The sequence below is a fragment of the Micrasema longulum genome, unplaced genomic scaffold (assembly GCF_059751315.1).
Source record: "Micrasema longulum isolate JH-2025_06_02 unplaced genomic scaffold, ASM5975131v1 h1tg001607l, whole genome shotgun sequence".
Taxonomy (NCBI): Eukaryota; Metazoa; Arthropoda; class Insecta; order Trichoptera; family Brachycentridae; genus Micrasema; species Micrasema longulum.
The window spans coordinates 288,359-501,280 of NW_028278788.1; the positions used below are offsets into that span (position 1 = coordinate 288,359).

The 212,922-nt window shown below is 31.5% G+C and overlaps 1 protein-coding gene, 1 long non-coding RNA gene and 1 other non-coding gene across 5 annotated transcripts; 2 read left to right on the top strand and 1 right to left on the bottom strand.

The window, feature by feature from the left end:
* The first annotated feature begins 10,118 nt into the window (after positions 1-10,118).
* On the top strand, positions 10,119-59,279 carry LOC148274676 (uncharacterized). Its single transcript, XR_015824233.1, has 2 exons — positions 10,119-10,231; positions 59,210-59,279. It is a non-coding gene; the product is annotated as an uncharacterized LOC148274676 (long non-coding RNA).
* Positions 53,471-184,754, bottom strand: bbg (PDZ domain-containing protein big bang). Of its 3 annotated transcripts, none has more exons than XM_088236790.1 (8): positions 184,394-184,754; positions 110,178-112,031; positions 105,302-105,453; positions 72,446-74,733; positions 63,934-64,062; positions 62,248-62,320; positions 59,431-59,559; positions 53,471-57,119 (listed from the first exon to the last, which is right to left on the bottom strand). In XM_088236790.1, the coding sequence occupies exons 2-8, from the start codon at positions 111,965-111,967 to the stop codon at positions 56,965-56,967; spliced, it is 4,716 nt and encodes a 1,571-aa protein (XP_088092916.1). In that variant the 5' UTR covers positions 111,968-112,031; positions 184,394-184,754; the 3' UTR covers positions 53,471-56,964. The 3 variants fall into 3 exon arrangements, with proteins under 3 accessions (XP_088092916.1, XP_088092917.1, XP_088092918.1); XM_088236791.1 differs by lacking the exon at positions 184,394-184,754 and adding an exon at positions 130,553-130,770; XM_088236792.1 differs by lacking the exons at positions 105,302-105,453; positions 110,178-112,031; positions 184,394-184,754 and adding an exon at positions 78,519-78,829.
* Positions 171,867-171,939, top strand: TRNAG-UCC (transfer RNA glycine (anticodon UCC)). Its single transcript has one exon. It is a non-coding gene; the product is annotated as a tRNA-Gly (tRNA).
* Positions 184,755-212,922: the final 28,168 nt, after the last annotated feature.

A 212,922-nucleotide genomic window follows, 5' to 3' on the forward strand; every position in this document is an offset into this window, starting at 1 on the left:
TGGCTAATGTATTTATTTATTATACATACTGCCTATCCCGTTATATAACGTTTTTTTTACAATTTTACAGTAATAAGGATCTACGAAATACTGCCGAGTAAAAAAAACTCTCATTTTTGTTCGACCAGAAGTGTGTATGTGCTTCTTTTAGGTACGGTTGTCTCATATCTAGCACCTTCATGTAGGTTGCAGTGATTTGAAACGAAGCAAAGTACTCACTTCTGCGAGTGGCAATATTCAGAATGCCTCTCAGAAAGCAGAATAGATAATACAGCATTCTCAACCTAGAGTTTAGTGACTGGCCTTCAAATTGCAAATTCATATCAATGATAACGCCGAGGTATTTTATGGATTCTACCCGTTGGTATGCTTTATAAAGTAAATTGCCAGATTTAGCGTATTGCTTGGTAGTGTAACGTTATTTATACAAAATGCCAGATATTTTGTCAATATAAGGTATTTATCTACATGAGTATATCAATAACCCTTTTCGTCTCAAAAGCACTCCACTGGCTTGATTTCAAATTGAAGTGGGGAACTGTGGCATCAAATCAAACAAGTGAACGGTATGACTTAGCATAGTATCAACTTGTGCACTACAGGAATTAGCATTCATAATCATGGTAACAGCTGCATCCGTCAATTAACTTGGTCAACTTGATCCGCACAGAGGATTCATATTAACTTCAGTGCAATAGTTGACTACCACCACTGCACATCAAGGTTCTATACATATTACTATCTACGCGCGCGAAGACCTCTATCAAGGTAACTTATATTACCCATGTATTTAATAATTGATTTAATAGCTTTAAAGAAATCTTCGCTCGCATTGTATTAGGGAAAAGGCAAATGAATTCGATTTGTCGTTTAATATTTTTTCCAGGTGAAATTATAAATTTTTTGTGATTAAAAGTAGCCTGATCAATTGCCAGTCCTTCAACTATCGCCAAGCAAATTAAGGACGATCCTTATGTCTATGACAAAGAAGCATCTTTATTCTGTTTTAATACTTATTAATTTTTTCACTGAGAATTCATTTTTCCACTAAGAATTTTCCCAAAGGAATCGTATTTTTTCATAACGAAAATTATACTTCTGTTATACTTCTTTTATACTTCTGACCTCTCCGGCTATCCTTATTTTTAAAATCACGTTCGTCGGTTGCTACGTTGCGACGTGAAAGAAACGAAAACAAACAGACAAACACATGTTCGCTTTAATATTAAGACTCAAGTTAATACTACTCCGAAATTCTACTATAAAACCAAAGCAAAAAGTAAATCAAACTAACCAATGTTGACTTTATAATAACCAGACGTGTTTTGTAAACCAATCTTGCACTATGATAAAGAACTTATTCTATATTTGAACATTAAATTTGTACTAAGTACGTACTTGATATTACAATACAACTGATAAATAGAGTCAATTTTTCAAATTAAAACTAAATTTATTCCTTTTGACATCCCACTTGCCGCCTACTCATTTTTAAATAATGATGCTTATTATTAATATCATAGAATTAAGAATAATCCAGAAACAGCATACGCGCATCAAACAGAAGGCGATTAAACAACTCTTAAAATAGTAGTTTTAAGTTTTGACCCATTAGTTTCTTTGTAGACGTCGCTCAGTACGCAACTCCCGATTTGAATTCAACTATGCCGTTTAGTGTCCTTTTAAAGTAAATGCATTACTTAAAAATTGAATTATTTTTCGATGGACAGACTGACAGATGTGTCAGATTGTCAAAGAAAACAAAATGGACATTTCGTTAGTGTTGCCAGGGTGGTAAATTTTTTTACCCTACTTTGCTCATCTAATAAGAGAACTAATGAAAATTGAACCTCGGATTAAATAACTCGATTTGACCGAGATTATCTTTTAAACATCAAATATTATTTTACATGATATAAAAATATTCGTTTTATGTAAAATAAAATTTGTTTTACATCTTAAGTTTAAAGTTCATTAATTAAATTACTCTTTTTAAATGACCCTTTACTTATCTACTCTGTTGTGTCAATCAATGTTTCGCTTTTTTTTTACCATACATTTGTGTTATGATTATATTTTTTCACGAATGCGCGCAGTGAAAGTAGAGAGATTTTTGGACACAGCCCGTTGTATTTAAATATGATTCTACGCTCCTTCTGGACTATTCTTAACTCTATAATTGATTTATATTTTTTTCATTGAATTTTTTTTTTATTCGTGATGAAAAATAAGAATCCTATTTTACTTGTCAACCTCTGGCTATCCCTATGCAAAAAAATATGTCAATCGGTTGCTCCGTTGAGACGTGAAGAAAACACAAACAAATATTAGTATGGACGTAGTTAGTCATACAAGTGCGGTCCGTCCGAAACGGATTAGCGGCCGCACGTGTATGACAAGTTTTCAATTTCGAATTTATAGTTTAAAGTTTTATTTTCCAAAAATTTCGAATACCGATTAAATCTTAGGCGCTGTTGTCAACTATAAAATGTTTGATATGGAATTGGAGGCGGCAAAACGAAAGGCCGTAAATGTAATGAGCTGCATATAAGGCAGGTGTGGGGTCGCTCCGTTACATTGGCCGCTCACCGGATACGGGGCGCGTGCGCAGGGGACGAAAGAACTCTACCGGCCGACTTCAATTCATAATTGTGGAAGTTACAACACGCATAGCGAAGGTTCTCAATCTTGACTTTGTGTATCGTACCTTAGTAGATAATACACGAGAGTCCACTTTTTGTCGTTTCCAAGTTAAAAATTATTGCAATCAGCTATTTTATGCGTGAATAAAACATCGACTTTCGTCATCGAAATGCATTTTTAATTAGAAATAAAAAACTAAAATCCACTTTTTTAAATAGAAAATAATCATTAGGCTCAGATATGCTAATTTAATATTTATTTATTTATGTACGGTTTCATGAACCTTAAACATAGTTACAATAAAACCAGTGAAAAAAATACAAGAAAAAAAGTATAATATAAAAATAAGAACAAAAACATCGAGAAAAGTATAATTGGAAACAGTATTCACATATATAAAACAAGAAATATTACATCTGTAATAAATATAAATATTTACCTTTATAAAAGAAAGGTAAATTACAGAAAATAGCTGTTTTAATAAAGGGGAAGAGAAGAAAAAAAAAAGAGAAAAAAAAAGAAAAAGAAAATACTTTAAAAGGAAAGTTAAAAAGTTTACTTCATGATTTACATAAATGTTAATACTGAACAATAATAAATTTAAAAAATAATTATACACACGAGAGTAAAGAGTTAAAACAAAAGTAAAGAACTAAACATTATTCGAATTTTGAATTGCTAATTCTTTTTCATAACACAGGACTTGCTCATCAGCGGCGTGGTATAAAATAAATCTAAATCATCACTGTATTGATTTGCAAGTCGCTGCATGCGAATGATCGGTGAATTCAATGAATAATTAGTACTATGATGATGACTGTAAAACTAAAATTTTAATCGGGTTGTGGTCCTGTGGCTAGTGTGTTGGACTTACGGACCAAAGGTCTGTGGTTCGAATCCTACTCTACCCCAACTTTATTCCCATTTTCTAATAGTGAGTTATTTACAACTCGTTGAAAATGGCCCTCAAAATTAAATATTTGGGTAAATCATAAGAACACAAATGTTCCTTTTTAAAAAAAAAAAAAGAGATCGAGATCGAGATCTGTATCCAAATACAGAGTGATGTGGCGTTATATTCTCTCTGCCTACCCTTACGGGGAAACGGCGTGACGGTTTGTATATTTGTGTAATTATGTAAAAACTTCTAGTAAGGGATCTTCACCGACAAGCCATATAAATTGGCTTAGTAAGTCTTGTGACTACCAATATATTTGTCACGTATTTTTGAGAATCTGTATTGTAAATTTGTTGCAATAGAAAAGGAAAATATTTTTGAGAAAGGAATCTGGAAGTGTAGGCAAATTTAGCCTTATAATATACGTGTATATTATTGACCTTCATATTGCCAAAACCAAAAACACAATAATATATGCTTCCATACAGCAATAAAATTTGTGGATAATTTTATTTCGCTCTAAGGAAAATATGATGACGAGTTACAGAAGAATGTTTTTATGAGAATTTGCAAAAATTCCGCATTAAAAAAATTCGTTATTCTGGCTTATACCAAGCGGGCCCTGAAGCTATTTTAATCGTAAGAAGTACCTATTATTACAATTTTGCTGCCCATTTATGGACAAGATGTGATTAAAACCATCGCTATCATTAGGACGATAGCGAGGCCTCTAATTTTATAAGAACCGAGAAATAAGTATAACTTATTGCAAACTGAACTAAGTGTTTATTGATATTTTTTTTAAATCTTGATGAACTGAAGGCTATAGGACGAAAACAGCTAGACATGATTAGTTCAGATACTTTCACAGCACTATACCATTCGATGTTCTGCTGTGGGAAAATGCTTTAGATATCGATTCTGTTTTTGTGCTGCAGAAGAGGGCTGTTTGAGCAATAATTTATTCATGATTATGATAAAATTATAAATAAACTGATCAATGAAGCTTCTTGGTTTAGTTTTGCTATTTATTATTTTGACCAACGAGATGGAAATAATCTCCAAAATTTGTTAAGAATAGTATAAAAACTGTAAATGTTGCAAACAATTCACCAGTCTTAAAGATGCCTACTTAGGCGAAAGCGCTCGTTGGTCAAAATAACAAAAATTCTACTAAACCAAGAAGTTTCATTGATAAGTTTATTTATAATTTTATCATAATCATCAAGAAATATCAACCAAAAACATCAATATTAATAATTTATTATATTATTATATCATGAGCTCTAATAAGTCACTTAAAGATAAGTTTTAAGAGATTAACATATTAAAGATCAAGCTACTTATTAAAAATTAAAATTGTGATTTTACCGTTCCATTTGTTTTACTTTTTTTTTGCAAACTCTTATGTAAAAATTGCAGTTCTAAGATAATAGCAGTTTTAAATTCAGTGTTTCTGTCCTTATCCCGCCCAATTTACAGTAACTTAATGTTCTTAAAATAAATATTAAAAAATCTTTGATTATTGAGTAGATGAAAATAACATTTTTATATGTATAAATTGTAAGTATTTATTTGACATGTAATATATTTTCTTTACTAACTTTGTATACTATGTGGAAATCTGATATTAGTTCTGAGTTTATACACTATATCTGTTTGTTTACTAAAAATATGTATGTAGAACTGTTGATTTCCCAAATAAAATAAAATAAAATACATGGAACAGATCAACATCCAGAGCGATGTTGTTCAGCAAAGCGGTAGCCCTTCCAACAGGCATATTCATCGGCAGGTTGGTCCTGTATATCGAAATATGAAACAATCTATGCTGACGCTGTCTTAGGTATCAGGAACATACAAACCAATTAATCTCAGAATTATCGATCATACCGCGCAACAATCGATTAAAATGTGTAATCAAATACACATTCCATCTAGTATCTTAACTGTTGTAGCCAAGCATACCCTGGATAAACTCGGTCAGGTAGAGCCAAGGATAATACCCGCACTCTCTCATGTAAAGATATCTCAGAAATTTATTTTAAATTTTCTCCATCATATAAGAGTACTTTAATTCATGTGGCTTTCGAGTCAATGTGTCGTAACCTAAGATTACCTTAGGTAGGTAAATTATTATTCAAAATATGTGTCAACTTAGTTTGAAATCACAAAATATGTATATATGTTTAAAGTTCCTTCCCAGCAAATAAAAAAATATGTATCTGGTAATCTTAAATTAAGTGGAAATTTATTTATATTTTAACATGGCTTATCACAAAATTAGTGCTTTTAATATTAATTCTATAAATGTAATTAAATAGTTACATACAAATAATATTTAATAACATTTAGTAAAATGTTTGATGACAACTATAATGCTTTAAAAATAAATAATATTAGTTGATTGAATTATTTTTTTTTAGAAATTTTATAGAATTACTAGAGGACCCGACAGACGTTGTTCTGCCCGAACGTTGGATTGCCTGCTTTCATCTTGGAAAAATACATTTCATCTAGGTACTTGTTTGTGATTTAATTCCAGAACTAATTATTGTTGATATTCAAAAATTATTGAACTTAAGTAGGTACTTGTTTATGGTTTAATTCCAAAACATAAAATAAATATTTTTTCAAATATAGCATTCTTTTTGCAAACGTCAAACTCCGGTCGTCTCACCAATAAAGTGGTGTACTTATGTAGGAATACGATTTTTATTAATGTATTCAATTAAATATTATTTTAGTGCTACATAAAATCTAATAAAAAGAAATAAATTGCTGGAAATTATGAGGAATTTAAGGAAAGAATCTGATTGAGATCCACAAAAAAAATATTGTTCGGAAATATTCAAAAACAAACTCTTTTTATACACAAAAAAACAACATCTTTCAATTTTTTTGCAAATGCATCCTCCTCGAATGCAACCCTGGTAGATCGATGAATGAAACATTTATGCTCCTAAATTTTTTCTTACATATTCGATTGAAAATTTTAATATCTACGAACACGCACAGTGCAAAGATCTATATTTCTCTGAAAATCGCACGTAAATCGGTTAAGCCGTTTAGGAGGAGTACGGTGACATCACACGTACAGAGGAATTATATATATATAAAGATTAAAGAATCAAATAACTAATTTTAGTAACATGATCGTAATATTGCTAGATTATAGTATGATTAAATTACTTTTAAATTTTTATTCTATTTTGATGTTGGTGTATTTTTTTATATTGATGTGTGTATCATAAAATTAATATGTCTAAATATGTACATAATTCATACTAATATATAATATAATATGGGTTCCAACTTCATACGGACCTTTCTAGCAAGTCGAGAAAGAAAAATTAATAACTATTTTATGATGGGGTTGTGCGTACAATGATATTATGAAAATAACATAATTACTAAAATAATAAACTTTATAATTGGATTGTTTTAAAGTAGGGTGTTTCAGAACCTGTGATATGATGAGCACAAAAACCCTATCCGTAGGAAATGGCGTACACTTCCTTCACGAAGTTTCATATTATATGAGTGGAGTCATAGTGGAAATAATAAGGAGGGGCTCACTCGACAAGCTACCGATCAATTTCATTATATACCATACACGTTGATCTAGGAATACTCAATGACCTTACTCTGTCAAAAAGCAATCCTACTTAACAATCTGGACAGGAAGGAAACTGACTATAAATAGTAATAATTTAGATATAAATATGATTCGTTGAAAACAAAGCTACCACTGAAAAAAAAAATTCCTGGTTGCATTAATGAAATTTTTGTTAAATACAGTCAACCCCCCTATAACGCGGTATTCTTAGAACGCGGTTTCCATATAACGCGTTCTTCGTACAAGACAACATTCCTACAATGCAAATGACTTGAAAAGTTTATTTTTTGCTCCATATAAAAAAGTTTTGGCAGAAATACAATAAAAACTCATTTCGAAAACCATTACGATAATTTAGAAAGTGAATAGGATTTTCGGCGCATTAGCGAAAAACGGTTAGTCCAATACTAAACAACAGTGATGATGAATAAAAGGCATCTAATATATTATGATTTTATGTAAAAAAAATTTTTTTAGTTTATAATTATATTATAATACGAACTATATATCATCCTAGCGGACCCGAAAGACGTTGTCTTGCCATAACGTTGGTGTGCCTGCTATTACTTTGGAAAAATACTTTTCATTAATAAGTAGGTACTTAGGTACTTGTTTGTGATTACATTCCAAAACTAAAAATTTTTGATATTAAAAAAATATTGTATGTAAGTAGGTACCTACCTGTTTATGGTTTAATTCCAAAACATAAAATAAATATTTTTTCAAATATGGCATTCTTTTTGCAAACGTCAAACTCCGGTCGTCTCACCAATAAAGTGGTGTACTTATATAGGAATACGATTTTAAAAAATGTAATAAATTTAATATTATTTTAGTATTCCCAAAAATCCAGTATAATAAAATAAATGGGTAGAAATTATAAGATATTTAAGGAAAGAATCTGATTGAGATCCACAAAAAACAAATGCTGTTTGTGAACATTCAAAAACAAACTTTTTTTGATACACAAAAGAACAACATCTTTCCATTTTTTTGCAAATACATTCTCCTTGAATGCAACCTTGGTAGATCGATGAATAAAACATTTATGCTCCTAACTTCTTTGTTTGCATATTAGATTAAAAAATTTAATAATTACGAACACGCACAGCGCAAAGATCTATATTTCTCTGAAAACCGCACGTAAATCGGTTAAGCCGTTTAGGAGGAGTTCGACACGTACAGAGAAATTATATATATATTAATAAAACTACACTCATCATCATTATCATACCTTTTCCGCACCAATGGTCCACAGGGCACTGGATTGGTACACCAATCGCAGCGTATCTTGATCAATTTTGTTACATGAAGGTAAGATAATCAGTCTAACGTTTCAGGTATCACTCCAGGGACTATGAAATACTTTAGTGTAAAAACACCCTTTTAAATAAATATTTAATATCAACCATGTTGGAAATCGAATCCGAGACCTCTTGCATGGTAAGCAAACGCGCTGACCATTACACCACGAGGCCGACATTAAATATGTTTAATTACAAATATTAATTTCCAATACGGAAGTTCAGTGTTTTTTTTTAAAATTATTAATAGACTATTAAAGTAAGCCAATTTTTTTCCCAATTATTGTATATCGTATTATCAGCGCTATGATTTTTTCAAGTTTTGTATTTCTGGAATAACTCCGCATGTGACGTTAAAGGTTCTCTGCCGCTTATTCTCGATCAGTTCTGCCCATTGGTCCATAGACGGCAAGCAAACTGGAAATATTCTATAACTCTCATAGCATTAGTTGATTCATATGAACCAGTGGTTCGTTTTAAATAAAATATTTTTTTCGTACATTTTCAGTAAACTTTGCGGTACATTCACCAATTTTTACCGCGCGCAAGAAAACATTTGTCGTATCCGATATCCCGTAGGGCTGAAGTTCCTCATTGTATTATGTTTGTTTACAATTTTATTTATTTAACGCATTTAACTTGGCTTTTAAGAATAAAATTTTAGATATATATGTAATGCAAAACAAATCTGTCTGATTTATGTACAATTTAATTATTTCTGAAATTCACTTCGCGTTGTCTTTTTACAACTCGGTACGAATAATCTGATAAGTTAATATTCAGGGTTTCTTATAGCGCGGTTTCCAAATAACGCAGTACAAATTAATAGCGTTATAGGAGCTTTGGCTGCATTACAGTATTTTTATATAAGTTATATATTTTCTCCGTTTGAGGCACTGACTCAGTAATACGATTAATATTTGAACGCACTGTAAAGTACATAGGTACCATTTGAGCGTTGTTTTTTTGTTGTATGTGTGACAGATCATTTAACCAATAAGTTACATTTGCACATTCATTGTTTTAAAATTATAATTAAGTTATCAATAAAAAGCTTCACCAACAAGCTACAAAAACTAGTTTGGTGAGATTTTAGTATTTAATAACAATATTTTATGTATTATGAGTGTAACTTTGAACCATAATGTTTAATATTAATATTTTTTTAAAAATTTAAATGAAAAATACTTACAGTTCTGCGTTTGATATAAGAACAAAACCCTGGATGAGTTTTAGACTCGATGACATCATCATCATTATATTTGTACGTTCGGCACTGCATTGGTTCTCCACAAGCTTGATTTATTGTTTGATGCATGCATTAAGATTATCTGTCTTACGCTTCAGCTACAAAAATAAACAAAATGTTGCTTGCTGCACAGAATACATGGATTGTGAAAAAATTTTTTTGTGATCTTACAGGGAATTGTACCCGGAACCCACCGTCCATGAGGCAAGCGTCTTGAAAAACGGGTTAAACACTAGACCACGAAAACATTTTGTTGAGTACTATCTATCCGATATGCAAATTGATTTAGAACCTACTTAGGTACTTAAACTTAAATGAGAAAATAAAATACTTTTAAGTTGTCAACCATGTTCCCGGAGTTCTGATAAAATGCGCTCTGTCACTCTTAACTCAACAAATGATTGAAAGTTAGTTATGCATTTAATAACGTGTTGTACCAGACATTTTTCAGTGTAAATGGGTGACGAGTGCATCAAGATTATCATTAATTTAGAAAGAACGGGAGGACATTTTAAAAGGTAGGATATTCTAGTAAGCTCCCTGGTCCTTTAAAAGGACACTTAATTTAATACCGCTTTACTGTAATGACGTCTGATGAACGATGTTACAAGCGCGATGAACGTGGCTATTTGATTGAATTATTTGCTTTCGTTGCACTGCAACCGAAAAAGAAAACAAATAGGTATTACATTTTAAACTAAAAATGGTATCTAGCGGCAGTTTTACATTTCTGTTGAACAAAATTTGACATTAAGGCTGTACTTTCCAAAATATTTGAACAAGAAAAAAACAAAGGCAAGGGTGTCAGTCCTAGAAATGAAGCAATAATTGAATATTAATGAAAACCGTTTTAGATTATATAAAACAGTATAGGCTGTATTGACATTACTCGGGTTCCTTTATATTTAGAAGTTCATTTAAACGTCCAAGATGTTTAAAAACTTACCAATGTTTTATTGTTTTTTTACTTATCACTGGAATTTACATTACACAATGGATTTAATGCTCAGTAAAAGTATACATACATTTTTCTGATGAGTCATCTCAACTCCCTTAGCTAAATTATTTAGCTACATTTTTCTCAATTTTGACAGCTGCAAACTATATCGAGGTACACAGAAATAAAATAATGAGAACTAAGGATATGATTGCATGTATTGTGTATTCTTCTTTATTCTTTTTACTTCATGTCTCAGTTTCTTTGTAATACATGCCGTGGTACACTGGCACGAGTATCGCGCTAATGACCACCGGACGTCGGTTCACGGTTCGATTCCGCCGCTCCTAAGGTTTTCACTGTATGCTTTATGGTTTTATGCTTGTATCTAAGAAAACATCTCATTTTTAAACATCAGTCCTCAATTATTATATTCTGACCGGGGTATATGGCCATTGTTTCAAGTCATTATGTATTTTAATTTCTTGGAATTGAAGAGATTTTAATTGCCTACTTACCTTTGAATAATTCCTAGGAAAATGTTTTTTTAAAAACGAAACTCCGGTATCTTTTGTTTTACAACGTTTTTTGTAAAAGAATAAAGAGACTTAAATTGAAATATCAATCCTTTACTTATGTTTTCTCGTGTGGTGTTTTTCCATAAGATTGATTTGCTGTAAACACCTGCATATGTTATCCTTTTTTTATTTATTTCGGTCCTTAGAAGCTTTTCTAACTGGCAATATGGTTCGTCTTCTTTGATTTGATCAAAACCATATAGTTCGTAAAGAACTGCATTAACACTTTGTATCCCGGAGCCGTGTAAACACGTGATTATATAACCACGCGTTGTGCCCCGGTCTTGTGTTTTCACGTGGTTTACCAGCTGTCTAAAAAACTGCATTTTATTGACATTTAATACTTTTTCACTGCTGGCAAACCACGTAAAAAACACGGGACCGGGACACAATGCATGGTTATTATAATCACATGTTTACGCGGCTCCGGGATACAAAGCACAAAAAAGGAGTGAGACCCTGTATATTTTTAATTTTTTAAAATAAAATAAATGTTTGCGTTCTTATGATTTACCCAAATATTTCATTTTTGAGGAGCATTTTCAACGAGTTGTAAATAACTCACTATTAGAAAATGGAATCAAGTTGGGGTAGAGTGGGATTCGAACCACAGATCTTTGTTCCGTGAGTACGAGACACTGGCCACAGGACCACAACTCGATCAATATGTGCGAACATCGCAATGTGGCTCTCCATAAAGGCCAATGTAAGCTTAAATATGATACAAAAATGACTCATTAAATTGTTTTAAATAAATAGAGACGTTTCAATTGATTTAACTCAGTATTTTTATAATTATGACACTTTTAAGAAACCCTTCACAAAGCATGAAATTCCACAAAAATGGGCCGGGCACAGGGTAAATTCTATGTGTATTCGTCCGGTACTCAAAGTGTAAATATCAAGTTTCTATTATATTTTAGTTATGTGAGTTGAAAATCATATAATACTTTTTAACATATGCAATTGTTATGTCAGCGTGGATTTATTAAAATTTTATTTTCCTATAAATTTTGAAATTTAAGTTCTTTATAATTGCGATTATGTTATTTGCTCTAGTCTGATTATCCAAAAGCAATATAATCAGCATTTTTTCTCTGCTCGCACCCTGTGATACATAAGGCACTGTAATAAAACTCCAATAGCAGCTTCTCCAGAACATCTTTGCTACACGGAAGGTAAAGTAATTAGTCTAACTACAAGAACAATCATATATTGCTGTATAGAACTGCTTTCGAAACTAATATTTCATGTCCACCCTGCTAGAAATCGAAACCAGGACCTCAAACATTGTAAGCGAATGCTCCAACCACTACTCAACGAGGCGGACGCTTCCACTCGATTTTTTTTTGAGCCATTGAATCAAAAATACTCATCCAGAGTTCTGTCTCTATTTTAGACACATAACTGTATTCTTCCTCCGCCCGGACGTATTCAGTCCGAGTCATATGGACGTTTATAATAAATAAAATATCAAACCGGACTGTGGTTCCGTAGTCTCGCAAACTAATGTATCAGACAAAAGACTAGATTTCACTCCCTTGGGAGTCATTAAGATTAACAAATTACAACAGGGATGGAGAATACCTTAAATAAGGGAATATGGAAGTCAAGGCATTTACAGGGCTTATGACCTGTCATTGGCTGGTTTAAGTGGCCACTTTACACACTGTGTAACATTCACCATTTTGCCTATGTTTCTCTGTCCCTGTTGTAATTTGTTAATATTAATGACTCCCGAGGGGGTGAAATCCAGCCTTTTGTCTACGAACATTTGGACAAACTCAAATATTGTAATGAAACCAACTGGTCAAGGAAGAAGTTTAAAAATTGAAAAATTGTTTTCAGGCGTTGCCTAGTATGTGAAATAATTCAGTCAGATGAATCTCTTCACAACAATAAAGGTTTCGGCTCTTTAACTTCACTAAAATCAACAAATGGAAGAATTGAAGAAATATGGACGGCAAAAAATAATTGATTCACTATTGAATTTTTGATGGAATGATTCACATTTGAACCGTTGTGGCTAATAATTGTCAATGTCGTAAAGTGAAGTCACTCGAGTTCATTGTTTCTTGAACATAATAGGTGACTTCATACGCACTCAGTAGATTCAAAGACATTCTTCAACGATTCGCAACATGCACATACGATTGTCTTTATTAGGAGCGAATTTCCTATTATGCGAAGTTCGAACAAGTCCTAATCTTGATTATTTATATTTATTCATGCATAATTTCGGAAAAAACGAATACTTGATACAAGATAACGAAGCCAATTTTATTATCTTAATGGTTACACCATATTATAAAATAAAGCCATATGGATTATTTTTTTAAAAACCAATTCAGAAGTGTAAATTCGATGTTAAATTCATTTAAATTTCTAACATATATTTATATAATTAAATATGCAATTGTTATTTTACAATACGATGATATTTGTGTATAATATAAAATGATTATAATTTTGCGTGGGTATTATTTTACTGAATTGTTGATCTGTGTTAATTTTTGCGAGGAAAAAAAAGATGCGTCTGCGTGATAAAAGCAGATGCGGACAAAAACGGTATGCGGCCAAACAAACTACAGCAGATAAAAATCCTACCTTTGGAAAGTCAGGAACAAGAATCCGGATGCTAAATCTCAAAGTCCTGGCTTCTGAGTAGAGTTTCTCGTTTTCGGTGAACACAGCATTTTCACTATAGTTATTTGGGAAATATAAAGATCAATGTGGCGGCGCGGCGGTCAGAACATGTAAAGGTGTGCAAATGCAGGCAGATGATTAAAGGACGAGCGGATGCGGTTGAATAAAATATGATTCATGCGGTTGTTGACAGAACAAAATATAAAGAGGAAAACATGTTATTGTTAATGTTGGTTGCTATGGATATGGAAAATTGTTCTCATAGCAACCGTAGCTACCCATCGACATAAAGACGAGGAGAATAAACAAACATTAGACATTGGGAGATCACAGAATGGGTAAGATAGGTGGACCTTTATTCACTGGCTGTCCATCCAGCCACAAACCACTCTATCCTACCTACCACTTGCACAACCATTACTAATTCTAAAAAAAACGCAGAATTTTGGAAAAAAATCATCAAAGCCAACTTGAACATAATCACAATACCAGAGAAAATATAAAAATCAGAATCCCATTTGGTGAAACAGCGAAGTCACAAAATTCAATTTTATATAAGGCAGTAAAAAAAATTCGTCATTATAATCATTCCATGCGTGCTACCTAACTTGAGAATATGGTGTCTCCGAAGATCCTCTAAGCATCTCTGTTGGCTGCCAGCTCCTGTGGATCCTCCCACGTCAGATTTGCGTCCGATAGTTCTGACACGAACTGCCGATGAACAGTCAGGAGTGGACGTCCAGGACGTCGAGAATATGATGCCTTGGAAAGTAGGCAAGCGAGGATAAGGCTCTCGGGAGGCATCCGCAGCACGCGGCTAAGCCAACCGTATCAATTTCACTTAGTGACAATTGTCACTGGAGTTTGCTGCGTCCGTTCTCTTATTACTTATTTCCTTTCAAAGTAAAACTACAGCACACCCAAAGTGCTTCTGAAAAAAATATATCAAAATTCAAACAGAAGGTTAAGAAATGTGTGTTAACAACTTATATTATATGTAAGTTGTAATTAGAGCACACATAAGAATATGGCTTTGAGTGCCCTATTTCAGATTGAAAATAATTTCTAAAAATAAGGCAAAATGCAGGCGATCTTACAGATAAATTATAATTTGATCGTAATGTGATTTGCTACAGAGCCCAGCGTGTAAACTGTTAAAAGTCAGTTTCTTCCCTAGTGACATTTTTTGATTACACAACTTTGTAAATTTATTCATTTATTAAATATTCCTTAAAATTCTAAAATTCTTTATGTATTTTTTACTGATTATTATTATTTTATTTTTTTGTTTATTTTTATATGCATATATTATTTACATAGAAATGTAATTACAAAAATACACTTTCGAAAAATACATCTTAAAATTAAGCTATAACATAAATTGGAAAAAATGCCCACAAAGACTTTAGCATATAAATATTATTTTTTTGATAAATAATGTAATCATCAATAATTATTTTGTTATTTGATTGATTGTATATTTTACTGTTTTTTTAAAACTTATTTTGAATAATTTACTTTTGTACTAAAAAGTCTTAATTGTGTCGAATTCATTAAAACATCACAACATCTTTACAAACTTAAATGAGGGACATAGTATTTTTTGCATATTTTAAATATATCTTAATTTTCCTTGTACATTAAGTATAAACAAAAAATAAAAGCAGTGTAATAATACTATCTTTTTCATTGTTTAATGTACTTAACATTCCTGTAATGCGTTAAACTCATTAATATTTGGGATGATAATACATTAATCGAACATTATTTTTTATTTTTTAAGTACTTGTCCGTGTCCAGGCGGATGAAGATTACAGTTCTGGGTGTGAAATAGAACCAGAACCCTGAACCATTTTTTTGACCCAATGGGTGCTCTCAGGTTAAAATCCTGAATAAGGAAGTTGAGTGGAGAAAAGCGCGCCTCATACCATTCTTGAGGTCCTGGGTTCGATTCCTGGGTGGGTGGGCGTGATTTTTTGATTTTAATGGTTATTTGAACTGCAATATTTCATTGTTCCCGACTGGCACCTGACATGTAGGCCTGATCACCTTACTTTCATGTAACATTTGGTTTACTAATACAGTGCCCATTGCGCCACTGGGTGCAAAAAAAGAAACGATGACGATGATTTATTATCTTTTAATAGGATTAGTTTTTTTAGATCAGATTTATTTATTTATGACAAAATACATCGTTTTTCCTTACATATTACATTACATTTTGTATTTGTACAATATCATAATCCCAATCAGCAAAAGTGCTGGTATGAGCGGAGATAATATATTATGGCACTAATAAAAGTCGATAAAATAACATCACATATTACTCGTCACATGTAAGAACAGTTTTTTTAAGGTTTTTTTAAGTGCGTACGTGTTTTTTATACTATTTAAGTAATTACAAAGTGAATTGTAGAACTTCATTGTTGTATACAAAAAACTGTTTCATTTTCTGTTAGTCCTAGGTTGTTTGTAAGTTCAATAATTTGACGCTCTTGTATTTCTTGGATGTAAATTGTAGTTAAAATTTAATCTAATATGCGTCTTTATTTTATTATTTTTATCTTAAATATCATCTTCATCTTTTCTGTGTAAATGAATTCATCTGAATTGAGCATTTTAGATAAACCTTTGTTATTTTATATAAACCTATCGTTCTAGTATATTTATTAAAATCAAATGTTACTTTAAGTGCTTTATTCATTGTTCTTTTAACTAAATCTCGCATTAGTTTACTACACTGCGATCAAACTATTAATCCAAATACAAAGTTTTGAAGTATGAAAGCATTGTATATCAATTATTTTTTCCTTTTATAAAAGACTTCCGTTCTTCTCAGTGCCCCAATGATTGAACCCAGTTTTTTTGTAACTGCTATGACATGTTTTGCCCATGCTAATTTGTCATCTACTTCAGACCCAAGTACTTAACATTGTCTATTTGTTTAATTTGCTCATCTTAAATTACAAGGTTAAGTTTTATGGGGTGTTTTTTTTAATTATCATATATTTAGCCTTATTTGTATTTATAGTCAATGAGTTATTATCTAACCAGTACATAAATTAATTTAGATACTCATTAATGTTGTTTTGCAGTTGGGTTCATTATCACCAATATGGATCAATATAGTATCATCTGTTTATAAAAAATACCTCCCGATAAAAACAATAGGGGGCCTAATATTGACCCCTGAGGGACCCCTATAGTAATGGGTATCTTATCATTCGTATAATTAAGATTCTTTGTCATTGCCTTTTTTCCCTTTATATAGTATTCTATTAGCTTTAAGGAATTCATTTGGAAGATTTAGTCTGCCATCTGTACAAAACTGCAATTACGCGTTAATATTTTTTATATGAAAGTTTTTTATTCAAGAATACAGTTACGTTTATAAATTTAAACTAGAACCCTAGATATGTTATTTTGTTTCAATGGCTACTCTTAGGTAAAAATCCTGAAAAAATAAATCAATAAGACGTTAGTCCGTTCAGTGATATATTGTATGGCGCGTTCGCTTACCGTGATAAAAAATCTAATTACCTAGTTTGTTAATTAAGTAAAACATTTTACAATTATGTTTCTTCAAATCATTATCTAGTATCTTTATGATTGTAAAATTGATTAATTTGATTTGCTTGTTCTTAAAGGCTAATATTAATTCATTGAGTGCCCATCACTTAACAGCTGATTGATATCAAGATTAGCACTCTGTTGAATTCAACGCTCGCTTTTTTACAGGATTAAAAACAATTTATTTTGCCTACCATAAATGTATTTTCATGGTCATGCGAATGTACCTTTGATTTTGAATTTCTGCTAGCATAAAAAAATGTTACAGGTAAAGTTTATTCTCCAAACAAAAGGTCCTCAAACTTGCGCAAATTCGACATTAATTGAAAATAAATAGATCAAAAATATATATATACTTGTATATATTTCAAAAGGGGTGAATAATTGTTCTTATTCATCCTGGCTGTGTATCCTATTTTTTAGGATCAACTCTGCTGATTCTCAGTCAGACTAGGAGATTCAAACGTAGTTATGCAAAAAGCAGCCAGCCATAGAAAAGTAAAACTGAGATAATAGCACTTTTGTGGAAAGAATGAATAAGAAAATCTTTATGACAATTGGAATGTTTTTTTTACTCTGACAAATGATAAATAATGCATACATTCGTGTTTTTTAAAGGTATTCGATTATGTATTTGACCAGTTTTTATGTTTATTTTATTCTGGGTGACCGCACAACTTAAGATGTGCATTTTGCAGAAAACAACCAGTCCAAGTTAAACTCTGATGTACGTTGTGTGATTATGTATTGAACATGTTATTTTATATTTATATTAGGGTACTTAATTGTAAAGAATCACTCAAATATTTTGTTGCAATAACTTTTAAAATAATTTAATTATGGATTAAAGGAATTTCGGTGATTTTTGAATGTCTGGCTAATCATAATTAATTGCTGATCTATGATTTTCGTTTTGCAGAAAACAGACACACTTAATATTGAATGGTACCCCATTAAAACTTTGAATGTATGAGGTGACATTCTGTATTAAAACGTATTTTTTGTTACAGGAATTTTTGAAAAATTGAATTTATAAAATTAAAATACTTACAATAATCCACATTAATTTATTTAAGAGACCTAGACTTCTGGAAGCATTATTCTACTCATCAAAATCTACAGATGCGTATAAGTACATCACACCGTGGATCTTGATTTTTCTAGTGCTGTGGGTGTTTTCTTCAAATTGAGAAATGTCGTTTTTGTGATCAACACTATTTAAAAATAAAAAAAAGTGATTTTTACAGTTTTTTGTATCAAACCGACCTGGCTGTTTTTAGCAGAACATTGACCTTACTGCACCAGATAACACCAATATCTATTTTTTTCAAAATTGTGGACTTGCTGTTTTCTGCATAACCACGTTTATTTGTTGTTTAGTTTCTGTTCTGTTATGTTGTTTAGATTCTGTTTTATGGCCGGTTGCCGCCTGACGCTAACTGGGGCTTAGGATGTAACCGTTGAGGATTGTTCCACGGCTATCATCCTCAACACAACGTCCTGTCCGACGCCACTGTCTCCCAACAGACCATAGCCCAAAGTATGTCCAGGTAGTCAGATTTTTGTGCCCTCTCTGCCTGCTCTGCCGCACCGTGCCAATGCACTTCATCTCCGCCATCACACCCATTGAAGTATTTAGCCGCACTCTGGGCAAGGGATCGCCTAATACCACGCAATACTGGATCCTTCCAAACTTAGCCACCTAAACACTCCGGTCTACTAAAGTGAAAGGTGCCCACTTCCGCAACGTAGAAAAGGCTCCCAGAAGCCGGGTAAATGGTCTATTCAGTTATGACAGGCAAATATATCCCCACACACCGTCGCCCGTATTATGAATAATTTATACTAAGCCATTTTCGTGAAAATCACTCCAAGGATTACCGACGAAGATTCTTTAAATTTTCTTACATATTGTTGTACAGAAAATTCGATGTTACTTTACATACGATTCTTAACTTTTCATTAGAATCGGGGCTGTAATTTTGATACGAAGGTGAATCAGAAATCTCAATGATGGTCAGCAATGGCAAATTTACGGTGTTTAGTAGACCATGGGCATAGTTTGAGGATCTCTTTAATGTATTATATTCAAACGTTAAGTCTCCTGGTCGCGCTTCATGGACTATGACTGCGTGTTGTGCCTTATCATTAAATTAGCCTCTAGTACTTACTATAATTTTTAGCCTCCGTTTTCCTTGTGTGAATACATCCTAAGAATTATTTATTAGAACATCATCTCATGTATATTTGCACATAAATGTCAATTTACCGTACTAAATCGGTTTTGTGTCGCGTCGAGAAACATTGGGCAAATAAATGGAGGAGTTTAAATGGATACTAAAAAAATAAACACCCACAGATAAATGCAAATAGATTCCGGTAAACCGTTGCTGACAAGCTAAGACTAAGATTAGATTAACCTATGTTACTTAGATACATATTTTTTTTTCATTAATATTAGCATTGATCGACTCATGCACTCTTTATTTTCTTTTCTTTAATTTATATTTTTTTATGGTTTCAAATTATTTGTACCTCGCTTTTTTTATATGCAAGGTTTTATCGAATATTTATATATTTAACTTGATATTGTATTGAGTAAACTTTGTATTTCTAGAAATCGTATTTCTTCTACCGAAGATAAGAATAATAAAAATAAAAGCAGTATTATAATTAGTAAAATAACACTTTGAAATATGACAAATAGTCATGTTAGACACAATCATCATTTTTTTTAAAATTTTTTACATTTCTAATCACTGTAATAATTTTCCAATGAAGAACACAAATTATGTCATCCCTAAAACCCGTATGACTTTCGCTCAGAGACATCTCTCCTTTATCACACTGAGAGTATTTGTGAATATTTTGGAAGAATGTGTAAGGCTCTCAAGGACAAAAACCATTTTCAAAAGAGGACATAAGGACTGGATTTTCCTTAATGGGAGGGATTTAAGTGGCAAACTCCTTGATGATTTTTTGAATGTTTGAGTTTACTGTTTACCATATTGATGTGCCATATATATTTGTTTTTTTTTCTTCAATTATTGTTATGTTTCTGACCCTTTATAATATTTGTGATGATATACTTATGTGTCTGTGTCAATTATTTGCTCGTCCTAACTCAACACAGGACCAATGAAATTGGGACTTATGTCTCAAATAATGTGTAATAAACAACTTAAAAGTAAATAAATAAATAAAAAATTAAATCGTGTTCATTAAGGATCTCCGACACAAAATTAAAAGGAAAACAAATAAAAGCTCTCAAGAAAAAGGAACATAGTTACACGATCAACGGTCCTGATAACAAAATTTAGTAACATTACATGCAAACCGCAAGCACTACAATGGATGAATTTGTGAGTCAAACAATAATATCTATTTATAATATTAATAAAAATAATACAAATAACTAACACGATTATCATATCTATAGTATGTAAAACTGAAATAAAATGGTGGATAATAAAGTACGAGTATATTTACTAATTTATTTTTAAATCTGTTCATCTTGCTCGTAAATACAAAACTCCATTAAATTACCTCACGATAAGCGGGAAAATATTGTTCCATGCTTCAAAACAGTTTTTTTCGCTATCCTGCAGGATAAAATACTGATATTGATCCATATTTTCCCCATCTTTCTACGCCATAATAATTTAATTGTGAGAATCGCTCAATATAAATTTAATATGATCTTTGTTTACCTATGTAATTTTCCGGATATAACTATATATGAGTATGTGGGACGGTATAACTTATATTGGGTGGTTATTACGAACTGCAGTTACCATAATAACTCTTAAACAAATATCACGTGAATGACTAAATCACAATAATAGAATATGAGACATCAATTTTTTTTAAAGGTAAACAAATGTGTTATCTACCTACGTGAATAAACTATAAAAAGCGTGGTAACTCAATTTCATAATAATCGTTTATTAAAGTCTACGCTAATTTAAACTTCAAAAATGTTTAATAATACACGTATGTGAAAATTCACCATATCAATAAAGGTTTTACACAATTCGATTCACAAAAATCAACAGACAGAAGAATAATCGTAAAAATATGCATCCTCGAAAACTCAGAACGTCAAACGTTACAAACGGTGTTGAATCTCTCAATGACTGGCTCTGTAAATATTCATGTTCTCTTCTCAAAAACGTAAATAATTTTACATATTTACAATTTAAATTGTAGTATTTATTTTTTATTTTATTTGACACTTTATATACATATACAATATATGTATATATATACATATAAGGGCGGGCATATTGCTTTAAGGCAATTTTTTCCTACCTACCCAAACCGATCAGTTTGAGAAAATTATAAATACATGGACATATTGGATCTTACAATTTTATACAAAAATTAAAAACAAAATAAAAATATATTTTAAAAAAAAAACACTATGCTATGAAGAAAGGAGAGAGGATGGGAAGGAAAGAAGAAGGATAAAAGAACAATTTAAATATTTAAATAGTGACATTTCAATCTAGTACGTGTCTACTAATATTTAGAAATACTCAAAATATTTAGATCACTTTTCCAGTGATATGATTCTAAAGAATACACGCAAAACCATATTCTCCATTGAACTTCAACACGGAAATTATTTAAGTGAAGGCACATAGTTTTGACATTGAAATTAATCATTTAAAAATCGCGCCTTCAAAAGAGAGTTTTTTTGTAAATTTCTGCCTTGATACAGGCTTACCTGCGCCGCAATTATGAACGCTATCTTCACATGTACATATCGAGACAGTAGACTTAACTTCTGTTGTATCTCTATCTACCTCGGTATATTCTACCGACTAGTCATCTTGACGTCATAAGATCGAATCTTACCCCGAAAATTAAGTCCACGTTTCTTATTAATTGAAAATTTAAAATGGTTATCATTTATATTTTAAATATGCTTCTGTGATAAAATGTGCCCACTTTATAAAGTCCTATAAATCTCAATTCAAGCAAAAAATTCTCGGTTGAACATGATTTTTAGATGGTATGCTTGACTATCGTCTGCATTTATCTACCGAGCGATTACAAAGCCCGCTCCCTTAAAGTCTTGATACGTACACTCAGTAAGATGGTAAATCAGATGGAAAAAATATAACAACTAAGTTTATTTTTTATAGTGGCAGCATTTTATGTCTAGATGCTCTTATATGTTAATAGGGCACAATCTAACAACGTTATCTTTGCATCTAGGCGTTCGTTTTCAAAACTGACAGTTATGCTAGAATTCAATTCGACTGCAAAATTAACTTATTTCGCTCTCATATTTTGAATAGGCTTTTAAGGTAAAAAGTGCCAACCGTGGAACGATTAAAAATGTTGATAAATCAAAATCGTAGGAAAAATTTCTCCGTGGAAGTGATTTTTGCCACTTTTAATGCTTAGATATGCGTATCGAGGGGTACTAGAGCCATCGGTACAAACCGATTTACTTACATAAAAACTTGAGGTGGAAGGATCGGTAGTGTATCTTCGCAATCGTTCGGGAGAAATTTTCTTCAACGATTACGTCATAATGAAACTATGTCACTTTAGTGGGTAGATATATGTTCTGCGACGTACGCTTCCCCTTGTTGCATATCGATGTACCTACACAAAACTTGAAGGTAGGGGGTCGGTAGTGTATCTTCGCAATCACGCGAGAGAATATATCTTCAACTAAAAGGTCATGGTGAAAGTATGACGTCCTTATCTTCCCATAATAATCACGACCCTGCGCCTTGATTAAAATCGCTATCTTCATCGGTACATATCGAGACGGTATAAAGTTAAATAGATATTTATGTACGAAAATGTAAATATTGGTATGAAAATTTAAAGTACCTTTGTCGGAAACCTGTAATTGAACGTGCTTAGAAAAAAAATATAAATATATTTATACAGGAAATTTAATTTTAATAATAATAATGTTTGGATAATTTATATAGCGCCATTTTTGTGAAAATCACCTCAAGGGCGCTGTACAATAAATAAATATCCCAACACGTCTTGCAGCTACAGAGCGCATGGACGGTTGGGATTCTAGTTCCTCGTCTCCAATTATGATATATTACAATTATGATATAAATGAGCTTGATAACAGAACGTCTTGCAGCTACAGAGCGCATGGACAATAAGAAATCTAGCCCCTATTTACATTTTTATGTTTAAATTTTTTATTTGACAATGAAGTTTAGAGTTTAAGTGATATTTTAAAAATGAAATAAAAAGCAGATTTATAAAATTAGAATTTACATAACAACAAGTCTTGCAGCTACTGAGCGCATAGACGGTTGAAATTCTAGACCCCATTTACTAAATTTAGATATTTGATAGTTGATAACATTTACATAATATGATAGCTAACATCACAAAAAGTCTTGCAGCTTCAAAACGCATCGACAAATGAAATTTCAACAACATAAGAATGATTTTAAAAAGTTAATAATAAAAAATAATTTCAAGAAACGCAATAATAATTCATTGAGCAAAGAACTAGTAAGTATGGCTATTAAGTAAACATGTAACAGTACAAAAAGTAAACAAAGATAGTATTCCTTAACTTATTATTAAGGTTAACAAGACAATAGACGATACCCAAACTCTAACTCGTCCCTAGTTTATTTTCGTATGTTTTTTTTTTGGTTTTACTTTGTAGATACCATTAAAGATACATATTAACTTAATACGGGTCTTTGTGAAGCAAGTAATTAGTAAATAAAATATTATCTAAAATTTGGATAAGACAAATAAGTCAATTGTGCAACTTGTTATCATAAATATGCCTTGAAAGCTTTTTCAATCGAGTGTTTGAAAAGCAATTCTTTTGTTCGTAAATAGATTTGTCTATCATTTTATCATAGTTATGAGAAATTGAATGAACAGTATAGCAACTATGAAGCAATATTCCACGATAAATAAATTATAATGGTGCTAAAATTCGGTTATTATATTCACACAATTTATGGTCGTTCTCATTCGAAGAATAACATTTTGGGCGAAGTATGCCAAAATTTCAAAGCATATGAAAATCAACAAAACATGTTCGTATATTGGAGTACAAGATATTAAAATATTGTTTGTGTATGTGATAATAGTTTTTTTATTAAAAATATAATGTTCGATTTTTAACATAACGTGGTAGAATTTTTTTACAAAAGACATACCCGCCATTTATACAACCATGTTAAAAAAAGGTTATTTTAATATAAAGGTTATAAACTAAATGACACAAAAGGGTGCAGAAATAATGAAAAGCTGCTCCCCTGTCATCCCAGAACTAACTGTGACTTTGGCACCTACAACCAGAATTATATAACTTGTAAATTTAAATCGAGATCTAGATTATTCGTATTTATTTGCATTTATTCACATAGCGGGCTTATACCTATAGCAAATAGACAAATCAGGACATTGCAATTTAATAAACACGGGATTCTGGCACAAGTTAGTAACAAACATTTTACTGGTTGTGAGATATTCCAATTTTAATGTTTTAAGATTGAAGATTGAAGAAGAAAAATTTAAATAAAACAACAAGTTGAATATTCCAAAACATTCTTTATTAAAAATCAAATATAAAACTTTTTTTTTTTAACCACTTTTTTTTCTACCGACCAGTTTGAAAGCTCTAAAACTAGACAGGAGTGGACTAAAGGAAATATTGTTTATTTGGTTATTTTTCTTATTATGAATTAATTACTCATTTACTTTTTCAGATTTCCAAGTCTTGTAAGTTAAACATTTTATTTCCAAATAAAATATTTTAATTTTCTTTCAACAAATTGTTTCAACTTCTTTATTAGTGTTGTTTTTCTTTTCTCCTTTATTTTCTTGATTTTATTTATAGGTACAAAATATTTATCTTTATCATTTTTTTATATTATTTTATATTTGTATACATGAATATATACTATTTACCTAAGTATTAGTTTTAAATTATAATACAAATATTTTATTTTTTTATCGTTAAGTGTTATTTGAAATTGTTATCTTAGTTTTTTTTTGCTGGCTCAAAATACTTCTTATCCCAAATTATTTTTTTGATCAATAATTTTGTAACTAGTAATATTTTTTTTCAATAGTGTATCTTTTTTAAATTATGTATCTTTTTTAGACTTTCTTAATTTGTAAATTAATAATATTTTTTCAAATGCTCTGTATTACTTATAGTTATACTTATATGTATGTTTATTTAACTGTATTTGTAACGAATATATAAAAGGCACTAAGTGCCGTTAATTTCAATAAATAAATAAATAAACATGAAGGTCGGTAGAAAAAATATAAAACAAGTGATTAAAAACAAAGCCGTTTTTATTTATTTTACTTTAATGAAAACCCACAAAGTTAGTGCTTTAAATATAAATTTTATATTATTTATTGTATTCATAAAATACGATGTATTTTGATTTATTTTTGGATCACCTATATTACCATCAATTTTGTCAAAAAACAAAAAATACCAACTTTAGCCATTTTACTTGCAAGAACAGAAAAATGTAGGTTATTTTACTTTTTCTGAATACAACCTTCAATATTTCAATAATATTATTACTGTTTTAATCATATGGAAAATTACAGTCCGGAAGCAATTAACCGAACATGAATATGAAAAAATAAAAAAGATTTATAATTGCGAAATTTTTGTTCTTTACTCGTTTTAAACTATCCCCTATCCGAATTATTTTCTCTAGATTCTGGGTCATTTGTATATTTGAATTCGACATTTTTTGTAAAGGTTTTATTGGCAAATTTGACTTTTTTAATTCTAGAACTAACTTTATCCGTAAAAAATATTTGAATAAAACTTGGATGCTTTAAAAAATTAAAAAGTTTAAAATATTTAAAATTAGGAATAGCAAAGAAAACACCAAACTTAAAAAATAAATTATAGACCAACGCCGGTTGGTAAGTGCCGTCATGTCATATCCACAATAAGAGATAATGTCAGCAAAATGAAGTGATATTGCAATATCTATCCAGACAATATTTCAACATCTGAGCACTTAAGTCGTTTTCGATTATGAAAAAAAAATATTTAACACTTTTAAAAGCAGTTACTAAATTTTGACAGATGTACACACAAATTATTTGATACCAGTTACTCAAAAATATCATATTTAGACAATTTATAGTTACTAACTTATGCCAGAAACCCGACAAAGTAGACACAAATTTTAAAGTACACCGGAACATTATTGAAATGAACAAAAATAATAAGTTACAAAAACAAGAACTGATGACAAAAACACCTTACACAGTATACGAAAATCAGATTTATAACATACAACGAAATGTTACAAAAATTAGGAAAGTAATACTGGTGATGCAGAGAAGTGTTCTACAATATAAAAAATAAAATATGACTACTGAAAACAAACAATAAATAAACGTCACTTAATTTTATTTATTTATTTAAAACTTCAAGTACAAAGAACTTTGGCGGACTTATTGCTAAAAGCAATATTTTTCAGCCAACCTAAAAACAAACTGGTTAAAAGAAGGTTGGTCGAATTTTGTACAAAAAAACATAAATATATTAAAATATACATACATAAAATAAAAATAATTTAATTATTCAAAATTCACAGCTGTTTTTCAATTGGGAGCACATAGTATTATTTTTATTAGTACATTATGTTATACATATTAAATTATGAGTAATGTGAAATCAGAAAATGAGTTTGTAGGAGAGAGAAAGCGGAACCAAGGAAAGAAAAAGGGATAAAAATATATAAATATAAAAAAAACAATAGTAAAAATTCAGGGAGTTCAGTAATCTGGGGATACATAATAATGTTTCAAGCGTTTCTTGAAAGTGGTTAGAGAAGGTGCATTTTTTATATGAAGAGGTAGCTTATTTCAAAGTCTAGCAACTTGAACGGAAAAGGAATAGCTGAAAAATGATGTGCTATGTCGAGGAATGCAAAGTGTTCTCTCCTGAGAAGAGCGAAGCGAAATACCATGATCAGAAAGGTAAATGAAATTCTCAGCAAGATATTTTGGAGCGCAAGAGTTGTGAAGAATATCATAAAGAAGTGAGAGAGATTCAAAGTTTATGCGTTGATAAAAATGAAGCTGCTTGAGTTCGGAACGAAAGGGTGATACATGGTCATACTTTTTGAGATTGAAAATAAAGCAGATGCATTTATTCTGCAAACGTTCCAAACGATCTCCGTATTGGCATTAATATAGCAAATATTAGCAAAACACAGAGAAGACAATATAATAGATTGGGACAGATTTAGTTTGGTTGTGGTAGGAAAAAAATTCTGCAGTCTTTTCACTGAATGGAGGGTGCGATAATACTTCTTTCCAACCTCAGTAATTATCTTTCGAGTTGTAATAAATTCATTCAGACTCATAAATTTGTATTTTTCCTGTTAGATTGAACAAATCAATTTATTTTATTTAAATTATTTATTGAAAATTCTTGATGGAATCCCATTGTAACTATGCAATAACTTATACATGTGTTCTTTAAACCCTGTCATATTCGAAACCACGATGATCAGTATGGGCAAGAAGACATATTAGCATATTAAAAAAAATATTTAGAACAAAGAAAATTTTTAAAAAATAAAATATTAAACAAAACAAATGGTCGCTTACTTCTGCAGAGGAGAAGCGAGGGGAGTGCGGCCGCGCATTTTTGGCGTATCAGACTTCCCCTTCCCCCCTCCTTGTTTCTTCCTTGCAGAAGTCAGAAACCATTTGCTTTTTCTGATATTATATTTTTTTAAATTTTATTCGTTCTAAATTTTTTTTTAATTTACCAATATGTCTTCTTGCTCATACTGATCATCGTGGTTTCGGATGTGACAGGGTTTAATGAACACCCTGTATGTACATATAAGTTAGTAATCAAAAATACTTGTTACACTTATGGTAAAAATATTTCAATAAAACCTGACTATCTATGTAAATATGAAGCGTCAGTTCGGTTAGTACTATGCTCTATTTTCTGAAGTTAAACTATAATAACTTATAAAGTCTAATCGTTACTCCATTTTTACTGCAATTTTTTCGTTAAATGATAATTTTTATTATATGGTTATAGTGAAGTTGTATGCACTTTACTGGGGTGAAGCACTCAACCGTGTGAAGTTAGCTTCAATGCGAGGGGTTTACAAGGAATCTTGGGGTGAACTGAACAATGTTCATTTAAGTACAGGTGGATAGGAAGTGACAGATGTCCGATAACTGAATATCTATTAGGGGAAACCGGAAGCTCATCACTAAATACAGTGGACATTTTAAACTTATCTTTTACTTTTATTTTCTATGTTAATTTTTATTTAGATTACAGTTTTCGAAATCTACTCTCAGGTAAACATCCGAAAAAATATAATCGAGTGGAGATAAATCCGCTTCGAAATGTATTTGTTCGAGTTTTTGCCTACCATGCTCGAGGTCTCGTGTTCGACTTCTGTTAAGGTGGATGTAAAATGTGTATTTTTAAAGGTGTTTCTACACAGCAATAATTCCTTGTCCATGAACTGGTCCCTAAAACGTAAGCGGCGCTGACCACCGAGCACATTACTTTTATTCCTTAATGACTGCACATAAGGCAATTTACAAAATATTAGCGTAAAAATAGAGAACCGTAAATAAAATCAAAATATCTTGAAAAATTGAAAAAAAAAACAAAAAAAAACATTAATAACACAGAAAAATAATAGGAGAAAGAATAAGAAGTTATCAAAATAAAAAAAGCAAATAATTGGATCAATTGTTTAGTTTAACCAACGATAGTTTAAGATAATTACCGATTTTTACCTGAGTATTATGTTTATAAAATATATGTTTGAATTTTAACAAGAAAAAAATTATAATAAATTAATCAGAAAGGTAATAAAATATTGAAGAAGGAGAGAAATAAAGATATTGGAAGAGGTTAGAGTAGAAATGCTAGTGAAAATAAGAATGAAATGAATATACATAGTTGAAATGGAATGAACTGATTGTACGAAGGAAGACAATTATTATGTAAAACATGTATTTTTTACATTTTGTAATGAATCGTAAAGTGTGTCGTTTTTGTTAAAAAGGTGGAAAAAAACTTGACGCATTGTTTCGAGGCATCAAATGTCATAATAAACCCGGTCTTGGCATGAAGTGTATTTTCGTAATTTATTTTTTTTTTTTCAATATTATCAAACCTGAAACCGCCAAATGGCGTAGTTGGGGCATTGGGGAAGAAAATTTCAATTAATTTGCCAGCTCCGCCTGTTGGGATAGTTATAATTTGTATGGTTTTCAAAAAAAAGCCTCTACCGAGCCGAACATGTTTGAATTTGAGATATTAGTATTTTGGAAGTGAACCTGTTAAAGCATTTCTCCACTGGGTTTGATGTTCTCAGAACTCAGTACCCGGAGCGGCGGATGTAAAAATTCAAGTTTCAATGATTATCATTAGATAACAATCGTACCGTGTATTGCGCATTTCTACTTGTACTGGGAACGTTTCACTGACAGTATAATGAGAGGATAGAACCGTTCGCTACAAAAGTGTTTATTATTTCGGAACAGATTAACATTTTTTTACCATTCAACAGTCAACTATTTTGCCGGAAATAATATGCGTATTAAGAGAAGAGAGATGAGTTTGAATTTCGACAATGAACGGTAAAAATAGCAGATTTCGTTATTTGTAAACAAAATCTCATACTAAATACACACACATAAATATCATAGAATTAATAACAGTCTAGAAGGAGCGTTGAATCATATATGAATACATCGGACTGTGTCCAAAAATTCCCCCACTATGCCCCACTTTCACCGCGCGCATTTGTGATGTCGCCGCGTAATGTTACGAAATGTAAAGGGAAAAAAAGCAATCTGTTAATTTCTCTAAAATTGTATTGTGCACGCGAAAATATTGATTGACACAACAGAGCAGATAAATAAAGGGTCATTTAATAGGAGTAATTGAATTAATGAACTTTGAACTCAAAGTATAAATCAAATTTTATTTTACATAAACCGGATATTATTATATCATGTTAAATAATATTTGATGTTTTAAAGATAACATCGGTTAAATGTCTACCAAAGAGTCTCTCATTAGATGAGAAAAGTTGGGTAAAAACTTTAATACCCTGGCAACACTAACAAAATGTCCATTTTCTTTTCTTCGACAATCTGACAGATAGAAAAATAATTTAATTTTTAAGTAATGTATTTTCTATTTACACATTCGTTTGCTAATTACAACGAAATGTGATCCCATCCTGTTTCTTTGAGATCCCAGCAGTATTTCTACACTTTAAATGGACACAACACGGCATAGTTAAATTCAAATCAGGAGTTGCGTACTGAGCGACGTCTATAAAGAAATTAATGGGTCAAAACGTAAAATTTCTCTTTTATGAGTAGTTCTGTTGCCTTCTGTTTGATGCTCGTATGCGGTTTCTAGACTATTCTTTATTATATGGTAAATACATTTTTTTTTTCAAGATTGATAAAAATTTCAACAGAATCGAGATACGGAACGTTTAAGGAAAGAGTAAATAGAACTTTAGGCATTAACGGGGCTTGCCATCTATCATTCTTCGAATCATGTGCCTATTTACTACCTACAAAGATTAATAAAGGCAAATGTATAGTTCACAAAGAACGAGTCGTTGTAGAACCTAGTCTACAATAAAAAAAGAACAGGGTTATTTTCAATTGTTTACAAAGTCAAATTCGAATTTTCTGTACGAAAATGTACATGTTTGTTTTAAATTTTTAAGTATCTACGTCAGTAATAAGTAATTAAATACGTTTAAATAATAATATTCAATTGTTCATGGCGCAAATATGCTTTTATTAGACAATAAATTGAAGATTCGTGTTAACTTACTATTGTAATCGTCGCCATGGTCGTGTCACATTTAATAAATGTATGTATTAAGTTGTTATCAAATAAATCAATATAATAAAAACACTCATCTCATCATAACGAAAGTTTTTGATATTTAATTTGAATGAGATTTGCCTGGCAGAATTAACGTATAAATCCCTAATAAATCATTTAAATGTACGGTTGGATACTATCGAGCAGGAGATCAATAAATTAGATATTCTCCATTTATCAATTTTTAAATAAAATTGGTTTTTCAAAACCTAAACTGTAAAGTCAATTTTCGTATCTCATATATGCCAACTAGAGTTCATTTTTGTTTCACATTAATCGTAATAGTACTAAGTATTCAATTAATTTACCAGTTACTCGAATGCAATGGCTTCCAATCAATACAGTGTTAGATTTATTTTATATCCCATCGCTGATAATCAAGCCCTGTGTTCTGGAAAAAAATCAATTGCAAATTCAATGAATGATCTGATTTTTACTAAGGCGCTTTTTATTTTTAATTTTGTACAGTGATTTGCATTTGTGAAAACCATAGTGTAAAAGCCCCATTGCCGTTTATGAATAAATAAACAATTTAAAAACAGAATCGTACATTTAAAATAAATTGTAATCATTGGAACATTTTTTTTAAATGTAAATTATTTAAGACGGGAAAAACGATTTTAAAAAATCTTGCGACTTGCATTTTTCAATATATTCATATTTAGAGTTAACCTTCTAAAATAAACATCGTAGGATAAAAAATTGAGTTAACACATCAAAAAAATCAATATAATACTTTGTCTCTTACAGCATTTAAAAGTTCTGTCAACGATGTGAACAAACAATAATGATATTTTATTTATTATTTATTTTAACTGTATCCGGGCAGATGAAGAATACAGTTGAGCATGAAATACTAATAACCTTCACAAACTTTTTCGGTACGAAAGTAAATACAATTGAATTATTGTGCGATGAAACCTGTTGATTAAAGGTAGGTATATTAAGGTCATGAGTTTATCATTTCTATTGTAGGCACCTACTAGAATCTAAGTTGTTATACAATAAATAGATAAACGTTTGCGTACACATCTATATATAAGTTCATCTCAGAAAATATTTATTGAACACGGTTAAAATTAATAAATCATTTATCAGAAACATCTTGAAAATTTTATTAACTCTTAACGACATTTAACTTGAGTTCATCATTTCCTGTGAACACCAACTAGAAAGCGGATATGAAATGATGACGATAATCTGAGTTCTTGTACACATCACATAAAACATATACACCGCAAGACAAATAAATTTACGAGTTCTCAAAAAAAACTAAAATTGACATATAATGAATTATTCTTGATATTTAATTAGTTTTTTTTATATTGTTTGACATATGTGATGACTACTCGTTATTTCAAGGTTAAAATAAAAAATCTTACTCATGAATTGTACTTAGAAATTGCCATTATATATCAGGTATCAGATTACCCGAACCTTAGAGACCCATAACGGTTCATTTATGGTCGAGTGTTTGTGATGGAATAATAAAAGACATGTTATTTTTTAATTCATATTTAAGAAGTAGGTTCTTATCGCTTTATTTTAAATTAAAGTATTTTACATTTAAACATATTTATAACATTTAAAAATATTTAGTACTTAGTGAATTCACCTTTATTTTTTATAACATGTAAAATTCTATTATTTAGAGAAGCGTATAGCGAATCTAAAATTTCTGATGTTATTTCTTCTTCCCAAACTTGAATTAAGTTTTTTTTTAATTCCTCAATGTTTTTTGTTTTTTTTTTCCCGACTTTTTTTTTCATAATCGCCCATAAATTTTCTATCGGGTTCAAATCAGGGCTATTCCCGGGCCACGTCAACGATTTTAAGCCAATTTTCTCCTTGAATTCATTGATCTATAAAAAAACAATAAATTATTTATCATGTGGTCACAAAATGCATTTAAAATATATATATTTGTACTCACAGTGCGGGCTCTATGGCACGGCGCAGAATCGTCCTGAAAAATTGGGTCCGCGGTATACTGCGTAATGTCCTCGATTGTTGGAATAATATGTTTTTTTAACACTTTTTTGTACTGAATGGCATTCATCGTACCCTGTACAAAATTTAGAGGTCCTAAACCGTATGCTGTCATGCACCCCCAAATCATCACGTAGGGTGAATGTTTAACGGTTCGAGTGACGCACGACGGATGATATCTTTCCCCACGTTTTCGTCGAACTATCTTTCTGCCGTCTGGACCAAAAAGGTTGAATTTTGATTCATCAGAGAAAACAACATTTTGCCAATCCTCCAAGGTCCAATTCTGGTGCTTTTTCGCCCAATCCAGTCTAGCCTTCTTCATTTTGTCCGTGAGTAATGGTTTCTTTGCGGGACTCCGTGCTTGAAAACCATGCTCCAACAGCCGCCTGGACACTGTTTTTACTGAAAATGTTGATGTGCTGGTAGACTGCACCTCTGCGTGTATTTCAGGTGCCGTTAAAAATCGATCGCGCATAACAATTTTTTTTATTAAGCGATCATCTCGGGCAGATGTCACGCGCCCCCGTCCGCTTCCTTTTTTCCGTTCTATGGATCCAGTTTCTTGGATTTTTTTTAATAAAAACCTCACTGCACCTTCTGAATACCCAACTCGACGAGATATTTCACAATTAGATATGTTTTCTTGCGACAATGTGATTATTTTGGATTTTATCGCAATCGACATTTGCTTTGCACTTTCCATGATTGTTGTGTTATGTTCACTCAAACGCGGGTAAAACAAGACTGTTGAGACATTTTAAAATGTAAATATTGTAGAAAGGTGACACATAGTGTCCTTAATTTATTAAACAAAAGAAAGAGGTATCGATAAAGGATTTCTTAGAAAAAGGGTTCAGTAAAGTCAAGGGGCGCGGTAGCAGGTAAACTCGTAATTTTTTTTGTCTTGCGGTGTATCTGCAGAGAACTACAATTTTGTATTATTATTTTTTGCCAAAGGTTTTCTCCGTGTTCGGGAAAATAAAGAATGCAGTTCTGTGTATGAAATTGAGCTTGAACTCTGAGTAAGTGTTTTCGATAGCTACTATCATGTGAAATGAGAAATAGTTGGTGTTTTCGCCCATCGTGCTACGTGCTAGAGGTCCCGTGTTTATTTCTTGATTGAAATAATAGAAATGAAAGAAAAGTAATGAAATTATGGAAAATTAGGATATAAAATAAAACTTTAGGCGTCTCTTAATGTTTAGGTTAGCTGGGCATTAGAATAAATAGGAGTTTTTTCTGTCGATACAAGAATAATATATTCTGTCTCATTAATACCATCCTCACGTTTGCTGATCGTTTCATTAGCATCCTGTCGTGTGTTCTTCTGCATCTCGAGGAAGGAGATCACCTGTGTAGCATTAAAATGACCAAAGTAAGAATACCAGCAATCGGATACCACTCATCAGTCAGTGGTCGCAAAAACTCGAGGAAGAAAAAATGAATATACGTGAGCACTCGATATTATGTTCGAATATGACCCGGAATTTGTAATTTAAAAGAACCGCGATCAAAAACGAGTCGACCTTTCGTGTGTTCTGCGAGTTTTGCTTAATTTTGTTTAATTTTATAATACTTTTAATAAAATAAACACATGCATATTGTACAATTCCTGTCTCCATACAGACTTAACTAATGAGACAAAAAAATTTAAAACCCACCGCAACAAAAATACATTAATGAAATTAAAATAGCTTCTTTAGTTTGACCCTGCATATGACGACAGTAAAACATTTTTTAAAAATACATAATGAAATCATTCCTTACACCGACACATGAATCCTATAAATTTGTCCCTTTCTTTTCAAATAAAATATTATTATATTGATTTTGACTTGTTTTTTTTTATTGTAACTATACTTGAGATAATGTTTAGTTTTGCATAAATGATTTCCACACTGTACAATATTTACCAGTCTGGAAATGCTTGTAAGAGGGAGAAAACGCTCGTTGGTGAAATAAATAAGCCAAAGTGTACCAAATATTTTAAATTTATAACTTAATTAATATATAAGTCATTCATCAACATTCGCAGGGTAAATAATTTTACCCATTCTTTTGCTGTCCATTCGATCTACGTGTCCAAACCAACGCAACACTATTTTATTCATTTTACCGATAATTCTTGTGTTAGCCTTACAAAACTCACGGATCTCGATTTTTATGCGCCAAGCATGCGTACTTTTACCACACATTTGCCAAAGAGATCGCATTTCAACAGCATTCAACATTCTTTCATCTTTGTTTTTCTATTATATAATTCGCTCCTATACATAAGAGCCGGCACCAGGATTTCATTGTCAACGCTAAGTAATTGTTTTGGTGAATGAATTTTTTTTTTTCCGTAACTAATACTACAATCTAACAAGTTTAATATTATAATAATACAATAAATGGAAGATTACAACAACCTGCTATTCATTTTAAGTATGTACACATATTTTAAAGAAAAGTTTACCATTCAACCTAAAAAGGTTTAAATGTTTTTGTTGTATTGTCTTACGAATATAACAACCATTCATTATGATGTCTCTGGTTGTTGACCAATGGAATGAACCCTTCGTAAATTGGTAATTTATCACTTTGAAAAAGTGAGATATTGAACCCATCTTTTTCAAGGTCGAAAAACAAGGTCGGTACATATTTTAGAACCAGAAGCCAATTTTGGCGAACCTGATTTTAAAACTAAATTAAGTCATTATTTTCAACTATAAATCACATTGTTTTTCAGTGGAAATACTAATTCTGTTTGATTTGTGAAACAGACAAATATTATGTGTTTGGTTGTAAATTTGCGATCGCAACAACAATACATAAATTTAATATTTGATTAGAGGAAGTTTAAGTTTTATAAAATATAAAACAGCAATTGTCCAGATAAACTAAAAACTATAGTTGTACTTCAACAATGTTTTGAGTATGTTCAAATGTTTGCAGACAGACTGGATTTCCTCCCTAGGGAGTTATTCGGATCTAAATTTGTTGCAACACAGAGAAGGAAAACATTGTTGAGAAGAGAATATGGAAGTCTAGGCATTTACAGGTCTTATGACCTGTCATTGGCTGGTTTACGTGGCCACTTTACACGCTGTGTAATATTCACCATTCTGCCTATGTTTAAACATTCACATTTCATCAACTCTTCCATCTGTTGACTTTTGTAAAGAAAAAGAGCTGAAACCTTTATCATGTGGATGAGATTCATCCGGCTGAACTAATTCACCTACTAGGCAACGCCTGAAAACCATTTTTCAATTTTTATACTTCTTCTTTTACCAGGTAGTAATTCAACAATGTTTGAGTATGTCCAAATGTTTGCAGACAGGCTGGATTTCCTCCCTAGGTAGTTATTCATATCAGATAGGGAAAACATTTTAGAGAAGAGAATATGGAATTCTAGGTATTTACAGGGCTTATGACCTGTCATTAGACTTCCATATTCTCGTCTCAAAAATGTTGTCCCTCTCTATTGCAACAAATTAAGATATGGTTATACTTGGTCATCAAGTGCTCAGACATGGTGTAAATGAAAAATTACATGAAAGAGAACAGACACAAATCAAACGTCAACCAAAAACAAGATAAAATTGTTCAAATAAAAATTATAAAAACGAAGAGAGGAAACAATACTGAAATGAAAGAATAAATATATCAATTGATTGTTGTTAATAATTGTAGATTGAAAAATGGTAGGTGCTCATAAATGCAACTAAAACAAGACAACAAATAAAATTGAACAACAATGAAACAATTTTTTTATTTAAAATGAATCTCTTAAAAAGAATTGACTAATTTAAGAATAATTTTGAATTTTTAAAACAAAAAAGCATAGTCAAATGCAGAAAAACAACAACAGAATAAAGATATATAAAACGAATAAACGATTATTTTTTTTAAAGTTATTAAACATACATAATAGAATAAAATACTCATATTTAAAAAAAATATATATACACATTTTTGCAATCATACAAACGTAAATATTATGTAAATTAAGAGGTATTTACCCATGAAAAAGTAGTATTACAATACATTCTATATTTGATTATTTTTTAAGAATTAAAATAATCATGTGAGTTTTACGTTGTTTTAATAAGAAACTTCACTTTGGTGAGTAAGAAAAGCCGTTATGTAAAACAAATCATAATTTATATAAGAACATAATAACAGTATACGTAGTTGCGCTACCTGTGTATAGAGATTTATTATTTTATTAGATAATTCTAATGAATCGATACTTTATGTTATTTATTATACGGTATATATTTACTGTGGGTGTTCATTGCCAAGGTAACATAATTATGTGGATACATACATACTAATACTCGTACATACCAAAAATATCGGCAACAAAGTATTTTTTTTTTTAAACTGGATTCAACTCAATTGAAGAAATTGATTATTACTGATAACTGGCTTCAATAATTACTGATAAATGTTATGAAAGTCGGCTAATTGCGTTCTAGGTGAGAAAAAATGCGTAAGCATTTGTTTATTTATATTTTATTTGTTTTGCCATAAACCATCATCATCCCCTGTCCGCACCCGGCTTTGCTTTCGCTTGATGGGGTGAAATTCTTCAATAATCATAGTTTGAATAAGGTATGAGTGGTGGCAAAAGTTGGTTTGCAACCAGAAGTCTGCTGCTTTTAGGTACGCCGCCGGTGACCGGCCTTGAGGGTTCTGGTGCTCCAGAGAGTAGATACTAACGTTTCCTATCATTGTCGACATAAAGGGGTTTGAACTGGACGAGAGATTTATTTATTTATTTTATTTATTCTTCCCCTTGTCCTTACCTTGTAGACAATGATGGGGGGTTAAGAGCGACATCGACAATGTCAGGGACATTGAAAGTTGTAAATGTAAATACATGTTCGCGATTTTCCTTACTTTTTCAATTCGTAATGAAAAAAAAAAATTCTCGATTGCATAAGTGAATCCGAAGAAAGACATTTAGTCTTTAAAACGGATTTGGGCATTTATTTATTTATTTTATTTACTATTTTTTCCCCACATAATAAACAATGATTAATAATAAAAATATTGTGACCTCACTGGGGTTACCCGTGCCGAGCACACTCAACAATATACTACTCTATGTGGTGGATGCTTTCAATGTCCGTACCCGGTAATGTATAGGACACTGCATTTGGTACACTTAATGCAGCGTGCATCGATCATCTGTTGAACATGAAATATTGCAGTGTAGATTCACCCATTTAATCAATATTTAATGTCGACCTTTCCAGGAATCAAATCCCTGAACCTCAGCTAGGCGGATTTATCTCTACTCCATTTTCTAATTCAGGTGTTTTACCTGTGGGCAGACATCGAGTCGAAAGCATTACTCCAGGTTTCTGGTTCTATTTCACATACATAACTGTATTTTTAATCCACCCGAACATAGAAAATTTGCGATAATTTAAGATGAAGTCTACAAATTTGGTCTTTCGAGCCGGATGTAGCATTAGACTGTAATGAAAGGCGTTGCGGCTGTGTAGAGATTTACGTATTTTTGAAGATTAAAGTAAAATAAGCAGGGCTCTGGCATTGCAGGGACCTCCAAGTATGGAGATCGCTAAACACGAATGCAATTAGGAAGCTAGGCTAGCGAGTTAAGAGCAATAAAGAGAACGAGAGCCTATTTCACTTCCTTATATAGCTTCAAATATAAACCAAAATATGCATTTAAACTTTACGACTCAACGGAAAACGATAATTTATGCCTCTCTTCTTCAAATAGTTTATTTTCAAACTTGGTCACAAATATAAATGCCAATGACTTTTCCAGATCAAATTTTTATTGGTTTTCATAATTTTTCTCAATTTAATTATCTACTTTATTTTTTTGTTTCTGTATCCATTTCTTATTTTCTATTTCTTGTTCTCCCCATTAAAATATTTTATTTTATTAACATAAACGGCAAATCTGCCTTTTACAAACATTTATAATATTAACATATTTGGCTTAATATTTTTTTCCTATTTTTTCAAACACATTAATTTGAAAAACAAGATTTATGAAAAATAAAAAAAATCAAACCAAAAATTCTACAAGATTAATATTTAAAAAAAAATATCTAAAAACTATACAGCATATTCAGTAGAAAGATTAAATAATAAAACATTCTACAGTAAAACAACAAGAAAATCAAAAGTACTGTTTCACACAGCTAGGCAAAGTGAACAAAAAACTATATATGAAATGCATGAATAAATAAATATAATTATCATTCACCATCTTTGAAAAAGTTCAAAAGGTTTGTTCAATAAGAACAATACCTACCCTACACTAAATATATCAGATACGTGGGAATAACTATTGCAGAGTTCATGAAGTCTATTTAATACTGCATTACAAGTATACACTGTCCGTGAATTGTTGCTACAAAACGGTGGCACCTGTCTAGTCATTCTTCCAGGCACCCTGAAGTTGATGAGAGATAACAGTTCAGAGCAATCCCATATTGAATTTACAATTTCGAATAAATTTAAAAGGTCTATAATTTTCCTTATATCGTTAAAATTTAACAAATTTAATGTTTTTAGTAAAAAATTGTAATTTAAAAATTCATGACTGATTCTAAGTTTAAAATTTATATACGGTAAGAATTTTTTTTTGACTCTTTCAAGAGGATTTTGGTGACAGTTGTAGTAAGGAGTTTATATTGTAGAGTTATACTCTAACTGGCTTTTCACTAATGAAGTATACATCAACTTCAAAGTGCCTATGTTTTTTAATTCCTTAGTCACACGTAAAATGAAGGCTAAAATTTTTAGAGATATATATTCAAGAATAAAAAAAACTGAATATAACTTTCCAAATTTATTTTATACCTCTATATCACTTTCACACTATAGATTTCTTAATATATTCTAAATTAAGTATACCCACACACAGGCCACGCCTATGTGGGATTTTTAATTTGGATAAATATAGTATAGTAATATATGTAATATAAGAAATAAACTAAAATGTTATGTAAATGGATACAATTATAAACACAGAGAAACACAAAGTCTAAACGCTACCTACCTAGATATTTTTTAATGCAGTATCTGAAATTTTTCCATTTGGTCTATTTCACAAATTATAATAAAAATAATATATATAATACTTTATGCTTGATTTAAAATTTGTAATTAAAATAAATCTGAAAATGCAACATTTGCAGCTATTGAGCGAAGGACAATCAAATTAATAATGTTCAACTTGAAGCTCAATATACAACCTACATTTTATTAGCTAATCTTTTATTGATGACGACACATTTGTTAAGAGTTTTTTGTTTGTTTCTAAGAAAAAAAAATACAATTCGTCATATCGTAATCGTTCAACCTGAAAAATCACAATAATACAATAGTCTAGAACCTTCCGCCCACTCGTCAGTCTGAGAAAAATAGTGGTTTATCAATTGGCGTTACGAAAACAAAGATTCAACGATTCGAGACGCATATATATATAAAATACGCTAGCAGTTACAGTTTACAGTACATCACGTTAATTATGACAAAAAAAAGAGTTTTTTTTTTTGTGTATATGCTAAATATATTTATATTTCATTTTAACGTGAACTAATTCACAATTTATTTGTCGTTGTTTTCGAAAACTTATTTTTTTGTGGTTTAAGGGGCAATCTGTTGGCCAGGTTCGTTACGAAGAGTTTCTTAAAGATTCTGGAACAGGCTTTATACATCCAAAAAAAACTTTCAATCGAACTGTTCATATTACCTGATCTATTTTTCTAATATTTGTTATTGTAACAGTAGTAACACCAAAGGAAAGGGGCATATCAATTTAACTTCAATATTACTACTCCAATTCTTTAATTATCACTATTTTTCAAGGGTGATCTTTTGCTTGTGGTTCGAAAAATGACACTTAGTGGTCGGGAAACCAGTTTAATATTAAATGTTCTAATATTGTTTTGATACTAATGAAGTTTGATCGGCAATCCTTTTAAAGACTAGCGGACCGGACCGTATTCGGATTACGATGGAAGCCCAAACGCCCGCGACGCGTATAAAACCCATTGAACATTATTTAGCTTTTAAAAATGTTTTTGCAAAAAGCATATTTTCTTTAAACAAATAATAACGCGCCTCATTTTCTTTTTTTACTTATTTTATGATTACAACCTTAGAGTATATACATCTATACTCTAAGATTACAACTTTTTTTTTTATAAAAGTATGTTTTAAGATTTTTCTATTAGGCATTTACAAGATTTTGATTTTTGTCATTTAGATACGTTTTCTGAATTGTTTAAATGTGATCTAATTTTTTTTGCAACAGATAGGGAAAATGTTTTTGAGAAGGTAATATGGAAGTCCAAGCATTTGGACATACTCAAAACGGTGTTGATTAAACTAGCTGGTATAAGTAGAAGTATATAAGAAGACAAATATTTTCAGGCGTTGCCTAAACGTTGCTTTAAACTTAGGTAGATCGGTGAATATTTCACAGTACGCAATGTGGCCACTTAAGCTCGTCAATGACAGATCATGAGCATATAAATGCCTGGACATCCATTTTCCTTTCTCAAAAATGTTTTCCCACTCTGTTGCAATAAATTTAGATCTTAATAACTCCCTAGGGAGGAAATCCAGCCTCTCTACACAAATTTGGACATATTCTACACATGTTTGTTTCAAACCCTTTGGCTGCTAGATAGTTTTTAAAAAATCTAATCCAAAACGCTTATACTTAAATACATTTTTTTAATTTAATACATGAACAATATATTATACTCCCAGGAGTTAGGAGGACGGTATATAAAAAGAAAACATTTTTGTGACAATAAATAATACCAGTTGATGCGATCCATCTTAGTAAGAAAACAAAATATAAGAAACGTAAAACACAGTATTATACACTATTTATATAAATTATATTAATAACTTTCACTATTAAAAATATTTAGGTAATATTTTTTAATTGCATCACTTTTAGATTTGCTATTCGACTTTTCGTTTTCTAGTTCATCGGGCAGTTTATTAAATTGGGAATCAATATTTTCCATATTTAAAAAATAAAAATGAACTGAACGCAGTTGTTAAATTTTTCGAATCAACCAATGATAGTGGTGTGATAGATTTCCGGTTTACGGGAAGCCAATCCACATTTTTTTTACTTTAACTTTTAATTGCCGTATTTTAGAATCGTAAACAAGCATGAACGAAACTCTCGGTTTTTAAAACAGTAGTGAGTGCGTGGTGGATTACACCGTTTTTTTCCTCATTCTATACTTTAAAAAATCTACATTCAATATTTTTTTTTCAAGACTTATAATATTTTTAAGATACATATGTCCACTGGACGATAGTGAATCACGGTTCGCCCACCCAATCGCTCGGCAATCGACCATCAAATGCCATTACTCGTTATGTTTTTCACTGCATAAATCTTAGAGGTCATTTAATTGTCACGAGTGTTCCGCTAAACCATTGTAATGGCTAATATATGGGAGACTAACAATCACTATTTATGCAATACTTTTCCTTGCCTCGGTAGCGACCAGGAATAAAGGATTTGTAATAATAACGTAATAAAACGTGTCCGATCAGATGAAGAACACAGTTCTGAATGTGAAAATGATCCGAAAATGATTCTATGATCCGAAAAGTCCAGTAGTTTTTTCATTTATTTTTTTCAATCAAACTAAGCCAATATAAAAAAATATATTTTGATGTATGGTATTATCAGCGCTTTAATTATTTTAAGTTACGTTATTTTACAATTACTCTGCTTGTGAAGTCACAAGTTCTATTCAGCGAGTTCTGCTTATTAGTCAGTTGGCTTCCCGTAAACCGGAAATCTATTCTTTTTTTATTTTTTTTAAAGAAACAGACAGTCGACAATGATTTAATATATTTTTTTTTTAAATACAGTTCAAAGATCGACCAGCAAAGTTTCTAAATAAAAATCATACATATTATTAAATTGTGTTACAAAAAAAGGATGTGTTTATGTGTATTTGTATGAGAGTAAGTGTAGATGTGTGTTTATGTGTATTAGTGTGGGAGTAAGTGTTGAGGAGTGTGCATCATTAAATAGTAAGTGGGATCGTATCGCAGCCAGAAATAATAAGTCTTAATTTATCTATCACAAAACTCTGTCATTGGTTGATACGGAAGAACTAGTGCCGTCATTCAATGTAGTTTGTTTTTATTTATTTTTTCAAACACTTACAATAAATTTCAATAAAGATCTGCCAGTTAGTAATTTTAATTTTGGTATAAAGCGAATGTAGAATTTATATTTTCTCTCATCAATGTCCAGTGGAGAAATCATCATCATTCCATGTCCGCTCCCTAGTTGGAGCATATGGTATCCACAAAGAGCCTCTATGCATCTCTATCAGCTGCCAACTCCTCTGCGTCCTCCCAAGTCAAGTTCTCAACCCGAAGTTCCGACATAAACTGCCGACAAACAGTCAGCAGTGGACGTCCAGGACGTCGAGAACCTGATGCCTTGTAAAGAAGGCATGCGTGGTCAAGGTTCTCAGGAGGCATCCGCAGTATATGGCCTAGCCAACCGTATCGCCTCCGCTTGACGACAGTTGTTACCGGAGTTTGATGCGTCCACTCTCTTATTACTTCATTCAGTGGAGTAAAAAAAGTAATAAAATAAATATTGAGTCAGTAAAAGCAATATCGGTGACACAACAAATTTTCAAAATTAGAAAAAAACGATAAATAATGCTGAAAAAAATCTCTTCATCCAAAAATTTGTATAAGTAATCAAATAGTTTTATTTATACGTACTGTACTCATTTCTTAAATTGAATTTCAATGAAAATATTTTTTCTTATTTACCTACTACTTTTTACCAGGCAGTTTTCTGAAAAATCAGGCATTTTAGACACCCTTAACAGGCATACCTTCATTTTAAAATGCTAACTCAGTGACAACTCTAATGTATGGGAGCGAAGTATGGAATTGGAAAAATGATGATGAAAGTAGCTTGAAAGCTGTCGAAATGCGATCCCTCAGGCGAATGTGTAGTAAAACGATGTATGATAGGTGCACAAATGTCGAGATCCGTGAACTGTGTAAGGCCTCAGCCTCATATGCATATGGTTCGGACATGTAGAGCGAACGGACAACGAAAGAACGGCTAAAAGGATCTACGATGCGAATGTTGATGGATGCAGAAAACGAGAAAGGCCGAGAAAGACATGGTACGATCAAGTCCATAAAATACTTGGAGATGGACATGTCAAAAGTAGGAATAATTGGCGTGCGTGCATGAGAAGATATATGAATGTAGAGGAAGCGAAGTCTGTGTGCAAAGATAGAGTGATATGGCGTTCTATCCTCTCTGCCTATCCCTACAGGGAAACGGCGTGATTGTTTTTTTGTGTTTGTTTGAACTCTATTTCCATATTGTTGCTAAACTCACGTTGAAAGGGCTAATCAAAATAGTAGCGTTAAATTCAATCAAAATCGCCAAAGAGCCAACCACTACACTACAAAGCTGACTGACTTCTACTCGATTTGCTTTTTCAGGATTTTTGCTCTTTTTTCTTTATCCGCCTGGACACATAACATAAATGAAATAAAACGGTATTTGTATAACCATGAATTAAAGCCAAAACAGTTTGTTTGTTTGTAATAATAGTATGTTAATACTTTTTAAATTAAACAAATGGATATATGTACCTGGGCCTCGATTATGATGGGAACATAAAGACGTCATCCCTTCACCTTGACGGTATAGTTGAAGATAAATTCCCTCTAGCAATTATAAAGATATACCACCGACCCCCCACCTTCAAGTTTTGGGTAGGTACATCGATATGAATCAAGGGGAAGCTTACGTCACGGTACACATATCTACGCTCTATAATAACATAGCTTCAGTATGACGTCATAGTTGAAGATAAAAGTCTCCCGACCGACTACAAAGGTATAAGTTTTGATGTAAGTACATCATTTTATACTGACGGGTCTAGAACCCCTCGATACGTTTATCTACCCATTAAAAGTGTCAAAAATATTGTTCCACGGAGCAATTTTTCCTTCAATTATTTATTAAAAATTTTAATCGTTTTGAAGTTGACACTTTTTTTCTTAAAAGCCTATTAAAAATATGAGAGAGAAATAAGTAAATTTAAAAGTCGATATTCCGACATAACACACACAAACGAGCGCTTAGATGTTAAAATAATGTCGCTAGGTTCTCTCCTATTAACAAATGAGAGTATCTAGGCGTCAGACACAGATTATATGCGTCAGAAAGTTACCACTCTAAAAAAAAAATTTAGTTATTATATTTTTTCCATCTGTTTTATTATCTTTCCGAGTGTATGTATCGAGACGTTAAAGGAGCCGGCTTTCTGGTCGATCAGTAGATACATACAGACGATCGTTAAGCGTACCGTCTAGGTGATTTTTAAAAGTCATGCAAAATTCATGTTCAAGGGAGCATGTTGAACGCGGACTAATTGTTTGCGGTCATTCCATTGGCTTGATTCGATCATGTGATGTCGATACGACAAGTAGGTAGAACATACCGAGGTAAGATACAAATAGTACAGAAGTCAATTATACCGTCTCGATATATACAAATGAAGATAGCGTTCATAATCGAGGCACTGGATATATGTACTTGGATACATTTTACTTCCAACAATACTAGGTTAATAGTGTTAGTATGTAGCGCGTACATAAATAATTAGTCAAACATGAGACCTGTCCTTGAACCGAGAGTTCCGTTGAGCGAATCACGATCGGCGAATGAATGTAAAAACCCAAAAATGGTATATTTCGTGATTGATCGTAGACTTAAGAAACATAATAACAACGGCTATCTAGTTTCTAGACTCTAGACATGTTCTCTAGTACGGAAATACATTATTATTTTGCTTGAAAAGTCCGCGCAGATGATGAATACACGTCTGCGCGTGAAATAGAACTTGACCCCTTATCATGTCATGCCTTGGTGTACTCTCTTGGTGACAAACCATTAAGTAAGGTTAACATTATTAAGGATCTCGGGGTTTATTTTGACACAAAATTAAATTTTAAACATCATATAGATTACATAATTCGTAAGTCACTTAAGCTACTGGGGATCCGGAACGGATACGGAAAAAACCGGAAACTGTTATATGTCTATAAATGAGTTTGGTTCGATGGAATCTTGAATATGCCTCATGCGTATGGAGTCCGCAATATCAAAATCAAATAAATTCAATATAATCTGTTCTAAAAAAGTTCTTCAAGTATCTTTTGTATAAGTTCCAAATTTAAATTACGAGCAACTTCTAACTCTTTTTCACTTTAATTCTCAGATAAAACGTCGCGTTGTTTTCGATATTAAATTTCTGTATAAGAACAATAAAACTGACATTTTTCATGATACTCTCTCAGTTTTTGCGAATAATCTCTTAGGAATAAATCTTATTTAATAAGTACACACGAACAACTTATTTTTTAATGCATTGTATTGTGTATTAAAAAAAAAAATATTCAAAAATACGTATTACATCTTATTATATAAATCTATTTTGTGTAATTCTATAATTAAAGATATATATACATGTAAAATTGTATCGACAAATGCTTTCAAATTGTTTGATTTCTAGTATGTATCTTTGTTGAATTACCTAAAAAAAAAAAAAAATTCTTTCAAAAATGCATGCCTTCGCTTCGTAAAATTAGTCATTTATATTTCATATCCTATAATTATATCTCACTCTAACGCCATCGAAATTGTACTTCGTTCTCGTTTCGAGTACCGTCAAACATGACAATTTTGCCCAGCCATGACAATTTTGACCACTGCCGAAATCCTTAACATTATTAAGTTTTAAAGTAATAAAAGTTACTGGTATCATAAAAATTACATTTGGTGAGTATATTTTGATAGTTCCATGGTAAAACTAAATATTTAGTTTACCGCCAGCTTCAGTTGATCACTTGAAATTTGAAGTTAAACTTGAAAGTCTGTTTGTGTATATCTACAAATATTGTCAAAACTTTTGTTGTTGCAGAGTTTGTGTTGAAAGGAGGCAAGTAAGTTTTATATATTTCATTGCATACACAATAAAGACGCTATAAGAACGTATTTCTGTATATCTATTTGAACAAACACAATAACAAACACGTCAAGGGTTGTCGCTATATACTACATTGAAAAAACATTATCCAAGAAAGTAGAAAAAAACAAAGTAGAAAATATAAAAGAAAATAAGGTAAATGGCAAAAACATAACGAGGTAACGGGATGTTTTGTTCAAACTGGCCCATAAATCAGATTTTTCGCCTAAGATTAAACAAATAAATTAATAAGATGTAAAAATCTGATGGGGGTTTCAACTCAAATACACGCTGAAAATGACAAGCCAGTTATTCTGTTCATTCAAACTTTTTATACCACACAGCAATTGGTAAACAATCTATCCGATTTTTCTCTGCCATCAGGATCAAAATATACCTACACCTTATGGAGAACATTGAAAAAAATGTCATAGCGACACGGAAACAACAGACTTTGATGCCTACTTATGCCTCAGTTGATGAATCAACAGATTTCGAGACATTCATCATAAGTCATTACGACGAATATGAACAACGTGCCTCCGAATCTTCGGCCGAGGAAAATGAAAAAACAGTGTCTGATCTGCTTGAAATTAATAACGGTGAAGAAGTCGCTTTCGTTTTAGTAAATTTTAACACTGTTGATACGCAAAATGACCAATATTATGTCGATTAAGTTATTGGCGCATCAACTACCACAATTTAAATATTGTTATATCATTTGTAAGACGCAAACGTAATGGAGCTTTGTGTGATCTCAAGTTGAGGATATTGCTGATGTATTTAATTGGAACATAGTGAAATCTTTACCTGAACCTGTAATCTGGCGTCAAGGTTTTCATAAATTCATTGTAAATCTTAAAAACTGCAAGATTGAGTCATTTTCTGTGAGTAAATTAAAAATTGTTGTACAGAAACCAATTTTAATTTTTACCATTCAAAAATAATTTAAACCATTAAAAAAATGTCAGAATATCCGACCATATTTTAGAAAGTTTTTTTATTAAATTTGCCAGCTTTTTGTGAAATTACGAAGACTTATTTTTTTATTTTAAATGTTTTTTTGTATAAATATTTTTAACAGTCTAAAGAATAAAATAAAACATACAAAATATTATGAATTCTGTACATAAAATACAATTTCAAAGTATAGGTAATCGTACCACAACTTGCTTCCCATTTTCTAACACGGATATTTACGACTAATATAAAATGGCCCCAAAAAATAAATGTATTTCGGTAAATGACAAGAACGCTAATGGATATTTATATGTAAAAAAAACATTGTATAAGTTTTGTCGGGTTGTGGTCCCGTCCGTGGCTAGTGTTGCGGACTCACGGGCCGGAGGTCCAAGGTTCAAGCCCCACTTTACTCCAACTTGATTTCCATTTTCTAATAGTGAGTTATTTACAACTCGTTGAAAATGGCCAACAAAATTGATATATTAGGGTAAATTATAAGAACGCTAATATTTATTTAAAAATTATTTTTTTTAAAGTTGTTTCAAACTGCGGTCTGACTTGTCTTCATACAATCGTACTCTCGGATTTTTTGACTGGATTATGGCACTTGATCAGTGATTTTTTGACACAATTTATAGCAGGGGCGTACGGCGAGGTTTTCGATTAGGGAAGCAGACACTTGGTACTGGGTACATGGGTAAAATTTCTGCCTCCTACTACTGCAGAAATTCAAATTAAGTACTTTGAAATTATTTATAAAGCAATTTTATGACATAATTTCAGGATAAAAGAGTATTTTATAATCATCATCATCATTCCGTTTCCGCACCTAATAGTGTACAGGGCACTGCATTGGTATACCAATCGCAGCGTATCGTAACCTTTTTTTGCTATATTAAGATAAGATGATCAGTCTTACGCTTCAGATACCGGTTTAGGAACGTTGAAATATTCTAGCGTGAAAACACCGTTTTAAATAATTATTTCATTGATAAGATGTGAGGTTGATACTATGCCAGGGATCGAACCTAAGACCTCTTGACCATTACACCACGAGGTTGACAAATATTATATTTGAAAATTTAATATTATAATTATAATACCATCGTGTAAACCGATTGAAGTCCTGAACTTGTTATAAAAACGTTATAAATATGAAAAATAAACTTGAATTAGTTTGTTAGAATTGTTTCCACAGAAATACTAAAAACCTCGATTTGCGCATGCGCGGGCTTGTGAATTCGGTACTGCCATAAAATAACTAAAAGACTTACGCAGTTCCATATTTCATTATAAGACGAAGCACAGTGTATTTTACTTCAGTCCGCGCATAACTGAAAACTTGTTTATATTAACATATTACAACAGAGATGAAGAACATTTAAGAGAAGGTAATATAGAAGTCCAAGCATCTACAGGGCTTATGACCTGTCAATGGCTGGTTTAACTGGTCACTTTACACACTGTGTAACATTCACCATTCTGCCTATATTTGAACATCTATATTCCTTCAATTCTTTCATATGTTGATGTTTGTGAAGTTAAAGAGCTGAAACCTTTATTTATGCGGGTGAGATTCATTAAATTGAATTATTTCACCTACATACTACGCAACGCCTGAAAATATATTTTTTTCAATTTCTATACTTCTTCATGGACCAGGTAATTTATCAACATGTTGATCATCTTACAGCTCGTTTTATTAATGAAAAAAATATGTGGATACTGATTGTTTATATGTCAAATTTTTGAGAAAGTATTGGTGCCATCCTATCTATGGACAGACCGCGCATTCAATGCCTATATTATTATGTAGATATTTACTATTAGCGTGTCCCTATCGTTTTGATTTTTTAATAAATTGTTTCTTATGGGAGCTAGAACCATCCAAAAACCCAAAAAAGCGCCCGCTTTTCTCTACCGTCTCTGGATATACGGTAAGAATACAAATATGATATCGCTTAAAGAGATAGTGCTCATACTCTTTCTCAAAAAAAAAAAACGAAATCGGTTCAGTTTCGGGGTGCTGAGAACGGGACAACGAAACCTCGATTTTGTCAATTTTATAATTGAACTTGTAAGGTTTACACAAGTGTATTTTTTTAAAATTTGATTTCTTATAGCTTTTACCGTTCTTGGTAATTAATTAGCCAGGAATAAACAAAATTTACTAATGTCAAATGGGAGCAATGTTGTTTTGTTTTTACAAAAAAACAAAGCAGAAAACTAAGAAAAACGTTAAACTATTTTAAAATAAGTAGATCGATCTTAAAATTAAAATAACAAAAATTTCGAATTCATATGTGAATTCTTATTTAAAAAATATTTTTCAAACTGTACATCAATGCCATCTGTGAAAAGCATCAAACTATTTTACTGCACATAGCGCGCCATCTGTTAGAATCATAAAACTATTTTAAAGGATACAATAATGATATTGAAATAAAAACATAGATGTCTCTACTCACAAATATCAAAAATAAAAATATTTTTTGATCAGTAATAATGTGCCTATGCCTAATGTTTTATTTCTTAATTATCTTATAATCACAGTTACATATTTTTAAAATGTTCATTATAAACACACACGTAGATACCTACTATTCATTATTCCTTGATGTTATTTCCCATTTATTTTTTTATATTTAACCCCCACTGTAATGAAGGAATGAGGGAAGTTCTTTGTTTTTTAATTTTAAAATTTTATATTAACTATCAAACTAAGCTACTTTTAATGCATCATATTTTCATCGCTATAATTTTATAAAGTTTTGTTATTTAAAAATTACTCCGCACGTGACCTCAAGAGTTGTAGGCAGTAAGTTGCACTGACATCAAATAGAGCCCCGTTACGTCAAAATACACTTAACTTTGAAAACAATAGCTACCCGGAAACTGGACATCTATCCTAACACTTAAATATGATTTACTTGAATGACTAGTACTAAAAAACTTGTGGCGTTGTTCAAAGTAGTTCACTTTTATTAAAATATTTTTTTTAATTTCATACATTTGCTAGTCTATGTCACAAGAGTATCTTAATAATGTACACTCGAAGATAAGTCTTCCACTAAGATTTTTTATATGCAATAGGTTTATTATCAGAATATTACAGTTCTGTGTGTGAAACAGAATCAGAAACCTGGACAGGCGTTTTCGACTCGGTGGCTATACTTAATCGAGTAAGGATAAGCCCACCTTGTAGTGTTTGCATTTGCCTACCATTTTTGAGGCCTCAGGTTCGATTCATAACAGAGCCGACGCGGAATTTTGTTTTAATGGTAGTTTATAACACCAATATTTTACTGTCCCTGAAATGGTCCTTGAAGCATAAGACTGATCACCTTACCTTCCTCGCAAAAAATATTTAGGTACGCTGCGATTGTACTAATGAGTACTAATGCAGTGCCCTATGCTCCACTTGGTACGTATAGGAAAATTATGATGAAATTTAAAAAAGAATATTTATATAAAGGTCGACAAGTTTGCTAAGAGTTGACAATACCTTTTAGATACGAGTCCAAATGAACAAGTACTCTTACAAAACACAATTTATTGATTCACGAATTAAATTTCTAATGCCAAATTTAATGCATGGAATCGGAAGGAAAAATGACTGAAAGCTGTCGAAATGCAATTTATTATTCGGGCAATGTATGGAAAAAAATTGTCGAGATCTATGCTAAATGAAAATCTGAGATAAGCATTATCGACATAATTCAATAAAGTTCAATTGCTAAGATGGTTTAGCCACGTGGAGTGATAATCCACATGTTTACAGTGCGGATATACATAGATGAATACAGAAGCCAAAGAAGACCAAAAAAGACATGACCCATGATAGCAAATTCAAGTTGAAAAATTAAAATGTGAAAGTTTTAATAATAGGCAAAACAAGAGTATGAATAAATTGAAAGCAAAGTATGTACGTACAATTGGAATGTTATTCTATTATCACTGCGTACCTTTACAGGGAAATTAAATGATGTCTTAAAACACAGGAACCTCGTTTTGCACAGTTTTGAAATAACATGGTCCAAGCAATTGTTTTTTTTTTAAACATTAGTTCAACAATGCTAAATAGTTATAATAACAATTATTACACTGTTTGTTATTGAAATGCCCTAGATCGCCCTTTACTGACTTGGTGTATCTTTATATAATTCTTCTGTTCTGTGATGTCACTGAACTCCTCCTAAACGGCTTAACTGATTTACGTGAGGTTTTCAGCGAAATGTAGATCTTTGCGTTGCACGTGTTCGTAGATATTAAATTTTTCAATCGAATCTGTAAAAAAAAAGTTAAAAGAATTCGACGAGAATGCAAATACAAAAAAAATGGAAAGATGTTGTTTTTGAATGTTTACAAACAACATTCGCTTTTTATGGATCCCAATAAGATTTCCTTATATTTCTTATAATTTCTTCCCATTCATTTCTTTTTACTGGATTATTTGGTATTACTCAAAAAATATTAACTGACATACAATTCATTTTTGAAAAATTGTATTCTTGAATAAAATGCACCCCTGTTGGTGAGAAGAGCCAAGTTCGAGATTTGCAAAAAAAAATCTGTATTTGAAAATGAATTATTTTATGTTTTGGAATTCAACCATAAACACATATCTAGGCACCTACTTAAATTCAATATTTGAATATTTATAATTTTAAGTTGTGGAATTCAATCATAAAAAAGTACCTACTTATCAATGAAAAGTCTTTTTTCCAAGGTAATATCAGCCAAGCCAACGTTTAGGCAGGAAAACGTTGGTCAGGTCCGCTAGTAATAATATATAATGATAGTGAATAATTTTTGTTGCAATTTCTTATAGTATTTTGATGTCATGTTACATTTTAGAAAAAATATAGGGTACAAAATAGTAAACAATTTATTTATTTTTAATCGCAAATAGTTAAATTCTGAAATCTCGGTCCTATCATGGTGCAGTATGCAACATGTCAAGATGGTTGTGTTGGATTCCAGATTTAATCTCAATAAAAGTGCTTTTTTCAAGACCTGGTACTTTGTGCAACCATTTAGGTGTATTGGTTTATCACGACGCAAAAACGTATTACATTTACACGGATAATATTAAATAAAAGCAGAATATATTTATACTTATGTAGCTTTATTTATATTTTTGACAACAAAACTAGGTACAAAATTCAAAATAAATGAGTCAAAAAACGCAACATAAAATATATAATTAAAATAACAATGATCACACATGAAGGCAAAAAATATTCTTACAATTATTTCTCAGAAATTTTGAACTTCTAGAGATCGGTACGCATCGACCTATTGATACACAGACAAGGCCCTGTAGAGTAAAATATTTTTTAAAGTAGTAACATGTAAACGTAGTAATATTTACCGAGGTTGTCAATGTTTGTGTATTATATACCACGGTTGCATTCGGGGATACAGCCTAATCTACGAAAACTAGAGAATATATATTTTCAGTATTTAAAAAGTTTGTATTTAAATGTTTCATAAAATCCGTTTTTGATGGATCCCAATCAGATTCTTTCCTTAAATTCGTTTTATCTTTACCCATTTCTTTATTTTTACTGGATGTTGCGGAATGCTGAAATACAATTAACTCACATTTACCGTATTTTTAAAACCGTATTCCTATAAGTGCACAAAAGAACTTCGTTTTTTGTGCCACTTGGCGTAGTTTGACATTTAAAATAAAGCATTATTTATTTTGATATTACATAATTATTTAAAGCTTCGTCAATCACTTGTAAACAAATACTTCCCAATGAAAAGTTACACCATTATTTTTACAATGTTTATCATAACGATGTTTACACGTTTGCACTACACAAGCAGGCATTTTGGTCCTGATTCTTAACGTCAAAAGCTCACGCAACACCCGGCTGGCGGTCAAAGAACGACTAAATACGCGTTGGGCATCAGTTAAGTGTCATCATTTTTGAGGGCTCAGGGCCCGTTTATGTGTATCGATAGGTCGATATCGGTATGTAATAAGCTACTTATTTAGATACAAAACTATTATGATGATACATGTTAATACTTTGATTAAGATATAAATTACTAAAACAGAAAAAAAGGATTCAATTTTATTTAATGATTTTAATATAATGTGAAAATACTTTATTTTCGATCGTTTGAAAAATTATTTTAAATTTCAGTTATAAGGTATGTTTTCACAGTTGGGATAGGTATATAGAATTTTATATTAAATAATTTTACAATATTACGAATGAGCCAAATTTTGCAAAACTCTATTTAAAAATGTTTTATAGCCAAATTACAAAAGTGATTTTGAATACAGTTTTTGCGGAATTCGCATACATGCATAATTATAAGGGTTGTGGTCCTGCGGCTAGCGTCCCGGACTTCAGATCACGAGGTCCGGGGTTAGAACCTCGCTCTACGACAGGTTTCCCATTTTGTAACTATGATAATTAGGAAGGCAAATATACGTATAAAAAAAATAATATTATCTATAACTGGATTTCCTAAGCTCCGGTGGGTCCCGTCTTTGTCTCATAGGCCAGTAATAACCTTTCCTCTAAATACCATAAATATATAAGTATACATTTGTATTAGAATGACCCTACCTTTCCTTTCAAACAAATAACAAACTAAAATGTTGGTAACTCTTTAGTATGCTTTGTGATAATTTGGAAAATCCCTTAAATGATCGATTATCCTATCTGTGAAAACTCTCGACATTTGACGGTGAAAGTCTAAATATTTAAATAATCATTCAAAGAAATAGGCAAGAATATTCTTCCAAATAAATAATTATAAATAAAATATATTTAATAATTTTATATTACACTTTAAGTAGACTTAGATAATGCAACGATGAAAAATAATTTGTCGATTTATTAAATCATAAATGCGAATAGGTTGTTATATTTCAAACAGCTTCGCTAAAGTAAGGATTTTAAAAATACCTTTGATAATACTAATAATTCAAACAACATACACAATGATAAAAAGATGACCATTTCAAACCAAGTAAAGTTAAAAAGCCAAGTAAATTATATAAAATTCAACAATAGAAGAAAAATGGGTTTAATAAAAGAGTAACCTTTATCTATTGTTTTTCAAGACAGAAAATAAATGAATATCAACAAATATTTTAGTATGAAATGGAAGTAAATACAGAAAAAATTTAATTATGTAATTAATAGAAAAAGGTTACATTGTAATTTAAAACTTGACACCGATAACCAATTAGTAACACATTTTGGGAGAATATTTTCATACTGGCAAGATTTAACATTACTACTGTGTACTGTTTTCCCAGGATGGTCTGTGTTCAATTTAGAGCATTAGATTATTTATCCTTCAGTTCACACAAGGCACGTGATCAGTCTATATACAAGAGTAATAAAATTGGCACATTTTAGATATTTCACCATATCTTTAGCAGTATTTCTTTCACAAAGAATAATATCAAAACATATCAATCGAATATCAATGTAGAGTAAATGAAATTATTTTTGATTAAAATTATCATGATAGTTCGAAATAAATATACATATTTTTTTAAATAAATAATAATAATGGTTGATTGCTCAAATGCAATTCGTCCGAGAGTCAATAAAATTCTCAGCGAAAATAATTATCAATATCCAACAAGCACAAGGTTTTTTTATGAGAAAATTGTCTATTCACTAAATAAAGTTACTAGTCGACAATTGAAAAGAACCACATAGTGCATTTATTCGTTTTGTCAATACCTTTTTTGGTAAAAATGTATATTATTGCTTTTTAGAAAATTAATTCAAGTTGAAAGGTCGGTATTTTGTCGATTATGACTATTGCCTATAATGCAACAATATTGTTTTTAAGTATTCGTTAAATACAGCATTCGTGGTGTAGTGGCTAAGACTCGGGCAAATAAGGTTTCCGGTAAACAGAAATATTAAATGTGATTTTTCCCCAGACTGGATGTTCTGTGCTGTGGATTCACCACTGTGATTAGGACTCCTGGCCTGCTGTGGTCCAAAAAACATAAAATACCTTATTTTTACGCAAACAGTTTACCGACAAAAGTACGTTATTTAAATTTGAACGTTGATTGTTAAAAAGATGAGAAAAATATACTGAATAAGATAACATTATTAAATTCAGATAAACAGTACATTGACATCAAAGCATGTTTTGATTTTAACAAAAATAAATAATATGTAATCTCCTACATAAATATATTTTAATAAAATAAATCCTTAGAAACTAAACAATGATTTAAATATAATCAAATATTGCTTTATATATCTTAAATTCTAATACAATAAAAAATCACTTTTACATGTTACACAGTTTATTCAAAATCTCACGCAATAAAAAAGTCTAATCTCTGTACATCTTTTCCTTTATAAAAAATCCGATCGCAATGTACATATTTCGCAATCAAGATTTAATAATTTTTTTAATCAATAAAAGTAAAACCCAATCGGATTACAAACATTGTGGTCATTTTAATTACTTGTTACAAAAAATATATACAAAACCGTGCTTATTTCACATATCAAATGTTAAATAAAAATTATAAAACCAAAATAATATAACTGAGATGAAAAAATTGTTCAGAGATTAGAGGATTGCGTTGGTTTTTTTACGGGGCCCTTAGTTTTAGGGTGATGGGACCAGCGGGAAGCCCCCTTAGAACACTCATAGCTTGAGTCCGGGTAAACCCAGCCAGGTGAGACTCTCCTACTGAGATTAACTCACTGCCAGGCGTAATCTTACCACTGTTCGCTGCGGCTCCACCTGTGAAAAAAGTAATAGTCAAAATCAAGATATTTTTATGTAAGTAAAAGAGAAGTGGGAAATTACACTTTCAAGTGACAAACTATTTTTTTTTCATTAATGTGTTTTTATTTTTTTTTATTTATAAATTTCATAAAAGGTACATGTTTTTTAAAAATTCTATACATATCTACTTTTATACATCTAGTACATGTTATCACTGTAACTCTTCAAAAAAAGAGACTAACTATTGTGCTCGGAGAGTGACTTACACTTTTGTGGTTGTTTATTTATAAGAATTTATAACATTTTAAATATACGAGTACATGAGAAAAAAATAAAAACATAGGATATTTAAAGAAAAAACAATATTACATTCATACTAATTAAAATTAAATGTAGTTTTTACACGTGTTCAAAAAATTTCTTTATATTTACTTTAAATTTATTTATTAGTATATTATTTTTAATAGTTTTTAGTTCATTCCTGAGATAATTAGAATTTTTTACACCTTTGAAGACAAAGTTATTTTGACCATGACTTGTGTGGAATTTAGGAATTTTAATATTACGTTGGTATCTGAGTGACTTATTCATCTCAAATTCTTTTATTTTTCCTTCTTTATAAATTTATATAATAGAATTTATTTAATAAAGAGTGTCTACTGTATGAACCTTAAATATTTAATATAGACTTTCAGTATTGAATATTGAGGGTTTCTTTAAAATTACTGTAATAATAAATCTTTGTATTATTTAAAGAGGGTTTAATATATTGGCATATGCACCACCCCATACCATATTGTAACAAAGATTGTACAATTGTAAATACCGATGCAGTACATTCTGAAGAGAAATACATAAAATTTTGGGAATTTACGGGGCTTATGACATGTCATTGCCTGCTTTAAGTAATTACACGCTAGCAGGTGAAATAATTCGGATGAAAATAAACAACATAACTAAAGGTTTCATCTCTTTTACTTTACAAAAATCAACAGCTGAATATGTAATGAAGAAATATCGATATTTAAATACAAACACAATGCGTCACCACTTTAACCAGTCAATAACAGATCATAAGCCCTGTAAATGCCTAGACTTGCTTATTCCCTATTTTTTATGTTCTTCATCTCTTCTGTAATATATTAATGAGGTTTTTTTGCATAAATCTAAATTTAGAAATAAAATAAAATAAATTGATCTGAAATATTTTTATGAGACCGTTCTTCAATGGGGACCCAAAAACTATTTATGAATGATAATTTTTTTATTCATAAAAATAAAATGTTTGACAAGTTTAATTTTAATGAACCATTTTCGCTATTGCCTTCATTAGACAAAACGCATAAGAAACCATGCTTAAAATTAAAATACCCATCCAGTTTTTCATTGGATACCATTTAAAAAATAAAATGGAAAGAACCGGGTTGTGGTCCCATAGCTAGTGTTGCAGAATCACGTCCTGAGGCCTGAGGTTCGAAACCCACTCATGGTTGAGTGGGTTTTGAAGTTGTGGTCAACTCGATTCCCATTTTCGAATAGGGAGTATTTTACAATTCGTTAAATAAGGTCCCCAAAATTAAAATATTTAGGTAAATCATAAGAACATAAAAATAAATGAACAGTTTCTTTGCTCATATTTTAGACAGGTACAAAAATAATAATATTAAAATTACTAGTATTTAATGTTTTTCCTTGTTGATGCAAATACATAGGTAATGAGATTTTTGGATGTCACTGGCCAAAAAACGGACATATTATTCTCGAACATTTTTGTATTTTAAAGTTTTTTTTTTATTCTTCTTGCTGCCCGGAAAAGCTTCACTGAAGACTTGGCATACCACTGCCGCAAGTTTTACAGCTAGGAAGTTCTTCTACTCCCAGGGGTTCTAATCTGAACACTGTCGAGGCCGTAGAAAACACTTTTATAAAAGGGTTTTCTACAGCCGCGAGAGGGTTTAGAATAGCAGCACAGGCCCCATTCTGCTCGCATATTTCCCTGGGTGTGTCCGAAATACTGCCACTTTTAGATTTTAATAGTCTTTATTTTGGACTCTAACTTTTTTAATCTACTTTTTGCTGAGGGTCTAAGCTTCCATTTCTTACAGGAGCACAGAGAATACGCGGCACCGCAAAATGCGCATTTGGAGGTCACGATTAATATCATGGTTGGACAACACCTTTCTCATTCTGATGAACGTGGATCTTGCGTGTTTTGATACGGCATTTAATTCCAATAATATCAAAAACATTTTACATCGATAACCAGTTAAATTACCAGAAATAATAAAAACTTCAAGCGGCCATAAAAAATTCTCAAAATGCTCACCAGTAAATAATCTATTGATCAACAAAGGTCTGCTCCCTCCTCCTTGGAGAGAAATTCCTAAACCAGCTCCACCGGGAGTATCGTCTGTTTTATCCAGTACTATGGAAATCACAGCTGAAGACTTGTCAACTACAAATAAAAATGTAATTATAAAAATAAAATTTTAACATGTTAAGTACCTAGATATGTGTCGATACGACTATTGGATAACGCTAGAAATTATATGTGTATGTATAATTTGTATTTTAATATTTATATCTGATTATTTTTTTCACATGGTCTTCTTTGGATTTTTTTTATTTTTACTGTTAAGTTTAGTTTTCTGAATTGTTATTCTATTGCATCACGTGTTTTTTTTTTTATTTTAATTTAATTTTTAATTTAATTTAATTAATTTTACTATGTATTTTTACTGTTAATTATTATGGCTTGACACGGGCACAGCCTAAAAAGTCTTAATAAGCTCATTCAAATTTAAACGAGTGTAATTTTGAATAAATAAATATCCAAATTTTATAAGAACATTTTTTTATCTTAAGTCTTAAGTGCAATGAGAAATTGATCAAAAATATGGTTTCTTGGTCACAATTATTGAAACACAGTAATTTATTATGCCTATATACTAAAATACAGAAAGAAAAACAATTGTAGTAATTTCACATTTGACATATATATTCAGGTCCAATGAATTATGTTTTGTTGATATTTTTAATTAGAAGTTAACGTAAATTTTACAATTCTTTGTTTCTGTTTTATTTTCAGCCCTGTAAAATTCACGGATAAGATAAAAATATTACATTTTTTAAAAATATATAAAAAATAAATCATCTATTTTAGAACTCAAAATAAATTTGATGAGTTTTAGAAACGTAATGTAAGTTTGTTAATTCTTGACATTTGGGCTATTAAATGACAGAAATTGATAAATCTAAGCATGGCAAAATATGTTTTTTTTTAACTCAAACTATTTTCAACGATAAGGGAAGATGTTATTAAATCAATAACGTTATTCAAATTAATCAAGTACAAGTATTCAATTAATTAACAAATAACAAGAAAATGGTTCTAATATTGGCGAAACAATCTTAGAACTAATAAAAGTAAATTATTCAATTTAACAATATGGCCTTTTTTAAAAATTAAATCACGCTAATATTTTTGAAAACTTTATTACCAAAAATAAATAATATATTTTTAAGGTCCACATAGATGATGATTTTTCGATGTAATTAAGATGATTGCAGTATGAACATAGACAAATGACATTATTGTTACAATGGCTGGCTTTAATGACACATTCCGCAGAAGCCGCATACTACTGTTTACTTTCTGGAGTCAAGGCCTCGAGGTGAACTTCTTTAGACTAGTAATAAAGGAAGTAGTAAACGTTTTTCTTTTGTTCATTGGGTTAATTAGCAAAATATGTGGTATGCAAATAAAGCATTAACATGTAGTTTTACCAAAGAAATATAAATGGATTAACATTGTGGTAGAACATATCGTAGATCGATACGGATGTTATAAATCTGCCATTTTATTTATTCATTTATCAACGGACACGGTCAATAAATACAAAAAAATAAAAACTTAAATTTCTAAAAAATATAAAAAAGTAAAGACATGGGTGGAAGATAGATGATATTTTGATGTTGAATAAGTTCATGCTGTTTCCCGACAGATGGTGTAATCTTAGCCTTTTTAGATAGAGAAATACTATAGCCAACTTCATCGTGAAGCTCCACTATTACGCTTGAAATTACAGTATACGTAAGTGTAAACAATGTTTTTCATTTTACTGTTTTCCTTTTTTTCAATTCTGCAGCTGAAGCCATATAACTCTTGTAGAGACCTACGGCGATTATGCTCTGTAGGAAACAACATGCAGAGATTGGTTTCGACGCTTTGAAAATATTAACGTTGATTTTGAAGATAAAGAACGCTCTGGCGTACCAAAAAAGTTTGAAGGCGAAGAATTGTAATCATTACTCGATCATTAAGAGTTGACCACACGATAGTGCCAAACCATTAGGAATGATTTAAAAGCAAGAAAATTAGACGCCGTACAAATTGGAGATAATAAACGTCGAATAAAAACAGCTTGTTCAAGTCCTCAAAATAACAGGACTGATCGACAAGTTTTTTTATGAAATTTTACTGAAAAATGACAAAGATCATGAAATACATTTCACCATTCTAATCATTCTTGTCAACGGCGACTGAATGCAATCATTTTCATTTTAATTCTAACATGACCGTATTTTATTATTCCTTGGCATGTGAATTTTGGTCATGAATAATATTTTTTTATAAAAATACAAAGAAAATTCTGTAAGACCATCCCGGGCATATCATGGTGTCGCGGACTTACGGATCAGAAGTACGAAATTTGAACCCAGCTCTATCACAATTCCAATCCCATTTTTAAGGTTATTTACTAGTCGAAAATGCCCCGAAAATTAAATTATTTGAATTTATCACATACAGCAGTATGTTATCTGTATTCTTTAATGGTTACAAACATAAGATATGAATGAATTGTTCTACGAATCTGCTTGTCTGCTATCAAAGTAGATTGAAGCCCGCACAGGTAAATTGACTTCTGAAAATTGACCTCTGATTATATTTGACATCAAAACTATTCAAACTATGTATGTGAACAATTATTGAAAGTGTCTTAATAGTTTACGTTAAAAATTAGCAACATTAAAATAACCTAAAGATATGACCGAGCCAATGCCAATTGTGGCGAATCTCAATTTTAAACAATTATCATAAACCACGAAAGTTATCGTCAAATTAACATTATTGTGTAGGTACCTGTTACTTCGGGAGGTGGGTTTTCCGCTGTTCTTTTCCCCAAAACAACAATGCTTACTTCCGGCAACATCTCCTAGAATCAAAACACCAAGGTTATGTAGTAAATTGTGATAATTTTAGTCATTTAACTGAGAATAATGCATTCAAATCCAGTTTCCTATACACCATCGGATGCGATGCATTGGAACACCAAATGCAGCGTATCTCAATCAACTGTTATATGAGGGTAAGGTGATTATCTTACGCTTCAGGTACCAGTTCAGGAACAGTGAAATGCGGTGAAATATTGTAGTGTAAAACCACAAAAAACAAATATTTTACGCCGACCATGCCAGGAACCAAATCTCAAGCGCGGTATGCAAACTTGCCAATTACTACACCACGGGAGACTTATCTCCACTTGATTTTATTTTTTAAACTTTTCGCCTAAGTCAAAAACACTACACCAGAATTCTGGTTCTATTGACACATAAAACAATTTCATTTCAATTCGATTGAATCTTTATAAGCTCTTTTACTTCACTACAATTCACAGATTGAATGAGGAAGTTCAATGGTTTAAAAATTTATTTTTTAAAAAACCAGCAAATTAAGCCAAAGTTTTATTTTTTTATTTTCATGTTTTTGAAGTTGTGTATTTCTGAAATTACTCCGCGTGTGACGTCTCAAATTCTCTTCCGCTTCTTCTCAGTCAGTTCTACCGATCGGTCCGTTGTCATACCGTAAACCGGAAATCTTACACAACTCTCTTATCATTGGTTGATTTATATGAACTAGTGACGTCGTTCAAAGTAGTTCGTTTATATTAAAATATTTATTTTAATTTTTTTCGTACATTTTCAAGAATCTTTACCGTACAATTTAATACTCTATGTTTTTACCACGCGTATGAAAACATTTTTTGTATCCAATTTCCCATAGGGCTGAAGTTCCTCATTGAAAAAAAATGTAGATATGCCAAATAGGCACAATAATACCAAAATAGTAATTACAACAACTAGCCAATCATAGGTATAAGCCTTGTATTTTTGTAGCATTTAAGGCTGTAGTCATATAAAATGAGGAAATAATACGATTCAGCCATTTTAAAATGCTCTTTTTTCATAATTGCGCAATAAAAAAATAATTAAACATGCATTGCATAAAAACAATCGTTTTCTAAGATGTTTTTGTTAAAAAATATACTTAATTAATTTTATAGTTTCTATTCGATCGGCAGATTACGCACTTAAAATTTAGACGAAACTTTGGTACACGTTGATTCTCATAAAAAGACTTAGTATTAAAGTAAAATTTCTTCAAATTGTGTGAAGATAATAAATTGAACAAAAAAACTTTTAGAAAAATTATTTTTTTTTGTTTTTAAAAAGAAATACAAGCATTTTTTCGCAAATTTTGTAATATTTTTATTTAACTGTACGAGAAATGATAACTTCAATAACCGTTTTTTCGTACCCTTTTCTATGAAGTAACATTTTTTTTTTAAGCATTTTTTTCTGTATAATAGTACCTATGTTTTTAACAAAATTCGAACGCCATTCGACTTTTAGCGTTTTAAAATGGCTAAAACGTATGATTTACTTACTTTTTATGAGACTACAGCCTACGCGATGTTTAATGGATTAGTGTTAAACTAGTGTAGCCTTTATTTTAATAATAATAATGTATCCATGTATAAGGACAAACCTTTAAAATGGCAACCGATTGAGCGTGTGTTACCCCTTTCATGATGTGTCCGTTGATAGATATCACTCTGTCTCCCTTGCGCAGTCTACCATCTCTTTCCGCAGCACTCCCTTGGAGCACTTTGTGAATCTGAAAATAATTAAAAAAGACACGTTAATTCAAGTGACTAACTGTTGTAAGTTTCGGACATTTTAAAAAAGGTAGTGAGCTGGTATCTATTGAATTTCGCCTTCTTGCAATTAATATTTAAATATAAATTATGTATTCTATGCAGCATTACGCACGTCATCATTCCATGGGCGCTCCTTAGTTGGTACCTATGGTGTCCACAAAGAGACTCCAAGTAACCCTGTCGGTTGCCGACGCCCGCGCCGACGAACAGTCAGCGGTGGACGGCCAGGACGTCGAGAACTTGATCCCTTGTAAAGCAGACAAGCGTGGTCAAGGCTCTCAGAAAGCATCCGCGGTAAATCATATATAAATTTATTGTATTGAATCATATATATCCCATTGAATCATATATAAATTTATTGTATTTTCGCATGTGCATATATATTGTGTATGAATGTGTGTATATATATGTATAGGTATGTATATGTGTGTATATATGTGTATATGTATGTACGAAGTATGTATGCTTTATATTTGTGTATTTAATTGTATTTTCACATTTAATGTAAACTTTTTTTTTTTTTTCTTTTCTTCTCTTTTGGGCTATAACTGTTTTTTTTTTTTTCTTCAATATTGTTTTTTATTTATATATGTTTCCTATATTCGTAAACCGTATTTGCCGCAACAAATCGGTTTCTTAGAACAGGCATTTGCCCATATAGGAACCGATTGCAACATTAGGCGTATTAATATTTCTGGCTTGCCGACCCTTCATATACTGAGCCTACTCCTAGTACTAGCAGAATTTGCCAGAGTGTTTTTTGTGCCATTTTGTAACATTGTATGTATAAACCAATAAATGAATAAATGAATGAATAAATGAAATGGCCCAGCCAACCATATCGCATCCGCTTTGTGACAGTCGTCACTGGAAATTGCTGCGTCCGTTCTCGCATTTCATGACTACCTTTTACAGTTTACGAGTAGGTATATTCTTAAGTCATGGACAAATGCAACAAATAAGCAATTCTCATTTTAAAAGGTTAGAACACCTTCTGGGTACGATTTTACTTTCCCTGAAATTGCGTAAGACTGATCAACTTGCCTCCATGTAAGAGAGATACGCTGCAATTGGTGACTAAATGCACTGCCCCATGCACTATCGAGCGATGATAAGGTATAAATAAGAATTATTATGTCTGCAAAATCACATTTAAGTTTTGATTTACATATAGAATAGGTGAATCATCAAAATAACTTATGAGAAAATTTGGGTTTTTCAGTTCAACCGTGCGTTTAAGTCCCCGAAAGAAAATGACCGTTTACCTACACGGTGATTTTTTTACCAGACAGTGATAAAAAACAATACATTTTTTTATCTTTCGTTCGCCAAATTACTAATTCTTTATACTTGAAGATTTAAATTAGTAAAAATATTAATATATGTATATATTTAAAATTTCTGTAATTTTGTCTTTAAAATTACAAATAAACTGAGAACGTCGAAAAAAACGCAATGATTATATAATATCTGTGTAGTGCGTGACATATTATAATCATCGTTTAGATTGACTAAAATACGAAGTAAAGAAAATTCATAAACGCGGTAGGTAAATTGTTTAATGATTCATCCGTCCAAATAACGATAACTCAGAAATAACGTTAAGTAATGAAACAATAATCAAGTCGCCATGGATATGTCCATCGCATCGCGTCATTCGTGAACATTTTTTGCTTCAAAAGTCCCATTATGGCCAGTCGGGCGCATCTGCCACTCCGACCGTCATTTAAACAGCGGGCGAAAGTGATTTTAGGCTTGAGAGCCGTCCGATTTTTTCCGTGGTCGAAATGGCCAAATTACCTTGACGCCAATATTCCATACTTGGAAGTGCCGTTCTTACAACTCTTCAATTAGTTTTTTGCACTTGCACTTCAGCGCAGCCTGGCCCTCATGAATGAATCCTTCAACTTTACACAACGCCGACAAAGTTAGCTCGATTCGTTAATGAAAGCGTGAGCTCACGGATACAATGTTAGCGTTTTATAAAAATCAGTCAACAAAGTTTATTAAAAAAATCGTTTGTTAAAGTTATATTGCCAAGTGAGTATTAAACTTTCCGCAAATGTTCCTCTTTTTGTTTTCGAGTACCTACATATTTGAGATTTGTTGGAACATCGAAAAAAGGAAACCGAATAAAACTTTGCCTTTTATTGTTAATACTAAGTTAGTAAAGTTAAAATTACGGTTCGGATGCAACAGTTATTTTAATAATGTTGGCCTTGATTCACCTTGGCCGATTTGAACTGAAATATGCTGCATAACCGTAACAGATTCCATTAATTATAAACTTATTTACGACCGAAATAAATAAAAAAAACACGAAAACAGCTGAAAGCGCTTTCTTCCCGCGAAAAACTGAAATAATTTTTCTTAAAACATGGCAAAAAGAACAAAACGTAGTGTCATAGTTAAAATTCAAATGCTCAAGATACAATATTTTGAGTTCCTCACTGAGGGGTGAAATCCGGTCTTTGTCTAAAACATTTGGACAAACTTGAAATATTGTTTTTGAACCAAAATATTGGACCGAAAAGAAGTGGAAAACTTTAAAAAAAAATTAGGCGTGCCTTACCGGGTGCAATAATTTAGTCGGATAAATCTCACCCACATCAATCAAAATTTCAGTCTTTATAAAATAATATACAATACATCTTTGAACTATCAGACAATGAATGTACATAGAGGGTAGAAATTATAATTAAGATATATTTTTTGTTCATTCATACAAATTGATGTGGAAAATTGCTGTTTACACAAAAACATCGTATTTTTAACAGTGAATTTGCGGTATCTACGATTTTTTCACAAATATTTGGAAATAAATATTAGATGGACGCATAGACAGAATAATAAAATCCAATTTCGAACATTAAAGAAAATTTTGAACATTTAGTGTTTTAAGACGAGGTATTCAATTATAAAAAAAAATGATTACTTCTCGCATGTCCTTTATTTCATACGTATCGTTGTAGATTGATAGCTTATTTTTTTTTTTTTTAATATTTATTATGAAGCAGTCTCGGGTTAAAATCCTACAAAAAGAAATCTAGTGAAGATTTATCGGCATCACGATGTACTAATAAGTGCATTTACCTTCCAATTAATATATAGAAACAACAAAAAAAAAATATATATAATTAATATAAATCCAATCTATGTAATTTTACGGCGCCGTATGGATTTTTACGATGATATAAAATGAGCCCATATATTTTTATTCTAAAAATGAAATATCAAGCAATTGATTCAACTGATTGATTCTTCTTATCATTAGATATACTTATTTCATATAAGGTTCGTATATATTAGAAATCCGACTGTCTGCAAACATGATGTATGTTTGTGCCTAGTGAACTTGCTAGGAATGTTTCATTGCAATTTTACACTATTAAATTTGATTTCGTTAACTACCTGCGTACTTTATACTAGCCCTTATTTTAATTTTATTTATTTAACACATTGTATGCATTCACAATTTATAAACATATAAGGGCGGGAACATTGCCTATGGGTAATTTCTTTCAGTGGCGAATGGTGATTTTATTTACAGGTAAGCTATAAAAAATAACATATATTTGTACCTACATAGAAGGTACATAATATAATGTAAGTAATATATACTATAAATTGATATTTTTCTGTGGTTCTGTGCGATACAACAACTCTCATCCATGAGATCAACTCAAACGACGTAACTTCGTGATATATTATATTATATAGATATATTATCCATTACTTTAATATACAATTCATTAAAAATAATTTTAAAATACCACTATGAATTCAGTCGATATTAGGTATTCAATTGAAATGTCAACTGGCCGAATGTTCTGGTAATTAATAGTGGTAAAAACGGCCGCGTGGAGCGCTATATGTCCTGCAATATTATGACGCATGAAAGTAATTATGGTCTTATGTCAAAAGTACCATCTCTAAGAAAAATAGTCCTTAAGAAAAAAATATTGAAATACTGTTTTTCCAAATCAAGAATCTTCAAACAATTTGTGTAATCTGCAAGTTTAATCGAAGGAGAAAAAACCCGCACTGGGGTTAATACATCCAAAATATAGTATCCTTATTTGTATGAAAAAATAAGCTTGAATAATCGGCTAGTTTCTTGGCTCACCGCAGGCGCTGGGCGCGCTTAATTAAAGTTTATATTTATATTAGGATAAAAATACAAACGGTGGAAATGATTTAAAATAAATGTTAATTATTTTTTTGTTTTTCTGTAAATAAAGTTACAATAAAACATTATTATGGCTAGTCAAATATAATGGTAAGCTGCGCATAATCGCTTCTATACACGGTTCGCCTCTGATTTCTTCCTACCTACCCAAACCGTTCAGTTTGAGAAAATTACAAGTACATAGACATATTCTAGAATCTTATAATTTTAAACAAAAGGGGAGGAAAGAAGAAGGAGAAAAAACAACTCAAACATTTAGATAGTGACATTTCAATCTTGATTTTATGTATTGCAAGTAAATTTAATTATATTCAGGTACTATTTTTTGCCAATTTGTATTTCGGCACTAAAATTGAACTTAATACCTATGTGATAAATATACGTGTAATATTATCGTTTTTTTGTATTTAAGAGTTAACTACCTACATTCTGTAACCATGCTGAAAATATACAGTACCGTGAAAAAAACTCTTAAAAATCGAAGAATAATGTTAGACCAGTTATTTGTATTCAAATCAATAAATAATAAAATTGATTCTCCTAGCCTTCTAAAAAGACTTCCATTCCGTGTGCCATCTAGACCGACACGACAAAATCTTCTGTTTTACACAGAAAACGCGTCAACAAACTATTTTAAACGATCTACAATACATAGAATATGCGACCAATATAACAATAAATTTACCGAGGCTGATATTTTTGTGACAATGTCTATAAATTTAGGTCAAAAATTATAGAAATTTTGAGAGAAGCAGATATTCAACTTTATTATTGTATACAAATTTTACATTTCGTTTCTTTTACATTTATTATTATGAACATAATTTAAATTATTGTATTAAGTTTGAACTGATTTTTTGGTGTGTGCATGAGTGTCTTACAGTAATTAGCAATATTTGTGAACATACTGTTTGTTAACCTAATAAAATAAGTAAATAAATAATATAGTGTTAATAATAATATATTCGGAAATATATTATTTGTACAGCGCAATAATTTATTGTTGTATTTACTTTCATACTTATACGAGATTCCGTATTCTATAGTCGTATCTCAAGCGTTGTAGCATTCTAGTGCATTTTTAAAGCCCCTGCAAGCTTTTAAGCATATGTAAATCCTTACGTGATGTGTTATATTTCACTACAGATTACGTAAAATGTATCCACTATGTTGGTTGCGCAATCAATCCAAAATAAGACAAGTTGAACGTGAACAAAGTACAAATTAATAATGTTACCAAAAAATAAAAATATCGTAAGTACCATTAAGTACAGGAATGAAACTTAAAATTAAGATTGAAATATATTGAATTATTTAAAAAAAACGATATCTTAAATGTTTTGAGTGTGTCCAAATGTTTGTAGACATGCTGGATTTTCCCCCTAGGGAGTTATTTAGATCTTAATTTGTTGCAACAGAGAGGTCAACATTTTTGAGAATGAATATGGAAGTCTAGGCATTTACAAGGATTATGACCTGTCATTGTTCGGTTTGAGTGGCCGATTTACACACTGTGTAACGTTCACCATTCTGCCTATGTTGAAACATCCACCTTTTTTCAAAACTGTTAAGCGGGATGAATCTCACCCACATGATAAAGGTCGTAGTTTTTTTTCTTTTTCTTTCATTTATTTATTCATATAAAAATACACATTAAAAAAAATAAAAAAATAACGTATGCTGAACTCAATGAGGCCAAAAACCCTGTGTTGAGTTGGAATACAACATAATGGAAAGTGGAAGCATGCATATTATTAAATACAAAATGTAAAAATTATTACATAAACATAAATTTCAATAAAAATTTGGACAACAAGCTTAATAGTATATAAATCTATGCAAAAGTCAAGAGATGGAAGAGTTGAGGAAATATGGGTGTTTAAACAAAGGCAGAATGGTGAATGTTACACAGTGTGTCAAATGGCCACTTAAACCAGCCAATGACAGGACATAAGCCTGTAAATGCCTAGATTTTCATATTCCCTTCTCAAAACTGATTTTCCTCTGTAGCATATCCCTAGTTTGGACAGACACGTTTCTTATTTAAATGAGGGTATTAGCGATTTTATCGACAGTCATAAATCTCATATTTGAAATGCTAAAAGAGTACCTACTTTTATTTTTCTTGTAGATCATCTTAAATACAAACGTTGTTATTTATTTTATTATCTAGATTAATGGGCTGTCTGATTTCCGATTAATCTAATGCTTAATAATGCTAAGTGAAGGTTATTGGAATATATTATTATAAGCATCGCGGCATGTTTTGTAAGTATAATATTTTAGAGCTTTATTAATTATTAAGGAAGTGATTAAAATAATAGGTTGGTAATTCAAAAATAAATATCGCTTTTAGTGGATCACATCGACTTTTAAAATCAGATCATCGATCTATATTTTTTTCACTTCTCGTGATCATAATCTGCGAGAAGATTGTCTCCGAGCCTTCGTTATTAGCATTGTTGAAGTTCGAAGAATTTCTAATCAGCATTTTGCTTGTAACATTAGTAGTTCTCTCTCGGTTCCGAGAAAGGAGAATGTAGGTATAACCTTTACACGCCACACGAGTTCTCGTTTAAGTTGGATTAACCATTTTGAATAGTGCTTGCATTTTATTGAATCACCTACCATTTATTCAAATGGAATAACGGCTATCTACTGTACTGGAGACGGTGAGCGAGTAACGTTATATCCACGTTCTGGCGCATAGTGAGGCATAGGCGCTGTATACATAATAATAGCCATATTACAGCTATTAAGCTTATATTAAGCGATATGTATTAACATATCGCTCCTCTATAGTTTTGGTAGGTAGCGTAATGAGCTAATATAGAAATTATCTAGAATTGTAAATCGCAAAAAACAAATTTGACTTAAAGAGAGGAATGTGGTCTCGGATGCTATAAATTTTAAAACTCCAATAAGATATATGGCTTTAGAAAGAAAGTGTACCGTTAATCCTATTGTTTTTTTTTTTCTGAACACTTACCGATCATAATAATTGTACATATCGATACCTATTATTATTTTGGATGGGTTCTACTCTTATATTGAATCGATTATTTTACGAATTTTAATTGTCCATGCATAATAGATAATGCGTAGGTAAATTAAAGTTACTCGCAGGCATATCCCTGATATATGCTTTAAGAATTAGAAAATCGTTATTTAGATTAAGTTTACCAAAATTATAATTAATTAATATAAACATTAAATAATTATAGGATAATGCATGTTTAGACATGGTAGTGTTCACATCTCTATAAATCTGCATGTGATTTATGTATTTTCGGAAAAACTATATATATACTACCTACGGTGGTGGTGAAGGTGGAATTGTATTTTATTATGTGCATGTTGGTGTAGTGAGTGTTTTAACGAAGAGACGGGTACGTCTCGAAACCGGAAGACTGAAAAAGTCGGTAAGTGGTTCAATTCTAATATTTATTAAATTTAGTTAAAATGTTTGACCACAAAGTTAATACTTTAAACATAAATAAATTAAAGGAGAACTGTAACGCAATTTTAAAAATCAAATAGTCCCTTATGTAAGTTAGGTAAAATCATTTGTAATATCCTGTTAGTATAATTTATTGTAATATCTTTCGTAATACATACGAATAGAATTTAATTAAGCTAGTCAATTTTAAAAATATTGGTATATGTTTAAAGTTTTTTTAAACTTATTTGGGTATGTTGTGTTCACGTATAATTCAGTTTCAGTGCTGCAGAGCAGCGTTTATTTGATATTTTAAAAATCCATATTACAATTTGTTACCCACTAGTTTAAAGACTTTTCGGTGGAACACATTTTTTTAAGATAGATTTTTTAACGTTATTTTATTAATAATATCCATATTTATTTATTATTATTTAACAGACACTATATAGTATTTAGAAGATATTTCGTCGGTTATTTTTTCAATTTAAGATCTTTCATATTAATGATGAACAACATCTAAACATAACAAAATGTTACCATTGTTAGAATGGACTGCATAAGTCCGTCAAATAAATAAATAACAAAATGTGATTATTATAGATATCAACGTCGTATGTATGTATTGTTTATTGTCTGTGAACCACGATAAATATAAGTACGACTGACAACATGGAGGTAGACCAAAAATAGACAAGAAATTCGAACTTACGGTGACTTGTTTCGCCTCGCAATCAGTCCCTCCAGCCAACGTGACTCCAACACCCCCAGAAGCTCCCCTCGCTAGTGTCACTTCACAGCAATTCTCCTGTTCATCTTCACTAGCGCCGCAAGAACTGGCTTCATAACTCTCGTATTCGCACGTTTTGCTGTCATTAGAAAACACCGGTATACTTTCCGCGCGGCTCACTTCAGTCATTATTCTTCTTTCGGTTCCTTTACTATTCTTTGTTACGCCATTTTCAATGATACGTGTCGGTCTCGGTTCATCCAGGGGGGTCTTCGAGTAATTGTCGTCAGATCTTCGACTAGTATCGTTATTTTTTCTGCCGATAGAGGATCCATTTGTGTACTTCGGTTTATTTTGCGCCAGCTCCGCCTTCGTCAGAGTGACTGACCCAAAATCGCAATCTGATTCCGTATCACTATACGTGCTATCAGTTTCGTTCATGGTGCACTTATCTTCGACGACTAATGTAGAATAAGCTACCTTTAGAATGGAATTCGCCAATCCTCCTTCGGATCTCGATTTTGGATATTGATTTTCCGTCGGTTTCTGTTTTGAGTCATCATCTGTACTTTCGACATCAGAAAACTTCCTCTCGATCAATGGTGATCCGAACTTATTATCTTTACCGCTTCTACATTTCGCTGACGCTAGAATATTCTTTCTATTGATGGCTTCTATACTCCGCGGCTTTAGAACCCTATGGCTGCCAGTATCCGTACTTCCAGCGGAACTGCAACTGGCTTGCGATCCAGAAGTTAAAGTAGAACTATTGGAAGATCCCGCAGAAGTACTCGTGTCCGATGAAAGAGATCGACAAACATTAGTCTTTTCATTGTCAGGTTGGTACAGGGCATGATGAAGGCCGTAGTCAAACATGTCGTTCTTAGAGAAATGTTGGAATTTTTGCGATATAACGCAATGACTAGAACAATCCGATTCCGTGTTATCCATAGTATTTAACGAAGGAGTAGGCGACGAAACCGTGGATAAATAGCTTGAATCATCGCTATCTGCAGTTTCGGGGAAGTGCTTTAATAATTTAAATGTTGGACTGCTCGATGCGTCGCTAGAAGGCAAGTCTAAGCCTTTAGACTTAGTAGATTGTGGTGACAAATTTAAATTAACATTTACGTGTGTTGGGACAATCGGCGCCTTAAAGGATGCCGGTAAAGTACTGGTTTTTTCTTCGAATTCTCGATCAAAGGGTCGTTTCATATCTAAAGAAGTTCTAGGAGGTTTTATAGGTATCGGGCTTTTCAATTCGAAACACTTATTAAAAACTGCATCATCTGAATACTTTTGAATTTCTGTAGTTTTTGAAGTTTTGGGCCCGTAAACTTGAAGAGGCTTTCGTTTAAAAGCCGGGGAGTATTTCGGTATGATGGATTGATTATCCCAAAGTGAAGGTAAAGTGGATGACACGGTCGTTTTCGCAGCCTCAGGTGGTCGAATGACCGGATGTCGACCTTCGTCAATTCGCGATAAACTGGATATCTTTAAAGAATCACGACTTTTAATTTCAGGCAAATTGGCCACGGACTGAGAATCAGGAATAACTAAGCCCCTCAGTTTACTCATGGATTTTCTTCTCTGTTCTATAAGATGATCTAATGTCGATTGATGATCTTTTTTCGTTTTACTTGCAACGGGGGTAGCGGCTAAAGTCATATTTAGCAAGACGATAGGACTCAATTTTGGTTCTGGCTCAATTAATTTCGTTATCGAGGTATAATCTCTAGACAAATCTGGCCGATCTGTTGATAAAGTTCTTTCGACTTTTTTCGGCGAAGTAAACCAATCTTTTCCTTCGTGTGGTTTTACAATCGATTCAGTAGGAAGGGAGTATTTTCTATTGAGAGGTGTGTAATCAGGTACTTTCTCCGTTACTCTATTATTTACTATTTTCTTATCCGCGCTGTAAGAAACGGGCTCCGGAGGAGTTGTCTTATTTACGGAGAACATGGCGATTTTATCTTTAACGCTTCCTTCGCTCTTAGTGTCTTTGCCTCTTCCGTAAGATTTTTCAGTTGGTTTAGCAATGCGTCTCGGAGATTCAGCAAAAGTCCGGATGCTGTGTTCAAACCTGTTGATATCCTTGAAGCTCTCATTTGTCTTACTGGGCGTATGGGATATAGATTTAGCTGCCTCGCGGTGAAAACTCGCAAGTTGGGCGGGGGGAGGAGGAAGGTCATCGTGATGAACGAGGGGGTTCTCTCTCCCATCCGGCGGAGGACGTGGACCTCGAGATACTCCTCCACAATCTTCAGAATCTGCGAGAAAATACAACAAGCATTAATTTCTCAAATAACATAATTTCTTACATATTAATAAAATTGTTCTCCGAAAGCGATGGGTATAATATTCTTATTTTACTATTTTGATAGAGTTACTTTAATTCGCAGAGGATATATTATATTTCGTGATAACAAAGATACGGGCGTATTAAAAAAAAACTTCCTTTAATTACAAATACTATCCAATTTACAAAAATCACATTTTCTCAATTGTTTGCGGGCTTTTTAGAAAGCTTTGGGAATTACATACAAGCTGAGTACGACCAGTTAAAGTTGTAGTTCTATAAAGTGGTTAGTGTTTCGGATGCATGCATAAATAATATTCCAATGAATTTTTATAGTTCATAAAAACATTTGCATAAAATACCTACATAATATTTCTATCCGTGGAATATTTTTCCAATTATCTTTGACTACGGTCGAAAATAATAATTCGCCATGGAGAGAATTGCGGCGTAACATCTGCTCTCCTTCAGGTTTATAGGTACGAGTACTATAAGAGAGGAGGATATTGACCCACTCGACCACCATCTTGTTAAATTATAAATTCTCATAGATTTATAATCTATGTTTATGAATATTTTATGAATCGATAAGAAATATGAAATAGCCAAAACACCACGGGGAATAATCGAGTAAAATGCTATAAGCGTAGGTACTTAATTTTCGTCGAACATGAAAAACAAATTCGATTGATGCAGAGAAAACAATATTAATTCAAGGAACAAAAAAAAACAGAATAATTCCTAGCAATGAATTGCGTAATTACATTAAAATTAAATACGCTGTACCTGGTATACTAACGCAGTGCCCTTTGCATCATAGGCTGCGGATAGGGGGTATGACTTTAACGTTTGTATTTCTAGACAGATACGAGATATTGTAACAAATAATTATGTGACGAATCGATCGCCATCTACAAAACTCCATATATTTTTTAATATTGGTGATTACTATTCCACTATTTGATGAAATGATCAGCATAAGTACCAGAAGAGTAAGACAGACGGTTTTATCTTCATGTTACAAAAAATATAAAGATACGCAGCAGTTGGTCACAGCAGTGTCCTATGCACCATTAGGTGCGGAAAAGAAATGATAATGAAGAAAAAAAAACCAAATTCCAACAGAAATTTTAAAAATATGTGATACAAAACTTATAAATTAAATATATGTACATTGTTATAACTAGAGCACACATAATAATTAAAGTGTAAAATAAAACAAATAATGATGATGATTTCAGTGTCAAACGTAAAAACTTCAATATTATAAATAGCATCCCTACAGAAATTCAGGAAATAAAAAATATAAATAAGTTAAAAATAAAATTAAAGTCAGACATAAAAAAAAACTAGATGGATAAACCGATAAGGGCAGGTATGAAGGTCATAAAAACATTACTAAGATATTGTTATAAATATAATATTACAACCAGAATTATCTTCTTTTTAAAAAAAAAAGAGAATACAATTCTATAAAAAGGGGTTTCAACTACAATATTTCAGTAAATATATATTTTTTAAAGTATTACCGAAGACATAATTTTACGTAGAAATAAAGGAAAATGTCACAAAAATGTATGTGATTTAAAATGCTTGTATTTCTTTTTAAAAACAAAAAAAAAGTTTTGCTTCGGCCACTTTCATGTTCAATTTATTATTTTCAAATTACTACAATAAATTTTAGTTCGATACTTAGTCTTCATTGAGATCCCAGATACCTAAGTTTAGTCTAAATTTAAAATGGCGTAATCTGCCGGTCTAAAAGTAATTACATTTTAGTTACAGAAAACTTTTAAGTATATTTTTTAACAGAACCTTTAAAATTTGTTGTTTTTTTCTCATTTATGTTTTTTTTGTTTTTTTTATTATTGCGCGATTAAAAAAGTACATTCATTTTAAAATGGCGAAATCGTTTGATTTCCTCATTTTGCGTGCGTTTTACTAGACTACAGCCTTAACTTAACTTATCATTAACATATCTTGACATATATTTTTTTTAAATCACTTTTTTGGAAAGGGCTTTTTTTTATTGTTTGAATTAAAATTCATAATTAATTGTTAAATGCAGTCAAAAATAAAATATGTGGAAAAGCAGTTTACATTAAATGCTGTTTAACTCGTTTTCATGCGAAAAAATTAAATCATATATCGTCGGGTTTCTGGCACAAGTTGGTAACTACATTTTACTAATTTTGAGATATTGCACTTATAAAGTTAAAAGCTCATCCCAGATTAACAATAAAAAAAAAACGCAAAATTAATAATATGTCACTTACTCGTCCCAGAAAGCCGACGATATTATGTATTCCATAGGATACATTTCCAAGAAAGAAATTGAAAACAAAAACATAGTATTAGACGTAATTTAATGTCACTTAAACTGAAATGTAACTAATTTACCTTAATTGTATTATATGGAAATGAACAAATAAAACAATTTTTCTTTTTTTAAATAGTCAAAAAACACACTAAAAAAATTAAAGAATATTATTTGCAAACTACATCCAAAATATACATACATTTTTTTTATTTTTTACTAAAAAGAGAAATACTAGAGTTCTTATTATTTACTCAAATATTTAAATTTTCAGACTATTTCCTAAAAGTCGTAAATAACTAGTGCTGGAAAAATAGAAATCGAGTTGCGGTAGTGTGGGATTTGAACCTGGGACCTTTGGTCCGTGAGTCTACAATACTACCACGGAACCACAACCCGGTCATTCGATTTACCTTGCAACTTGCAACCATAATTTCAATTTCGGTAATTATAATTGTCAATATTATTATTTGTTATATGTAGGCAGGTTTTGCAGTTGCCAATTATGGCGTGGATAAGGAAAGAGAATAGTATTCATCATCATTTTCCTATCTGCATTTAGTGGTGCATAGAGTACCGCATTCGCACTCTAATTCCAATTCCAACGCATGAGGGTCATTTTTGTTACCTCCTGAAAGATAGGGTGATCAGTCTCGGGCTTGGTGCCAGTCGAAACAATGAAATATTGCAGAGTAACACCACCTTTAAAAACAACATTTAACGTACACCCTGCAAGAAATCGAATCTGGGACCTCAAACATGGTAGCCGAACGCACAAACCACAATTTCATTATATTTAAAGTTTTTCGTTTGTAACCTTATAAAATAAGCTTAAAAGAGTGTTAATTTTTTATTGAGGGTACTTTTCGCGATGTTATTCTGTCTCTATAACTTTCTTTATCCAAAACCCTTCCAAAGTTTTATTTTTTTCTTCTGAATTTTTGCTATTCGAATGTTAAAAGAACATCTTACACCATTTTCAACAAAAAAAATCTTGGTAATAATCATATAATTTTACAAATATATTAAATTTCGCATAGAAAAAAAAACGTTCTGAAACAAGATAATGAATAGCCATTCCATACAAATGTACCGACGTTACAGGTAAAACGAAATAAAAACGTATTAAATACGTAATATTACGATTTAACAATATTGCTTCTTCACAATAAACACCGGTATTTCCGTGGTAATTTAACATTTCCATTCGGCTTTCACGAACAACCTTGAAATGCGTGCGGGGCATTATTATATTCCCAAAAAAACTCATCGGAGGCAAAGTTGCGTCTTCATTTCTCTTTCTTTTACTTGCATTTCAGTCGCCCGTCGGAACGTCACGCTGCGCGCCACAGTCCCTCCGGGCAGACATCGCCAAAACACAACGAGAATCGCGATAGGGATGACATCGCGAAAAAGAAAATCACAGAAAGCGTTATCACCTTTCGCGGAGCTGATGGCCATTTTGGTTTGGAAGAACACAATGGTGGGTTCCATCAGAGTCGATCGCGGCCGAGGCGAGATTAGGCGAAAAGCGTCATTTCTGGAGATTTAGAACAATATCGCACCGGGCGGCTGCGTCTTCGGGGGCGCGCGGCCAGCCGGCAACCGGTTTCGTTTCGCACTCCCGACACGGAGGCCGGCGCCGGGCCGGCAGGGCGGGGGCGCGGGCGGCGGGGCGGCGTGGGCGGCCGGTCCGCCGGACGAGCGGCGGGCCGCGCGTCCGCCCGGTGTCTCCTCTCCGCGCGACGCTACCGAATTCCTCCGCCGCCGCCCCCCGCCCCGCCCGCCGGGAGCGGGGAGCCGCAGATTCGCAGCGAGTGAACGCCCTCGGCCGCTCCCCGCGCCCGCCTCACGGGGCATCCAGCCGCGGCATCTCGGTATGTCCGTTATCGGTGGATAATTTCCGAGCTCGCCGCTGCCAGTTCGCGACTGCCGAACTGTTCGATCTCGACACGCACTGACCCGCAGTCCCGATAGTTGAGTCCCTTCCCTCGCGGGTATTTACGTACGTGAGCTCGTGCCAGGCTTTCGCTCGCGGCCACTCTAAAACTCCGATTAGAGTAAATATTTGGCCCCGCGAAAAGAACTCGACGGCGCGGCGGTACGATAATTATTTTTCGGCTCAACGGTGAATCCCAAAAAGGAATCAATTAGGGAGAAAAAATGCGAAGTCCGCTCGCACGGACAGCGGAGTCGACCGGTTGCGGGTAACTGGACCCGGGCAGTGGACGGGGCCCGCTGCGGCGGCGGGCGGAGGGCGGCGGGCGGCGGCGGCGGCGGAGCCCCCTACCCGGGAAGCGGGAAGTATGGCTGAAAAATAGCGATGTTTGTTTTGTAGGTACGGATCAAGATCGAGTCGCGCAAACGATAATCGTGAGTGGTTCATTTAGCGCGCGGAATGCTGCTTTACTTCTGCGAGAATCCGAGGCCCGATCCGTCTCTCAATCGCACGATTCAAATTCTAGAAATACTATTCATAAAAACACAACACTACAATGCGTATAACCTCCTGGGCCTGTTAAAGGCCAGATATTAGAAACGTCACTCCTCGTTATTCCGACAGAAGCAATATTACTGATGATTGAACTGTTCATTATATGCGGATAGTTATGTAAATAAAAAGGTAAACGAGAACAATGGTTTAAATCTCAAAATGTTTTTTTTTTAAATACCATGGGAAATGAATGCCCGAATTTACGTAAAAACTCGTGAAAATGCTTTTCCTGGCATACACCGTGCGTATGTTACAGACATTTTATTTAAAAAACGCTTTCATATCCCCAGATAAAATAAGTTTAAATGCACTCTAAATGCATAAAAAACAACTTCAAAGTGATTACATTTTCAATGTAATTCAATCAAACTTTGGAAATATTTGCCCTCCTCCATAGAAATTTATATCAGAAGTCATTGCAAGTTTTGACTCACGGCGCGCCATGGCGTTTTAAAATGATTTTAACAATATAATAATTTATTTGCCAGTTCGGAGAAACACTTTAAGCTGGACGAACGTCGGTTTAAATTGTTTTTTTTAAATATAAGGTGGGACTGTGTGCATATATAAAACACTTAGCGTCAGCGGCCCGCTAGTTTGTGTCGTGGGCCTCAATGAATGATTTATAGAACGCCATTAGCAGTCTTATCGTCTCGATCCCCAGAACGCAGTTTTATTGCTGACGAGCTTTCGAGTGAGCGGCTTTCCAAAAAGCTTTACTTAGATAATAATCGACTAACATTGTTCTGGTGACATCAACGAGGTGTGCGGTATCCGTCCGAATGCCAAAATGGAAAGGTTTCTTGCACGGTCTGTGAATCTTGTCGGGCGTAAAAAAACTCGTTTAATGGGATCACGCTAATCAAAATTTAAATAACAACGATAAATCCTTCCGTTCGCACGGTATGCCTAAATCTGCTGGTAACTATCGCTCCATCTCATTCTGGACAGCGGGGAAGCCTACGAGAAAGGGGACAGAAAGAGTTCGTGAAAATAATCGTGACCTTGAAAACGGGTAGTACGCGAAAATTAATAAAATTATCTTATGTCTGTTTTTTTTATTTAAATTTTTTTTTTTTTTACAGTATACATAAGAGGTAAAACAGGGTATTAAAAAATAAAGGATAATTACATAGAATTGATATACATATTAACAGTAAAAATAGAAAACAAAAAATCCCACAAAGGCAAGGCCTGTTCGCGGGTATACAAAAAATGTTTATGAATTTTTGCTCCTATAATAGACAGTTTTAATATTTTTGTGTAACGTTAAGACAAAAGAAAGTATTCTGTATGAGATTCTAAGGTATTTGTTTAAAGTAATTAAAAAAGTAAATAAAAATTTCAAAAAACATAAATATATTCCTTATTATTGAAGGGCAACAAAATATATCATAGAAAATAAGAGTTCATATCTTTAGTTTGAATCCAGGATAGTGCATGTTTTTTAAAAGAAGGAAAATTTTGAAAGTTTGGGACCAGTGAAACATTATCAGTGAAAAATGAATTAAACATTTTTGGGCCTATAAAATATGAATGTCTCTGTGCTAGCCTCGTTTTACAATGTGGTATTTCTAACACACGATTCCTTCTTTAACTTAATATATTTGAATTACTTGCAAATAAATTTTGGTTCTTAAATATATATTTTAAACATTGAAAACAATTTATTTGTACTATATCTAAAAGTTAAGTTTGGAACAATTGGAAAGAGGGAAAAGTGCGATTTTTGTGAAGCATCATTTTTAATATAAATTTTTGAACAGTTTGATCTGATATTTCAAAGTGGATAGTGGATAGTAGATAGTGGATAGTGGATAGTGGATAATGCATACTTGACCAAATGGGCAAAGCTGTGTTTATTTGATTTTACTGAATCGTAGGCACAGACACACAACACACCTATTAAAAACTGGATTCCCCGAAGATTTTGAGAACGAGTACTTTTTTCTTCATTATATGATATAAGACATGTCTATACTGTTCTCAATTTTTATTGCAATTTCATAGCGAGGCTTTTAATATGTAGTTAAAGTTACACAGACAATTAAATCGTGGTATTTACGAGCCTTCGTATTCGGCCATTAGCAATGAAAGAAATAACGTCGAATTTAAAATAATTAAATTATTTTGGGTTTGGTCACGTTTTGATCATAAAATATAATTTTTTAATGAACACACATGTGTAATTGAAAACAGAATCATTTACACAAATTATGATTAAGCATATCCTTAATGCGCATTAAGCTACAATCACACAACAAAAAACGATTTAAAAATATGAAAATAATGTATCATCATCATCATTTTCCTTTCACAGACAGAGATGCATAGGGCATAGCACGAGCGCCACAAATGCAGCGTATTTTAATTATCTGTTACATAAAGATTATATTTTCAATATCTTTTTTTTAGATTCCTACATTGTGCCGTTTCGATTTTTTTTAGTCCCATCATTTTTGTAAGATTTTCATATTTTAAAATATAATTTATTTTTTTTAAAGATTTTCATATGTAAATCATCTCTAGACATTAAACCAAGACTAACAATGCTGTATTTATTTATTTTTAAAGTAAATGCTGCCTACCTCAGAACAGGTATTTACACCTAATGAGGATAGAAAGTGTCTTGTATGTTTGCTAAAAAAATAATTTTACTTAATTATACGAGATAACATGTTGTATTATTTCCTATAATGAACGCCGATTTCGGGACTGAACTGGAAGAGGTCAGTAGATAATATGCTTAAGGGCCCGACCCGTCTACGAAGTAAAACCGAATTATCTTTATGAAAAATAGAAAACTCCGGTTTAGACGAAGTTACAAGATACTTAACAAATTAACATATTTTTGCAGAGAACATTCTATATTACTTTACAGAGAATTGAAGATAACTCTGTTAACTTCCAAATGTAATCAAGGCCCTGATATCAGCCCAAGGACAGTGAAATATTGCAGTGAATCACCTACGAAAAAAGTCATTTAAGTTGACTTTATCAGAAATCGAAGCCCAGACCTCAAGAATGATTGGCGAAGGCGCCACCCATTACCCTACAAGGCGGACATCTTCCCTCGGTTTTCTTTTTCAGGATTTTTATCTGAGAATAGCCATCGAGTCGAAAGCGCTCGCCCAGAGTTCTGATTCTATTTCACACGCAGAACTGTATTATTTATCTGCCTGGACAAGGAAAACATAAATAAAGTACCAATAAGCGGTATTTAGTGACTAATTTGTGGGTTCCACATTCATATCATTAATTAAAATAATGTTCGTAAATGGAACGCAAAGAAATAAACTCGCTTTAACAACATAAACCCAGTTTCATTTATTAGTGCACCAAATACTAATTAAAGTTCATTAGCGAAGTTTCTCTCACTCCAGTGTCATTAGCCGCTCCACTACTGAAGTTACTTTACTATCTGAAATAGAACTTGCGATGCGTTTTATATTCATAATTTTATTTTATATTTATATATTTACTGACGGACTGATTACAATTTATAATTCTCACAAAATAGCTAAGCTAGAATTTTAAATAAAAGAATTTAAATAAATAATGCAAAATTACAAATGCTGTACCCAGATTAATAAGTGTTTTTTATCATTTTTTAAATTGTATTTTTATTAAAACCAATTGTATTAATATGTATTAAACCCTTATGTATTAATATATGAACAGTCAATTAATTGATGAAAAATACATTTTATTATTCTTTTTTTAACCTTATTATCCATTATATATTATTTATTATTTTATCACGAAAGAAAAATGCTTTTGATTAATCAAGTCATTTAAAAATGTAAATATAATTAGTTATTTTTGTAATATAATAAAAATAATTACACTTAAAATTAGATCACATTTTGCACAATTTAAGTCCCTTAAATACTGTATTCTGATTCATCCGAATTATTATAATAAATATGATACATTCTTTTACCATAAAATATAACCATCTTAACTATTAAAGGGATTTGTTATGTTATGTAATGTTTCACTTATTATGTCATAATTATTATTTTTTGTATTTTTCAGTATCATAAATCTTTAAGACCTATGGACGTTAACATATGGGTACATAAAAAAATGATGTTTTAAAATAAAACCAAAAATAATTGCTTTATTTTTAAAATTTTATAAAATTGTATATGCCTTTTATTGGATTAATTACTATTTGAAAACTGTTTCATAGATTACTGTTTGAGGAAATTATACTAATTCTTTTCTTAATGATGTGATAGAAAATTAGAGAACAAATTGAAAAAAAAACTAGGCGTTTGAGAAGAATCATTAAAAGTGATTGATTCGCACATTACGTTTGCATTTTTTGCTGGAGAAATCAGATAAAAGATTAAGAACTGTGTTATAAACGAAACAATAATTTCAAGTCAAATAATGTACTAGTGCAGTAATTTAAAACATCGATTATAATTATTATCCGCTAAAATGAAAACAAATATTCATGGTTATAATTTTGATATAAAATATCAATCAAACTTCTTAGTTTAGTTTTTATCTTTAAGATTTGTAAATCGTTTAAAACATTTCTACTTTTTTTTTAAAGAAATATTTGCGTTCTTACGATTTACCCAAATATTTAATTTTGAGGGCCATTTTCGACGAGTTGTAAATAACTCACTATTAGAAAATGGTAATCAAGTTGAGGTAGAAAGAGATTCGAACCGCGGACCGTTGATCCGTGAGGAGACACTAGCCACAGGACCACAACCTGACTAATTATTAAATGAAATAATTATTAAAGTTTAAACATCAGGTAAGTATTTTTATCATGCTTATTGAATTTCGGCACTAAGTTACGTAATATATACTAATATTTTAAATGCGAAAGTGTGTTTTTTTGTTTTTATTTTCTTCGCGTCGCAACAGAGCGACCGATTGACTTGATTTTTTTATATGGGGATAGCTGGTGAGCTTCGAAGTGAAATAGTCTACTTTACATCCCGAAAAAAAATATCACTCTACTGGGAAATAAAATAATTCTTCTTTAACTTTAATAACTATGCTACGTTGCCATAGACTAATGGATCATCGTTGTTTTGCATAGCGATTGTTGAAGGACCGGCAATCGATCGGGCTACTTTTCATCACAAAAAATATAGCATTCTGTCGGGAATTTTTAAAAATAAAAGTGCAAGCGCAGCGAAATTGTGTTTTACGACAAATTAAAGCGAAAGCATGCTTTGTGCTTCTGGTGCGTGGTTTATTCTACGCAATTTAACACCGACGTTCAATAAATGTACTAAATTGTCCATTAAAAGAAACAAAAATGTACTAACAAGATACTAATTTACGCAGTGCTAAAAATAATAAATACAAGGTTAAACACCTTATATTATTTATTCAAAACAATATGTGCCATAATGAATAAAAAATTCGTTGATTAATCACTTCTTAAATAGAAATCATAAAGGTAAGTGTGCAATATTATAACAAGTTACCTATAATAAGTATGGTTCAATGAGAATAATGAAATATATTAATCTCCGTATGTAGTTGGACGTCAATGGATCTTTTATGGGGGCGATTTGTCAGAACTTTGGCGATAGGAACAGAAAAACTCTTATAGCGAACAATGCGATTCGTTGTGATTTAATTTACTTTGTTGTGTTCCGCCTTTGGGATGAGAATCAAATGATCCCACTCGGGTGATCAATGGATTTATAATAGAAACATATTCAAATATGCATACGATGATATTATATTTTGATTACTCCAAGCTTTGACGTTTTGAGTCGAAGCATTTTAAAGCTCATCTAAAAAACACTTTTTATAATAATATTCTAAATAAAAATCATTATACAGGATGTCCCAAAAACAATAAATAAATTTGAAACTGATGATCGACCTTGTTATGACCTATTATAATAAAACATGACCTCAGTTGCATGGTTTACGGGATAGTAGCGTGTTGATGAAATTTTCGAAAAACTACCTTAGAATATTTTTTTAAATTTTATACCAACGCTACAAATACAAATATTTTTCTCTTTTTTGTGTTAAAGTTTTGCAATAAAAATAAATTCAATGCATTTTCACTATCTAACTTCACATTAAATTTGAAATCATAAAAAAGTTTTTTTTTACAAAAAAATTATGTGAAGCCATTGACAAAAAAAAAGAAATGCTCAAAAACAAATAGAAACATATCTGTATTTGAAACGTTGGCACAGAAAAACCCCTACCCTACAAGGCGGAGTTGAAGTTATCTTTACTCGATGAGAATAGTCATCGAGTCAAAAACACTCGTCGAGAATACCGGTTCTATTTGACACGCAGTACTGTGTTCTTCATCCGCCCGAATACGAATAACCAATAGTATTGAACAAATGTGAATAAATAAGTCAGGTTTTGAATCGATGATTTAAAACTGACTTTGACTGTAGAAGACGAGAGTTTGTTATTCGAAATCAATTTAAAGCGGATTAATTCAAAGATTGACTATGAAGATAAAAGGGCGCAAAAGGTCAGCAGCGTTACCTACTCTGTGAGAAGAATCCATCTGAGCAGATAATTCACGGCAGAATAATACGCAAATATTGTACAAAGGAAACACGTGGAAAATTTTAGAAGATTCTGCGATCGTGAAAAAATCTCCTTAAATACATTTAACATAAAATTAAATTATTGGGTGTTAACATATGTGGTATCCGTTTAACGGTAATAAAGTTACATCGTTCGAAAGATAATTTTCTTCCCTGCAATAATATAAAAATAATATTTGGCTGATTTGTATAACGGCATTTTTGTGAAAAACCACCTCAAGGGCGCTTTACAATTTTAAACAAAAACTTACATTCTAACTAAGCTACATATTGTTTCTTCAGATGTTAAACTGAGGGTATGATAAATGAAAGAAGTGAGATTTTAGTTATGATCTGAAATGACTGGGACTGTCGATGATTCGCATTCGATGATGATGATTCGTTCTGGACTTTTTGACCAGTGCAAAGTTGTTGCAACATGCTGTAATTGGAATGTACTCTACACGCTACAAATAGTCGACCTGAATGGCATTTGTCGTACAAACAAAAATCTACAGAGACAAAGAAAAACCTGTCATAAAACTGCAGATTTCCTTGCTACATTGTTTATGGTTGCAATTCGATTTTACCATTTTAAAATGCCGTTTTTTTTTAATCGCGCGATTAAAAAATAAAGTAAATGAATGATATATAAAATAATTTTCAAATGTATTTCTGACAAAAAAACCTTACTTAATAGTTTTATATTATTAAAATAATATTATTTTCGACTGCTGGATTAGGTCCCTTGAAATTAGACTCAATTTGGTAGGTTCTCATATAAACACAAAGTATCTAAATATAATTGATTTGTTCAAATTATTTTAAGACAGTGAAATTAAAAGAAATGTGTCTAAAGAAAAAAACAAAAATTTTGATTTTTAAAAAGAAATGAAAAAAAATTTAATCGATTATATTTTGTTGATTTTTTTTCTTAAATTCTACTATATTATACCAATACCAATATATATACCAGTTAGGCAGGCCTTTTTTTTATTCGCTTGTGTAAAAACATGATGCATGCATTCTGTACTTTGGTCTAAAAAGCATGCAAAAGGCATATTATGACATATATACATAGATAAATGATATCATCTTGTAAAAAATATGCATGACATGTTAAGCAAACCCAGCTTATGGGCTCGTATGAAATTACTGCCACTGCCTTTAGTAATCGTAATTTATTTTTTAATGGCTAGATTTTGAAAGAATGGCATTTCAAAATCGTATGATTCATTTTATTTTTTATCAGTCTTGAGCCAATAGCGACTGCAAGGCATTTCAAACTAAACTTGTCATCGAGTGTCCAGTTAGGGAAACATGTAAAAATTACGTACAATGGTATTACAATTTTGTAATTCAAGAATTGAATTGGGACGAATATTATACTAATACAATATAAATCACCCAAAAAAATATGTTATAGTATCATAATACCGTACACATAACATATTGATATTAAAATAAAAAAACAATAAATAAAATGTTTGGCAGATTAAAAAAAAACACTTTAATGTGTTTTTATTTTGTTATAGTTTGTATTTTGATATTCTAAACATACTAACATTGTAAACATATGTAGAATAAACATAGTTTTTTTTATTATCTACATATTTTAAACATTTACATTTTCGGTGGGTCAATGCAACTGTTTTTGTTACTTATCTCGATAAAGTATGTAGAATCATGAAACGGCACAATTTAACATCCATTACAAAATCCTACGCCACATAAACGACAATATTATATTAAAATTAAAATAAATGTTATAGAAATACCAAAACCAATTTATATGCCTGAATTCGAACTGCAAAAAGTGATTTCGCGTTTCTTTTTTGAATAAATTTACACATTTTTAATATACATAAACACCCACATATTATTAAAATTTGCAATACTTTTTTTATAATAAAGATATATAAGATTAAGTGTGCAATAAAATCAGCGTAAATTATTGGTTCCTCTAAAGATCGTTAACCGTTTAATACTTTTTTCAAACTGGTTAAAAAACGCAAGAATGAAACGCGGAATGTAAGCATTCGTAACACGATCAAAAGGTAATGCAGTGTGACACAATGATTCGTGCAAAATAACTTTATTTTAATAATAAATTTATTTTAACATTTTTTTCAAAATATCAAAATTAGAGTCAATAAATAAACAGGTAAATAATACATAAATGATCCTTAGGGTCTTGACATAAAAATTTTCTTAAAACGTATATTTATATTCTCTTTGATTTTCGTATACTGACAACTAAAATATTGTAAGACTGATAATTTCTCCTTCGTGTGATATATAAATGACGGAGAAATTGAGAAAAAATTATAAAATTTAATAATTTAGAAAATCTCTGAATAAAAATGATAAAGGCGTGATTAAAAGTCAAAGAAACTAGACAAAAATCCATTTGAGAAAAATTTAAGTTAATTTAATTTCAAATAATGAAAGAAATTCTGAAAAACGGACTCTGAAAAAGGAACCGGGAAATCAAACATCCTGAATAAGCTTTGTGTACTAAAAAAATATTTTTATATTTTCAGAAAAAATCGTTAAGATTCTGAAAAGTCAAAACAGTATAACTTTTTGTTTATTTCTGAAAGATGTAGTTTTTTTTTACAAATAAATAAATATAATAATACGATACAATAAACTACACAATTTGATGATATTGAAAAAAAAATATTTGCTTCACCGGTACCTACCTAAAGTTATATGTATTTATTTATTATAGGCAATCAATACGTACTGTGATTTTCTGTTTTAAGTATCCCATCTTGCAGGAATTTTAATCAAATAAATTATTTCTTAAAAACGAGTTTTTCTGATATATTTTTTAATTCAAAACTTAAGCTTTAAAAAAATCACGATATAGTTTTGTAATTTATAGATATTATTAACCATTTATTAAGATCTGTGGCCCAGCAGCAATTTTTCTTCTCAGTTTATATACACCTTCACGCATTATTTATCATATTGAATCATTAATGTGAACATTTTCATTTTATTTATGATTTCCTGGAGCACACGTCATTTAAATTCTCGCACATGTATTATTTACAAACCGTTTTGATTGCTTGGATAAAATGTAATAAAGGTATCTATCTTCGCAATAAAATAACCCAAAAATTGCTTAATGATTTTAAAATATTACTCAATCAACCTTATGCTATTACACATAATCTATGTACCTAATGTTTTGTTACTGAGAAGTTTTATATGAATCAACCGCCATATGTACCAGGGGCGAATCGTGTATAGAAGTGATTATGCTCAGCTTGCCATTTTATTTTACTATCCATAATATTGTTATACGGTGACTTTATTTACAGAAAAACAAACAAATAATTACTATTTCTTATATATATTTCTTCATTGACACCATTTGTATGTTTCTCCAAATATAAATAAAGCGCGCCCAGCGCCAGCAATCAGCCATGGAACTAGCAGATTACTCTAGCTTATTTCTTCATACAAATAAGTGTACTATATTTTGAACATATTAAACCAGTAGCGGGATTTTTCTCCTAGAGTAAACTTGCAGATTACACAAATTCTTTAAAGATTCGATTAGGAAAACAGTATTTCAAACATTAATTCTTAGGGACTATTTTTCTTTGAGATTATACTTATGACATATGAATCGCAACACATGTGGCGCTGAACGCGGCCGTTTTTAGCATTATTCATTTCTAGAACCAATCGGCCAGTTGACATTTCAATCGTAATGAGAATATCTAATAGTGTCTGAATTATAAACTTTTGTATAACTGATGTGTTTAATTAATGGATAATTTAACTACACAATATATCACGTAGTTACGTTGTTTGAGTTGATTTCATAGATGAGAGTTTTTGTATCACACATAATCACACAAAAATAGCAATTTATAGTATATATGCATTATATTATGTACCTACTATGTAGGTACAAATAAATTATATTTTTTTATGGCTTACCTGTAAATAAAATCACCGTTCGCACTGATATGTACCTACGCATAATGTATTTATTTTTGTACTCTATTTGTCTCAAGTCTACACGGCTTTTTATTCCTAAAGAGTTGGGATATATTTAGTCCATCTTCTATATTTAAAAATACATAGATATACTCACTTTATTAGATTTAATAAATAAACATTTACATAAATATAAGGAGTTAAAAACATATCTTATTTTTATAATCATTTGTCATGAAGTTTGAAGAGAATACAAATTTAATAAAAAAATCATTTTTTTTGCTGTAGTTTCAGAAAAGCAAACAAAAACCGCGGAAGGATAAATAAAAAGTCTCTAGGTTTACTGTGTATGATTTTAGTAATAATTAATAGATTCGGGATTTAGAAGACAAAAAATATTTGCGTAAAATAACGGATGCGTCGTTAAAATGACACATCCTAAGAACAAAGGTATTTCCAAGCAATCCTCAATTTATTGTGTTAAACACAAATGTCGAGCCAACATAATCTTACAGATCATACAAATTTATTGATGGATCTGTTTCAGATACACCATTTTCCCGATTATCAATTATATATTTTGAATACACAAAAAATATCCCTGTTGTTAATCGTAAAATTTATTAGTGATCGATGAAATAAATATTTTTATAGATCGGGATATATTTTTTAAATATCGTACAAGCTCCGAGTACAGATTACAGATCTAGGAATGTAAATTTGTTCAGATACGCGTTACGTCGCTATGCGAAAAGCAATCAGATAGTTACTTCGGTCGGATGTTAAAACGAGTACCCGCCCAGGCCGAGAAACAAAAAAAATAGTTCGCAATTAAAATGCAACTCGAGAATTTCCTTCCACTCGCAACCTGTTAACGGATGGACTCAAAGTGGTTAGGAATGCTATTCGATAGGAGACATCATTGAGGAGTTTTTTTTACACAGTTTCACATTGCGAGTTCAGTATCCTTGTTGAGTAGGTACTCCAGCTGGGCCAGTAGGAGGCAGGACTTTACTTGAAGAACCTGAGTCTCGCAGTAGTCCTGTACTGAAATGCAGTCAAGCAACCACTCGAAGGCAGAGCTGTGGTACTCATTCTCTCTCCAGTGGTTCTTATATAGTAAATTCTAAGCAAATAAACATTTGAAGATTTCTCAACAGACATGGAAACGTATTTAGTGGAATATGGAAGCCTGAGCATCTACGAGCGTTAAAACACGTTGTTAGGTTCTCTGTCAATAACTAATTTTATTTTATACAATTTCTTCTCTTTTTTACAACTTCTCTATATATTTCTATACCAACTTAAACACTGGTCTGTATTTTATTTCTTTATACTGTATTTTTTAAATTTTATGTTGTTCGTGTACTCGTGTTTTATATAACTTATGTATGTAAAAACCTCATGGGCGTGAAAAATTTATAAAATAATAAATAAAAATTAAGTTGCCGTGTTGTTTTCATTTTATTTTATGGGAGTTGCAATTTATTGACCTTACTTATAAGGTGCAAAATTTTCACAAGTAGATTTTGTTTTCTGGCTACCTTTATCTGGGTAGTGTTAGGAAAGGGAATGCTGTGGACCTTTAAAGGACCTTCTCATAATTTTTTTATTTTTTTTTAGCACCACAACAGGCCAGGAGGCCCAATTACAGTGGTGAATTACAACACAGAATACCCAGGCTTGAGAAAACTCACAATATTTTTTTTGTGTTTTCACCGGGAATCGAACCCGGAACCTTCCGTGCGTGAGTCAAGCGTCTTGACCACTACACCACGGAGGCCGCCAAAAAAAATGTTTAATGATGCAGTATAGCTGAAACTAGCAACTCAATTAATACGTGTTACACATTTTGAAATATGTGCGTTTCCGCGGTTCATATAATATACGACAAACGTACGAGATAGACTTACTTTTCCATCTGAATTCTGATGAGTTAATATCGAGCCAGAATCATACTTGCAGCCCGACAGCAGCCGATCTCTGTATAGTAGAGGAGGCTTTTAATGAATACAAGATTATTTTAACATAGTTTCCATCGATTGAGATTGAGAAAGACAAGTCCGCTGCTCTAACACCGTAGGATCATTCGAATATGGAATATCAGGTTGTATTGTTTTAACTTTTTCTATTATATTTTGGAAACATTAGCTGGTTTTGCGATTTACGCACTGTAACATTATACGGTGAAAAATAAAATGAAAATATGTAAGATAATTTTTTAACTTTAAAGATTCAATTGCTCTAGACTTTATTTCTGTTCTTTAAATATTTTTTCAGGCAACGTAATAAGACATGGTATGCGAAGTTGAGAAACTGTGATACCCATACCCGCGCTTACATATGTACCGGTGTACAATGTATTTATAATATATAGATACATGGGGAGGGGATATATATTTTTTGCGAAGAGTTCACGAGCTTTAGAGAATAATAAATAATAAACTACCCTGCTATTATAGCCATATTTAATCTCCATTTATTTGAGTTATTACGATTATGACTTGCTGCGAAAAATATTCAATAATAATTACAAGGCTAGATACGTATACACAACAAATTATATACAAATTATACCTATACATCTTACTTTGTAAAAATTAACACAATGCCTAAATCTAGTGAGACAAAAATTAGTTATTTGATCATGAAAAATTAGCCAATCAAAACTCTTGTAAGTTTAAAATGTATTACAACAGAGAGAAAAAAAAATAGAAGGAAATACAAAAGTCTTTGCATTTATAGGATCTATGACTGGCCACTTTACACACGGTGTAACATTTACCATTCTGCCTAGACTTCCATATGTATCCTTCTCAAACATGTTTTTCCTCTCTAAAGTCGTAAATTTCAATCTTTCAATCTCTGGGGAGTGAAATCCAGCCTTGTTAACAAACATTTGAACATTCTCAAAATATTGCTGATAAAAATAATTGTATTTAAAAAAAGTATACGAATTGATTATTTTTAGGCGGCGCCTAGTAGGTGAAATTATCCAGGCAGACGAATCTCACCCACATCAATAAAGGTTTTAGATTTTTCACTTCACAAAAATTAACAGATGGAAGAGTTGAGGAAGTATACATGTTTGAACATAGGTATAATGATGATTTTTTTCACACTGCACGACTTTTCATAATTTAATTAACAAACCCTTGATTGATGATAACAGAAGTAGGAATCATTTTATTTATTCGACTACGCGTAATAAGTGTTGTAGCAATAAACTACCTAAATTAAAATTATTGTTCAAAACTAGTCCGCCTGGTGTTCTTGTAGGAAGCACGACTATCTAATTTAAAAAATGTCATGAATTAGACATCGTAATATTTAAATACTGATTTAAAATAACTAAATAAATGTAAAAGTAGATACAAAGAAACAATAAGCATATATGTTTTGAACCATAGTATTCTTTTTTTTAAATAAGTGCTTTGACACTGCAATATTTTACTTTCCAGTATTGCAATGAGAAATTTACATTTACCATCAATTTTATCTTCAAATTAAAATTACGTTTTCTTTACAACAAATAGAATATGTTAACAATATTTTTTTCAAAACAATATTAACAGGTTACCAACGATGACACTTTAAGTTTTCATCCAAATATACATATTTTCTGACATAAATTTCAATTTTACTCTATACCTGCCGTCTCAATATGTACAGATAAAGATAGCGTTTGTAATCGCGGCCCTGAGGTGCTTTTATGAATCTTCTCGCAGGGGAAGAGAAGAAAATAATTTTGGGTTCTTTTTATTTTTTGCATGCGACTATACTTTGCTTCATATATGGCCACACTGATTATAAAACGTCAAATCATTATGGTTTTCACTTAAAACATTATTGCGACCTTAAGCATCACCCAAAACACTTAATTAGGTTTAATTGATCAAACCGTATTTTTTTTGTTGTTTTTTAAACAGTTTTGTTGTGTCGTCCACCAAAAACGGAAAATTAGTTATTGAAGTCAAAATATACTATGCATAAAAATCTACATACCTATATAATAGCGTAATTCAAAACCGTATCTAAATCTTGCAAAGATATATTTCAATTATACTACATGACACCGCAAACTAAGCATTCTCCATTGAGTTAGTGGAGCATAATTAGAAAGATAACAATTCTTTTTGCAAACTTTTTCGCAAATATCTCAGTAATTATTCAATGGAGATTTCTAAGTTTGCTTCTAGTACCCGCATATGAAGCAACGTGCAGACAAAAAATAAAAATACCCAAAATTTATTTCTTCTCTACCCTCGCGATAAGATTCATAATAGCACACCGGGACTGGCCAGGAATCGTAAGTCTGATCACCATGTTTTAGTTTAACAAAATGGTATACACGTTGCGGTTAGTGTAGGTATCAATGGATTACACGTATAAGAGAATAATAATAAATTTGAAATATTTGCATTTAAAATTTCCTAGGTAATAATCAAGTTCGAGAAATCGAGTGAACATAACTAAGCGTTCGCCTACCATGCTTGAGGTTCCAGTTTTGATTCCTGGCAAGAGAATGCGAAATATTGGTATCAATAAATATTTTTCTAGTGGGGAGGCTTCTCAGAATTTATCTAGCATAAAAAATATTTTTTAATTTGCAATTTATTTATGAACCCTTACGGATTATTACATTTATTTTACAAAAATAATGTATCATTTTTTATTGATACTCTATTTTTGATAATTATATTTTTAACGCCTTTTAAAAAAAAATTCTTGAATCTTTTGTTGAGTTTTGTCTGGTAGTTTATTGCATAATATCAGTTCCTGATTAATTAGTCTCGATTGTGCTTGTCTTGTTTTCAATTTTCATATTTATTTTATAAACGTTTATGTACATTACAAAATATTTCAATGCATACATGAAACGAAAAAATTATTACTAAAATTTAAATATACAAAAATGGTAAAATAAAAATACCCAGCAATTATAGAGAAAGAATGCTATCCTCTCTGAACTTTTTTTCACTAATATGAAAGATGTCAATATCCGAAGGGATACGGTTGAGTAAAGACATTGCTCTTCCTACTGGCATTACCATCGGCAGGTTGGTTCTGCAAGCAGGAAGATAAAACAGCTTAAGCTGTCTATGTCTAAGGTCTATTAGGAACATAAAGAAAAATGAATGAGTTTTGGACTGTTGTATGTGGTATTGTTCTGATATTATTGTATTATGTCCATGTTTACTACATTTTTTTTCCAGTTTTAGTTCTTTGTCTACAATAGTATCAGTGGCTAACTTATGAATAAATTTTAAAGATTCTAGTTTAAAAATTTCATTCACATTTAATTGTTTAGTTTTTAAAAAAAGTTTTTTAGTTGGTGTTAGATAAGGGAGGTCATATACTAGCCTCAATATTTTATTTTGCTGTCGTGGTAGTCTGTTCATATCATTTTTGTTTCCTGTTCCCCATAGTTGTTGCAAATAACATATTTTAGATTTGACGTAAGCTTCATACATAAGATTTTTTTCCGTTTTCGGAACAAAATTTTTGATTTATGAAAAAAGACTCGATAATGTTGCTATTTTGCTAATTAATAAGTATTAAAGAAATTAGAGTATATTTCATGTGGTATAATAAAAATTATTTTAAAAGGCGGCTCTGCACTGCAATATCAATTCGTTCATGGACTGGCACTTAAGCGTAAGACCGATCACCTTACCTTTTACGTAGCAAAAATGATCAAGATACTCTGCGATTAGAGTACCAATGCAGTGCCCTATGCACCACTAGGTGCGGATCGGGAAATGGTGGTGATAAAAATTTTGACGACAGGTTAACTAAAAATGTCCTGATTTATCCGTAAAATAATAGCGGTTGTATACACAAAAGCAAAACTATTTGTATGAGAACTTAAAAATGTTGTAAAGAAATGATGCGATCTTTATTCATTCAACACTAAAGGACTTTTTACACTGAGCTGATTTATGCCAGCGGAACTGATTTTGTTAGAACATACCGTATTTCGTAAGAATGTGTATTTAAAAAAAAAACACATGGCAGCTCGCATTAGTGCAGGAAATATGTTTTTTTTATTAAGTTAGCGCATGAGATTTTTACGAAGATCCGCCTTCGCTCTATCACAATTTTTTTTGTACATTCTAGCAAAGTTATTTATGGTAAAAGTCAGTTTCATGAAAAAGTTAAATTTAAATCATAATTACGTTTACTCTGATAACCAAATTACCTACCACTGACCCTGGCCTCGTATTACAATGTTTAAGGAAGTTAAAAGATTTATCTCCAATTGTCTATAAAGTTAAATTGAATATTCTGTACGAAAGATATTTTTCTATAATAAGATTATTTAATCAATAAAATACACATGTTACTGCAATATTAATACATTATTAGAATAAAAACATTAATTATTAAAACATATTTGTCCCGATAAACTATTAAATAATAGTTTGTCGTCGGGTGCTCAGACATTAGTTTTTATTAAGATTAAAATAAAAGAGCACATACATAATATTGTACATCTATAAAATAATAAACATATATTTATTTTGTTTTTGATGTTTTGAAAAAAATAAAAAATAGTTTTAAGAAGAAAGAAAGAAAAAAACTCAACAAAACCAAATAGGCAACATATAAAATATTTTTGAAACAATATAATATACATAGAAACATAGAAAGAAGTTTAAAAAAATACACCATGACACCCAGACCAATTGAGAAAAAAATATTTCTTGATTTTTTTCTTGCAACTGGCGGGAATCGAACCCGCGACGCCAATTTCACCGTTAGCCGTCTAATCAACTGCGCCACGGCGCCTGTCATTAAATTCTGCATACGTTTAAACATCCGCATTTATTCTTTTTTTTCCAATTATTTCTTTCTTTAAACGGGTTTCCATCGGAATAAGCGCTGATCTTTAAAAAAATGAACTTTAGATCAATGTGTCTTTAAAGACAAGGAAATGCTGAAAAATGAAAAACATTTTAATTCAACGAAAAACTAGGAGTCATTTAAGTTTTTCGGTAAAAACAATATTATACAGTAAAACGCGCGCTCGCCCGCACAGTGCAAAAAAGCACTAAAACCAGCTTGTATTCTGTTTTAAAATATGAGCATTTAAAATTCAACACTACCGGAAAAGGGTGTTTTTATACGTTGAACAGACTGAAGTCACGGTAAATTTGATAAGTCCTTTTGTGGACTGAGATGAAAACGGTGATTTGGATAACGAAGTAATTGCTACGTTGAATTTCTTTTTCACCTTGAGTTCGGAGAAAATGGCGCTGTGGCGCCCTTGACGTTGCGTAAGAAATTTCATTGAAGTTAATTACGATTGAATGATGAATCTAATAATCGATCTCTGCTTTTTATAGAAGGTAATGAAGATTATTTATTAAATAAAGTGAATACACAATGATTATTAAATAAGCACAGGAGAATATATTAAAAAAGGGGAAATTTTATTCTAAAGTATGCTTGTAAATATAAATGTATTTATCAATTGAAGTATGCCCACGCAGCAGGGTAAACGTGTTTTTTTTACAGTAATTCAACAAAAATTAAAAAAAAAAAAAAAACGATATTTATTTCACAAAATTCAATAATTATCGATGGTACCTCATTGCTATACATATATGTAGTAGTTTACATTTACTTAAAACTTTTTTTTTTCATTTGTATGGTGCTAATCTACATGGGCACAATTAAATTTATTAAAGGATTTAAAAATACCTTTACATAACTGCACATCTTATAATATATGGTAACAGCATCTACAATAAAACAAACATCAACCATCAGGTTGCATTTTAAAAATACAAGGTAGGTATATGCTTTATGTGATGGGCTATCTCTGTTGTAACTAATAACTTTTTATTTTCCTTTAATGTTGTTAAATATATAATAAACACCACAATGGTAACGATTTTTGTAACGAAATTGTACAAGTAAATTAACCGTCTTTTCTACTGAAATTGAAATTTGCTCACGAGGAAGAATAAAAATATCCGATATGAGCCTTCCATATAGTTTGTTCCATAATATTCCATAATAATAGTTCCATAACTCACAATGAAAGAGGTAATGAAAACAAAATAATTTCATTTAATTAAATTCGCAGTTTATGAAATTGAAAATAAATAAAGCTACTCAATCAATATTTTTTAAGTAGAAGCGAAACCGGTAGGAAGACCCTAGGTCTTTAAAACAGTTTTCGGGAATGTGGAGGGAGTGCATTTACAGTCACTTAAAGAAAAAGACTGATCACCTTACCTAACATAACAAACAAATATCAAGGAACTGCAAACTATTTCGATTTACCTCACCCGTGCGAAAGAATTCCCGAAAATATTATTTTACTTGACAAAGATATACCTCCTTATGCTCCCAACGAAATTAGAATCTTTACGGGTGGTAGCCTGCTCGACGGAAAAGTGGGAGCGGCATTCGTTTCTTTTGAGAGTGATAAAGAATTACCAGGCAGAACATTTAAATTAGATAATTTCTGCTCAGTTTTCCAGGCTGAACTACTCGCAATACGAGAAGCTCTCGAATGGTTATTAAAGAAACCACCAGAGAGATGGGTTATTGCAAAAATATTATCAGATTGTCGTTCGGGCGTTCAAGCTATAACAGATACTCGGTCGGTAAATCCATTCATTGTAGATATTCAGAGTAAAATTAAGCATCTAAAAATAAGAGGGATGAACATTCAAATATGCTGGATAAGAGGACATGCTGGTATCGTAGGAAATGAGAGAGCGGATGAACGAGCAAGAGCCGCAACTTGTAAAAGAACGGCACCTTTCTTCTCAGAATTTCCCCTTAGCTTTGCTAAACGCTGTATAAAACAAAATACGCAGCAGCGTTGGGAGGATCATTACCGCGCTTCTTCTGCAGGTAAAATCACTAAAATGTTTTTCCCAACGCTGGCTGATGCAGCAAACTTCCGTCATCATCACCAAAGTACTTTCCAAACGACCCAAATTTTTACCGGACACGGAGCTATGAGAAGTTATCTATATAGGTTTAAATTAAGGAATGATGACAATTGTCCATGCGATGATATTTCTTCACAGAGTATAGAACATCTGTTATTTCAGTGCCCATTTTTCAGTTTGCAACGCCATAATCTTGAAGCAGAATGCAGGAAAGATGGAATATCCTTAACAGATATCCACACTGTAGTAAAAAGTAGTTATCATGCGCCATTGTTCTTGAACTTTGCAACAATGGTGATTGGACTCCTAAAGGTAATAAACCAAAATCAGTGATCGAACATCCCATTTCCAAGACAAACAAAAACTTTTTTTTTTCCGAGTACCTTAGCCTTGTACATGACACGTAAGGCTACTAAATACAGGGGTCCAAATATATATTTTTTTTTAAAACATAACAAACATGAATACTGGGTGCCGAAAAGGAAATTATGACGATGAATTGATGAGAGGCTTTTATTTTTATGAATTTTATTTATTGATTCATTTTTTTTCACATTATTAACAAAAATAAATAATAAAAATAATGTCTCCTCACTGAGGTTACCCGTGCTGAGGACATTCAACAATATGCTTTTTTTTTCTTACATGCGAGTAATTACAAAATGTTAAGACAGTTTTAAACACAGCGAATTTACATTTATTTTTAATGCCACTGTACACCTATATTATTTATATTATAAAACGCACAATAAAAGAACAAAAACATAACATAAAACATACGTTTGTGAAGTAGGTTATTCTATATTGGTTTGGGCGAATGAGACAATCCATTTTACTTCTACCTACCTCCATTATCCATTTTTTATAGCCTTTTTGAACATTTACTCGATACTAATTGTTTTAATGAACATAAACATTATAAATAAAATACATAAGCGTAAAAATGATCATTTTGCGTTTACGTACCACGTAATCGAGAAATATTGAGATTGGAGTCCAATGCCCAACGCACCTTTAGATGAGGCATTTATGACGATAATATATAGGCAAAGCAAACTGTAAATGAAGTACAACTAGCTGTATCTAGTGAAAATGGAAAAACGCTGCGAAGTTCATAAAAAAACTATAAAACGACATAAATGATGGTTCAAACGTAATTTTGGTGTAAAAAACGTATAGGATTAGCTGGATAGAGCAAAATAAAACAAAAAAAAATGAGAGCATGAAATGGCGTCTTGAAGATACAACTAACAACATATCTTACCAGTGTAGTTAGGCAGTAACACTTACCCATTTCCCGCGCTTATAGAGCTTCAGAAAGGAATGATAATTCTACGTGATCCGCTACAAACGTAATGGAAGCATTTCTACACAAGTTATTTTTCTCTGTGATAATAATTACGTTCATACTTAACGATTTTCTTACTACAAAATTTGTAAATACTTTATAGTATATAATCATATAAAACTAGCCGTTCACCAATTTCGGCTAGTCAGACTTTAACCCTTAGAATTACAGGATTGTTGTTATGGTTGAGAAGACAGTATGGAAGTATACAGCTTAATACTTAGTGATCACTTTAAACACTGTGCAATATATATCATTTTGCTACAGTAATTTTGCGTGTTTTTATGTATGTCTTTTTTTTTCTATCTGCTGATTATTTGTAAATAAATTAAATGTAAAGTACATCAATAAAAGTTTTTTTAATCTTGGCAACCCCTGTGTTGTAATGGCTAAGACGTTATCCTTAAGCTCGGAGGATTCCAGGTTTACATAATCGTATTGTTATTTTTTTTAAGGTTGTATCTGATAAAAAAGCAAGAAAATCATACGTTATTGCCATTTTCAAATGCCGTTCGTTCAAAATCACGCCGTTAAAAATAAAAAAAATGAATTAAAAACATTAAGTTTTTTCAAGTATTTCTAGCAAAAATATTACTTAAAAGTTTTATATAACATCATCATCATCATTTCCTTTCCGCACCTAATAGTGCAAAGGGCACTGCATTGGTACACCAATCGCAGCGTATCTTGGTCTTTTTTTTCTTACCATCTTCCCAGTTACATGAAGGTAAGATGATCAATCTTACGCTTCAGATACTAGTCGAGGAACTATTTTTATTACATATATTTTTTATTTTTTTGCAGCACAACAGGCCAGGAGGCACAACGCTCAACACAACACAGAGCACCCAGGCTTGAGAAAAATCTAATTTAATTTTTGTGTTATCACTGGGAATCGAACCCGGAACCTTCCATGCTTAAGTCGAGTATCTTAACCACTGCACCATGGAGGCCGCCAAATTTTTAAAACTAAAATAAAATTACCTTTCGACCGGCAGATTACGGCTCTTGAAGTTTAGACGAAACTTAGGTACGCTGGTACCTACTCAAATAAAGAAGTTTTTAAATCACTCGAAGATTTTTTCATTAAATACTTCCTCTTTACTGATCCCCCCAAGAATTGAATTCAGGACCTCAAGCATGAGGAATTTTCTCCACTTGATTTCCTTATTCAAGATTTTTTTTAAAAATAAGGTATTTGCTGACTATGAGAATCCGCGATACTAATTTTACATTTTTCTCACTTATATCAATTTGTACTAATAAATCCGTACATTGGTAAGCTCTTTTTAAAGATGGCTAAAATAACTATGGAACATATCAAGGTACGGCATCGACATTGGAATAAGCTTTGCAGGATCGCCAACAGATGCCATATAAATAGAGAATAATTTCATTCAAGGCGTCCATAGCGTCGCGTCGTTATCTGTAGAAGATTTACAACGTCGTTGTAGAAATAAATGATATTGCGATTCGGGTGAAAAACCTCTTTAAGAAGAAAAAATGGATGTCTAGACATTTATAACTTATCGTCATGATCATAGAACAATGACGCGTGTGATTTTAAGATACCAAGGCTATAAAAACAATTGACTCTTTGCTCCTACAGCTAATCTTCTAAACAAAATGGATTTTTTACGCTTGAAAATAGACGCAGTATATCTGAATTACGATATTTACATATAATATTAAGTAATAAAGTAGACTCTTTAAGCCTTCTCTCCAAAATTAATTTTAATGGCCGCTTTCGCGCGACAAGAAATAAATATTTGTTTTATCTGCCAGTCCGTAGCACTAACGTCATTTTTGATAAGTCATTTTCGTGTTAAGCCCTTGTCACATCATATTTTTGTCAAGAATAAGATTTACAATATATGAGCTATTCAGGAAATTACAAAAGTACTCGTAATAACATTTATAACCCGATTAACTTATAGAAATCGATTAGCTCTTTGCGCCAGAAATATATGAATTAATTCGTTTTTTATTATTCACTTTAACTACTCAAAGAAGTTTGTCATCTTAGTTTCAAAAATTGCCAAATATATTATGATTTTTACATGCTGAGTGGTTTCCAAGTACATAAAATAATCGTTAAGCTACAGCGGTACTGCTACTAAAAAGCTGACTGTTTTCAATACGATAATAATTAATTGCCCTTTCAATGAATTTACATTCCAATTAATTGTGCTTTAAAATGCACTTCCTTGAATTAAACATACTATAAAGTCTTAAATCAAAATTAATAGATTTGTATGACTTTTAATATACTATACGTATCGGTGGCGGTGCGGTGGTGCGAAAACTTTTTTATTAAAAGAGCTGGATTTAACGTTAGGTGCTTTTACGTAAAAATGTCATAAAATGACGCTCAAATTTGGTGAGAAAAAAAATATTTCAAGAAAAATAGGTCAAACAATAGCGCCATGCTATGACATTTTCTGTGGTCCAATTACAATGGGTATTCAACAAAGTTCAATTATCTATAAATAAAAATCGAATTTTCTGTACGAAGAAGATATGGCGTGGTGCCCTACCTAATCGCCCTGATTTGATAAAACAGGGTTTATGGATGATCCCGGCTCCTATTAATGACAATTATTAAAAAAAGATTAGGAACACGCCAATTATGGATATTTATAGTCTATAGTGTATAAAAAAGTCAGAACAGAAAGTTGTCCAAAAAATTGAATAAATGAGTACCATAATTTTATTTATTTATTTATAAACTCCTATACGGCTTTAACGTGGACTTATAGTATTACTAGCTTTTACCTGCGGCTTCGCTCATGTATTAGGAAGAAATTAGTAGATTGATTAGTTTTATCGTTTAAAAAAAATTACCAAGATGAAAAATAGCCTGTATCGATTCCCGGACCTCCAACTATCACTGTGCAAAAAAACGACGATCTATGGTGGCGTAGCATCGTCATTATGTTTAAACATTAATTTATTTTCCAAAAATAATTTTCAAGACAATCCCAAGACAGCGAAATTTTTTTTCGGAGTAAAAAGTAGCTTGTGACACTTTTCAGCTCTCCAGCTATTTGGGTGCAAAAAATCACGTTGATCGGTTTTTACGTGAAGAAAACAAACTGACAAAACACACTGAGAACAATAATAACAAGAATAAACAATATAGGTATATAAAGGCAAATTAAAAAGAAAAGATTTTTTTTTAATAAGTTTTTCTACTGTTTTACATAAATACTTATATGTATTAAGCCATACATAATAAAAATAGGTTTAAAAAAATACATAAATAATAAAATCAATTAAAAGTATTAATGATGGAAAATATTATGATTTAAAAAAATGTGTCGATAAGTAAAAGGAAAAGAGTGTGTATTTAAAATTGTAGCAGTTGGAAATAAAATATTGATGAATAAAAAAATATGGTCAATTCGAGTCAATATTGAGCGAATCGGGCAATTTTAAAAACATTGATGATGGAAAAAATATGATATAATAAAAATGTCAATTGGTCAAGCTGAAAAAATGTAAATTACATTGTTTAATATTTAAATCACAAGAACCTTAAAAGCATTATTTTATTTTAGCTCAGGAGCCGGATTGAAAGTACACATTGAGTCGGAGTTAGCTCGCGGCACTTAGTTTGCCGACCCCTGCACTTTATTAGTTACATGAGATATGGTGCATTAGAGGTCATGGAATTATTAAGGCCAAGAATTGTGAGTGGCAACATATTGAATTCCCCGAGCCAGTTGAATATGCAGCTGTGTAAGTAAATAATATAATAGCTGCATTGTTACATTCAGTAAGATTAAGAAGAACGCATTTATTGTTTTAAGTGGAACTCATTCCTCCAATTTGTGCATTAAAATTATTTTAAACTCTTTTATAGTTTTTATAATTACTCCCTCTTGGCACCTGATGGTGCGAGACCACTACATTGGTAAATTTAAGAGACTATCTACTATGTAAATGTATTGCAACAGAGAGGTAAAACATTTTTGAGAGGGAATATGGAAGTCTAGGTATTTACAGGGCTTGAGATCCTCAATTGGCTGGTTTAAGTGACCACATTGTACACCATTCTGTCTGTGTTTAAACATCCATATTCCCTTAACTCTCCCATCTGTGGCCTTATGCTGTAACTAATCCGTTTCGTAAATTCATTCGTATCATATGAGAGGGAACGAGAGCGAAATATGGTTTTGATTGCATTAGAATGAGATGATCCATCTCGACGAACAAATAAACTTACGAAACGAAATTGTGACAGAATAAGCCAGCTGTTGACTTTTGTGAAGTAAATTAATTAAACTAAGTATATAATTTACTATTACTCCGTACTGTTTAATATTATGTATTATAAGATCAATAAATAAAAAAACAGACGAAAAAACCAGCATGCCGGTTCCGCGTAGGGGTAGGCAGAGAGGATAGAACGCCACACTACTGCGTCTTTGCATACAAACGTTGCTTTCTTTACATGCACGCACCCCGATTATTTTCATGTCATGTTCATTTTCAAGTACTCGTATTTATTTGCTTTGGTAATGCCATGTGTTTATCGCTCTTCCTCGTTTTCTCCATCCATCAACATTCGCGTCATGAATTTTTTTATCAGATTATTTTGTCCATTCGCTCCACATGTCCAACCTAAGTCTAAGCATTTTCTAATTTCAATGGCCAGGATGCCCAACTACAGTGATGAATTACAGCACAGAACACTAGGGTTTGAAAAAACTTTTTGTTTCATTGTGTTCTCACCGGCAGTCGAACCCGTAACCTTCCATGTGCGAGTCAAGCGACTTCGCCATTACACCACGGAGGCCGCAGAATTTATATTTATATCCCTAATACAATTAATATATATCTGACGTATGAAATTTTATCGTACCGTGTGAATTTTAACGATCGTCAGAAATAAGTTTTACAGCGTTTTAAATTTTCACCAACCATATTAACATATTTCCAGAAGAAATAAACTTACCTTCTCTTTTGTGGGAGACGGATTCTTTTTTAATTTCCACTTTTCCGTTTTCGGAGGTCCTGATTTCAGTTTCTTTCGGCATCTCAATAGAAACAAAAGTTCCCTGGTCACTTCCTGAATCTCCTGCAGGAGGATGTCTGGATGATTCCTCACTAAAACAAAAGGATTTTATTTCAATAACATCTAATCCTTTTTTTCTCAAAGGATTTCTCAAAGGAGTGTTATGCCCTAAGCAAATGTGGAGAAGTTCTTACAAAGGTCCACAGCCGTAATTTCCTTCCTTTTCCAGCACTACTCAGATAAAGATAGCCAGGAATTTAAATCCACTTGTAAAATATAAACCTCGCACACGAGGAGGGTTAAAAATACTACAACTCCTATAAAATAAAATAAAAACTACATTGGAACATCAAAAACAGACTATCTCGATCATCTGTTAACTAACAGTTTACCTAAGTTAATGAATTTTAATGATGAATGTGCAAGTAATCGAACAGATGCAAGAATATAATTGAAAAAATAGATATTAAAAAAGATGCAGGACCCTATCATATAACAAGTGTATTTACAAGAAATTGTAGTTATGAGCCATGTATACCCATGAAAATTATTTTCAACAAACCTCTAAATGAATGTATATTTCATAACTTGTGGAATATCGAAAATGTGATTCCAACACATAAATCTGGAGACAAATCATCGATTAAAAATTATAGGCCCATTTGTATTTTATCCTGTTTTGCAAAAGTTTTTGAGTCGTTAGCCTGCTTTTTAACATACTTTAATCCACCCGTTTGTCCTAAGCAACATGGATTTGTTCCGAAGAATTCGATTGCGTCTAACCTACTATAATATTGTGGTAATATGGCGTGTATACTGACTACTGACTTTCAGAAAGCCTTTGATAAAGTCAATCATAACTTTCTGGTTTAAAAAATGGGAGCAATAGGCGAACATGGTTATCCCTTGCATTGGATTAAATCAAATTTGGAAAGCAGAAGCCAGATTGTTTGCATAAACGGATTCAAATCATCACCAATACTTATGACATCTAGTGTGCTCCAAGGAACAAATCTTGGGCCGTTTTTTTGTTTTTTATTTTTATCAATGATCTTGGCACTCATTTAAAGTGCGATTTTTCGCTGTATGCTGAAAACTTAAAGATATTCCGCAGAATCGAAACATCAACTGACTAACAAATGCTATATGATCATCATATTAAATAACTTACATTAATTTAATTGAATCTGTGCAAAAAAAAAAACTTCGTAGCCTAACATTTAAATGTAACATGAGCAGAACCCTTCAGTCTTATTATCAGCGCCTAGAACATTTTGGTGTAGATAAGTTGAAAGTTTGGAGACAGATTGTAGACTTTATAGATTTTTATAATATAATTAATTGTATATTAATATTGGCCGTATATTTGATTTAAAGAATGAACCTCTGAATGTTCCCAGTCAGCGATTGAGATCGTACAGTACATTTTAAACCTTTAATAATAATATGGCGCACTTTAATGCGTTTGTTTTAATTTATCACGTTTGTTAAGATCATATAGTTATTTTAGAAAGTAATTCTGATATAGACATCTTTAATAACTCATTAAAAAATCATATGAGAATTGTAATGCAATTTATAAAATGAAAGAGGCCCTTATGTTAATTAGGTAAAATTGTATTACAATAACATGTAAGAATAAATGTTGTAATTAGTTGATATTTTTGTAATATTAATAAAATTTTATTAGGCTTGTCCATTAAAAAAAATAATGAAAATAAATATTTTTACTTATTTTTGTACATGTTGTGTTCACATATAATATCTTAATGTAACAGATTGCAATAATTATCCCTTGTCTGTAATGTTTATTGTTTGTGAGCCATACCAAATAAAAGAAAAATTAGTACCAATAAGGTAATCAATCTTAAAGTTCCTTTAAAACAAATGTTTCGCGTCGAACCTGCCGAGAATCGAACCCGGGACCTCAAGCATAGTAGGCAAATGCGCCACCAAATACCAAATAAAATACTAGGAGGCCGACTTACTCGAATTCAATTTTATTTTTCAGGATTTTTTTAAAGGTGGTTTGCACTGCAATATTTCATTGTTCCTGGACTGGGACCTATAACGCAAGTCTGATGATCTTACCTTCCATTAAAAAATCGATACAAATACGGTCCAATGAAGAAGTTCAGTGCTACGGTAAATTTAATAAAAAAATGTTTTTCTTAAGCGCGGTAAAAATTGTACCGCGAAGTTTCTTGAAAATGTATGAAAAAATAATATAAATTATTTTAATAAAAATCAATACTTTGAACGACGTCACTAGTTCTTCCAATTCAACCAAAAATATAGCGTTGTGATAGATTTCCGGTTTATGGAAGCCAATCCGCAAATTCGCAGCACTCACCAAAGAGAACTTGTGACGTCACACTACGCGGAGTAATTTTAAAATTACAAAAATCATAGCGCTGATAATACGACACATATATATATATATATATATTTTTGGCTTATTTTGATAGTCTATTAATAAAAAAAAAACCACCGAATTTCCTCATTAGAGTACCAGTGTTATTCTCTATACACCAGTTGGTTAAGATAGGAAAATGATGATGATGTATAGTAATAGTTCATTCAATCGAACAAATCTATCGATTTTAAAAAGTAAAATATTTCTAAATGAAAAATGGATTTGAAAATTAAAAATAAACAAATTGAATGCAATGGTGTAGATTGTAGGAACAATAATAATTAAATGATTAAAATAAATATTAATATAGACCATTTGACTTTAACAATAAAATGAGTAAACCCACTTATTGACTAAATTCGTTAACCATTCAAAAATAAAAATGGCAATGCTGTCAGTAATTTATTACACGGGTGTCAATATTTATATTCAAAGATAATACAAGGCGCGAATGCAAATAATCATAAGACATTATGTATTTATAGATGCAAATATTAAACAGACGTGGCTGTGATGTAAGCCGATATCATTATGAATGACACGATAAAGGTATATACATATAATTTTATCCGATAAAATAAATTATCTCGGATAATACGACGTAACATTTACATGTATAATTAAATGTAAGTCACTTTCTTTGTAATAAGTTATAGCAAATAAAGAACCTTTATTGCAATAAAACATGTTCAAGATTTTTTTCTTGGCAAAGCACCCAAATTTGAGTGATACGTGCTTCAATTTACCAAAGTTATTATTGCAATAGTTATTAACGAAACAGTTGACAATATTTAACGAGCGAATCAAAAGTTTACAACTTATAGAACAGGGCTGAACAATAAAATAATAATAAATATTATATTTAATTTTAATACGCATACACAATTTTCATTTCGTTATTAATTTACTTTGTAAGAATACATATGTACTTGCTAAAGAAGGAAAATAAAATACAAATCTATGGGTAACCATAAATGCGCATTGTTTTGAAAGGATTATTAAGTTTAATGGGATAAACAAAGCGTATAATTTTAAACATGAATAATAATAATAGGATCAAATCAAATCGAGAAGTTATGTTATGGATGTAGTAAAACAAGAGTTGAACAAATACCATCAGGGCCTCGATTACGACGGCAAGTTATCAACTGTCCATGATGTAAAATCTAATGTTACCAACGAAGATATTTAATTTTTTTTATACAAATGTATATATCTTCGTACAGAAAATTCCCTTCGATACATTGTAGGCAATTGAAAATAACTTAGATGAGTTGTCTTCAACTGTATATAAAGTACGACTGAATTTTCTATATGAAAAATTCAATATTCATAAAAAATGTATTTCTAGAAACGTTCAGTTACAGGTTTCCGACGACGAAACTTATTTAAAAAAATATATATTTTATTTTATTTTTATTTGGGAAAACAACAGTTCTACATACATATTTTTAGTAAACAAACAGATATAGTGTATAAACTCAGAACTAATAACAGATTTCCACATAGTATACAAAGTTAGTAAAGAAAATATATTACATATCAAATAAATACATACAATTTATACATATAAAAATGTTATTTTCATGTACTCAATAATCAAAGATTTTTTAAATATTTATTTTAAGAACATTAAGTTACTGTAAATTGGGCGGGATAAGGACAAGAATGCTTGAAGAGAGGATAAGGAGGGGAGGGGAGATGTACATATTTATTATTATAATGTCTACTAAGTTACATAAAACATTTTTAGTGTAAATTTTAAATCTGACAGAGTGATGTTCGTATAATCTATATTTTTAAATTTTGTATTGTACATTGAAAAAATACTTGATATAAAGACGATTTTATATGTACTTTATAGACTCTTTACTCCTTTGCAATCGGGGCTCTGAGCTCACAAAATTTAACGCCTTCGCTGACGGGAAAATATAATTCAGAGAGAAAAAGCTTTAAGTCAGCATTCAAAATATACAAGGCTTGGCTTGAACACGTGTTACTTGCAAAAAAATGCCACATCCTAGAAATGTCTATGAAAGTTAAAGGTAATGGGATTATAAAGATCCGGAGAGTTAATTAGCTTATTGAAAATGAGTGATTGAAAACCGTAAAAGAGTTTGCCTGTATCTGTATAATTTTGATTGGACCAGGAAAGTTTTAGCTAATCATCGTCATATTTTAATCATTTTGCTACCTTAGAAGTTTTCTGGATATTTGGAAAGGGATTGGCGGCTGAGAGATCCAAATTCGTCATTTATAGTTTTAAAACTAAACCAGAGGCATTTATTTACATCCTTAATGTAACTACTATAAATTAATGTATTATTTGTATTGGAGTATAAAAAAAACTGTTTTCCAAATGTGTGAAATGCAATACTTTATAAATTTGTGAAAACTTACATGAGTAATGTAGGACAGGGAGAAATATCTTCATAAATAGTTTCCAACTGAGGTGAACTGCCAGTATTGGACCACTCTTGACAAGGATCTCGTGTTATTATTAACCTCAAATGATTCGTCTCTTCTTTAAGAACATCACTTTCTTGAAGTTTCGAAGCTGGAGACGATTTTTCTTTGCCGTCTGTCGCATCGTGATTCTTAACGACATGTGTCTTAGGAACAAAGTCTATTAGTCGAGGTAAGGCTTCCGGTCGACCGACTTGGGTATCTTCGTCTCTCATGTATGTCTCAGACTCTTCCACTGAATTCTTGCAGCTAATTGAATCTTGCAACCATGATTCTATACAATGTAGTTTTGTCAATGAAAGACTGTCGTCAAATTGGCGATTTGAAAAACCGTTTTCAGGATGTTTTTTATTAATACTTCTCGGCTTTGGTTTGGGAGCTTCCATGGTGATTTTTTTATCGTTTGAATTTAGATCATTTACGACACAATCAACAACATCGTAAGACTTAGGTGATGAAGTTGAATTTACACTTATTTGATTAATTTTTCTAGTTTTTTGTGAATAGTTGTTATTATCGTCGCTGCTTCGACATTCTTGGATAAATGTCTTCTCGGTTATTATTTCCCGGGTAGAATATTTAGAATCGTTGACGGAAATTACTGAGAAAGTATCATCACTTTTAAAGGAGTTCTTATGTGTATCATTAACATTGATTCCTTTCTCCGTTGAGATTACGCCATTTGATGACTTAGTAAATGATTTCCTATTTTCTTCGACAATGCTCGGGGGGATATCAGATAAAAGACTAACACTATCCAAACAATTGAAAACGTTATCGAGGTTTATCTGTTTGTACCCGAGAGTGGGAGTTGACGGAATACTGTTTTCAACTGATCCTGGGAAACTCGAATATACACTGAGTCTATCGATTACAGTCGATATAGAACTACCGGTATCATCGGATTCAGACTCCGCCACTTGATTACCTCGCTCCTTCTCTTGACAGAAAAGATCGGTGTAGACTTGCGCCTCGGGGGGTGGAGTGTCGTGGCCCGGAGTAGGGGCGATACGCCTGGGCCGCCCCGGAGACTGCTTTCCGACTACCGATTTCTTAGTGTGAGTGGTAATTTCAACAACGGTATCACTGGTCTTATAGAAGTCTATATTTTTACTGTCAATTAAGTTGACTTTGTCGTTTGAACCATTGGCATTTTTCTTGTTAAGTTTACGCGGAGGTACGGGTGGCGGTAAGGAAGTTTTACCGTCGTCACGTTTTTCTGATACTACAGATTCACTAACCCGAGACGAATCCAAAATCGTTTCTTCGGAAGATTTATTTTCCGCTTCTAAAGCGCACTCCAAGTCGTCGTGTCTCACTAGCAGTGTTACCGCTACGTTGGAATCTTTCAGTCGGCGCACGCACTCGAGGCGGGTGAGGTCGGTGACGGGGAGGCAGTCGATCCGGAGGATCTCGTCTCCCGGCTCGAGGGCGCCCCAAGCAGCCCTGGCGCGGCCGGCCGGGCTGTCGGGGGCGCAGGACTGGATGAAGAGCCGGCGCACGCGCTCGGACGACCCGGTGCCGCCTTCGAACTTCAGGCCGAAGCCGAGCTTCTCCCCGGGCAGGCGGTAGATGGTGACCTCCTCCTCCGCGGGCCTCTGCCAGATAGAGAGCACGGTGACGAACGGTTCCTCGCGCTGCCCGCTGCCGCCGGAGTCCCCTTCCGCATTTCCCACCGACACTATCGTTACGTAATCCTCCCCGCCGACTTTACGGGAATCCATCGCGCGAGTTCGAGGCTATTGGCTCTACACCGAGATATCTGATTGCAGAACTACATTTCAGCATCTGGAACAAATAACATAAAATCAATTATTATTTATCCGAGATAATGGCAGCTCGGGTTGTTTATTCGGCATCGTAAACTACGGGTATATGCCTTCGCATTATGATAGAACAATGTATTTGTTTTAAGTACAGAAACTAGTTCCATAATTACAACCAGAATGCATTAGATCTCAAATTCGTAACACTTAAGGTAATGTGAAAAATAAGAGCAATAACCATTTATAAACGCGAAATATCATGGCGATGAACTCATACATGAGTAGATACTTGGGAATGTTTATGGTGCGAGTTAGAAAAAACTGTAGAAAAAAACTTAAGAATTTGTGCAGGGCGTAAAAAACACATCAGTATCTACCTTATTATAGAGCTAACAAAAAACGACATCAACTCACACTTTTCGTTAAAAAATCTAGTTATCTTGATCGGCAATAATTAAGAGTCATTCATAATTGAGGGTCAGTTGATTGCACCAACCTTCTTTGGAAGATATTACTTTTGATCCGCAACTTTACAGTCTGTTAATCTTTACACTATTTTCAAAATAATATAAAAGTATTTTTATAAACATTTTACACGTTAATTTCTGGTAAAAACATTATTTTATTCAGATTTGTTAGGTAGATTTGTAATATACATATAATAAACATAATTTCAAAATTTCTTTATCTGCACCTAAAAGTGCATAAGGTACTGCATAAGTACTCCAATTGCACTAATTTTAGCGAATCTTGATAATTTGTTCATTCTTTTGAGTTATTATGTATTATTTAAAAGGCCAACTATGTACTATGGTAAAGGTGTGTAGTGGGATTTGCCTGTTAGTGTAATTAGTGTCCTGATGAAGAGACAGGTGCGTCTCAAAACCGGTAGACACAGAAAAATCGGTAAGTGGTTATATACAAATATTTATAACAACAAATAGTACCTACATATTTACATAAATGGCCTATGTGCGTACATGAAAAGTTAAATAAATACATAATTCATATTTACTGAATTACATACTCAAGAAATACGAAACATTAATTTGTTTAATGATTACTCATAGGATATACTTTTTTTATTCCAAACGAGAAAATAATATCATAAAAATTTATAATACGCAGAAGAAATGCACGATGAGGAAAATCTATACGGTAATTTTCCGGAAAATCATGTCTTTTATGTAGGGAAAAAACATCGTTGATTTGTAGGTATGTAAAAAATCGTACCTACATCAATGTAATTGTTTAAATATAAGCAAACAGCGATTACTTTTTACAATATTTATTTATATATTTATTTATTTATATTACATTTTTTCAATAATATTTTAAATACATGTTTTTTGTATAGGATTTAACCCTCAAAGAATTTTATCTAGGTATTTCGTAAAATACAAAAAAACCTCTTTGAGAAGGGAATATGAAAGTCTTAGTATTTACAAAGGTTTCGTTTTATTTTTATGTATTTTATTGATCTTTAAAAATGTATATTTTTGGAGCTTTTATATAAAACTTCAAACTTGAACTAGATATTATATTACAAAAAAAACATTATTTTCCCTTAATTTTTATTAGCTTTATTTGTAAAAATTTCTTATATTTTATTTGTTTAAACTTCTGACACGTATTTTATTATTTATTTACACGTCGAGACAACTAATAACATAACATATTAAAATTATTTCATTAATAACTATGAAGTTAAAACCTTTCCGATGTACATCACAAAGAAAATCAGGCAATCTGAAGAATTTCTAGAAATTAGTTAGCTTAAAATATCAGTTCACGAAATGAACTGGATGTATGTACTATTTTTTATATTCTTTTAAGACAACTGTTGTTTTTTCCTAAATAAAAAATACAAATATAATAATAAAAGTAGAATGGCAAATGTACGTAGAGAGTAAACTTATCACACGAACTAACCAATTGCAAGTCACATGTTTGTAAATGCCTACGCTTTATTATTCCTTCCTTAAAGAATTTATCCACTTTGAAATAGCTATCTTATGTTAACTTTATAGAATTATGTAATAAAAAACATAAAAAAACATTTATGATTCTTCAAAAAAAAAACCTGTTTGTAAATGTAGTTTCGCTAAGTTAGGGCATTAGCGTGATTTCAAATAATTCTTATGATTGAAATCGAAAGTCATTAAGCAAGTTATAAATTGTAAAAACCTTTAAGGCAATAAAAGATAACAAATATTATTTGAACGAGACCGTGGGAAACTCTTGCCCATATTTATTGAGTAATAATAATATGTTACGTTAATAAAGATTTTTTTGATGAATGAATGAGTAATATGCCATATAATTTAGCTAAAGTCTAACAATCAATGCCCCTAAAAGGCAAAACAGATGTCACAAAAATGTAAAATCTATCGTAAAATCTTTAGTGATTCATTTTATAAGAAGTTTTAAAAATATTTTTATTACCATATTTATATAAAAAATATATAAAAGTATATAAAAAAAAGCCAAAATAACTTATGAGTCGTCCTCACTAGGGAAATCTGTTCTAAGAAGGACTGTACAGTGTTTAAAATTTAATTTACATTGTTAATTATTTTCTTTATTTCTACAATGCTAATTGGCTTTAGCCTGAATTTGATTTCTTTAAAAAAAATTCTGTTACTTTAATTTTATGGGAAAGCATAATATTAAACAATAAAGATACTTGACTTTCTAAAGACCATAGTTACTGAAATGAAAAAAATAATGAAGGAATGGACTCAGACCCTTAAAAAATAACTATTATATATAAAATATACATACCAGGAAAAAAAAGGCTTTGTATGCATAAGCAAAGCAATAAATAACGAGAACAAAAGAAAAAAAATCAAATAAAAATATCAAACAATTTGACAGAGAAATAATCCTTACAACTTTGACCAAATGTTGTGTTAAAGATTATATAAATTACTGAATAATACTAATAAAATAAATTATATATTAAATTGAATATTTTTTTCCGAATTGTAGCGAGAGTGAGGAAAGAAAATAGATATTTCGTTTTCGTTTGCGTCGCTAGATGTCAGTAACAGTCAATTATCCGTACGTGACCAACTTTTCCACAATAAAAAAATATTAGCCTATTAATCACCAAAAAAATATTATCGTAAATTCATAAATTAAACAATTTTATGTATTAAATATCTTGTATCTTTCTACCTAAAAAACCGTTAAAATGGCATTAAAGGAATGTTTAAAAACGGAAGATTTATTAGTGATGTTATTAATTGCCTAGAAAAGTGATAGAACACAAATTTACAATGTATTTGAGAGATGATGATTTATTTACGTGTATAATAGAAACAAATTAACGCTGGTAGTAAGTGAAAATTTTCAATTTTTATATCAATTGATGGAAAGTAAAAAGAGCTTAGGAAGTCATTAAATAAATCACAGAAAGAATTACATATTCTATATTTTTTATATTGTTGAAAGTTTAAAGCGTTATTTTGTTGCATTGATAACTTTATGTCTCATATTAAAATTATTGTAATACTTAAGTTCTTGTGGTTTATTCTATTAATTTTAATCGTGTTATTATTTTGTATACTGGTGTATGTTTTTTTATAAGTAAGTAAGGTAAGTTTCTAATATTATTTATATTATTTGGATTGCTATTTTTAATATTTTATGATTTTTTTGTACAACAACTCCACTGGCACTGGCCCATAATCATTTTCCGGGGCGTCAAGTGTATTCTTTTGATTAAACTGTATGTGAACTATCACTTATTGTTTTATGAATATAGAATATAGAATAGAATGTAGAATATTTTTCATACAAAATTCGTTTAAGAGTCCTCCTCGCTAAGGAAACCTGTTCTAAGGAGGACTATCAACTATGTAATTTAGTTTTGTTTTATAATTTTAAAATAAAAATGAAATTTTAAAATATATGTACTAGCTTTTACTCGCGGCTTCGAGACTAGAATTTTGACAGCTGTTATTGTCAGTTTACCATATTTCTGTGTTTTTATGATAGTTTTCTTTGATGAAAGTTTTTTAATGACGCCGGTAAATGAGTACTTTCCAGATAAGCCAAATATATCTTTATTTTATTATTTTGATCTTAATTTAAGTTTTTAAACTTCAAACTACTGATATTTTAAGTTTCAGTAGTAAATTGTAACAATAACTTATTTTTGTTTTTTTTTCCTTTGTTATACAATTTCATATTTTAAATAATTTAATTTTGTGGGAATATGGAGAGGTTAAAAACGTATTTATAATATTAGTATGTATTATGTAAGTATGTTTGCAAAATACAAAAGCCGCATTTATGCATACTTATTTATTTTATTTATTTATTTAACTTTTTGTACATAATGTTATTTGTACATTGGTGGGCTAATTGCCAAATGGCAATTTCTTCCAACCAACCAATAAAATAAAAGTTTAATTTTTAAAATTTAAGTTACAGAACATATTCAATAGAAAAAAAGATTAAAAAGCTAAAGACATATAAAAATAGAAATGAACGTATTTGTTTATAAATTACCTTAAATCGAAACTATTACTCAATGGAAAAAAGGAAAAAAGAGGAAAAGGGAAAGGAGAAGAGATTTAGGAAGAGAAAGGAGATGTTTCTTCAGACGTCATTTAAACAGAGATAATGTAGTAACATCTTTGATGGTGGATGGGAGATGATTCCTCAGTCGAGCCGCATGGACACTATATGAGTTAGAGAAGAAAGAGGAATTGTGGATGGGTAATAAGAGAGTGCCTTGAGAATTTGAACGAAGAGGTAAACCATGAGCTGATAAGCGTTGAAATTTTTCACGCAGGTATATAGGAGCGTTAGGACTATGAAGTACATTGAACAGAATGAGAGGGAGTGATAGTCTCTCCGCTGTCTAATTTTGAGCCATTTCAGTTGCCTACGATAATCAAAAAATGTGGTCATATTTCCGAAGACCAAAAATGTACCTTATACATGTATTCTGAAGTCGTTCAAGTTTATAAACCTACGTATTTATTAAACAATATATTATGTATTTATTGTGTATGCAGACAATCGGTAGAATTTCATATTAAATTTGGTAATGTATCCAAAATAAAACAAGTTTATTCGCTTATAATTCTACTTTATTTTTTATAAAATATTTTTTTTACAAAGGGAATGTTGTGACATAGGGAAACTTTGTAATATTGAAGTTAGTTTGTTTGAAAATGTCCTAACAAGACAAAACGCGTCACAATGTACCCTTTGTAAATTTTATAAAAAAGAAAGTAGAATTATAATCCAATAAACTTGTTTAATTTTGAATACATTACCAAATTTAATATATTATGTACTTTAATAAGATTGTATTGCCCCGGTCCAGGCGGATGAAGTACCTACAATTCTGTGCAATAGAACCAGAATCCACGACGAGTGCATTCGATTTGATACTCGCTACTCTCAGGTAAAAATCCTTGAAAGGAGAAATCGAATAGAGAAAAGTCCGCTTCGTGGTGTACCTAGTGGCTGGCGTATTCGCCTGCCATGCTTGAGGTCCTGGATTCGATTCCTGGGAGGGTCAAAGCAGAATATTTATTTATAAGGTGATTTATAACTGCAATATTTCACTGTCCCTAGACACGTTCCTAAAGCGTAAGGCTAATTACATTACCTCCCTGTAACATATAATCGTATAATCTCCATGTACTTAACCAATGCAGTGCCCTATGCACCATCAGGTGCGGAGTACGATTTGATGATAATTATTTCTACCAAGTACTACCAAGTCACTGGCAACCAATGTTATATGGTGAGCTTTCTATAAAATATAATATCCCGAGATTTTATCTCATTCCAAAATAAAACGATACCTACATAATATTCAGAAACGGAAAAACATTTTTTTAAATATTAAACCTCCAAGTGTATATATACACATAAATAATAATTAAAAACTTATTTAACAGAACGTGTTTTATTTTTTTTTGTATACTTTCATATTATATTTATTTTATCTTGTTTGAAAGAAAAAAAGAAGGAAGGCTGATCTAGGGTTGCTCCGTGTGCATCTGCTGACGAAAGGATTCTTTAAAGACAGTCAACAAAAAAAAAATATTTTCATATTATTGAAATTATACGGATGGCTTTTCACGGGTACGCTTTTTTCCTTATTTTTTTGCATTCTTTTTACTTAAATAGAAAAAAAAAATTGGCCAATAATTTTGGTTTATTTGTAAATATTGTACTTTTTTGTTACAATGGCGGCTGTTTTCTTTTGACAAATAAAATTAAAAAAAACAACTTTTAAATCTGCATTTTTTTTACACGAATATCGGTAACGATTGTTTCAGAGCAACCTACCTTAATATTTTAACTTAAAGATACCTAATATGTCCACTGCCGACCGTATAAAGTAACTTTCTAGTTTAAGAATATAATTCGCTCCTTTTTTTAAATAAAAGACATTTCAACAGAGTTGGAGAACTTTTCAGATCATTGAATATCAATCAATATTATAAAATAACAAAAAAGTAAATCCCAGAACTGTAAAAATATTATATAGAAAGCAACACAAATGTTTAAAAGAGAAAATATCATAGTTAAAGGTACAATATTGCATTTTACGAGGGCGGATTGATAATGAAGCTACCGAGCGCTAGATGGCAGCACAAATACAAAAAAGATTATTTTTTTCCAAATTGCAATTTGACAAACGGCAGCCGTTAAAATGTCACCCAAATTCGTCGATTAGTTTATTTGTTGTAGTCGTTTGAAGTAAACAACTTTTGTGTTTCTTGAAAAATGGAAAAAAACGAATTTCGTGCAGTGATTAAACACAATTATTTGAAAGGGAAAACGGCGAAAGAGACAAAAAAAAAGCTCGATAAACATTACGGTGAGTCTGTTTCGTCAGATTACATGGTAAAATATTTGATTGCTGAATTTAAACTTGGCCGAACAAGCACTGCAACAATACCATCAACAGGAAGGCCAAAAGAGGTGGTTACTGAAGAAAATATTAAGAAAATCCTAGATATAGTTATGAATGAACGCCGAATGAAGTTGCGTGAGATTGTTGAAATAACAAACATCTCATATAAACGTGTGTTCAATATTTTACATGAACATTTGCATATGAAAAAGTTATCGGCAAGATGGGTGCCGCGTTTGCTCAATGTCGAACAAAACCGAGTTCGAGAGACCACTTCACAACAGTGTTTGGACATGATAAAGCGTAATCCTGTTGATTTTTGGCGTCGATTAATAACTGTTGATGAAACGTGGGTGTACTAATATACACCAGAAACCAAAAATCAATCGAAACAATGTGTGGAAGCTGATGGAAGTGCTCCGAAGAAGGCAAAGGTAGTGAAATCGGCTGGCAAGGTTATGGCCACTGTATTTTGGGATGCACTCAGAATATTGCTAATTGATTATCTTAAAAAAAGATCCACAATCACAGGAAAGTATTATCAAGCATTATTGGATCAATTTAATGATGCAATCAAGGAAAAACGACCACATTTAAAGAAGAAAAAGTGCTCTTTCTTCAAGACAACGCACCGGTTCACAAAGCATTAGATACGATGCTAAAATTACGTGAAATACACTTTGAATTGGTTGATCATCCACCTTATAGTCCAGATTTAGCTTCTAGTGACTTTTTTCTGTTTCCAAACTAGAAAAAATAGCTCGCAGGAAAAAGATTCAGCTCAAACGAAGAAGTGATTACCGAAACTAACGCGTATTTTGAGAGGTTCCCGAAATCGTATTATTCAGATGGTATAAAAAAGTTGGAATATCGTCTTACTAAGTGTGTCGAAGTAAAAGGAGACTATGTTGAGAAATAAACGGTTTTTGAAAAAAAAAATTTTTCAGCTTCATTTTCAATCCGCCCTCGTACATGGCAATTAATAAAGTTTGTCAAAAAATGACCAAAAAAAAAATCCGATGGCAGAAAGATGTCATCAAAAAAGCAATTTTTTGAGAAGGGAATACAAATACTGAATACTATTACATATATGCACATGATGTTCTTAAAACCCTGTAACATCCGAAACCACGATGATCAGTATGAGCAAGAAGACATATAGGCTCCACAGGTATGGTAATCAGTATGAGGACAAGGCTGATATATTTGGTTCTGGACTTGAAAGTTAGAAAACAAGTCTGATTTCTTTTTTTCTCTCGCAATATAATTCTTAAACTTTTCTTGATATTCAATAATGTTGTACTTTTTAGCTTTTTCATATTTATGTATTTATTTCTTTAATATTTTTGGTTGCTTATGTGTATTGTTACCTACTTGTTACTATTGTTATTTGTAGTTATGCAATTTTATCATTTTTTGTTATGTATTTAAATATGTATTTTTTTTTTCATACCTATGTTCAATAAATGTTAAAGGCAATTTATGCGGTTTATGTAAAATATATATAAATATTGGCACATAAAAATAAATTTTTAGAACGAATAAAATCAACAAAAATAAAATATTAAAAAAACAAATGGTTGCTTACTTCTGCAGGGAAGAAACGAGGAGGGGGGAGTCTGATACACCGTCAACCGCGCGCACCCGCGCCCCTCTCACTTCTCCCCTGCAGAAGTGAGCAACCATTTTTTTTTTAATATTTTTTTTTCCGATTTCTTCGTTCTAAATATTTTTTTAAAATAAGCAAATATGTCTTTTTGCCCATACTGATCATCGTGGATTCGACGTGACAAGGTTTAAAGAACACCCTGTATTGAATATTGGCTACAAAGAATACAAGACTTGATTACATCGCTCTTATTTCATAAAATAGCGAATTCGAATTTTGCTATAACAGGCTTTAATTACGTTATTATTTTTATAAATAATGTAAAATAGATTATAAAACATATATAGATAGATAAAAATAGATATTTAAAAATATCTCGTCGTTTGCTTAATGTAACACATTACATCACCGTTTCCTTGGGGATTTTTGAGCATGGTCTTTTAACAGTGAAATATCCACATTATCTCAACTCTTCCGTGCGTTGACTTTCGTGAAGTAAAAGATCTGAAACCTTTATTGAAAAAAAAGGCTTTTATAAATAGAATAACAAGAAAACAGGGATGATGTATGTACTTCAAATATCAGCAGAATACACAATACATAAATATAACAAAGACCAATTAGTATGCAACTGATAATACAAAATTATATTATTTTTTTTAATAAATGACCGTGGATAATGGATACTGGATACCAAAAATTCTGATCGGACTTTTAATACAATAATTATTCAATTTAAACCAGAGTACGCATGTCAAAGAAGTAAAAGCGTGTTTCAAAAGTTTTTAAAATATTCGGGTCGGGGATCAGGGGAACAAGAACTTTATGTAATGAGTGTGTTTTTTTCAAATATTTAATAAAAATTCTTATATTTTTTACCTTACCTTAAATAATAGGGAAAATCAGGTTTTCTTTCATTTTTAAAGTTATAAAAGTCTATGAAATACTATGAAATTTTTTTTTTTGATAATTATTAGTAGCATGAAAAATATTTTTAAATTTGAATTTCCGCAAAAACAGTCATTCCATTGGTCACGCCCCTAATACGTCACGATTCGTGTTTATTTGTTCCCGTCCATTCAAATTGGTTTAGAACATTGTCACGAATCTTGACGTCACAACTTACAAGGCCAAACATGTTGCGTATTTCTAGCGACGTATTTTTAAAAAAGTTTTTTGAAAAATTTATGTGTGAAAACATTCCTCCTTAATATTTTTGATTTTGAAAATACAATTGATTATTCAATATCCATTTCATATATTTTTATCGGTATTCGAAGTGTGTGATATTTCCCTATTTTGTTTGCAAAGGTTAACATTTGTAATGGAAAATTATTGTTTTGTACTTGTTATTAAATTAGTTTTTAATGTTCACCTTTACAGGTATAAGCTCTTAAAAATGTGCGATATTATGTCGTATAAATAGTTAAACGCATAATTAACTTTCATGCATCTGTTCAAATGCATCAGACGATTTAACCCTATCACTGCCAATGTCATTGATTTATATGTAAACCTATTGAAAAATGTATGAATGTTGACAAAAATGAAATACTTACATAATACATTTTCCATACCTAGTGGTGAATAAGGCACTGTATTGGTACACTAAATGCAGCGTATATCTACCATTTGTTACACGAAGGTAGAGTGATCAAAACAACCTTACTAATGAATATTCTATGTCGACTTTCCTAAGAATCGAACCCGGGACCTCAAGTATGGTAGGCGAAGACGCCCACCACTGCATTACGAGGCAGACTTATATCCACTCGATTTCCTTTATCAGGATTCTCCCCTGAAAGTAGCCACCGTGTCGAAAGCACTTGTCCAGGATGTATAATTCACACACATAACTATAATCCTTATCCGCCCGGACACAGAGAATTCTTAATAGTAGGCTAAATAAAAATATTTTTTTAGAATTAAAGAAATTAAAAAGAAATTGATAAATCTGTAAAGGGTCCTTCAAAATTCATTTTTGGATGATCAAGAGAAAACGCGGTCTGACTTTTCTTTATACAAACGTGTTCCCGTAATTTCTCCCTGGATTATGGCACTAGATCAGTTTTTTATACTCTATAGATATTTACCATAAGCGTGTCTCTATCGTTTTACTTTTTTGATCAATTGTTTCTTATGGCAGCTAGGACCATCCAAAAACATTTAGAAGCATCCAATTTTATCTGCCGTCTTCCGACATAAAGTAAACAAATATTATAAATAATTTTGAAAAACGGAAAAGGTACCGGTACACAAAATTTCATTCTGATACTTTTTCTAAAAAAAACCAAATCGATTAAGTTTTGGGTTGCGAAAATGGGACAACGAACCGTCGATTGTGTCGATTTCAACTAGGCGTAATCAGTCCGACGCGACGTGCAGTTTTCAGTGACAGAAAAACTGTTCAAATACCTAATTGTCAAATTTCTCCGACACCGGATATTATCTTGAAGTTAAATCAAGAGGGATCCGGTACTGCAGGAACCGCTGGACTGTTATTTCGGGAGCTACGCAATCAACGCAGGAGCAGGAAAGAAAAGAAGAAAGCTTATTTCACTGTCTTATATAGCGTCTGTGGTAAGCTTCACATATACTCGTAAAGCAAAATACGCATCTAATGCACTGGAACCTAGTCACAGAGGAACACCAAAAAACAAAATATTTTCCAGCAAACAAAAAGAGCATCAAATCTAATTAAAATTTCTAAATAAATTTTTTGTGGTTTAGACACATTATTTTAGTAAAATAACACGAAATTATACATATATATAATTTTAACATTATAAAAAAGAAATTGTAAGCTCATAAATCATTTTAATATAAACTTATATAATTTCTTATCAAATAAGTCTGCAAAGTCAACTAGAGTTTTTTGTTCACAAAACATGTAAAAAAAATTAAGCAAGTGCAGCCATAATAATTACTTCCGCATTAAACATTGGATTTTTAGTCGATATATACTTTATCGATAAAAACCATCCAGGATCGCGTCCTTGGTAGTAAAAGGTTAGGCTTCTTATATCTACGATTAGTTGACCGTTTCCATACTCAAAGGCACTAATAGCAGTAATTAATCTACATTTTGTTCAGGATACGGTGTGGATGTACACTACTTATATCGTGTACCTGCATTATGTAGTAAGATGATTGTTGCGCCAACCTAACCTAACTACGTGTAGTTATGTATAATATCTAGTAACCCAATGGCTAAGACGTTTGTCTGCGGGAATGTTGTACAACAAGTCTGATAGAAATCGCCACATTATTATTTTAATGATGACCATCTCAATAATCCAATGATTGAACTCTTCCCTGCACTAGTCGAGGTCAACAGAACTATCTCTCGCCCCATATAAACCATGGTACTTTCTATACAATCTCACAGCATTACTGACGCATTTTATTACCCATAATAATATTGTTGCTAACAAATTGTTAGTGAAATTCAATTTAGTTTGATAAAAATAAGATTTTCAATTAATTTATATTACATGATATGTAATGGTACTGTATTTTTAAAAATATTTTTATGTCTCAACTCAACAACGAATTTTAAAAAAATATATATTATGCGCATGTTTTTCTTTTATTGTTGCGTGATTTAATAGTATTTTTATTTATTCACAGGCGATAATAAAGCTATTGTACAAAATAAATTTTGATAACGTACATTTAAAATGCGTTTTTTTCTATATTTTTAAAGCGCACATATTAAAACAATTGAACTTTTAAATAAACGATTCATTTACTCAGTGTCCGGATGGATGAAGAATACAATTATGTAAGTATCGAGTGGGGAAAAGTCCATCTAGTAGTGTAGTTGGCACATTTGCCTACCATACTTAACGTTCCGGAACCAGGATTCAATTCCTGGGAAGAGGGACATCGGAATCGCAAGACTAATAACCTTACCTTCACGAAACAAGTTATTTATATACGCTGCATTTGGTGTACCAATGAAGGGCTCTATGCACCATAGAACTCGTAGAACATGGATGAAAACAGAGTGCCCAGGACAGAAAAACATGGAAAAATTTGGAAGAGGCCTATATTTGACAGTGGAGAGAAACGAGCTGATAGAAGAAGAAGATGCACCATAGGAACATGACGATGATGCTGATGATGTTGATAAATAAAAAAACTTTTATAAAACTTTGTATGGGTTTTACTTCTCTTTAATTTTTACTACCAAATTATCAATAATTATCAGTTTAAATATGTAGTATAATAATGTATTTAATGTATGTTATTATTGATACTTAAATATTAATTTTAATAATCAAAATACTGTGTTTGTTTTTTTACACTTTTATTTATAATTTTACTAGTGACCGGGTTTCGTCGTGACTGACATCGTCAGAATGGTCAGAAATATTAGTAGAGAGTAGAGAAACTCAATCTATTATGATAAATATTTTTCTACAGTTAAGTAGTAACAAACTTTAAAATTGAAAAATCTCTTCCATAAGAAGGGAGTGGAAATAGATTACTGTAAAGTAAATTGCAATGTAAAATTCGCACGCCCGTAGCTTTATTGGAACTTATTGTGGTATTCATATAAAGTTATTATTTTACCATAGAACTCTTTTATATCTTAAGCGTTGTGTAAAAGTTACGAGAACCTTATTCCAATGCGATCAAAATTAATCCCTTTAGGAAAAAATCGTTCGGATTAAATTAGTTTTGTTTTGTTGCATTTATTTTTATATTTTGGAATCGTTTTCATAAAATCAAACTGAATGAAGGCCAACGGAGCAAAACCAGAAACAAATTAAATATCATGCAGAATGACACGCGCAGTGTTGTATTTTAGTGTATTGTTATTTGTGTATATTTAACCATACAAATTCAAGCTGGTAATCACAAAAATGATTACATAGATAACATAAAATTACACATTACATAGGTATATAATAATATAAAGTACGAAAATCCATGAGTTTGATTAATTATAATCAGTATTCCAGATATTTTTTTACGATTAATTCGAAGTACGTAACATACAAATTTTTTTAAAATTAAATTTCTATGACCGTAAACATTTGAAACGTTGAGTTTCAAACTTAAAATTATTTTTTTTAAATAGCATAGGTACGTATAAAAAAATATGAAAAAATATCGGGTAAGATACCAAATAAGCTGTTTTTTTTTACGAAGCTCTATTTAAGTTTAGAAATAATTAAATACTGACAAAAATGCGGCATTGGGTTAAAAAAAAAAAAACAAATGGATTATGCAATAGAATGTCTTTTTCATATAGCCATACATTTCTCATATGATGCATATAAATACCTCCTACCTATACATATACCACTTAAACCAATACAGCCATACAAAGTGTACACAGCCAACTTAGCCTCATTTTTCGTGTTAGTACGATAAACCTTAACTAATAGATGCCTTATTGGAAATCGGAACCATAAACCTCGTTTAAAGATTAACTGCAACTAAACAAACTGGGCCAGAGTTAAGAAATGCAACCAACCACACATGTGTATCGGTAAATCTTCATGTGAATGGCTTTGGTAATGAATATTCATTGATTGTACAATGTACGTACACATTATATTTGTTAAGAATTGATTTTGTCTTCCGTATATCGTAAGAATACACAAAAACTGGAGGGGATGTTTGTGCCTGAATAAACACGATATTACGTGAGGTGTACACTTGTGTGTAATAGATACTAGACTGAGGCATAATAATAAGTCTTGACTTAGATACATTATCATAAACTAGCAGGTAAAATGCTGAGACAGTTGCATGCGAGAACATTTGGCCAAAGTTTACCGACTCTTTAAGCCTCAACCACACGACCCTACTGGCCTTACCTGACAGACCACTAATTTAACCGTTTTGAGAGCTTTTATTGTCATTTTAGTAAATTTCGCACTAAAGCTCTAATCGTGATAAACCATTTAACAATGTTTTAATTCGATGTAAAATTATTTCTTGGCATCATTATTAAATCAAAGTATTTTAAAAAATAGCTATAAACCTCCCATTCTATTTTTTCGTAATTACTCGTATGTTATAGCTTAATTTTAAGATTTATTATTCAAAGTGTACTTTTGTAAATAAAATTATATTTTATGTAAATATGTATGGAGAAATAAACAAGTAAAAAAATACCTGTCAGAAATCACGTTATTCGGTAAATCGAAACTACTTTTTGAGTAATCTGCATTAAAACGATAGCATGTAAACCCCGTTTTAAAATTCGTGTTTCAAAAAAGTCATTATCAATACTATCTATTATTTCACAGTATCACATCTCGGAATCATAAAATTTAAAAAAAACACTTAATTGCGTTGTTTTTAGCCAAATTGTTTATTCGAGATTTATACATTATTATATATATATATTTTTTTAAACTTTTTGTACATAATGTTATTTGTACATTGGCGGGCTTATTGCCTAATGGCAATTTTTTCCAACCAACCAATAAAACAAAAGTTTTATTTTTATAATTCAAGTTACAGAACATATTCAATAGAAAAAAAGCTTAAGATATATAAAAATAGAAATAAATGTATTTGTTTATAAATTACCTTAAATCGAAACTATTTCTTAATGGGAAAAAGGAAAAAAGAGGAAAGAGGAATAAGGAAAGGAGGAGAGTTTAAGGACGAGAAAGGAGGTGTTTCTTCAGACGTAATTTAAACAGAGATAATGTAGTAACATCTTTGATGGTGGATGGAAGATGATTCCACAGTCGATTCGCATGGACACTATATGAGTTAGAGAAGAAAGAGGAATTATAGATTGGTATTAAGAGAGTGCCTTGAGAATTAGAACGAAGAGGCTGTTAGTACAAACAGATTAGCAATTCTAGATAAATTATAAATTAGTATCGGTATAAATGCGCAGGTAATTTGTCATGATACTTGGTGGTGTTCTTAACGTGGACAAGTACAATGATCGTGGGTATACAAGATTATATATATAAATGTTTTGACAATTAAGTCGCCAACATTCCCGCTCTACCACAACTTGGTCCTCAGTTTCTAAATAAAAGAAAATCGAAATATTTGGGTAAATCATAAGAACGCTGATGTTTCTTTTAAAAGACGCGCGGAAACCAGAGAGTGCAACGAAAGCGCCAACCACTTTCCCGAAACTGTTCATAAAGACTAGTGTCTTTCATAAACCAAGTTAGCGAAAACGTTGTATTTCGTTGCAATCAAACCGCGAAAATAAAAACTTATAGAAACTTTTAAAACTTTCATTAAAGCACTTGCTACTGTTTTTTCAATTTGTGATCAATCAAATACACACGGTCTGTACATTTACCTTGTTTTGGTTTCCCTGTACGACAGCGAAGGAATAATGTGTTAGTTCCAAATTATTGGGACCGCGTCCATCCCAGGGCCGCGATTATGAACGGCTATCTTGATCGGTATATACTAAGACGGTATAAACTAATACCGATATTCTTGTACGAAAATGTGTATATTTGTATTAAAACTCGAAGTGTCTTCGTCGGTAACCGTAATTGAACATGTTTAGAAAAAAATGTAAACATTTTATATTTTTCATACAGGAAACTTAATTTTACTTTGGAGATAAAATTAAATATGTTTCGAAAGGAAGAAAGGCGTAGTAATACAAACAAAAGAAACAACGACACAAAACCCCTATACATCGAGGAAATCATAGAATTAAACAACGAATTAAGAAAATACTTGCAAAACCCTAACACAGATCCTAACATGACCCTATCGAACTCACGCGAAATTCCCTTTCCATCATAACACCATTGATCCCTCACTAAACCCTAATTTGTTCTAATAAAATCGTGTCAAACACTTAATTGTCCTAATAACCTCTCACACCTTGGAGCAGACGAAGTGGGTTCTAAAGCATAGTCAGCGCACGGTCCTCTTAAGTTAGTCTGGTTAGGACCAGAGAGTAGAGCGAGTAAATTATTGTCTATGCGTGCGGTTTCCAATCACCTATATAAGGGCGCGCAACACGTCACCCGCCCTTAGTTGCCTCTGCATTCCTGCTTAAAACATAGAGTCTATAATTTTGTATTTTATTTTATTATAAATCTACCGCGTTCTTTATGCGTAAAATACGAATAAATTATAATATTGTAAGTAACATCCATCTTATTATATTCCCCGAGTTTAAAATAAAAATTATAGCTGTTTAACTCCAGGTTTGCAATTAACTGTTTCAACTTAACATATTTCGAAATTAGCATATCATTTTTCCAATCTAAGATTAGACCTCGATAAATGTGTAAATAAAAGTAATCACTAAAAATTTAAAGCGCTTTGATTACCTAATTGTTCATATTAACCTAAAAATTGATTAAATTAAAGGTTTTATAACATAGTAAATATCAATATTAAAAGCACAATCCACGAATTGTTAAGTGATTTGCTTTATGATCACAAATCAAACTGCACTAAACTTATTCCAAAAAGATTCCCACTTCCCACCAACGGCCTTGAATAAAGACGATTATTTTATAAATAATATTAAAATGATATAAATTTGTATGGGCTTATGAATGAGATTTTACATTATTAACTGTGCAATGATGTAATTTAAAAAAAAATCGCGTAGATATCTGATTCCTAAATGTATGAGAAAAGGTTAATTTTTTAACTAAACATAATAAGTCATTCATTCTCAAGAGTAAATTATTATTACAGCATCAAATATTATCTCCGTTAAGAGATATAAAACAATGAATCGCAGTGTTGTGATAATTGTATACATATAATACTTATTACTTGTTACAATACAACTATCAATACAGTGTTTATCCAGATATAACAATAATTCATTTACATTAATTTATAGATTGATTGATTTGGTGTTTATTTTGTAGAACTCCATATTTAAGCTCATAATATTAGAAATCAAACACTGATTTGAGTCTACTGAACACTTTATTTTATTTTTACAAATAAAAATTCATATCTCAAATAAACCAATTCCATTACATGTTGAAGACGAAGGACGTAAACTTAATATACTTGAACAATTGGAAATTAATAAATATCTAAATAATCCTAATTTTAAAATAATAAATGAACAAACCAACCTAATATCTTCACCACTATTAAACATATTTAAATAGACTGTTATTCTTCACTTTGTTCCTCTATGTACACGCTTATATGACGCGTAATCAATAGATGAATCATGTCACAATTGCATTTGTATATGTTGATAAGAAATTCTTAAAAATAGAAATATTGTATAATAATACATTTATGTTTGTATAAATTTCTTCATAATATTTCAATGTTTTGAAATTAAAATGAACAGCAACCTATTATAATATTATTGATATTTTTTCGACAGCAATTATCTAAAGTTATAAAACTATAAAGCTTCATTAATTATCTCACAATACATACTTTTATGTCAATAAACACTTACTTTGTTAAATTTTTCCCAAAATTCAAATATAATTACCTAAATTCCCCATTACCTATTGAACACTTAGCCTCGCCCTTAACCATAGGTTTTTACCTCAATTATGAATAAGGTACATGCTATAGTTCATAAGATTATTATATTTTCTACTTAAGTACCTTGAACAACTTTATAAAGACATTCAATCCATCTAATCTTCACATTCGTTTGAAAATGCCCTAACAAGGCGAAACAATTGACACGAAATTTTTTTATTTTTTTTATATTTGTAAAAATAAAATAAAGTGTTCAGTAGACTCAAATCAGTGTTTGGTTTCTAATATTATACGTTTAATTTATAGATGTAAATACAATTAATAATAAATAATCTTATTGAGAAAAGGAACAGTATGATTATGTCTTCAATAAGACATGATTGAAAATATGGTGCACAATTTAATCGACAAACATAAATATATTTCGGAACTGGTTATAAGTGTACGCGCACTAAAAAAACTGGAAATGCATTTTCTCTGTTGTGTTATTCCAAGATAAAAAAAAAGAAAAATGGATAAGCTTATTGTTTTGTTACCCCTTTTTGTTGTTTTATCAGAACTCATCCTTCGTTAAACACAAAGCGGAATGTATTTTTACACCAACCGTAAACAGAGATTCAAGTGTGAACAGTCTCTGAAGATGTGAAGAGTCACCGATTCTCGGTAATGACACTAAACGGAGATTTATCTCAGCGAAGTGAATTGTGATTCAGAATTCGTCTCGCTACGACTGCAACAGCAATATCGTTCCAAAATGTACGCAACTGCACTAGAACTGTTGTACAATGACCTATTGTCGGCTGCGTAAATTATACATCCACTGAAAGCGTAAGAGAAAATGTTTATCCATGCAGTTAAAAATAAATATCCGGTCAAGTATTGCATCGCGTGGAAAGTGTTCAAAGCTAAAGATCACCGGTCTTGTTTAAGTGCATCGGCGTGAGCTTGAAAGCGAATTTCCTCCACTCGAAGCGCTTTATTATGTACTTAGTAACCGTTATTAGAATATGCATTTATGCATTGGTATTCTGATGATCACGTATCGAGTGTGACACCCCGTAGATCTATGAAAATGAATGTTCAAGTTTTCAATTGGACATTTTCTTTTATTTGAAAATTTATTTATAAACCCTTACGGATTATTACATTCATTTTACATAAAATAATATATCAATTTTTCATTAATACTCAGTTGTTCAAAATAATATTTTTTACATCTTTTGAAAAGTTTGTCTGAGTCTTTTGTTTAGTTTTGTCTGGTAGTTTATTGTATAATTTCAGTCCCTGGTTCATTAGTCTTGATTGTCCTTGTCTTGTTTTAGAAAGTTGTATGTGGTATTTGTCAGATATTCTCGTATTATGTCCATGTTGACTACAATTTTTTACAAGTTTTAGTTTTTCGTCTACAATTACATTAGTGGCTAATTTATGGATAAATTTTAATGATTCTAGTTGAAAGAGTTCAGTTATATTTGATTGCTTAGTTTGTTTAAAAAGTTCTCTAGTTGCAGTTAAATAGGGAAGGTCATATATTAACTTTAATATTTTATTTTGTTGTCATTGTAGTCTGTTTATGTCATTTTGATATCCTGCTCCCCATCGTAGTTGCGTATAACATATTTTAGTTTTTACATACGCTTCGTACATTAGAATTTTTTTCCGTTTTTGAAACAAAATTTTTGATTTTTAAAAAAAGACTCGATAATGTCGCCACTTTGCTAATTAAATTGTTGATATGAATTGTCCATATTAATTGTCTGTCTATTTTTAGTCCTAAATATTTAACATGTTCAATTTCAGATCAATGCACCACTGAATGCGGATAAGGAAATAATGATGATGAGGTAACGCTTTTGTATCTTTATATTGTAAGTATCACTAGTAATCTATTTTTAGAGTAAAAAACAAAAGTTATCTTTTAAAATGCATATTTTTATATGAACACCGCATCGGTGCTTTATAAAATTTTAATAATAAAATTGTAATAATTCATGTATTTTTATTCATAAAAAATACCTGTATTTTAAGGTTGTAAAAATAAAGCCTTCTTGAAATTATGTGGAAGCAAAAATACACTTAAAATTTAAGTGTCCAATTATTTTCATTTACCTTCTTGAAATATAACTTTCAACATAAACTATAAAAAAAACATTTCAACCAAATCATGAAGGAACATTTTCGTAACATCAAAGTTTTTGCGAAGTATTCGCAAATGTAATTTTAATTATTTTTGCTATATTTGCATGGGTGTATGCTTATACATACATAATGAACAGAAGTATTTTACGATTAAGCGTTTTTTATTGCAAAGAAAGTTTATAAAAAGATTATTAATTTATCATATTTTTTATGCGTAAGATGGCCAGCTAAGATGAAAGTAAAACCAATAAGATTATTAATCAGTTAAAGATAAATCGACAGTGAACAAACGAGTCATCATTAGCATTAACCTTCTCTAACTACCATGAGGTCATATTGGAATTATTCTGAAGAGAATGTTGAAAATAAAGAATTGAGAGAAATTTTTCTCAGAACGACGACCAAAATAAATTTAAAAAATGAAAGTAAAAGAGTTTTGACATCGTACATGTTTTAAGTTTGTTTTAGACACACGTGGCAGAGAAAATATATTCAGCAAAGCAGTAGGGGAGACTGATTCAAAGTGATTCCTATTAGAGAAAAAGCATTTTTAAAACAAAACTTGCCGGAGGAGAATAATGGCTGCCAAACGTTGCTACTACGCACTTCAAAAACAATTACACAACAACTGTACACAATTCTGACTAAACCAATCTTGACATATGCCTCCGAAACCTGGGTTATGACAAAGAATATTGAGGAAACCATTGCAGCTGTTGAAAGAAGAATCCTCAGAGTTATCTATGGCCCTGTGAGAGAAAACAACCATTGGCGTCGTCTCTACAATATAGAGCTATACAATACCTACCGATGTAATCAACTCCATCAAGGTGGGACGCTTGAGGTGGGCTGGTATTATAATTAGAATGGACGACGAAAACCCCATAAAACGCTAAACTCTCTCTGTGCCACAAGAAAAACGAAGACTAGGAATCCCAAAAAGCGAAGTATGGACTGCATCAGCGCAGATAAGACATTGTTGGAAGTGAGGAACTGGAGAGAAAGGGCAGCAGACCGGCAAGAGTAGAAGAGACTGCCGGATTCAGCCAAGGCCCACCCAGGGCTGTCGAGCTTATGATGATAATGATGAAACACTGTGCCATCTTTGTCTGACCATATAAAAATTTGCGCAGACAATATACAAACACGATAATTTTTATTTTCTTAGATGGTTAGGCCGCTCTAAAAGCACTAAGCCCAGTATATTTTAATTCTAAATTAACATTGCAATTCCTATAGCCACTTCACTTGGCCGCCAAATGAAAGCACATATTCCTTAATAATAAAGAGGGTGCTCATCGTGGTTGTTTATCGTATTCGCGATCACAATGGAACATCCGTGAACACTTTATATTAAATGTCAAAATGTTTACGTTTTGCAACGTATAATCCTGCTACACAATCACATATTTTAATTTCATCGGTGTAAATATGGAAAATATTCCAAAACTGCTAGTTTTATTTATTTATTAATTATTTATCATGCTATTTATTGTATTTAGCCGGCGATTGGTAAGCCAAATGTCAAGAAAAGTAGTCACTATAGTAATTGTAATTTAATATTAACTTTTTTGTATAAGATACTAATTACTATTTTGCAAATGCCATATATTGTATTATTGTTTATAGTAAACGCCAATTTTTCGCCAACGAACTGTATTCATTTACGAGGAAAACAAAAAATAAACCAACACGAGCGTTGAGTTATGACTGCGTTAACTTATGCATGTTCATTATTGTTCATTGTGATCGCTCAAATGCTTGGCATGTTTTTGAGTATGTCGATGGTTATTTGTGATTGAGCTACTGGGCTTGGAGGGCGAGAAATAATTTGCGGGGACCCATCACAACAGATCTACACAGAGCGCAGTGATGTCAGGATCTTAAATAGCACTGACTGCCTTTCTTCAGAATAAGAATAACAATCGTGATAAACATAGTTTTCGCTATCAAGTCAAAAGTACTTCTATTCCACACACAAAACGATATAATTCTTTATCCGCCCGGACACGGAGTATTTACTAATACCACTTTCAATTCTAGAATCGAGATCGCCTATTAAGCTTACTCACAGAATAATGAAATATAAATGTAAGTGCGCAAATCAGTGATCATACTACACTTGTCTTGAAATTGATAATGACGGAGAAATAATAGTGCAATGTATCTCCCGTGGAAACCAACAACATGTTCACTAGTTTCTGATTGCTGATAATGCGCTAAATAACAAACCTGACAATTTGCAATGCGAATGAAAGCCCCATTATGAACGTCCAATGCGCATACGACAGTGCGTCGCAAAACTGCGTTGACAATAAATGTCAAGAAATCCACGTTCGATACGAAAGTAAGGTTGTATTTACGAGACTGGAAATTAATAATATTATCTCCAACATTTAAATGTCGGGTGTGTTTTCTCGCTGGACGGCGATTTCTACAAATTCCAAGGCAATTCAAAGAAGCGTGGCGATCATTTCCATTCGGGTCCTGAATGGAGTAACGTCGAAGCAAAGTCAGAGTAAAACCAGAATATAGATGTGAAAGTTCCCGAGAAGCGATAGTTCGGTCGTGTAAACCAGCGGACGATCGGCGCCCGCACAGAACCAGAGATGAGCTAGGTAGATGAGAGATAAGAGATTTCAATCACATCAGAAAGATTTATTTTTGCGCCCGATTCACTCAAACAATATTATCATACAGGAACCGGTATCGGCTGCGGCTCGAGTATCGAGTCGGTATCACACGCTTCGGGCTCCGTTCGCCTAGCTTTACATGTAAAATAGATGACATTAGTTTAGATTCGATATCAAAATGTAGAACACATGTCGGTGCATATAATGTGTTCATTTTTTATGTAATAACGAACGTGTTCTGTTGACTTACGGAGACAGACTGACAGGCGATGTCTATAAACATACACCCGTCAAGAAGAGGAAACGAGCCCGGTTCAACTTAATTCGAGCGAAGATGTAATAAACTTCTGTGTTCTGTTACTGTTAATGCACGAGAGATAATTTAAACGGGGTTCATTAAGTACTTGGAGTTTACAACGCATGTCGCGAACGAATATTTATGCGGAGTAAATTCTTGACCAAAGTAAAACGTGATCAATTTGAGCTGACCGAACATTCAACATGTCGTGTCTGCGGTTGTGTCTGCAGACCATTCTGTTATATAACAAGACTTGGAATGACAGTGTATCATTTCAAATAAAACTGTACATTTTAGTTAAAATAAAACTACCTACCCACTACTCACGAGGCATTAATTTGCAGTCTGATAAAAAGTACGGAAATCATACTATTTTGCCATCGTAAAATGCCGTTTTTACAAAACCGCGCCATTAAAAATAATTAAGTTCATAAATAAACATTAGTTAAAAATAATATTTTCAAAGATATTTCTTATAAAAATATACAGATTACCCCTTAGGAAATTTAGACTAAACTTGTGTACATTGGTGCTCATATACGTAAAGACAAAGTATTGAAGTTAAATTTGTTCTACTGTTTCAATATATCGACGCTGGATACGAAAAAGTTACTAAGCGACGTGTAGTATATTTACAGAAGAGTCATAAATTATTTTTTTTAATCAATAAAAAAATCTTTTACATACGTATTATTTTAAAATACGAGATTCTTTATTCATTTAAAAAAAACTTATTTGGCTCTTCTGTAAAGTTGTTACATGTGGCATTTTAAATACCACAAAATTTGTGGTATTTTTCTAAAGTTCTTGTTTAAATTACCGTTTTAATAATAATTAAAAAATCTATCAAACCATCATTTATGGAATTTTGTTTTTTATTTTGAGAGTATTTTAGTTCTGAGTATTGATTTTTACAGTATGCTTTATGTAACATTTTAATACTGTCGAATGGCCGATATCGATAGCATATTCTTTACTCATGTTGCAAAATTAATTACAAAAATAATCTAAGCATTTTTTGTTAATTTTTCTACGGGATATACATACGTACATCACATTTCGTATGAGTGATAAGTACATTTAATATTTCTTTGAATTAAATAACATAACAGCGAACTTGTAACACGATTGTTTCATTAATACTTAACGTTATTTTCTCACGCATCCCATGATAAACCTACGCACATTATAAATACCAAACGGTTTTAAGACAAAAAACACCTACATTTCTTAAAGATCACTGTTACTTAAAATCTGCATTTATTCGTACACACATGAGTTAAAATAATCATATGCTCGTATTATATCTAAAATAATTTATTGAATTAAATAAAAATTGCAAAATAGGTGATAGGGAAATATCACTTTTTTTACAGTTTTTAAGTAATAAAGGTCTATGAAATACTGCCCAGTAAAAAAATATCTTTTTGCTAATTATTAGTAGAATAAAAAGCACTTTTAAATTTGTAATTTTGAATTTCCGCAAAACGGTGACGCCCCCGCCCACGCCCCTACAACGTCACGATTCATGTTTATTTGTTCCTGCCATTAAAATGTATGTAGAACAATTTCACGAACCTTGACGTAACAACAACCAAGGCCAAACAAGTCGCGTTTTTCTATGAACGTGTTTTTGTTTGATTTCTTATTTACATTTATCCCCAATATCCATATAGATTTTGAAAATACAAATAATTATTCTAAATCCATTTCATATATTTTTATCGGTATTCGTAGTTTGTGATATTTCCCTATTCAAATTAAAAATTGGAGACGAAAGAGGAAAAATTCATTATTTTTCTACATTTTACGTCCAGTTACAGTACAATATTCTATAAAAATGTTAATATTGTCAGTAAAAAAACGTATAAACCTTATATATGTACGTAGGTATTTTCTCACGAAAAAATTGTGCAAAATATTACAAAAACAAAAATTAAACGGGCATTTTAATAATTGGTAAATTGTTTTAGATGTGCACAGTGCGTTTTTCATCGTATGTCATTGGCACTTTTTTCCAAAGTTTCAGATCGCATTACAGCGTTATTTATGTACTCGTATACAGGGTGTTCATTAAACCCTGTCACATCCGAAACCACGATGATCAGTACGAGCAAGAAGACATATTGGCACATCAAAATAAATTTTTAGAACGAATAAAATTTTAAAAAATATAATATCAGAAAAAGCAAATGGTTTCTGACTTCTGCAAGGGAGAAACAAGGAGGGAGGGAGGGGAAGTCTGATACGCCAAAAATACACGGCCGTGCTCCCCTCGCTTTTCCTCTGCAGAAGTAAGCAACCATTTGTTTTGTTTAATATTTTATTTAAAAAAGTTTTCTTTGTTCTAAATATTTTTTGAATATGCTTATATGTCTTCTTGCCCATACTGATCATGGTTTCGGATGTGACAGGGTTTAAAGAACACCCTATATATACGTAACGTTATGTACTTGGTATTTGTACCGTGACGGAGTCGTCGCTATGTGCAACTTGTTAATTTGAAAACTGTGCCATCCACACTTTTAGGTGATTTCTTTATAACGGGGTATCGGGATGATTTTTATCGTAGCCCATCATCTCTGTTCATATCTATTTATTTATTTATACATTAACGGTTCAAAGAACCTTTAAAAAAACAGAAATAATTACAGTAGTAAACAATAATTATGTAGTACATAATATAAAATATAATAGAATAATTAAAACTAAACAATGTAGTGAACATAAAATATAAAAAACTAAAAAAGAAACATAACATCTCTAAATAAAAAATGACAATCAACATGAGAAAATTACTACTCCTTTATAAACCTTAAATTATTTATTGTTGTAAATTATTGTTGGTTGTGAATTTTTACAAAGAAATTTAAATGTTCATGGAAGCAAAGAGAGAGGAAGGAAAGTAGAGTTGGAGCTATACAATGTCTTCTCCTTTTTATGTACTTTTTATTTAATATTCAAATTTTTACTTTTTTAGAATTCAATTATTTTTTCCCTCTCTTCCTGCATTCATAATAAATTAGTCTGAAATCTGTGATTAGTCTTACTTATTTTAATTGTTCTTTTGTACCATGTTTTATATAAAGACTGTATGATTTCCTTAATAAATAAATGATTGAAAGCAAGTTCTTTAAAAATATATATTTTTGTGGATTGATTATTATGCGGGTTTTTCGTGTATTTTAGTAAATACAGGGTGTTCTTTAAACCATGTCACATCCAAAACCACGATGATCAGTATGAGCAAGAAGACATATTGGCACATTAAAATATTTTTTTAGAACGAATAAAATTTAAAAAAAATAGAATATCAAAATAACCAAATGGTTGCCTACTTTTGCTGGGGTGAAACGAGAAGGGAGGAGTCTGATACTGCGCCGCGCTCCCCTCACTTCTCCCCTGCAGAAGTAAGCAACCATTTGTTTTTTTTAATATTTGATTTTTTTTATTTTCCTTGTTCTAAATATTTTTTAAATATGCTAATATGTCTTCTTGCCCATACTGACTGTCGTGGTTTCGGGTGAGACAGGGTTTAAAGAACACCCTGTATATCGTATTGGAAAAATAACAACTTTTTATATTGCAATTCCCCGACTAAAAATTTATATCTTATATATATAACATAATTCAAAAAGAAAAAGAACAAAAACTCTAAATCTGTTCAGGGATCAAAGGGTTAACTATCAAGGGAATATGATGGACTATTTTTTTGCACCATAACAAATTTCAACAAGACTTAATTACTATAATCTCACGAGAATCGGACCCGGAACCGTACTTGTGGCAAGTATCTTAGCCATTATGGCACATAAACCACCTATAATTTTTTGGTTTATAGATTTGATTTAATCAATAAATAAAGTATATTAAACGTTTCATAGGCGACAACGGGAATCGGTTGGCATACAAATAAACAAAAACTTTTTCCAAAACAAAGATTTTTTCCTTTACAAGGCGTTCCTTTACTATAAACAAGGCGTATCAATCACGGGTTACATTGTACACATTAGCGTAAGATTAATCACAACTGGCGGCGCGTCGAGCGAATAATCCGCGTGCGTTTGTTATGATTACTAGTAGATATAAATAATTAGTGCTATTTTTAAAAAATAATTCAACTAAAATTTAGTATTTCACGTTTAATGCTATTTCTATTTGCTTAATTATTTTCTTGGATCACAAATTCAAGGGATTGGCTTATTTTTCACTGGAAATAAACTAGTAATATTTCAAAGGAATCTGGAATTTATTATTCCACGTGTTCACGTTCGATTTTATATTCAGGAGTTTTACCTGAAAGCAGCCATCGAGTCGAAAACACTCTTTCGGGGTTCTGGTTCTGGTTCTGTTTCTGGTTCTACTTTACACACATTAATGTATTCTTCATCCGCCTTGACACAGAGAAAAAATATGTAAATCTATATTTTTACATATGTAAATAAAGTGGAAAAATATTACTTTATATTTATGCGTTTAATGTACCTATACTGCTTAAGAAATAATTCAATAATAAAAGTAAAAAAATAATAATATGTAGGTATTCGGGGTAAAGACGCACCAGATACGGATTTTTTCAAACGAACCGAATACGAATATTATATGGTTTCGCACTTACCGAATGATTCGGTTCATTACATGTGGTTTGTCGCACTGAACAAGTTTGTTCGGGTTCGATAGGCGCCAGGCAAAATGTTAAATACTTCAAACTTTAAATAAATGTTTATTGTACAACTTTTGTTTTAACTATTTACAACCTTGTCTTTATCTTAATATTATATATGTAAGATGTGGTACAAATTGGAAACGAATAGGATCACATATTCTGAATGGATGACCCCTGAGTCAACGGGGTAGGTATGACCAAAGTTATTTGATTTTACCATTAAAACGCAGAATTAGCGCTTTTGATAAAGTCACACACTTTCGCTTGCACGCAGTCCCATTCGCTAGTCTAGTGTGTGTCCACCATAAGTAGTTTAATATTCGGTAGGTATTTAAAACCACGTCGAATATACCGAATTACCGAATATTCAGCGCATCTCTAATTTAGGGCATGTTTCAAAATAACGTAAAATGTTTTCCTCGGCACGGACACCTTAGCGAGGAAACATAATTTTTTTATTTTTGAAAATTAATACAAAAATTGTAAAATAATAAATAAATAATTGAATACCTACAGGTAGATTGTTATTTGAGATCATCACAGGACTATGAATTTTATAATAAATTATGAAAAAACTTAAAATGTGTTTTCAATGTAGGTATATGATAGAGACCCCATTACCTGTATATTATAATATTATGTATAAAGTTTTAAAATATTAATTCGGAGTTGCTAATGCTTTTGATTATTAATGATGATTTATCTATGCTAATGCTAATTATTCCGTAAGTATTGGTTACTCCGCTCCGTGTGGTGTGGTCTTGTCTCCTCTCTGGATGTGGGCCGCTCGGGCCGCGTAACGGGACGGGCTCGCCCCACCCCGCCCCGCCCTCCCTGCCGCACCGGGGACCAGAAACCGGTCGCGGGCCGCCTGCATTCCGCGAGAAGAGGATTGCGGAGAAATTCACGCGAACTTATCTCGCCTTCACAAAGGAGCAGTTAAGCCACTAAAACCCCTTATCGCGGATCAAGAAACTCTTAAATCAAAATTTTATTATTCACTCTATCATCATCATCATTCCATGTCTGCGTTGCGTCCAGCCTCGTATTTCTTCGTTCCTTACAAATTCAAACTACCGCACAACGCACAACCAAGATTCTTCTGAGACATCTATTCTCAAAACTTAGAATTTTTCTTCACTCGATCTCTTTCGAGAAACTGTTGAAACCTCAAGAGTAATAATTCTCTAGAGAAGCGCTTAAGCTCTATCGCATAGAACAAAAGCGGTCAAAATGTTCGGTTTGGTTGTATTTTGGTTTTTAGTTTAACGACAAACGTGTAATGGGCGGTTTCGGTATGCGCTCGCAATTCTTAACGGAAGTATTGCCGTAATCTGTCGCTAAGTTTGCGGTCAATAATCATAGAATGGTTTTTTTTCATATGGGCGATTCTAATAGGTTTACTCTAAGGTTAAAACTGTTGTTTTTTTTTGTCTATACGGATAAAGCGTGAAGTTTTACGTGGCAAAAGGAAACAGATCCTGGACGAGTGTTTTCGACTCGATGTATTATCTTAGATACAAATTCCAAAAAAAGAAATCGAGTGGAAGTAACTTCACTCTTTGGTGTAATGGTTGGCGCGTTCGCCTACCATTCTTGAGATCTTGTGTGCGTTTCCTAGCATTGAAATATTAGTTTCAAAGGAGCAATTTCATCATTTCTGATCTGGCACCTAAAACGTAAAAATGGTTACCTTTTTTTAATTATTATTATTTATTGAATTGTTTTCTTATACACGGGTTGACAGTCAATATGCAAAGCATAAAAAAAACAGGATCCATAATTTTTGAAAATGGGTATACTAATTTTAGCACGAACGTACATATGCACAAATTTACGCATACATACATATACAAGCACATACATACTTAAAGGTACATATATAAAATATATATAGTCGGCCTCGCGGTATAATGGTCAGCGCGTTTGCCCACCATAAAAGAGGTGTCGGGTTCGATGCCCGATTTGGTTGACATGAAATATTTATTTAAGACTGGTACCTAAAGCGTAAGACTTCATCTTACCTTAATGTAAAAAAAAGAATTGAGATACGCTGCGATTGATGTACCAATGCAGTGCCCTATGCACCTTTCATGTAACAATGAAATTATCCATATTTGCTTGAACTGGAGTTACAATGCGGTGTGCTTTGCACCCAGTACGTAGGGCGCGGATACAGAAATGATGATGATGATAATCTAAAGATCTGGCTACTAATATTTTATTTTTTGTACGAAAACTGTAACGAACAAGTCCGACAGTTCGTTTCGTTTGTGCGAAATAGATAAGACACGAATTAATATTTTTCCATATTCCCTTTTTAAAATTGTTCTCCATCACTGTTTTAGTATCAATCGATCTTGATAAACTGGCTTGGGAGTAAAACCCGGTATTTATCAATAAACGTCGAAATTTAAACCAACTGCCAGTCGAGTTATCGCAATGACAATTTGTTCGTAGACTGTCTGGCGACTCCACTCTTCCTATGCGTATCTGAGCCCGTATTACAATAGGAAGTTACCATCTATCTTAATAACGAGTACATATATAAACAAAATTAAGATTTTTACGAAAAATAATAATTATATAAGAAAAATAAAATTTGTATACAGTTTATTTTTTATGTTTAATTTCAGGTTACGGACGAAGATACATGAAATTTTCTTACAAATATACATATTTTGATACATAAATATCGATTACTTTATACCGAATCAATATGTACCGATAAAGAGAGCGTTTGTAATCGCGGCCCTGTTTTCTGGCGTCTTTTTTAATGGTCGGCCTATACAAAAATTATTTAGATTTATTCCCAGTTCAAAGAACCGTTTAACAAATCACATTTTTACTATAAAGTATTTTTTATTTTTTATGCCATCATTTTGGTCAAATTTAAAAAAAATCTGATCAAAATATTTAAAAGCAGAAAATTATTCTTAAATGCTGCATATTGATTTGTTAATCCGTGGAATCAAGGAATTAATGCCAAAACTGTATTTAATAATTAATATTTTTTTTAAAGTACCTTTTTTATAATAATATTAATAATTAATAATAAGTATGTCAATACATCAAACAAAGGACTTATTTTATACTCATATATGTACGCTTGATATCTATAATCAAAATAATATACCGAACAAAGACCCATTATCTCAATTATACACTTACGGTAAGTTTTATTTTATTACACGATAAATTTTTAAATGCCATTCGTGATAATACCAGAAAAGAAGCTTAATGCGGGATAATACTTAGGGATTGCTGACAGTATAAAAATGGCGAACCTTTTGGATGATATAGGTACTGAGCTGTGAATCCAACGATGGCGGTTACTTTGCATACTTAGGCAGTCAAAACTAACAACAGACCACTTAAGCAAATCGACAACCATAAAAATCATAAATTAAATGGATGCATGTCTTAAAAAATATATATCATTTAATACTCAACATATCGGGGTTTGTTTCGGAAAAACGTCGATTTTTTTTTAAATCAGGGCATATATATATGTACGTACATATTTTACAGGCCAGGAGACCCAATAACAGTGATAAATTACAGCAATTACAGCATTCTTTGACAATAAAAAAATCATGTTAGTCATTTTGAAATATAAAATAATTTAATTTTAACTAATGCTATCAAATATTAATATGTAACCACTTACCGATTTTTGTGTCTACCGGTTTCGAGATGAACCCGTCTCTTCGCCAGGACACTCACTACACCAACATGCAAATACTTAAATACACTCTCACCTTTACCACCACCATAGTAATTTAATTATTTATAAAAATACATAAATTAAATGGAGAGTTATCGGGGATGCAAACACACAGCACTAAAAAAAAAGATTGACAACATTTAGTGGTATGTTGGGGAATTAGTAGGAGGTTAGGAAAGGGAAGGTGTAGGAGACTGAAATTGACTTATTTTGAATAATATTTCAAGTTGAAATTTATCGAGGTGATGGTAAAGGTGAAAGTATATTTTAGTATTTGCATGTAGGTGTAGTTAGTGTCCTGACGAAGAGAAGGGTAGGTCTCGAGACAGGTAGACATAAAGGTCGGTATATACTAATATTTACTAACATTTGTTAAAATGCATGACCACAGAGTTAATACTTTGAATATAAACACATAATACCTTCTTTTAATTCATAATAATAAAGATGTATATCTTTTATTGTTCGGTGCAGTGGAAACACTACCCGAACAGCTTAATTTACGTATTTTAACAAAACAATGAGAAATAAGAATAATTCATCTCGTTAATGGCTGTTGCTTTCTGTACACTAGACTAGAGATGCGAAAAATCGGTTATATAAATAGGAATACATTATATGTAGGGGAAATGCGGCTTAATTCGTACCCCCTAAGAGAACCAGCGTTTTTAAGATAGCAACAATTGAAATATTGAAACACAAAGTGGCTCAAAGGATGCTTTTTTTATTTAACTTTTCTTGTTTACATGAATATTTGTTAAAATTAAAGCGCTTCTGCCTTATTTTAGCAATTAAAAAAAAAATACGAATTAGGACATATGGTTTTAATTCGTATCGCACTATTCCTAATTCGTACTTCTTGAATCAACGACAAAGTTTCCAGTTGTTTTTTTTAATATTGAATTTTAGTATGACCTTCCTCTTTTTATTTATATTCTTAAGTGTGGCTTCCTCGACCTGTTTTTTATATAGAGTGGAAGTAAGAACCTGTGCTGAGGATGTTCTCTCCAGCTGCATTCAACTAAACCCAAGTCAAAAAAATATGAGCCCATTTGTAATACATGTTTGACTAGTTCTTCTTCCATTTTACTAGTCAAATCTTTAGGTTTTCATGGTTTTTCTTTGGTGGTTAGTTCTTTAAGATGACGCCGGAAGGTGAGTTTATGTAGGTATATGAAATTTGTGACAAAACTCATCAAACCCCTGGATTCGTTCTTAGATTTACTTAATGCTTCCTTCATATCTTTTTTCTTCTACTTCCTTTTTTTTCCCAAAATTTCCCTGTTGACAATAAATACATACCTTTATCAATGAAATTATATTAAAAAAATATATACTTCGTGAAATCTACACAGGCCTTTTACAGTTTTCATAATCCACAGCAGTAAGAATTACGTGCTTTGCATCGGTACGGATTAGGAGCACAAGCTGGATGTTAATAAAGTTGACATTACCGTGACAACGCCACGGTACCGTGAGTCAAACTATGACAAAAACATGTCTTAATGAACACCTTCCAAAGGTGCATACTTCTATTTACATAGAAAACTAAATATATATAAACTTATAAGCTTACAAAATTAACAAAGATATTAGTAAAAATATTGCAAAAAAACTTACCAATCGAATATTTTTCCCACGAACAATGACTCACGGCGATATTTACTAGCTTGCATAACGACGGACTGGCTAGTATGTTTTTCAATAAAAAATGGCGCCACATGTCGCGTGGTTTTCGAGATTTGACAATGGTACAAATTAGGCGCTAGTACGAGTTAGGCGCATTTCCCCTATTTTAGTTATAAGATAGATCAACATTAGACGTCGACGCACAAACATGGCAGGGTTTATTGATTTTACAACCAATTATTAATTATAATTATTTATTCGTAACCAATCATAAAATAATCGATTTTGAGTATCAGGTCATATTGTGAATTGCCGCTATAATGTACCAATTTAATAATAATACTCCGCTTCCCAGAATATCTTTTGTTGGCGAAATCAAGACGGATATAACGAGAGGTGTCTAAAGGCCAAAAATTAATCCGTTTGCTGTTAATAACACCTCTGTATTGTAATTCGATAAGAGGAAAGAAATTATAAATAGGTGGATAAAAAGTTATCGCAGCAATTGTATTAGTGTAGGTAATAACATTTTAAAATATCCGATTGTTGATGGCAATTATATAAGCATCATATATTTTATGATGTAACGTAACTCATAATTCAATTCATGAAATTGTATTTTAATTTTGGTATCGAAAAATCACTCCATAAAAAATGACGAGCTGATACCTAATATACCTAGAATATTTTTAAGGTTTTGCCCAGGTTTTTGTGATTCCATTTCCAATCTATTAATTATGATTAAAATCATTTCCATATCTGCACGTTTTGGTGCATAAGGTACTGCATTAGTATGGCAAATCACAATTTTCTACAAAAAATCATTTTTATGAAAAAAATTCTAATTTTATATAAATAATAAATACATCGACAAACATTCGTGAATCTATTTAATACCTTACAATTGTAATCGATAACGGGAACGAGTTTTATCGAATTGTCTATAAAGCAAAATGAGATATTCACATATTTATTTATTTATTCTACAATTGTAGTCTGCATTACTTTACGTTCTGCTTAACCCATTGCGTAAGGCAGACTGTAAATATAAGTTAGAAGTTAGTGAATAAGAAGCAGATAGCTGCTAAACTATATTATTTATTCAACATTATTTTTGGTACGTGTATTTTGTACATACACAAATCTGGATTTCTCCCAAGGGGGAGTAGGTATATATTTTTTTTTATCAACACGCTTGTGAATGGTTTCTCATTTAATAACATATATACAAAAATCAAAAAAAATGTTACCTGTGTCGATATTCGCTAATAAGCGGAATGGGGAATGTTGTAGTACGTAAAGTGGCCACTTAACCCAGCCAATGACAGGTCATAAGCCCTGTAAACGCTCGAATATCCATAATCCTGAATTTGAAAAAATTCTACCTCAGCTCTGTAGGGATATTGATAAAAAAAATATATTATTTATTGTTTCAGCATTTACTTTGTGGAAAAACATTTTGAATTTATTTAAAATAAAACACTTAGTAAATTTACCACACAAGAGTTTAATACATTAAAACACGACTAGTTTTGGGTAATCAGTATTACCCATCCTCAGGTGTAAATATAAACTAAACTAAATACATACACGGATTAATACATAGGTACTGATAGGGTCCATCGGAAGGGGGAAGGCAATGTGTGGTGGGGGGAGTAGGGTTTTCCTAATTATGGGGAATATTGATAGCAGGGGTGATGCATTTTGAAATATAATATTATTAATTAAAGTTTTCTCTGAATTCAAAGTTTTTGTATTTCAATATTTTCTAAATTGTTCATTGTGATTCATTTATTTATGACCGTTTGCAAAAGTTTAATTTTGTGTGAATGAAACGAACGGTTTGTATCCATAATATGGTTTTTGAATTCAGAAAAACTATTACTAGAAAGTCCACGGCGGTGTTCGTAAGCTGCTAAACTGCCGATATGTACAGAAAAATAGATCCATATTATCCGCAGAAGCCGTATTTAGCAAGCGAATTGCCCTATTAACGGGTGAATTCTGACTTGCATTTGTACGCTCTAGTATAGGGTTGCCATCCGTCCCGATATATCGGGACTGTCACTGTTATTGCATCCTCTGTCCCGACGTTCCGGTGAAACCTTTTAATGTCCCGATTTAGACTTACACAATAGAACGCTATAAATTAACAAATCTTCCACTCATAAAACCATAGTGGAAAAAGTCATATCATTGATGTTGGCCCAGTAAAAAACTACCAATAAAAAATGCCGTCTGCTACCGAGGACTAAAGAATTAATATTGCAGTATAACGTTAATACTAAGCCAAAAAAATGCCCAGCGGTTCTTTCGCAAAAAGCACCACATAAAATGCAAGAAAAACATTTCTATTATACTTCTGAAAAACCATTGTAAAATTGCCTTTTTTGTTGCTACGCATCCCCATTCCAGAACGTCCCGAAACCCTAGCGAACTATGGCAACCCTACTCTAGTAAAACCATACAATCTGATAGGTATATATAGATACTTTCAGAAATCAGTTTATAGAAATGTTTCCCGAGAAAAAATTGACGACGAGATTCGAGGGTGTTGTAATTTAGCATGTGATGATGAATGATTATTTTCTTCGCGAAAATCGCTTTTGTACCTTCTCTAACATTGTATATTGCTTAAATCTTCTTTAATTAGTTACTGACAAATATAATTTTCATACAAACACTAAATTTCACTTTATGGACTATGAGAAAGTTGTGATTTTTTTTTTTTTTTAAATTTGTTGATTGACTATTAAACTCAGTTTTTATTTTTTTATTATTTTTAAATGTTGTATTAACAGCGCTATGATTGTATTTCTGAAATAACCCAGCGTGTCACGTAAGATGTTCTCTTCCGTTTATTCCCTGTCAGTTCTGCCGATTGGTGCGTTTACGGTAAGCAACCGGATATCTTTCACAGCTCTTATATAATTGGTTGATTCATATGAACCTGTGACGTCGTTCGGAGAATTTTAAAATTATTTTTTTTAAGTACATTTTCAGGAAACTTTGCCGTACAGTTTAATGCTCTAATTTTTACCGCGCGCAAGAAAACACTTTTTCTATCCAATTTCCCGTAGGGCTGAAGTTCCTTGATGAAGATAACCGATACTTTTCCAAGATACGAGTCATGAGGCCCTAAAACAAAAATTCCTACCACCATACTAGGTATAGTAGTTTATGAGGCAAATAATTTTAGAAAGTTGGAAAAAGAAGTATATTTTTAAATAATATGAATACAAATAACAGAAGAACGCTATAGAAAGAAAGAGTAACATGAATCTAATGCAAGGCCTGAAATGATAGTGATTATTATGAAAATGTTGGAACACCGTTTAAGATGGGTAATAAGCGATCATGAATGGTGAGCAAGATAATAATTATCATGCAACACACATATTGTGCACTCAATTATATCACGTAGATACACTTTCATTAGAGTATTAGACGCACACAACCTGTCGTAATCTTGGGCTGTAGGTATTAAGGACTTAACACTAAGATAATACGTATAAAATTTAGTATGGTCAAGTCAATCATTAAAAATTAGATTCTTTCATTGCATTACAAATAAATAGATTGACTGAAATTCACGTATAATAAAATTACATCACGTAGCATTCGGTATGTCCAAATGTTTGTAGAGAAGTACCAAATGGATTATATTCTCACGAGAGTTTAACAAGATTGATTTCCTCCTCAAAAATATTATCCGTCCCTATTCTAAAATGCTCTACTTATGAATTCCGTATTTTTATTTATTTATTTTAAACTTCAAGTACAAAGAATAAGTACTTTGGCGGATTTATTGATAAAATCAATATTTTCCAGCAAACTAAAAAACAGATTGGTCAAAAAGAAGAGATTGGTCAAAATTGTGTACTAAATAAAATCAATATATACAAAAAGATAGGTAGGGGAAGGGGGGGCTAGTTGTTACAAAAAAATAAAACGTTGAATATCTGGTAACTGTTTATTTTCAAACACATAATATTGATTATATCTTAATGTACACATATTTAAATATAATAAAACAATTAAAATGTGTTCCAACAAAGTCCACAAAAATAATAATAGCATATTTAAAAATAATAAAAAACTGTAACAATGTGCCCCACGCAGGGGCAAGTTGTTACAACGTGGGGGCATGTTGTTACGAACAAAAACAAAAATTTAAAAAAAATGTAATTGCTAACAATAATTATGTAGAATATATATAATAACATGTAAAATTAAGTTTTGAATATTTAATCGCTTAAATCTATGTCCGAATCACAATTTGGGCATGTAAAATTAACTTTATCGCCACGAATGCAAGAAATGTGTGCCCATTTACTGCATTTGGTACACTGGATCCATTCCTGTCCAGGTTTGGAGCAATCAAAACTCTCCATGCACACCAAACACAGGCATTCTTCGTGTTCTGAGTCGGAAGAAGAATCCAACACTTGTTTTTTCTTCAGTTTCTTTGACGTTTTTTTATTTTTAAAGGCACCCATCGTAATGTTTTTTTTAATTGAATTGGCGGCTTGTTTTTGCTTCCTCAAGCTCTCTTCCAGCTCGATTTGGTTCTTAATCGGAGTGTCAGTCAATATTGCTGATTTTATTTTCCTTCTGGAATTGTTACCTCCCTTTCTCGGTCCAGCTTTAGGATATGGCCTAATTTGTTCAGGCGTGGTATGTTGTATTTTATTGATGCCACTTGTTGATGGTTGCGGTTCCGTGGAAATAGATAATTGAGCTTCTTGGTTTTGAGGTAGAGCTTCACCACTGGAGGTTGCAGGTTGTAAAGGAGAAGATGAATGTGGTTCATTGACCACAGAAGCAACCTTTTCAGCATTAACGTTATCAGGCATTGGACGATCGGTAATTTCGGAAGGCTCAAAGTCTTCCTTTGAAAAGATGTCTCGATTATATGGCCATATACCTGTTACTCGAAAGCCTGACATAATGTTATTAGGTGTAATGGCAAGCGGGAGAGATAGTTTAACTATTCCGGGTATATCGTAAATAGTCATTGACTGGCCTGGGTGATTTTTCATCCACCCATCTGCAGCGCTGTTTGTAAATCTTTTAAAAGGACCATATACCGATCGATCGAGGGGTTGCAGCTTATGTGATGTGTGTGGTGGAAACGATAAAAGAGTTATTCCATTATATTTACTGTAATTCAGCACATCAATTGTCAGGTGCGATGAATGATTATCAAAGACTAGTAAAATTGGTTTTTCCTTTGAGCACCTTACATGTTTCACCAAGTGATTCATAAATAATATGAAACTTTCTGAACTTATCCATCCGCTTGGGTTTGCTGTCCCTATACATCCAGGAGGACCATCAACTACAAAATGTTGGTTATAATTTTTACGAGAAAATACAAAAAGTGGCGGAACTGAATTTCCACTGGCACTAACTGCTAATAGGACTGTGACGAGAGTCCCTCTTTCTCCAGATGTAATTGCTCCTACTTGATGCGCACCTTTGATACCTAGTATTTTTGAAGGTTTTTGGACGGTTGTAACGCCTGTTTCATCCAAATTCCAGATATCTTGACACTCAAAAGGAAATCTTTCATAGACATTTGCCAGGTTATTGAAAAATTCGTTTACATTGTGCCTATTGAAACTTGTCGCCCGACTCAGGCTTGTTGCTTCCGGCGTGCGAATTGACAAAGTCCCATTTCGTTTCATGAAACCCTGCAACCAATCTTTTGTTGCTGTATTTTTATCATTCCAATTCATGGGATAAGGGATTCGATTTTTAAAAGCATATTCAAATGCTAACTTCTTTGCATCAGTAGTTGATAAGCCATAAAATATTTTGCTACATTTACTTATGTATGCTGTAAGTTCCTTTTCCTGATCGACAGAAAATATTTGGCGAGGCTTGTTGTAACCCACTAAGTTAGACGTGGTTGGACCATCCTCTTGACGTTTTATGTAACGATGTAACGTCATAAAATTTACTTTGTATACTTCGGCAGCTCTTCGAATGGATAATTTTTTTTCTGTTACTTCTTTAGCTGCTCTTTTGTAGGTCTCCTCGGAAATTTCCCCTCTATTGGTTTTTTTTTATATGTCCGTACCATTGTTATATAAATTCTAGAACAATAATAATAAATTGTTTAACATTTTTATATAAACATGCCATTTGAAGTAAAAGGGAAACGTTGTGGGGCTAGTTGTTACAGTAACAACTTGCCCCCACATTGTTGTAACAACTAGCCCCTCTGACCCAAAATAAAAATAAATTGTTATAACATTAACACGGAAAGTGTTATTATTTCGATATATTATCTGAATGCAAGCAGAGACATGTAGACTTTTACCAATTTACTTTGAATCAACTTACCTTTTATGGTTGGAGAACAATTAAACTTCAAAATCAATTAACGAAAGTTACTTTCAGATACGAAATACACTATAATCGGTTTTATTTGAATTACGCACGACCGGCAAGAGCAACGTTCCGTCGAGCACTGCGGACACGATACCTAGACATGCTGTGTGACACGTACGCCACAGAACCTAGTGGTCGGGGAGTTATTTACAATGTAACAACTTGCCCCTGTAACAACTAGCCCCCCCTTCCCCTACATACATAATCTGTTTAAAAAAAACATATTTAATTCAAAATAACGGCCGTTTTTTAATTGGGAGGTAAGGCTGGCACATATTGACATTTTAAAAAAATATAAAAAAAGTACATTATGTTAAACATATTTCTTTAGAGTATGTCATTATTATAATACTGTTCTCTCCGGTAACGCAGACATTTTTCGTCTCTCTTATATGAAATATAGAAAAATCCTTATAGACAGTACACCCGTTTAGTTTTACGATGTCAGTAATTATGTATGTATTCGTATGTTCATTATTATATTTTTGTACATTTTACATTTTTTTTATATAACTTTTTTCTCTTCTTATTCTTTAAATTTAAATTTATCTTGTTTCTATAACTTTAGTTTTATAACTGTATACAAGTATATGTTTTTTTTTATTATTTGCACCTTCTAAGTGCCTAACAATTGTTAATTGCTTTTATTTTGATACCGATAATGTACTTAATCAATATCTTACACCACTGTGGAAAATTTTTATTGACTGTTTTCACAATTTTCGTTCTCTTTTTCTGTATACAATATATGTAAAAACTGTTGTTTTTTTTCCAAATAAAAAATAAATAAATAAATATTAAATGATGAGGAATGTGGAATCAGATAATAAGTTTGGAAGGAGAGAGAGAGAGGAACCAAGGAAAGAAACAGGGATGAAAATATATATTTAAGAAAAAAAAAGCAGTAAAAACTTAGGGAGTTCAGGATTTTGGGGATATATAATAATCTTTCAGGCGTTTCTAAATTATATGTACCTATCGTTAGTCTTATTTTTTAAATAGTTTCCTTGTTATATTTGCATAATTTTGTGTATATATATTTTATATAATTTCTAACAAGCTGGGACATAAAAAAATATAATTATGAAATTACAAAATTGTGAATATTAAATAAAAATATTAAAAAATAAGCTTTTATACGCTAGCCGCCGTGAATTATTCAGCATTATCGAATCAAATGTCGATTTCGCGGTCGGCTTAAACCGTGACTAAAATATCTGAATCAGTTCATTTGATCCGATTGGTAATTTTAGATTGATTCTGTACATCTATGCCTACATTAAATAGCCATTTTATTTTTCTCTTCGAGTATAAACTATTGACCGTGAAATTAACTGCAATTGCAGGGGTCAGAATAAAATATGTATCCGTCAGAGGAAGATACGGCCTACTTAAGTCAAACCCCAAATTACACGGATAATTTTTAATAATAATTTAGGTAAATATTTTTAAATATAAATCTTGTGTAATTTTTTTTACAAATCTTGTGTAAAAGGAAATTTATGTTTTTAAAAAAAAAATATCAAGCCAAATATTTTAGCACTATAAATTTTTGTAAAAGGCAGATTTGCCGTTCATGTTAATAAAATAATACAGTTATTTATTCAACATAAGTCTAGCATATCAAACTATCAAATTATTTCATATTTAAAATTCATAAATAAGGTATAGAATTATAATCGTCCATGCGCTCTGTAGCTGCAGGACGGGTTGTAATCCAGCTCTTATTTGTAAACGACTGTGAAAAAATAATTAGAAACATCAAAAAGTTTATTTTTAAATCGTCTGATTTGGGGCTAGATTTCATACCGCCCATATGCTCTGTAGTTGCTGCTGTAATCTAGCTCATATCTGTTATCTGTTATTCATTTCTATAAAAATATTTTTAAAAACCAAAAGCTATAATCCCAACCGTCTGTGCACCTATATAGCTGCAAGACGTGTTGGGACATTTATTGTATGGCGCTCTTGAGATGATTTTCACATAAATCTCGCTATATAAATTATCCACTATAATGATAATGACAATAATATACTTACATTAATCCAGCGGTAAAAAAACTCGTTCAGAAGTAATTATTTTTACAAAATAACTGTTGAAATTGAAAAGCTTTAGCCAATAATGTTTTGCGTGTGTCCAAATGTTTATGAGAAGTACCTACTGGATTCTATTCTCAGGAAGATTGATTTCCTTCTTAAAAATGTTCTTCGTCCCCAATCTGAAATGCTTTACTTATGTATTTCGTATTTTTCTAAATGATATGTACATACCTAAGGTTAGTCTTTTTAAAAAATAATTCCCTTGTATTAATTGCATAATTTTAGTTTTCGTTTATACCCTACTTTGACACAAAAGAATGCTTCGCAATAAAGCAACTGAAATTTCGCATTTTATATTAATTTATAATACGATAAAAGATAATTTGAATGTAATCTATTATCAGTGCGCAAAAGAAAACAATGCGATATGCACCTGTTTATCAAAAAGTTGCTAAACGTAATTTTTTAACTAATCTCTTAATACTATGAATGATTACGACATCTTATGTAGAATTTAGATTAGAGAAAGATTTTTTTAAGACGAATTACTTATTTGTTGACGCTACTGAATTCACTTACAATTACATTATGTTTACCTGTTTCAGGTTCGACGGATCATTAGGATAATATAGAGACAATGAAAAAAGACATAATCCAGAGACAAGGAAAAAACCAGACTCCCACAAAGAAAACGATAAAAGAAGACGATGTCATAAAGTAAAATTTTATACAAGGCGGGAAAACAATACAAAATAGGAAAAGGAACGAGGAAAGAAGAACTTCAAAATTTGAACATAAAGTCAATGCACGGATATGTGTATTAACATCGTAAATTTTTATTGGGACACACGTAAGATTGTTTTTACAGGTATACTGCTGATTTTCAATAAAAATAAATAGAAAACAATAATAATTATATTTGCATAAACTATTTTTAATTGACCTGAGATTGGTTGAATTAATTTAGTTAATTGGTTCAATTAATTTAGTTAATCGGTTGAATTAATTTAGTTAATTGGTTGAATTAATTTAGTTAATTGATTGAATTGGTTGAATTAATTAAGTGCTGTAAAACATGTGTTTAAAAAAATATACACTCATATTATTGTGTTAAAAATATATTTTTTTTGTTATAAAATATTTTTTTCAAATGAAATGTTCCTTGATAAACTGCAAGTGGTACTATAGTAAATAGCTTGTAACTTTCTTTGTTGAGAATAATTATTACGAAACCGTTTATCATTAAAGGTCGAGATATATAATAATTTCACGTTTTAATCCGTCTCGTATCGGTATGTCATAAGATGTTGTTGGTAATTCCTAGTATAAATCATTTCTAGTGGAATGTATTAATTACGTGATAATGTAACTATAAATTCAATGATAGGAATCCGTTGACATTTTGTGAATTCACAACAAAGTGTCTTTATACCGGATTCACAAGCGTTCCTATCTTCAGTAGGTAAATTAGGCTATATGATTTATAGCTACACTTATGAGAATTACAAAACTTTTTGTGACGTTTACAGATGTTTTTTTTTTGCTGTTTTCACAGAGAATGCCACTTATGACTAACAGTGTTGAACTGTAGTGCGAGTTGTACGTTTTTTCAGGTATTACAAAACGTATAGCAGGCAGCAGTACAAAATCATGTTTCTATTTTCCTTAAAGTGTCATCATTGCCTTTATAATATGATATATTTCAATTCATGTATAGGCAATTATATTTAAAACGTGTAGGTGTGGGCAAAAATAATCATCCATCAAAATTCTAAATTTATCCGAATTTCGTTTTAATGTATGTAGCGACGAAGATAAGAACTTTTGTCAGTAATGAATATATTTATGACAGGAAAGAAATAAAATGGATAATACTATCTCCGCAAACAATAACGTTAAAAGATAGGTAAGTTATAAATCCGATAAGTGATAATGAAAAGTTACCGAACATCGACACGTTCTTCAAGTGGACAAAGAACGAGTGGGCGTCGAGGAATCGATGACCTATTGTTGGTACGTATTGACTATTGATCAGCCATAAAACACTCACGCGGAAGTGTGAACAAAACAAAAGGAACGAACTGCCGAGGCGTGGGAGCAGCGCCAGCGCCCGAACCACAATCCTCGGACACCTTATATAAAGGAGAATTAATGGACTAGAGGTAGGCAGGTCAGATCACGAGGTGCGCCGATACTAGAGCGTACAATTATCACGCAATTTGTGAAAAGCACTCTGATTTTACACCGAGCAGAACCATACACCACTTTACGGATACTGATACGATGGTATGTAGACCTCTTAATGAAATTTGAGCCCCAGGTGTTTCACCGAGAGAGAGAATGGCTGACGAAGAAGTGAACGTGGAACGAGGTAATGGGATCTCGAGAGAGTTTCTTTTTGTTCACGGGAGATCGATTGATTCTCTTTAAAAGCTCATATTGTGATCATTGATTTTAAATTTATCGTACACTAAAATTTACAACTGTATTTCTGTTCACAACAATGGTGAAAACTTTGGAAAAGAAGATTTAGTAAATCATTACAGAAGAGAATGCCAAAAGCCGTACAGAATATTTTAAGAGCCGAAGATGGCGAAATCGCCAGGTCATTAATCACGAAAATTAAACTACATCAAAACATAATAGAATATCATGTAAGAATACTAGAAAGTGGAGAAGCATCACTCAATTTGTATCATTTCATCAATTCGTATAATTTTATAAGTATATAGAAATATAATTATGATCCAACAATAGCGTAAAGTTGTAAAGGGCACCTCAGCTTTGCATTATACATAATTGTTTTAATTGACAACAATGTTGTACATACATCAATGATCGATCAAAAAGGATCGTTAATCATCCATTAAATTAATTAAAAAATAATAACAAAACATGAACAGGAATTTCATCGAGACAATTTTAGAAAGACGAAATTTAATATCTGTGAGACTGACGACTATCAAATTCATGAGCCATCCTTTAAGTACTATATTTGATACGTTCGGGACCTAAACAATATTTATCGATTAATCAAATCAGTCAGATCAGTGGTCAAAGGTCTCAAAATAAAATTTAGAAAAAATAAAATTACAAATATTACATAATACCTGTTGATTTATGTGAGGTTTGATTGAAAAAATTGAAACCTTTAATCTATAAATAACTTATTCGGGTGAGATTCGTCTGACTGAATAGGAAAATATCACATATTACGAATACCGATAAAAATATGTGAAATGGATTTAGAAAAAAATACCGTATTTTCAAAATCAGTATTGATATTGTGGAGAAAAGTTTTCACATATAACTTTAAAAATAAATTTGTTAAAAAGTAAGCTTCCTCAAAAACGCGGCATGTTTGGCCTTAACAATTGTGACTTCAAGATTCGTGACGACGTTCTATTTAAATTTAAACGGTCACAAACAAAGCTAAAAATTAAACCGATCCATGACGTATTAGGGACGTGGCTAATGCAATAAAACGTTTTCGCGGGAATTCAAAATTATAAATTATGTCATGTTTCTAATAAGTATTATAAAATATTATTTTTACTCCACAGTATTTTATAGACCCTTATTAAATAAAAATTGTAAAAAAAAGTGATATTTCCCTATTTTACCTACAAAATTTGAAGTATCTTAATAGTTGAAGATAAATTCTCTCGGGTGATTACGAAGATACACTACCGATCCCCCACCTTCAAGTTTTGAGGAAGGTATTTCGGTATGTATCGACTGGTCTAGTACCCCTCGGAACGCATATCTACGCATTAAAAGTGACAAAAATTTTGTTCCACCGAGCAATTTTCCTTTGATTACGATTTATTTAAATGTTCAATCGTTCTAAGGTTGGCACTTGTTTTCTTAAAAGCTTATTAAAAATATGCGACAGAAATAAGTAAATTTTGAAGTCAAATTAAATTCTGACACAAATCTCAGTTTTGAATCCGAACGGCTAGATGGACAAATAATGTAGCTAGATTCTACCCTATATACGAGCATCTAGGCGTAAAAATGTTACCACTATAAAAAACAAATCTAGGTATTATATTTTTTCCATCTGTTTTACTATCTTCCTGGGTGAACGTATCGATAAGTTAAAGGCGCCGGCTTTGTAATCGCTCGATAGATAAATACGGATGAAAGTTAAGCATACCGTCTTGGTAATTTTCATAAGTCATATAAAAATCATGTTCAAGCAGGCATTTTTTGCTTGAATTGGGATTTATTGGAGTTTATAATCGCTTTAAAGTGACCACTTTTTATCACTGAAGCCTATTTAAAATGAGAATTATTTTGAATTTTAATTAAGTAAGGAACGCGGACTTAACTTTCGGGGTCATTCGATCGGGGTTGGATTCGGTCATATGATGTCGAGATAAAATAGATAGAGATAGATAGAGATAATACAGAAGTTAAGAATGCCGTCTTGGTATGTACCGATGAAGATAGCCTTTATAATCGCGGCCCGGAACCTGATATTAACAACAACAAAAAAAATAGGTAGTTATAAGATTTTAGTTTTTTTTTTTAATACTGCTTTTTAATTATTTGTCAATATGAATAAACCAACTAGTCGAAGGAGTGTAAAAATAAATTGAGTCGTTGCCTAGTAGGAGAAAAAATTCATTCAGATGAATCTCACCAGCATCTTTAAAGGTTTCAAAGGTATAACTTTCAAAAAATCAACTCATGTAAGAATCGAAGGAATATAGACGTTTAAACACAGGCAGAATGTGACACAGTATGTAAAGTGGCCACTTAAACCAGCCAATGACAGGTCATAAGCCCTTTAAATCCATGTTCCCTTCTCTAAAATCTTCTCCATCTCTGTTATAATATTATTTTAAGACAGTATTTATTTAAACACCTTTAAATGTCTTACACAGCTTAGAACATGGAAGGTAATGATAACATTTTTTTAAAAAGGCAATAAGAATGCATAAATAAACATGATACAGTTGGCACGTGTATGATTTCGAAAAAGAAAACTTGTTACTTATTTCAAGCCGTTTATGTAGGCAGTAGGTAGCCCATATTTGACCACAAATGTTAACATAGCGTTAAAAAATGCGGAAAAAAACTATATTTTCCTTTTATTATTATAATGTTTCTGACCAAAAAACGCAGGCAAGCATGGTAACACTTACATAATACATATATTAATTAACTGAAACCTCGACCACGTGAAGCGATTTCAAAAGCATTTTATTTGTACAGTTTTGTGGTAAGTAAACCATACGTATCTGGAAACAAAATCATGAGGACAGTTGCACCAAAAAAGTTAAATAATTGTTGCATTTTAGTCAAATGAGTGAAAAGGGTTCCATCATCTTACTTTTTTCATGCGATCCATTTCGTCGATTTTGACGAAAGTGTATGCGTTCTGGCCTGTTGCAGTGCAAAAAAAAGAAAACTGTAAACTTGAGGATGGAATCGCAAAATGCCATACGTGGTGATGAATGTTACACATCACTTAACCCAGCCGATGACGCATCATAAGCTCTGCAAATTAATGTCGAGACTTCCATGTTCTCGGCAGCTTTATCACTTAAAAAATATCTTATACTAAAATACATCAAAACGTACAGCAAGCAATTTAAAAATGCACATTAAATGCAGTTTCATCGAAATAAATTTAACAATTAAAAGTTGCAATTTTTTAACTCTAAATACATAAAAGATATAAAGAAAATAGGAAAATACATTCCGATTTCAACAAATCGACAGTCATTTCACTTGTCGATTTCTAAGCTTACCGGCCGCGGGCAATGTTTTTACGCTCAATATTATTATTTGCATTTTGAATTACGCATAACACAACACATGCCGTGCACGGTGAGATCATAATTTTTGATTTATGAACCTTTTGGAATCAAGGTAGAGGGTGAGTCACATTAAACGCGAAGAGAAAAACCGTTGTAAAATAAACATTGCAAAAATTAAAAATAGAATACCTATCATTCCCGTTAGGTAAATAATTATATATTCTATACCGCCATCATAAGAAAGAAGGACGCAACTTACATTTTTTCGAAAATTAATTAAATACATATACGGAATCAAAAAAAAAATACGCATCGACTAAAAATACATATATCTTCCTAAAATAACCACAAGCCTGTTATTTTCACTAATAAATAAGACTAAACTGCAAAAAGTCTTGAAGATTACTAAATATAAAAGGCTGTTCTGACTTTTACAATTTATTATTAAAGACTGATTAAAATACTTATTTTTTCTTCTTTTCCGTTTTTAAAAACATATGAAATGAATGTACCTACTAGTTTTCAATTTAATTTAAGATCAACAATGTTTGATTATGTCCAAATGCTTGCAGACTGGCTGGATTTCCTCCCTAGGGAGTTATTCATATTTAAATTTATTTCAACAGAGAGGGAAAAATTATTTTTTTTGAGAAGGGAATATGGAAGTCTAGGCATTTACAGGGCTTATGACCTGTCATTGGCTGGTTTAAGTGGCCACTTAAACCACTTAAGCCACTTAAACCAGCCAATGACAGGTCATTAGCCCTGTAAATGCCTAGACTTCCATATTCCCTTCTCAAAAAATTTTCCCTCTCTGTTGAAATAAATTTAAATAATTTAAGATCTGCTGGTAATTTCGAAGTAAATTGATTATTAGGTCGGCGTTACTAGTTTGAAAAACAGTAAATGGCCAGTAACGTCTATATTACTTAGTTGAGTAGAATCGATTGGCATATTAACACAAAAAAATAAAGACGTTTACTTAATTACTAAATAAAAGGAGTGTTTCTAGCTAGAAATGTCTTTTCATTGAAATATAACATATTTTCTTGTATTTTTTTGTATTTTTTGTATATAAATTTTAATTTTTAGATATACAACGTGTAATTTATTGAAATAATATATATATTCCATTGAGGCAATCCATAATAGATACTGTCGCATAATAATATACTTAATTTTTGTAATATTTTTCACATAGCGAATTTTTCAATCTCCGAGTTACAACATATCTGTTTTCTCCGTTTGTTTGTTTTATGTAGAAACGTCCTTCTTTTTTATGACGGCAGTATAGCTATCCTCGGAAGTCTGAAGTTTAGAATTGCAAAGGCCTGCAAAAACAGCGTTTAGGAATAGACAGAATTAGAGACGATGTGCGAGTATTTACATCGCTTAGAATTATTTTCATGTAACAGATGATCGAAATACGCTGCATTTTGTTTACCAATGTAGTTCTCTATGCTCCACTGAGTGCAGAAAGGCGCATGACGATGATGTACGAATACCACTCTTTGGCAAGTTTGTACTAATTCACGTCCTCTTTCAATCACCGCGTATGACCCATTTTACACGCATCATTCAAATCCACACGACACGGTAAAATTAGGGTGGGTGGATATTTATTTATTATCTTCGTTTTATTTATTTGGTTTCAACCCCGCAAGTAAAAAACTTTGAAACATGAAATCGAGTGGAGATAAGTCAGCCTCATGGTTTACAGTGGGTTTACCTGCCATTACTGGATAGACTTTTAATGTGGTGTGAAGACGGCCTATCAGCGACCATTGTAATACAAATAAACAGGGTTGCCATATTTGGCCTTAAGTCTCATCAGGACGTTCTGGGATGGGGAAATATAGCAATAAGAAGGGCAATTTCATAATTTTTTTTAAATATAAAATAAACACTTTCTTACATATAATGCGGTGTTTTTTGCGGAAGAAGTACCTACTACTGACCACTTTTCTGGTGATTTTTATTAACAGTTCTTTTTAACTTTAACGTATCTATAGAACTACATGCAAGTCATCTCAAAATAAACTTTTTACTGCAATATTCATTTTACGGCATCTAGTTGCAGATGATTAATTTCAGCAGTCCACTGGGCAGACATCAATGATATAACTCTTTCTACTGTGGCAGTAAGGGCAGGAATTGAACATAAATTACTGCTTGCATAATTTCGACAGTCGACAAAAAAAAACCACTTTCTTTCACAGAATGTATCAAATTCTACTCTATCATGGCAAATTCACCCTCTATGACGTTATTTAGATACGTAATTTGCTGAAAGCATTTGCCACCCGATCTACTCCTTCGAAGTCAGCACGGCCGCGAAAGATTTTTGTTATGAAAGTTAACAGCGTTGCTGCATCGTGCAAGTTAAAATCGGGACATCATAGGTTTTGTCAGGACGAAGGTCAATAAGGGCGACAACCCGTGCAACCCTACTCGTGAAGGTAATATAATCAATCTTGCGTTTAGGTACCAAGGAGGAACTATGAAATTAAAATCTTTTCCTAAGAAGAATTACCTTAACTTTTTAATTTCGAAGCTATTTAAATCGTAAACAAACATGCCAGAAAAGGTAAACCAAACTGCAATAGAGTGGGGTTCGAACCTGAGATCTCTGGCAAAGAGAGCACGGGTTCACAACCTAAATCAAGTTTTATAGTAGTGTTGAATTCAACCAAAATTTTTATATGGTGTTTGTCACTGTTGCCTCAATACCCGACATCGAGACAGTATTTTTTATAGAAGTGATCGGTGACATCAGTCAGGGCGCGCCATACTAAAGACGGTCAAAATAGTTATAGTGATAGTGTTATTTTTTTTATATCGCTAGCGCGCTAGTAAAATTAAAATAGCTCAATAAACGCTATTGCTAAAGCTAATAATCCATTTAATTTAACCCCCCTATTTTGCTGATTTTGCATCTTTCATCTTTAAGTGGTCCGAAAACGGCGCTACAAAACAGACCCAATTTAATATTATAGCCAGCAAATAAACTAAATAATACCTATTTAAATTTATTTTAACAGAAAGGGAAAACATTTTTGAGAAGGGAATATGGAAGTCTAGGCATTTACAGGGCTTATGATCTGTCATTGGCTGGTTTAAGTGGCCACTTTACACACTTCTGCAAGCATTTGGACATAATCACACGTTGTTAAATAATACCTACCCAGCTGGCGCAAAAATTCAAGGTAAAAAATCTAGAAGTGAGATGAAGAAGGGGATCGCAAGCCTACCGGACCAATAAGCAGAAGACATGGTCTTTCAGATACAATGAATACGCACATACAAAAATTGAAATACTTCGTATTTACTATTTGTACATAAATTGTAGATAAATTTACTTTAATTTGTACATTAATGATAGTTAATGATAAAAAAAGTTGATAAAATATTATGAACATTTGCGTAACTCTTTTACTCGTTATATTATAGTTAACAATGTTACATAAGTAGGTATTTTAAAAATCCTGCCACATTTTTTAAATTTGATAAAATAATGCAAAATAATGACAAGCAGCAGAAGGGAGGGGTCGCAGGTTTCGATCTTTTGTCCGAATATGATATAGCTGTACGAAAAAGAAGAGCGCTGTTGCATTTTTTGTTTGTGACACCATATGCTTCAACAAGATAATTAAGTTGAATACGAATAAAAGTACGACAGAATTTTTTTCTGCATAAAAATTGATATTTACCTTGTTTTGATCATTCATAATTTTTTTTCCCTGAAAAGTTCGTGAGCTTTTCTTTTTAGTCCTCACAGATTTTGCTATGGTCAAATGCTATGTGCTAACTGCTTGATGCTATCTTAATCCAACGACTGTCACTGCATTTAAATTAATCAGCATTTTATTAAATTTAGCAAACTGAATTAGCACTTGTTAGTGCTAACCATATTTCGATACAAGTTCCTAGTGTTAATGCTACTTATTCCATCACTAGGTACTAGGTCACAATAATAAACACTAAACGCCATAACACGGTGATCACACACCAAGATAAATATGCAGATTACATCGTGAGATGTCGGTGAATAGAATGAATAGGAAATTTAGAAGATGGCCAACCACAGTCTGATTTAAACCTCAAACTACATGATAACAAAAATGTGGAGGACATATTTGCAACTTGCAAATGTCCTATCTTGCAACCGGTGAATGGTAAAAAATATTTACGTCAACACATTAATTTCCCGTTAAGTTGGAATATACACATAATAACAAAATAATAACAAATAGGCTAACAAAACTTACATAATATGTCATTATTATATAAGAATAAGTTAAACCTTACCCCTCAGCATTAGCCAAAATGTTATGGTAAACATTGCGGTATACACATATTAAATAATATGGCATCATAGCATGGAAAGCAGTAAAGCTAGGGTTTCCTAGGACAGCGGTGCCCGTATCTTAACGGCCGTAGTGAACGGTGATGCGGTGGACAGTCGTCGTAACGGTGACCGGAAAGTGGTTTCCTAGAAAAATGGTGTTGACAACACCTTTAAAAAATAAAACCACTGTCTAGTCACCGTTACGACGGCTGTTCACCGCATCACCGTTCACTACGGCCGTAAGGATGCGGTCACCGCTGTCCTAGGAAACCCTAGCTTAAGAAAGACAGCACTCCATCCAATAAATATTGCAAATAGAGCCAATTTAAAAGTCACTTTGAAGTTGCCCATCAGTACACCCACATAAGGTATTAACAAAATTTAACATAATGAGCATAGGAAAAAAGACCTATCTAAAAGTAAGTCTGTTTCAGATCCTAAAAGTTATAAAAAAAACATATATGTAAACGAAAATGAGATCTATAGGTAAAGAACTGGTTAAAATATCAAAATGTCTAATGGTGTACTCACAGCTCAGTCACCTATTCATAGGACCAAAAGTCTTCAACGGCTTCTGCAGAAGCTCAGATAAGAAAAAAATGGATTGTGGACCTATTGTAGCAATTACTGGTAAATATAATTTATAATAATACTGTGTGTTAAATACCAACCGGCTTATTTGAAAAAAAATGTAATTCCTGCCTGGATACAGAATTACCTAGTCAGACAGGTATTAAGAAATAAAACTATTTTGTAGAATTAGAAAATAACAAAAAAAAATAGATTGATGGGACGAAGCTGTCTGTGGTAGGTAATTGACAAATTAAACAAATGAAAAAGAAGCCAAATTGCAAATATCATTGATATTAGGAGTTTTAAGGAAGCAGCTTCCATAAGACCGGGGACATCTACCACCACCTGATTCCCATTTTTCGAAACTCTTGACCAGGAGGCAAAATTAGCAGTTCACAGTGGAGTCCTGATGCCGACCCTTTTGTATGAAAGTTAAGTATGAATAGCAAAAGCAAGGATGAAAGTAAAGTGAACGCTGTCGAAATTCGATCTCTCAGGCGTACGTGTCGTAAAACTATGTACAACAGGTGCACAAATGTCGAGATCCGTATATTATGTAAGGCTGAGATAAGCATTATCGATAACATCAAGAATTCTGTAATGGTTTGGACATGTAAAGCAAATGGACAGCAAAAAACGGCTAAAAAGATGTACGATGCGAATGTTGATGGATGCAGAAATAGAAGAAGACCGAAAAGGACATGTCATGACCAAATCTAACAAATACTTGAAGATGGACAGACCATTTTTAACGGAATTCAGTTAATTGTACCTACACGAGTTCTGAGAAAGGCTTTATTTATAAAATTAAAATGAAAAAAAAAATCATGTTTAGGGTGTTTTTTAACGAATTTTGTCTTAAGTTTTGGTCATTATTTATCCCTATTTCGTAAAAAAAAAAAACTTTAAAGCTTTATTTTTGCAGATTTGTGTTTTGGTCTGTAGGACAAAAACGAACTGAAGCGACGAAAAGTCGAAATAATCGGCGGGCGTGCGTGAGAAGATGTATCAATAGAAGTACAAGTAGAATAAAAAATTTCTTCGTTCTTATTTTTTTTTTAATATGCTAATATGTCTTCTTGCCTATACTGATCATCGTGGTTTCGGATGTGACAGGGTTTAAAAAACACCCTGTATGTTATGTAAAAAATACCCAGTTATAAGTAGTGTATAACTCAAGTTAAATAAATGTACAGTTTAAATATTATAAATTATGAAAATAAGTGTACAATAGTGATAAATAATGTAAGAATAAATACAGATGTAAATATAGATGTAATATATTAATCATAGAACTTAATAAAATAAATAATTAAAAAAAATTTAAAATATGAAAATTATTACGTGGCATTGAAGTAAAAAAAATTAAAATGCTATGCTATATAATTAATTATCATATTCATTGTTGGTTTAAGACAAAAACGACTAATTCCAACATAATTATTCAAGGCCTATTGTACATTCATGAATAAAAATAAATTATGAATTTCGTAGAAGCTTGCACACTTACATATCTTTACTTATTGCTTTTCATGCGGAAATATCAAACATCCTTAATTAACAATACAATACTTGAGTTATGAGCATTACATGTGTAGTTTTCTTATTCGTATTGAGAATTTTCATTCGGAATATTAATGTAATTAGTTCTTTTACATACAAATTAATGATAACATACCCGGGAATAGTTGACGGAATAGCTTCCTAAGTACATGGCTCAGAATTCGTTTAACGACTTCCTTTTAAAAAATGCTGCTTCATTTCAAGCAACCGTCTTTTTAACTTAGACTCGCTACTTTCATCTTCACTCGATGAAATTTAGAAAAGAAACATATCCGTGAAAGCGATGCGTAGATATTAGATACATGGAAAGTAATATTACGAACGAAACGGAGATAGACGTTCGCTGCACTCTGTCTAACTGATCATCGAGCATCGGTCAAGTATCAAATTGATTATGTATAAAAAAGTCTATATGACGTTATGCCTTCATAGCTTATTACATACCGTAAATCACTTCAGGGAATTTAGCTTCGCAGACGTGGACAACGTTTCGGATATACGCCTTCAGATCAAAAACTCTTTTTTTAGTCTCATGTTTTATTTTTATTTGGGAAATCAACAGTTCTACATACATATTTATAGTAAACAAACAGATATAGTGTATAAACTTAGAACTAATAACAGATTTCCACATAGTATACAAAGTTAGTAAAGAAAATATATTACATATCAAATAAATACATATAATTTAAACATAAAAATATGTTATTTTCATGTACTCGTAAATATTTTTCAATAATCAAAGAATTTTTTATATTTATTTTAAGAACATTAAGTTACTGTAAATTGGGCGGGATTAGGACAAGAATGCTTGAAGAGAGGATAAGGAGGGGAAGGAAGATGTGCATATTTATTATTATAATGTCTACTAAGTTACATAATGCATTTTTAATGTAAATTTTAAATCTGACAGAGTGATGTTAGTGTAATCTATATTTTTCAATTTTGTATTGTACACTGAAAAAGTCCTACGAAAAAAAGCATTTTTAACATACGATGTTTTACTTATTGGTACATGAAACAGGTGGTACCGTCTACTAATCCTGGCTGGCACGTGTATTGTTATTAAACTAAGCAGCTCTGTACAGTCAACCATTCCTGTCATAATTTTGTAAAGCAGTAGTTGGGCCGCACACACTCTGCGGTATTGTAGAGAAATGATTCCATGGAAGGTGGAGGCAGTGAGAGTTGATACATAAGAAATACCGGTTTTGTATTTAAGGTACTTTATAAATTTGTTTTGAATATTTTCTATTCTAGTTCTAAATATGGCATACTGGGGATTCCATATATGAGATGCGTATTCCAAATGGCTTCTGACAAATGTATGATATAATGAAATTAGTTATCTGTTAATCTGGTATGTTTAATAAAGTATTATTATTATTATGGATAACTTATACAGCGCAATTTTCGTAATATAATACCTCAAGGGCGCTTTACAAAGTAATAATATAAAGATATCAATTTTATTTTATTTATTTTTAATTTAAGAAAAACAATGTACTTTGTCACCACATGCTAAGGATTTATTCAAATGATTTAGAGAACAAGTGGGTTTTAAGTTTCTTCCGAAACATCACTTCACTCTCACAGTTTCGGACCTCTGTTGGGAGAGCATTCCATGCCGTAGGGCCTGTGACCGCTAATGCGCGTTCGCCGAATTTAGTGCGCTGTTTGCGTAGAGGTACAATAACTTTTCCTTTCGCGTAGATGTAGCTGATCTATGCGTAAGACGTCTGTCAGCTAGTTCATCTGGAATGCAGAGTTCCCTTAGATATTCTGGAGCAGAGTTGCGCAGTGACTTACACATAAGCCAGTATGTTTTATATTAGTTGTATTGTCTTGGTACCGACCCTAATGTATGCAAGCGATGTATGAAATTGGAATAACAAGGATGAACGTAGGATGGATGCTGTTGAAATGCGATCTCTGAAGCTGTTGGGGAAAACTATCAACAATAGGTTTATAAATGTCGAAATCCGTGCATCATACAGCGCTGACCCAACCGTAGCAAATAGACAGTGAAAGAACGGCCAAAAAGATATGCGATGTTAATGTAAATGGATGCAGAAAACGAGGAAGACCGAGATAGACATGGTTTGCCTAAATCGAACAAAAACAGGAACATGAATATGTCGAAAGTCGGAATAATTGGCATGTGTAGAGGGAAGACTTGGTCTTAGACTTAAACTTATGTTGGCTTAGTTTGGTTCATGTTTCAATTTTTGTTACTAATTATGGTTTCCAGGCAGCTCTACCCAGATTGATCAGAATTGTTAACTGGACGTGAATTATTTCGGTTGTAAATAAAATAACTTGACTGATCAATTAAAAAAAACAAAAGATTTAAATATTAAATAAATTCCTTAAACGTATAATCAATCTTGATCCCATAATGTTTGTCCATTATATTTATTCGTCTTTGCTCTAACTGTCTTTATTTTGTTACAAGTTTTAGATATGAATTTTGTCTTTTTCGTTTTTGAACATGTTTAAAAAGGAGTCTGACCATATTTAAAAAAAAATAGATAATACAAATAAATGTGGTGTGGCATTCTTCCCTCTTTACCTAACCCACAAGGAAACGACGAGATGGATTGTTTTAAATTGTATTTACATGTTTAATATTACTATCCTCATATTTTCTTGTAATACCATCATATTATGCCAACTTTTCTCAAACCGTACATAAAAAAACACGGTTAATGAAAATATGTTATTATTATTGTGATATAAGCATCTTAATTTTTTTATGTTGTAGCCATTTTAAAAAAGCCATAAATAAATGTGACAGGAAATGTCAATCGAGTAGTGGTAAAGTGGGGTTTAAACCTTACCGGACCTCTGATCCGGAGTTTGCGTCACTACCAGGAGACCACAACCCGACTCGATCTTCGATCTCTCTTTTACAGTGCCTATAGTACCTATTTAAATAACAATTCAATTATAAATTAAACACAGTGTGTACATTAGAGTGTTATGTGGTTTTTTTTATCGGAAAAATATGATAATAATCAAACAAACAAATAAAACTTCACACCGTTTACCCGCGGGGTTAGGTAAAGCGAATATAATGCCAAATCACTGTGTCATTACACACAGACCTCGCTTCCTTTATATTCATACACCTTCTCATGCACGCACGGCGTATATTTCGACTTTTGAAATGTCCGTCTTAACGATCTTTATTTGAGTGAAAGTATCGGACGCATAACTAAAATGTTTTTCCCTACCATTTTCCATGCCTATGATTTCAGGAGAATGCAAAAGGCTGGCTACGAGCTCACCCAGATTCTTACGGGTAACGGTGGGTTTATGAGCTACCTGCATCGCTTCAAGCTCTCCGAGATCGTCAGCTGCACATGCGACAATGAAACTCCTCAAGATGTCACTCACCTGTTGATGCATTGCCCATTTTTCAGCTTTCAGAGATAACAGCTGGAGGCGCGATTCAGAAGCCTGGGTAAAGATCTATGCGACATCCAATCGGTGATAGGTAATAAAGATCTCACACGAGAGGTAGTATCGTACATGGTCAAAATAGTGCAGGCAATTGGTAAAATAAACCAAAGTAGGGAACGAAATGTCGAACACTCTTCTAGTGGAACGGAAGGCCTGTTGACTACTGTCAACGGTCCGGCTTCTCCTGAAGAGTTCTGAGTGGTTTCCTCTCCACAAGAGCAAATGCTGAGAAATTACTGATTGACCCACTTTAGTATATCTTTCCTGATCCCAACAGTTTAGCTGAATTTAAAGTAAAACAATTGCAGAAAATATATTTTTAATATATAATTTTACCACCATCGCCTGACAGATTGCATTTCGATAGCATTCAGCCTACTTACTCTTACGTTCTTGTTTTTCCGATTCCATACTTCGCTCCAACACATATCGCTCGCTACCAGAACTCCATTGCTAGCTGCTAATTTTGCCTCCCGCGACAAACAATGTTTATTGATAAGCCGGTAATTTCCTCCAAACGCCCCGGATCGGAAATAATTCTCCATGAAAAATGAAATGATCCGCAGCTAAACGTAGTATTGCTGGTAATTTCTTTTTTCAGTGAGGTTGATTGACATTTCTACAGGTGTATAATGTGGTCGGAATCCAATCTCTGAGTCTTGAGGCTAAATTTTGTAATCTGCATAGAATAACTATTTCTATATTTAGATACGGTTGTATTTCCTTTCTCAAAGCAAATTCTAAATGGCAGGAATGAGCAGAGTAATATCTAGTCAAATGCTTTGGAAAATACAATGCGACGCGACATTTAACCCTTCTAGAGATGAATTATTCCCTTTTAATACAAACAATAGTCAACTTCGTTGTGTTGTTTGCCTACCATGCATGAAATATTTATTTAAAAAAATGTTTTACACCAGTAAAATTTCATAGTTCTTGGACTGGTATCTGAAGATCATCTTACCTTTCTGTAACAAATATAATTAAGATACACTGCGATTGGTATACCAATGCAGTGCCCTACGCACCTAAGTGCGGAAAAATAATAATGATGACGAATAAAAAAAAAAATATATTTAATATGTCATCATGATCATACCCCCATATCCGCATCCGATGGTGCATAGGGCACTACATTGGAACAGAAAATACAGCGCACCTCGATCATCAGTTGCTTGAAGGTGATCAGTCTTACGCTTCAGGTACCAGTTTAGAGACAGTGAAATATTGCAGTGATAAAACGTGGTGAAATAACGGATATAATTTATCTACTAAAAATTGCTTCTGGTTCAATCGACTGTCCTGAACTACTATGCAAACTTTCTATCAATGTTCCTTCCAAAGTTCTAAGAAATAACTTTCTTCTTTACATACCTCTTGTTTCATCTAATTTATTTATTTATTTATTTATTCACACTCTTTATCAAAATACAATTCCATATTCACTTTGCCCAGCTAACAAGGGTACATACCCCGTTCCAAGCTAGGCAATTACATTTTAATATATTATAATACTTAACAAATTAATATAGAGCACAGACAAAAAAAATATAAACTTATTCGGATACACATTTTGATTCATATACATACAGACATACACATATATACACACATGTATATATAAATATACACATATATACACAGTACATACACACACACGTACATACGCCCATGCGCATACACATACATACATTCATAAAAACATAGACAATTTATTTATGCGATACTTCATGGTTGTCATCTATAAATATATATTTTTTAAATTATTCCTTATTTTTTATATTTTATTTTTGACATCCAGTTAGGTTCTCCAATTATAATTATAGGCAAAATTCATATTTATGGCGAACTTTTAATAATTTTAATGTAATAACTAAATCATAAAACATAGATTTATTTGCAAATAATCTTAAAGACGTACGGCGTTTGCTTTCGAAATAATTCGTAGTATTTTTTCTCTTCTTTTGGATTTAGATTAAATTACTATTCATTTTATGTTCGAGAATCTTTTTTAACGTACTGTGATGCTACTTGTGAAAACCTGTAATTGGCTTATTTGTTATTGGTTTTGTGTTATATATAAAATAAATATAGCTGTTGGTTATCCAAATAAAGATTAAAAAATTAAAAAATAAAAATAATAAACTACCTTCAAAATAAATATTTTATACCGACCCTGCCAGAAATCGAACCAGGACCTCAATCATATAAGGAGAGCTCAAGGAGAATAAGCCAAGCACTTCACTACGAGGCCGACTAACTTGGGATTTTATTTAATTTAAATGTACCTCCTTAAGGAATTATTCGATTTCTTTTTATACTTTTTTATAAACTATTTACCATGAATTATTAATGATCAATTTTTTACATTACAACATACGTTTATTTGATTAAAAAAATATTATAGTATAGTGAAATGTCATTGGGGCCATAGAATAATCATCAATTCGGGATTTGATAATTATTCTATGGTAAGTTGCCCAAGGGAGTAAATAAATCCTTATGACAAATTATAATAAATTTCGTTTATGTTTGAACCGGAGATGAAACAGTTAAAAGACAAACTGACACGATGCGACATATTATACTAAGAATTAATATTGATTATTGATAAAACCATGATGTAAGTGAATAAAAAGTAAATGCAATGTAAAGTAATAATTTATCGGCCTCGTGGTGTAATGGTCAGCGCGTTTGCCTTCCATGCAAAAGGTCTCGGGTTCGATTCCCGACATGGTTGTAATGAAATATTTATTTAAAAGGGTGTTTTTACACTTAAAATATTTCATAGTCCCTGGGCTGGTACCTGAAGCGTGAGACTGATCATCTTACCTTTATGTAACAAAAATGATCAAGATACGCTGCGATTGGTGTGCCAATGCAGTGCCCTATGCACCACAAGGTTCGGAAAGGGAATGATGATGATGAAAGTAATAATTCACTGGAAAAGCCCATAAGCTCTATTGCATAGAACAAAAGCGTTCCAAATTTTGGTTCGGTTTTTAGTTTATCCAATAAACGTGTTACGGACGGTTTCGGTTTGCGCTTTTAATTCTCGATAGGAGTACCTACGGCCAATTGTGTTGCTGTAATCTGTAGCTAACTTCGTAGTTAATAATCACAGAATTGTTTTTTCCGTATGGGCGACTCTAGCCAGTGGCGTATTGTTACTCTAAGTATACTGTGCAGTGTCAGAGTAGCAAATAAGTTTTAAAAGATGTTTAAAAAATAAACATATATTATAAGTAAAAAATAATACATTTCTATTATATTTACTGTCATAAAGTTATGAAATAAAACGAGTCATTGCGAGTTTAAATAAATTGTACTGAAGCTCGTATTAAGATGGTACAAGATCTTGTACAAGGTTTGGCTCAATAAATACTGTGTCGTGTAATAATAAATTGGGTGAAATCTTAAGCAAATTCAGAAAAATAACACATCCTATTTTTCAACAAACAGTTAAACCAAGATCTGCGCGCGCATCCTACGCTGTAAAACTGTTAGGTTAGCTTCAGCTGTCTGTGCGTATTTGTTGTTGCTGTGTCAGTTTATTTATCCTCGGTGTTATTTGTTTCACTGCCCTTTTTACTTTACACCTGCCTTTCCACTATGAAAATACTCATTTTCTAGAAGGTTCACATTCCATAATATTTTATAAATCAAATGTTGATTGCAGAGTAATATATTGTTAGTACTCAGCAGTCGGGTTGTCACAGGATAGCTCGTTTTGTCGACTGTGAAACTGCTCGTTATCCGTCATGGCGCCGAAAACATCTACGTACTGCGCATGCTTACGCGAAATTTCAAATCCCAGAAACTGCCTCGTGTCAAACAGCAAATAAAATTATTGTGCAAGAAACTGCACAAGATCTTGCACAGGATCTTGTACCATTTTCGCACCCTCGTAATCGAGCTTATCGCGTAATTTTATATTTATAAATAATTTGATTGTTTTTAAGTAATCGTAACATAATATTGTATTGACAGTAAAACATAATATTGTACATGGCAAATCATTTGCCATGTTTTAAAACAAATAAATATCTTTATGCGAGAGGTAAACTACTTTATCTCTAAAAAAACAACTTTTTAGGAGAGACAATTTATTGATTTTTTATGCTTTTTAAACATCTGGTATTTTTATAATGATAGATTTAAAAGTAAATTCGTTCTCAATTATTTATTATTTTTTATGTGTACTTAATGATAAAATATTTTATTTTTAGTCTTAAGACATTTTTAATGCTTTTTTGGTTTTTAGACATTTGTTTACTCCTAATATATTTTTGGAACAACATCAAATATTGTATGGAAAAACAACAGTAATCCAAAGGATTTTTTATGCATGATATAATAATAAACACTCTTATATTATTATGAATATAATATAAGTGTATCATCCGTAAAAATATTTTTTGTAAGGATAATATAGTTTAGTGATTTTTCAGTAATAAAATGTTAAAAGGGTGCCTGTACATGACGTACATGTACATCAATAATAAGTTTTAATTTTCACGAATTTATTGATGATAAAATTCGTTAAGATTTTTAATGGACCAACAGTAAAGCAATATTTTTCAGTAAATAATTAACCCTATTTTAAGATTATTTTGTTAAAAAATAGTAGGTAGGTATTTATAAGTAATACTATATTTTTTTTTTAAACAATGTTTTTACTTACTTATTACTGTATGTTTTCTTACTAATGTCATGTAGAGTAACAGTAAAAATATAAAAAGTATCTTTGTTATTAAATAAATGAGGAGTTATGGTTATTTACCTCTCGTATACACATATAAATCTTCAAAAAACATATTATAATATTATGTAGTCATCATTTTCGTTTGAAAATACAAAACAAGCACCACAATCAAATAAAACAAAAAACAATAAGTAGACTCCGAACATAATGTTTTATTTTAATTCAAATTCATAATAAAATGTACAATAAATTATAAAATTAACACCAACTCAATCAATTGATTCATTTACATATAAATGGGTGAAATTAACCATTGCATTTTAGTATTGTTAAAACACTTTATAATGTTTACGATTGCGTGACGTTAGTTTCAAAGCGATCACGATTGATAATTTATTTTGTGAAAACAAAATATCAAATTGATCAAAAACAATTTAAGAAATAACCATTTGTTTTGACAACACTCTCCTCTCCTCTTCGTGAAGTTGACTTTCAACAAGCGAAACTCGGAGATGTTATCATTGATCGCGGAAGAAATTTTAAAGTTTGACAAGATGGAGGATAACTCCAATATGAAGGTTACAATGAATTCGGTCTTAGATCCGGTCCGGGTCGTGACTTCAGAAATCTACGAGGTCGCTGGCATATTTAACAATTATTGGAATGTTACTTTTATATTTAGTCAAACATCGGATAACACATAGGTATTCAAAAGGAGTGTAAAGCTACCCGAAATTTGATTTTTAGAATAATTTCTTAGGCATAAAAACAGTACAAATTGAATGTAAAAATTTCTTCAAAATAAATAACTATTTTATAAATCTATCAATATTATATTTAGACCAGCCAATGACAGGCCAGTGCCGTGTAAATGACTTTTTAATCTTCTTCTTCTTCTTCTATAGCCTTTTTCTCTCCACTGCTGGATAAAGGCCTCTTCCATCCTTCCTTCCTATCGCCCGCTTTCATACACGTTTTACTGGCAATAGAGGCAATGTCGTCGACCCATCTTTTCTGTGGCCTTCTAACACTTCTTTTGTTTGCCCATGGTCTCCACTGTATTATTCTGGGTGTCCACCTGCCATCATTTTGCCTCGCCAAGTGTCCTGCCCACTGCCATTTCAATTTCGCTGCACGATCCATGATATCCACGACTCCGGTTCGGCGCCTTATTTTTTAATTTCTTACTCTGTCTCTTAGACATACACCGAACATCTGTCTTTCCATTGGTAATTTCTTGGTAACTCCGCTGTCTGGTTATCTTTAGCAAGTTTGACTTTGTGTCCTATATATATTCATCAACCACTTCGATTCTATTAACGTTAATGAAAATTGTAAATGAAATGTAAAATATTGTGTAAATGTCTAAACATCCATACTCTCTTTTCTTCTCCATTTCTGTTGTAACTAACACGTAAATTTCAAAACCAAACGAAAATAATACAAATAAAATTTATAATGACTTTGTACATACATTACATGTAAGGCGAAAACAATAAATAATTTCAATAACATTTTAAATATTATTGTACATAAGATAATTGTTGCTTAGTTTTAAGTAAACCAATTGGAAATCTAATGAGAAATAAATGGCTGTATATAAATATAAATAATAAGTAAACTTACATATTTTTGACCGTCTTAGAACTGAGTTACTTTCCCTGTTCAGACAGTCAAAGTAATAATTTTACGTATATATAATAAGGTAATTGAAAAATAATAAAAATACACATATATTAAAAAGATCCAATTCTTTTCAGTAACGGAAGCGAGCGGATACAAATCCTATTTAGTAACATGTTTCCCGGATCAGCTCTGTGATACTGTGATCACGACTTTTTTGCCTACGTGCCTATGGCACTTGACAATAAGATGATCTCTATCAATGAAATAAAGGATTATAATTATTCTAATCTATAACGAGTCCCACTTTACCAAAATTAAGTATGTTTCGTAATTGAAATATTATGTTCTCTTATCAAATAAGTATTCGGATAATTTATTATTTAATAAAGGTTTCTCAATTATCACATTAATCCATCCATCACCGAGGAATGCAATTAAAAAGCATAAAAAATAAAAATAAGTAAGTACCTACCACAATTTACACGGTAGAATTTTTAATTATTTATTTATGTGTAATCGAGAGTAGAATGGTGGATCGTTGGATGTCACACGATATATGTAATGGCTCGAACCAATCCATAACAAGTCGAGCCTGCCCAGATCATATCCCCTTCTCAAAAATACATCTTTGTGGGTTTAGATATCGATCACATCGAAAGTTGAGAAAAATAGCCGTTTTCCACTTCATTAGAGTTTACGAAAAATTAGAAAGCCCAAATGTTGGTAGAGAAATACTAGATTAAACCCTCTACGGAGTTCGTCAAAAGATTGTTTTATCAACAGAGAGAAATAACCTCAATAAAAAGATAAAATCCCAGTTCCAGTAAATCTACATTTTCAAATTCCCTTTCTCAATAAGGTTATCTATCTCTCTCATTGTCTAATGCTAAATTTAGAATAAAAACTTTCGTTATTTTTTTGACTTTGAAAATTACTTTACATACAGTTTATTATTTATTTATTTATTAAGCTTGTTATTTTGTTATTAAAAAAGAAATAATAAGCACGGTTGTTTATTAATCACCTAAGTTTATATTATACGAGTAATATAGGAACTTCACTGGTCCGTTAGAATTTGGTTTTATTTTGAATATCTTCAAATTGCGTCAACTGTACCTACGGTATGTTTCCTAAATAAAATAAAATATTTTTAAAAAATAAACAAAATAATACCACTGTGTTCCTGGACCGAGAAGGCATTCACCGAGTACATAGCCTTTCGATAAATAAAATGCAGTTATTATTCATAGAACCGGTTCGAGAAAAAACATTAATCCAATAACATGCGATACAAAACGCAATCAGCCATTATCCGAATTAGATACACACCCTACGTACCTATAAAATCAACGAAAAAAATCTATGAACGAACAATATATCGAAGGTGAGCATTATATACATTTAAAGATAAATATATATGCATACAAAAAGCACGTAGAAAGTCTTGGAAATGATTAAAATATCATATTTAAGTACACTGAATTAAACATTTTTGAATACCCACAGGAATCCATTACTTCGTTTAGAATCAATAAATAAATTAGTAAATAACGCATAGCGGATTAATTTCAAATTTGATTTAAATTTCTCGGAGCCTACATAAAATGATTTGATATAATAGCAATTAATATAACAAGGGCAACAAATAATATCATTGCCAATATTTCTCTATTTAACCCAACATTTGGACAAAAGTGCGAGGATTACTTTTCCACCAAATTGTTTAACATTCTTCCACATAAAATTAAGTCAACTGATAACAAACAATATTTCAAAAGAGAAATCAAAATCTGGCTGAAGAAAATTAGGATAGAAGAAATAAAAAAAAAAATTTGAATGACATGTGAAATACGTAAAAAAAAAACATTTAAACACTGTACAGCCCTTCTAGGGAACAGCTATCAATCAATGTAAAAAATAACATAACATAACACAAAACTGAGGTGAGAATAATTTTAAAAAATATAAATTGGTAAAAACATTGATTTATATTTCCTACCATTCGGTAGAAACAGAATCTTCGAAGTAATAAGTGTCTTTTCGTAAAATAAACTTTACATTACTCGCAAAAAACGCATTACCTTCAGTTTAAATAGTCGTTTACGTCATATTATAATATGTTCCCAAAGTATTTTCGTATAGTGCATAAGATGTAAATTTACAGTTACACCTGTTTGGGCCTAGCTACGCTAATAAATTTGGGAAGAAAACTGCTTCAGTTTGAGAACTTGAAACTTCTTTACTGTTCTACAAACATGCGGGATATAATATGAACAAATATATTATACAAGTCGTAAGTAGTAATTATTTCAATTCGTTTATTTGTAATCCGACATGTATTTAACGTAGAACACACAACACACGCATGAAGTAACTTCACAAATTCAATGATAAATATAATAATGACATTTGTCACGGTAGGTTTGAGAGGAGTGTAAAACAACGGGCGACACCACGTTAAATACCTTTTTTTGTTTGACGGAATCAAAACCAATTGCATCCGCAAACAGTATATTAAATACATACGTTACAATTACAGTGATCGTTGAACTTAGTACATTATTTCAATAAATCGGAATGATAATTTTCAGTGATATGATATAATATATCTGTGTACCTAAGTAGAGATAGGATAGCATAACCTTGCAAACTAGCTGCATTTTTGATAGGTATGAACCGTGCAGACCTCAAAGTGGTATGCTAAATGTAACTTCATAGTTAAGGACTCGCATGCTTATATGGTATAGACTGAATCGAAGGTCGAAATAAGTTCATTTCAATAAATAAAAAAGTCACGGTCAAACAACTCGCGCAGCATTGAATAATCAAAATGGATAAGTAAATGCAGTAAAAAGTAGGTTCTATTCTAAGGTAGGTACTAAAACGTCCAAAACATAAATGGAAATATGAAAAGAGATCACAATTTATATTTTCATAAACCATATAATTATTTAAATACAAAATGGTGTTTAATTACAATTACTAGACTTCTGCTTGGGCAAGCTGAATAGTAAAACTGATTACGAGCATATTCCCACAGCCTTGAATCCCCATTAGGTGTAAAATATCGCCGAAAATGTTGTAATGGATAATGTACTCGTACAAGAAGCGTACAAAACCTGAGGTAAACTAAGCCAAATGGAGCTATCCTTTCACATGTCATCGGCTCACCTTGACTTGTTCGGTAGAATGCATTGTTGGAAACACGATTTCTGCGGCGTTTTTCGTACAATGGATGGCAAGTTACGTGTCTAAAGTACTCCACGCTATTTCATTCGCTTCATTTACCTCGTAATAGGCGACATTTTGAGCCACTTTTTGCTGGGGGACTCATCCGAAGATTACGACCACCGCCGAATAAGCCATTGGCCAATAGCTCCGATACACGAGGAGAGTTTTTTCGGTAAACCGTGACCGGCGAATCATTTCCATCCGTGTGAGAGTCAAATAAATATAAGTCAGTCGAATTCTGTACAGGTCATGGAGTATTCGAGTTTCTAAAATAAATTGGCGGAGATATTCGCAACGTTGATCCGGCACATGGCGTCTGCTCGCATACTATGATAATTATTCTTTATTTTGATTAAACACGCGATTGGAAATAAAAGAGAAAAAATATTATTTATTGATTCGCGTGAAATAATTTCAATGTGTTTTTTATTCGTTCGCAAGTAGTTTATTTATATTTTAATTAAATAGTCGCGCATGTATAAATAATTCTGGCCGATGGACGCTGACTGAAAGGCCGATTTAGCCGAGAAGGTTGATATTTAGTAAGTTAAATTTAGCATATACCAGCGAGTAAATAAGCAAAGTATAGATGAAGCCTGGTTCCAGCTGCGGGCTAGTTACTACGTTACTAGTTACTGGCGGCTTAATTGCTCAGAATATTGTTTAGTTTATTACCAGCCGGCTACGGCTCAGAGTAATCTCCCATTATGCCGTTAACATAACAACGAGATTTAGTGGAATAGCTAATAAGAATATTTGGCGCTCAAGAAATCCAACCAGGGCGATAAGGTAAACTTATTGTTGCTAATTACGAAAACTTAATATTACAATTCTGGAAAGTTCCACGTTTAGTTTGATAACGTGGAGCGATGAAAAAAAACTAGCTAAAATAGCGGCATAGCAATACCTAAAATTTAATTAGTGAAAATTAGGTTCACTTTTTTGTTTTCAATTTAAGCTAATCGACGGGGACCACCTAGAGGAATAAAATAATTGGCCTTGATTTTACATGAAAATGTGAATTCATCCTTCGTGGTTTTAGTAATAAAATATAAATATTAAAATGCCCGAGCCCGGCAAGACATATTTTTGGTAGATTACATCGATTTCATTACATATCTTACATCAACTCTGATGATGGACGCTGTAAGCGATCTGAAATATTCAGCGAACCTCAAAATGCTTAAAAATAATATTATTTATCAGTGGACTGATAGCGATAATAGTATGCCAATTTGAAATTACACGCATTTAGTACCTAACTAATAATTCGGGATACGTAAATAGAAACTATTTATCAGTGGATTGGTAACAATAATGTAATTACACGTATTTTGTATCTAACTAATATTTCGGGATCCGTAAATGTAAACTATTTATCAGTGGATTGATAGCAATAGTGCAATTGCACTTATTTTGTACCAAACCAAGAATTCACGAACCGTAAAAACAAACTATTTATCAGTGGATTGGTAACAATAATGCAATTACACGTAGTTTGTACCTAACCAAGAATTCACTACCCGTAAATATAAACTATTTATTAGTAGATTGGTAGCAATAATAGTAAGCTAGCAAATTATAAGTATGTATTTTGTAGCAAACCAACAATTCATAATCTGTAAATATAAAATATTTTAATTGGTAGCAATGTAAAACGAACTCCCTCCCTAAACACGAGTTTTTACTCTATTAAAGAGGTAGAAACCTTATTATTAATTATGTATCTACATACCCTATGTAATTTTGTTCTTATTTTGTAAAACGATTTTCATCAATAAATAAAATAAAAAAATAACAAAGAATCCGGAATCAGTAAATGGAAACTATTTATCGGTGGATTGTAAGCATTAATATTCGGAATCTGTAAATTAACAATATTTATCAACAATAACAGTAAGCCAATCCGCAATTACACGTATTCCATACAAAACCAAGAATTCGGGACATGTAAATGTGAAAATATTTATCATTAAATTGGTACGAATAATACTTGCCCAATCTGCAATTACACTTCAATGTAAATTATAGATAGATAGACCCGCTACTGTTAAAATATTTTTTTTCCAAACAAAACCGTAAATAACAAATATTGCTCTCATAATGTTATTCGGTTCGCCTCATTCCATTGTAATGTATAAGTACAGATTTCGATTCCCAGCTGAGTAAATATAAATAAGTACTTAAATGATATGTTTTTTTACTAATAATACTTGATATGCTTGCATGCATTGGTACCCGGATCGTAAGTCTGATCATCATATTTGTAATTTGCATTTATCATTTTTAAAAAAAACGGTAAAAATTAAAGCGTAAAAAAATATTCGAAAATGTGCGAAGAACATACAAAAAATATAATCAATAAGCATGTATACATTTTAAAAATATTTTATATTTGAATTTTAATTGTTTAAATAATAAATTAAAATATCGTGTATTCATCACAAATACGATGTCAGGTAAATTTGAAAACTACGACTTAATTAGTGGACCTGGATCCCGATTACAATGAAAAATTGACAGAGTTATCTTCCATAAAATTTAAATTAGTCCATATAATTAAAATTCACCCCTCACTCCATACCGTCACAAAGAGACTTAATTTATTACCTCTCTGTTTTAGACATATGAATGTAGACCTTATTGAAATCATAAAATCGGATTATATTCATTTATCAATTATACCTAGAAGTGATTTATCTTAATTTTAATTAGAGTTATATAAATGTTTATAAAGTAAAAACGAATTTTCTGTATTCAAATATGTATATTTGTACGAAAATTTAAAATATCCTCGCCGATAACCTGTAATTGAACACGTTTCATTATTTTATATGTATGTTTTTTTTTTACACAAAATTCGATTTCATCTTATAGACAGTTGAAGATAACTCTGTTAAGGTGATTATTTATAGATGGCGCTTTTATATTTTTTTATTGAAAAATGCTATTTTTAAGTTTATTATCAATGGAAATTTTACAAAACTTAGTTTGCGGAACCTTTACACTATATTGATTGTAACAAATACCAAAACAATACAATTTCGGTCCTTTTCACCAAATGATGTACAAAACAAAAAATAAGATAAGTTATTTTTTGTGTGCACAACCGCAGCGTATCTTGATCATTTTTTTTAAAAATTGAAGGTAAGATTATCAGTCTAACGCTTCAGGTACCAGTCCAGGGACTATTAAATATTCCAGTGTGAAAACACCCTTTTAAAATAAATATTTCATATCCACCACGTCGGGAATCGAACCCGAGACCTCTTGCATGGTAGGCAAACGCGCTGACCATCACGACACGAGGCCGACAATTTAAATAAAAAAAATGATTTTTACTAATGATAAAAAAAATTGGTTGTTCTGTAAAGTTAGCTACATGTCGCTAAGGAACTATTTCTTTTCCACCGTTGATATTTCATCGAAATTTTACATATCAAGCACGTATTTTTTTAAATTCATTTTTTTGTATTACAAATGCGTACTATTTTATTTTTGACAATATTTCAGCACTGAAACTGAACTTGTTGTGATATTATATTATTTCATTAATTTCCATCACTTATCTATACATATAAATACAATCTAGGTGTGTAGATCCCACCTAGATGCAATTTTTATCTTTATGCATCTTATATTTACAAAGTCACCGATAAAATGCACGTGGTACTATCGACTTTCATGCTTTAATTTTACTACCATAATTTTCAACATGCCTTATAATATTTCTCAGACACAATCTTCACAATTATTTTCGATAAAATCTTTGAAGAAGGTAATTTAAATAGCAATAAATTACAGGCGCACACAGAGAAAGTAAACTCTAAACGCACATTCTAGATTCCTGAATAACATGTTTAGTGCTTACTAACTTGTACAAATGTGATAATTAGTGCTATAAAATAAAGTCTTATGTGCCTATTACTTATTGAAATATTTATGAAACCATTAAGTTTTACTTCAGTGCAAATACGGCCTCCGTGGTGAAGTGGCTAAGACAGTCGACTCACGCACGGAAGGTTCCCGCAATTCCCGTTGAGAAAAAAAAGTGATTTTTCTCAAGCCTGGGTGTTTTGTACTGAGATCGGGCCTCTAGGGCCCCGATTACAATGGGAAGTTATCATTTATCTTAAATTTTATCTACAAAGTAAAATTAAGTTTCCTGTATGAACAGCATAATATGCATACAATTTTTTCTTCTTAACATGTTCAATTATAGGTTACGTATACTCATTTTCATACACAAATATCGGTTTTTCTTTATAGATAGTCAAAGATAACTCTGCTAATTTTCCATTGTAATCGGGGCCCAAGCCTGTTGTGGTGTAAAAAAAATTCTAATACAGTATTATATCCTTGCGTGACCCATTGTATGAAAGAAAATAACTACTAAGTATGTCATTAAGTTGATGTTTATAGTCGATATGGTAAATTCTAACTTTGCATTAGGTATACGAAAATTTCAGTCAGCGCGTTTGACAACCATTTAAGAGTTCTCGCGTTCGATGCTCGACAAGGTTGGCATAAAATAGTAATTTAACAAGGTTTTATGGAATGAAATATTTCATAGATGGAGTAAAACTGATCATCTTAATTCCATGTAACAAAAAATCCAATTGCGCTAATGATGCTTCAATGCAGCGCCTAAGCACCGCTAGGTTCCGATAAGGAAATGATAATGTTTATAGAGAAAACTTTAGTATTTGCAAGAAATTTAGCCTAGTAGTATGCTGGTAAGCGCGATTTATACCATGCCCTAAGGTTCGATTCCCGGTCGACACAAAACATTGATTTAAATTTAAAGGGGTGTTCTTTAGAGCAATATTTTATAGTCCTCGGGCTAACGTCTAATAAACTTGCTCACGAGTATCACATTATTATGCATGTAATGTAAATTGTGCTATGAAAAATATGGCAAAATAGGTAGGTAATTACAGAGATTAAAAAAATAGGGAGGCAGGGTGTTTTTTTATTTCTCGGGGAATAAACTCAAACGGGACTATTCTGACAATAAAGTTAGTTTTAATAAGTTTTTGGACCTAAAAATACCAAGTGTAGAACAAGATTCATTAATTTTCAAAAAATCTATGAATATATATTTTATTTTTATTTTTTATCCTTTATTATTCTTTATTCGGATAACCAACAGCTACAATTATCATATATATATAAAACAAAACCAACAACAAATAAGCCAATTACAGGTTTTTTACAAATATCTTAATTTTCCAGTATTTCAATGACAGTTTTTAAACAAGTCTTAATTCTTCTTTCTCGTGCAAGCTCAAAGTTTCCAAGGCAATATAAAACCCCTATAAGGATAGTCGAGTAAGATTCAAGTTTTATTCGATGCCCACGATTAAAGAAAATATCAGGTTTTATCATCAAAACAATACAAAGTACATCAGGCGTCATAAAATTTTATCGAGATTTTTCTACTTTTAATTTAATTATAAGATTACTGTCATTCTGCAAATTGGATTGGTTTTAACTACGTAAACATATGTTTGTAATTTATTTCATCCGGCAAATTTATCGAGTTAATTTATAACATTTAATAAAGCTATTCAAATACAATGCATGCATTATAAAATTAGTCTATTGTGATTAGTAAAGTTCGTTTACTTACTCTTGTGAAAATGCGTAATTGCAGTGTGTTTCTGCGGCACTAAAATACACACATGTGTACAAATTCATCCAAAATTATAATTACGGTTGTTGTCCGGTAACTTTTGAAACACAATTTATTATATTTTACGCAGAATCCATGTGGCACAAAAATCACTTTTTAAATGTTTACATTGAAAACGCGTACATTTGACAGCGCGTAAAAAACCCGTGTTTTATACCATTGGAAGAATTTTATCACAAGAGAGTCAATGAACACGAAATTATGAATAGATTTAGGAATATAACAGCAGTCGGAGAAGTAAACATTGAAGACCAAAGACGAGAAACATGAACACCGCGCGACTGACAGCGGACGATTTGGCCCGTGTTTTGTATTTCCCAGCCGGAGAATGGGAGAATGTTATTTGACCTAAAAATTATTATAAAGTTAAGGTGGAGTTACTGCCATCTCTCTTCGCGCGCGCGAAGGTTTCTTTACTTAGAATTCCGTTGTTTTAGGGTATGAATCCGTAATTAAAAAATTCAAATGAAACAGAGTTTATATTTTTAGTGTAGTATTTACACTGGATTTTTTTTAATGTGAAACGACGCTTTCTAATAAAACATAAAGGTTTAAAGTATTATACGGTCACTTGAAAAATAGTTTTTAATAGCGACATCTATTTTTGAATGATAAACCTTTTTACCGTCGTGTTGCTTTTACCGGAAAATGTTTGGAGGAATAATAATGTTTCCTTTACAAATTAGTATACTTATGAAATTTCCTTACAATCAATTTATCGGAAAAGATTCGTGTCCTTTTTTTATCGTTTGTATCGTGTACATTCCTTAGCCAACAAATTTACATATTTGTGTTATAGACATTTTTAAATCATAAAATTTAACTTTTTTTAGAAATTTCTACTTGATCTCAATTAAACTTCCATTTTAAAACGTTCTTTCGTGCATTGTTTAATGCTAATAATTATTAAAGTCGATATAAAACTATCTTTTTTGCCCATTTTTTTCCCTGTTTTTGATGTGTCTTATACTCGTTCTGATTTTTTCAAATGATTTTAAGATGTGTGCCTTACCGTAATTTATTTTTTATTATATATTATGAATATTAATTTGTTAATGCTATTTTCTTATTATTTCATAAAAAAAAATTGAAATTTGCTTTTTAATTTTTCTTATTTACTTTACTGATTTTTTTTTTCCAGCTATTAATGTTACATTATATCCATATTTTTTATTTTTTACTACGCAAAGTTTTACTTTTGATTATGCAATGCAGTGTGCTTTTTTGGTTTCTACGTGTTAAATTATTACCATGTTTGTACTTAGCTGTATTATTTTTTAAATGCCCCTAGGGCGTATTTTAATATTAAATATTTTATTGATATTCCGGCGGACAGATAGTAAGCAACTACTCGCATTATTTCATTAATATATTCACGACCTAAGCCAATAACAGTTACATAAAGAAACTTATTTACAAAAAACTGAACAAAAAGAATATAAAACCACATAGGAAAGGCAAACAGTGGCAATAATGGTATAAAATATATTATTATTTTTGTGGATACGCCTAATAGATACACTTATTATCTTTTACACTTATTCTATTTTACTGTACTGAATATAAAATAATATTTAGGAATATGATTTTATAAACAATATTATGGATTTTATGTACTTTGTACCAATTGGGCAATATTTATTTTGGAATCAAGCCTAGCTGATATGTTTATAAGTAAATCACATTTAATTTTTAAAATGGCATTAACACGCACACGCGCAACAGAGATGTTTACAAGCAATGGTATTTTATGTTGTGTCAAAGTCACGATACTTCCCTTTTGCATTAAATGTACGGGAACAATATATTTATAGTACATGCAAATAACACATTTATTGAAATGAAAACATTCTGGAAGCAAACATGATATATTTCCTTACTTAGCGGCCTTTACATTTCTATACTCGGAACTTAAAAAGTTTGTATTGGATGATAAAAAAATACCCATCATGATTATATCTATTTTGGGCAAGGTATCGGATTTTCCTTGTAAAAAACCAATATCAGTCATAATGCTATGGAAGTACATGAATGGAAACAAAAAAAAGCAAAGGAAAAGACGAAATTTAACTATAAAAAACAAATAAAAAGCTACAAGCCGCCCGCGTCAGACGATCTCAGTATAGGATTTGAGTAAACGTAGAATTCATAAGTCACGCGTGACGTCATCAACCTTTTGGCCAGTTACGGGCCGTTTTATTTATTTCAAACTTTGAATACGAAATTGTAAATTAAAACAATATTTCTAGATGTTTATAGTAAAATGCTCGCAATCATAAAAATATTATTTAAATACTCAATACATTTAAACTCATATCCCCAGTTTATTAAAATACCCTATTCTGCCCATACAATATCCATATAAGCCTTATAATCGATACGCGCCAGATGGCTCCCTAACACACCACTCCACAACATACGAGACCCATGAAATTCTACTTTAACTCTCGCTGCAGTTAATAATATTGGATATTTGGAGCAAAGAATCCTACTTTTTGTGCATATATAAAAAACGGTGAGGATATTACAAGGTTCATCAGTGCAACCTGACATTGGAAATAAAAAATGTTTTCTGTTGCGCGGTAAAAATGAAAGCATTTAATTGTGCGGCGAATGTTCTTGAAAATGTATGGAAAAAATAAAAATAATGTTTTAAAAAAGAAAAATAATCTAAAACGAACTACTTTGCCGCCTTCCTACAACAAACCGCACACCCTTTTACCTTCTGCCCGCATTCCTATCGATGTGTATTCTTACTCACGTATTTTCAGCAGCTCGAACGCAAGAGACGACTGTGACAGTGGTGTGCGCCGACAATCCGAAGCACTACCCGGAAGAACGGACTTGGAGATTTTCGCATCCGGATTCCTGTCTCTGATCCCCTTTCCTAACTTCCCAAAGGTAGGATTTTTGTTTGCTGTAATTCGTGTGGCCGCAGACTGTTTTTATCCGCATTTACCATCTTCGCATCTTTCCCGCAAAATTAACTCAGATCAAAATTTGTATCAAAGAATAAATAATGATTAAAACACACAACAGTATAAAATCGCGTCAGCTCGAATTTTCTGTGTCAACATTTTCACATAAAAATAGAGACTCACATTACAAACAGACGCCAAGAGATTTATCGTCTTACCAAAGTTGGTCGATATAATTAAACTCGAATTTTCCATTGGAAAATATGTAAATACAATTTTGTCGGTTACATGTTTGATACGATCGTTACCTCGAAACCTAAGTTAATTAATTTTAGGGCCTTACTCATAAACTCAGTATAAAGTTACGCCTTAGCATAGTGGCAAAATACGGATGGGAATACCATCATTATTATAGAGGTAGAATAAGGATGATATTTCCATCTGTATTCTACCACTGTGCCTAGGCATAACTTTATATCAGGTTTATAAGTAAGGCCCTGTTGCCAAAGATAAATTGAGTTGATTATTTTGACAAACATAATTTAAATCGCTGGGATAATTTAAAACAGACATTAACAGAGATAGAGTTGTAAAAGAAAAAATCATAAATGGCATACGATAGTCCTGGCAGTCTGTCATTAGGAATAGTGCCAACTGACCAAATGGGAAATACCCATCCTAACTCGGATTCTCAAATGTCAAAAGCAGAGTACATACACCCCTAGTTATTATTAGAGAGCCTAGATAGGGAAATGATCGTGTAGTGTAAAATCACAAAATTAAAATTAATAACTATGCCAACCGTTTTCGATACGACACGACTGTTCCTTTCAACGCGTAACAAACTTTTATTTTTACACACAATATAATTCCAAGGGGTGATTTGCACAGTTTTATTCACTCTCCCTGGGCCTAGAATGGGAAGTTAACATAATTTGTATTTCATTAATATGTTTGTATTTTATTTTTTTATCTATTTTCAGTATTTTTAATATCTAGCTTCTATAGCTTCTTTTTGAAATTAAAAAAAAAAAAAAACAACTTTACTTCTATGTTCTACATTTTAATTCTTTATATAGTATTAAAGGAAATTTATGTTGTTTATACACTCATCTTTTTTTTTTTTTTTTCATACCAACCATACTTTTAAACAATGTTTCTATATTTTATTTCTTTATATTGTATTTTTTTTAATGCGTGTTTTTTTATATACTCATCTTCTTTTTTTTATACCAACTTTAACACTGTTCTGTCTTTTATTGCTTTATATTGTATTTTTTAAAATTTTATGTTGTTTATGTACTCATGTTTTATAGAAGTTCAGTGTATATAAAATAATAAGAAAAAAATTAATAAAATAAAAATAAAATAAAACAAAATAAAATAAAATAAAATAAAATAAAATAAAATAAAATAAAATAAAATAAAATAAAATAAAATAAAATAAAATAAAATAAAATAAAATGAAATAAAATAAAATAAAACAAAATAAAATAAAAATAAAAAAAATAAAAAAAATAAAAAAAAAATAAAAAAAAAAAAAAAATAAAATAAAATAAAATAAAATAAAATAAAATAAAAGAAAATAACAATATTCAATTATCTGTAAAGTAAAATCGAACTCCAGTACGAAAATGCTAATATTTTTATTATTTTTCCATTAAAAATATAAATAATTACATCTTAACCACGACGATACTTTAAATTTTTATAAAATTTATCACATTTTTGTTAAAGAAAATATGTTTAGTTTATAGATAGTTGAAGAAAACTAATTTTTTTATTGTAAAACGGGCTCTGGACTGGATTTGTACATTTGTAAGACTTGCCTTCACGTTTCAAATTATCAAGATACGGTGCCCTCTGAACCACTGGGTGCGGATACAATGATGATTATAAAAATAATATAAAAAAATAAGAATATGTTTATATGTGCCATATTTCAAGATTCAAAACATAATAAAAACAAATAAATTAAATGTAAAATATAATCATACGAAATTTGTCACTCAGTTTGTTTTAATACTCGTGATATTAATTGATGCACGCGCATATACAATGGTGATTATCATATTTTTAATTTTTGCTATTATATTTATGGTAAGAATAATGATTGTAAAGTGAAAATTCTTTTTCTTCTTCAGCCTGGTTCTCTCCACTGCTGGAGAGAGAAGAGAGCCGCATCCAAACGTCTCACCCGCTTTTATCATTCATCTTTTACGACCATCGAGGCAACACTTTCGACTCATTTTTTTCGTGGCCTTCTAACGTATCTTTTGTTTGCCAGTTTAATTTAGCTGTACGATCCACGATATCCACTACTGTACTATGGTTCGGTGCCTTATTTCTTATTCTGTACCATAGACATACACCGAGCATCTACCTTTTCATGGATCGTTGGGTGCATTTTAGTTTCTAGCTACTTTTCTGTGTCACAGACATAATTTCTACTCTAAATGTCGTCACCGCCAATATACACGATTTAAAGACTTGTCTTTTTAAGCATATTGGGATTTGTTCATTTCCAAAAATATGCTTTAGCTTGCCAACAATGAAAATGATTATTGAATAATTGACTTATTTTTATTCATATAAACAATTTAAACTCTGTCCCTTGTTAGGGTTGAAGCGTTCCAAAAAGTCACCGATGATGTAATATTTGTGATGGGAATATCCATTTTCATTTTCAAATTGAAAATTGTTTTCCGTTTGGGTTTTCTTCAGGCCTCGCAATTCTGTAATTTAATAAATAAGTTACGTATCTAATAAAATTTGTGCGGTAAAATTTCCAAGTATTAACTCGATCAAGAATTATTCCTATTCCTATATATTTAAATAGATTAAAATGGAAATTTCTTAAGTTAATTATAAATTAAGGACAGGGTGATACAATTAGGTAACAAGGGTAGCAGATTGTCACCCCTCTTCTGTTAGAGAACTTTTTGGCAAAGCCTTCGTGTATTTTAGTAAAAGGTTCCTAACTAACATGCCTTTTTAAACTAATTAACTAACGTACTTTTACACCAGTAGAACAGTTATTTTAAAATTTAGTTTTTCCGTTCCTTAGTGTTGTGATAAATGTGTTTAAGATGATCGATTCCTGACAAGTATTACAATTTTTTTCACTTAAATGAATGGCGCATTCGTTCTTTTAATTTTAATTAGTAATTAAATATTCGTATTAATTTTTTGTTTCTACTTTAGCGTATCATTAATCTATAATATGTTAAGTGTTTCCAAATATTTGTAGACATGAACTGGATTCCACCATCAAATATTCCGGAACTTTGTTAAAAAGACCGAAAGAGGTAGCTGGTCAGAGGAATGCATGAAAAAGGAATCGAGGACATTTTGGGAAGAAAAAAAGGATGCATACTAGCAGCAAGCCAATTCCACAAAACTGCAATGCAGCAAAAAGTTAAGTTGACTAGAGAGAATGATAATAAAATTGACCAGGCAAAAATTCCGTTGAGTCTTAAGCATACAGTTTTCGATGAAAATGACGATACTGAGCTGATGAAATGTGTAAAAGATAGGGAGATTCGTATTTTGGAATAACTAAGAACTAAGAAAGTAGATGTATCAACTTGCTGTTAAAAATAAAACAGCACTATTTCAACGAAAGAAAGTGTGTGGCTGGAAAAGACTGGAGCTGGAATTCCTTAAATGTCATACTGAAAAGCCTAATGCAGCGACAGCTGCCACCTCAACTACAGTGTTAACCATCATTCTAACTATCAAACCACCTACCGATCCCCCTAAAAAGTCTCTAAATTATTCAGTCTTCATCGAACCACTCTCGAGTCTACTTCGCACCAAAAAAATTGTAGAGTTCTCAGTGAGCTCGTATTTTCGAAAACCCTGGCATTATGCATAACGAATCCTAACATATTCTATGTTTCACCACAGATTGCCTCTATGTGAGCATGAAATTTTAGAGTACTTACAAATCTTACGCCGAGATCCTTAACATTCGATGTTCGTAGCAGATTCTGATAATTTATATAATGGTGAAAAAATTGTATTTTGGGTTCTTGTAAAGACCGTGATTAAACACTTAGGAACAAAAAGCCCGCGTTTGTTTCGTTTTCCCCATTCACATATTTTTTATTTTAGATAAATGCGCTTAGAGAAGACAAAAATCCTCTAAAGTTGTCACTTTTAAGAAAAGTTTTAAATCATCTGCAAATAACAGAAAACGCGAGTACAAAATCACATTTTTAATATTACGAATGAAAATAAAGAACAACAATGGACCCAGGTTAGAGCCTTGCGGGACACCCGAAAAAGCATCGGCTTCTGTTTTGGAGGTAGCTTGCCATTAATTTTACGTGCCATCAGAGAAACCGATCTCATACAGCATTTTTAATAAGACATGGTCGACGGTACGAAAAGCCTTGGCAAAGTTATTACATGAACTACATGATGCCCTGCATCCAGAGCTTCCGTGAAGTAATTCGTGAAAACCATTAGTTTTGACTCAACCGAGCGGCCTTTTCTGAACTCATGTTGTTCATCAATAATAAATGACTACTCGGGAAGCGACGATTCTACATATTACGATGACTTATTCTTAGTGGTTAATCGCCAAACCAATATTGAATCACCTGCTCCACAAACGTATCGTTAATGTTATGTTTTTGTTCTTTTATTGTGCGTTTTATAATTTAAATAATAACGGTAAACATAAATACGTAATGTTTAAAACTGTCTGAACATTTTATTGTTTCTCTCTTTATATAAAGTCTTCTTGGTATATTCTCACATGTAAAAAAAGTATATTGTAAAGTGTCCTTAGCACGGGTAACCCCACTGAGGTGACATTATTTTTATTATAAATCGTTGTTTACAGTGTGGAAAAAAATGTAAATGAACACAGAATATTGGTTTGTATTTTTGCATTTGTGATTTTTTAAAAACACAAATAAAAATTAAATAACCTAGTTTTGGTCCCGTGGCTAGTGTCGCGGACTCACTTATCATAGGTTGGAGGTTCTAATTACACTCTACCACAACTTGAATCCCATTTTCTAGTAAGTTATTTCTTCTCTTGCGGTGCCTTATAAGGTCCCCTCTACGTTGGCAATCACTACAGCGAAAGCATCTCGGTATTGCACTACTTCGAGGACAGGACAACTGTTTGTTGGATGAAATCGCCTTAGTTATTCCTGGGAAAAGATGACCAGAGTGGTTTCCAATTGCCTTATATGGTGGATTTTTCTGTGGAGGTTACCTTCCCTTAGCTGGTTGGTTCTGATGTAGAAGTGCCAGAAACTCGCCTTTTATCCTCTCGTTATCTGCTGTGATCACACCGTTATGGACGTGGACGCTAACGAGTTGGACCAGTCAGTTAACTCGGATAGACGCTGTAACGAGTTCCAAAATGTTGGAAAAGATTACGAACAACACGATACATGGCAAAATGACCCAGAAAAACAAAATTAAACATCTAAAAGGCGCGGCCATAATTTTTTTTTAGAAATTCAATCATCCAATCACTTATCATGACCACTGTGATTGTCTACACCTCCATATTCTGTAAAATATATGTTTACATGTTTTTCTTTTACTAAAACAAATTTGCCAGTACCTAGGACTAACTCAAGGAAAAACGAGTTTTTCTTTAGAGCATGTCATTACTATAATACTGCTTTCTCCGGTCACGCAGACATTTTTCATCTCTCCTTTATGAAATATGGAAGATTCCTTATAGACAGTACACCCGTTTAGTTATACGATCTCAGTAATTATGTATGTACTCGTATGTTCATTATTATATTTTGTACCTTTTACATTATTTTTATGTAACCTTTTCTTATTCTTTAAATTTAAATTTATCTTATTTATTTTTAATTTATTTTTTACTGTATATAAACATATGTATGTTTATATTATTTGCAACTTCTAAGTGCCTAACATTTCTTAATTGTTAAATTGCTTTTATTTGAATAACTATAATGTACTTAATTAATAGCTTACATCGCTGTCGAAAATTTATATTGACTGTTTTCACAATTTTCGTTTATATATATTCTTATTTTCTGTATACAATTTATGTAAAAACTGTTGTTTTTTTCCCAAATAAAAATAATTGAATAAATAAAAAAAACTGTTTTCATAGGGTATAAAAACAATAATAAGTAGGCACCTTTTTTTGTACACCTTGTGCTTTTTAATTTTTTTTTCTCTAAATATCAATTTTATTTATTCATAAATATGTACATTACAAAATAAAGTATCTTAAAACATAAATTTAGAAATAATAGAAATAAAAAGTCAATACACTGTGTAACATTTACCATTCTGCCTATATTTGAACATCTATATTCCTTCGATTCTTCCATTTGTTGATGTTTGTGAAGTTAATAAGCTTTGCGGCTGAGATTCACATCATTGAATTATTTCACCTACATACTATGCAACGCCTTAAAGTAATTTTAAATTATAATACCTCTTCTTAAACCAGGTGGATTTATCAACAATGTTTTGAGCTTCTCCAAATTTTTGTAGACATGGACTGGATTCAACCCCCTAGGGATCTGTAAATATTAACATATTACAACAGAGATAAGAACATTTTGGAGAACGGAATTTAGAAGTGCCTAGACTTCGGAACGGAATTTAGAAGTCTAGGCATCCACAGGGCTTATGACCTGTCATTGGCTGGTTTTGAACTTCACAAACGTCAACAGATGGAAAAATTGAAGGAATATAGATGTTCATTTGAACCTGTATTTACAGGCAGAACAACTGGCAACTTAAACCAGTCAATGACAAGTCATGGGCCCCGTGGATGCCTAGACTTCTATATTACCTTCTCTGAAATGTTCTTCATCTCTATTGTATTTTGTTCATAAATTGCCCAAAAAAAATATGTTCAAAACTCGTTTATTTATCATAGCTGCTCCAAATTTAATTTACTTTGTCCCCATCTAGATATTTTTAATACAACATTTTGTGACTTCAAAAAAAAACTTTTTGAAACACTGTAAAATGAAACATTTGTCAGTGTGTAATAAGTTTATATTCCTTTAGTTATGTTTATTTTGATATAATATCAAACTTTTGAATTGGTCAACTATATTATGAAAATCCCTCTCCTCCACTCCTCCACTCTATTTCCTCATCCCTTAACCTTCTTATGAGCTCTTTTTTTTCTCATGTCTTATGTAATATGTTATTTTTCTCTTTACTGTTTAACATGTTCTCTCATTATATTTGTGAAAAACTTTAACTGGATGTATGTACTATTTTTTTATATTTTGAATTTTTATATAACAACTGTTGTTTTTCCTTAGTAAATAAAAATAAAATAAATACATTATTTAACTAAAGTACCCAGTTATATTGGAGAATAGCATTCCAAATTGGTTTGACGAATGACACAATCCATTAGTCAGTCTTCTATCAGAAATTATTTTACGACCGGAGATTTTCCAAGCAGCTAAAATATGTTATAAATATTAATGTTCCGCACAACTGAAAAAATCCCTTTCCGGTTTTAAAATCCCACTTTCCGAGTTTTAATTTGGGCATCCGCAGCCGAGTAAATTCCAATAACCGTAACTCAAAAGCAATATTATGTAAATCCGATCCACTACTTAAGAAAAATGCTAAAATTACCATACCTTTGGCTTAGAAACAGAATGGCACTAAATTAGCATTTTATTATTTCCCAATATTTCAGGTGGGGTGAAGTAAACCACCCCGAATGCTTAAAATGGCCATTTTTTATTCAGTATAAAATTTGTTCACTTCAAGGATGATATAAGTATATTGATTGATTTGGTGTTTATTTTGTAGAACTCCATATTAAACTTATAATATTAGAAAACAAACACTGATTAGAGTCTACTGAACACTTTATTTTATTTTTACAAATAAAAAATCATATCTCAAATAAACCAATTCCATTACATGTTGAAGACTAAGGACGTAAACTTAATAAACTTGAACAATTGGAAATTAATAAATATCTAAATAATCCTAATTTTAAAATAATAAATGAACAAACCAACCTTATATCTTCACCACTATTAAATATATTTAAATAGACTGTTATTCTTCACTTTGTTCCTCTATGTACACGCTTATATGACGCGTAATCAATAGATGACTCATGTCACAATTGCATTAATATATGTTGATAAGAAATTCTTAAAAATAGAAATATTGTATAATAATACATTTATGTTTGTATAAATTTCTTCATAATATTTCAATAATGTTTTGAAATTAAAATGAACAGCAACCTATTATAATATTATTGATATTTTTTCGACAACAATTATCTAAAGTTATAAAACTATAAAGCTTCATTAATTATCTCACAATACATACTTGTGTGTCAATAAACACTTACTTTGTTATATTTTTCCCGAAATTCAAAAATAATTACCTAAATTCCCCATTACCTATTAAACACTTAGCCTCGCCCTTAACCATAGGTTTTTACCTCAATTATGATTAAGGTACATGCTATAGTTCATAAGATTATTTTTATTTTCTACTTAAGTACCTTGAATAATACAACTATATAAAGACATTCAATCCATCTAATCTTCACATTCGTTTGAAAATACCCTAACAAGGCGAAACAATTGCCACGAAATTATTTTTTTATTTTTTTTATAATTGTAAAAATAAAATATAGTGTTTAGTAGACTCAAATCAGTGTTTGATTCCTAATATTATAAGATACTAGCAGACCCGTCAGACGTTGTCCTGCCCGAACGTTGGCTTCCCTGCTATTAGCTTGGAAAAAAACTTCATTGATAAGTAGGTACCTAACTACTTGTTTGTGATTAAATTCCAAAACTTAACATTGATAATATTAAAATATTTCATTTAAGTAGGTATCAAGGTACTTGTTTATGGTTTAATTCCAAAACATAAAATAAATATTTTTTCAAATATGGCATTCTTTTTGCAAACGTCAAACTCCGGTCGTCTCACCAACAAAGGGATGTACTTATGTGAGAATACGATTTTTAAAATGTTTTCAATTTAATGTTATTTAAGTGTTACCAAAAATCCCACAAAAAGAAATAAATTGGTAGAAATCATAAGGAATTTAAGGAAAGAATCTGATTAAGATCCACAAAAAACAAATGCTGTTTGTAAACATTCAAAAACAAACTTTTTTATACACAAAAAAACAATATCTTTCCATTTTTTTGCGAATGCATTCCCCATGAATGTAACCCTGGTAGATCGACGAATAGAACGTTTATGCTCCTAACTTATTTTTTACATATTCGATTGAAATTTTTAATATCCACGAACACGAATAGCGCAAAGATCTATATTTCTCTGAAAACCGCACGAAAATCGGTTAAGCCGTTTGGGAGGAGTACGGTGACATCACACGTACAGAGGAATTATATATATAAAGATAAAATTTCTTCACTTCAAGGATGATATAAGTATATTGATTGATTTGGTGTTTATTTTCTAGAACTCTATATTTAAACTTATAATATTAGAAATCAAACACTGATTTGAGTCTACTAAACACTTTATTTTATTTTTACAAATATAAACAAAACAGTTGGCGAAACAATTGTCACGAAATTTTGGTTTTTGTATTTGTAAAAATAAAATAAAGTGTTCAGTAGACTCAAATCAGTGTTTGATTTTTAATATTATAAGATATAAGTATAAGTGAGATTTAAGATCCTGTTTTAAACACAGTTTGTTCAGTTCAATGCCAATCAGGCATTGAGCGCTGATAACAGAGGGAATTATAGTTTTAGTGGACTGTATGGAAATTGTTACTAATTTTTAAATTTCTTCCGATTGTTTCTTATATGAAGCACTTCACCATTGCTGCAGCAAGGATACCGGAATCGTGTAGATGATGATGATAAACTGTAAAATTTAGCCTGTTTGTATAACACTCACTTCACTTTGTACGAAATATGCTGACGCAGGATATGATAAAGATTTATCAGAGTGACAACTTTTCACATGTGACTTGCTCACAGGACGGTAGAAGCACAAGAATTTAAAATAGGAAGGATTTGGGTATGAAAGGAATATTTACAGTCTTATATGAGTTGCCAGTATAGAAAATGTAAATTCAGTACGTAACAAACTCAAAGGGATGAAGGCATATACAATGAAATTTATACATCAACGATAGAAACTACGAGAGTAAGGGAGTTCATTGGTTTTATTATATTTTATTTGTTAATAAAACTCTTCAATTAAGCCAAAAAAATATTTATTTTCTTTTTATGCATCGTATTTTGCTGATTGGTGAGTTGGCATCCCGGAAACCGGAAATCTATCGTTGGTTGGTTCGGAACAATTTGTAACGTAGTTCGAAGTATTGAATTTTTATTAATTTTTTCTGATAATAAATGCTCTAAATTTTACCGCGTGTTAGAAAAGATTTTTTATATCGAAATTCTAATAGTACTGAACTTCCTCATTGTCATTTTTCCTTTTGGTTTTTATTTAAACTTAACTCTGAGGTCTCTTTACCCCCTCCTCTCTTCATAGTATATTGTAGATATTTAGTCAATTTTATTTCTTAAACAATATAGATGTTTTGTTAAATAATGAAAATATTTTAATTTACCAACAATATGTTATTAAAATTAAACGATTTGGGTAAGTAAAAAGAAAATGCCGTAAGGCAATATGCCCGCCCTTATGCAAATGTATTTTTTATTTTTTTTTAAAAAAAGAAATATTTGCGTTCTTATGATTTACCCAAATATTTAATTTTAAGGGCCATTTTCAACGAGTTGTAAATAACTCACTATTAGAAAATGGAATCGAGTTGGGGTAGAGTGGGATTCGAACCACGGACCTTTGGTCCGTGAGTCCGAGACACATTTAAACCTTAGATGTATATAAAGTGCTAAAATAAGTAATCGGATAAAAAGTATGGAAATCACTCTTTTGCCATTTTAATTCGCCGTTCTTTTAAAATCGTTGGATTTAAAAAAAAAACATAATTTAGAAAAAAAATTTAAGAAAAGTTAATATTTGTAGTCACAGGAATTGAAAGATCATCACAGGTTGTCAGTTTTTATGAACTATTTTTTGATACTCATAGTTACTGGACAGGCACCTGGGCTGATATTCCGAACGCAATTATAGCGCGGTACAGCGCGTTTTTACGTACAAATACGAGTTATAGCGCGCTGTAAATGCGTTTGGAATATCAGCCCTCGGCCCGTATTACACTGAACAAAATGTATTTATTCACTGAGTGAAATAAAGTTTTCTTTATTAAAAAATAAATCAATAATATTTTATTTCTAAATATTTTCTATTATAGGTTACCGACTAAGATATTTTTTTTTCGTAAATAAATATCGATTTATTTTATACTGTCTCCATATGCACTTTATTTACATTTAAGTCAAGATTGGTTGATCAAGATTAAGTTGTTCCTTTATCCTTCTTCTTTCCTTCCCATCCCCTCTCCACTCTTCATAATCTTTGTTTTTAATTTTGTATAAAATAGTAAGATGCAATATATCCATGTACTTGTAATTTTCTCAAACTGAACGATTTCGATAGGTAGGAAGTAATTGCCTTAAGGCAATGTGTTCGCCCTTATATGTATATAAAGTGTTAAATAATAATAATAAATAAGATAGGGTTTGTAATCGAGGCCCTGGGCCGCGTAAGTTAACAGTGTTATCTTCGATTGTCTATTAAGAAAAATTTAATAAATTAGTATACTTGCACAAACATTAAAAAAATCTTAGTAACCTATAATTAATCGTGTTAAAAAAAAATGTAAAAAATACATATTCTGCTATTCGATAAAATTGAAGATAAATGTTAACTTCCCATTGTAATCGGTGCCCTTAATCATTTTAAAACAATGAAAATCAAGGGACGTTGCGATTGGTACCAACGCATCGCCCAATAATTATGATAATAAATGTTTTTTATTCTTAAAACCTAATTTAAGAAAAAAATACATTTTCAGGACGTGAAAGTAGAAAAGTTTCAATCATTGAACACAACAAACATGTTTTTTCAATTAATCTTAGTACTTTGCTGTAATTTTTTCATTTTCTTTCGTTGTTTAGTGCCTTCTTTAAAGTTTTTTTCTCAATGTACGTACGTACGTGTATGTGTGTGTATATTTAGTGTCGCACTCAGCATTGCCGGGTGATGGTGGTGGTATGTGTAGACGTGTAGAGTATGGTGGGAGTCTAATGTGGGAGGGGGTGATTGCTGGCAGCATGCGGTAGTGATGGAAAACATAGCATTCGCATAGTGAATTTACAGTATTTTTAATAGCAGTAGGTACTGCTAAACATACTTGATATTTTATTGAAATGCTAAGCCAACGCATATTTAAAGAAAAAACATTTAAATCATTTTTAAAAATGATTTTTAAACATACATTTGCATATTTTTTTATTTTATTTATTTACAAATTCTAGAATTGGGACCACAGATATACTATTCAGTGATTGAGACACTCGTCCCTACTCCATGAGAATAAAGTCCTGTAGTTTTGAAATTAGAACGAATACAGGACCCATCAAAATACAATTTAAAAACAAATGCAATATAAACAACATCATATTTTTTCTTTTACGTTTAATTTTTATTTATTTTTATATTACAAGCCTTCAAAATGGAATGTCAAGCAGACGAAACCACTTTCGCCCACGCGTTTTCGACCCCTCCTTCATTTCATGTTGAATTAAGGGAATAAAGCCATCTCTATTCAGTTATCCGTCTATAGTTAATTACGAATGGTCAAGTAGCATTTATGAGGATTTTCAATAATATCATAGAAATAAAGAAAGTCGCTAACTCAACGCAACGTTAAGAAATCAAATAAGGTTAGCCTCATAAGAATAGGGAAATAGCACGATTTTTTCAAATAATTTTAACTTAATGAGGGACTATGAAATACATTCGAGTAAAAATAAATATTTTTTGTACGTATTGGTAGCATAAAAAATATTTCTAAATTTATAATACTAAATTCCCGCGAAAACGGTCTATTGCATTGGCCACGCCGCTAAAACGTCACAATTCATTTTAATTTAGAAAAAAAATGTGACCGTTAAAATTAAAATAAAACATCTTCACGAATCTTGAGATCACATTTGTCAAGGCCAAACAAATTTTTCAACAATTGGATTTTAAAAGTTATGTATGAAAAAAAATGTTTTTAAAATCAATTTCACATTTTTTTATTGGTATTTGTAGTACGCATATTATATTTCACTACTCAGATTTCAGATTAAATAGATTGAGTATAAAATTGTGATGTTTGACCGTTGTAGTTTTTACTCTCCGCAGAGCGAGGAATCCTGTTCTCGACCTTCCCTTGTGAGATAATATCATCATTATCATCCCCTTTTCTACATCTAACGATGCATATGGCACTAAATTTGTACACCAATTGCAGCATATCTTAATCATTTTTGTAACGTGAAAGTAAGATGTCGAGTCTTACGCTTCGAGTGCCAGTCCAGGGACTAGGAAATATTCTAATGTGAAGACACGTTTTCAAACAGATATTTCATGTCAATCAAGCCAAGAAATGGAACTCGAGACCTCTTGCATGGTAGGCAAACGCGCAGACCAGTAAACCACGGGGCCGACATAACATAGAAACATTAACTCTAGAAAATTCAACGGAACTGGTTTTGTCACTTTAATGCAAGTACTTTCATGTACCAAATGTTGCACCTACCATTACAGTGCCCTATGAACTATCTGGTGCGGATAAAAAAATGAGTTTAATGATTCAACTTAGCGATGCGATAGTGGCAATTAAGATGTAATTATAAATTACAATTTAATTACGTGTTCTACCATATATGTAGATGTGTTACTATTATTACTTTATTGTATTTTTTTAAATATCAATTAATTACCGAATCGAATTATAAAATTACTTCAAATTATCAATAACATATTGCCATGTACTATAAAATAACTTTTCTGCATTCCATTTCTTGACATGTATAAATTTAAATTTTTTGTATTTTTTTTAATTATTATTTTGTATATTGTTTAATATGTGTATATATGTTTTTGATTTATATATAGAAGAGTCCCTACTTAACACTAAATTTTCTATCAAATCGGAACATAATGTTTTCAAATTGTGTTGTGATAAAATTGTGTATTTTGTGTATTCAATAAATAAATAAAAAAATAATGAACAACGTCCGTAAATAAAAAAATAGCAGAAGCAGTTCATATACTATTTTTTAATCGCATGCTAATGAAAAAAAATCACTTTAGCAATAATTTTCATCACATGCGGCATAGAGCGGGTCAGTACTGTACCATGTACCCCTCCAGCATCCCCTTCCGTCTCACAGCATCCCCCCCGTAGGCGGGTGGTGCGCGCGTCTTCCTATCGATCTCCAGAGAACAGGCCCGCATTGAATGCAGCGCAATATTGTGTACTCAGTGTGATTAGTATCACAAATCAACTAGCTAACTAATGTTCTGTCACTATTATGTTTCTGCAACAAAATAATTAATTATTTAAAATTGAATTTTTATATAACTAACTATACAATATATGACTATGTTCAAATGTTTGTAGACAAAAGACTGGATTTCACCCCTTCGGGATTCATAAGAATAACAATTTACAACAGGGATGGAGAATACCTTAAAAGAAGCGAATATGGGAGTTTTTACACTTCTTCTTTTACCAGTTGGTTTTATTACAATATTTTAGTGTGTCCAAATGTTGACTCCCGAGGGGGTGAAATCCAGTATTTTGACAACAAACATTTGGACAAACTCAATATTCTAATAAAACAAACTGGGCCGCGATTATGAACGGCTATCTTCATCTGTATTTACTGAGACGGTATAAACTAATATCAATATTTATGTACGAAAGTGTGTATATTTGTATAAAAATTAAAAGTATCTTCGTCGGTAACCGGTAATTGAACATGTTTAAAAAAACAAATTGTAAACATTTTCTATTTTTCTTACAGAAAACGTAATTTTCCTCTGTAGATAAAATGAAAGATAAATTTTAACTTCCATTCGAATACGTACCCTGGTCCAAGAAGAAGTTTGAAAATTGAAAAATTGTTTTCAGGCGTTGCCTAGTATGTGAAATTATTCATTAAGATGAATCTCTTCACAACAATAAAGGTTTTAGCCCTTTAATTTCACTAAAATCAACAAATGGAAGAAAGGAAGAATTATGAATGTTCCAACATGGGCAAAATGGAGAATGTTACACAGTGTATAGGGTCACTTAAACTAGCCAATGACAGGTTATAAGCCCTGTAATTGCCTAGACTTCTGTATTGGCTTATTTAAGGTATTCTCCATACCTATTGTAATTTGCTTATTAACAATAGATTATACAGTTTTTCCCAGCGAATTTTTCAATAAAAACTAACTATGAAATCGCTGGGTAATTACTACAACTAGGTATCTTCAAAATCATGAACATAATACGAAAATATCATAAACAACCTTCTAAAACGAGATAAGGACAGTCGAGACTAATAAACCATGGATTGAAATTATACAATAAACTACCAGACAAAACTAAACAAAAGACTCAGACAACCTTAACAAAAGATGTTAAAAATATTATTATTAACAGTAGAATGTGAATTTTAAAAATAAAAATATTTTGTTGAATGTGTAACCCGTAATGGTTTATCAATGAAAAATTTAATTTCAAAATAATAAAAATAAAAAAAAATCATCGGTGAGTTTACCCACTAAAAACGCTTTTTTATCTTTTTCTTATTTGTAGCATTCAAAAAAGAAAATATGATTATATGTATTTAATGGGTAACTCAAAAATGCTGATTATGTAGTCACCTATGTAGTTGTAATCAGTAATTACCCCACGAAATGATCGGACAATAAATATTGAATAACCTTCAACCCTTGACTCCGTGATTTAATAGACTGGGTTGTGGTCGAATAATAATGTCGCGGACTCGCGAATCAGAGGTTCGAGGTTCGAATATTACCGTACCACAACTTGTTACACACATTTCAGCAATTATCGATTCGTTATCATTTCAATAGTTTTTATATTGATGCTCTATAAACAACGTGTTCAAATTTGATTTATATGTAGATTGATTTTTGCATGATATGTTTGTTTTTCTTTTTTTGATTGAGCGGATACAGTCTAACTACTACTCCTTTTTTTAACTGTAATTGTTTATGTAAAGATATTTATTTTTAAGTAGGATTAATATTTATATAGGGAAACTTCACCAACAAGCCACAAAAAGTGGCTTGGTGAGGTTTTTGTATAATTAAGGTGTACTTCTTTTTTCTGTTTCTTAATTTTTATTCATATGTATTTCTATAATCAATAAATAAAAAATGAAAATTAGAAGGACGAAAATTTGTAAAAAAAGTTATATAATGTTTAATATGCCTATGTTGATGGTTTAGAGCCTGCCGGAGAACCAAGTAAACATACCGTTTTTGCTTGTGTAAGCACGCACGTTTAAATTATGTACATGAAAACTTTTTGCTAGGCGCACTTATGTTTAATGAAGATTTGATTTGACTGTACTATTCAATAATGTTTTGAGTGTGTCCAAATGTTTGTTGACTGTCTGGATTTCCTCCCTAGGGAGTAATTTATGTCTTAATTTGTTGTAACAGGGAGAAAACATTTTTGAAAAGGGAATATGGAAGTCAAGGCATTTACTCGGCTTATGATCTGTCGACGGCTGGTTTAATTCTGCCTATGTTTAAACATCCACATTTTCTCAACTCTTCCATCTGTTGACTTTTGTAAAGTAAAAGAGCTGAAACCTTTATCATGTCGGAGAGATTCACGCGGCAAACCATTTAAACCAGCTACGACAGGTCATAAGTCAAAAGCGATTTTTATTATCAAACATTATATACTCGATAAACTTGAACGACTTAAGAATACATGTATAAGGTACATTTTTTTCAAAGGAAATATGACCAAATTTCTGATTATCGTAGGCAACTGAAATGGCTCAAAATTAGACAGCGGAGAGACTTTCACTCCCTCTTACTTCTGTTCAATGTACTTCGTGGTCCTAACGCTCCTATATACCTGCGTGAAAAATTCCAACGCTCATCAGTTCAGGGTTTACCTCTTTGTTCTTATTCTCAAAGCACTCTTTTAATACCATCCACAATTCCTCTTTTTTCTCTAACTCATATGGTGTCCATGAGGCTCGACTGTGAAATCATCTCCCATCCACCATCAAAGATGTTATTACAGTGTCTCTGTTTAAATCACGCCTGAAGAAACATCTCTTTTCTCTTTCTTAATCTCTCCTCTTTTCCTCTTTCCTCTTTTTTCCCATCGAGTAGTAGTATTGATTTAAGGTAATTTATAAACAAATACGTTTATTTCTATTTTTATACATCTTGAGCTTTTTAATCTTTATTTTCTATTGAATTAGTTCTTTTATTTATTTATTTTACACAAACGGCACAAATTGCCTTTAACATATATTGAACATAAAAAAAAATACATACTTAAAAACATAACAAAAAATTATAAAATTGCATAACTATAACAATAGTAACAAGTAGGTAAATACACATAAGCAACTAAAAATATTAACGAAATAAATAAATAAAAAACAAAAAAAGGAAAAACGTTTTTAAATATAAAGAAAAGTTTAAGAATAATATTGCGAGAGAAAAAAAGAAATCAGACTCGTTTTATAACTATCGAGTCCAGAACCAAATATATCAGCCTTGTCCTCATACTGATTGCCATATCTATGGAGCCTAGGGATAGGCGAGTGCATGTGATAGTTGGTTCTAGAACTTGCACAACAAAAAGGAGATCTGTGGCGGGTATGTCGACCAGGTACACGGAAACACAAAAACAATTATAAAAAAACTTACTTTTACTTCAATTATAAAAATAAAAGTATTATATTATTGGTTGGTTGGAAGAAATTGCCATTTAAATAACATTATGTACAAAAAGTTCAATAAAAAAATAAAGTATAACTCGTAACATTTTTCAATTATGGACAGATGTTGCTTCAGTTTTCCAAATAAAAAACCTCACCAAATGGCATAAATTATCCCTTTCGAATGAGCCACCTAATAAATATTATACGAAAAATATTTTAACCCTTTTTCTCATACTACCATTTTAACCCCTTTCTCCGTACCTACCTAACTTTATGAAGAGGAAGGATGTAAGATGTAATTAAAATGGCAATCAGTTAAACTGCGAAAATTACTGTAGTTATGTGTGTTCTCTTCCATGATGTTCTGGTTTTGCTTGAAAAATATATTATTTATTTATTTACACTTATCCAAATACACTAAGAATTGGAAGGCATTGCCCATACAGTAAATACAGTGAATACAAATACATTATACCACGTCACTCCGCCACTTTGATCATTTCTCATAGTAATAGTGGACTATTTGCAATTTTTAATTAATATGTTTTTTAAATTTAAGTAATTTAAAAAATAAAAAATCCAAGAAATACAACTTTTATCATTTTGGTATAAACAGAACGGTATTACGATGCAACTAAAGCATTTGTTACAATATTTGAGTTTGTACAAATGTTTGTAGACAAAAGACTGGATTTCACCCCCTCGGGAGTCATTGAGATTAACAAATTACAACAGAGACGGAGAACATTTCAGAGAAAGGAATATGGAAGTCTAAGCATTAACAGGGCTTATGACAAGCCAATTGCTGGTTTAAGTTGCCACTTTACACACTGTGTAACATTCACTATTTTGCCTATGTTTCAACATCTATATTTCTTTCATTCTTCTATTTGTTGATTTGAGTTGAAAACCAACTGGTCCAAGAGAAAGTTTGAAAATTGAAAAATTGTTTTTAGGCGTTGTCTAGTATATGAAATAATTCATTCAGATGAATCTCTTCACAGCAATAAAGGTTTCAGATCTTTAACTTCACTTAAATCAACAAATGGAAGAATTGAAGAAATGTGGTTGTTCAAACATAGGCAAAATGGTGACAAATACAGGTCATAAGCCCTGTAAATGCCTAGACTTCCATATTACCTTCTGTGAAATGTTCTCCATCTCTGCTGTAATTTTTTAGAGCATTTGTACTTTATTTTTAATTTTCATACTGTTAAATAAATGTTTAGATCGCAAAAATTGTCATATCTTTACTACGAGGGCAAATGAATGCTTTTAGTTATGAATAAATTTGTTTTGCAAAAAAATATAACAAATTACCTAGGCGATGAAAAGTAACTTAATTTTTTATTTTTTTTTAGGAAAATTACAGACACTATTTATGTTATTTTATTTGTTTATTAAAAGAAAACAACAGAAAATTATAACAAAAAATAGAATATTTAGAAATAAATAAAAATTATTGGCCAATTATAGTTTTCTATACACAATAAATATAAAAAAAAAACAAGAAAAAGAGCGTACCCGTATAATTCCACTTTTAAAAAAATTACATTTTATAATGATAATGAAATATGACACATGTGTGTATTTTCATGAAAAAAAAAGTTCTTTGTTTACTCGGTCTTAAAAAATATTTTCCCCAGCGGATTCATACGAAGTAACCCCTCAGCCTTGAAATGAATGTATTATGAAAGTACATAAAAAAGGAAAATTTTGTTGAATAGGAACAGTTGGATTAAATTATAATTGTTCTTTGCAATTAAAGTTCTAGTATATTTTTTATAGTTTTTTAGAGTGAGGAAATATGAATATATTTGAAAAAAATAAAATATTAAAATTATTTTGATTTCTGGGAAAATATGCATTCTTATTGTTATTTGTGCTTGATATACCAACATGAAACCATTGTTGCAGCCAAGTTGTACTTACACGGTGTTGTACATGAATCTTTATTTTGAAATAAGTGAATGAAATAGTACATAAATCCTTCTTCTTCTTCTTGGTTCCTCTCCCCGATGGAGGTTGGAAATCATCATTGCGATTCTTACTTTATTGGCAGCTGCCTTGAACAAGGACTGAGTGCTGCAATGGAACCAGTCGCGCAAGTTCTTAAGCCAAGAGATGCGCCTTCTACCTGCACTGCGTCTCCCTTCAATCCTTCCCTGTAGAATGACTTGAAAATTTTTATATTTTTCACCTCTCATCACATGCCCAAAGTACTCAAGTTTTCTTTTCTTTATGGTCTTCAGTACCTCCTTATCTTTTTCCATAACATAAATCCAGTTTAAGTTTTTCACAAATGTAAGAAAAATAGTACAACATGTTACACACTGAGGAGAAGACATTAAACATATTATCTAAAAAGTAAAGAAATTAATAAAATATGTTTCTTTACAAGAAAAACTTTTGTTACAAAACAACGATATACGTTTTTATTTTTCCCAATTTTTAATTCCAAATAGTGTCATGTTATAATATCATAAGAAATCGTGGCTAGGCATTTTCTTTTTTCAGCATAATTTCCTGAGGTAAATATTTTTAATATTTGAATTACCCTTCTTTAAATTAAATGTTTAATGAGAAACTTCAGTGGTTTTTAAAAATATTTTTTTATTTGTTAATTGACTATCATAATATTATTAATCAGCGCAATGAATTACTTATTTTTAAATTACTCTATGTGTAACGTCACAAGTTCTCTTCGGTTGAGTTCTGCTGGTTGGTGAATTTGCTATACGTGGCATACATTTTCTACAATCTTTGCGGTACAGTTAAATAATTAAGGAATTACAAAACATTAAATCACTTGTACAGTTTAAAGTAGGTTTGAGGTCTTGGATTAGCAAGAAAGGAACAAATGGACACCTTTTTTTAAAAAATTAAAAATAAAATAAATCCTGTTTTTATAATATCAGTATATGTCAATTTTCTTTTTCTTTTCTTTTTCTTTTCATGGTCATGTCATACCATATTTATGTTCTATAAACTTATTAATAATTAAAAAAGAAATGGCTCACGCTCAGACGCTGAAGTCTTTGTGGGGATTTTTTTCCAATTTATGTTATAGCTTAATGTTAAGATGTATCATCAAAGTGTATTTTTGTTATTGAACTACTATTTAAATATATTTATGGAAAAATAAACAAATGAAAAAAAAAAAACTCAATTTTTACCGCGCGTAAAAAAACATTTTTATATCCGATTTCCCGTGGATTTGAACTTCCTAATTTATTAATATATTTATTGTAATACTCTCATATAATTCGATTTTAAACATGTTTTAAACTTATATTATTCAACGAATTAGGAAACTCATTTTTTAACAGTAGTAATTCCAACAATTATTGTAATTGATTGCGGCTTATCATTGTAAGTTTCTATATTTTGCTAAATCGAACAACCTAATGAAAATCCAATTACTCCAGGATAATCAAAGAACCCAACATTTAACTGTGTGGGAAATTTAAAATAAAATACCCATTAATAGAAAGGGTCCCGAAGTCCAGGGGTTTATGTTCCCGAGAGAGATTTCGGCCGACCTCAACATAATTGAAATTTCCTCCGCCAACATTGCGAGGGAACGACTTCCTCGTGTGCATATCGGGAGTCCCATCTGGTCATCCGCAAGTCTGCAGCACGTGGGCCGAGGGAAGCCGAGGGGAACCGAAGGCTGCCGAGGTAAAGCGAAGAGACCCGAGGGTTTTTGCGCAAGCTAGAAACGAGAATTATTGCTACTTTTACATGATTTCAATTAATTGGCATGCGAAATTAATTAGAAATTGCATGTGAAAAGTTTTTTTTTTATTTCAATCCAAATTTCAGTAGTTGAATTTTCCGCTTTATAAGATAAACGTCATATTTAAAAAAATATTTTTGCTTTGAGTAAAAAAATTCTGACTGATTTATTTTATATTTAAAAAGTTCTTCCACAAAGTGCCAAACAGTAAATTAGCTGATTCATGTCATTTAAAAAACCCACGAATTCATTGCCGTATCCTTTTTTTGCACAACAACAGGCCAGGAGGCCCAATCGCAAAGGTAAATTACAGTATAGAACACCCAGGCTTTCGAAAAATCACAAATATTTTTTGCCGACTCATGGGGAATCAAACCCGGAACCTTCAATGCGTAAGTTCTTTAATTTAAGACTATTTTGTAACTATTTTTGAAAAATAAAATTTTAAAAAAATAATATAAAGTTAAGCATCTTTGCCATTTCACCGCGGAGGCCGCTAACTATGCTCAATTTCAGAATTGATCTGGTTTATTTTGTCTTTGTCACGCTACTTCTTTGATGCACGGCGTTACGTTAATATTTTTATCACTAGCGATTGCTATTGCGAATTGATTATGAATTCACGATGCGAATGCTAATTTAGGATCTCTAGCGCAGGCTGACCGGGCCTGATCTCCCCCACCGCCGCCACCGGCACCGAGCGCCCCTTCCTCGGCGCACTCCCTTCCCCTGGAATTCATCTCGTTCCAGCCAGTCTGCTGCCGCACGGCGGCCGAGGCCACCGACCGTTCTTAAACATGCACCCTAAAATAAATCACAAATAATATGTAACTCTAAAGAAATCGCTAACTAAATAAAATAAAACACTAAAATAAAAACGTAAACAGTAGTGTACCTAACTAGAAATGTTTATAGTAAAGCGGGTAGCGTTAACTAGAGATGGGTTAGCTGGGGAAGGAGGGCAGTAGGCGGGATGGGGAGGAGGGCGCCACTGGATGCCCTCGTGCTCGTCGTGCTCGCCGCGCTCGGACTTCTGGGACCGCCTGGTAAGAACCTCTCCACAGTTCCGAACATCCCCCGCGTACTCCATTTCCCACCGGAACTTCCATCTAAATCCGAATCCCTGTTTAATCAAACACATTTATAAAGAATATCAGATAATCAAAATAACATAAGACATCATCTTCTTCTGAAGAGGGATTTTGGAAGTCCTCATTTACAGGTTAACCAATTTGCCTATTTATTTTATTCATGCAAATACATATAGATTATGACTCTATGAGGCAAACTTCATTACCTTACACGCGCAACATTCACCGCTGTGCCAATGTTTAATCATTCATATATATAATTTTGTATCATGTCTCGATTCTTATGTTTCATTTTTGAAAATCTACGTTTGTTGAGATGTGTATCTATTTTCAATCCCTCGAAGTATCCAGTCGCTATCTTTAAAAATATAAAACTAAAAATAATGGCATTAGAACTTACTTTTATATGAAATCATTGTCAAACCTGCAGATAGCGAGATTGACGAAAAAATTCATACGAAAAATAATAACCCAGAATAAAGTAAGTAAAACTTGCCCCGAATAAGCTTTTTCAAAGCTCATCTTACGCCCGGGTTTCAGAAACCTGCGATGTATTTCCTGAAATATATTAACTACTTCAGCGGTGAACTCGTATGCGAAATTGCACAGTTTTTTTATTATTTTTTTCTGAGCGCGGAAATTATCTTTTTTAATTTACTAGATATTTTGTTCAAACTTAATCAAAATCATATTTGATACTGACATTACACTAGTACCTTTTATTCGTAAAAGTTGGCATTTTATTAATTGGATAATTTTTTTTTAAATATTTTTATTTCTATATTACAATCATCAATGTACAAAACGTTAGTTTTTATATGAAAATGATCGTAAAAAATCAACTCAAAATTCCAGCTACAAATAATATAATTCTCTTTATATTTTATTACTTTCAAAAATATGTTTTTGCATTAAATAAAGATTTCTACTTATCTTGAAATGATTTATGTGAGAAGCATTTAATAATAAAAATCCTTACTAACCAGAATATACACATTATGATAAATATAAAAAATCTAAGAAAGGTATACACGGTTAAGTGTAGAACTAATTTTAACTAGCAATTTTTCACTATCTAACCAAAAACCAAAAATACCGTAATAATAGAAATTGCATTTAAAAAACAATTGAATAAATTAATTAAATTAGGAAAAACACTATATTAGTTATGGTGTCTATTGCTTACATTATTTACATTTTTATTCATTTATTTGCATCTTCTAAACAATTATTTATATTGTGCAAAAATTTTTCTAATGAATTATTAATTATTCATCTCGGTATCACGTTTTCTTTTATTATATATTATATATATGACATTTATTTTCATTTTTTCTTATCTTAATTGATCATGCGCATAAATAAATTGTTCAACCAATTACAGTGTTTTGAATGAAATCAACTTTTGTGTTCAATACTCTATTCATTGAACTTAGAACTGAATTTCATTTTGTTACGACGAGGGGACGCACGATGAATCTAATGAATGAAGGAAACTCTCATAAATCATATATAATCTAATTATGTATTGAATTCAATGAAATAATTTTCAACAAATTACAACAGAGATGGAGAACATTTTACAGAAGGAAATATGGAAGTTAACACACATTTAGAGAAACTCAAAATAATGTAAATAATTTTTCAATTTTTATTTTGTAGATTTGATTAAAAACTGTATAATTGAAAAGCTTTGACTTTTTTTCCGTTTATTTATATGTGATTACTAAGACAATACTTAAATTTGTAATAAATAAATTCGTTAGTACCTATGTGAAGAATATGTATTTAAGAGGAGAATATGGAAGTCTAGGCATTTACAGCACTCACAAACTGTTATTGGCTGGTTTAAGTGGCCACTTTATACCCTGTGTAACATTCACCATTCTGCATACAATTAAACATCTACGTTTCCTTATCTCTTCCATATGTAAAAGGACAAAAACCTTTATTGACGTGGATGAGATTCATTTGGCTGAATTATTTTACCTACTTGAAAACTCCTGAAATAACTTTTCGAATTAATGTATGTACTTCTTAATCATTTCTAATAGTGAGTAATTTACAACTCGTTAAAAATGGCCACCAAAATTTAAATATTTGGATATACCTACCATAAAAACCTTTTTTTTATAAACAAAAAATACATATACCAGTAAAAAGCCAATACCGTTCCGAGTTTTAAATAAAAAAATATTTTACGGGGATATAAATATACTTGTGATCCTTGGTGCGAAGAAATGTTTAAAAAATGTGTACGTTAATAATTTGAAACGATTTTTACGATATTTATTTTCCCACAACTGAAGGTTTCCCCCTTGAAAACAGCACGGCTGATCTAGCAAAGGCGTTTTAAATTTTGATTCCAAATTTCACATCGCTACGACTTACCGTTAAAAATTAGATTTTGTACCAAAACGCTCGAGAAAAAAATTACTTGAAAACAGCATAGTAGTTGATCTAGCAAAGCCATTGAAACTATTGATTCTGAGGATAGTCGAGAAAAATTTGACTCGAGAACAGCATAGTTGAAATTGCATCTAGAATGACGTGTCCAAATTTCACATCGCTTTGACATACCGTTTCGTAGGAGTTTAATTGACGGACAAATAATTACATACATAAATTTTAAGTTTTATAATTTACATAGATAACAAATTATTCAATACTTGTTTTTATAAGCAAAGAAGAAATAAAAGTATGAGAAAAGAGGTTCAAAGAATAGATAGGATATTTGTTTTTACGGACGTAATTTTAACAGAGATCATAGGATAAAATAAAATAGTGTTTCTTTAGAGAAACATTATTTTTAATGGTTTTGAGTGAATACCTTTTACCGGTACTAAAA

Bases quoted from the DNA above. Each gene is read 5' to 3' on its own strand.
- bbg (XM_088236790.1), bottom strand. From the start codon at position 111,967: ATGGATTCCCGTAAAGTCGGCGGGGAGGATTACGTAACGATAGTGTCG. The intron at 74,734-105,301 runs GTAAGTTTATTT...ATTTTCTCGCAG, and splicing joins CGTCTCCCACAAAAGAGAAG to ATTCTGAAGATTGTGGAGGA. The intron at 62,321-63,933 runs GTTTGTCCTTAT...TTTTGATTCTAG, and splicing joins AATCGGTTGCCATTTTAAAG to GAGATGTTGCCGGAAGTAAG.